The 205887-nt window shown below is 42.7% G+C and overlaps 4 protein-coding genes across 7 annotated transcripts; all 4 read right to left on the bottom strand.

The window, feature by feature from the left end:
• Window positions 1–4425: 4425 nt before the first annotated feature.
• skib (v-ski avian sarcoma viral oncogene homolog b) lies at window positions 4426–51437 on the bottom strand. Of its 2 annotated transcripts, none has more exons than XM_080423781.1 (7): window positions 50099–51437; window positions 12189–12302; window positions 11624–11736; window positions 10358–10623; window positions 8565–8827; window positions 7801–8031; window positions 4426–7142 (listed from the first exon to the last, which is right to left on the bottom strand). In XM_080423781.1, exons 1-7 carry the CDS (start codon window positions 51023–51025, stop codon window positions 6906–6908), a joined length of 2151 nt encoding a protein of 716 aa, XP_080279907.1. In that variant the 5' UTR covers window positions 51026–51437; the 3' UTR covers window positions 4426–6905. The 2 variants fall into 2 exon arrangements, with proteins under 2 accessions (XP_080279907.1, XP_080279908.1); XM_080423782.1 differs by having other exon boundaries at window positions 11624–11733.
• Window positions 51438–52370: 933 nt separating this feature from the next.
• tmem51b (transmembrane protein 51b) lies at window positions 52371–63260 on the bottom strand. Its single transcript, XM_080423378.1, has 3 exons — window positions 62950–63260; window positions 54360–54800; window positions 52371–53865 (listed from the first exon to the last, which is right to left on the bottom strand). Exons 2-3 carry the CDS (start codon window positions 54782–54784, stop codon window positions 53400–53402), a joined length of 891 nt encoding a protein of 296 aa, XP_080279504.1. The 5' UTR covers window positions 54785–54800; window positions 62950–63260; the 3' UTR covers window positions 52371–53399.
• Window positions 63261–67632: 4372 nt separating this feature from the next.
• On the bottom strand, window positions 67633–77433 carry LOC308082750 (kazrin-A-like). Its single transcript, XM_080424741.1, has 7 exons — window positions 77135–77433; window positions 76346–76464; window positions 73918–74149; window positions 71461–71562; window positions 69722–69888; window positions 68540–68645; window positions 67633–68199 (listed from the first exon to the last, which is right to left on the bottom strand). Exons 1-7 carry the CDS (start codon window positions 77234–77236, stop codon window positions 68038–68040), a joined length of 990 nt encoding a protein of 329 aa, XP_080280867.1. The 5' UTR covers window positions 77237–77433; the 3' UTR covers window positions 67633–68037.
• A 1581-nt stretch (window positions 77434–79014) lies between these two features.
• On the bottom strand, window positions 79015–167768 carry kaznb (kazrin, periplakin interacting protein b; the record flags this gene model as incomplete). Of its 3 annotated transcripts, none has more annotated exons than XM_080424738.1 (8): window positions 79015–82803; window positions 83548–83681; window positions 83912–84092; window positions 86444–86614; window positions 87505–87641; window positions 90226–90420; window positions 114301–114411; window positions 167055–167768. In XM_080424738.1, the coding sequence occupies 8 exons, from the start codon at window positions 167245–167247 to the stop codon at window positions 82633–82635; spliced, it is 1293 nt and encodes a 430-aa protein (XP_080280864.1). In that variant the 3' UTR covers window positions 79015–82632. The 3 variants fall into 3 exon arrangements, with proteins under 3 accessions (XP_080280864.1, XP_080280865.1, XP_080280866.1); XM_080424739.1 differs by lacking the exon at window positions 167055–167768 and adding an exon at window positions 146038–146125; XM_080424740.1 differs by lacking the exons at window positions 114301–114411; window positions 167055–167768 and adding an exon at window positions 107706–107982.
• Between the last annotated feature and the right edge of the window lie 38119 nt (window positions 167769–205887).

Raw genomic sequence — 205887 nt, 5'->3', positions numbered from 1 at the left:
GTGGCTCCTTGGAGGAGGAGCAGTGTGCAACACGTGTTAGCCACTAAAGCTTCCTCAAGCAGTATAGCCTAATCCTGGAAGGAGGCAACAGCATTGCTTTCACGGGGGATTTTCACCCAACCAATACGCTTCTGCAGACAAAGGAAGAGTGTAAGACAGTAGGGGGACAAATGATCTTTAAATCAGTGGTTTTAAAAGTGGGGTCTGGGGGACGAGGGTCCTTGAGATGGTTCCAGGGGGTCCCCACTATACTCCCCTGCAAAATGTCTTACTATAAAGCTATATGTAATCAAAACATAATCAAAATCAGTTTAACCACTTTAATTTAACCCTATATACATTGGCTATTTTCAAAACTGTAAATATTTTAAAAACATTTTAACAACACTAATCTTGTATGGGGGTCCCTGGCACAAAATATTTTCAGATGGGGTTCTGTGGTCAAATACATTAATTTAGCGGTCCTAGACATGAAAAGGTTTGAGAACCACATGCTTTAAATGATGCCAGTGTGGGCATGTCTATAATGAACTGTGTTACAGGCAGCCTAGGTCATTTCAGGGTATGATCAATAAAGTACAAACATCATTCTATTGTGTAGCCTATTGATTTCCCTCTAGAGGGCAATCATGTTGCATACAAGGTTTTTCTTACACTATATATTTTTTCCCCCACAGTTTACATACACTTTTCAGTTTGTTTTATTTTCTCTTCAATATCAAAAGGTACTGTATGTGTGAGATTTCTTTCTCCAGTTATAATGATATTCTGTACAATAAAAGACCAGGTTTAGGAAGCATCTTTGATCATTTTACTGGCCTGCTGGAGTATCTCAAAGGAACTTGTGGTGCATGCAGTCTGGAAACACTTGTGCCCCGGGGGCCCACCCTTGTGAAACACAGGTAGGCTTATACCTTTCTGGCCAGGGATGAGACCCTCCCATGGTCTTTCCTTCCTGCAAAGAAAAAGTATAACAAGAAAAGGGCACTTAGTGGAGCCGAGGGCAAATCTTTGCCAGGAGGCACACTGCAATATTACAATATTACTACTAATGTCAAACTATGTGTCTCTCTCCGTCTCTGTCTGGTGCTCGTGCACAGATGTCTGTCATCTTGCAGGCTATTCAAGGACATTTTTAATATATCAGGGGTGTGTCCTCCTAAAGATCAGTTATCAGTTTAGTTATAATAACTTATAGTATAGTAGTAATCATAATATATACTATAACCGCAGGGATGAGAGCCAAACTGTATGCAGACTTGAGATTGTGACCATAACTGGCACTGGGTCAATGACGTGACGCTAATTGTCCATATGATTTAGTTAAATGTAGTTACTTTGCTTTTGAGGACCTCGCCTAAGATTTCTGGTTTTATTCAATATTGATAGAATATTTGGATGAATTATAGCAAAAATGTCAATTGATGTAACCGAAACACTTTACCAACCACTGTACCAAATAATTCAACTTGCTTAAAAAGGTGACATTCGCAATAAGATACTGTTATGACTCTTGGGTCACATGTATTTCCCTGTGTGGTGTCTTGCCCTGTGCAGGTCTTCCTCACCTTTTTTGTATGTGTGGGTGAATGGTGCCGATTGAGTGATTGTTAACAGTAAGTGGAACCTGCCTGGTGATTGGCAGTCACCACATCACTATGAATTGATTACATAAGGACCCCAATTGAAACAAGCCATGGCATTTTGGGGCTTTTTAATCCTATTTAGTTGACCTTGTATTTGAACTGTACTTTGTGCTTTTTTTCTGCAAACTTCTAAATAAAAGTATTCAATCAATCAAACCAGTCCTCTGAGGTCTTCCTCCTGACCAGCCTCCAACCAAACCAGTCTCCTCTGTCTCTGTGTGTGCCAGTGTATTAGATTAACCATGTGGTTTAGTGTACACAGCTTTGGTAGTGTAGGGGTGGGTGGCCTTACCTTTATTTTCTTTACAATAAAAAACATAGGATTTTCCTTTGATTAGGAGTTTATATCCAGGGGCCCACCCTGAGGTAATTGACCCATGTTTTCAAATCCAAATATAAATCACTGTCTGTTTGGTTTTAAACAGCCTGGTATTGACTGGCTGTGTTTGGGCACTGGGAAGGAGGGCTTTTCTTTTGGCCATTCTTTTGTGTTGCACTGGTGACCCCCTGGACACCGTATCAACTAGTTGGGCAAGAGCTTACATTAGAACTATTTAATAGTACTTGAAAGAAATGGATCACCAAAGCTCTGAATATAATTAATTTGGGGAATAATTTCAGTCAACTAACTGAATTATCAAGGTGGCGTAACCACCATTCAAGGATCCATATTGTGCAAGAAGACCATATGTGACAGGAAATGATATCAAGAGAGAAGGACCCTCAAATGAAGCTATAGCTGCTGCACGCTAGACTTAGTATCCCTCTTAAAATGTTCATAATTTGACATTTGTAGGGTATGGTCAGGTATGATTAGGTCTACATGTCAAATGGTATGACCTCAGGAAAATATTAATTTCCAAGTACAAAAATGTGTATTTACTTTAAACAGTAGTTTAAAATGTTCACAACAAGGCTATGTGCTTGCATGTGGCCCTTGGACTCGTTAATTCATCCACCCTTGGTTGGTCATTACATTACATTAGTTGCACATTTGAGACCTTTTGAGAAGAGTTGATCATGGGGGGGGGGGGGTGTCTTGTGCATGGGGTTCTACTTCCCTTTCCAATTAAATGGAGAGTCCAGTTGGTTCCTGCTTGAGGCCAGGTCCTTCCATCCTCTATCCTTATAATAGGTTTGAGCTTCTTTGTGTCCAGGGCAAAACTACACTACTTTTCAACAGTGGCCATTAAATAGGGAGAGCCTTCCAGCCCAGTACCAATAGCAGCCTTCAATAGAGTTGTTAGCTCATGCCCTGCACCTGTTCAACTCACTTGTCCAATTGGAGTCATCAATGCTGAACTGCTGACACTGCTCCAAAGCACTGCAACTCAAAATGAAATAATAAAGAAAAGCATGCATGCACACAAATTCTAAAGGAATCAACACAAAGCCAGCTATAATACAAATAAATAAGCAGTCTGTCAGCATGACACTTATACAGTACAATGTATACACAACATAGGCTGTAAAGTGATTCCTTTAAGCTTCCTTTAAGCTGAGTTCCACTTCCTTTACATCCTGCCATGCCCTTCAATGTGGAATCAATCATCTTTAATCTGTTTTGACTATCCAGTTTGCCATTGTTCCATTGACAAATCTTAAAACACACCTACACATGGAGTGCGCAGAGAATAGCATACCGTGTAGTATGTAGTACGTTAGTATGTGGTTTCGGACGCAACCACAGTTCCTCCCAATGGACCGCCAGTACCTTGATGGTGTGGGACTTGAACCTGCAAACTGTCTGTATGCGACTGCAGGAGAACTAAACTAAAATAGTTGCTGAGAGGCGATGAGATGGGCCAGTTGCTATTGTCTGACGCGCTCCACAAACAAAATGAAGAGTCGCTGGATCCAAACAATGCGTTTAAGGGGTTTATTAAAGCAACAAAAAAATTACGTATTGAAGCCAGGTGCTCAAATTCATAGCAAGGTGATCACAGCGATCAAAACAATAAAGCAAGTAACTAAAGCAAATAAAGGTAAAGTGTATAAAGTGGTCAACAAATAGTACGGCTCCCACACACCCCCTCTCTCTCTCTCTCTCTCTCTCTCTCTCTCTCTCTCTCTCTCTGTTCTCAGCAGGTGATCAGGTGGTGCTTTTGAGGTGACCAGGTATCCTCCCCTATGCCCGTCACTCAATCATCCACACACACACACACACACACACACACACACACACACACACACACACGTGACAGGGCATTGACCAAATATATAAATAATCAACATAACCAAACAGACATCATAATAACAATAAACCAATTCATGGCTCCTACACTGTCTATAATAAGAGGCAATCGATCAAGCACACCTCACCAAGGCACCTTTGGGCCCTTAAAAGTTGTCTACTAGTACTTTTGAAGTATTCTTTTGTATGTTAGCCTTCAGAACTTCAAAGTACTCCTGCATTTGATTTAATTACAGTTGCCTTGGACTGGAGCATGGAAACTCTGTTGAAAGTCCGATCACGAGACCACCGCTCTACGACCCTCACGTTCAACTAGTGTCCCCAAGCCTAGTGAACATGGCTGAGCATTAGACCACTACATCATCACACCATGCTGAACAGTTGTCTCCTAGTAGGCCTACTTGTGTTCTTTTGTATTTTAGCCTCAATTACGTAAAGTCCAAGACACTTTAAAAAGTTTGACCGGTTTCTCCTAGTATTTTTGATGTGTTCTTTAGTATGTTAGATTTCAACACACACACACACACACACACAAATTCTAAATAGATTGAAAAAAAGAAAAGAAAAACACACAAATAAATCCTGTAGGATTGACTTGATTTTAATGTATATTATACAGGTTTTCTCAAGGAAAAAGAAAACATTGAAACAAGCGGTAAAATGAAACCCCACTTCCAAACCAAAGCTACAACAGCATCAGCTAACACAATGCATATTGCTATTACATTGTACCCAACACATATTCAGCGGGGGTATAACAATGATAAGACATAAAAGTATTTTTTTGTCTAAAATATATGAGAGCATTTAAGGTTTAAACCGTAGGTGTGTTATCTACTTTATCTTACTAGAGACTTTAGCTGGGAAACCTGAATAAGGAGCAGGTACAGAGATATCAGTTCCATCTTTTTGATGTTTTTGGTTTGTGGTTTAATAGATACCTTTTAATACATCAAACAATAAACTTTCTCTCTCTCAAAAAAGGGGAAAAGGTATAATATTATGTTTGCATGTCTATCTCACAGAAACCACTGACAGGTCAAGCTAATGACCAATATCAGTAGAAAGTCTGATTTTACACTTAGTTGTACGATGGTGTCACGGGCCGAACATAGCCGATCTACAAGCTCCTAGATCTGCTGTTTTTGGCACACAACAACGTCGTAGAACGGAGCATAACTTCTTTGTTCAAGCTCACCGCACCGTCATCCATTCTAATAAATGCCCTTTGTTTGCAATGGTAGTCAAGGGTACAACAATTAAACAATAATATTTGTGAATCCAAATATAGAGTCTCTTTTTTGGTTTCAAGTAAGAGCAAAAAATTATATTCAATAATCAGTTTTAAGTCTGAGGCAAGCAAACATATCAACAAATATCTTATTTACATTATAATTGTATTTACTGTACATCAGAGGACATTGAGGGAAAGTGTGTTAAAGTCCAAGTTCATGTTCACTTTTGTTTTGAAAAAATGTCATAGGGAGTAAAATGCACAATGCAATTTTCTTTTTTCTTTCTTTTTTTAAAAGTGCAATTCCTTTTCTTAAAGTAAAAAAATATATATCCATATTTTGTATACATGTAGAAATGTTGTTCATATAAACAGCATATGTTGATTTAAGAGCCCTAAAACCAGTGACTAAAAATGAATTGCTTTCAGTTGATAGGAAGCAAATTAGTATAGAATATAAATTATTTTTTTACAGTACTCAATAGAAAATCAGAAGTACCGCAATTCAACAACAAAAAAACAAACCACTATTAAAAGTTGCTCTCTTTTCTTTCTATTTTTTAGGAGGGCGATGTTAGGTTTACCTGCACAACTCTCACTAACATGGACAAGAAGAACATTTTGCCATCTTTCACATGGTTCAATTTGCAAACACAATATTGGAAAACACAATGTTCAATTAACGAATTAAGTTGTGTCAGAGTAGTAAAAAGTAACACTTCCCATTAAAATATCTAAGAGTAAAACAAATGGTGGACCTGAAGCCAAGACCACACAATCTCCAATACTTCAGGCTTTAGAAAATACAAAAGGTAGACAAGCTGGTATACGTGTGTACATGTGTGTATATGGATGTTTTTTTATATGCGTGTTGCCGGTGGGATAGCAGAGCTGCACAAGCAACGTTTCTTAACCACTTAAGCCCTTGTTTATTTTATTTTTACAAAAAGTGGAAATAGCCGATCTACAAAGTCACAACGTGTCGCATTGGGACCTTAAAGATCACCTATTTTCGCTATATTTAGATTTTCTTAAATATATATGTATACAGTATATATATATATATATATATGAAAATTCGGGGCTCCAGGTTGAAAGTGGTCAAAAAGTAAATCCGCAAAACAATTATAAAAAGCAAGCTGATAATAAAACTACATAGTGGTAAACTGGTGTCCTGTGTTTCCAGTGGTTTGTAATGACACCGTGGAGTGTACCAAGATTCTGTGGCACCAGCAAGAGTTTCATCGTCTGCAGTCATCTTAAGCCGAATGTTGTACTTCAGCCATACGACTGCGACGCTCGCCTTAAAAGGGTTTTCAGTGGAAAATGTGTTATTTCCACAGAGCGAGAGTCGTATTACAAAGTACACATAAGGCTTTATGAAACCAAAACGAGACTTGCTTCTTTTTCTACATATTCAAGTAATGTTATGTCGCTATATTTGCACATCATAGAATAGCTTATACCAACGTTAAAATCCATGAAAAGCGTCAGGGTAATCTGACCGAGGGCTCTGAAGTCACTTGAAGCGGTGTGTTTGTCACTGCAGAAAAGTCTTTCTCATTTTCACGCTCTACAAACATGCTCATACATCATGCTACTTTCCAGTTCATTTCATAAAATTCATATATTATTACAATAATGTCAGTTTTCTAACACGTCGATAACCGATCTGCGTATTCTCTCTGTAAAAGCAGACTTCACCGATAGCGTTTAGTTGATTTTCTTTTACCCTAACGAGGTGCAATGAAGTCCGTGACCACACACTTTATTCTTCTTTTTTCTTTTCTCTCGAGTCTCTTTTTTTTGTCCAGACTGGAGTGTGCAACTTTTAGGATCCATTGGTGTGTTGCTCTGTGATCTGTCTGTGTGTGGCTGTGTTGTTTGTTTCCAGGGACTGGGAGTCTACTTCGTGTAGGTCGCTGTCTGCCTGCAAGGCCAGCTGGCTCTGCAGGTCTTTGACGACGTTCTCCAGGCTCTGCCGCGCCTCCCACTCCCGCTGGAGCTCCGACCTCAGCTGCTCGCGGTCAGCCTCGGCCTGCTGCAGCTGCACGTGCAGCTCCTCGATCTGCAACGCAAAACACACACACACACACGTGCAGGAATGTCAGCGTCATAACAAATCTGGCGGTGCAACAGTTTATCGAACTAATTGATTTAATCGATTATATAAATAAATACAAATCGATAATCTGTATTTTAACAAAATAATCGATTAATAATTTATCTGTATTTTGGGCATGTAGCTTGATGTAATTATAGGCAAAAGGTCAAACAATGCATCACGCTGCTATTGGCTATATCTTGGGATGAAGTATAAAATAACCTCTAACCAAAAAAAAGGCCAGTAGCGTTGAGTAGGGCTGGGCGATATAACTTCAATTCAATATCACGATTATTAAAACTTCTGCCTCGATTATTTAAAAAAATAAGTGAAAAGCGGAAAAGGGTTAGGGTTATATTGTGAGCTTCTAGATCGGCTATTTTTGTACATCACCATTGTATAATGAAGTATAAAACAGTTTAAGTGGTTAATTTGACGTATCTATTAAGTCGCTTATTTACAAAAAATGGCATGTCATAAAAAAAAACATTGAAAAAAAAAGTTGCTTATTGGTTTCGATATATTTTCAGTTAATTGGCCAGCCCTAGTGTTGAGTCAAGCCGGTATTGAATTCATTTCCACACATGCAGTGGAAATTAAGCGCACAGAAGGCCCTTCGTACCTGAGAGGAGTACTTGGCTCGAAGACGCTCAGCCTCACAGCCTTTGTCACAAACTCGTAGCTGCCTCTCCCGCTCCAGCTCCCTCTTTAGCCTCCCACAAGACTCCTCTGTCTCCATCATCTTCCTCTCCCAGTCCGTGCGAAGGCGCTCAATCTCCTTCCGCAGGTTGCGCTTAGCCTCGATGGCCTCTCGGAGACGGCCTTTCTTGGCCACCTTCACGAACTCCAGTTCCTGCGGGCACATCGTTGTTTCACGTTTATTGCATTGTACGTGTTAGTTTAACCACTTTAACCCTGGCGTCCCGATTTTGGGCATGTCATTATAAGCAAACTAACAATAACAATAATAATAATAATCTGCTGTGGTTTTTAACCTGAATTGGAAAACAAACAACTAAATCAGCATAGGGTTTCATGTCACTTTAAGTGGTTAAAAGTCCATAGATACACTCTCTGAGTTAAATGAACATGATGATTTGACTGTGTAAATAATATTTAGTTTGTGTTAGTTATTGAAGGGAAGCTATGCTCCACACAGCACAGTGTTATGAGCTGTTTGAAAGCATTAGGAACACACCTGTAAACCTTAACGTCTAAAAAGGTTACTTTTCAGGAAATTGAAAAAATATCATGGGTCTCAATGGATCCAATGTAGTTATGATTTAGTCACAAACTCTTTTTTTCATATTTTCAGTGGTTAAATATCAGATACAAGGTTTCTGCCCAAGAGCAACAAAATGCTACATTTAGATGGTATGTGTGTACCTGCTGAAGGCTCCGTTTGGCCTGCAGGGCCAGAGCCAGCTTCTCCTCCTGCTTCACCCTCATCCTGACAATCTCCTGCAGGAGCTTCTCTCTGGCCTCTTTGGTGTCCAGGCCTCCATGCAGCAGCTGCCCGAAGGAGTCCAGTTCTGGGCAGGGGGCCCCGGGTATCCAGCCGGGGCCCTCCTGTGGCCTGGACCCGCTCTGTGGGGTCAGGGTTCGGGACACACTGGGACAGGCTGTGGCAAGCGATGCTGGCACCGAGTCTGGAAGATGATAAGAGGGAGGGATAATATCGTTTGAGGAAGTGCTGTGATGCTGTTAATCACTTGAGCTCTCTATTCTTAGTGAAACGCTTAAAAAAAAATGAAGAGGCAATCATCTACTATTTTTGGCTAAATGGTTAAAAGGATCCCTGGCTAATAAGCCAAATATCCCTTAATCCATTATAATTGCCCTCTATAACTAAAATTAAAAAATTAAAACACCTTAAATATTTTGAAAATAAAAACCAACTTAATACTTCCTTAATTAATATCAAATCAATATTTTAAATTTGCACATGCATTCCATAAATTCCATAGGGCTAGACCACACATGGGCAAATGACATCATCAACCTGCGACGGGCATTGCCCCAATAGAGCATCGCAGTTCCCGCCCACTTCCTGGTTTTTCGTGGTGCCGGAAGGAACAACTCAATGCATTTTTCCCATTGACATTTCCAAAAATATTTATATCTATTAATTTAAGCCTCGAATCAAGCCATCATGACATGACATGAATCATGACCATAAAACGTTTTTTTCTGTGATTTTTTTTTATTTTATATTTAATTATATGATATACTACATTTAATAAATACCCTTTGTTTTGCCGTTTAAAAAAAGAAAAAATTAAAATATTAACCGTTTTCTAAAATAAATTAAATATTTAAGGTGTTTTAAATTTAAATGTTTTGTTATAGAGGACAATTATAATGTATTAAGGCATATTTGGCTTATTAGGCAGGGATCCTTCTAAGACATTTCAGAGGTTTATTCTAAAGTACACCACTTTCAAACTGTGTGTCCCTATTTTGGGAATGTAATACTAGGCAAGAATTTACAGAACCTTTCTAAAGGGACATTTTGTCGTGGACATGCCCGGTATCTGCTGTTAAAAAATACAAATACTTTTATTTTCTATGTATTTTATTGACTAATGTTTCGATGCATGGCGTGTCTTCATCAGAGTCAAATCACGCACCAAGACGCACCATGCATTGTAAAGTCATTAATCAAATAACTGGATTGCCTTATATCCGTCTACTAGAGCGTGTGAAACTTCTCCCTTCAGCTGTTAGTAATGTGTTCTCTAAGGATCGCTCAACCAGCACAGCTATGGAATTGCTGCTGCTGCACCAACACAGACATTATATCCTCCTTATGTTTCGATTAATGCTTTCATAATTATGCATTGTACATAGAAACAAAGTCTAGTCTGTACTTTCAACAACACAGGGATAAGAATGGGTCAAATATTTTATAAATGCTTGGAAAAGAAAAAGGAGCAACGTCGCCAGAAAAGCAAAGTTGGCACGCAGCCATTTCTCATGTACTACTGAAATCAGACACCAGATGGCGAAAGCGCACAGGAATCACTCTGTGTGCTCTCCACTGTGTGGCTCACAGACTTATTTTTCCATGATGGTAAAAAGCCCTGTATTCAAAAGACATTTTAGAAAGCAGTCCCGTAGTCTTTTGGACTTTATTTATATAATGTATACTCTTCAGGCATTCAGAGAATAATACTCACAATCATCGCAGTCATCCACGTCAATCTCTCCATCTGTGTCCGTCTCCTCGACACCATTGGCTGCATTAGGGAGGGTGGATTTTGGTGCAGACTGCGAGTCTCCATTATGCAAGCCCTGTGGTGGCCTGGAGCTGATGGTGGGCCCCCTGCCTGGGGCATGGCTGTCCCTGGGGTGGGCCAGGGGAGAGTGCTCCTCTCCGTGGTAGGCCAGGGGAGTCAGAGCCAGGTTGGGATTCGCGGAGTTCTCTTGAGTCTTGTGGTTGGACCTGTACAGAACATACATATATTCACTGTTTATCTGCTCAATAGAATATTCACCCCCTCACTTTCTTTCGTTTCGACAACTTCTGTTTCTATTCTTTCTATTCATACTTGTACTAGTAAACTTTGTTTAGCTGGCTCACCTTGCCAGGGGGTCCCCAGCAAAAGTAGTTAAAGGGATATTTCACTTTCAAAAAAACTTTTGGTCATTTTATCGTCTATTCAGGCTTTAGTGACCCCCCCAGACCGTTTTTAAGTTACTTCATTCAATATTTAGATATTTGATATCCATTTTATCAGACACGCCCCCTTCCTATACAAACCCATTATAACTTCAAACTCCATTTTTAACATGTTAGATTCGTCAAAAACACCCGTCCTTGGTTCTGGTGACTCACCCTGCCCTCCTAATACGCGAGGGGGCCGTGTTTTTTCGATAACTTTTTTCATTTTTTTAATATATTTTTTTTGGAAAATGGAAAAAAAAAATACATTTAAAAAATTTAATAAAATAAATGAAAAAAGTAATCGAAAAAACACGGCCCCCTCACGTATTAGGAGGGCAGGGTGAGTCAGCAGAACCAAGGACGGGTGTTTTTGATGAATCTAACAGGTTAAAAATGGAGTTTGAAGTTATAATGGGTTTGTATAGGAAGGGGGCGTGTCTGATAAAATGATTATCAAATATCTAAATACTAAATCAAGCAACTTCAAAACGGTCTGGGGGGCTCACAAAAGCCTGAGTAGACGATAAAATTACCAAAAGTTTTTTTGAAAGTGAAATATCCCTTTAATAGCGTCACAATCATTTTAACCACGTTAACCATTATTTTATACTTTGGCTATTCAAAAATAGCAGATATACAAGCTGATAACGAGCTTGTAGATCTGCTATTTTTAACTCAAATCTTTGCTTTTGGGGGTCCCTGGAACATAATTTTTTGAGACGGGGGTCTGCGGCCAAATTACACATCATTTTGGGGGTCCTTTGTTTAGCTGGCTTACCTCTCTGGCTCATTCTGAGTGGCAGGACTCTCTTTTTCCGTGGATGACGTTCTGGGGGACCACGGACGGAACGCAGAGGGCCTCTGTTTTGACTGGACTGGTTTTAGATCCTGCTGCAACAAACAACACAGTCAGCAAACGTCAGAAAAACATCTCAGTATGAAACCACTAACATTAAATCAGCCGCGACGAGGGGAATCAAAAGACCCCTCTTCGTTTAACTGTCAAGAAGTCATACATAGATGGTGATATAACATAGGCCCCCATTTTATAGAACGATAGTCATACGATAGTGGTTGGTTGGTTAACATGATGTTTGATTCACAAACAAAAAGTGATGGATTGCAGATTAGTTTGTCATATGACACACAAAACTTCAGTCAAGAAATCATACTGTACATAGAAGATAACATAATTCAAGAAGTCATACACAGAAGATAACATATTTCAAGACGTCATACACTGGAGATAACATAATTGCTTTGGACAAGGATCCAGGACCACTGTGACCCCTGACCTTTACAGCAACTGAATACGGACTGAAAGGGACACCGCATTTACAAACCTTGTTCGCCGACTTTGACAGGGACTGTAACCAATCCGGCAGCTTTTCTTTGTCGGCTGACGGGGAGTGTAATTTGTCCAATTTGGACCTCTTGGCTCGGACTGGGCTGGGAGACTGTGAAGGGAAACAAAAAAAAAAGAAAAGAGAGAAAAAAAAAAGGATATTTAATTATCAGCGTCCCGCCCAGGGCAGGCAGATAATGCCCGAACAGCAAAAAGAAATGACGTATTCACGTTACACACGTGTGCGGCGGATATTTTAGGATCCCTCCGTCCCCGCAGCTTCTAAAAACACTGCTGAATGACTGCAATCGACATCACTCACCAGCCACCACTGCTATTTGAGGAATTTGTCAACAAGTGACCGATCAGAATACACTGCAGTTTACAGTAAGACAGAGAGTGCAGAGAGGAGACACAGAAACATGGGGAAGGTTAGAGCACCAAGTCCGTTTTACCCATTCAATACGGGAACGCACCGGTGTCATTTTAGATTTCTTTGGCTGTTCAAAAATAGCAGATATACAAGCTCATAGCTCGAGCTTGTAGATCTGCTATTTTAGAAAAATCTTGAAAATGTGCGAAAATCTTGGATGTATATATATAATATAATATATAATATATATGCAGCGAACATTTGTCAAATATTTTGTTCCAGGGACCCCCCAGAAGCAAAGATTGGAGTTACAAATATTCGCTTTAAAAAATATATACATATTCAAAGATTTGCAAACATTTTCACGATTTTACAAAAATAGCAGATCTACAAGCTCGTAGCGCTGCACCAAGCTTGTAGATAGATTTTGAATAGCCAAAGTATAAAATAATGGTTATCAAAAATCTAAAATGACACAGATGCGTTCCCGGATTGAATGGATTGTCTGGGAGCGTGTGTGTGTGTGTGTGTGTGTGTGTGTGTGTGTGTGTGTGTGTGTGTGTGTGTGTGTGTGTGTGTGCGCGTGTGCGTGTACTACTATATTACTATACTTGTGAGGGCCAAATGTCACCACAAGTATACTAGAATTAGAGATAGACATTGTGAGGACCATTTTCTTGGTCCTAACAAGGGACCAAGAAAATGGTTGAAAAATATTTTTAGAGTTGTAATTAGAAAAATATTTATGTTGGGGTTAGGGATAGGACTAGGACTAGGCATTTAGAGGTTAGGTTTAGGGGTTAGGGTTTTCCCTATTATTAGTTGTGCAACGATGTCACACACCAAAAAATAGCTGATCTACAAGCTAACGTGTCGCAGCGAAGTGTTGCGAGTTTGTAGATTGGCTATTTTCAATGCCGTCCTAAACTTTGGTTTGTCCTCACAGGTATAGTAATACAAACGTGTGTGTGTGTGTCTAGGGCTCTGAGCTGAGCAGACACCCAGGCTGGTCTGGCTGGCAGCCAGCCGGGCATCATTGTGCCCTGCCAGGCAGGGGGAGGGAGGGAGGGAGGGGAGGAGGAGGCGCCGTCAGGTGGAGGAGATCAACTCCCTAAAACCACAGACATACTGGAGGAGGGGGGGGGGGGGGAGAGAGAGAGAGAGAGAGAGAGAGAGAGAGAGAGAGAGAGAGAGAGAGAGAGAGAGAGAGAGAGAGAGAGAGAGAGACAGACAGACAGAGACACGGCTAAATGAGTGATGTCACTCAGGTCCAATTGATACGTCATCATACAACATAGCGAGTGGCTGAGCTTGCACACAGATCGCCTATTTATCAGACGCATCAGGCCTGACTAGCAACTAGGGTGAGCCATTCCACAAAGACCATGCACCTTAGCACACTGAATGCGCAGAAAATAGCAGATCCGACAGGCGGTCGATTGCCTATTTTCAGCGAAGATATTTAATGTAGAGCGAAAACAGAAAGGCCACTAGTATAGAGCCCTGAGGGACTCCTCTCAACCTCACTCAAGTGGTTATGGGGGAGAGAAAAAAGGACATGAGCCCGATTTCTACTTCGGCGTACGGCCGCGTCGCTTGCTCACTATTAACCCGAAAAAATGGGATGGGATACATGAGGTTACTCTTCACAATTTGGGCAATTTTCTGTTATTTTCTACAATCTTCTGCAATTTTCTGCAGTTATTTGCAGCAAGCGACACGGAGCCGCGCAGCGAAGTCTAAACTAGCCAATAGCCTTGCTCCCTACCTCCATCTCTTTGAGTGAATGACGGTGCCAAGAAATGCAGGGTCGTCCATGTTTTGGAGGATCCAGTGTGTGTGTGTGTGTGTGTGTGTGTGTGTGTGTGTGTGTGTGTGTGTACTACTATATTACTATACTAGTGAGGGCCTTAGTAGAATCAGAGACAGACAGATGTGTGCACTCAGTTTGTGCATCAGTGTTTGTCAATAGCCTACTGTATTCACGATGGGTCAGGCCCATTTTTGTGTTTCCTACTATTCTTTAAAAAAAAATTATAAATCTGTTATCTTCACTAGTTTGGGTCCAGGGAGATCAAATTTCTCTTTTGGGTCTCGAGCTAAAAAGTTTGGGAGCCACTGCTGTATGTGTTGTGCCTGCCTATGTATGTGTGGGTTTGTACAGTACGTGCGCGTATGCGTGTGTGTGTGTGTGTGCGCCAGGCTGTGGGAGCGTGTGGTGAGACAGGGGTAAAGTAGCCTCAGGTCTGTACTTGTCAGACAGAGGATATGTTTACCTAGGTGGTGGCTGGGATCAGCACAGACCTGCCTGCCTGCCTGGCAGCTCTACTCCACTCTGCTCAGGACCATGACCATCTGCCCGCAGCAATGACTAATGCTACTATCTACTACTCCTCAATACACCTGATTACTCACTGTGTTACCTTATAGATCCACTGCCAAACGCTTCAATGGAAAACACTGGCGGCTGGACTGCGTGTGTGCGTGTGCGTGTGCGTGTGCGTGTGTGTGTGCGTGTGTGTGTGTGTGTGTTTTAAAGGCTCTTGTGAGCTTTTAAATCAGCTATCTCCAGCAATCTTTCAGCTATTTTCAGTGCTCTCCTAAAAATGTCCTCACAAGTATAGTAATACAAACGTGTGTGTGTGTGTGTGTGTGTGTGTGTGTGTGTGTGTGTGTGTGTGTGTGTGTGTGTGTGTGTGTGTGTGTGTGTGTGTGCTTGAAAGCTTAATCACCACACAGTGTAATCACCTCAAGGTGCAAATGAATGATAAATGGTATTTAGTTCTGAGTGACAGACTTGGGTGGTTATGATTCATGTCTCGCAGTTTACATTGTCTAAGTCACACTCTGTGTGTGTGTGTGTGTGTGTGTGTGTGTGTGTGTGTGTGTGTGTGTGTGTGTGTGTGTGTGTGTGTGTGTGTGTGCGCGCGTGCGTTTACTTTTGAATGTTTGCTTGAGTGTATAGACACACACTTGTGTGTCGTGTGTGTTCCTGACACGGTCTGGTGCTCCTCCCTCCAGCCAGGATGCTGTAGCCTAGGACTGGGCTATGTGACTTCAAATCAATATATCGCCATTATATTTCAAACTTTTGCCTCGATTACCATTATTAAACGACTACCCCCCCCCACCTCACTACGCCTCACGACACGCTGTGAGCTTGTAGACCGGCTATTTTCACTTATTTTTGCACACGCCACCATTGTACAACGAAGTATAATACGGGGCTTAAGTGGTTAATCAGACAAATCGATATAGTCGATTATAAAAAATAATAATTTTGGTGTCAATTCGTTGATATATAAGAAATAAAGAATATATATCGTCTCTTTCGGGTGGAAACCTCATGTTACTTTTCAGGATTCAAATAAAAAAATAGTAGATCTACAACTCAATACGCATCGTGACGCGTTTTGAGCTTGTAGATCTTTTTGTGTGATACTGTAGTATCAGTATGACAAAGTAGGTCATTAATTTACGGGGGGGAAAAAAAGGTAAAAAAGTTGAAATATGGAGATCAGAGGTTTCTGCCAGACAGCGACGATGTATAAACAAATGGTTCTTAATTATTGGATTAACTGGTTCTAAATGTGGGTTTTGGATATACAGTATTTTGGGTCAATTGCCCCAGCAGCCTCCAGTCCAGAAACAAGCCCCTTATTTATGGGGCTGCTGCACCCTGGACGTGGGGAAGGCTCTAATCACACAGCGGTGCTCTATTATATATGACATGTCTGTGGTTGTCTGAGATGAGACACTCTCATCATGCCTTCACTGACTCACATAATGTCTCCTATACCTGTTTAACCGGTAAACACCTTATACTCATTCACGCACAGGACAAGCCCACGCACATGTGAGGACACACACACACACACACACACACACACACACATCCATATTTCAAGTACTTTAATGCCCTACTTCGACATACAAGAGTGTCGCACAAAATTAGTGAAAATAGCACATCTACAAGCCTACGACGTGTCACAATGCGACACGCAGATCTGCTATTTTCACTATTGTATTTAAAATAATAATAAAATATATGGTTTTTACTTTTGGACATTAAAGGTTTCCACCCGACAGGAACGATATACAAGAAAACACACAGACAAGAATATACACATAATACACACACGTATATACAGGAAAACACACTCACGTATGGTATATACACAACACACGCACACGCACACACACACACAGCATTATACACACACAGCAGCCTGTAGTTTAGTTGTATTGTCACATATGAGCGCGTCATCGCCCTGTGGATGGCTCATTCCGGGGTGACTCGACCCCCTCACCTGCCCGCCGTACACACAAGGCCAGTGGTTTTCTAAGAACTGCTGGCCTGGTGTAATCAGAGTCTGTAATTACCGAACACAACTGTTGTTTTTCCCGACAAAAGGATGTCTGTCTGTCTGGTACTATTTCTACCCTGAGGTTTCGCATGCTCCAGGAAGGCTGGGGAGTGCTAGACATAATAGAGTCAGAAAACAGACACTCCCTAGACACCACAAGGGACCTGCTGGCTAAATCTGACACTGATCTCACAGGGAGACGAGCCACACGGGCTTTACTCACCCACCACATCATAGACATAGCATGGCCACACAGTCATAACAGCAAGCCTAACACACGACCTACACTGGCCTGGCAGGACAGGGCGCAGCGAGGGCCAGATGACAGGACCCTAAACCCCCCCCCCCCCCCACCACCAAGAATCTCTTGAAAATTTTACACAGTGGTTCTCCAACTTTTTCATGTCAAGGACCCCTAAATTCATATGCGTTTGCCCACTGATCCCCATCTGACAATATCTTGTGCCAGGGACCCCCATAGAAGGTTTGTGTTGTTAAAATGTGTAAAAGATATTCACAATTATTTACATTTTCGTCGGAGAAGGAAGTGCGAGACCAAATGTTAACTCCTTGACGGTAAGCAACACTGTCGCGCAATTGCATATAAATTGAGCTTAAATCACTTTATACTGTACGTAGTTGAGTGGGGTCCCACAGGGATCTATACTAGGCCTCCCTACTTTTTCCCCATTACAAAATCTCTTTGGCGAAAGAATAGCCCACCTACCGTACAAGCTCACGACACGTCACGATGAGTTGTGAGCTTGTAGATCTGCTATTTTCGCCACCCTGAATAGGTGATGTGGTTAAGAATGAGGGGGGGGAGAGAGAGAGAGAGAGAGAGAGAGAGAGAGAGAGAGAGACTTCCTCTCTGGGAGTTTGCTTTGGCCCGGGCCCCTGTGGGAACTGAAGTCCTGAGTGGGAAGGAGGGGGGGGGGGGGGGATGGGTCGAAGGGAAGGGGACCACAGAGGAAGCACTGAAACTGAAGGAATGTCTACTTGAAGGCCAAGTACAGCCTCCTCTTTAAGGCTCCATTCAAGCATTGCCCTTTTCAACTGGCTATTGTATGATATTTCTTTTGACGAGCAATAATGAGGCGACCGTTTCAAAGAGAAACCTGTAGGGCTAAGCTAGGGTCTAATAGCGGCCCGGGCGAAAGCAGACATGCTTTATCTTTTAATTACTCTTATATAATGGAATGGGTAATGCTAAAGGATAGGCCCTCCAACTGCTTTCATGGTGGCCCTGGTAGGAGAATCACATGGGGGCTCACAACAACACATTGCAGACATATCGATATCTGTTCCCGATGATGAGCAGACCATCTCTGACCTGCTTGGACTGCCATTTGTCAATTTTTTATGCTAATTGGAGCGTGATGGGTGGACGGAAATGTTATTTCAACTTTCAGCATAATCAACCTAATCAACAGCTAATTGTTTATTGACCGGTGATGGGACAACTCCCGGTCAACCAGTGGCAGGACAAAGTGTGTTCTCAAGTATTCAAAAGTACAAAAATACGAAGTACATTTCCAGAAATTATCACAAATCAAGCTTACAAATCGTTGCAGCAAGATGCGTTGTGAACTTGTGTAGATCGGCCATTTTCACTATATTTGAAAAAGGGCTTAAGTGGTTAATTTTGGCTCCAAGGAGTCCCTTCCTAGAAATGTAGCGGAGTCAAAAGTACAATATTTCTATTTGAAATGTAGCGGAGTGAAAGGTATCAGCTTGCAAAAAACAAACACTCCAAATAGAAAAGAAAGGTAGAGTTCTCAAGTAAATGTACTTAGTTACTGTCCACCACTGCGGTCAACAACAACAACAAAAAACTATTCAAAATGCAAAAAGTCTGGATGAAAACCTAAAGGCTGTTTTTTGCTCACTAGGAAAATAACATGGGTGGGTGTGTGAGACTCACTCCCTTTACATAATCAATCCGTACTGACAGGCGTTTGAATTTTTCATGTCTTTGACACTGTTTGGCTGTGAAAACGAATGTCAAATACGCCAGAACCTCCAGCATCCATCATGGGCCGAGCATAAAAAAAAGAAAACCCAAATGAAATCATCTAAAAACAAAACACAGGACAGTAACTACAGCTGGTGACGACGAAAATAGTCTCCCCAGCTGAACCTCCTCGGGGCAACAGTCACACAATACCAACGTATGCTCGCATGATGGCATGGCATTAAGAAAAGTGCACGGCAACAAGACACAACAGTTTCGAGTTTCAGCCTCCTTTCCCCTTCCTAAACCCCTGACTGTAATCCCCAGATCGACATATGCTTAGTGGGGCGCTATCCCGCTCAAGGGCACACGCCAACTGGCACAGCACAGCTCGGCTCGGCCCTGGGCGTAGCAGCCTTTGAGCCGTGGGGGACAAAGTAGTCAGCCTCAGTACTTGAGTCAAAGTATATGGATACTCCTGGTCAAATGGTACTCAACTACAAGTGAAAGTTGCTCTGTCAAATTTGAATTAAAGTATTCAAAAGTACATGATTTAATAAAATTCAAAAGTACAAATTACAAAGTTATTCAATTACATTGTATTTTTTAACTCAATGCATTGCTGTATTGAAATGTTGTCATTTTCCCCAAAAGCTTCCGAAATCTTACAAAACATTATCAATAATAATAACACGTAGCAACATCTTTTGAGCTGGTACACTGTAGATCATCTATTTTCACTGTTCTTGAAATAGGGCTTATGTGGGTCAAAAGTACAATATTTTGTCTTTGGAATGGAGTGAAAATACAAATATCCAAGTAAAGCACAGATACATTACTCAGAAAATGGACAGGACGCTAGTATGTCGTAGGGACTTGCCCCTTGATGCCGAGTGCAAAGCAGGGAAGCATTAGGTCCCATTTTTAGTCTTTGACTTTGGTGTGAACCGGCCGGTGATTGAACTCCGACCTCCCTAGTCTGAGAACCACTGGCTTAGCCTCTGGTGTGTCCAGCAGGTCAGTGTTGTTGTCATGGCAGTGGTGGTGATGGTGTTGTGAGTATGTGAAGGAGGTGAACCCGTGCTGGTGCTGAGCTGTGACAGCATGGACCGGACTGTGCAGTGTGACACTGCGGGGTTGCCGTGAGTTTTGTCATTTTCCCCAAAAGCTTCCGAAATCTTAAAAAAAAATCCATCAATAATAATAACGCATCGCAACATGCTTTGAGCTGGTAGATCTGCTATTTTCACTGTACTTGAAATAGGGCTTATGTGGGTCAAAAGTACAATATTTTGTCTTTGGATTGGAGTGATAGTAGGAGTCATAGATATGAGTCATAGATATGCAAAAATACAAATAGCCAAGTAAAGCACAGATACTCAGAAAATGTACTTAAAGGGATACTTCACTTTCACATAAAATAAACATTTAAAAAATATATTAAAAATAAATGAAAAAAGTAATGGAAAAATCACGGCCCCCTCACGCATTAGAGTGTCCTACTAATGTGTGAGGGGGCCTTTATTTTGCCATAACTTCTTTCATTTTTTTAAATATTTATTTTTAATGTTTATTTTATGTGAAAGTGAAGTATCCCTTTAAGTACAGTACTCAAGTAAATGTACTGTGTTGTGTCCACCACTGCCAACTGGCACAGCTCGGCCCCGGGTCTAGCAGCCTTAGCCGGGAGGAAGTGAGACACTCGTTTTAGTGCGTTGACCTCCTATACGTAGTTTGGGGTGGGTGGTCTTGGAGGGGGGGGGGGGGGGGGGGCTAGAGGTCTCCATTCAGCACTCATTAAATTGTAGGTGGGTCCCGTGATTTATATGAAGCCTGGCAGCTACCTCATAACAGCTGGGTTCAACTGATTGGTGTGTGTGTGTGTGTGTGTGTGTGTGTGTGTGTGTGTGTGTGTGTGTGTGTGTGTGTGTGTGTGTGTGTGTGTGTGTGTGTGTGTGTGTCTGCCCAGAATATCCCTGTAACCCCATCCCCGTTTTATATAGATACTATATACACACTCTCATTTCCCCTCTCTAAATCTTGCAGCTTATCTTTTCAATTTGCTTAGTCCAGTGCTTGTCAAAGTGGGCTCTGGGGACCCCCAGGGGACCTTGGGGAGGGTTCCAAGGGGTCCCTAGCAAAAATGAGGAACAGTTTAACCACTTTAATTTATACTTATACATTTTGAAAAATCTATGTGTGTATTTGTGTGTATTATTTGGACGCATGGGGGTCTGCGCCAAAAAATTACACATGGATTTGGGAGTAGTAAGTAAGTAAGCCTTGCCGAGCCATGTGGCCCATAGGGCGGGAGCCTATCTCCTGTTTCTGTAGTGTGAGGCAACGTGATGTACGACCCCCTGGACGGGACGCTAGAATGTCGCAGGGACTTACCCCCAATCCAACCCTTGATGCTGAGTACCAAGAAGGGAGGCATTAGGTCCCATTTTTATAGTCTTTGACTTTGGTATGAACTGGCCGGTGTTTGAACCCCGACCTCCCAATCTCAGGGCGTGCACTCTAACCACAAGGTGTTTGAGAACCACTGGCTTAAGGCTCTGGTGTGTCCAGCAGGTCAGTGTTGTTGTCATGGCAGTGGTGGTGATGGTGTTGTGAGGCTGCATGTGTGGAGGTGAACCCGTGCTGGTGCTGAGCTGTGACGGCATGGGACAGAGTCAGACTGTGCACTGTGACACTGTGGGGGTTGCCGTGAGTTCAGCATTACAGCAAAGCTGATTGGATTGCCCTAATTGTCTTTGGGACAGAGACTTGACGAGGTCTGAGCTGGAGACTGGACAGTCAGCGCCTTGCCTGGAGGAGTCGTCTGCTCCCGCCGGAGGTGGAAAATATCTCCCTCCCGCTGGGCTTGCACAGACTGACACACACATTGAAACCACAACACAGAGGGAGCCAACCTTTAAAGTGGCGTCGTCGGGGTTTCAACACTCCCTAAGTGAGCTGTGGAAAGAAGATTAACACTAGCAAAGTATCTAATGACTCCAAACAGTGGTACTAGTCAGGTTCCCCCCCCCAGGAGAGAAGGACACTCTCTGACACCTCTATCAGGATTAAGGGCCCATACAGTTCACAATTGATACTCGATTCATTTAATTAAATACATAAGCTCTGAATATCAAATGAAAATTTTAACCCGACTTCGTTCTTGATAATTTAACGGATTGAGTATAGGATGATGGACCGAGTAACTCCAAGGTACTTTCAAGCACTCAAGTGTTTTTCTTTGCATTCTATTTACGTGATCATTTACTATACTATGTCGTTTGTTGACTTGGACTCAGGCCACGTCCTCCATTCTTGCAATTTGTAAGTCACTCTGGATAAGAGCATGAGCTAAATGTCTAAACTGTAAAATTGTATAAAAAATACCAGCAAAAGGAAATTCACCATCTGGGTCGACTGCATCAGTAGTGACTCAACTCTAACCCTGTGGCTCTATGGAAACGGTGCTCTCTTACGAGAGATACAATAATTAAATAAAAACAGACTGCGAAAGAGCCTTATAGGATGCAAATTCTAATTCAGGTCAAATGTAGTGATGAAAACAGAGCCTGACCAACATATTGGTCTGGCCGATATAATGTATCGTCCATTATTGGACTTTTCTGACAACATCGGTGTTGGCAATTATGCAGCTCATATGTCCCGCTTTTTAAACACTTTCAACCTGGCTTCCCTATTTTCAGCATGTCACTATAGGCGAAAACTTTCAAAAATAGCATATCGACAACCTCACAACGCAGCTTTTGAATAGGGGTTAAGTAGTTAAATAAAATCCGTTTATTTTGTATCTATCTATTTATGCTTATTTTATTAAATTAAGTTAAATGTTTTTCAAATTGATAAAAGATTCTGCCCTTTTTAAAAGTTTTCTATATCGGTCAAAACATTGCAAATCAGTGTCTAGGACTCTCAGGATTGGCATCAGACCCAGAAATCTGGCATCGGTTGGGCTCAGCTTCTCAGCTTCCTTGGCAATTCTATCCCTGAGAGGATGTCTGACCTCCCTGCAGGAAGGACCGAGTAGTTATTCCAAGAGAGCGAGAGACAGAGAGAGGGTAACCCCAACTAAAAAGGCACAACACATATCAGCGCAGATTACTCTTTATTAGCATGAGCATGTTTGGTATGGTCGTGAGTCACAGTTATCTTTGGAAATGAAACGTGCGCTGTGAGTGGTGTATTTATAGACGCACATAGCGCCAAATTCACCGGATACTTGTCTGAGCCCCCTGTGCTGCACTTTTGGAAATGGGAGAATTAAACACTACACCAAGAGATCTGCAGACCAGACTATATGTAGAACATACAGCGCTGTGATCATGGACCAATAAGGGCAGACAGAAACACACTCCCCCTCTCACTCTCTCACTTCACTCTCACTCACTCACTCACTCACTCCCCCTCTTGCTCACTCGAACACGTGCCAAGAGCATGCACGCGCATGGACACACACACACAATGCCTTTCTGCTTCTATTCACATTTAGCACACTTTACAATATGGGAGCAGCTGCAGTACTAACCAGGAGGCCGGAGGGGATGAAGGTTGAGAGAGAGAGAGAGAGAGAGAGAGAGAGAGAGAGAGAGAGAGAGAGAGAGAGAGAGAGAGAGAGAGAGAGAGAGAGAGAGAGAGAGAGAGAGAGAGAGAGAGAGAGAGAGAGAGAGAGAGAGAGAGAGAGAGAGAGAGAGAGAGAGAGAGAGAGAGAGAGAGAGAGAGCGAGAGAGAGAGAGAGCAAGAGAGCAAGAGAGCGAGAGATAGATGACCTATGTTTTATGTTGTTACTTTATTCAAGGGAAAGAAAAAATAATCATTTTGAGATGTAGTCACGCATCTTTCCAGCTCTTCACGAAGAGCATTGTGAGAAAATTTGATTTACAAGCCAGTTACTCATTTGGATCCGTGTACAAAAAGGACTGACTGGAAAGAGCATATAGTTTTGTAGCAGGTCTGCTTTAAAAGGAAAAATACACCCTTTTCTTTTTCATTCACTCAGACTGCATCACACAATTGTACATTACAGGCAAAGGCCCTTAAGGAAGTGGCTGTAGCTGAAGCGTCATTGGAATGCATTGCTGTAAAACCCATTCATTGGCTCTATGTGCTCCTGCATTGAATCACACACAGAGTAAAATCCTCAGTGTTTAATTTAACTTCAGACTCTTCAGAGTTTAGGAGTTGGACAATTGGGCTCAACATCCTCGAGTACTGCTTTTCCACCTCAACATTTTTAAACGTGTACTACACTCTGATGTGTTTCAGCTAATTGTATGCCACAATTTCAGTGAAAATTTGAGATTTACAGATAAAAAAACTTGCATATTGGTTGATACAGAGTACCGATCCGATACCAGTGTGTAATAAAAAAAGTCTCGGACAGTGGTTCTCAAAGTGTTCCAAATGGACCTTTACAGGTCTGTAACTTTGAGTGTACATTTGTACACTGGGGTCCTTGAAATTAAAAACGTTTGAGAACCACTGATCTAGGAATAAATAACAATTCCATTTAATAATTGTTAAAGTGCATCTACAAGTTAGTAAAATAATAATGTAAATAGTACAGTAAATTAATAAAACAGTAGTGCAACAGCAAGCAACTGAAGCATTCAAAATCCAAAATAACTGATTACTGATAATTACATATCATGTGTTAAATTACGTGCTATTGGAATGACATAGACTGGCATACTCGCCGATACCAGCACTTTAGGCAGTATCGACAGCTTTTCCCGATACTGGTATCGGTATCGGAACAACTGTAGTGAAAATATTAAATGACTCTGCCGGCGATATCCGGACCATCACAGAGCTCCATTCTGTTTGCAGTACGTCTAGTTTTGTGTCAATTCCATCATTGCTACGCTAACTCTATCATATTACACAGCCCTTCATTACATTTTCCACTGGTGATGTGTATCTAAACCTCCACATATTTAAGTCATCTCCGCCGAAGCCAATTCCCACTGCATGGCTTTGATGCTATAATTTGGGTAAAAGTCGATTTAATTCACATAGTTTGAAAGGTCATGTGAGGTTGTAAAATCCTTAGTAGATCTAAGTGCGGGTCATCTGAGTCATTCCCACTCGATACACGATGTGTTAAGGTTTATAGCCATCAATGGCAATAGAAACTATAATGTGTTGACTCGCTATTCTAGGGATTCACTGACAGTTATAAAGTTGGCTGGCTGTGATGAACAAGGAAGCTATTTAAAAGAAATAAAAATGATGACATGGCATAATGGTGTTTGACCACACTGAATTATAGGATTGGATTGATTGAGAAACCTGGCTAAAGGACTTTTGAATTAAAGTTCCAGCTAGTTTAGAATTAAAGCTTCAATCCTGGACTTAAAAGTTATTTTGAGGAACATAACATTATTTTAACTGCCTGGTAGAGTATGTTACGATGTTAGCTTGAAAAGCTTTGTTTCTTCCAGCGATCGACACTGTTGTGCAACAAAGATTATTGGCATAACTTCTTAAACCCTACTTAGTTGACCGGGACACCCAAGGCTCTACACTGACATAGGTCTGTTTCTTTTGTTTCCCTCTACACCAAATTTCAAAAACAGGCGACCTACAAGCTCACAATGTGTCATGTTGTGACACGCTGTGAGTGTGTAGATCTGCTATTTTTGCAGAATGTTTGCCCCCAGAATAGTGACGCTAAGGTTCATGTGGTAAAGACAACTTTGTGTGAGAGTGTACGTTTGTCACAGAGGCAGTAGGCTGATCAGCCTATCCCTGCCAGTAGAGACTGTACTGTCATCAGCAGCAAGCCCCTCTCTCTCTCTACCGCACTGCGAGACAGTTAAATCCAGTGTCTGACGAGCACAATTTTAATCCCACAGATTAATGCTGATGCAGAGGCAAAGAAGGCTTGAAAGACGATTAAAATGTCACTGGGAAACCTCTTCCACAACGCAAAACGGTACAGGCTCTAAACACATAAACCATTAGATCTGCTCACAGACGTACCTGGCACTACGAGCCTCCGCTCCCCCCCTTCTCTCACTCCCCATACAGTGCAGTAGGTTACCTCCCCCACAGTGCAGATGCACTGTATGCACCAGATCAGAGGAAGAGGAGGAGGAGGAGGAGGACGACTGGGAAAGAGATGAAGGCCACTCGGATATAGCATTCCACCAGTTCTGCTAGCTAGACGGGGGACCAGAGATCAGGCCAGCTAGGGGTCTTGTCCTTTATTGTCGGAGATTGACAGGCCAGATGGACCGTCACATCCTCTCAAGCAGACCGGAGTGGCAGCCCGGAGACCAGCTGACCAGTGACCACAGAGGTTAACGTGGCCCACGCCCTGCCCCTGACCCAGGGAAACTGGTTTTAATGGGACTGTTGTACCTGTCCATGTTTCACACGATATCTCTCTTCTTGTTAACCACTTAAGTGCTATCTTATGCTTTGTCGTATGACGTTTGTGTGAAGATAGCCGATCTACAAGCTCACAACAAGTCGCTGGTTGATGACACTGGTTGTGAGCTTGTAGATCAGCTATTTTCGCTATTTTTTGAAATGTGCAAAAATGGTTTCCTTACAATGACATGCCGAAAATAGAGAGGCGGAGGCCAGGTTGAAAGTGGTCTAAGAGTGAATGGCGAAATTTAAAGTCAAGACTTCTGCTCGGGTGATAAGCCAACAACAGCCCCCAGTTTCCTGTAAACCCCGGTGAAATGCTTTATTCCCTCATTCCATTCTCCTCACGATGGTTTTCGTCCCGACCATCCTTTTGGCTCCGTCTCTCCTCCTCAGCCACCGATCGATCAAACCGGAGCTTTCTCTGGAGCACAGCTGGACGGAAACAAAGTGCTTTGTCTCCCGCGTGCGAGCAACACATCCTGCAAGGCCGACTCCACGGTGAACATGATACCATCAAACGCAAGCTCGACCGGCCGGTCAGCTGATGGTTTTGTCTGTCCTGCCTTTGCCTTCCCTGACCACACATGCCCCCCACCGACACCCCCCCCCTAGTCGAGGGGAGGAGGGCAGGTGGCAGGTTTATTTGGAAAGATGAAAAAAGGGGGGATGAATACCAGGCAGAGGTTAAGAGGGAGTGAGGGGAGGGGATGGGACAGGGGGTTTGGGGCGGGGGGGGGAGGGGGCACCATAAAAACTGTGTGAGAGGGTTGAGGTGAAGTTAGGGTCACTACTCACTCAGGGTCCCATGTGATGTCATTTCAACCGACACAGTATCTGTCCTGGGAACTGACTCGGAGGTAATTGGCTGAACCAAGGTGATAAATCCCGCTGAAATTTATAGGCAGCATTCTGGCCATTCTGTTAAAATGCCACCTTCCTGCCTGGTCACCAGGTTAGAAAGCCTTCCACTGTGTTCAGTCGTGGGCTGGGCCTGGTGGACATTTGAACATTATGGAAGTTGAGATTGTGCCCATTTCTGAGTTTACAAGCTAATGTGGCATGTATAGGTATGATAAGGCAAGTTACTTTGAATGCAAGCCTTGCATCAAGCCTTCAAATCTATTTTAGCAATTTTTTGACAGAATATATCAAATCAATTATAAAATGAGGCTTAAGTGATTAAAACCAGGAAAAGACAACACTTAGGCCGTATCAAGATATTACGTTATCCAATATCCCATAAGATATCTAGTCTCATATCACAATATTGATATAAATTGCCCAGCCCTAGTCGGTAAAGCTAGGAAACAGACTTATTTTGTGAGGTCTGTGTGCTATATAGTATACCACAGAGCGTAGGTGTTGGTCTTGGACTGGACAGCTCAAACAGAAAGCTATTTGGGAGAAGTGCTAATGGCTCCATTCAGAATCACAGGAAACATTAAGAATGAGAGACCTTTTACTGGGAGCATTAAGGAGCCTGGACATGTAGCTGAATGGATTCACGCTGCCAGGAAAAAAATAAAAAATTACAAGAGAGCCAGTGGGTTTTTTTAAGTGTTCTACCGAGCAACTGCGAACACATTTTCCAAAATATATTATGGTTTATAGTCTGCGTTTATCCTGTTCTTCTTCTCTGGTAGACTTGCGACGCGTGACGCAAAATGTACGCGGGCCCCACAGCATGAAGTATGTGTACAGTAACATTTTCAACGGAGATCAAATAGCATTTCACTTGTTTCCACTTGTTCAAGGAATTGTCTCTGAGGGAAATGGGGGATAAAAACCACCCACAACATCCGTTCTTCAGATCACACATTCCAACCTTAAACATTGGGTTTGTCTCCCTCCTCCATTCACAGGAAAACAAGATCTGAGCACAGGAATAATTAGGTGAGAGGTTCTCTTCTCGGGTCTCGCAGCCTCCATAAAAATGAACACGAGCATTCTAAAATGGAGGACTGGAGCCGGCAGCACCTTTTGAATCCACTGCAAGTTTGCGTCTGTTTCTTGACCCTGAAAATTCTTGGAAATGTCTTTTTCCTGGATGATTTTTATTGCGCTCTTCTAAAACTACTGCCTGTGTTTTGCTCCATAGCAACCACATAACAGTGGAGCCCGACTAAGCTCTGACTCAACAAACAGAGCTCCACAAAATACCCATTTCTGCGCCAGGGTTTTCCCCCCCTCGCCCAGCACTCCCAACACCCTGCCCAACGCGAGCTTTAAAACAGAGTTCTATGTGATTGCACTGACCATGAAATGAAGACACATGTTGGAATAAAACCCGACAGGGGCACATGTGTGCCTCGGTTAGGTAGGATATGAGGGGGGAAATGGCCTCGTCATCTCCTGCTGACTGAGCCTCAGGTGCCCGGGTTCGAGTCATATGCGAGCCGGGGCGGAGCATTGGAGGGATGCGTGCGGTACGGTGGGCAGCAGCTGGTTGCTACTACAGTCAACCCCCGGGAACCTGGATGGTGCCATGGGCTCACTTCACCATTTACACCTTAGCCGATGTGCAAGCTCACATTATTATGAGCTCATTATGCACTGTGAGCTTACATATCGGCTATTTGTATTTATTCTTTCACCTATAATGACGTGCCCTGTCATTGGTTGTCAAGTAGTTCGAGAAGCTACAGCAGGTTCACAATAGACATTCTGGACAGAGCATTACATAAATGTGCGCCGCTCTCCCTCTCTCTTTCTCTCTCTTTCTCTCCCCCTCTCTCACTCCCACTGCCTCTCTCTCGCTCTCTCTCTCTCTCTCTCTCTCTCTCAGAAGACTGAGCTGTCAGGACAGACGTTTTGTGTCCCTAATGCAGTGGCTGAGGGGCAGGCCATCCAGGGATTAGATCAGAGTGTTGCCGTCAGGCACAGGGCAGGCCTGCAGGAGAGGGAACGGTGTAACTAAGTAAGCTGGAAAATCCCACTGACCCCTGCAGGCTGTTGAAGACCGACCAGAGATAACTGACAACAGTCGTCCTACATGGGACATCGGTATGAACACAATCTCCAGTAGCATTAGTAGTAGTAGTAGTAGTAGTAGCAGCGATGCTCTAATGCAGTTGTACGAGATCGCTATGCTACACAATTACAGTATATTTGTGTTTGCATATATATATATATATAATATACACACACGTGTGCGCGTCATTTCTGTTGGACAAAATATTTCAACGTTTTATGTTTTTTCATAAATAAACGCCCTACATCATCATACAAAAGTGTCACAGAAAAGTAGTGAAAATAGCAGATCTACAAGCTCACGACACGAAGCATTGTGAAGTGTTGTGAGCTTGTAGATAGGCTATTTTCACTGTTTAACGTTTTTAAAATAATAATGAAAAAGTTACGGTTTTGGACATACAAGGTTTCCACCCATACAGCAACGATATACACATATATACTGCATTAGAATATCACTTGAATGAAATCAGAGCTCCTCCCTCAAGCCGCCCTTGAATCGTACCCATCACTTAGCACGGCAGCCGAGGATTTAGTCCACCGCTCTCTGATTGGTGAACTGTCAGCCTTCCTGTCTTGACTAGTTAAGGCTGTTCCTAAGAAAACAGGACATGTCTGCTAAACTGTAACTTAAGAACAACAGTATGCTGCTAGGGCTGGAGCTTCAGCTGCCGAGAGCAGCTGTATGCCCGCTTGCATGTGCGTGGCCCCCTCAATGAGTCGTGCAGGGCGGCCCTTTTTCGGAGACGCTACCCTTTTGCAAAAAGAAGCAACGGAATCAGACAAAATTATCCTTTATTTGTTGCATGTAAGGTCATTGCAAAAGGGCATGGTCGGCTGCCAACTCTTTCTCTCTCTCTTTCTCTCTCTCTCTCCCTGGCTCTCGTTCGCTCTCCCAGTCTCCCTCGCATTGAAGCAAAGAGGAGTATGCCACAGGGAGGGGAGGCCCTACACAGGAACTCAATAATAACTTTCAGCAGTCTAGCCAGGAGGCTGGAAGCCCAGACTGCGGCTGTTCCCTCCTGTTCTCCACCCTCCCTCCGCTCAGCCCCTAACGCTCCTCCCTTCACCACCCTCCCTCCCTCCTACTGCTGGCTTGTGTCTGCTCCACAGGACTGATGCATTCTGCAGACAGGCCAGCGCTCTTAAAGAGACACGCACCACATTTTTTTATACCCTGTATCACTGCAGTGGACACAACCTCCAAAAAAAGCTATAATTTCATACTTTTGGGCGGAAATAACAGATCTTCTTGAAGATCAGTTATTCTCCTGCGAGTAAGTAAAGTATAACTTTAGGCTTATCCCGAAAGCACAATCCCTTATTTTCCAGGCCTCTCTCACCAGTACTTCAACTTTTGTTTTCTTCCTTCTTCTCTCCTTCTTCTTAGCGCTCGGGGGACGTTGACACCGACACGAAACTGGAGGGCAGAAGCAGACTGAACTATGTCGAGAGGCTCGCGGTTATTCTCATGCAGGAATTCTCTCACCGCGGCCGGCGAGGGAGCCTTTGATGTTATTCTCTCCGAAACCAGGAGAGGGGATTGTCAAGTGCAATCAGTGGTCTTGGCCATGAAAATATATTTGATGCCATTATCATGATAATCCTCCCGGGGGGGGGGGGGGGGATACTCCAGTGAGCCAAATAAGAGAGGGGGATCTCAGAGCCAAACAGCCATCACCCCTGGGTACTGCAATGTAGCTTTGCCCCTTCCATAACTCAACAAAGATTACATTCTGGACAAGTGACTGCCCTATTGGGGAAACAAAGCGAAAAAACAGCATCACTTTAAGCTGTGAGCGTATGGCTAACATTAAACATCCGTTCACAGTATGATGTCTGCCTAGTCCAATATATCGTTGCTGTTGGGCAGAAAGCCAGAAACCGTGTATGTTCATATTTGAATTTTTTATGTTTTTTTGTAAATTAATACTACATTGTCTCACAGAAGTAGCAAAAATAGCCGATCTACAAGCTAAAAACGCAGTACGATGCGTTTTGAGCTTGTAGATTGGCTATTTCTGTTTTTGTTTTGTTTTGAATCCTGAAAAGTAACAGTTTTAGACATACAAGGTTTCCACCCGACAGCTAACGATTTGCAATTTACCTTCCTTGCACCCTCAAGTGTCAAGTTCGTAATAAAACACTTTTTTTCCCTTTACAGGCATTAGTGATTAGTGAAACCATAAAGAAGCACACAACAATGATCATAACTCGCCTTTTGGCTTTCCAGCCTCAAATGATGAGGGGGAAAAAGGGGGTTTTGGGGGGTGGTGGAAAATGGTCCCCCCCTTTCATAAACATTTAACCATTCAAACACAACACAAGTTGTCAGAACAACGTGTGACTGAGTGGAGCCATGTTGAGCCCGTACACCACAGCGAGGAAACCGATTAAAAATTTAATAGGGTTGAATGACACAGAAACCTACAAGGGCGTGCCCGCCGAGCACACTCTCATTCTTCTGCTGTCAGCACTTTTCTTCTCTGGATAATACAAACTGTGTGAGAAGGCAAGGGTCTGGAAATCCAACCCAAGACAGACAAGGGAAAGAGGTCGACCTGACCCCCAGCGAATTCATATAGCATACACGTCTTTGACTTTCCCTTTTTTTTCATTCTTCAGCAACAGGGGCCATATGGGAATTGATTGTATACACCGGCAGTAACTGTAAAGGAGACACAGGAATCTCCATCATAACAGGTAACAAACTGCACGTCCTGAAGAGAGCCGAACGCCACATACTCTGCAGCACCTGCATGGTCAAACCGGGAGTTAATTTAAAACCAGTTAAACCCTATTATCATACTTAGTCAACTTGACCCTAGTTGGCTGTGTACTCGGTCCTCTCTTTCTTCCCTCTACACACCAACTCTCTTCGCTGAAAATAGCCGAGCTTGTAGATCGTCTATTTTCCCGCAAATGTAATCCCTCCCAAAATAGGGATTCCAGGGTCTCGAATTTGAGAGTTTCAAATGAACACTCCGAGTTTCACAGTGTAAAAAGATCTAGATGCTGGGGCTAAAGGGTTAAATCATCGGAGCTGCAGCATTACAAAAGATGTCTCTATGGGAGGTATCGGTGCCAGAGTCAGCAGAGCAGTGCAGTCCTCCGCAATGAGAACCCCATTCTGGAAAACCAATAAGCTGAGCTTCCAGCTTCACATGGGCCAGAGAGTTCCACTCCAGGCTCTTAAAAGCCGGGACAGAGACATCCAGCAAGCACACACCTGGGACCCACAGGAGTGTCCTTATCGCTGAAAAATCTCCACAAGAGTCCCGCAAGTCCCCCTGTTTTCATGGCCTTGCAATGCTGTTATTTCACTTAGCATAAGTCAAGAATCGTGCCAGCGAAATATCGCCCTTCTAGCTTTGGATCTGTAAGCCCTTATGAAACAAAGAGCTGTTCGTTTACTCAGCGGAGTGTGGCGTGCGTCGGGGAGAGTGACGCATTGCCAAACAACACCAGAGCCAATTGAATCATTGGTGTTGTTTACGCAGACACATAATTCTGCACCATCTGTGGGGCTCAGGTCTGATGTTCTGCATGGTGTAACAAGCTGATGGCAACGGTGTAACGAGGGAGAGAGCGCGCGCTCAAGAGCCACGCACACACCCCCCCCCCTGCTGTAACAACCGAGGAAGAAACACACAGCACTGGTTACAGGACTAGCTCTCCTGGATGAAATAATATCCACAGCAGCAATAACAGTTTCATAGAGACATTCTCTACTTTGCCCTCGAACTCTGAACCGACCGTCACCTCCCCTCACCTTACAAGGCAGATTGAAGGGAGGGGAAGAGGGAGGGGGGGAAAAAAAGGCATTGAACTTCTGACCTGTCATTCAGACTGCGGAGGAAGCTTTGCGGCTCAGGGGCAACTAGAGTCCACCATCCACTCTGTCTCCCTTCTCCTCCGTGTCTCACCCCTACCGTCCCATAAACCCCCACTAAAAATCTCCCGGACCCCCCTTTTATGGCGGCCAGATGGCGGGGAGGCCTTCTTGCCTCTGGACTTGCCTCTCCAGTCTAGTAAAACCAGTTGACCTCAGCAACATAAAAACTGGCATTTATGAAAAGGCCAGGAACAAAACACACAAACATCCTGCCACCGAAACAATCAACGCCATCTCATCTCCCAGAGAGCCCTTTTACAAGATGAGAGAGAGAGAGAGAGAGAGAGAGAGAGAGAGAGAGAGAGAGACAGACAGAGAGACAGACAGAGAAATGGAGAGAGAGCTGGACATAAGTCTCACGTCACACACACGCAGTGGTTATGTACTACAGCACTGTGGCGGCGCAGTCCAGATGTAGTGGCTACACCCAGGTACACTTTATATTTTGTATTTTTATGTGAGGGGGTTTTATTTGCGTGCCGTGGGCGTGAGCGCAGGACTTTGGCAGCCTCTAAATTTCTCCCTGAGAAACGGGGAAAACAAAACAAACGGAGCCGTCTGCATTCAGGTTAAAGCTGAACCACAGAACCACAGTCTGGCCCGCGGTTCACAACATTCTGTTCCAGGACTGACTTCACCTAAAGCAAACACTCTCAGGCCCGGTCCACCTCAGCCAGTGGGACGAGAATCTGTGGGAGAGCCTGAATTTAAACGCCATTAACAAAACCAGCATTCATTATCGAGGCCCTGATCAATGCTGCTCGATCAACTCTTTTCTGCGTTTCAACCTCTGGTCGTGACTTTTGGGGGTGCACTCCATTTTGGGGTGCATTCCAAGCGGTCTGTGTGTGTGCAGAGTTTAGTGTAGTCTGGGAGGGTTAAAAGGGCACAGATCCCCACTTTATAAAGGGACCGGTCCAATCAATGGCTTCCTTTCTTTTACTGCAAATCAATTGAAGTGATTATCTGCTCTCCCAATAATAACTGACCCCCCCCTTCTCCTCTGCTCACCTCAGATGCCCCTCCTTTCCACCTACTTTATTTGTTCTAGCAGTTGGAAACTAACATTTATGTCCTGCAATTCAACCTGACCTCCTGGCAACCCCTGGCATGGCTGCCTAAACCATTAGGGTAGCTGTGACTTGGGGTTATTAGCGTGATAAAAGTTTACTGTCCCTTCAGCCACTCTGCAAGGCTGCTGTTTAACGCCTCTGAAGAACAAGTCTATGGGACCCTTCACACTGGCCCGCAGAGCCGATTGGCCAGAGGGCATTTGGTCAATACACAAACACAACTTTGAATTTTTGAGAGTAAGAGTGAAACGTTTAATTCAGACATTTGTGAAAAGTGACAGAAGCAGCTGAGGTAATAAAGGGCAGACAGGACAGAATGTAAGAAGCATTCGGCAAACTGTGCGCACGGCTCGAGAGCGAGCGAGCGTGATGAATTAAACTAGAGCATCCCTGTGATTTGGCCTAGTGGAAATGTGTAGACTTGAGCTCTGGGGGTGGGTGTCTGTGCTCTGTTTTCTCCTGTGCGGTAGCAGGAGTTGTGGGCAGCCAAGCTAACTGCCGCCTCAGCACTTCTCTCCATATTCTCCAGTTTCAAGCCAAGAAGAGAGAACAAAGGCAGAGCAGCTAAAGCTGCTGCAGAGGGAATGAGGACAGAAGGCATGCAGTACATAGAGGAGTGTGCCCTCAATAACGAGCCTTGCTGCAGTCTATGAGTCCTCTCGGACAGCGGAAATAAAAATCCATGCAGCCATTCCCAGCAGCCACTCTTTGCTAGTCTACCCACAGACGGCAGTGGGAACCGGCTGACTGGCTGCAGCCAACCCCATTTTTTACACTGCAGCTCTGTCTGTCACAAAATGGAAACCACAGCGTGGCTGGAATTTGCTTGGAAACAGGTTTAGGGACCGTAAAATAGAAAGCCATGTTACTCAGAAGAGACAGAGAAAGCATTTATCTGTCCTTGACAAAATATAAACCACGCATACTCCACTGTAATAATCTGGTTAGCATACTTAGTGTAGGAAAAGAATCCTACTTACTTTCAGAAATAAACTTACTGCAAATGTTAGCTCTATTAGCTACATTTATAACCTTTTATAACCCATTTAAATGGATTGTACTGTTACAAGTTCTCATTGGTCATTTATTCATAAAGAAACACATTGCCGTAGGCTTTTTGTGTTGTCGTAAAAGCCATAAAGCACTATGGATTGATAATGGACAGTCATTTATCTTATGTAAAATGTGCTGTTAAAAGTTTCCGCTAATCTTGCACACATTACTTAGGTCTAGATTCACATGAATTATAAACATGCAGAGGAAGGTTAGAGGAGGGCACAGAACTGAGGAAATCCACAATATTGCTGCTGGTGTGTGCCTGCCAAGGCATATACCCAAATGTCCAACACAGCAGTTGGAATCAATAAAGTTATTAGGCCTAAGAAGGAAAGAGAATGTCAAAGAGTTTGGAGGAAAGACAACAGCTTTGAACACTGACATCAAATATCCAAGAAATGTGAAGAAAGAGATGAGAAGTATCCCATAAGTCCATTTCTAAGTCGGTATTTTTGTCACACATGGTAATAATATGCTTTAGTTGCCTAAACAAACCTAACCACATCCTTATTCTGGGGCATACATTAGGCGAAAAGAAAAATCAGATATCGGACATCTGTAACAAAGAGATTTGGTGTAGAGGGAAAAACGTATAGAGCCCTGGGGGACTGTATATATGAAAGTGGTTAATATGCTGTTATGCATCTAGGCCTGTGCATATGTTAATAATTATTTGAATTTTTTAAATTGCAAACATAACAGTCCAATGCAAAAACTAATCCGAGCACTCTAAGGCAATATTTTGTAACGTATCACCGCAAATGTCTTTAATTTGACCATTTGGAGGGGTTCCACAGAAAGGCTGTTTTGGCAGCTCTTTTGCCTGCTGTAAAGCTGTGTTGGATGCTGGTCCATGCCAGCCCCACCCCATTAAGGCCGAACCCTGCACACATCATGTGTTTCCACTTTACCGATAGGGTGGAAATGACCTCAACGCTGTAAAAGATGACAGGGGTGCGAGCGCTGTTCACCAGATGTGAGGCAAAGAGAGAGAAAACCATTCGCCTGAAGAATTTACTGCAAACCCCCGAGGAGCCCTGTGATTGAGGGTTCAATTCGAGTTCCAGAGGATCCTGGTGTGTCTCAGCCGCACTCGGCTGTAGGGGGAAGATATACCCTACTGGCCTGGATAGATATAACACACACACAGTCACACACACACACACACACACACACACACATACATAACACATTACACGCACACTACTGTACACACATACATGCAGGCATGCACACTTTTTGACGCATAGGCCTAGATCCAAAAAACAAAAAAACTGTCACTCCACTGCACCTGCCGGCCACACAAAAGCGACTTCCTCCCACTGTGTCCAGCCAAGGCCCTTTATCCTATTTAGTGCGGCCTGCACCACAACAAAAGGCAGAGAAATTAGGGAGCTGTGATGATGATAGGGCGACTAATCCCTTTGGAAGCTCATTCTATCCGCGGCCTGTGTACAGTTGAGCGGCTGAAAGAGGGAGAATTAAATATGGACGTGGAGAGATGGAGCGTCTTTGTGAGAGACGAGTTCACCAACAATGCCCTCGTTATTATCACTGGAATAATTCATACATACCATATGGGATGGAGGCCTTGACCTGCCGATGCACCGCTCCCACTCTGCATCTGATTTAGTCTGATCGACTGACGGGGGGGCAGGTTCATAGGTGAATTGATTACTAGCCAAAATATCAGCTTATGTTACAGTATTGTTAACCTTCATATTTTCCAGCAGAAAACTGTTCTGTACATTTTTATTCTTAACCACCCTGTTATATGCTTTGACATACGACGGTATCGTGCAGCGAAAAATAACAGATCTCCAGGCTCACAGCAGATCTGCTATTTTCACTTTTATTTAGGAAAATGTCTTCCTGCCCAGGGGTCTTTGATCAGACAGTCAAAAGATCATTGCACCTTCACTTAACATTGTCACACAGATTAAGCAGTTGTCGTTGTTGCTAAATGGAGAGCTGATTACCAAGTTATTGATGATAATCTGAAAAGCAGCTTTTTTTTTTTTCTTTCTAAGATGATGATGTGTGGGCTAAACTCTTCTCTTTGACACTGGCCATTCCGTGGCCTTAAGACACAGAAAGGCTTATAATAGTCTTCCTCATTATAGGATCAAGCGTGCAGGGCCCGCCGCGTTGCAGCCTCTATTTCAGGCCCGTGGCTGGTCTGGTGTGTCTGCGCTCGTCGCCGTCTGGCTGCAAATAAAGCCGGGCGGCTGTCAACGCCACGAGCACAGGGAGGGCTGGCAGCCCCGCAGGGCAGCCCAGCATAGCACCGTACAGCACCGCAGTGCAGTGCTGTGCAGTGCTGTGCTGTGCTGTGCTGTGCAGGGCTGCCCTGCTACTCTCATGACACCTGCACAAGAGCTACCATGCCTCTTCTGTACGCCTGTCTCTCTGGATGTGAGCTCTGGGGTGCACTTATAAACAGAGAGAGCGGTGAGAGGGAGGGTGTGTGTGTGTGTGTGTGTGTGTGTGTGTGTGTGTGTGTGTGTGTGTGTGTGTGTGTGTGTGTGTGTGTGTGTGTGTGTGTGTGTGTGTGTGTGTGTGTGTGTGAGAGAGAGAGAGAGATGGGGAAGGCGGGGGGGGGGGGGGGGGGGACACACAGAGACTTTGCTAGTGACAAATAAGGGGTGACACGTTTGCAGCGACACGTGATTTTTCTGAAAGAGGGAGCTTCCTGTGAATAGCAAGTAGAACAAAGTCAAAGTGAGAAAGGGCCCAACTGGTCAGACACTGATGTGGCGAAGGGGGGCTGACCATGACAGAGCCGCGGGAGAGGGGGGAGTTACTGTAACACTTCATAGATAAGCCCCCCCCCCCCCCCCCCCCCGATGCAGGACAGCTGTGTTGAATTCATTGGACACAGGGCAGTCACTAACAATGCCGTGTGCGTGGCCCTGTCCTCTGTGAAGAAGTGGTTGTCGAGCTGGTCCGAGAGGCGCGCGCGGGGGGCTCACCGCTTCTCACCCACACGCAAATAGTTGCTGCTGCAGCCCGAAGCTCTGACCCTGACAAATAACAGCCTATAGGAGCAGACGACCACGTCAGCCAGTAGACGGCGGATTCAGTGCGTCGCTGGCAGACTGTGAGACGGATGTCAAGAGGGAAGGAGACGACGCTATTAGATTATGTATCAGACACACTGTCCCAGAGGCAGAGCAGACACCAAATATGACAGCCGTCCCCTAATAAGGCACAACAAAACAGGACGAGGAAAATGAGGAGGATGCCATTCATTTGTCCCCCCTCAGCAGGCTCTTGAGTCTAGCCCGGAGACGGAGATGGAGGCTGATTATTAGGTCATCCCGACATCACTAGCACATGCTTCTCTCCTTCCCTCCCTCCCTTGCTCGCCCTCTCACTCTCTTGGTAGCTAGATGCAGACACGCTTTGAGCAGAGCAATAGCCTGTAGATAGATGGATGGATGGATGGAGGGATGGATGAATGGAGGGTGGAGTTTTGAGAACATTTACTCAAGTACTGTACTAAGTACAATTTTGAGGAACTTTACTTTGAGTTTTTCCATTTTTCAATACATAGTTCTACTCCACTACATCTCAGAGGCAAATATTGTACGTTTTACTCCACTACAATTATTTGACAGCTTTAGTTACTAGTTACTTTGCACATTTAGATTATAAATGTGCGCGAGGCGGTGTTGACGTCTCGGAGGCACCGAGACTAGGGGAAAGATGATTTACGATTCTGTCTCTATCGGAACATAACTCGGACGGCGTTGAGATGTCTGAAGGTGACTTCGCAACGTTCGCACGGCGACTCGCTCGCTCGGCGGTGCCTCTCGTAGCTCAAGTCCCCTTCAGACGGCGCTCCTCCATCGGTGAAAACGAGTGCACCTTTTTCAATCTGACTGGTTTCCCAATCATACTGTAGCATATATTATGTCAGGGGCAGTGTTGCCAGGTCTGCTTATAATAAGCGACTTTGGGCTTGTTTTTCTGTAAAGTCGTATATACTGGTAGTCGCGGGTTGAGTTTTTTTGGGCTTGTCATATGGACTCATTATACCCACTTGCCTAATGCACAGAGATTCAACTGATATGAACAACCAGAGCAGAGCTGCTGTTACCGATAGCTTCTTGCTTTCTAGGAATGTACATTCAGTTTTTTTCTTTTGTAGTTGTTTATTTCGGTCTTGCTTCCTAATGTTGTTTAAACCAGTGGTTCTCAAATGTCAAGGACCCCAAATTCATATATAATTTATCCACAGACTCCCCACAGCTAAACATATTTTGTTTACCAGATTTTAGTTGTTAAAATGTTTCAAAAAATCTTCAAAATGTTTTTTTTTTTTATAGCACCAGGGCACGGTAAGGGGAGAAACACTGAATGATTCAGGGGGCCCAGAGCTGGACAGGGGTCCTGGAACACGGCAAAGACACCAGGCTAAAATACACGCCGATGGCACAAACCTCCGTCTACTCACATTTACCTACTTTTCTGTTTTCTTTCTTGAATGCCCGCCTTGTGTTGAGAGTATTTTAAAGGTGAACTGAGTATAATTTTGCTGCTTGTCACCAGTAAAAACATCTTGCAAGGATCTGTGTTTACAAGCAACAACATCCCCACTACTACCCGAAGGGACTGCTGTATGTTTCTAAGCAACATTGTTCCCATCACCCGGAGGGACCCATCAGTTGTTTAGATCCCATAACCCAGGAGGTGCAGACATAATTGTAATTAGCTACTTGGCAATGAACAACTGCTAGCTAGGCCAAAAGTAATGACTGAGTAGTATCATTTCAGGATACGTAACGTTAAAGCTACTGTACTTCAAGGGGGTTAAATCCTGCTCAGCATACAATTAAGCAAAAATGAAATGTATTTTTGTAATTGTTGCATTTATCAAGACTTCGTAAACTGTACCCGAGTTGCCTCTGTACTTGGAACGCTTTCTTGACTGTCTACACAAAATCTCTTTGTCAAAAAAGGCAGATCTACAAGCTCACAACACGTCGCAATGCGACGCATTGTGAGCTTGTAGATCTGCTATTTTTGGCTAATGTTCCCCCCAGAATATGGATGGATGCTGGGGTTCAAGTGGTTGAAAATTGCTAAACAAAAATTGCAACATTGAAAATGCTCTTAAGTACTCAATATCAGCGAGCATTAAAAATATAATACTCCTACTTTGTCAAGAAAATAGGGGCGTCGATGCACACCACATTTTTTAATGCGTCAGTTTAGCTAATATTATTAGGGGTCCCAGGAGCCCAGGTGTCAGGGGGCCCAGGGTTTCTCTGCTGCGCCCCTGATAACGATGTACACTACAGTGCGCAGTATGTAGGCCAGTCTGAATACAGACGCGTACAGTATGTGCTACAGTACAGTGGAGGTGGAGATCCAAGCACGCTGCAGGGTACGGGAGGAGCTCAACGGGAGAGCTGACAGCGGAGGAGGGAGGAGGAGAGAGGTCTCTGCACGTGTGTGTGTCTGTGTGTATGCGTGTGTGAGTTTGTGTTTGTGTGTGTGTGTGTGTGTACGTTGTGTGTCTCACAGCATTGAGGAGGCGTTAAGTGGAGAAGGTGAACGTCGGCGGTTCGGCAGGGGGAGGTATCGGTGGAGGGGGGTCTCGGTGATGAAGTGAGGACTATGCACGCTGCCGACCCGGTGCAAGACATGCGTGGTGCAGAGCGGAGCGGGAGGTCTGAGTTCTAGAGCACCGCAGCGGGACGACGAAGAGGAGAAGGAGGAAGAGGAGGGGGAGGGACTGTCGGAGTTGTCTTATGGAGGTCAGAAAGAGGATGGACACTGAATGGAGGAGGGTTAGGTCTGAACTCTGTAAGACAGTCTGCGGTGCGTGCGTACGTGTGTGCGTGCATGTGTGCGTGTGTGCGTGCGTACTCAGCTCTGGCACGCTTCTCTCAGCCCACCAGCCAGAGAGCACACCAAGTTCTTATTTAGCACAGGAAGAGCAGCTCTGCTTAGCAACCGCAGCCACCCTCCAATCACAAGCGCACGGAGGAGAATCCAGCCTGCATGCGTGCCGAGAACAAGTCCTTCCTGAGCGCGAGTGCGAGTGTGTGTGTGCGGTCTGGAAGAGGCCTCTGAATATTGAGAGGCACGCTCGCGTGTGCACCACAAATCGTGCGCACACCAATATCCACCTCGCAGACTGTGGCAGACCCCAAATTGCGCTTTCGAGCTATTATGTTTGCGGCAGGTGAACATGCGCACACACATGTCTCTCTCTCTCTCTCTCTCCTGTCTCTCTCTCTTCTGAACTATGCGGAGAGTTCAAAGTTAAATCTAAACCGACCTAATCCTAAAATAAATTATGCATATCCCGGCACGCTAGTAAGTGGCATAAATCCCTAAAACATTCATTTCTCCTTCTTCGTAGGCTGCAATGCATGCAGCAATTTGGCACCGCAACCACTGCAAACATGGAGCTGGAGAGCAGCCTGATTGTGAGCCATTAGCCATCGAAACTGGAGGCATGGGATGAGATTTTTTTGGAACAAATTCTGTCTGAACACACTGAGCAGTCTGTTTGGTTTAGCCGTGTGAGCTAATCCTCCTGATAGCTGTGGAGGTGGCTGGCTGGTGGGCGGGCCGTAGGCACCAGCAGCATGTCGGGTTTGTCATATGGCGCCAGCAGGGCCTGTTTCTTCTCTGACTGGAGATCCATTAGCACAGTGGTTCTCAAACTTTTTCATGTCAAGGACCCCCACATTTATATGCATTTAGCCACGGACACTCATTTGAAAATGCTTTGTGTCAGGGACCCCCACAATAAAAGATTAAAATGAATTGGTGTTAAAAAATGCAAAATTATTCAAAAGTTCAAAAATAAAAAAATAGCACATGTACAAGCACTTCATGCCGTGCTGCGAGCCTGTATATCTGCTATTGTTTAATTGTCAATGTATAAAATATGGATAGTGGTTAAATGATTGTGATTATCAACACATTTTGCTGGGGACCCCCTGGGACCCCCCCAAGGACCCCACTTTGAGAACCACTGCATTATCTTACATTATTATCTACATCTCCAATGTGGTCTCACAGTAGGGCTAGGGCTGAGCGATATGACTTCGAATCACAATTTCAAATGTTTTGATTAATGAACGATTATTCTTTTTCAACATCCACAAGCATCTCGATCATGCAACGCGTTGTGAGCTTGTAGATTGACCATTTTTGGCGCGAAACATCGTAAATACTTTAATCGATCGATCGACTTTCATTCCATAAACACCCTAACCCTTCGAAGTAGAAAACTGTCTTTTGAATCCTTATTCTTAATCTTAACCACTTAAGCCCTATTTATACTTTATCATACAATGGTATCGTGCGGCACAAATAGCCGATCTACAAGCTCATAACAATTTGAATATTGCTCTTACAATCTGCGGCTGTCTGCCTGTCTTTGCGCCTCCATAAATACATACTCTCTCACGTCCAATTCATGTTCTAATTGCTGAATACCAGAGGGACGGGGCGATAAATCGCGAGGATGCTGCGAGTGGGCCGGGGGGGGGTGGGAGGAGGCTTTGGAAGGGAGTGCACATTTCGCCCTGGCTGACGATGTAAACGAACAGACTTGTTCGTTTTAAGGCCTGTCTGCCTTGCGCCTCCCTCCCTCCCTCCATAGCTCCTGGAGATGTTGTCCAGGGGTCGACGATGGTTTTGGAGATATACGGACTCGGGTTCCCTTGCATTCCAGGGAGTGATGCGGGATTATGAGAGTTTAAACCCTCCCTGGCTGCAGCAGCTTAGTAGCTCAGCAGATGCAGATTCCAGGATTTCCTGTCTCTTACAGCAGATGGGCTTAACTCTTAATCACAAGAGAGAGCTGGAAATCAGGAGGTGATCGAGGAGGAATTGATGATGATTGTAGAATAACACCGACGCCGACCCGACACGGGGCATCTGTTCCTCCGCCCGGCTGACTGGCTGGGCTGGATGTCTGTCTCCACTGCAGTCACAGCCAGAGCAGTTCTCCTCCAAACCGTCTCATCACCCTCAATGATCTGCACTAATCATCATCATCCTCCTCCGTCACTCTCTGCTGCTTATACAAGAGCTGTGTCCCACAACTGGCACAGCATCACCCGTGTGGTTCTCAGCATCACCCAGTGGTTCTCAACCAGTGGTCCAGGGACCGCCAGTGGTCCTTGAGGGGGTTCCAGGTAGTCCCCAGCTAAATGATGGAGAGTTGGTAACCAAATGGACCCTTATAGATCTTTAACTCTTGAGAGTGTAAAATGAAACCAAATGGACCCTTTACGGGTCCATTTGGTTTCATTTTAAGCTCTCAAGAGTTAAATTATTGTTAAACTTCTGCATTACCTAATTAAATGATTGTTATTTTTGATCAAAGTTTTGCCTGTCATCTCTCCTATGGTACCACATCAATTAAGTCTTGGGTCTGAGAGGCTAAATGTCATCAAGCGGTGGTCCGTGGCTCAAATGCCAAATAAATACCGTGATATGAAAAGGTTTGGAAACCACTGTTTTAACGCCTTAAACCCTATATATCAGTCGTTTTCAAACTTTTTAATTTCAAAGACCCCCCCCCCACCATAACTGTGAGAGTGTACAAAATAAATGGAACATTTGTACACACTCAGAGTTATAGACCTGTAAGGATCCATTTGGAACCCCCTCAAGGAACCCTCAGGGTCCCTGGCCAGGACCCCATTTTGAGAACCACTGCTCTATATACTGTACTTGGTCCCTTCCTTTCCCCCCTCTACAACGAATCTCTTCGCCAAAAGTAAACATGACGCGTTGCGAGAAAATTTTCCTGAATTTTGCCTATTTTCGTCGAATGTTCGCCTATTTTCACCAAATGTTTCCTATTATGACATGCTCAAATTGGGTACATGACGTGGCTGAACGATTCTGCACGAAAACTTTTCATGAGATGACACATGAACCGTTGAGGATACGAGAGGCGAGACATGCAAGACAAGATGGGGGTCTTATTCGAAAATGGGCCCGTGCACTTATTGGGAGATGGCACGCGCATATGGTCTGTAAACTAACTGGCAGAAGCACCGGGCACCACCCAACAACTCTCAGAGTTCAATTAACACTGCAGATTTGGGTGTGCTATGATAAGTCAACTTCAAAACGGAATTCAAAACATTTAAGTCAGTGGTTCTCAAAGTGGGGTCCAGGGACCCTTACAGGTCTGTAACTCTTGAGAGTTATGGGTGTCCTTGAAATTAAAAGGTTTCAGAACCACTGATTTAAGTAAAACGCCATATGTGCCAGACAGACAGCCAGAGAGAGAGACAGACAGACAGACAGACGACATTCAGCACTACTGGCTCCAGTCTGACTCTGTGAGGATGACCAGTGACACAGCAAAAGCATAGATTTCCCACGTGGGGGACTGGGGGTGTGGGGGGTGGGGGTTAGAGACCTGCCCACGCACCACCGAGAGAAACAGGACATTAACAAAGAAAAATGGCTGCACTTCACAGCCTCTGAAAGGCGCGGCTCGTGGACAAAGGAGGCGGCAGGTCTTTAGCACACATCACCCATGACAGAGCCCCAGCTGACACCCTTTTAACATGGGGTCACCCCTAGGAGAATTGAGGGCACAACCCCTGGGAGCTCTCAACGCCCCTTCCCCCCCTGACATGCTGCCCCTGCCCCGGTCTAGGCTCTCTCCCTCCAACAGACATTTCACAGATGAGGTGATGCTCCTCTCCGCAAGCTGGTCAGTGGAGAGGTCGTGTGCCCCCCCCCCCCCCCCAACCAACCAGTGTAATTTTTACTAGGGCTGTGCGATAGGGCTGGGCCATTTGAAAATTCAAATATCACAATATTTTTTCACCAAACACCTTGATATCAATATTGTGACGATAATATCTTGTTGTGACGATAACCTTTTTCAAAATGTAAACAGAAATGGCTAAAATAGCAGATCTACAATCTCACAATGCAACGCATCACTATGCGTTGTGAACTTGTAGATCGGCTAATTTAGCTATTTTTGAAAGTATAACATAAGGCTTAAGCGATTAAAACCAGGAAAAGACCAAACGCTTATGCCATATCACAATATTAGGATACACAAAATCCCAAACGATGTCTAGTCTCAGTCTCATATCGATATAAAATCAATCAGCCCTCATTTTTACGCTTTGCATCTGAAGAGTACACATCACACCGAGACTGGATTCACAGTGATAATAATTATACTATCTGTATCTGTGCCGCAGGGGGTGAAAGGGAGAGAGGCGCTCAGTCTGAATCAGAGTGGTGACTCAGAGTGGGGAAGGCGTGGAGTTGGGACGCGTTGTAGAACGGAGGAGTGTTCTCTTGGCCCGGCGGGGTCAGCGCTGGGCAGACAGGGCCGTCAGGGGCCACAGGGATGCACCATGTGAGCTTTCAGGGCTTCCCAGAGGTCAGCAGACAGATGGGAATGGAAATGAGCCGGCAGTGCGCTCATTTTAATCCCCCTGCACAGCACAGCTGATCCAGGCATTATACATGCCTCCTCAACACGCACATGCACTGCAAAACACTCATATACTCACCATACATATATAACACACATGCAGACATAATACGCACGCATGCGATCTGGGATAAATGCAGAGACGGGTTCATTCGCTCAAACACGAAGCGTAAAAGAAAACAACACACACAACCGTTTGCACCTTGTGTTTGACACTTGGTTGATTGGTTTGGCCCCAGGTTTGGGGCTAATTTGATAGAGTGAACAGAACAATGGGATGAGAAATGGCATAAATTGGCCGCACTTGAATGGCTTTAATATCCATTCCATTAAGGAGGGTCTACACGACTCTCCAGAGTACCATTTCTCTATTCACTCGCTCAAATGATTGATCGCTCTCCCATCCTAAGATTTATTTTTTTTCCTCTACAGCTAATGCTCAGATGTATTTGACATTGGAAGGAAGGAATACGTTTTCGCAGTTGGGAGATTGTCTTGCTTGGCAGAAAAGTTAACATTTGCATTATTAGGCTACAGTAGGGTCGATGCAATTTGGCAAGTCGACCGAATACAATCCGGTTGACCAAATTTATTGGACTTTGAATTCAAAATTCAAAGTGCAATAAAAATAGCTTTTTGGGGGGGGGGGGGGGGGAGGCACTGCAACTAATCCTCCAATATCCCACAAGTCTAAATGCTCTGTTTAAATGCGGTTGTGGTCATTTTAATGCATCATGCTGCCAATATTTTCTATTTTTTAAATCTAACCACTGTATCCCTCTGTTCTTTATCAGATAGCCATCTGGCCAGTGGACTGGACACAAGGACATCTGATTGGATGGTGTGAAAAGAATGGGGGGTAGGGCCGGGTCAGTGTCTTTGGAGCGAGGTCAGGGGTCACGGCCCTTTGACAACACATGTCAAGGCCTGGCTCACACACCCTACATCTTCTGAATGAGAGCCGCCGGCCAGCCTCCCCTCGTCCAATCTGCCCTCATCTGCACACTGGGCGAAGGCCAACTGACCCAATGCAGGACTTGATGCAAAACACAACACAATGGTACCTTCTGATCCAGCTTCTGCTTTTGAAAGCAGGCTTTGGAACCCTAGCATCCATATTCTGGGGGAACATTAGCCAAAGATTGCAGACCTACAAAGGCAATGCATTGTGAGCTTGTAGATTGGCTATTTTTGGCAAAGATGTTTGGTGTAGACGGGAAAAAGCGGTCCAAGTAGTAAGTACAGAGCTAACTCAGGTCCAGTTTACTAAGTCTAAGAGGGTTTAAGTGGTTAACCACATGAACCCTCGCATCCCTATCCTGGGGGTGAAGAGATTTTGTGTAGATGGAAAAAAAGGGAAGGGTTCTAGTACAGGCCCCTGGGAGAGACTCCCCAACTAAGTATATACTAGGGTTTAAAAAAGAAAACACAGCTGATTCTATTCCGTTTTCTGCATTTTGAGATGTGAGGACTGAAATCACACCAAATTACCCATGTTTCTTTTCAGCAAAAAAACGGATTCTCGCAGTGTAAACACATTCTTTCAAAGCAAAGTATCACTAGTTCTCTCCGCCTCTGTCGCACCTGAACAGTGTGCGTGTGTGTGTGTGTGTGTGTGTGTGTGTGTGTGTGTGTGTGTGTGTGTGTGTGTGCGTGCTTGTGTGTGTAGTGTGTAGACAATTCAAACAGGAGTCTAGACAGATTATACAGGGGCCAGGAGGAACTACAGTGGGTTCTCTCTGATTAATAAAACACTCTGACATCAGAAGGAGGGCTGAGGCAGGCTGATAACATTGAGTTGTTGTTTCACGGCTAGCAGGCGAGCCAAAGCGTGGTCTGCAAAGCAGCCCCTGTCCGGCCTTTCAGCGGCTTCCCCTGTCAGGCTGATGTATGAGGGAGCGCTAGCTGTGCGGCTCCCTGAGGGACCCGCCGCGCCTGTCTACTAACTGGGACACGACTGACAGTGAACCACAGCAGACAGACACACACACACACAACCTCCCCCACTCACTCACACCCACACACGCCCCATGATGCTCAGGCAGGCCTGTATATGCACTGTAAAACGTTGAGTGTGAATTTAACTCAGAGTATACAAATGTAACCGAATGGACCCAAACTCTCAAAGTTACAAATGGATACTATTAACACTGAGGATTTTGCTGTGTAGTGTGTACACTCACACACACACTGAGAGACTGTTTGGTACAACGCATCACCATTTTGGAAAATATGAAACACGGCGATAATACATCATGTCCCGCTGACTGTAGTTAGAGCGAAAAAACACACACACACACACACACACACACACACACACACACACACACACACACACACACACACACACACACACACACACACACACACACACACACACACACACACACACACACACACACACACACACACACACACACACACACACACACACACACACACACACACACACACACACACACACACACAATAAGCCACAGGTGCAAGAGATTTTCTCCCAAAGACAGATATTTCTTTTTGTCTAGTTTCCATGTCAGTTTCTCAGCATAACACCCCATAAATCACATTCAGTGAGAACTGATAGGAAAAAGATGCTGCGTTACTGTAAGGCGCTCTCACCCAGAAATGCCCAATAATGAACGTTTATCTGCTATTATCATCAAGATCTGAATTGTCTTGGGCACATTTCTCACAGAGGACAAAAGGGGGAAAAGCCACCGGTGTGATATTTTCTAACAAAATTGTATTATCTACTAGTAAACTTCTGCTGAAATACCCCTGTATCATCAGCATTTTCTACAAATATTCAATGTAGTATACCTCATATGAAATAAAACTTATACAATTCACTGAACCATAACGAATATCGAAGACTGGCTTCATTGTAAGACACAACCTGTTAACCACTTTAACCCTATATAGTTCAGTTGACCGGGGTCCCCCAGGTGTCTATACTTGGCCCCCCTCCCTTTTTTCCCTCTGCACCAAACCTCATGAAACCTAGCGTCCCAATTCTGGGCATCTCATAATATAGGTGAACATTCAGCGAAAATAGACGATCTACAAGCTCACACCATGTCGCAAGTAATGCAATGCGTTATGATCCTGTAGATCAGCTATTTTCGGTGAAGAGATTTGGTGTAGAGGGGAAAAAAGCGGTGCACCTGGTCAATGAAGTATAAAGGGTTTATGTGGTTAAGCAACTCTTGACTGTAAAAATGGACCCAAATGAAACTGTGGGTCCATTTGTGTCCATTTTCCCACACTGAAGAGCTAAATGAACAGGATTTTGACAGTGCGGAGCGGAACAGCACCATGGTGATCCATAGATGTCCCTCATTAGCAGAATCCCACACAGCAGCTGCTGAGTGACGAGAGAACAGCCACTTGGTCTCCACATCCTTTGTCCACCTTGGACGTCTCTGTCCCACACATGGAGCCAGCATGGTGACACACATTCACACCCATATATGCGTACACACACACACACACACACACACACACACACACACACACACACACACACACACACACACACACACACACACACACACACACACACACTCCTGCCCTGACCAGTAACGCCCCCTCCTCCTCACCCACATCTTGATATTCCCCAATCCTCATTAAACTCTTATCCTTTAACCCACCTTGTGGCACCATAATAGATTCCCCCTGGCCCCCCTCTCCTCTCACACTAATAAAATATATCATCAGGGTTCCATCATAATGCAGATGCCCTTGGGTAACCCTGGGAGGGTCTGGACCACTGGGCTTCATGACTAAAGAGGATGGATGGGAGGGAGGGAGGGAGGGACTCAGGAGGGGGTGTCAGGTTATCGGCTTGGTTAGCGGCTTTGTTGTTCCCTTTCTGAAATTGAATCAGGTGAATGAGACTTTATGAGATGTTTCACATCGCTGAGAACCAGGGTCAGGACATACATATTACTGTAGATTGCCTTTTGAGGGGGAGATGTATGCACTGTAGAGGTGTTACTGACTGTGACACTGAGGACATGTGTGTGTAAAATGTGTGAAATGAACCATAACATTTTGTTTTAAATATTAATCAACAAGGATGACTATATTCCTGAAGGGCTGGTGCAGCAACCAGGTGCAGGGCCTTCTATAAAGTAGCCTACTATGAATAGTAGCCAATGAATGCAGTGAAAAATTATCATGGATTCACTGGGCCTGTGGTGCTCTTGGAATTTCCACTCGGTCAAACAGAAATACAGTTTCAGCAGACATTTCATGTCTGTCAAAGCAAGCAAAGAAAACTAAATGCTGTAGGCCCCTGGTATCCACCCACGAAAATGACTAAGAGAGGGAATAGTTACATAAATAAAAGCCCATGGGCGAGCAGACTTACCCTGCATGATTTACTGGAGTGCTTGTGGGTCAGATCGAATTTCCCTTTTATTTCTTTCAGGGCCTGCTCCAGATGACCCTTTTCATCCTTCCCAGTGTAGTCCGGATCCAGAAGCACATAGGCCCGCCAGTTGGCAGAGTCGAACCCCCAGTGGACCGTCCGGTTCTCCAGTCTCTTGTGACTGTGGACCACAAACTTGTGCGGCGGGTACATCAGCCTACAGTCCATGCACTGGATGCACGGCGCGCTGGGGCCGGCGTACAACTCCGGGACAAACAAACCTTTACACTTGCCGAAACACTCGTGGTACACCTTGAAGCTCTTCTCCGTCCTCTCCAGCTCCAGACAGCCGGACAGCTCCTTGTTGCAGCGGGGCGGGTAGGAACCACCGTAGATGAGAGCGTTGCACAGGCGCTCGGCGTCCGTCTGGGTGATCAGCCCGCAGGAGGGCGCCGAGAAGGGCAGGATGCCCACCACTTTGAGGATCTCCAGCTGGTCCGCGGTGCACCGGGAGCAGTAGATGTGCAGGTCGTCGCACACCGAGTTGATCTGCTGGAGGGAGAAGTCCCGCAGGACGCTGTTGAGGATCTGCGGCAGACAGAGGCGCTTCTCGCCACCGACCACGAAGCAGGAGACGGGCTCCCGCTCCAGCACCGTCTCGCAGCGCTCCGTGGAGCGGTCGGACGGGATGAAGAGCGGCCCGGACATGATGACCGGCGGCGTGGGGGCCGCCTGGGGGGTCGACGGCGGTCCGCCGGGCAGGTTGAGCATCAGCTCGCCCGTCTTGCCGTCCTTGCTGAAGAGGACGTCCTGGTGCCAGCGGGCGGAGAACGCCGCCGGGCCGCCGAGGGAGCGCATGGAGCTCAGATGGAACTGCTTCAGAGTTTGCTGAAGTCCGGGATGGGGCTGGAAGCTCGTCGCCTCCATGTTTTTACCGATGGTAGAAGTCGAGTTCAAACTTATTCGAGATGAATTTTAGCCTGAATCCCCCCACCCCCAAAAACCAAACAAAGTTGCCTTCAATATCCGCCACAACCCTCGATGCGTCCAGCGAAGCGCATTTCCATGTCACTCGAGTAGATTCCCAAGGTGTCCATTCAGAAAAATGAACACTCCCGTAACGTTCGTACAGACTCCTCTGGTAGACCAGACGCGATTAAAGTCCACAACTCACACACAAGTAGTAATAAGCTGTTTACATCCAATCTTCTGGGGTTCTAATGTCCTCCACTGTTTTTCTAAATGTCCTCCACTGTGGTTCTAATGTCCTCCACTGCAGTCTAATGTGAGCCCGAAATATGTTGCTCAGTCTGGCGTACTCTCACTGTCTGTCTCCCTCCCTCGCTCAAAGCCCAATGTGTGAATCTCTCTCTCTCTCTCTCCCTCCCTCAACCCCCCGTCTCTCTCTCTCTCTCTCTCTCTCTCTCACTCCGTCTCTCTCGCTCTATCTCTCTCACTCAGTCTCTCTCTCTCTCTCTGTTTGTTTGTGTCTGGCTCAGTCATTGAATCCCGGCCAGGAATGTGACTGACTCCCCGGGCTGGCTGTTCCCTTCACTAACCATCCCCCTCTGCTACATGGCAGCTGCAAAAGCAGCATAAAAAAAAGAAAAGAAAAAATTCGAGAAAGATATTTTCTGATCCCTTCGAAAAGCTGAACCAAGGGTTGACTTGTTTTTTCTTTAATTGAAATTATAGACTATAATAGACAATAATAAATTGATAAATATGAACTTCATATATACGGTGGTAATGGAACACTAATATAATGCGAGTGAGCTATGTCCACGACTCCACGGCCATATTTACGTTATAAATAGATAGGGTTTCCCCATTTCCTATTCTATACTAGGCCTTGATTAATTTTCAAAGTTCTGTGGAAATACACAATATAAAAGAAATAACTCTATGGACATTTCACATTGGGCTTACTATTATGCACCACTCGGAGGCGCCAAATATCCACAAATAAGTATACTAATAAAGAGGTGGATGAAGGGAAGTACTTACAGTGATGAATATGGTAATAAAGTTGATAAGGTGCAAGATGATAGATTAGATAAATCATACCTTTAAACGTATACAATTTTCCTCTGAGACCTTGAAAAGCCTACAATTACCTTATATACTACAGTCTTGGCTGTTGCTGCCATACACCTGAATGTCCCTCCGGGGATCAATATTAATAATAGTTTATTATCTTATCTTATCTTGAAAAGAAAATATTACAAAATAAATATGCTGGTATAATTTAAAATGAATTATAAACAATAAGTGAAAACTGAACAATAACTTTTATTGCATTAAAATCAAGTTAGTAAGCTAGAGAGGTGATAAAAACAGTAGCGGTATTTGTCCTTAGAACCTATGCCCATTATAAGTTACTAAAAATAGCCACAGGAATAAAAAAATTGACTGATTTTCCCCTGATTTTGCAACTAAAATCTAGCCTTAACATGATCCTAACAAATGCTGTAGAAAAACACATCTATTAAACAGATTATACAAATATTAATTATGGCATACACAAAAGGCTTTGGCAAAAAGTCTTTGGCATGCGCTTGTAAGGGTGGACTCTGTTTAGAAACATTAATGTAATTTGAATGACAGAATAAGTAACATGATTTACCCTGGGCTTAAGGATTTTATAGCTAATATTTAGGTACATGTAGGCAAAATGTTCCATATTTCCCTTTTAGGACAATTCACATAACACTAAATTAGACATGTAAAACAAAAGCATATAATGAACAGACAGACATTTATAAACAAACCAACAATTACTTTAAGAATGCATAAGTATGCCCTCAGTATGTTTCTTTTCACGAAACAGAACTCCTCCCTTTAACATGTAATTATTACAATGCCTGTACCATTTAAAAATTTCCCCAGGTATTTGGCATCTACTTTTCCCAGAAGTAAAACATATCATGACAGGTGTGACAACTAATCACATTCACACTGATATTCACACTGACAGTGATAAACTATGTATAATGCAGCAACTAAACTGAATAAATACGGCACCGTCTATGCTTCCACAAATAGCAAGAAAGGCTGTAGCTGGGAAATAGGGGTTCTATGGGGGTCCTTGGAATTAAAAAGTTTGAGAACCACTGTAATATACTATATTTGCGGTGTCAGTTGGTAATGAAGCCATTCCCAGCCTGACCTCACACACATTGCAGCAATTCAAGTCATTATTTTTGAAAACAGCTCTTCAGATATGTTGTCATTTGTCCCTCTGATCCAGATATAGTGCTGTTGATCAAAAGCAGATCTCTACTCTAGGCTATAAGGGGCGCTATCCTAACTCTGGCATCTTATCGTCGTACTGCGGTGGCGGAGTGATGGGTTCGATCGTCACTGGATTTTGGGTTGGACTGCGGATGTGGAGCCGGAAGTCTTTCAGGTGCAGTTTGTCTGACTTGATCCTCCGTATCCGGAGGGGACGAAGTATCCTGCTGGCTCGGCTGCTGCTGCGAGTGGGCAGGTTGGGGTTGGCGTTGGCAGCAGCTGGAGAAGCACCGTTTAGGGCTTCACCAGCAGCCGGGCTGGTTGGGCTGGTTGCTGGTTCCACAGGAGGGGTATCGCCAGCAGGGTTGTTCCTGGGTTCTGCCCCCTCGTTTTCCACGGCGGCGATGATGTCCTCATAGGATGGCAGCTGGGAGGTGCTATGCCGGAGGTTGCTTTCGCTGACCGGGTACTGACCACTGCCGACGGCCTCCTCGTAGCTGGGTACGCCGTATGCAGGAGCACGATTCTCCTGCCTGAAATAGGACACACGAGACAAGACCCAGAAAGTAAGGAGTCTGAAAAAACAACCAGCTTCACAACCATCAACTGTAAGTCATGTGTGTCAGAACGTGACAGTAGCACAACAGTAGAAGCTCAGGAGCTTGTATAAATCATAGCTATATATACACGTACAGTAGAGACCGCATTGGCTGCTCATTGGAGCAATGCGTCAACTCGGCTGCCCTATTGGTTGGGGCGCGCTGCGTCTCCCATTGCATGTACTGTATGACTACTGAAGCAGGAGATAATTAAATTATAATAAATTATAATTAAAATCCTCGAGTCAAAACTCACAACATTTTAAGTTTGGTTTATTACAAATGCCAGACAAGTAGTTATGTTATGATACAGGATACTTGGTTAAATAAAACATTTGGGGTCTCATACAAAATAACTCATCGTACTTATATAGATATTATTATAGATAATATAATAGTTTATGTCTATGGTATAAATCACCACTCACGTCTCTTCCTGATCCCCAGTCCCATCCGTAAGGGGGGCTCTCGCTGCAGCTGCTGCTGCCGTTTGCTGGCTGCTTCTGTCACTTTGTCGTCGCTTATTTCTCACCCCGAGGCAAATGGACAGGAGCAGCATGGCGACCCCTGCTCCAACAAGCACCAGGGCCACAGATGAGGTGCTTTTGCCATCTAGTTTGCTCTCATCATCCCCATCATCCCCTGGCACTGTCGTAAAGTTGCCCGGCGAAGGTGTGGTGGCCTCTGAAGCCTCAATAGCCAAGGGTACCACAGTCCACACGATCATGACAATGCCCAGGGCAATGAGACCAACCCCTAAGGCGCACAGGGCATAATGGGACCCTGAATTGCCAGAGTTGGAGGATCTGGAGGCACGCTCACTGTCCCCACATAGACCCCGGCTGGAACACATCCCTGCAGGACAAAACCTGAGGAAAACAATGGAAAATGCACAGAATACGTGTGAGACCCAAGAGAAGTCAACTTGACATTAAGCACTTAAGCCCTATATACTTTGTCGTATGACCATGATGTTGTACGATGTAAAGTTAAAAAAATAAAGTCTAACATTTTTGAAAATTTTCTTCTTTTGCATATTGTATATAGACAATCTAAAAATAGGGATGCCACACACAGGAGCATCCGTTTTTAAATGACAAACATTTAAAACAAACACTTTTCTATGATGTCTTGCTCACCTACTCTGAAATTGCCATCCGAAGAGGGGCTGTGATGGCGCGTAATCTAACCCAGTTTGATTCCTGCATTTTTTTTCAGACGCGTTAAAAACTGAATGACCAATAAAACATGGCATCGGACTGACAGACTCTGGGTGCATGGGCCTTCAAAGTGGTCAATGCTACAAAAAAAGGCACATTTTCTGGAACAAACTCCCAGAAAACTGCAGGTCTGCTGCCACTCTTATTTCTTTTAAAAAACAACTAAAGACCTTTCTGTTTGCCGCTGCCTTTGATTAAGTTATTTTTCTTTTCTGCACTGTACTGCATCTATTCATTTTTACTTATTTTGTTTTATGCATCCTAATGTCATTTTATAATTGTGTTTCCTTTGCTTGATGTTCTGTGTAAAGCACATTGAATTGCCTTGTTGTTGAAATGTGCTATACAAATAAAACAGCCTTGCCTTGCCATCAATGTCCCAAATTCATTGTAGTACTTGAATTTGTGCACAAGGTGGCGAAGTGCTATAATAGTGCTAGAGTGCAACTAGAAATACACTCAGAGAAATGTCACACCTATCTTTATTATAGTATTTATATTGTTAATGTTGTAGTTGACTGGTAGACGTTTTTGGCGACGATTTGCGTTAGTGTCTCCAGGCTATGGCCCTCCCCTTACAACTGAAAACAAATCACAACCACCATTTCGATGAATTTGATCCAAATCGAATTAAAACTGTCAATAGTTATCCCTGTGAGAGACAGATGGATGGGCAGGTACGATACACTGAGTGTAATGAAAATCTGCTTGGAGAAGCAGTTATGGACTGGTGCGGTGAAGAATTCCAAGAGAACAAGGGAACTCTGAGGGGTTTAAATTGTGAATCTGATTCGCAATAGTCTGGACGTGTGCAATGACGCTCCTGTGCAGCACATGAAACTGAAAGACTGAAGATTTTAAAGGCATTCTGAAAATCTTGTTTGGCATGGGTGGCTGAATAAATGTTAGGAAACGTATAATTGCTTCATGGATTTCCCAGAGAGCAGTTGGGACAAAGTATGAACAACAAGTATGGTGGAAGACAAGTCCTAACATGAAAGATGAGAACCGGAGAGACAGTTTCATTCAAATGAATGACACACTCAGAAAGAATGAAGTGACACAGAACTTGACTATGACAGTATTACAGAGGATGTTCAAAGTTAAAATATGATATAATGTTATGTATGTACGCACACAATATAAAAAATAAATACAAAATGTCATGGTATGACAAATATACATTTGGATCAATAATCAATATTGCATGGGACCCAAATGCACCATCAGCCAATAAGTCAAGCCACTATTAAAATATTGTGTCTATCAAGAACGAGCACACCATTCAAAGTAATAGGGGGACAAAAAAAGAACATGGCAGCCGCGCCCATTGAAGTTCAATGGAGAAGTGGCGCTATGTTATATTCGGTTCCTCAAGCTTGATAAAGCAGTGAAATTGGCCTCAGGTCAAGGTACCAAATCTTGACATAAACAAACATAGTATATACTATGTTTTTTATTTTTTCATAAATGAATGCCCTATTTATACTTTGTCATATGACAGTATCACGCAGAAGCAGTGAAAATGGCTAATCTACAAGCTCACAATTCATTGATGCATTGTGAGCTTGTAGATCTGCTTGAAAAAGATTTTGAAATATAGGGTCTCCAGGTTTAAAGTGGTTAAGTATGTCTGTAGGTTTGATAAATATTCAACCAATGAAAAGTATTAACAAGAGCTTGGGACTAAATTATTAACTACCGGTACAATGTATCCATTGGACTACATGCTATGGACGATATGCTATACTATACGGTCAATGGAAAAGATGAGGAATCGTTCCTCATCTTCAGTCCCTAAGCTAAATCACATCCGTCTTTACATCCTGAACTCTACTGAATAACATATTTATACTCCCTCTATGACAACTTTGATCATCTATGTTCTCTTGCCAGTAGACAACTTTGGTTATCTGTGTTCTCAACAGTACGTCGACAGTGCAGAGTCCTATAACTAACAACAGTGAGAATCCATTCTTGAAGGAAGATATCCGACATTACACAAGCGATGAATGACTACCGACTGACAAACAAAAACACAAGAAATGCTGTTCAAACAAAATAGGAACCTGTTGGTCGAGCAGGCTTTTAACCCTGTTCTCCAAACTGAACCAAGAAACTGATCATACAGTATCTTCAGAGTATACTTATTTCAATGACATCAACTGTATTTCAGTCTCTCTATAATTTTGTGTACATTGTTTGTATATTGCCATCGTATAGATCTTACATAATGTGGCCCACGGGTCAATATCCGAATACTGAAATGTGATATATTATTGCTTTCAGCTGTTCCAATTCCAAACATGCCAGTTTACATGACCAGTTTTACTTTACTACGGTCCAAGTATTACTAAATGCATTTGACATTAAATAAAAATGTTAACACTAAATAATAATTGTAATAATATGTTTATTATTACATTTGTGACTATTATAGGCTATTATATTTGACTGATGGGGTTTATAGTATATTACTGGTGAGAGACACAATGTGGCCCCCTAGTGAGAGTGGAAATTTAGTGGCCCTCTCCATTATCAAAGTTGCCCACCCCTGTAAGATTATATATTCTATTTGTATCATTCAATGTAATCCACCAACCTTACCAAGACAAATTCCTTGTACAGTATGTGTATTTTGTACATGGCAATACAAAATATTTTGATTCTGATGTGCCTTTGAATAGCACTCTAGAGTCTCCACGCTCCTCGTGGGCAGCACTCAGCTGGGTGAAGCCGAAAAACTGGAGTTCCCCCGCGGGATAAAAAAGAAAAGAAAAGAAAAAGAAAAGTGATTTTTTAAAAAGTGTATTTTGCACATTTCTTTATCTTTTGTACTGTATATTGATATTATCAATGAATCGACATGAAAATGTTTGAATTGCTGAATTGGCTAAATCGATTAGTCTGATTAAGCAGACACATTTCTTATACTTCGTCGGTATCGTGTGATGCTTGTAGATCTTCCATTTCTGCTAAATTTGAAACAGGGCTGGGCTTAAGTGGTTTATTCATTGGGAAGACACCAAAATTTCTCTTTTGGGTCTCGGGCTGAATTTTTTTGGGAACCAGTCTACAAGAACTTATCTACAAGAATTTCTGGCAGTTGCTGGTAGAACTCAATGGATGGAGGCTGGCAGGCTGCCATGTTGTGTTCTGCAGCACTTTCCTGATTCTGCACGTCTAGGCTATGGGGTAGGGTGGCATGACAGATACCCTCATCCTAGCCATCTGAATTATGCTAAAAGATACATTCAGTCACCCCATGACTATGTGAGAAAATGTGTTACGGTTATATGTTTGATGCAAAGCCAGCTGGGCAAGATCCCTGTGAGGGCAGGTCACAGAATCTGATGGGTCACCAAATATGGTGTAACAGCACGGTGTCAGAGAAATGATCTAAAAACTATTATATAATGTTGTAGAGGATTTCCTTGCCAGGAGGACCTGTACATCAATCGCGATGCCATGAAAGAAAGGAGAAGAAAAAGAGAAGTTGGCACTTGGCAAGGGCTTTAGGCTCAAATAAAAATGTAATGACAAACTTTTTTCATTCATCTCAGAAAGCTGCTCCAAGCCAGGAGGCTAATGTTACAACATTTAGAAATATGTGTTTATGCAGGAGAGAGAGTATGATGTATTAATATATAAGCAGATGTATGGAGGACCCATTCACTGGATCTTTTCAGGGACCCAGCCATTCGTAGGCAGCCCTGATATAGCTAGTCTAATAGCAAGTAATCAATGATCATCACTAGCTTTGGGTTTAGGCTACTTTGTGTCAACTTGATTTGATAGGAAACTTGTGACTAACTGTTTGAGGCAGTGAGCGCAAAATTGATTGGAGAGTATGTTAACCTGTTAATGAATCAATTGATGCTGAAATGTAATGTGATGAGCACAAGGGGCGAAAACAATGTTTAGGTGAGGCACTTTTTTTCCATGTCAGAAGTGGGCTGGTCAAGGCCAGTCCTGATATGTCACAAAACCCTTGCTTTGTTATTCTAACATGACCCAAAGTACACATGTCGACCAAGACAAAAGGAAAATCAACGTCTGTAGGGATGCAAAACACTATACTGTTCATCATACCAGTATCTGCCGATATTTACTTAAATACAATATTGGTATCAAACCAATATCAAAATAATGCTGATATTTTCTCCCTACGCCTCTCTCCACCGTTCTGACCAGATGTCCCCATTTGTCCATGATTGTCACGGTTGTCCAGGAAATTTCATGGTTTACAACATTCTTAATTAACAAACACAGAGGCCCCTTTTCCACCGGGGTTGAAACAGTTAAAAAAAAAATCCCCAGTTAATTTTTAACCAGTTCAGATTTTTTCCACTGAAAATGAGTCGGTTTAGAACCCTCAAAATTGCTTCAGAACTGTCTGGAACCAAAAAATACAGGGTTTTTCTAGCCCTGAACTGGGAACCAAAGTGGGCGTGTCACTATTATACAGGTTGGAAGATGCAGAAGAAAGGGGAAACTGTAACTGCCATTGACAATTGAATTTCCCCCATGAAATGGACACTTCAAAGGTTATATTCGACACATAGCTGGCAGATAGCCAGATAGTCTGGAATCGAACCTGGGGCAACTGGGGACTTCTGTTCCCCAGGCGGGCTATCTAACCATTCATTCTAAAGTACAATGGTTCTGCTTAAAACTGGTGGAATCGCAAGCCGGTTCACGGCAGAATCCGTGAAAGCACCATGGTTCCAAGAATCTAGAACGGAACCAGTTCTAGAACCAAGTTATTTTGATTGGAAAGGGGCCAGAGTTACGTTTCAAGCCCATGACTATGTTAGATGGTCTGAAGAAGAGCATGGGTTTGTCAACTAATACAATTGTGCTAAGGGAGCTACAGTGTGTGGCAAGTGGCAACTAACTTCTATCTCTCTGATCTCAGTTTACTTTGGGGCCAGCACCTGCCGTAAAGGCGACCTGCGCTTTCTCACCAGATCGTAGTAACTTGGCGGTGGGAAAGGCAGGTTCGTGCCGTAAAGAGATCTTTTGGATTTGCGTAACTTATCTTTGATCCTGTATGGTTTTCAACATTCACTACCAAATTGTCCTGGTTTTTGTTATAATACAATAATAGTAGTAATAGTAGTAATAACTTGTTTCCATGCTTACATAGAGACGTTTATCATGTTCACTTCTTTCCCACTCATTAGTAACTTGGTGTTCAAAGGTGCTCTAGGTCTCTAGGTGTACTAATAATTGTAAGCTAATAATTGTACCCTGATGAAAATGCCTATGGTATAATATAAAGGTCTTTTGGATTGTGGTTGTCTCATCTTTCTCTCGTCTTTGCCTTTTATATGATGTGATTGTCTTTCTTTCATTATATGATAACAGTGATAGGGTTAGTGGAAAGCCAATAGGTCTCTTTACCATAATCTCTTTTATAGTATCATACTCAAAAAAGTAGAATATCTCCTGCCTCAGCCTCACTAAGGTGCGCTATTGTGCTTCCCTGGTCTCAGAATGTATAGGTTTTTTTTGCCATTTTTTCTTTACTTTTCTGTACTGTGTGTCGTGTTTAAAAACAAAAAAACTAAAAGGATGGTATTTTTAAGATGTTCATCCTCTACCAAGGATTTTGTATAATGTTCCGTATTAAGGTGAAACTATGTGGTAGGATGTACACACTTTTCCTAAATAAAGAATTGCAAAAAAGAAAAGAAAATGCCTATGGTGTGTGACGTGCGCATACACGTTCGTGCACACAAACGTGTATGCGCATGTCACACACCATAGGCATTCTTTGTTTGCTGATCTACAAGCTCACAATACCACACGTTGTGAGCTTGTAGATTTGTCATATCATGGGCACAGGAGATCCCCTTGCGATTTAAACAAGGAACTTTTTTGCAAAGAAGAGTGAGCTAAAATTGTGTAAAGTTAATAAAGACTTAATACTGAAATAAAAGCAAATGGTACTTCCACAAATTATTAGTTGGGTGGTGCGCAGACTATGCAATCAGGGTGTTGTTGGTCTTTTGTTTTGTCCATGTTCCTAATAATAAACTACTTTATCTTGGAAGATGCACATTAAAAAGGTGGAACATGTCAGACATTTACATTACATTGTTATTTCTGTCTTAACATTTCAAAAACCTGCAATTTCACAGCTGCATATATTTTTTTTATCTACGGTACCAAACTAAACACAATACATTGTGTATAATAATCATATAGGCTAGAAATACAAATATATTGACAATGTAAAAGCCAATAGACATTTTGGCAGCCATATATTGACAAATAGTAGGGTTGCCTGATGTTACATCCTGTACAGGTGTTACCAATGATACTAATCAAGGTTGTGTTCCATTCAAGGTCCAGCAGTCATGTTGACTGGCTCACTGGAAAGAGTCCTGTACATGTAACATAACATTACCCTACAACTGATGTCAAATTGGCTGCCATGAAAAATGTTTATTGTGATTGTATTAGTTATGCCAAAATAATCATGGTCCTACAATTACTTCCAAACATAGCCAATAGGCTGCGTATGGATGCCTTTTGGTCAGCCCAGCCAATTCCACAGGATATTGCTGTTCAGGCTCAGCCGCATTGTTTTGATTGAGAAAAGCTGAAATGTGCTTTAAAGAGCACATGGTCCATTCAGAGCTGGAAAGCCCCCAATACTGTGTGTGTAGACTGTAGAGTCACCGTCTGGCCAAAAAGTGACATGGCTGGCAAACTCCTTCAAGGTGTTTTAATCCTCCATTCCCTTTTCTTCTTAAGGTCGTATATACTTGTAGGCAGTGGTGTAAAGTAACTAAGTACATTTACTCAAGTACTGTACTTAAGTACAATTGAGGTATTTTTTACTTTACTGGAGTATTTCCAATTTCCAGTACTTTTACTTCTACTCCACTACATCTCAAAGCCAAATTTTGTACTCTACTACAATTATTTGAAATAGTTACTTTGTAGATTTGGATTATTACAACAAAACATATATTGAACACTTCAATCCTATATACAGTTCGGCCATTTGAAAATAGCAGATCTACAAGCTCTCAATGCTTCGCGATGCGACGCGTTGTGAGCTTGTACATCTGCTATTTTCAAAAGATTTGTATACATGTGAAAACTTGTGAAACGGGACATTCTGCAAGATGAGTACTTTCTACTTTTGGTACTTTAAGTACATTTTGATACCAAATACCTAATACATTTAGAATTCCGGACTTCTAACAGAGTATTTCTACATTGCAGTATTGATACTTTTACTTAGGTAAAACAAAAAAAAGTACTTTTTCCACCACTGCTTGTAGGTCATCGTGGCATAACGTCCCTGATGTTTAACAAAGTAAAGGCTAGAGCAAATTATGACTAAACTTTTAGATGCTTTGTAATCGAATGTAATACTAGCCTAGTTAAGGCCCGTTTCCTCCCCGCACGATTCAGTATGTAACACGCACACACACAAACGTAACGTTCTCCGATACATGTTCTTATGATAACTACAGGCTGCGGCGGAAAGTCTCCATAACTATTAAAATCGTGTGAAAACCTTCGGCTGCTTAGCTTTTAAAAGAAGTTTAAGAACGGTTCATAATTGTTCTTCTGGAAGTTGGAAGCAGGAACAAACCCTCATACCAACCCGCTGTTAGAGGTTCAATGTGGCACCACTTCTTACAGCAAAGCACACCCACACGGTCTCTTTGCTTTGCTGTGCGTTTTGTGCGCAATTACTGTAGCTGTTGTGTGTAATTTGCAATATCTACAGTACCAAAATGTCACGGTAAAATATCAAAACAAGCGACCTTACCTTTTCTCCCCACAACGATCAGATCACCGCCCAAAGGAAGGACTTCCCTCTATTCGAAGGGTGGTTACCTGAAGTCCTGAACCATGCAGGTGTTTTCAGGAAGATGACACACAGGGAACTACAACTACTGACTGATAGCGCGAATAATGACAACCAACAGTGTCAACAACAATGTGTCCACTATAGCATAAATGTCCTGACATGCAGGGAGTAGAGGCTGTTGTATATTCAGTGCCAACTTTGTCCCCCACTAGAATGTAAAGAAAATATTTGACAGGAACTTTGTCCGCCCAGAGTGAAGCCAGCACCGCCCCCCGGTTGTAAAAGTGTGTGTGTGCGTGTGTGTGTGTGTGTTAGCGTTGCCACTTCGGCTTATTATAAGCGACTTTGGGCTTCTTTTTCTGTAAAGTTGCTTGTAAAGATTGGTAGTTGTGGGTTGTAAGTTTTTGGGCTTGTTTCTAAAGTGTACTTGCTTATTTAGGTTTGCTTCCATTTAAAAACCTTTTTTTATTTAAACCAGTGGTTCTCAAATATTTTGTGCCAGGCAGGGAGCATTTGTGTTGGAATGTTTCAAAAACATTCCAAATATTCCACATTTTATTGCAAGAGTTTTGGGTATTTTCAAAGTGCTCTGTTTTCGTAGACCTGGTTGCTTATTTCTCTCACAAACTATGGCAACGCTAGTATGCTTGTGCGTATGCGTGTGCGCGTGCGTGCGTGAGTGAGTGTGTGTGTGTGTGTGTGTGTGTGTGTGTGTGTGTGTGTGTGTGTGTGTGTGTGTGTGTGTGTGTGTGTGTGTGTGTGTGTGTGTGTGTGTGTGTGTGTGAGCTGGTCCTAGTGCTGGTGAAGGTCCTGCCAGGTTCTTCCAAGGACCATTTAAAACAAAAAGTACCACATTTTATGTGATGAACTGTGATTGTGAACAAAATCTATTCTGTTATATTGTGTGTGCAGTAGCATAATATATTCAATGAATAGATACAGCAATGATCTAACATATGATTGTGTTTACTTTAGTTGTTTTCTCAACAATAGTAGGTTACATTACACTATTCTTTAATAAACAAAACCTTTTTGAAACTTTTCTTCCTGCCTGATAGTGATATGCCTATAAAGAAGGCAAATAGGCCACTGTAGTCAGTTGTAGTCAAAGAAGGATACCTTATTAAATTATATATATTTACACACACACACACACACACACACACACACACACACACACGCACGCACGCACGCACGCACACACACACACACACACACACACACACACACACACACACACACACACGCACGCACGCACGCACGCGCGCGCACGCACGCACAGTGCATGTTTTATCAGTAGTAGTAGTTTTTCACAATTTGTCATAAATAGGCAAAGTATTAGGGATTAAAGGGATATTTCCCTTTCAAATATGTTTGTCATCTCATTTTAACGTCTACTCAGGCTTTTGCATTTCACCCCAGAAACTTTTTAAGTTGCTTGATTCAGTATTTCGATATTTGATATTAATTTGATCAGACACGCCCCCTTCCTATACAAACCCATTGTAACTTCAAACTCCATTTTAACCATGATGGATTAATTGAAAACACCGTCCCTGGTTCTGATGACTGATATTGTCCTTCTAATACGTGATGGGGCCGTATTTTTTCAATTGCCTTTTGCATTTATTTCTAAAGATTCTTTGGGGAAATTCTTTATAAAATCTTTAAAAAATTACCCCTAACATGTTTTAAAGTGAAATATCGCTTTAAGTGGTTAACTTAATTCCAGCAGGGCAGTGGTTGAATATATTAGAAATGAAACGAGTTTGAACCAGTATAATCTTCCCGCTTGTACCTATACCTTCACCTCACAGGTTGACAAACCTGTTTAGTTCTGTGTGGATTTACCCTCTAGTGTAACTGCAAAGAGTTTGTCACTATTCACTGCAGAGAAATTGCATGTTTCGTGTTCCTATGCGGTATAGGGCTCACATTTTCTTCTATACCTATCTATAAATCCTACATTGCAAGTAATGGGATCTAACATAATTCACTTTGTTTTAATAACAATGATAATACATTTTATTTGTAATGCACTTTTCATTCACAAGGAATCTCAGAGTGCCACATGGTAAAAACACATCATCAATCATATAAGGTTAAAAAAGCAGGGTTTAAAAACAGATGTGGCTAAACAACAATTCAACATGAAAATGCCCTCCAAAACAAAAAAGTCAGCAGGCCTGTTTTAAAAGAGCCCAGTCTGTGGTGCTCTCAGATCAATAGGAAGGCTGTTCCACAGGCGTGGCGCTGCAGAGCAGAAGGCCCGGTCCCCCATAGTTCGTAGATTGGTACCAGGGACATCAAGGAGGAATCTGCTCGTATATCTGAGGGTGCGGGTGGAAGTTTGTGGAGGCTTAATTCGTTTCAGTAGGTAGGGAGGGGCATGTCCATTTATGCAGTTGTGAGTGATTAGTAAGACCTTATAGTCGATCCTGGCTGAGACGGGGAGCCAGTGCCAAGTTTGACAATTGACTTTGGCCATTGCCAGTTTATAATGAACTGATCAATGCAGTGAAACTGCAGTTTGCCTCAGTTTTACACATTGCTCAAGTGCTGAAAATGTTATGTCATCTTAATTGGTGATGACAATCTAGACTGGTTAAATAATATTCTGTTAACACTAGCTCTTGAATAAACTGAACATGTGGAATGTTTCATTGCTGGAGTGTACAGGCATGTGCACATCATAGGCTTCCTTAAGGTACAGTCCTGCGTGGTAGAATTTGCTGTCGTGATTTGCTGCAAAAACTTGACAGAAATGATAATAAATTATACATCGGAGTATTCCACTCCAGTGCTGTGTTAACCAGAGGCCAGCTACATCTTGTCAATGTAATGATGACAAGCCTTGCACTGCACCTTACATCTAATGGGTCTGAAGATGTGGAGGACATCTGTAACTGATTTTAGGTCAGAAAACCTCCAGCCTACATCCCTCCCAATCCCATCACATGTATAGAGAGCTGGTGATGACTTGAGGTACAGAAAATAGAGCTCTGCCAGGACAGAATAGCAGCTGATAACTAGACGCGTCGCAATTCAGGGCAATTGCAAAGTGTGGTTGCGCCGACGCCGGTCGCGGGTTGCCGCCGCCCGGACGCGAGGAATACGCCTGGAGGAATACCGTCGGAGGCCGCGTGACGTGCCATTCGAATTTGGTGCTGATTGGATCCTGTGTTCGTGATACATGGCGTTTTGATTTGAAGAAATAGGCCCCTCCCACTAAAATAAATAAGCCCCTCCCACACATGTAGCGGGCCAATGACATCGTCATGTCACTCCTGAGATCACCTGCTTTTCAATTTGAGAGGAGTGATCCCCCCAAAAATCATGTTTTTGCATCAAACGGTTACGTTTTGCGCAGTTGTGGCGCCCCCTATGGGTCAAAGTGGAAATGCTTTTGGGGATTCGTTGAGTAAACTACCCTCGACATGTGATTCAAATTTGGGATTGACTGGACGTTTTGTTCGTGATTTGTGGGCTTTTTTGTAAAACGGGCCCCTCCCGCTAACTTTGGAAGCCATTTACGGACGAACGGTATGGACTATCAAAATTCTGTTTCGCTCCAGATTATCGCATGGGTCCAGAGATCATGTGTACCGATGTTTGTGAAATTTGGAGAAAATATGTGGGAGGAGGAGCTAAAAGTGTGTTTTGAAGAAAATTCAAAATGGCGGAAAATCTATCCTGACGCAAATGGGCGTGGCCTATATGGGGAGATGCGTCATGACCCAAGGAATCTAATCTTATTCTAGGACCTACGGTTCAAGAGTTAGAGGCCAAAACGTAAAGTGGGCTGTTATAGCGCCACCATGAGGCCGACTGGTGTAATGTGTTTTTTTAAAAAAATTCGGACTAAATCATGAACCTCCCCACCAAATCTGGTAACTCTAGCTCTTACTGTTTCAGAGCAAAAAATACTTGAATTTTAGTTTTTTCACTTTCCCATTAAAGCGGATGGGGAAATTTAATGCACTAATAAATCAATATAAATTAAACTATTTAACCAATCTCTTAGCAAAATACAAGTGCACGATTCCCGGTGAAGCCGGTCATTTTGACATATGGCACTAAATTGGGAAAAATAAACTGTGGGAGGAGATGCGGTTTGAAATATTGTTTATCTATAAAGAAAGAATAAAGTTTCTCTATAACAATAGTCTGGTTGCCCATTCGGGCAACCACACTAACTATGGAGACAGCAGCATATCACCCCCACTCACTCTGCAGTATCTCCAGCAGCATCATTTGTTGACTCAGGAGGCTTCCTTGTGCAGCTTCTGTGATGTTACATGACCTGAATATCTTTAGGTTCAATTGCAGGGTCGAGCAGTGGCTCAGGAGGCAGACCGGCCGTCTGAGAGCCATGGGGATCATCCCGGTTCGATCCCCGACTGCCCAAACTGCTCCCAATGAGCAGGTGGTGTCTTGCGTTGTTTCATCAGTGTGTGAATGTGTCTGTGAATGTAAATTAACCTTGTAAAGGGCTTTGGATAAAAGGTGCTATGATGACCATCTACAAAAGAACATTTTAATACTGAAATATACTGTATGTATGTACATACTGTAGACACACTGAAAATAACTACAGATTTAAGAGCTCATAGGGCTGATTTCACATACAAAGGAGAAAAGTACAGAATTAATTATATATATTATTTTTTAATTTAACCCACATTAGATACTAGCCTATTAACTAGATCAGTGTGGTTTCCAGGTTATAGTGAAGCAGGACAATATAAAAGGCATTTGGATGTAAAAGTTGAAACATTGTGTGGTCAGTATATCTACAGAAGCTTTAAAAGATTGCAAAAATAGCAGATCTACAAGCTCACAACTCATTGTGATGCGATGAAGCACAATGAAGCAAGGGAATGTGGTTAAGAAAATGTCCCCCTCTGTTTCTTTTACAAATTGAACCCTGGCCATGTAGCACAGTTTGAATTCCCCTTGAATCAGTCCGGTGATTAGGTTACATGCTTTATATAAGGGCAATCTGTCAGTAGTAAACAACAATGTCATTCAAACAGTGCTGGCGGTTCAGACGTTGGTAATTTCGACACTGTTGAAGGTGTACATGGGGCTTCTCTTGGTCCTCGGCACAACTTGCACTCTGGCCTCTCTAGGCAGAGATCCACAGCTGCCATGGAAACCCAGGCCTCGCTCCACTGATTGGCTGTTTGAATGCAACCTCAAAGGACTCTGGAAGAATTGAAAGGCAAGAGTGAACAATCCGAGAAAAACAAACATATATATAACTTTCATTCAGAGCAGCATTGTATAAAGCAATGGTTCTCAAAGTGGGGTCCAGGGACTCTCAGGGTTCCTTGAGGGGTTCTAAATTGACCCTTACAAGTCTGTAACTCTGAAAGTATACAAATAATGGAACCAAATGGACCCGAAATGTCAACGTTTGAGAACCTCAGGTATAAAGCAATGAAACCATACACATACTGTACTGTGGCATCATTTGAAACACGCACTGCAGTAGCCTTGCTATTAAATCAATAAATGCAGGTTGCTTGTGAAAATAATAACACACCCTGCCAGATCTTCTCCTCACAGACTCCCGCTCCATGATGTAATGGTTTGCAATGGCAGGGGAATGACAGGAGGAACTTGAGGTCTCACTGTTCTGCTCATCACAGCTGTGAAAGTAAACCATCGAAAGAAGTTCATCACTTACTATAGTATACATTTGTTTATTATTCACATGAGTTATTCTGTCTTTTCTTGCCTTTATTGATGGTTACCAATGCAGAGAAACAGGGAGAGAGTCAGGGAGTGACATGCAGAAAATGTCCGCCCGGCCGGGTAATTGAACAGGGGTCTCACTGTTAGTCAGCTATCAGATGTGGTACGCACCTTAACCACTTGGCTATCGGCGTCCCACTGTTATTGGATTTTGTAATGTAAATAATGTAAATGTTACGTTAATGTACGACAGTCAAATAAGATAGTAATGGAAATTGTTAACCACTTATGGTGCGTTCACACGGGCAGATTAATAGATACATGCTACCATTCATTTTCAATAGAAACCAGCGACATGAAGATACATCCGACGTTTGTAGCTGTAGCTCTAGCGACAAAGATACAAAGCTACAAATTCAAGTTGAGCAGGGTTCAACTTCCAGATACAAAGATACAAAGCTACAACTGCTGCTCCGATGTCCGCACGTTTGAGGACGCCAGCGACCGCGTTGAGCAACACAGATACAAAGCAACACAGCGACAAAGATGTGGCGCATTTTTGTATCTGTATCTTTTATTCTGCCCGTGTGAACGCACCATTAAGCCCTATTTTATACAGTCGTATATTTGTAATGTTACCTAAATGTTATGTAACAATGGTGTGAGTGTAAGACACTCAAATAAAATTGTAATGGAAATTGTTAACCACTTAAAGCCCAATTTTGTACTTGTATAAGAAAATAGGAAAAATAGCAAATCTACAAGCTCACAACGCATTGCGGCAAATTGTGAGCTTGTAAATTTGCTATTTTTGCTATTTCTTTGACATTTCTTAATTAATGACATGCCTCAATAGGGCCAACATGATGAATGTGGTTATGGTCTTATTTCTAAGCTAATGTTTATTTATTTATTTTGACACATTTCAACACTATGCTACCACTTTACCAAATGACATGAGAGGCTATGATTTTATGATGAAGTGTGCTTAGGAAGGTGTGTTTAGGAAGGTCTGATTCTGATAATGTACCTTGAAGCTATGGAGAGGGATTTCATCTCTTCATACAGGTGTCGATGCAGCATGTGTTTGTTACAGGGGATTCCCAGGGCCCTGGCCATAGCTTCTGTGTCAAAGGAGGCATCCAGAGCCAGCATAGCTCCATGGACTCCTTTGCCTTGAAGACCATCTGCGTACTCCTGAAGATCAAGCATAGTGGACATGATGTTTTCTTTCTCTAAAACAGTGGGAGCTAATTATTGTGGTCCATGTCGCTACCCAATGATGATATTTGGTGAGTAACATCTCTCTACCAATATTTGGTAGAGATGTTAACAGTGATTGGTCTACTTTCGAGGGGAGGGACGGACGGACGGACAGACAGACAGACAGACAGACAGACAGACAGACAGACAGACAGACAGACAGACAGACAGACAGACAGACAGACAGACAGACAGACAGACAGACAGACAGACAGACAGACAGACAGACAGACAGACAGACAGACAGACAGACAGACAGACAGACAGACAGACACACACACACACACACACAGCACATAGTATAGTATAGTACTGTACTGTACAGTACATTGTTCTCGATGGCTTGACCTTTGATCATGTTGTAAAGAAGGGTTACAGCAATAAAATGTATTGTTACAGAGGAGCTGTAAGTTATTTTTCTTCTAAACTATACAATAATAGTTTATTCATAAACGAGGCTTGCTGTGTGGAATTTATTTGGTCTGAACTGTTGACTATCTATTTTTATGGTGCTTTGTATTTTAGTGGCCTAGAACAAAATATACACAATTTTATATTATACTTTATACTATGCTTTTATTTCAAGTAAAAAATAATAATTGATGAGGGCATTATATTATATTATTTTTTTATATTACTCCTTCCCATTTTATCCAAATTTCACGCAAATCGGTACACATGATCTCTATCTCTATAGATTTTATTTTACATATTCCATCCTGATTGGCTAAGATTAACATCTAAACTTTGCAGTAGTGGCTTGTTTTGAGCAAAATGCCGCAAATCATGCACGCAGCGTCTGGTTGCGGTGCAACTTGCCGCAAATGCCACCCTTTTAACATTGGCCTGTTATAGCACCACCAGCAGGTCAAATTTAGCAAAACACATTTTTAGAACGAAATGCCTCAAATCATGAATGCAGTGTCCGATTGCCGTACACGGCCTAGGAAGAAATGGCACCCTTTTCACATTGGCCTATTATAGCGCCACCAGGAGGCCAAAATAACCTACCTGACCTGGCGGAGACCTGTGCTCCGAGGAGCACTTTTTCTAGTTTGTTATGTTTTGCAGGCTACTTTGCTACGGACTTTCTTGTAGTGCCGAGTCTATATATAAGTGTGTGTGTGTGTATGTGTGTGTGTGTGTGTGTGTGTGTGTGTGTGTGTGTGTGTGTGTGTGTGTGTGTGTGTGTACACACAGTATGTATGTATGTATATACAGTATATCCTATACAAAACTTGGCTTAAGAGAGGACCGGCCGGCCGACGTGATCCGCCCGCACCTCCTCCCTTAAGCCAATTATAATATAGGATGAATGTGTGTGTGTGTGTGTGTGTGTGTGTGTGTGTGTGTGTGTGTGTGTGTGTGTGTGTGTGTGTGTGTGTGTGTGTGTGTGTGTGTGTGCGTGTGCGTGCGTGCGTGTGTGTGTGTGTGTGTGTGCTCCAGTCTGCCCTGTAAAACCCACTAGTGAAGTGAGTGTGGTCATTGACCCCTCCTCCCACCCACCTTGAGGTCTATGTCTGTGACCCACTTCATCACCCGGTGACATGTCCAAACAATGGGGTCCTGATCCTGCTGCTCACATTGAGCCCGGCGGGTCTGCAGGGCCTGTGGAAACACAACGCACAGATAACCACACCAGCGTAAATATGGCAGAGGCCAAGGAAAACACAGAGCCATGGATGGGCGGAGGATGTGTGTGGTCACTGTGTGTGTGTGTGTGTGTGTGTGTGTGTGTGTGTGTGTGTGTGTGTGTGTGTGTGTGTGTGTGTGTGTGTGTGTGTGTGTGTGTGTGTGTGTGTGTGTGTGTGTGTGTGTGTGTGTGTACTTGTGAGGGCCACATGTCCCCACAAGAATAATGGAACTTCAGAAATAGACATTGTCCTGGTCCTCACTAGAGAAATGGTTGTGTTATAGTTAAAGAAATGTTTTGAGTTATACACGCTTGCTTAATTAGGAAAAGGTTTTTCCTAATTTAGGTTAGGGTTAGGACAAGGCATTTAGAGGTTAGGTTTAGGGGTAGGGGTTAGAGTTATGCCTGATTTATACTTATACTTAAATAACGGATCTTCAAGCTCACAACACGTCAGGCTTTAGGGTTAGGTTTAAAAAATGGCAAAATAGCATTCATACGTCCAGGTGGTGCAGGTTAAAGTTCCTGCCCACCACCGTGGACTATAGTCTTCATGGTGCGATTGGGGAGGGAGGGCTGATTTCTGTCGCTGCATTGATGGTCCCTACAAATGGTCAGGGCGCCTGTTCAGGGGGTGGGGGGGGGGGGACTGGTGAGGATAATGTGTACCTCCACATGCGTTACACCCCCCTAGTGAGGCTCTTCACTGTCAGGGGAAAAGAAGATGGTTGGCTTGACGGCTAGGGTATCGGCGGAGACTAGTGGCTGTCTTTACCCTCCCAGTGACCTACTGTGGGGGTTAGCAGGGATGGATCACTCGTAGAGAAGCAGGGGAATTGGGAATTGGCTTAATTACTAAATTGGGAATATGAAGGGGAGAAATTTTATTTTCTTTTGTCTGGGTGGGGCGTAGGGTGTTCAGCAGCATAGTCTTTTTTTATTATTTGTCTTTATTCCTTTTATATGCAAACTAGAGGTCCGGCCGCCCGTACCCGCTAGCCGCGCACGGGCTCTATTATCAGGCCTACGTCGTCTCCCCTCAACCCCCCCCCCCCATTGGGGCGGCCATAGCTGAGTGGTTAGTGAGCCCGCCTAGGGAGCCAAAGGCCCTGGTTGCCCCAGGTTCGATTCCAGGCCATGCCAGCATATGTGTCGATGAAATGAAATTTGTCCCAGAGCAAGACTCTTAACCCCTAATTGCTCACAGGTTCTCATTGGAAACAAGACCGCAAGGACTTAATTGAACGACCTGTTAAAAAAAGGAATTAGAATTATCCCCCCACACTGCACACGTTCGGTTGCGTCGCCGTCTTTGTCTGTTTTTTTTGCATAAACATGGATGGTGGCTTGTTTCTCGCGCACAATCTGGCAACACTGAATGTAGTCCAGGCTGTTGGTTGGCTAGTAGTGGTCACATGACAACAACACACACACACACACACACACACACACACACACACACATGTCGCACACACAGTAAAAGCCTCGACTTTTTCCTCACGGCGCTCGTGACTCAAAGTTAGGTGTTTTTGTTTGTGTGTTACGCACTGGATTGGAACTATTTTTGCAATGTTATTCTTCACAGTTGACCGCAAAGAAAGGTAGGCCATAATATTGTTTTGTTGTTGTTGCTGGCTGGGTGAAGATCATACTGGAAGGATGTGTGTGTGGAGATTTAACCTGCGCTTCTTGGTTGTATGCTTTATCCAACATGACAGCCATGTAAACAAAGAAGCAATGTCATTTACAACTAAACGTTGCTCTCAAGAATGTTTGTGAAAACATTTGAGGTGAGAAATAGACGATGCAATAACCGAAAAGTGATTCTATTTGATCGATTGAAATAGCAAAACGCTCGCCCCAAAACACAGTCGCCCCGGGGCAAATCCGGCGGTATTACAGGCAAATCGGCAGTATATAGAATGGGGGGCGAGTGTGTTTTGGGGCGTTTTTGCCCTTTATATAAGTAGATAGTAGACCTCAGATCTTATGTTATATCTGCCTTAATAATTCTGTTATTTTACTTTTGAAAGAAATGGGATCTGGGATCTGAGATGTCATTGTATGCCTGCCCCTAAGATTTCTGCCACTGAAAATTTGAATGAAAAGATTTTGAATAAATAAATAGCATTCATAAAACTGCCAACCTAAAATTATGATGTCCTCACAAGTATAGTGATGCAAATTAGTGTGTGCGTGTGTGTGCATGTGTGTGCATGTGTGCATGTGTGCATGTGTGCGTGTGTGTGTGTGTGTGTGTGTGTGTGTGTGTGTGTGTGTGTGTGTGTCATGCTAGACTGTAGATAGATAGCCTCTGTGGGTTATCGGACCTCTTTGTCAAAGTTGAGCATCTGCAGCAGCTGGATGGCGAGCAGGAGGCTGGTCTGATGGAACTGGTTGCTGACGTCCAGCAGTCTCTCCAGGTCTCTGCGGCTCAGGGAGTTCAGCACCCGGCCGTCCACCAGCTGAGTGTGGAAGGTCTGGGAGTACTGGGCCAGGCCTACGTCACTCAGCCATGTGTTGGCCACCCAGTGGTGGTCCATCTCTGACGCTTTGGACAGCCTAATAGCGGATGATTATAGTCCATTAGCCATAGTAAGGATTCATTTGTTGAAAAAACATAAAAGGTTGAAATATGGACATACAAGGTTTCTGTTCGACAGCAGTGAATTTAGTCTGAGGGTTAACCCATCAAGACCTGAGTCTCGATTCTAAAAATGTCTTCTAAATCCTAACAAGTTTTCTGAAAAACATATGTTGCTATTTCAGTGGTGCTCAAACTCTTTCATGTCAAGGACCCCCAAAATGATATGTATTTGGCCGCCGATCCCCATCTCAAAATGTTTTGTTCCACAGACCCCCAGAAGCAAAGATTTGAGTTAAAAATGTTAGCTTTAAAAATATATATCTATTCAAAGATTTTCACAAATATTCAAGATTTTACAAAAATGGCAGATCTACAAGCTCATAGCGCGGCACGAAGTGACGCGCTATGAGCTTGTATATCTGCTATTTTTTAATGGCCAAAGTATGAAATAATGCTTTTTAGCAAAAATCGAAAATGTATAATTGGTCCTCTCTAATGCTCATTATAAGATGGCACCATTTCTGTCTACTTGCTCCGTCTCAGAGGTGGGCTGTGGATGGTTGAGAAATGACATCATCGGTAGAAAGGTTTAGTCATTTCAAACAAGATTTCAAACTGTCATCTTAAATGGCTTCTATTTCAGCATGCTAGCTTTCCAGGAAAAGCTGTAGTTTCTATTAGCTTGGATTCCCCATCCATGATGTCATTGGTAGGCAGGTTTCTGAACTGTCCACCAATTTACGCCTGCATTTGTAGTTATAATTGTGTTGTGTTTGTATTTGAGACGAGGTGAACGTTCAGTCGCAGGCTCATCCCTCCTCAGCACACCACAATTATAGGTTTAACAATTATTTCAGACCTCACCCATGTCCTCCACCCTGAGTTAAAGGTTCTTCCCTAAGGCAGACACTTCAGAGTCCCCCAGTACAGCTCAACCTCTTTAAGAACTCATGTGTCCCCCTGTCCATCAAAGTCTGTACTAAATGACAGACTATTGACAGACCCTAACCCTGTAATGCTGCTTTTGATCTGAACTGTACACATTTTAGGACGATTCTGTGATGATGGGGCTGCTTCGTCTTAACTCCAAATGGCCTTAATGAATTGATGGTGAAAAAAATAGTTCTTCTTTTGTTGTTGTTGATTGGTTTTCCATACTTGCACCATAATGCTTGCAAATACTGATGCAACACATTTGCTCTATATTAGTACCAGGTGTGTGTGCGTGCGTGCGTGCGTGTGTGTGTTGTGCTAAATAAGTCCATATTGGCTGAAACATGTCCACTATTATATCAGGGATTTCAGTGTTAAACTATGGAAGATGCCTTGCTGCGTGTGCTGGACCCTTTTCTCGTGCATAGAGAAGGGAAGACATTATCATACAACATCCTGAGCCCAGAGCTCAACCCTGGACATTAAGGATTATGTAGTCAACAAGTTAACAGCTTGAACCACATCATTTGCCCATAAGTAGTGGTGGAAAGTAACTAAGTACATTTACTCAAGTAATTAAAGGTAGGGTAAGAGATATTTTCTGGTTTAAACTAAAAGTTTTCGTTAACAGGTTAAAGCACTAACTGATAGTAATCATTGCTATTGAGTGCTTGTTCAATAACAGGGGTCTCCCCATCTTTGCAACTCTTTAATAAAATTCAGGTGAGAGTCAATCAGGAGAGAGTACCCAATTAAAATGTATAGTGTTCCAGTTCCAATTTTGTCCGCTCATTTCTTTGAGTCATTACTTCCAATTTCACTTATTTATCCTGTACCCTGCATGAGTTCCCTCTCGCGACACAAAGCAACGTGTTGTGAGCTTGTAGATCAGCTATACTTTCAAAAACGCTTTGCAATCTGGGAACCCATTCCGTAAAAGAAAAGGAATAAATATTTTTTCCCCCTTTGTTTTGGTTTTCCTCGGTTTGGCTCCTCCCCTTTCTTAGTCCACTTCCTCCTGGGTGCTTCTGTGTTTATTTCTACCAGCAACAGCACTACATGTTTAGGGCAGTGGTGCTGACAGAGCAGAATCTGTTTTGAGAGATTAAGCGCATTGTAACGCGGATGGACTCCCGCGTTCTCGGCTGATAACGACAATAAGCCTCTCCAACCTACTTATTTCCGACGAGCGGCACGGCACACAGTCGAGTATAACTCAGGCTTAAGCTGGCACTCACACTCGGTCCCCTCCAGCGTTCCTGTAATCCTCGATGGCCAGTCTGAGTTTCCTGTGGTGCAGGAGGTTGCTGATGCCCAGGCCCAGCTCCAGATCCTCATCTTTCAGCCCCAGCAGCACCTGCACAGCCCAGAGGTCCACAGTATTCATCATTTCATGTCACAGCACTTCTTCTGCCTCACAAACCAGCACACCTTCAAACGCACTAGGGCCGCAACTATCCATTATTTCTTAGTGATTATTCGATCGATTATAAAAATCAAGAAGCATGGTTTGTTTTGTACATTTTATATATATATATATATACAGCTCAACAATTCAATTAACATTTAAGCGTTTGTATTCTTGTGCGATATTCTGTCGCACAAGTGTCTTGCAAAATATTGTGAAAACATCAGATGTGATGCGGTGTGAACTTGTAGATCTGCTATTTTCACTATATTTGACTTATGTTGTAAAAGAAAATCAAACATTTTGCCCATTATGACATGCCCAAAATAGGGATTGATTATTAATCAATTATTATATTACATTATGGATTATGGATATATTTTTATAATCAATTAGTTCAATGAACTGTTTACACATAAGGAAAACTTATGTGGGCATTCATGTATGCAGGCACGTGCTTGGATCTAAAAACTAGTAATAACTGCTCTCACACACACACACACACACACACACACACACACACACACACACACACACACACACACACACACACGCACGCACACGCACACACACTTTGTTCCCTCTGTCACTGTAATATTGGCATGTATTAGATGTGTACCTTGCCACTTTTTACATTTTCCGAGCAAGCGTGCAAGTACATGGGCATTGCCATGACCAGCTCCAGCCAGGCTTGCACCGCTCCCGCCCGCCACAGCGCCATGGGCGTGTTTCTAGTAAGCTCCGCCTGCTGGAGGCGGTCCAGCTGGTCCTCGCCATCAGACAGGCTCTGCTGTGTGAAGCTTGAGAATCTGTCACAGTCTGGATTGGTTCAGGGAGAGGTTACGGCACGTGGTATAAAGGAAGGGTTTAGGGTCAAAGGGACATAGAGATCAAAATGACTCATCTGAAGTCAGTTTATAATCGAACCAGTGCTCTGTCTCTAATACTGTTTTCGTAAATTAATGCCCTACTTCATCACACAAGAGTGTCACACAAAAGTAGTGAAAATAGCATATCTACAAGCTCACAACGCATGTGTTGTGAGCTAGTAGATCAGCTATTTTCACTATTTTTAAATGTTTTAAAAATAATAATAGAAAAGGAACGGTTTTGGATATATATAAATATAAGGTTTACACCCAAAAGTGACAAAATACAATCAGGGTGATTATAGTTAACTGAAAGTAATGAAATAACGAAAACTATGTAATTTACAAAAAAAACTAACTAAAATCATAGAGAAAAATTTTGTTTTGTCAAACATCTTCAGAAATAGCAGATCTAAGCTCACGTTTTGTAGATCTGCTATATTTTCTATTTTCTGATCTTGTTGAATGTTGCAGCTGAATAATCCATATTAAAATGAAAAAACTAAACTAAAACTAATAAAAACTAAACTAAAACTAAGCCTTTTCAACAACAAAAAAAACTAAACTAGGAAACCCTTAAAAACGAATCAAAACTAAACTGAAATTGAAAACAAGTCAAAAAGAAAATAAAATAAAAACTATAATAACATTGCATACAATGTGCCTGATTTAAATTTGGATTAGCACCATATTGCGCAAATCACCCTATAGTGTGTGCAACAATACACAGGCACAATTAAATGGTACACTATCCAAGTCACGTATGTGATTATGCCTACATCAGAAATTAAGCATTCTGGTTTATTCCTAGTGAAGCAAGTCACAGCTGAGTGTAAATGATTTCATGAAACCTCTTCTTTGTCCTCAATGTAAAGACACAGTGTACATTGCTCTATATAGCCAGTAGATGGAGCCAGAGCGATTCTCTGCTATGCACAGCAAAGAGATTATGTGGCTGAATAAAGTGAATTCTAATCTCTAATTATGTTCAAAGATAGATCTCCCGATCTGTACAGTTTTACAATCTGGGCCAAAGAGTTTTCTATTTGATGAGTATGTAGAGATTTGTCAGTTCTCAGTACAGTAGGCTACTATAGCATTACGTTAATAAGTGAAGTTACTTGAATGACTACCCAGTGGTTATGATGGAGACTTATTAGACATGGGGATTATTCATAAAACACATTAACACACCTGTTTAAAATGCAGAAAAATTGATTCATACTGAGCCAACAAATCCAGAATGAATCCCATGATGAAGTTGTAATGCTTAATTGTTGCTCCGTCATAGACGGTTTCGTGCGTCAAAAATAGCAAATCATACAGGCTCACATCGCGCCACGGATGCAACGCTTTGTGAGCTTGTAGATTGACTATTTTCTGCACGCGACACCAGCATCCGATGAAGTATAAAATCGGTCATAACACAATACATGCAATGTCCAAGATGTTTGACAAGTTTTGACAAGTGCAATGAATAATCCCCCAGTTCAGAAACAGAGACTCTTTGTTACTCACTGGTAGGTGGTGAGGGATACTGTTACAAATGGCGGGAGAGGAAGGAGAGAGACACGCTAGGCTAGGAACACAAGAACACATTACTCATGGAACACAACGCAGCGTCTATATTTAGTTGCTGGTTTTATTTTTAAAATATTTCATTTCAATCGTTATTCATTTTTGAAAATGATTAAACGTCCTGACCCATCTGCTTGCAGCAGCTGCAGCGAGACCATCTCATATGTGAAGTTTACCTCTTGTTCTATTTAAATAAAATACTTTAATAGATTTACTCTTTTTATGCAACATCTCCTAAATTACAAAACATTTAACAGAGAATTGTTTTAACCCCGAATGGGAGAAACAAGAGAGGGTTTTTTTTTTACACAAAGCAAAACAACATCAACAACAAAAGGAAAAAAGGGCTGTGCATTCATAATGCAAACAAAGCAAACTTGATAACGGGGAGTTGGAAAGGGATAATTAACCACTTGAACCCCAGCATCCATATTCTGGGTGGAACATTTGTCAAAAATAGCTGATCTGCAAGCTCACAATGCATCGCAACGCAATCGGCAATTTTTGGCAAAGAGATTTGGTGTAGATGGGAAAAAACTGTCAAAGTACAGTCGCAACTCAAGTCCGGTTCTCTAAAGGCCAGTCCACACCAATGCAAATAGTCGCAACTTGCAACCAGTTGCAAGAAATTGCAGTGGTCTGGACTGACCAGTTGCAGACCGGTGCAATTTGGGGATAATGGGCTGCAAGTAGTTGCAAGTGGTTGCAAGCGGTTGCAGTTGCAACTAGTTGCGTAGGTGTGGACTGGGCTTAAGACTAGAGGGTTTAAGTGGTTAACAGTGGATGGTTGAGATTGTTAATTAGACTGGTAATGAATGGGCTTTTTCTAACCAAAGCAATACTGGTGACCATGCAGGGGTTTTTAAAGCTACAATCCATGACTTTTTGTACTGCATAAAACATTATTTTGACCAATCTGTATGATAGAGTATGTTAATAGAATATACCTAGTGCATCTGCAGTGGTTGGGGGGGGGGTCCCCCTTGGATTAGATGGAGATATTTAGACCCTGGTGACGGGTAGGTGGTTGACAAGTCAAGTTATTTGAAGCAGATGGAGCACTTGATTGTACACTAGAGATATCGTCACTGTTAGGCAGAAACCTTGTATCTCCATATTTAATGAAATGAGTGGCACACACTGAAAGTGTGTGTGGGGTTTATTAATACGGAACCAATGAAAAATATTAACAAGAGCTTGTGACTAAATAATAACTACACTGGATCCATTGGAACGCAGGTTCCTTTGTCCATTTCCGTAAAAGTAACCATTTTGGACATACAAGGTTTCCACCCGACAGTGACGTCATTGTAGTTCAGACATCGCTGCAGTTGCCTCTCTCCATTAGGAGAGGACATAAGACGTACGGATTGTAGCTTTAGTGCAAATTCCTATGTCTCTTATTGGCACGTTAGATACAATTCAAAGACATAAGCAGTCTCACAAGGCTAGTGCTAATAGTGACTGAATGGTAGACAGACAAAGATATACATCTCTATTTATTTTTTTACTTTGGCACTTGCACATTGTTTTGACAGCATTAGGAAGCAAGCCATTTGAGGTGTGCTTGATTGATTATGAATGATTTCTTTTTAAAAGACAATTTTGGTTTGTAAATGCTCTTAAACGTTCGGAAGACAGAACGTAAAACTTCCATCACATGGGCCGCTACTCTGGGGGTAGACATTCTCTGCGAAAATAGGCAATCTATCGAGCTTGTAGATTTGCCTATTTTCGGCAAAGAGATTTGGTGTAGTAGGGGGAAAAAAGGAGGGGGCCCGAGTAGTACAGACCCCTGAGGGGCCCCAGTCAACAAAGTACGTAGGATTTAAGTGGTTAATTAAGAGTAACAGAAAGTATCACTGGCTTAAATGGAAAATCCAGCATGGTAGAATTGAACAGGAGAGGTCTCCATAGGAAAACACACGGAGCCCCCCTCCCCTCTTGTCCCTTTTATCGCTTGTTTTAACGTGCAAATATTCTGATACTCATACATGTATCCTGAACCTGATAGTCATATATATCACTGCATGTCTTCCACATAACATACAGTAAAGTACTGTACCGTTTTCCACCATAATTGGAAACACTTAAAAAGAAAAAGTTACCACCAAATCTGAGATGGGTCTGAGAGGATTGATAGTAGATTATCAATTTCACCTAATTACAGAAAACACTGGCTCCAGATTGGCTTTCAGGAGCATCACTATTCCAAAGTAGCGCTGGGAGATTAACAAAGAATATATCGAAAACGACATTTAGAACCAATGAATGATTTAATTTAGCTCATGTAGGTCAATTGAATAATCCAAAAGCAAATATAAAAACATTACTAATAGATTTTTTATACTCTATTAAATCGATTAGTTGAATTAACCACTTAACCCTGTATTATACTTTGTTGTACAATAATGGCATACAATAATAGCAAAAATAGCTGATCTAAAAGGTCACAAGGTGATGCGTTGTGAGTTTGTAGATCTGCCATTTTCAGAACTTAAAAAACGATTTATTAATTAATGGTATTAAAGTTTGAAATAATCGTGATATAGATTTTAAGTCATATCGCCAGCCCTACTCTTAAGACATTTTTGCCCAGCTAAATACCAAACAATATCTGTAATGGACATCGGGTTCCTGTGGTGTGACCGTGTTGTGGGAACATTAGAGATGGGTCAAATAAGCAACTGATGCCTGATGTGTGCTCCGCCGTACGACGGTGTCGCTGGCCGAAAACATACGATCTACAAGGTTGTGACCAGTGTTGCCAAGTATTTCTTTCTGTAAAGTCGCTTGTAAATATTGGTAGCTGCGGGTTGTGTTTTTTGGGGAGCTTTTTTCCAACGTGTAGTTATTTATTTGCGCTTCCTTCCTATGTTATTTAAATCAGTGGTTCTCAAACATTTTCATGTCAAGGACCCACACATTAATATGTACCTGTACAGGGACTCCCATACAAGATTTGTTGTTGTTAAAATGTTTCAAAAAATATTCCAAATATTTGTTTCAAGATTTTTTTTAAATAGACGATCTACAAGATCGGCTAAATAGCTGATCAATTTGCAGTGTGTGTATGATCATGCGGCCTAGGGCTTGTTTTCGTAGACCTGGCCGCTTGTTTCTCTTGCAAAAACACTGGCTGTGACCTCGTAGATCGGCCGTTTTCAGCGCGCGATGTCGCCGTACGACGAAGTGTAAATCAAGCATTAGGGAGGAAACGTGGGAAAGCATGATAAAAGCAACCGTAAAGTACAAACACTAGATGCACAATACCTCCTATTTACATATACACAGCAGTCCTTCAAGTCTCCAGTTATAAAAAAAAGAAAACATTTAAGACAGTTGGAAGATAATACAGCATAGACATGTCCACACATTATCATAAACCCCATGTATATATTTATATGCATGTAAACATATATACATATGCATACATGTACATCTATAAATATATATCTAATTTACATTACATACATACATTTTGGAGAATAATATACATTTTCTGGCGATAGCAGTCTGTCTCAGGCCTTTGCTTGGGGGACACATGCGCACACTTCTCAATCTCGTCTTTTTCTTTCTTTCTCTCTCACACACACACACACACACACACACACACACACACACACACACACACACACACACAGACACGCACACACACGCACACACGGCATCACCAGTCAGCATCCTCCTCTATGTAATAATCAGGGGTGGATGTACCATCGAACAGACCGGGGTCCAGTGACTTGCGTTGTTTTCCCCGAGCAAATACCCGCGACAGGGATCCCAGGGTCATCTTCTCCTTTTTCTTCTTACGTTTCTGATCCTCCAAGTCCTCCATGGACTGGATAATGCAGGAAACATAACAAGGAGGGGAAAGGGACACGTTTCATTTTAGTTGAAGAAAAGTAGGGAGAAAACCAGTGGTGGAAAGTAACTAAGTGCATTTACTCAAGTACTGCATTTAAGTGCAATTTTGAGGAGCCTGGACTTTACTTGAGTATTTCCATTTTTCAATACTTTATACTTCTACTTCCGCTACATCTCAGAGGCAAATAATGTACTTTTACTCCACTACAACTATTTGAAAACTTTACTTACTTTACTTTACTTATTACAAAACATACATTAACCACTTTAGCCCTATTTTATACTTCGGCTATTCGAAAATAGACGATCTACAAGCTTCTAACACATCGCATCGTAATGCGTTGTGAGCTTATAGATTGGCTATTTTTGAAAGAAGTTTGAACATTTTGGAAACATTTAAGTATCTAACAGTAAGTATTTTTATATTGCGGTATTGCTACTTTTACTTACAAAATCTGAGTACTTCTTCCACCACTGGAGAAAACGGCTCCACTCAACACACTGTACAACTTACAGAATTTAAACACGAAAAAGCAATAAATGACCACGCCAAACACCAGCATGCAGGCAGACTAACACCCAACAGGCCAGACAGAGGGACGGACAGACACAAGAAGACACACGGGACGGGAGAGAAGACAACGAGGGCGCGAGGGAGGACACAGAGAGAATTGCGGAGGTGTGATTACTTGTTCGGGGGGGGGCAGGCAGCTCTTACATTGCAGAGGGAGTGGGTCCGGTGGCGAGGGGAGTTGATGTCACTGGGGGTGGATGAGCGGTCGCCGTCAGCCGCCGATGCGTCGGATATGATGGAGGGCTGGCGAGAGTGGCAGGGGCTGATCCTGACCACGGCTGGAGATGGCACATATATGGACACACACATACGCACACACACACACGCGTTCACACACACAAACACACACGTACATCGGAAAGACACCCACGGTGAGCCAACAGAAACCTCGGGGGAAACCCTCTGTTAGTATGTTAATGTTGTGCGTCTGTAAAAGCAAGAAAGCAACGGCGAAGCGAGATGGAGACAGGGGAGTCTGGGAGGGGGAGGGGGGTTTGCAGTTGCCTACCCTGTCTGTCTGTAGTGTGCGAGTGGTACAGGGTCTGTTGACTCTGGCGGATGGCGGCGGTGAGGGGTAGGTCGGCCTGCATCACCCACTCCTGACTGCCGTTCATCACGGGTTCCGAGGGCATGGCCAGGGAGTGGCGCTTGGGCACGTCCTTGGTCAGGGTGTGCAGAGACTGCTTTGCCTGGGAAACACAGAAACAAAGATGACATTAGTATTGAATTCTTAAGGTCAGTGGTTCCCAATTGCTGTGCCTAGGGTTGGGCACAAAACGTTTGAAAACCACTGCGTGAGGTAGGGTAATACTGTAGTAGTAGGGTCGTATGACTTTGCATGGGAACCAGAAATATCCCTGAGCAGGAAACTGAACTCCTAACTACTCCAGATGAGCAGGTTGGTGCCTTGCATGGTTGCCTCCATAAGTGTGTGAATGGGTGTGTAACATCCCATTGATCCATGTCTGTTGGTTTACTTTACTTCAGTTCATTGGTTTATTTTAGTTCTTGCCCTCATTTGTCTTCCACTCCATCCACACCTGCTCCAAATTACTCCCCTGTCCCTGGTTTTGCAATAAGCTAATTACCAGACCATTTCTATCCATTCCCCACCTTTTTCATCGCAGCCATATTTACATAAATAGTTTAGTGTAATGTTAATTCCTTGTTACCAATGATACTAATTAAGGCTCTGTTCCCTTTAGTGTAGCAGTCTATCCAGTGAGCCAACATGCACAATAGCAGCACCCCGACTCTGTTTGACCTTGAATGGAACACAAACTCAATGCGTATCATTGATAACACCTGTGAAGGAAGTAACATTAAAACTGCCTTTTATGTCAATATGGCTGCTGTAAAATAGGCCTATTGTCTTTGTTGTACCTCGTGTGTTCACTGCTCTCCAGCCATTTGCCCAGCGTTTGTTCTTTGGTTTCTGATCTCGCTTTATTCCCTGTTTTTTTGGCTTTTCGCCTTCTCCCTACCTGGATTTGTTTGCTTTGAGTCAAACTGATTTCCCATGTTTGCCTTTTTGACGTTGCTATCCTCTGGTTCGTGGATTTTTGCCCGCTCCCTGCCTCCCAGTAACGCACTGCATTGTGGATTGTGCTTTGCTTTATTATAGTGTGAGTGAAAAATTCATGGGTTGTCTATCTGTGCCACCACAAAATGCCCGCCACTGCTATGCCCTATTGCCTTAGGCTATGTTCACACTGGCACCCCAAGTGCTGAAGTCTGAACAGCAAAAGAATACAAAAAAATCACACCCTGTGTGAAGTGGGCGGTGTCTTGCTAGCTAATCACAATACTGAATGGAGTCAACCAATCATGTACAAAAGATACATACATTTAAGTTATGGTTTCTTATATAGGGCTATGCACATGTGTCATGTGACACTGGCCAATCACAGTCCTGAATAGATTGTGATTGGCCAATCACGGTGCAGGATAATTGTACAAATTTCCAAACCTCACTTTTAGGGGCGGTTTCACTGCCCAAGATATTTGTACATTTTTCCAAATCTCACTTATAGGGGCGGTTTCACCGCCCAAAAAACTGATGGAAACTGATTTTTGCAAATCATTGAATCACATTCCTTAGCCCAGGGATTAAAGTAAAAACAAATCTTATGGCTGAAAAGTTTTGTTAGACCACGTCCCAATCGGTGGCTTGTGAAACAGCGTGAAAGGAGCCCCCCACACTAGCACTGTGTTTCCTAAACTATCAGCACAATACATTTGTGCTAATAGTTTAGATTAGAAACATGATGTTCTAATCTAAACCCTTATCATTATCATTCTAAACCTGTGTACCTGCTGTTACATACAGCCAACCGGTTGAAGAAACAAATCGCAGATTGAGGCTTTAATCTTTGCTTTTATGAAATATCCGAGACCATTAGGGATTTATGGAAGATGCCTCTGAGCATGTATTCTATTGCTAGTTTGACCAATTCTAATACTCTCATAACATAATAATATAATAATCAACTTTGTGAATTCTGATAATCGTATAAAATTACTGAAATTAGTCGTGGGGATGAGAACTGAGAACTTTAATCCATGTTAGCCTTGTTCAGACTGCATCAAAAACAATCTGATTCCAATCTGGATAGGAAATCAGATTTGGGCTGCCAGTCTGAACAAGGCCACACTGGCAGATTCAAAAGATACAAAGCTCCTCCCTTATTGCCTATGTTCTCAGCCTATCAGAATGCTTGTTACATTCAAAATAATTCCTGCCTAAGTCAAAAATTCATTTTTGGAATGTAACAAGCATTCTGATTTAGGCAATAAGGCACAATGAAGCAGCAGTGTTGGCCAAAAAATTACTTAGGCAATTATGCTATGAGGCTAACGACCTGTAAACCTGTCATGTGACATTAAAGTTAAATACTGATTTTGGCTCTTTTATGAGTTTTATTACATTTTATGAACTACCTCCCCTGTCAGCTTCTGGGTTACCCTTTATAGAGGAAAAGAGGCTAAAGTTTGTGTTTGTGCAGAAGGTGTGTGACAGTAGGTACTGCATGTGATGTACCATGGTGAGCTCAGCCTCCAGCTCTTTGATGCGGTTCTCCTTCATGTCCATGTGAGAACGTAGGATGTTGGCCTGCTCCGTGGCCTCTTTAGTCTGCCTCCTCAGATCCCACTTCTCCCTCTCCAGCATGTCCTTCTCCTTGGCCAGCGCTTTCACCGCGTCCTCGCTCTCCTGAAAGAGATGCCCGCACGCACGCACACGCATCATTATTAACTCTCATTGATCTTACAAGTGATTAAACAGTCCATGGGGGTCAGTGGTGCTCCAGAATTAAGATTCATCAAATTAGGCTCAGAGCAGCCACTCTGCATTATAAGCCGTCTTTCCTTTTTTTTGTGAGGATCAACAGGCTCAGTGGTGCCAGATGGGAAATGTTAAATTAAAGCGCTGGAGGCGTAACCACTTTAACCCCAGCATCCATATCCACAAGCTCACAACATGTCACTTTGCGTCGTGTTGTGAGCTTGTAGATCTACTAGCGAAGAAATTTGGTCTATAGGGAAAAGTCGGAACTCAGATCCATTATAGAACGAGTTTAAGTGGTTAAAATTATCGCATTTAAAGAAAACTATCGTACACAGCCAAAAAAAAAGATAAATCACAAGTGTAAATATGTAATTTCAAAATAGCACATTTATTGTAAACCTTGATTGACATGCCTACTTGAGGAAAACACACCACATATGCTGCTTGAAAGCAGGCAACTTCCTCGACCTTACTCAAATTAAAGCCTGGAACTGGAAAGATGCAACCTGTGTTTTTAATGCTTCCAAGTACAGATATAGGTTTAGATTTACTTTTGGTGCATCGCCATTAATGTCTACAAACAGACAATATCAGCTTGCCCGGCGTTTCCAACTGACAACACATGGCAAAGCTTAGTGTTGATCAGGACGTTGAGGTTTCAGTACCCAGCAGTGACTGGGTTATTGTGCGGGTGAAATAGGCTCCCTCTCCCAAATCTAAATAATCAAATTGAATAGATTTGTGGTGAAGAGAGAGATTTCACGATGAACCGAAAAGTTTCCTAAAGAATCGTAACTAAAGCAAATCGTTGTTACCTTTCGGTGCTGGTCGTAGTTACGTATAAAGTCTCGCAGCTGCTCTTCTCTACTCTCCAGTGTTGTGTACAGCTGCTGCATCTGGCTCACTAAGTCCGACTTCTCCACTTTTAGCCGCTTGCGGTCTGCTTTCATAGCTGCAACATAAGAGTAAGTCATTAAAAGCAAGATTATTTCTAAGCATTCAGAACAATAAAGAGTTTGGGCTTCAACAGGGCCTTTGATTAAAAATGACTGTGTAGTTACAACTGATGGCCACAGGGTGGTACTATGTCTTCTATCAACTCAGCTAGCAGTTGTGGATGATTGTTTTTCCCAAAGATGCAGCCCAGATTGAATGATGTAATCACCTGAAGATAAGTGTCAGAAACTCATGCACAGTGGTAGACAATGTACTCAAACCCAGTACTTGAGTCAAAGTAGATACTCCTTGTCAAATGTGACTCAACTACAAGTGAAAGTTGTTCTGTCAAATTTGTACTTGAGTTAAAGAGTACTTGCTTTTAAAAATACCTAATAATCCAAAGTAGCCTACATGCCTTTTAAAATAAATTACTTAAGTATTCAAAATGACAAATTACAAGTCAACTTTCTTTTTAATATCAAAGTATTGCTGTATTAAAATAATCAATCAATAGTGAAAATAGCAGATCTACAAGCTCATAACGCGCATCAAAATGTGTTGTGAGCTTGTAGATATTAGCTATAGTAGCTATTTTCAGATTTGAAAGAGGGCTTCGGTAGTTAATTCATAATGTAATTTTCCCTTCCTAGAAATGTTGAGGAGTCAAAGGTACAATTTGTCTTTGAAATGTAGTGGCGTGAAAGTCTGAAGTATCGAAAAACACAAATACTCAAGTAAAGTACAGACTATAATTTACTGAAGTACAGTAGTACTCAAGTAAATGTACTGTCCTTCGTTACCGTCCAACACTGCTCATGCATACACTAATACTGTACACAAGTTTAGGTCATGGTGTGTTTCTCCTAATGTCACCCAGGTCTGTTTCGTGCCGATTGGCATGCAGAACACATTTTAGGCTTTAGTCGCACACACAAAAAAAACGAGAGAGATACAGCAGAGATGATGCAATGAGACGTCACAAGTGAAAATAATAGTTTGTGTTGAATTCTCAGGGAACCTGTACTTTTCATAAGTACAAACATATGTGTCACTCATTATGCATTCCACATGGAGACGTTCTGCCACCAGCCACCTCAGTCAACATCCAAAACCTGTTTTTCAACAGGTTGCACAACACAGAACCTTGACTGTAGAAGCACGGTATCTGCCCCAGTAACTTTCATAGTAAAGGAGACTGTGTGCCCTGTCTTGTGCGGCACCATACCCCTTATGCCTAAACGTATTTGGCAATTTGTACTACTTTGAGAAACATGTACAAATAGTGAAAATAGCCGATCTGCATGGTTGTGAGCTTGTAGATTGGCTGTTTTCTAAATACCGGTAGTAAAAAATGCCTAATAAGTTTATAGGCATAAGGGGTAAGGCGCTGCTCGAAAATAAACTAAGTACATTTACTCAAGTACTGTGCTTAAGTACAATTTAGGTATGCGTACTTTACTTGAGTATTTACATTTTCCGCAACTTTATACTCCACTAAATATTTGGAGGGAAATGTAATTTTTTACTGTTCCTGGCAACACAACCACTGCCACATACTTAGCACGGCATTCCAGACCACTTTAATAATAGACAATAGACATACACCGGCGAGCAAAAGCCTCCAAGGTCATCCTTTATGGATCTCAAATAAAATGACAATAAACCTGGAGGTTACTTGGCAGCACATGGAGCATGACGTAACCCTTTGAGACTGATTGGCGACTGACGGCTGATCTCTCTCTGTCACATAGACGATATGCCCATCAAACATCACGCTACTGCAATATGGGGGAACATTTTATGTCATTTCTGGGACAAACCAGACAAATTTAGATTCTATCTGTTGGACAGGAGATAAAGTCCAACATCTTTTTCAGATCCACTCACGCTGCTACAGTACAGTACATCTTTTTATTGAACCGGCTGTCTGCTTCCCTCAGGAACAAAACTCCACTCAGAGGCCAATATTTCACTTGCTCACATAAGTTGTGGAGTCACCCTGATGCCTGATTTATACTTGGTTGCGTGTCGTGTCGTACAACGAAAATAGCAGGTTCAATTCAATTACATTTTATTACAGTGCCAAATCACACCAAGTTGTCTCAAGACACTTTTACACACAGTATAGAGCAGAAGTTTGTTCCAGGGGTCCCAAGCTAATTATTGACAGTTAGTAACCAAATGGACCCTTACAGTCTGATGCAGTGGTTCTCAAAGTGGGGCGCGGGGACCCCCAGGGGTCCTTGAAGGGGAAAGTTAGTTAATATAGCATCAAAATCCGTTATTAAGACTGGGAACGCATCTGTGTCGTTTTAAGATTTCTTTATATAGATATACAAGCTCATAGCGCGGCTTGTAGATCTGCACATTTCTTCTGAAATCGTGAATAATTTGTGCAAATCTTTGAATATAAAGATATTTTTTAAAGCGAACATTTGTAACTCAAATCTTTGATTCTGGGGGTCCCTGGAATAAAATATTTTGAGATATTTAGAAAACATTTGTAGAATCCCCCAGCAGCAAACTTTTACGATTAAAAAAAAATAGGTCTTAATGGGTTTAACCACTTCAACCCTATAATCCTATAGAACCCTGACCGTGTAGGGCCTCCTTGGCTCGGTCCAGCTCCTGCTCCTTGTCGCTCAGGTGGACGCGCAGCTCGGTGGCAGAGAGCAGGTTGGTGGAGGAGCCTCCGACCTGGCTCTCCTCCAGGTCTTTACTCAACATGTCCTTCATCTGCCTCAGCAGGTGCACCTCCTCCTGGAGCTGGGCCACCTCCTCACGCAGCAACACTGAGGAGCAGAGAGAGAGAGGGAGAGAGAGAAACATTTTGTTATGACATGTATTCTCGTTGAATGATATGCTATTAATGCCATGGCAATATGAGCTTGTCGTGCCAATAAAACAACATCGCTGCTGTCGGGGTAAGAAACCTTGTATGTCCAAAACTGTTGCTTATTAAATATCATACTAAATACATTTTTGAAATAATGAAAATAGCAGAACTACAAGCTCCGAGCTTGTAGATCTGCTATTTTCACTACTTTTGTGCGACACTATTGTATGAAGAAGTAGGTCATTAATATACGGAGAGAAAAAAAAACATAAAAAGTTGAAATATGGAGATGGGAGGTTTCTGCCCGACAGCAACGATATTTTAATTTGAGAGAGAAAAGTTTTATTTAACCAGGAAGTCACATTGAGATTAAAAACATATTTTAAAAGTGAGACCTATAGCCTGGGGGAGAGAGTGAAAGTGAGAGAGAGAGAGAGAGAGAGAGAGAGAGAGAGAGAGAGAGAGAGAGAGAGAGAGAGAGAGAGAGAGAGAGAGAGAGAGAGAGAGAGAGAGAGAGAGAGAGAGAGAGAGAGAGAGAGAGAGAGAGAGAGAGAGAGAGAGAGAGAGAGAGAGAGAGAGAGAGAGAGAGAGAGAGAGAGAGAGATGAGGAATGGAGGAAATACAAAAGAGGAATGAGGAAGTGAAGGAAGGGTGTAAGTAAGGAGGGGTTGAGGAAGCCTATGAAATCAGAGGAAAGGGAATGTTCGGATGGAAAGAAACCAACAGAAAGAGGAAGCAAGAGAGGTGAAAAAGAGGAAGGACAAAAAGCAGCAGAGAGAAGATGCTGGAAGGTTGTCATGTTAACACAGAGAGAAAACCCAGCAAAGGAACAGAGAGGAAGGGTGTGATTATGAAACATATGATAACAATTAGACTAAATTGACACCTCATTTCTTCTGCAAGACACAAATGCACGCACAGACACTAACACACACACACACAATGCACACACAGTGGCTGTAGCCACGGGTGTTCGAGAGGCACAGACAAACGAGGAACGACAGACAAGACTGAAACCGACAGAGCTACAGGGCAAGTGAGAGAAAAGCAGCTTGATAAGACTCAAATAAATATCGGCGACGCAGGCTTGAGTCATGTTCCTGAGCCGCGCGCTCTCCATCTACATCTGAGTGAGAGCCTCCTAACCCTCGGGGAACAGCCTGAAAAACAGCAGCAGGGAACTATAGGAACGGCACGCAGAAACTCAGAACAGTAATGGACAGACATTAGTTTACTAACGCACGCACAAGAAATTCACTTTATTTTTCTCGAAAAATAACAAGAAAAGCAGAGGCTATGACTTGCTAGGAGCACCGGATTGTGGGGTGGGAGGGGAGTTTATTCACAGATTGTATTTTAGGCTAGTAAAGGAAGTATTACAGCGGCAACAGAGAAACAATCTGTCATTATGATTTATAGTGTGCAGAAATGGTTCCTGTATAGATCTATCGTGGTTGGTTACAGAAGAATTCGCCGTTTTTTGGATGACTGGACAAAAGACATGCAAACTATACAATATAGTCTGCAGTCCCTGGTACCAAATTTAAAGCTGGGTTATTAGAGTCTTGTGTTTGTAATTAGTGTTAATTTATTTATTTCAGTTTTAGTTTCAATTGCATTTCCTATTTCAGGTTTAATGAATTGATACCACATCATAGTTTTACAACTTTTTCCTTTTAGTTTAGAGGAAAAGAGAATTTAGCTCACTTGAGGTGTGTGTGCGTGTGCGTGTGTGCGTGTGTGTGTGTGTGTGTGTGTGTGTGTGTGTGTGTGTGTGTGTGTGTTTGTGTGTGCATGCCTGTCTATGCCTGCAAGTGAAACTATGTATGCAAATGACAATTATAATGCATGCTTGCATGCAAAGTTATGCACAAACCTATATGCATGAGTCTGCGTGTGTTTTTGCATGTGTGTACGTGTGTGTACGTGTGTGTACGTGTGTGTGTGCGAGAGAGTGGGCCTCCCCAGGCCTGCAGCCAGACAGCACGGGGCTGCAGTGGTACCGATAAGAGTGGAAGGGGCAGTCCATCGCTCTCTGTCAAACTCAGGACTGCGGAGACACGTCGGGCAGCTCTGTATCGCTTGTCGCAAAAGGAGTTTGTTTCCCTGAGAGAGCAATCTTCCACTGCCGCCTTGCAACCCAAATCCTCTTATTCCTCTGTTTACCTACAGGCTTTCCTTATATGTGTCGCAGGCAGCCATGGCTGCTTGCCTTTGATCACTCTGTAGGAGCCGAGAGGGATGGAAGTATGCATTCCAAAACTGCTTTGAGTGCTTTACCTCACGGTCATCTTCAGATCCGTAAATAGGCTCTTTGGATTAACTTTGTTGTGATTTATTCTTCATCGTGATTAGCAGTTGCTTAGCGCTGCACAGAATGAGACTTGCGGCATCTTCCACTTTTAGTATGTCATTTTATTCTATTCAGTATTTTAGTTGCAAGTATTTTTGCTGGGTGTATTCCAAGTTTTCGCCTGTTGTTTTCAACTGTTATGATTCCTTTCATATTTTTCTAGTCAAGTCACTACACCAGCGACAAAAGAGTGTGTGATCCTTTCAGATGCAGCGAGAACGGAGAGTAATTTAGAGCGGCAATCAGTAATTCCCTCAAATACACCTTCCCATCGATCCAAAGTCCTATCATTACCATCCCACACACACACGTAAACACTTTCAGCTCAAAAGGAATAATGGCCCCCCACTTTTAGGCTCTCAGCCGGCCTCCACGTCTAGTTGAATTCAAGGCGAGTCAAAGTCTCCGGGAATGGTCTTTATTTTGAGGGCATTTCAGTGTGTGGAACAGCCTGTTTGAAGGAATATTACAGCTCTTCAAAATTGCTAAGACACATTTCTTGAAACCTTCAGCCATTTTCTCAACACTTTGAACACAAAACCAAATATCTTCAAGCTACTCTTCTGTCAAGATCACCTCAAAACCATTTTATCCATGCTCAAAAGCAAACAATGCTTTCAGATCATACACAGCCAGTTAATATATATTTAAAACACTACAGTCGATTCTACATAAATAAAATGGGGATGTAGTTACAGAATGTTTTTTTTATTTATTATTCAAATGTTTGCAATTAAAAAAGTATAGTTATCACAATTAACAATGAATTTATTGTAAGTACTGAACGTAATACAGTATTGAATGTTCGTATATTCAGCCCTTGCATACAAACTAAGAACAAAGAAAACTCTAAATGAAAATCACATAACAGTACACAAAAAAATGTCAGGCAACTGCAAAATCAAAGTCAATGACTGATTAATTCCCCCTCACTGTCATGTCTTTATGCTGGTTCCAGCCAGCCAGAGGACTTTGTCCACATCACAGGCAATATCTGTCCCTTGCCAAGAATGAGGGGAAAAACCTCTGGTGTGCTGGACCCAGCCTTGACAGGACTCCACGCACCTACAGTATGTTACCACCGGCCAATTCCATTTCCCCTGGTATATGGGTTTCGGTCAAAAACCTTACACTGCCACACACTCTTCTATTGGGATGAGGAAAGGTCTGTATGGTAGAAGGCAAACCATTGGCGTAACTCTACAGACCCAAACCACCATATATACCGTAGCTCTTTTCGACTGCAAGGGTCACCCAGAACCTATGGGTCTTTAAGCTGAAACTTTTCGAACCCATGAAGTTCTGTGATGCTTTCTTGTTACATTTCCATCAATCTGGGAACCCATCGCCAACTGAAAATGAAAAACAGCGCCCTCTGCTGTTTGTTCTATGTCTGTTGGCTCTGGGCGGAAGAAAACGTAACGCCAGAGCGCAAGGAAACCGGTGTTTGTTGTATGCCTTCAGCGCATCACTTCCGGTTGGTGCGACTATGTTTTCATTCCCACTAACAATATTTCTACACGGAACACTAACACCACTTCTCCCAGAGAACATGGATCGTATTGGTTATAAGCCCACTTGTTTCTATGATGAAAGAGTAAGTTAAAATGTGAATATCTTTCCGTGGTTTTGTCTGCTCCGCGGACGCTATTGTTAAATTAGTTTCGGTTTGTTTCGAGGGGGGAAGGATCGACGGACACGTGAATCCCGCCCACTACATTTGATTGGGTAAAGCGCGGCCTGCTTCCTGATCTGAAGGCACGCCCATGCGCACACGTTATGACGAACCTCCCCGACAGATTCCAACGCAGTGAGAATCTGTTCTTGAGAGATTACATTTCCATTAAGGGAGAGGTACGCCATAAAACAAACGACACACAGCGCGTCGCATCAACGTGTTGTGAGCTTATAGATCTGCTATTTTTGTCAGCAGATCTAGCAGAGCCAATAGACAGTATGCACTGCCTGTTGATGATCCTGCTGCTCACGCTCACACTAAACCTCCTGACAATAAATAAAAACCTGCTTCCCGCCTCTGCCTCTCAGATTCTTTCCATCCACTGAACACACCTGTGCCACCTGTGCCCTCTGAACTTGTACTGTACTGTAATACTGTAGCAAAGACATATCAAAAGAAAGCAAGACTGCCAAACTTTGCTTGACATCCTACGTCTGTGTAACGTAGGTGCCCGGCCCTTTAGACCAGAAGTAGGCCGCAAGTCTATAATATGAACACAGATTATGACCGATTCTTTTGCCCCATGGTCACTGAAGTAAATACTGGAGACGGTCTTCACTAGCCGTTGACGTTAGTGAGGTCTGATCGCACCTACTTAGGAGACCGGAAATGGGTACCATTTTGCACTAGTAGCGAGGCATGTGGTTGGCGATCTTGGTAATATATTACATAGGATCTTTGACTGTAGTCTGTCCAACTGGTTTGATCACATCATTAGAAACTAGTGTGAACCATTTTGTTTTGTTTGAATTTTGGAACACAAGTGCAGAGTTTTGCAGAAAGAGTGAATGAGATCTGCAAATTGTGTCTAACTACCTGAATAAGGTTTTTCCAAAAGAAAAAAATCATTTGACAAATGGGTTTAGGCCGCTATACATTTGGTTCAGAGAATGGGCGGTTTAGTGTTTTAGCCATCCTGAAAAACTTTAAAGTGAGTGTAAGTAATTGTATTTCTTAAAATTAAAACAAGTGTTAAATAGCTTATTGCAAGGATTGCTATAGTGTTAGTTCAGTAACAGGGGCCTCCCTCGACTCCCTGTCTCTCCAGCTCTCTCGCTCCAGAAAATGTATTTCCTGTATACTAGAGTCACAGAGACACACTCTATAGCAACGATTACTATCAATATATAGAGCTTTCACAGAAAATAGGCGAGCAATGCGATGCAAGTTCAGCAGAGACAAATCATACACTACTATACAATATCTCAAGACAACATGCTGTGTTACACATGCCATCTGTAAAGCCATCTAAAGTGCCCGGGGTAATGTGAACCACACAACAGTGCATGTGTTGTCATTATCCAGCCTCTCTCTGCTGGCTTTGCACACGCAGAAAAATAAAGGTGCCAACTGGAACCGAAACTGGTTCTTCAGAGTGATGCCATAGAACATTTCAGACCAAAAAAACATGTATTTGAATGATTCTATACTTCATCTGTGTCCCCCAGGGGTCTACACTAGTTGGTCCACTCCTTTATTCCATCTGCACCAAATCTCTTAGCCGAAAATAGCAGATATACAGCAATTTTCGCCAAATGTTCGCTTATTAAGACAAGCCCAAAATTGGGATGCAAGGGTTTAAGTGGTTAAAGGTGCCTCAATGGTCTTTGACAAAAAAGGTTCTCTAGAACCATATGAGAAACATGAAGAACCATTCACTAAATAAAATGGTTCTTTAGTCTTTTATCATTCACTAAATAAAATGGTTCTTTAGCCTTTTAAAGAACCATTTAAGAACCATTATATTTTTCTGTGTGCAGACAGCTTTGCTAGCCATTACTGTCATTACTCAGGAGCAGAGAAGACCACTCTCTTCTCCACACTCAACGGCGGTCCATTCAATCATCTTCTCAACCCAACCTCCCACTACTGCAGCGCTGCTAGCCAGGACAAGACCCACACACACACACACACACACACACACACACACACACACACACACACACACACACACACACACACACACACACACACACACACACACACACACACACACACACACACACACACACACACACACACACACACACACACACACACACACACACACGAACGGAGAAAGCAGTGGCTGTTGTATGGTGATCATGCTGTGCAGAAGTGTGCAGTTTGGTGGACAGGGGCCGGAATGAGTCTCTTTGGAAATGCAGGTATACTCAAGAGTGTCAAATGTATCCTTCCTGTGGGACATATGTTTTGGTCCTGCCAATCCTTGACAGACATTTGGAACCAGTTTTTTAAAACATTCTCACATATTTACAATAGGACAATTAATTCCAACCCATATACTGCCATCTTTGGGGACAGGCTACTCCCCACTGAATATAAGCCCACAAAACATCAGTCAAACGCTATAGCCTTTGCTTCACTTGTAATTTGACGTCTCACTCTCATTCATTGGAAATCTATAACGCCACCTTCCTTCTTCCAGTGGGTTGAGGAGAAGATGAAATTATTGCCGATGGAGAAGATTAGATATACTAGGACACTGGGATTCTAGATTGGGGACAACATTGTTGATTGCTGCACCCATGTTTTCAAAAAGTTATAAATAAAGTTAAAAAGATTTATAAAAAATGTATCCTTCCATTTTGCACGTAATATGTTTTATTTTGTTAAAATTAGAGTCATTGCTATAGCGTGAACAGCTCTCCCTCGTCTCTCCAGCTCTTTAGTAAACAGAAAATACATTTGCAGATTCCAAATTTATTCCTATCAGGAGAGAAAAATATCACATAATGATCAGCTTTAGATAGTGTTCCAGTTCCAATTTTGTCTGCTCATTGTTTTGTTTGATCGCTTCCAATTTCTCTTGTTTATCCTGTCATCGTGAATGAGTTCTCCTGACTGGATAAAATTGGTATCCCTGAAAATGTATTTTCTCATTTTCTGTTCACTAAAGAGGTGGAGAGACGGGGAGACCCCTGTTACTGAACAAACACACAGTGATTGCTATCAGATAGAGCTATTTAAGACTTAATTAAAATAAAAAAAACACTTTAAGTAATTTCCTCACCTTCTGTCTCACTGTTCAGTTCTGTGTAGCTTGAAGTGGTTCAACTATACACTATATTTGCCTAAGACAATGCAAGACAATGCTTACACATAGTACCTTTACTATGGATCCTCCACATATTACTGTAATTGTCCTCTTATTTACAGATATATCTTAACAGTGTGAAGCTACACCAATATATGCAGGAGCACTACACTACATCATATGAATGCGTGTCTCGTTGGAAAGCGGTATACTGTAGATTCAAAATGCATAAAAATGAATAATTTACATCTGTCTTCAATAAAGCATTATAAATTCAACAAGTTATGTCCCCACAGTTTTACTTGCAGCGGATTATCTGCATTAGGAATAAGGCAATGAAATGATTAAGCGAACCGTGACCATTAAATAAATCCATCTTAAATATGTGCATGAATTTGACTTTTCTCATTTCCTAAGCCTCACCATTGCTCTTGGTGCCTGAGAAGTACATGTTTCAGAAATTATTGACCTTAAAGGACTATTTAACATAACAATTTACATACACTGGTACCCTGGTATTGTAGATGCTTAACAGAGAATACGACGTGTCAAAAACAGCCGATCTACAAGCTCACAATGTGTCACAGACAACGCTGTACGGCAAAGTATAAGTCAGGCTAGGGGCGGGGCGACATGACTTCAAATCAATATCACGATTTTTTTCAAACTTTTGTCTCAATTACGATAATGAATGACATTAAAAAAAGAAAAATGCACCATTGTACAGCAAAGTAGAATCTCTCAAGACAGATTCTGCTAATTAGTTTCCTTTTCTTTTTACCGAATGGGTTCCTAGATTGAACACAGGGTTAAGTGATTTATCAGATTTATAGTCGATCATGCAATATTTACTAGAATTTCTTCGTGTAGATTTGATAATAGGCTATATAAGAAATAAAAAAAATTATCAAAATGAACCCCTGCTTCTCGATTATTCGATTCACCTACATGAGCAAAAATAAGTTGGTTATTAGTTCTAAATATCGGTTTCGATACATTTTTGTTTAATTGCCCAGCCCTCCATCAGAGGGAAAGGTTGGTCTGGTCAGCCTACTTTAGCTGCTATGGAACAAATATGCCCGACAGCTATTGTCTAAGCTACAACTGTGACAACCCCAATCCTGCCAGTCGCTGAAGGACAGCTCTCAAGAGATAACAAAATGCTCTCCTATTATATTGCACAAAGCCCCAGCCATATAAGTACATTGATCCTGCATTATGGGCTTTACTTTTTTCATATTAAATGTGCCATAAAGTAGATGACGGGAGGAGGGGGAGGGGGCGGGGTTGGATATTTCTTTTGCGATGAAAGCACTACTATGGAATCTCAACATGTCAAAATAAAATCCCACAATCCTTGGATTACTATTTGATTGTCAGTTCCCACAATAATCTGGAAATAGAGCAGCGGATTGAGGTATTTTTGTTTCCTTGCGACGCTCCCGACAACTCCTGCAGTATTTTCCCACACTGTTTCTGCCCTGTTCTTTCCTCGTGGGGTCTGGCCGTGCTGGTGCACAGCAGTAATGTGCTGTCTGCTGGGGATGGGGGGATGCGGGGGGATGTGTGTGTGGGGGGAAGTGGAGCTAAGGGATAAAAAGTAATGACTCTACTGTGCAGAGACAGTTTTTTTGCAGTAGCATTGCAGGTAGACACTCCAGCTAGTACAATGTGACATCAAAGCACCTGCAGCATTCCCTGGAAGGTTTCTCACTCAGATGACTGTGTACCAAACATTAACCCAGTGATTCTCAACCTGTGGGTTTGCCAGAGGGAATTGGAAGTGGGTCCCCCCAAAATCATTGGCAAAACACTATGATTTTATTGATAATATAACATTTATATAAAATAATTTATGTTAAAAAATAAATGTCATTGTATTTTCTTTTTTGGAAACCTTGAAAATAAGTTTTCATTGATGCCCGTAAATAGGAACTTAAAGTATACTACGTTGGTTCTATTGATCCATGTGCTCTGAAAACACAAGTAGCCCGCCGTGTTAAGTGGTCAGATGGGTGGGCCGCAAACCTTTTATACTTGTTTTATACTTCGTCGTACGACGTATCGTCGGTTCAAAGTGGCTAAACCAGAAAATTATCAACTTCTATATATTTTTCTTTTTTCACATAAAATGATAAAAGACAACTGAAATGCTGAACAATGTCCAAATATGAAAAAGCTAACGCAACAAAAAACCTTGTGGTGACAGACATGTGCAGAGTTACCAGAAACAAAGGATGCTTCACCACAAGCCTTTCCTACATTCCTGCTGTAAGCAATTCAGTTTTGAAAAACCAACACCAACAGCGAACAAATAAACTTTAACAAATGCTATACCGTACATACAGCTCAGAAATACTTTAATATCTGGGGTGTTCCTGTCCACATGTACAAATGCATTGCCATTTATGGACTACGGTAGACGTACTAAATGATGACCGCAGCAAACTTTAGTTGTATCCCTATATCATAACTGACCCATGGTTCCTTGCCTCTGTATCATGCCCTGAAATCACACAGTTTAGTGTTCATTTAACTATATGCAAATATGGACCCAAAATTGTGTAAAGAATGTAAAGAAAGTGTAGCTACATGAACCCAAACGGGTTGATCAGATTTAAGTTCATATACAGTAGTACGGTATGTACAGTAAAGTATTATCATACACGTTTGTCTCCAGAGACACATGTAGCCTATATTTCTGACCAGGAATGAGCACAAAGTATAGAAACCCAGGTGACAATACATGTAATATTCTGTATCAATAATAATAGCAATAGGGGTGCAACAGTTAATCAAACTAATCAATTTTAGGGGCAAATATTGACATTTCTTTTACTTAAAAAAAATGTAATACAGAAAATAGCTGATCAACAAAATCACGGTGTGTTGCATTGTGAGATCATACTGTACATGTTTTGTCTACTTTCTGTATTTTTCAGCTACACCATTGTACGTCAAAATATGAAATTGTGGTTACTCAGACAAATCTATTTACAAATTTGTTTGCGTCGATTCGTTGATATGAAAAATGTAAAACATATTAAAAAATGTATATAAAAAAGAAGAACGTAAGCAACAGCATGCATTAGCCTAGTATACTGTAGTTCTTTTGGATGACTTGGGGAGTGATCATCAGAACGACACTTGACTTCAATGAACTTCTACTGACTGCATGGTGATCATTATAAATAAATTAGCTTTGTATTCCAGAGTGACTTTCAATCATTATACTACAGGCTGTAGGTCTTTATACTGTACCTCCCCTGTCTCAGGGCAAAAAGCCAACTATATATGCGTGTGTGTGTGTGTGTGTGTGTGTGTGTGTGTGTGTGTGTGTGTGTGTGTGTGTGTGTGTGTGTGTGTGTGTGTGTGAGGGAATGTGATTGCAAATGCATGAGCATCTGTATGTACAGTTTGTGTGTGTATTTGGGTGGGCGTGTGTGTATCTGAATGAGCTTCTGTATGTGTGTGTGTATTTGTGTCCGAATGCGTGTGCGTGCGTGCGCGCGTGTGTGTACGCACATGTGCATGAATATGCCCACAGCTGTCACAGTGTGCACGGTGCTAGCACAGGAGAGCAACATATGCCTTCTGATCTCTGGCCTCCTCTGATTACAGCGTACAAGAAGATGAGTCCAGATTGCCATGGGAGATGATGACAGCAGTCTGCTTCAGATCTTGATCAAACTCATCATGCAGGTAATAGCTCCAACACGCTGCCATGCAAGAAAATACAAGCCGGGTGAACCAGGGTGAACCCTATTACCTGCATATTAAGGGTTGTGCGATATTCATAATCTGTATTTGCTTTACAGTGCATGCTACCGCAGATAAGACCGTCTTCTGTCTCTCTGGAAAATTATCTTATGCGGTAGATATATATGACACAGTATGGATTGCACAGGTCACCACGGTCCATCTACCACATGGAATAAACATAGCGTATCCACTCAAGCCGTCTGTTCAGGCTTTTAAAATCCTAAATGTACCTCCTACAGCTCTCATGAGGTCGGTTTTGGACCTTGTGAGGCTGAGAGGTCTTGCTAAAAGCACTCATAAAAGAGACCGAAAATGGATGTTCCGAGCTACATTTTCTTTCTACACGAAATGATATGTGATCTCAAAAAGAGTATGCTGTTTACAAATCAAGACAAAGGGATGACAGGAAAACATCAATATTGAAACGCAGGCTCCAAAGTGAGAGGGAGAGAGAGAGAGAAATAGCTGTAGCAAGCACACTGACTCAGGTGGGTGGTAAAACAAGGGTGTAGAGAAGAGGGACTCTTTAAAACATGGTCATGACTTTATACAGGGGTAGACAGAACTGCTCCCACAACAGGGAACGATGAACCGAACCTGTGTTTTCAGTTTTTCTGTTGGTAGCTGAAGAAAACGGAGAATAACCATTCTGACGCCTCAAACACAGCCCCAAGTCACCCTGTGTAAGCTTAGCTAAACACAGAAGAGAACCTACATGTAAAGGTCAGGTCCATTTCCCACTCAGGGTATTACAGTGGCTTTCTACTGTATAATATATGGGTATAAATAATGCATGGGCTGGCTCAGTCTCAACCTGACTTGACCAGGGGATTCAACAACCTAATGCTAATTCACCAATGAGAAAACCAGAAACATTACAGTCTGTTATAGCAGTGGTAGAAAGTAACTAAGTACATATACTCAAGTACTGTACTTAAGTACAACATGGAGCTTTTATTTTTTTTTACTTTACTGGAGTATTTCCAATTTTGAATACTTTAGTATTGCAACTTTAGAGTAGAATTATCTACTCCACTACATCTCAAGAGGCAAATATTGTACTTTTTACTCTACTACAATTATTTGACAGCTTAGTTCTTCTACCACCACTGGTGTCAAATGTACATGCTAACATCCTTACTGCACAAACTGAGAGACTCATGCAAAACTGCTTCAGCTCATTAACCTTACATAGTCAAGATTCAAGAGTTTTAATTATTTTACATCGTGTACACAAGTGTAAAGATTATATGGTTTCGGTTCCTCAACATTATAGCAGCAATAACAAATACATAATTAAGAATAACAACAGTAGTAAGCTGAAGGCAAAGATAGCAAAGTATGCACCCCCCCCCCCCCACACACACACACACACACACACACACACACACACACACACACACACACACACACACACACACACACACACACACACACACACTTGTCTATGAAGAAACAGTTTTAAAGAAGGTGTGTGTGTGCCTGCGTGCATAATGTATGCCTGTGCATTACAACTGAGGTCAGTGCATGGACGGTGAGTGCAGATAGCTATAATTGATTCACACGTTTATTATGGTCAGATTAGGCACGCTGCCAGAGATGTGACAGTGGAAGAGAGGGGAGAACCTGGACCAGCCTGTTCGCAATTACAATGTCTAATGTATGCTCTTGTCGCAGCGGTGTTGTGTGTCAAAAGTAGGGAGCTTGTAGATCTGCCGTATACAAGTAAGACGCGCGAACGCTGGAAGCGAACGCAGCTCAAAAATATTGTGTATTTACGGACTTGTAATCCGTGTTATTTCACTGTGATGGGGAGAGAACATTGACTGTGTGTGTGTGTGTGTGTGTGTGTGTGTGTGTGTGTGTGTGTGTGTGTGTGTGTGTGTGTGTGTGTGTGTGTGTGTGTGTGTGTGTTTTGCAGGCTGTGCCGATCTACAAGCTCACATGTGACACGTGAGCTTGTAGATCTGCTATTTTCAAAAATCTTGACAGAAAATGCAAATAAATACTTTCAGATGGGAGTCTGTAGTCAAATATTTACTGGTCAAATAGTTAGAAAAGCCCTTTTTAATCAACACTCCGGTTACTGAATGTCTGCCTGGAAGCTTGTTAGCATAATATGATAACAAGCTGCCACTCTCTTTATGTCGTCCTCAGATGAGCCCTCCATCGTCAGCCGCTGCGCTGCCACAATGTTATTGTGACAATGTTAATGGAAATGAGTGCTATCTGCTAAAGCTAGCCATGCAGTATCTGTTGACCACCTACTCCCAATGCCCTTGGTTGAACCACACGATCTTCAAAGTCAGCCTTATGTTGTGACAATTAACAATTACAATTTAGGCATTTAGCAGACGCTCTTATGCAGAGCGACTTACAAGTGTGTAATCAGAATAAGCAGAGTATTCAGCATGAACTCTAGTCAACAAGTTTAGTCTTTTTCGTCTTTAATGCCAATAATATTTTCCTATTCTATTCTATAAAAATGACTGGGTAAATAGTCACATAAGCAGAGTGCAAAGACAACAGTGTGGTCACTACACTGTAGTGCCTCAAAGAAAATAGGATACCAGGTAAACAATGAACATAGCATCTGTCTAAACAACATGCTATCTAATAACATCATTAACATTTGTGGATTGTGGTCAAGCAAAAACGTATCTGAATAACAATAACATGTGAACAACAAGTATCCAAGATATAACCAACATGATCTCAACTAACACTCGTGCAGTTTCATGACTGCATGTTTGTTGACAGACACTATCTTTCTTGACACTATCCCGTGACAAAATCTGTCCACACACACACACACACACACACACACACACACACACACACACACACACACACACACACACACACACACACACACACACACACACACACACACACACACACACACACATACACACACACACACACACACACATAGGGAAAACAACAATACCAGCCTCGCTGTCGCTGCTGGTAGATATATTTGACCAAAGACCTCGATATTGGGGATTCCATTGGTGCTTTCAGAGGATATTTGCACACAAGACCATTTTGAGAAATGATAATCAGTATTACAGATAATCATATGATGACCAAACAGCTAGAGGCATTCATTGTTCATTCATTTCAGTCAGCTAGAGCAGACTCTAAATAAGTTCAGAAAATGTTATGACTTTACTCAGAGTTTACACCAGGATAAAAACACATTATCACAATATTATGGAAACCAGTAGGAGGAGACCTGGTTAATCCCACAGGGTAAATTCAGTTTTCAGCTTCACCCAGCTGATGCAGATGGTTCTGTGAGTGCTCAGGGGAAAGCACTTGCTCTTGCTCAGGGACACCTCGACACATACCCAGGGCCCGGGAATTAAACCTGGCTGGGACCTAATACATTTTAGGGTACCTGGCTGGGGACCCCCTTGAACCCCATCAAGGACTCCTCGTTGAGAACCAGTATGCTAGGCAACTGGACAATTATGTTGAACCCTCCAGTTGTTAATTTTAGCAGTCAGTGATGACATTGTTGTTCCACTGAGCAGCTGATATGTCACTGATTTCCCAACTCTTTATTGTGGGAATGTAACCATGAAATGTCATGGTTTACCTGGCTGGGGACCCCCTTGAAGGGTGGAGAACTGGAGCACTGAATGACTGATGTGGTACACAACGCCCTTTGTGCTCTTAAGCAAGGCATTTCAACTCCACAGGGTCCAGTCAGTGGAACCGATTCTGCATCTGGCTCCATTCTGTCACCCGGAATTTGGCAAAAATGGACACGGGCGAGCGTAAAAGACCTGTTCTTTTGTCAGTGGGTTCATTGTTCAAATTCAGTGTTATGTTTGCGCAGATGAATGTACAATAGCCTGCCGTGTTCAGGGGCGCGCACACACACACAATAGATGAATAGAAACAATAGTCAAAGAAAAAAAGGTGAACTAAGCTCTTCTCCCCATGGAGGTGTACACCGTGTTCTATTTCCAGCGGTCTTGGTTGAGGATTGGACACGTTAAGCACAACGCTACAGGACTCTGTGAGGGTGACACCGGCTCTGATGGCGCCATCTGTCACCGGCAAACTCATTAACAACTGCAATTTGGAGAAGAGGCCTCCGAGGGCGCAATGGACCGGCGGTGAAGTGAACCGATTTATACTTTGTCGTGCGACGAAAATAGCAGAGCTACAAGCTCACAGTGTGTCGTGTCGTGGATGCAGCACATTGTGTGACACACACACAAATTCAAGCCAGGATCAAACTCAGTCCCATCGCTTCAAACATCACCAGAACACCCCACATGTGCTCACCCAGACACACATATACATAAACGTGCACACTTACAAACACATACATACAAAGTCAAACGCGCGCGCGTGCGCACACACACACACACACACACACACACACACACACACAAGGGCATGCGATGCGAGGGCATGAAAGTAGGCTACGACCTTGTGTAACTTCTCTTGTTCTGTCCAGCTGTACTGAAACCATTATGACATCTCTACAGTAGGTAAACAGTAAATGTCACTAATCTAACCAACCTGTCATAACTTATTGAACAACATTTATATTTCCTACACCCATACAGAACGGTTTTGACATGAGTTGGAGTCTTCTATGTGTTACATAAGGTTATGAGTCATTACAGTCATGGTTGAATTATTGTATTGTACTGTCATATACATGTCATTTTATGCCAGAACATGTCTTCTATGTCATTTATGCCTGAGGCATAGAAACTGTACACGGTATGCACTATGTCAAATAAGGACTGAACCCGATTTAAAGTATACTTTGGCAGTTTCATGCAGTTTTCATTTCAAAACACACGTAACAATGTAGAAATTGTTAAGGAATACAAGTACTGTACTTGATTTCCATGTCGTCATTGAACTAAAACACTGATACTATTTCGAAAAGAATGCCAACAGAGACTGCATTTTCTGTGCAGGGCAGGTTGAGACAGTATAGGGTGGATACAAATCTAAAGGTACTTTTCAATCTTTTGTAGAGAGTGTCTTAGCATTTTGTTTTGTTGTCTGGATATGCTTCATTAACTGTGAGTAATAAAAACAAACTCCATAAAAAACGTTTCCAGGTACAAAATAAGGTAGCAGCAGAATGGCATCAACGTACGAGACCCCAGTGGTTAAAAAGGGCAAAGCTATTACCAATGACGCAACGCACCCACTGTACCATCAATATCACCTCATGCCATCAGCATGATGACATACCGTACCCGTGTTATGAACCAGTCTAGCTCAGAGATCAGTTGTCAGCTCAAGCATAGCACTTCTGAACAAACAGAACGAATAAAGAATCTATCAAAGAATCTATCTATAATTATTTGGAAAATGTAAAATATGTGCAAGGAAGTGACCTCATTCCTACTTCAAGAGTATCTTGGGCCCAGTTATACACTCTCTCATAGTTTCTGTCCTCAGACTATGCATTATGAATGTGTACTAATACACTCATAGTTTACTGTCCTCAGACTATGCATATGAATGTGTAGTGTACTAAGACGCTAAACACTGTAATACTGTAATACAGCACTAAATCCAGCCAGAACTACTCCCCAGTCATGCACAGCGCTTATGGTAGATTAACAAAGTATTAACGTATATGATCCAAACGCATGTCATATCTAGGTCAGCATTTAGTACTAATCTGAAACACAACAATAAATACGACTGGGATGCTGTAGTGTATGAACACAATGTAAACACAACAATACAACAGAATTCCTGGGCAAAGAACTTTGGGTAAATGAATAAAAGCTAATTATGGTGACCCTGATGTCATGGATAAAGCTACTAATTATTCCCTGGGTAAATTAAATATTATTTAACCGACAAAGAGTATTATGAAGAAAACAAGGCATGTGATTCAGCATTCCTCAAATAGAAAACAACAAGGCAAGTAATTAACCACATGGACATGAACTCACCCACCACACACACACACGCATAATAAAACCATCAGGGTTAATTTAACTGACGGTGTAAAATTGGTCCCAAACGGACCCTTGCACTTCAATCTTGGTTCATTTTTACTCTCTGTGTTAAATTAACTCTGAGGATCTTATCACACACACACACACACACACACACACACACACACACACACACACACACACACACACACACACACACACACACACACACACACACACACACACACACACACACACACACACACACACACACACACACACACACACACACACACACACACACACAGGCACCCCTCAATCTTTATAGCCTGTGCCGATCTTCCTATCCCCCTGCCTCCCACCTCTCTCTCACACACACACACACACACACACACACACACACACACACACTCACCGGTCTTTCCCTCCTCTCTCTCGGACCTCATGTCCTCCACGGTAAGCGCTCCACTTGGCTCCACTGTCAACGCCGGTGTGTGTTCTCATAGCAGGCCAGAAACATACACCCCCAAACACACACACACACACACACACACTCACACACACTCACTCACACACACACATGCACCATTCAAACTCAAAGCCACAGACAGCCTTTAGCCAGCCTGTGCCGCTCCCAGTTGCGGTCTCCTCTCTGTGACTCCACCCAGACAGGTTTGTATGTAGCACCTCCCCCTGCCAAGCTGCTCTGCCTCTCTCTCTCTCTCTCTCTCTTTCTGTATACCTGCTTTGTGACACGCCCAGAGGCACTCTGGGTAACATTCACCCCCCGCCCCCCCTTTTTCCCTCCCTCTCCCTCTCTGCAGGGAAATGTATTCTCTGTGACAACACACCTCCCACCCTCCTCCCACTCTTTCGGTGTGTTTTCCCTCCCGTGCGCCGCAGGGGGGGGGGGGGGGGAGGGGCTGCTTCAGGTAAACAGCCCAGGTGAGTCACCGCAGCGCCGAAGCAGCCAAAGTGCTCTCGCTCCCTCTGATGGCGGAGAACTGACAGAACGCACACACGCACACACATACATACACACACACCCCTCACAACACAGCACTCAACATAACAGTCAGCGAACAACATGGTCAACAGTCAGTTGGCTAGTGTATGCGATCCTATGGTGCTCGCAGTCTAGTCGTGGTCTATTGCAGTTGGTTCTTAAAATGTTTTCTTTCCATGGACCCCCATAACTCTGACAGCATACAAATGGACAGAGCTCAGTTACAGCCCTGTAAGGGTCCATTTGGAACCCCCTCAAGGAACCCAGGCCTGAAGGTCCCTGGACCCCACTTTGAGGACCACTGGTCTGTTGTGTGTATTGAGTTTACATTTCTTTGCCGTCAGGTGGAAACCTCATCCAAAACTATTACTTTTCAGGATTCATATACAAAAGCAAAAAATAGCAGATCTACAAGCTCAAAACGTGTCGCGATGGGATGCGTTTTGAGTTTGTAGATCTTCTACTTTTGCTACTTTCGTGTGACACTACTGTAGTAAGTATGATGAAGTAGAAGTAGGGCATTATTTGACAAAAAGAAAACGTTTAAATATGGAGGTATGAGTTTTCTGCCTTACAGCAACAATTTTATCCTTCCCTACAGGCCAGTTTCTACAGAGGAGAGAGGAATGTAAACAGTGAATGGCAAGGATGTAAGTTGTATTATTAGTCATAGCAAGTAAAAACAGATGACAGTGGTGTGGTATGGGGCTGAGATAATGCGTGTCCAAAACACTGTACAGTATTAGTGTACACTTTTAGTAGAGTACACTTTTAGGGTGTTTTCATATTAGGTGCGATTGCTTCATGCCAATTGCGAGAACTGCAAGACTGCCCCCCAGCCCCCCCCCCCCCCCTCTCAGCTTTCACATTAGTAATGTTCTGTACCCGAGTTGGACCCAGAGGTAGTTAAAGGACCATAACAGGGTCAATAGATATCATTGTCTATTCACAGCTTGCATGGGCCATATATCATACATAGACCATTTTCCTGTTAATGGCTGTTTTTTAATAGACTTATTTTTGGCAGTTTTATTTCAGATCGCTCAGTGTCGAGAGAGACAGGAAACCAAAGGTAGAGAGAGAAGAGACGTACAGTATGACACAAGAGGGTAGTTGCATTCAAACTCGGGTCCTCGTGCTCACAAGGAGCATATCACCACTGTTGGGTGGAAACCTTGCTATGTCCAAAACCAAACATTTTCAGAAATAGTGAAAATAGCAGATCTACAAGCTCACAATGCGTCGCGATGTGACGCATTGTGAGCTTGTAGATTGGCTCTTTTCACTACTTTTGCTTGTATGACAAGGTAGGGCAAATGACAAAAAAAAACATAAAAAGTAGAAATTTGGAGATACAAGGTTTCTGCCCGGCAGCAACGATATGGTCTGTGCACTAGCTGAGTCACCAGGTACCCAGCTGTTAATGGCTTTTTTTTTTGTTTTTTTTTTCTCATTTGTTTACATTTTCATCTGTCATTAAAAATGAATAATTGAGCCAATGTTGGCTAAACATCACTGCACGGTCATTCATGTTTGAATTTTGTTCGTAAATCAATCTGTTCTCCGGGGACCATTTCTGGCTAGACTTTTCAAATCAATCCACGCGCTTTGAGATGGATTTAAAAAGCAACGATAACCTAACTTTGACAAACTCACAATGAAAAATGTGTGTGCTGGAATTTTGTGTTCCTCAATGACTCTTGCCACCTGCATGTCGTCTGTCACTGCATCCATACACCTCTTTGGCCTTCCTCTTCTCCTATCACCTCGCTATTTCTGCTTATTTTTGTTCGTTTTCGGCTATAACGACATGCCCAAAATAGGGACACCAGGTTGAGAGTGGTTGAGCCCTGGGTAGCCCTGGGTAGCGTTAGTGTCCTGCTCTGACCTGTATGGTTATAGCAAAACCCATTAACATGTCACCCTGTTGTGTCCTTCACAGGACCTGTCAGGGGACTGTCTATAGGTCTGTTAAATGGTGCCTCGGATGAGCGTGAACACAATCTCACAGGTAATAGAGTTACGGGCTGATCCAGGCTGCCTGGCTGTCAGAATGTGAGGCAGCCTGGAACCTCAAGACTAAACAACAGCTTTTTGACAGAAGTAATACTGCAGTCTAACATACAAAGGCACCGCTGAACTGCCATGCTGTGTGGATCTGACTGACTGGGATGATATAACCTTGTATTAGAGACTTTGGTTCGGGGATGAAAAGTCTAAAAAATTTACCCGTAAGGGTCACCTGATGCAATGGGATGTGTCAATCACTGACTTTCTTATTTTCTCTGAGCTAACAGCAGGTGTTGGTAGAAAAGACTGCAATGCTGTCACACTCACAAATACCGCACTTTGTTGAGTGTTTCTTTATTGCGGGCCTACTGGTATACACTCAATATGTTACATGTTATACAGATTATATCATGGCTCTGTTTTCTGAGTTATTTTGTAAATTAACTAGACGCTGATGACCTGTTGTGAGCTTGGAATTCATCTGTTATGCATCTGTTATATTTAAAGACCTATTTCCTACCAGCACACACTTCAAATATATGTGTGTATATACACATAAATATATATATATATATATATATATATATATATATATATATATATATATATATATATATATATATATATATATATATATATATATATATATGTATATATGTATATATATATACACATACACACACACACACACAAACCAAAATGTAGACTTTTGTAATAATCACAAGGTCACACCATCTTGACTCACAGCAGCCTCAACTCTTATTCACCTCGCCGCTTTAATCCTGACTGGCTCTTCGGTCTGACATTTCTTCACGCTCCCGCCTGTCTGTCCTTATTCGGCGACTTAACTCCCTGCACCTCCATGTCATTCATTTGCCTTACACTTAATAAGCCAGGAGAAAGGGGGGGGGGGGGTCCTCAAAACCATTTTTTCACCCTCCCCTCTATATTCTTCTGTCACTCTCCCCTAGCTCTTTCAGACGCACAGGGGGCTGAACGTGTCACACTGCCGTTATCAGTGCTGGGGACCGTTTGATAGAGAGGCGTTAATATATTAGTCAACCTTGAGCGGATGGAAGCAGACAGGGGATGATGGACATTGGGAGAAGTAAGAGAGAGAGAGAGGAGAATAATTGACTCAGGCCCCCGGTCGTCTCTGTTTGGGATGAATGGAAATGTCACCTATCAGGCACATGGTGCACTCTTGCCAGAGGGCCAAGATGAGATGGAGCTAGATTAGAAATCGCTCGCTGTCGGGCAGAAACCTTGTATCTCCGTATTTAAACTTACGTTTTTTTTTCTTCTGTAAATGAATGCCCTACTTCACCACACAGAGTGTCACACAAAAGTAGTGAAACTAGCAGATCTACGAGCTCGCAACGTGTCGCAGTGTGACACGTTCTGAGCTTGTAGATCGGCTATTTTCACATTTTTTTAAATGTTTTTTTAAATAATAATAAAAAAGGAACGGTTTCAGACATACAAGGTTTCCAACCGACAGCGACGGAATGCAGCACATTGGCGGGGGGACTTTGTAGCTCGGTAAAAGCACTGTAGGGAATAATAGGAGTGACTTGGACAGCTAATTAGGATGGCCCATAAGACTCTTATAGATTAAGCAACAACATCCAGGTGATCAATACGGGTCCAGGACGACGCCATCGGTACTGAACATCAATACTAGCTTTGTGAACCTAATCATCACTGGAGGGAGACTCAGAGAGACAATTATTCTGAGTTGCACAGCCCTCTTTGCACAAAAGATTGTAAGAACGGTGATTGGAGAAAAATAATGGGCCATTTCACAACATAATAATCATCCAGCGCTATAAAATGCAATGCAGCCACAGCTCCCAATAAAGCTCCTATTCAGTCTGAGGCAATTTTCGAAAGCGGGACGACGGCAAGCCCCCTGCAACAACAACAATCACACACTTGATGTCAAGTTTGTTGCATGAGTCACACATAGTGTTGCCATGTCTGCTTATTATAAGGGGTTTGGGGCTTGTTTGTCTGTAAAGTTGCTTGTAAATTACTGGTAGTTGCGGGTTGCAGGTTTTTGGTATTATTTGTAAAATGTAGTTGCTTATTTGGGCTCGTTTCCTAAACCAGTGGTTCTCAAACATTTTCATGTCAAGGACCCCCAAATGAATATGGATTTGGCCACGCATCTAAAAATATTTTGTGCCCGGGACCCCCGTACCAGATTTGTGTTGTTAAAATGTTTTGAAAAATATTCTAAATGTTTCGCGTTTTTGTTTGAAAATAGCATTTTCAAATAGCCGATAGTCGCTTCTTTTGGCTCGTTTTCTTAGACCTGGTTGCTTATTTATCTCGCAAAATCTGGCAACACTGGTCACACAACGGGTCTGTCAGCTGAGAGAAAGTGTTATTTAGCCTGGACCAGCGGTGGAAAGTAACTAAGTACATTTACTCAAGTACGATACGATCGTACTTGAGGAACTTTTACTTTACTCAAGTGTTTACATTTTTCGATATACTTTTACTTCACTACACCCCAGAGGCAATTGTGTGCTTTTTTGCTCCACCACAATTATTTGACAGCGTTAGTTACTAGTTACTTCGGCTATTTGAAAATAGCCTACCGGTATCTACAATGCGATGCGTTGTGAGCTTGTAGACCTGCTATCTTTGAAGCGTTTTGTGAAACCGGACATTCTGCATAATGACAACTTTTACTTATGTGTGTGGCAACACCTCTGTACTTTCACTCAAGTAAAATTTTGTATACAGGCCTTTTACTTCTAACAGAGTATTTCGAAATTGTGGTATTGCTACTTTTACTTACAGTAAAGTACACAATCTGAGCACTTCTTCATTTACAAAGTAAATAAGTATTCCAAGTACTCAAAAGTACAAATTACGACATACATACATTTTCTGAAATTCTCTCAGAAATGTGTAGACATTTTCAAAAATAGTGAAAATAGCCGATCTATAAGCTATTTCTATTGGCTATTTTCATTTTAATTAAAATAGGGCTCAAGTGGTTAATTCATAATATATTTTTTAAAGTTTTGGTCCAAGAGTCCCTTCCTAGAGATGCAGTGGAGTAAAAATATTTCCTATTTCAAATGTAGCGGAGGGAAAGTCATCAGCTTGAAAAACAGAAAAGAAAAGAAAAAACAAATACTCAAGTAAATGTACTCAGTCACTGTCCACCACTGCTTTACACTAAGTAAAACAATTGGAATACTTCATCCACCGCTGGCCTGCCCTGCACGCCAGTGTCAGCTGAGAGAGTTCTTTAGCCTTGGTGTACACATCAAAGCCTGCAGAGAGCTGCCAGGCCTTTGTACCCTTGTTCCCAACTCCTATTATCAGATTGTTCTCACACTCTTACACAGCGCAGGCCTTTGCTCCAGTGTTAACCTCCGCCACAAGCTGACAACCCCGTGTCTTTTAACTGCCGAGACCAATCAATCACCAACGCACACTTCCTGGCGTCGTCAAGGCAACGGCTGTTATGTTATCGTCGCCGTCGGGCGGAAACCTTGTATCTCCATATTTCATGTTTTTCTATGGTTTGGGGGAAATGAATGCCCTACTTCATTGTACAGGAACAAATGAAGTACCACGCAAAGGTATCACGAGGGTATCACAAGGGTATCGCGAAGGTCACGCAAAAGTATAGCGGAAATAGACTATATAATATTTGAGAAACATTTTGAAAGTGGTTAAGCGTGTTTCTGGCAGAAACAGTATCTTTAAAAAGATAACCAGCACCCACTTGGTCCTTTTAGGAACTCTTATTCATTGAAAAGCCCAACAGCAGATCAGACACAACGGACGTTTTGGCCCATGGCCTTCCTCAGCTCGACTCATTTGTTAAATATCGAACTAATGAAAAGTATCAACAAGAGCTCAACTACATGGTAACACAGGTTTGTTTTTCCCATTTCAAGTAAGTAACGGTTTTGGACATACAAGGTTTTCCCGCCCGACAGCGAACATTTCCAAGGCAACGCCTTACCTTTGCCAAGCGAGGAGTCAGGGGTGCCGAAGTCCATCAGGCTGGATATCTCCGTGGGGTGGTAGCACATGTCTGTCACCATCGTCTTCTGTCTGTGATGCACAGATGGGTCTGCGAGGAAAAACAAACTTTAATTAGACTAGCACACAGTGCTGGGAGGCTCAAGGTGAAAACTCTTTATTCACACCCATAAAGCGAGGGCGGTGACAATGTAAGGTTTATACAGAGGAGTTAATAGCTGGGTTGCTGTGCGTGCGTGCGTGCGTCATTAGTCCTGCTTGTGGAGGCATTCTCTTTGTGCTGTTATTGAAGTGGGAAGAGAATACAGTAAAGGAGAAAATGGTGTGCAAGTGAGCACGCACACCGTGTGTGTGTGTGTGTGTGTGTGTGTGTGTGTGTGTGTGTGTGTGTGTGTGTGTGTGTGCATGTGCGCATGTGTGCTGATATTTGCATGCTGAGCTGTAATGTGAGTCAATCAGATGAGTCATGATGGCAGTTGTCACTGCCGACACCCCCCACCCCAAGGACACGTTCAACGCAATTTGCGAACATAATTTCCACCAAATAGTTCAGCGCAGTTCACTAGTCGGTAATTACCCGTATCCTACCTCAGCTTTTATTTGATCACTGTTCGGATCCCTTCCCCTCTCATCTTTTCCCCCACATCATTTTCCCCTTGCTATCGTTTGTGCCATCTACAGTATGCTCCTGAAATGGAGTCCGTCCATCTGTGTGATTCCACAGATGTGCACCCTGTGGAGCCGCTCTGCCAAACATCCCCTCAGCTAATGACACTGATGGAGCTCTGCTGGGTGTGATGAGCTTTGAAAGCCAAGGCTCATCTACTCTCTCTCTCTTACTCGCCTAAAACTACTGGTTCTCTATCTATGGGCCGGGGCCCTGCTGGTGGGCCGCGAGGGGTATCGCAAGTGGGCCCCCCAAAACAATTGACAAAACACTACGATTTTAATAATGATATAAAATTTATACTAAAAAGTGACACCATGGGGTTTGGGTGGCGCAGTGGTTAAGTGCCTGCCCACCACCACTGAGGCTGGGAGTTCGAATCCACCGCGGTACATCCAGCTTTGTCGAGCGTTTATACCAGTGGTTCTCAACCAGTGGTCTGGGGACCCCCAGTGGTCCTTGAAGGGGTTCCAGGTGGTCCCCAGTTAAATGATGGCGAGTTGGTAACCAAATGGACCCTTATAGATCTTGAAATCTTGAGAGTGTAAAATAAAATTTGGTTTTATTTTACTCTCTCAAGAGTTAAATTGTTGTTAAACATCTTGCATTACTTAATTTACAAGAAGTCTACACAATTAGAGAATGTAGAATAATTGTTATCTCTCCCATGGTACCATATCAATACAGCAAGTTTTCGGTCTGATAGGCTAAATCTCATCAAATGGGGGTCTGTGGCTCAAAATGCAGAATAAATAATGCACCTTAATATGAAAAGGGTTGAAAACCACTGGACTATACGAACACAATTGGCCCGTGTTCGGGGGAGAGAAGCTGGGCGGTGAGGGTAATATTTGCCACGGCATGTACTCCTACGGGCTGGGACGGTGCCAGGGAGGAGTAGGAAGGAGGCTCTACGTCCTCCCGGTGGGGGATCCTCACTGGCAGGTGAGTCAGTAGGATACAACAGCAGTGACAAGGAATTAATTGGGGAGATAAAGGGGTAAAAAAATTAAAGAAAGTGATACCAATAAATAAGAACTTAAAGTATACTAAGTTCCATTGATCCAAGGTGGAACACAATCGATTGATTGAAATAAACATTCTCTGAAAATATCTATTTTCACTATAAATCAGCCAAATTGCACTTATATTGCACAAATAAGGCGTCTAGAACAATGTTTTGAGAGTCAAGGATCACAATGAAACTATTCTTAAAGTGATCACATGTGCCTGTGTGTGGCATGCTACTGTGCAAATAATTATTATTATGCTAACTTTTTTGCCATCTGCTAATAATAGCTTTCTTCACCAATGTGTTCATAAAGGTGTCTTCTAACACCTTTTAATTACTTCCAACCGAACTCCTAGGAGCCAATCAAAGTTGAGAATGACAACTTTTTCGGTCAGTCTTTCAGCAGCAGGCAATGGCTCAACTGGGCGGGCAGCTGCCCGCATTGCCCAGCGCTGACGCTTCTTTGTGGGAGCCAATCAAAGTTGAGAAGACCTGGTGTGAATAACGGGAAAAATATTAATTGGCCAATATGAGCTTGTGGGACGTCTAACTAGGGGTTTGTGGGGTGCTGAATCCATTCCATTCGTTTTTAGTAACAATGACTCCCTGGCCAGATAATTGGTCATACCTACTTTTCAGAGGGCCTATCCATCAAATTGTGGTGGCCATAATTTTCACTTGTTATTTTTTGTTGAGTGGTATATTTAGATTATTGGGGTTCCTAGAAAGTCAAATGGAAATGGGTTTAATTTGGCATTAACTTTGAAAGGTGGTCTAAGAGTCTATGTCCATGTTTGTGATAAACATCAGAACAACAGAAACAATAGAAATTCATCTATTACCATGGTGCAGCCATCCCCTTACCAAGTGCATACTGATTATCCGTTTCTTGTTCCCCACACCAAATAATGAAGTAGGTAGGTGTCCTTGCATAGCTGATGGTATGGAATGGTTTCAGCACCCCCACAAACCCCTTGTTAGGCGTCCCACAAGCTCATACTGGCCAATTCATATTTTTCCAGTTTTTCACACCAGGTCTTCTCAACTTTGATTGGCTCCTACGAAGTTTCCCAGAGCAGAAGCGTCAGCGCTGGGCAATGCGGGCAGCTGCCCGCCCAGTTGAGCCCTTGCCCACTGCTGAAAGACTGATCGAAAAAGTTTCCCAGAGGAGTTCGGTTGGAAGTAATTGAGGTGTTAGAAGACACCTTTGTGAACAAATTAGTGAAGAAAGCTATTGGTGAGCAATTATTTTGCAGATGGCTAAAAAAGTTGACGTAATAATAATTGGTGAAAATGTGATAGCTCATCATTTTGTAAAAAAAAAATCCAATCTAGAAACACTAATTGGAAGTATATTTCTGGGGGGTGCATGACACCCCCTTCTTCCCACTGTCGGGTCTGTAGAAACCAATGGGTCACGTGACGGTGCCCGGTGACGGTTATGAATGACATTCAGCATAGTTAACCCCTAAAACCCGATATACTTTGTTGTCCCCCTTGAGGGCTGTACCTGGCCCTCTCCTTTTTCCCTCAATACCCTCTGCCAAAAACAGCCGTTCTCTAAGCTCGAGACGTGTTGTGAGCTTGAAGATTGCCTATTTTCGCCTTATGGCTTATTATAACATGCATAGGGAACACACAGGGCTATAGGGTTCATGTGATTAACCTCTCAAACAACCCATTTCATACCTTTCAAACCTTTCTGTATGAGAAGAGAACAGAGGAGGGCAGCGGCTAGCGTTCATTACGATCACCCCCCCCCCACACACACACACACACACACACACACACACACACACACACACACACACACACTTTCGTCAACCACAGCCTTTCGTTGAGGTTTTAATCAAACATGTGAAAATGAAAGGTTATAAAATAAACTAATGATGAATGGAGGCTATACGGAATCCCTGCTGTGCAGTAGTCCTTTCATGGAGTGATCCACAAATTCAAGAAACTCAAATACTGTTCTTCTGAAAATCTTAGTGACTCTAGTCTGTAGATCTTCACACACACGCACGCACACACGCACGCACGCACGCACGCACGCACGCACGCACGCACGCACACACACACACACACACACACACACACACACACACACACACACACACACACACACACACACACACACACACACACACACACACACACACACACACACACACACACACACACACACACACACACACACACACACACATCAGTAAATGTGTTTTTGATGGCTATTTGTTTACTGATCGAGATGAAACATCAATGCAAACGCATGTCCTAAAGTGTTAATACAATAAATAAATGTTCACTGTTCATTTCTGTCATGAGCTTCAGAAAGCGCAACTTGTCAACCAGTAGGGATCCTACCCAACAGCAGTATCGGACCACCTCCAACCACTGCAGACGTGCTACTTAACATTACTCTACACCTGAGCATTAATGTACTAACATTACTCTATACACACTGTGTTGACCGGGGTTACCCAGAGGTCTGTACTTCACCCCCTTCTTTTTTCCCTCTCCTCTAAAAACCGAACGTCTTGAAAAATAGGCCATCTGCAAGCTCAATATAGGTGAGCTTGTTGGTTACCTGTTTTTGCGGAATATTTGCCTATTATGACATGGCCAGAATTTGGACACTAGGGATCTTGTTAAAATAACGTTTTATCCACTAAAAGAAGTTCCAGTTTGCAGGTTGAATAAAATCAAAGTTTTGATTTGTTTCATTATATACCCATCAGGCAATTTGTGTATAACGCAATAAGCAGCTGTGGGCCTTATTGCACAAGAACCATCTGCACTACGTACGCTCTCACACTACTCCCCTAATCTGCAGGTTTTGACAGTTTCACTTCGTCTCTGTCGGGTGGAAACCTCATATGTCCAAAACGTGTTACTTTTCAGGATTCAAATGAAAAAATAGCAAAAGTAGCAGATCTGCAAGCTCAAAATGCATCGCTTCGCGCCACGTTTCGAGCTTGCAGATCTGCTACTTTTGATGCTTTTGTGTGACGGTGTGGTATTATCAAGGTATTAATTTACGAAAAAACACAAGAAGTTAGAATATGGAAATAAGAGGTTTCTGCCCGACAACAGCGATTTCCTCTTGTTGGCTGACCTTACCGCCCCCCACCCCCCCCCTCCCCTCACATCCTTCCTCCTCTCCAGTCGATAGCTGTTTAGGTGTTGTGTTCAGCTGACCTTTCCTCCGGCTTTAATATGGAAATTGGGCAGCAGGAAACCTACGAACATGGTGGGCACCTCTACAACTGCCCAACTTACAGTGGCACACATCCATTAATGAAAGAGAGAGTCAATGTGTGTGTGTGTGTGTGTGTGTGTGTGTGTGTGTGTGTGTGTGTGTGTGTGTGGCGATTAGCCACCTCACTGATTTATTGTAAAGGAATCAACTTAATCATCTTAATCTCTCTAAAAGCCTCAACAACCTCTCTTGACCCACGTTCTGTTTCCTACGCATGTAAATTGCAAACTTTGCCTGCCCTACAAATAACATTGACACAAGTTCGTGTGTCTCTTCTTGTGTTTAAAACAAATAATTTTTAATTAAAAGGGAATTCGCTACACTGCTAAACAGCCTAAAACATTCTAATGAAAAGTGAAAAATGGCTTCTCCTATTGCACAGTAAGGGCATTTGTCATTCACAGCTGGGTTTAGAACAGATAAAAAGCCTTCTCAGCAATTCTTCAGTATGTAGAATGCTCCATGAAATAAGGTGTTGGAACTAAATGCCTTTAAAAGACTTGTTCTACCCTGTTCTTTGAAGTATAGTGTGCACTGTGCAGAGTCCTTGACATTTCTAGGGACCTGTGCACCTGCGGCCACTTACAGTACACTGAAGGACTAGCGTACACTAGTTTGTGTGTGTGTGTGTGTGTGTGTGTGTGTGTGTGTGTGTGTGTGTGTGTGTGTGTGTGTGTGTGTGTGTGTGTGTGTGTGTGTGTGTGTGTGTGTGTATGTGTGTAAACATGGGAATTAAAACATCAATAAAAGACCATGAGAACAATTCTGTTCCTTGGGAAATTAATTGAGCTTTTGTTTCAAACCTCACAGTATGTACGAAATAAGCATAACGCCTAGCAAGGTATGTTGTTGGATTTAACAGGCTATTTGTGTATGTATGTGTGTGTGTGTGTGTGTGTGTGTGTGTGTGTGTGTGTGTGTGTGTGTGTGTGTGTGTGTGTGTGTGTGTGTGTGTGTGTGTGTGTGTGTGTGTGTGTGTGTGTGTGTGTGTGTGTGTGTGTGTGTGTGTGTGTGTGTGTGTGTGTGTACGTATATGTAAGCTTTCACTGCATTTCAGCAGTCTGAACATTTCACCTCAATTCCCTAAACCTTTACTCCATTCCCTCTCTCTATTTCTCTCCTACTCTCTGTCACTCTCTCCCCCTGTCTCTCTCCCATTTGTCTCCCTCTCCCTCTCTTTCTCCATCCCTCTCTTCTGCTCTTTCTATCTCTATTCCCCTCTTTCCCTCTTCCTCTCTCGTTCTCTATCCCCCCCCCATCTCTCAGTCTCTCTCTCTTTCCATCTCTTTCTCTACCCTTCGCCCCCCCCCCCCCCCCCCAATCCAAACCCTAAAGCTTTGAATTAGCAAGGTTCAGATGTATTTCATTGGGGAGACCAGCAGTCTGCCAGTCCAGTAGGATATATATGAAGCGGTGGCTGGCTGGCTGGAGGAGGGAATGGAATACATCCTCCTGAGGAATGGACACTTTATCAACCACCTCATTTCTGCCGGGTCAACTCTCTGTTGGATAGAGGTCAGAGGTTATGGAAATAATGATCCGGAGCCCTGGCGGGGGCCACCGCTGACCGCCGTCTGGGGTTGAGGACGCCACAAGAACACAGGCAACAGGCTATTGACTGCACTGTCAGCCACAATAAAAACAATTTACTTTAGACGTGGCGAGTGAAATGGTTATCTCTTCATCTTCCCTCTCGCTCTCTCCCCTTTATCCGTGTCCCTCGCCTCGCTGTCACGCCCCTGGCACAGCCTACATATGAAACAGTCCTTTGTGATCACATACTCCGTCATACGACGGTGTTGCGTGCCGAAAATAGCCAATCTACGAGCTTGCGATGCGACGCGTCGCTTCTAAATCGTCTATTTCCGCCACGCGACACCGCTGCGTGACGAAGTATGAATCTGCATTAACAGCGGATATCCATCAGGCTTGTTCACTCACGCATTCGCCTCACACCGCATTTCTCATTAAACCTTTATGATAGATCTTTTTCAAACTAATAACGGACTTCCTCACCAGAGAGGCAGAGGATAAACAACATCACAAGGGTAAACACCCATGAGATATTAATACGTTTCCGCATAACAACGGGAACACCCCTGAGGTAGGATGGGATTGGGAAGTGTGACTCCGGAAGAGTCAGCTCCTTCAGGCCATCGACGCCAAGTAAAGCCTGGTTCATTCATTTGTGGCAATGTTACTTATCGAACATTGGGAATTGCCATAACACGACTAAATTGAGTGAAAAGGGGGGGGGGGAATCGTTTTTTTTTTTTTTCAGTGAGCAGTTCTGTCGTCCAATGAAGTATAAATCAGGCTACTTAACCAATAAATCAAATATACTTCACTGAGTCCCACAAGGGCCTATACAAGGTCTGCTTCTTTTTTCCCGCTCTACAATAAATCTCTTCGCTGAAAAAGCCGATGTAATAGCTCATTGTGACATGTTGTGAGCATGTAGATCAGCCGTTTTCACCGAATGTTCGAAATCAAAATAGGGACGCTAGGATTCATGTGGTCAACCATTCAGGCAGATTTCTGCACTTCATTAACTGGCTACAATTAATGGTTCAATGAAAAGCCTTTCATTATATAACCCCTTAAGATATTCGACTATTTCACTTGACTGAAAAAGCTCTTTTGACTTATTTTAATAATACACTTCCTGTCCTGAATGAATGTCTTCCCAGCCAGTATGCCTAGAGTGAATGACAGAGGAGCCCCACTTTAAAAGTCCATCACAGAAAGAGGAGACACATTCTCAGCCAAGGGGGCATCAAAGTGGACGCTATTCATGCAGAATGAGGAGGCAACTATCAGTGTTTTGCAGACGGCTCATCTCTGCCAACCCTCTGCCAACCTTTAATTACACTGGCATTCACTGGAGCTGACACATTCACTGTTATCCATCATGACACGGCAGAGAGAGAGAATACAATCACACGTTGGCATGGGATTACAATGCCCTGGAATAGCCTCCTGTTTGAGGGCACTGACCTTACTGTAAGCATGGCAACTTTCTGACTGACCGACACACCCATAACACTTAACAACTTCCTATATAGTCACACAGCGAATAGCAAAAGAAAATACTGTAAGCTTGTACTGGAGATGTGCTATTTTAGCTTGTTCTTTTTACATTGTACAGTTTTTTGCCTATAATGACATGCCTAAATTAGTGATGCCAGGGTTAAAAAGGTTAAGCATTGCATTGCTTACAAGATAAGATAAGTTAAGTCAAATTAAGATAAACCTTTATTAAATTAGGCCCAGACCGCTGGCATAGCGGTCCGGGCACCTAGGCTCAGTGTAGCCTGACAGCGTGTCGTGGGTTTGAGTCCTGATCCCACCGGCAGCCAGGTTGAAATGCAGGAGTGGCACAGGTTAGAGTAAAAAAAAAGAGCGACAAATTAGATGATTTTGAATTCTGGCACTAAATATATGAACAAAACATTGTCTATCAATAAATCTGTGCAGTCTATCACCAAAGTATATTTGGATGTATACTGTATAGTCTAAGATTGAGTGTTTGGAGTAATATATGCATGGTTAATCAGCAGTCTATGAATATACTGTAGGTACCTGGCTGCTGAATCATGCTGTGAAATGGACACCTCAGCAAAACGTGTGGATACATACAGTATAGTTCTCTCTTATGCACAGCTCATGTACAGTGTAGGCATGCACTAAATAGTCTGAGCAATTTTGTTCCATTAGAGAACTAACGACAGCACTGGAACCTTCTTGGGTTCATTTCAGCTGGTGGTGATAATGAGAAACTGTTGGGAAAATATTGTGTTCATGTTAATTGCTTATTTTATTGTGATTTTATTTCTCCCCCAATGAAATCGAAAAAGTGCTGAAGCACTATCCAAAATCTGTAACTAATGTAGGGGCAAAATAGAGCTCAGACGCTTAATGGGGAGAAATTCCTCTGTAATAATCCTAAAATATGAAACCCCTTAAGAATTGACCCATTTTGCTGTGGAAAAACTACATGCAGAAACTGTTTCCCCTCTGGATGACAAGCATTGTGTTGAAATGTCTATTATTTCCTCTCATCATCATGCATCTAAATAGACAAGGCATAGTGTGAGGCCAACTCGAAACACTGCGTGGAATTTCACAGCAATTCCTCGCTTAAATTAACACTGTGAAGGGAGTCTGCGCATTTGTGCTTCTAACCTTTGCTTGCCATGATGAGACAGAGTCGGCAAGCCAGCAAACACACACACACACACACACACACACACACACACACACACACACACACACACACACACACACACACACACACACACACACACACACACACACACACACACACACACACACACACACACACACACACACACACACACACACAGTGTTAAGGGCTTCAAATACTGTGTTGCGCATGTTGTTGCACACCAAGAATAGCTGATCTACAAGCTCACAACATGTCGAGCTTCAACGCACTGTGAGCCTGTAGATCGTCTATTTTCAGTGTGCGACACCGGCATGCAACCAAGTATAAATCCCAGGCTTTACTCTCCCATCTCTCTTGGTTATGCACAACAGCGTTGGATCGACTGCCAGGTGTTTCAATGTTTTAAGAGATCTCGTTCATCCCTTTCATTCACACAGTCCCTGCAGTGCTTTATCAGCCACTGGCTTGTGGAGCTCGATCATCCGATTCCCTGCCAACAGAATGCAGATGGATTTCCACCAGACACCTATGCAGTGGTTCGTTGATAGGTACAGTACAGCTTCAGGCAGATGGCACTGATCAAAGGAAAACCCATAGGCAAGGCATACCTCGAATTGGCTGGTTCCCAGTGTGAGTTTTGTACATTGTCTTCTACATGCTGTTGTGAGTGTCTAACACTGTGTGTGGTTGCCACCACCAAGCCAAAGAACTGAAATATGCAAGTGAAATTTGAATGAATATTACTTATTTCTAATCCTTCGCCGAACGGCCATGGTATAAGCAGGATAATCCTCCGGTTATTGTCTGTTTTTTTTTAAATCAGGAAAGAGGTGGAGGTGAAGAACTCCATTCCGATTTGTGTTGCCGTCAGTCACAGTTTGCAAACGATTGTTGTGCTTTTTTCATACAGATTCACAAGTTATTATGCACAGATGATTACAGACATTCACAGATATAGGGCTGAGTGGAATCCAGCAACAAACGAAAAAAGATAATCTGCTTTCTAACGAAGGTTGCAGTGCAAACAAAAAAAACTAAAAACATTCGAGTTCTATGAAACAATAAACAACAACAAATAGCAGCAGAGACCTCTGCTTTGTATTCAGCGCACTCCTCACCACATAAGAAATATGAAAGGCATGAGCTCTCCTCAGGGACAGATTGGAAGCCAAACTATAATATAGTTATAATATAGTATGCTATACATCTTTGGCCGGGCTGTCACTTCTCTATTATGCAACTCAAACAAGCAGCCCAGGCACTGCCACCTAACGCCATTCCTTGGATATTATGGCTCGCCGGGAGCTGAAAACTCGCTGTCTATTAATCTGTGTGTATAATCGCAGGTGACACAGTGAATCAATAGCTGCGGCACTTACAGAGTATTAGCCCTGAAAGACTGCTCCAAGGCTGCTATGTTTGATCCACAGCCCGCGGGTGTTGTTGGTATGCGGCTGCTAAGAGTGCTGTGCACAGGCCCACTGCAGCCTGACCTGAGGATTATGCACCGAAAAAAGGACATCTTCAGGGACATATCCATTAAGTCTAGGAGGGAAAAAAATCACTTGAAGATGACAAGAGTCCAGGGTCGACCATTATAACGGTCGGTGCTGCTCGCCTCAGCAGGCTGGGGATTTTGACAGAATGTGGAAATAATGCATGTCAACTCCGTCGTGCAGCGAGTTGTGAGCTTTCAAGCTCATAGCTTGAAAATCTGTTATTTTCGGCAAGTGCTACAAAGAGCTAAATCGTAGCTCATCCAAAACAACAGGTTTTCAACTAATCACTTATTTTACTTTATGACGAAGTAGGATTTAGGCTTGATAAACCGTCCAAAACTCACTCAATATCAATACAGAATGTAAACTTACATATTAATGCAGCTATACCAAGAGAAGGGAGGCTCTTACAGTAGGTATAGTAAAATGACTGGTGATGAAAGTGTAGACTACATATTCATATTGCATAATGTTTTGGTCTGCCATTTAGTCGTGCCCTTTCCGTCAATAACTCACAACTGCGCCCTCGGCCAGTTGAACACCTGTTCACAACATTACTGATATGGACCCACTCAGCCCTGTGATTAAACAAAGCGCTCATTGTCGCGATGCAGGGACCAAAACACAGCTGAAGTACGCTGGAGATGAGGAAACCACCTCTGTCTATTATTAAGCACCAAGATCATCACGATAACAACTCTGTAGTGATGTGGAAAGGCGAGCAGAGATGACAAAATATCAACCCCGCTTGAAACCTGTCCAGTAACAGGCTTTGTGCCATACTGGAATGATAAAATGCTGGCTAATAGAACAACACTGTCAGGGCGCTGAGCTGCCAATCTGAGGGTGGTTCGAGCTTACCCAATAAGCAGCCCGAGTAATGCAAGTCAGATAATCCTTGATGTTGGCTTCTGTAAGGAACAATCCATTGAGCGTTCCGAACCTTTATCACTGTAGCAGGATCAGTGGGAAAACGGAATCCATTATGGGCAAGATAATGAGTGTTTCTTGATAGCCCTGTGATGTGTGGGATTATCTACAGCACTGCTATTGTAGATTGTACACTGGTTAATCCAACACGGCCCTTTTTGAAGAGAATTATCATGAGTTTTAGTTGTACTAGTAGTCAGTGACTGACCTGGTTATCTGGCTATGTACAGACTATAGGCAAATCTGAGTAATGCTAAACTTACGGTGATCTGACAGTGTCGCTTGATGAGAACATCCGATCTACAAGCTCACAACGCACATTGTGAGCTTGTAGATTTAGACATCTTTAGAAATCAGATTGAATCGAATTTCAAACCATCTAGGAATGTTTTAAAAAAAAAATTAAACCTTTTTTTTGCAAAAATCATTTTCCATGTGTTTTACTTTTTTTTGCTGTTCAGACTTGATAACATTTTTATTGTTGACATTTTGTATGGACCCCAGGAAGCCTAGTGACCACTTTGTAGCAGCTAATGGGGATCCTCCTAATAAAGAATAAAAAAAGAAATTCATTCACTCCTTATACTCCGAGCAGAGACAAAGCCGCGAGGTAGTGTAATAATGTGTGACCTGAACAAAAGGAGAGGCACAATACAGTGATTCTTTCCTCAGATGGGAGAACTGGGGCTGGAGAGACAATACGAACACTGCTGAGAGAGACAGAGCTGAACTTTCAATGCGTTGGTATCCCAGCAAGGAGACCAGAGAGAAAGGTCACCATCGCTTGAATCTTATTTTGATTGTGTCCCCCTTTGGAAGCCAGAACTTGAACATAAAGAAAAAGAGGCACTTTTTACGACAGCATATTCCATATCATACAGAAGGAACAGGGTAGATATGAGGAAATTAGCTTTAGCGGCCCGAACCGCTAGTTTAGACAAAAGGGAGTGACACAGCAGCAGCTGCATACGTACATTCAGTACTGTATTCTGTAAGTGTTTTTAGATTAGGCCTATGAGTCAGTGTCTAAAGGCTTGACTCAGCTAGAGACTGAGGACAATCTCCCAGCTGTTGTTGATGAAACTGGATGGACACAATAAGAGAGTTAAAAAATCAAAAACGAGACAGGTCTAATATGGCATGACCATGTGGACCTTGGACTTCACAGGGCTGGTCTATGACGTCAGTACTGCGACGTTAGTACTATGATGTATGTCATATCCATTTTTGGGCAAGATTTCAGCCTGTTTCGATCTTCATTGTGAAATTAAAGTAAAAACTAAAAAAGTACATTTCAAAATATAAAACATATGTGGGAAAAATGTGGGGAGTTAATTCCTTGGCCTACTAGCAGCGTGCGCACGTACACACACACGTATTACTATACTTGTGAGGACATCAACATTCTAGCCCTAAAGTCGAAAATTGTCGATCTACATGCTCTCAAGGCGCCACGCTGCAAGGCGTTGTGAGCTTGTAGATCTGTCATTTTCGGTGCACGACACCGAAATTGTGAGGACCAGAAAACGGTCATCCCAACATCTATTTCTCAAATTCTACTACACTTGTTGGGACATTGGCACTCACAAGTTAATTATAGTACCGCGCGCACGCGCGCGCGCGCGCACACACACACACACACACACACACACACACACACACACACACACACACACACACACACACACACACACACACACACACACACACACACACACACACACACACACACACACACACACACACACACACACACACACACACACACACACACACACACACACACACACACTCTTCTATCATGGTGACACTGTGGGTCACAGCTGGGCTGCTAGCTCATCACAGTGACCCGCGGGGGCAAGAAGCGAGATGATGTGGGATTTAAAGTGAAGATTAAAGCACAGACAATCTGTCTGGAAGAAAGAGGTCGATGCAATTATCGATTCTTTTTTACATTATTCCATCGATTACTGTTTTGATTAATTGAATAATTGATAAGCGTGCTTTTTATTTAAAACAATTGTATTTATAAACGAATTGTCACGATGCAACGCGTTGTGAGCTTGTAGATTGGCTATTTTGGAAAATGGCTGTGTACAGTATATATTTAGAGAAATGTATTTTACTTCAATTGATAGTTTACAGTGTAGATGGACAGGAAACAGGGAGGGAGAGAGAGATGGGGAGAGACATGCAGTAAAGATCGTTGGGATCGGATTCGATGGGACTCGAATCCGCAATGCACTGTCAGGCTACTTTAGAGCCTAGTTGCCCGGACCGCTAGCCGCCATAGGGATCCATTATTAATCGATTACTTTATTTTTCGCAATCGATTTGTTCGAATAAAGGCCTTTGCAGACAGGGTTTTCGCACGGAAAAAACTGACAATATCATTTTTGAAATGATCACATGGTTCTCAATGACCTCATGCACACCGGCTCCGAATTTACCGTGCTGCGATGCGATGCGGCGATGCGTTTTTTTTTTCAATCGAACCCATTTCGATTCGTGCGTCTTTTCGCATGCGGTAAAAACTGATTGACTAATCGCACCCTGTCTGCAAAGGCCTTAACTGTTGCAGAAGAAGAGTAGGCAGGTGGCTCCTGCCACTCTCCCACCTGTAGAAAACGTTGTGATGATGATGATGATGATGATGGCAATGGTGCCAGCGGTGTTAGCCTTTTTGATATTCTCACAGTGCGCGGGGACATTTGGAAAATGTGAGAAGCATGGCTTACTTCTGTCCCCTTGGCCCCACACCCCTGATTAGTTCTCTCGTCACACATACCAGTCATAGCAGTGTCACACACCCAGCTGCTTCCCAACCCCACCAGTCCAATGCAGAGCACCCTTCCACCTTGGACAGCTGGACTGGCACAGAGAACAAACCCAGAGCAGTAGGGCAGGGCGATCTGGATAAAAGCAAACATCACTATATTTTTGACCAATTAATAGCAATAATCATAACGTATAGTGACGATAATATAAATTTTGTTTAAAAAAAATCTAAATGTTTCAGAAATAGCCGATCTGCAAGTCCCTAAAGTCCTTGTCCACATGTCTCATGGTAAGGTTTAAACCAGCAGAAAAATCATCTCTGTCCCATAAAAACACAAATATTTTTCTCACCCCCAAAACCTCCCTAAAAGGAGCTTTACACAGTACATTTTACTTTGCTCTATCTTTGCCTGCATTTAGTAGGCCATATCCTATGAATTATGCATAATGTATGTTTGATCCTCCAGAATGTGGGCAATACAACAAGTATCCACAGAGACTTCACACCAAAAACACCGCAATGACAACAACAAGCCATTCCCTTCCTCACTGACAGTCACAGGATCCACAGTGACGTCGGGTTACGGGGGAAGCGCTTGTTTCACTCCACGTCCCTCCCTGCATACTTCCTCATTGACTAATGCCTTATTTAGTGAGGCTCTGATTGACCGTTCCGTGTGACATTGCACCTCGTCTGAGTTGCGTTGCCCTGCGTCAAACCTCTCGAGACCAAGGGCGAGAGCCTTCAGAAATAGTGAAGCACATTCATTCTGTCTTAGTCTTGAGTCGAGTGGGTGGTAAAACTAGGCTGTAGAGAAGGGGGACTCTTTTAAAACATGGTCACGACTTTATACAGGGGTAGACAGAACTGATCCACAACAGGGAACGATGAGCCGAATGTGTGTGTTCTGTTTTTCTGCTGGTATATGAAGAAAACTGAGAATAGAACATTCTCATTCGGACACCTCAAAACACAGCCAGTCTCTCTGTGTAAGCTAAACAGAATACAGAGAGAGAGAGAGAGAGAGAGAGAGAGAGAGAGAGAGAGAGAGAGAGAGAGAGAGAGAGAGAGGGAATTCTGGGTTGTTCAAGTGTTGTAGCAGTTGCATGCCCTCTGACACTGACACCCATACTGCACCTGCAGTTGTCATGGAAGTACAGAATGCAGGAGAAAAGCTCACACTCTGCCTTCACAAACAGCAACGGGGGTTCCACCGCCCCCGGGGCAGCATAGCCTGCAAAACCACCAACCAATGGTACTGTAAGCAGGCTGAATAATAATACAACACAGGCCTTGGAGCCAGCCGTAGGAGCAACAAACCCACACAAAGAGTTGAGGTTTTGTATTTGGGGTGAGAGTAGAGTGATGCACACTGCACTTTGAAGTGCTGACCCAGGTGAGACGCTCCGTCCCGGTCTGAATAATAGAACTGAGACGTACCGCGATGACAGGGCCTGTAAGCCAGATAGCTTTGCATGGTGAGTGTACAAGGGAATCTTCCTCACAGAACACTGTCAGCTACACCAGCCGACAATGAAATCATCACCTGTCCTGTGTAACAAGCGCAGTACAGCAATGCTAACATCTGCCATCTGCCAGCGACTGTACATCACAAACCCCACTTATTTAACCACATGAACCCTATTCTGGGAAAGTCATAATAGTCAATCATCCTGCAAAAATAGGTGGAATACAAGCTCACAACGCGTTGGGATGCGTTGTGAGCTTGTAGATCAGCTTTTTTTGGCGAAGAGATTTGGTGTAGAGGGAAAAAAGGAGGGGACCAAGGGGGACACCGGTGAACAGAGTATAAAGGGTTAAAGTGATTAAACCACATGCCAATATGTTTTTATTGATTAAATAGACAATTCTCAACGTCAAATTTCAAGGACCCCCAGTTTGATATGGACCTGTATCATGTATCAGTACTGTGCCATTTGCCAATGACTTGTTTACATTGTCACTGTACTGTTCCATGGATGCATTATCCTTCGCAATTTTGTTTTTATGGCAAGGTAAAAGGAGTGCTCCTGTTCGTCCTGCACTTTAAAACCAGGTAGATTATGCGTACCGTTCAGTACCTTCCCTGCATTTGCATAGTGACTTCCTTGGGGACTATTTTTCATGTAGTAATTATTCTTGTAGGGAAATTGTTATTAAAAACTGTTTTAATTAGGATATCTCTATGACTTTCATGTTGCCATATTTGGTAAGTTTTATAAAAGCAATAAGCCACGTGAGGCTGTGGTTTAGCATCATTTTAGAACAGCTAAACGGTTGAGGGCACTCCGCTCCGCTACCTCATCATAACGCCCTTTAGCTGTTTTGAAATCCACTCTAAAACCAGGGCCTCTTGTGGCTTTATTGCTTTAACCCATTAAGACCTGGAACTGTGTCATTTTTAGATTTGAGCTAAAAAGCATTATTTTACACTTTGGGCTATTCAAAAATAGCAGATATACAAGCTCATAGCGCGGCACCGAGTGCCGCGCTACGAGCTTGTAGATCTGCTATTTTTGAAAAATCATGAAAATGTGTGCAAATCTTTGAACATAATATATTTTTAAAGCGAACATTTTTAACTCAAATCTTTGCTTCTGGGGGTCCCTGGAACAAAATATTTTGATGGGGGTCCGCGGCCAAATACATATAATTTTGGGGGTCCTTGACATGAAAAAGATTGAGCACCACTGATATAGAAACATACGTTTTTCAGAAAACTGTTGAGATTTAGGAGACGCGTAGAATCGGCTTCAGGTCTTAATGGGTTAACATAACTCATTATTACAAGCAGCACTTTCTAACTAGGGGCCCCATTACTGTCACAATTACTTACACGTTTTAAGTGCACGGGTAAAGTCGGGGTGGAAGACGGAAGCCATGGCCCCCTGGTGCTGTGCTGTGAAGTCCCTTCTCATCCTCCTAACTACCACCAGGTATGACGTGACAGGACGGCAGCCTCTTGCCCTGCACCTCTGGGAAGGCAGAAACACATGTCTGGAGCGAGCTGTCCTTCAGTGAACCCAGCAGTGCACCTTGCGAACAAGTGTGAGGGGCTCATGGCCTCGCCGGGGTGACGGATTCGTAGCAATGTCTGTCAGGGTGAGGAGGAGTGGTCCTCCACACAGGCCATGTTTTGCCTCCAGGATGTCAGCTAACAATAACTCCAGTTCCCAGTGTAGCAGAGTGGCTCACAACCTCAGCCTGATGGCCTGAAAGTCTAATATCTCCCCTGAGTTATAGGGAATTCCCTTTGGCTTAGTGGTTAAGATGTTGGCTGTCCACATGAGAGACCCGGGTTCGAATCCCGGGCTTTACACCAGCATGCTACAGGCTCCAAACTTGGTGGGTGGTCCCACAGACTTCCAATTTTACAAAAAATGAACACTTCCTTCCTACTTCTGGTTTGTCGGATTGCCTTGAAGCTTCACCCACACACTCTCTGAGGGGTGTGGAGTTCAATGGTGCACCCCGGAAGTGCCCCTACCTCCCGAACGCAAGGTCGCACAGGTATGACAGTGCAGGACCTGGGTGCTGCAAGTGCATCACTGCTCGGCAGCAGTGTTATAGCAGTGTTTAACACCTAAAATGGCATTCAAAAGTATACATTTATTTTTATTTTTGTGTTTTACAAAGTACATTTTCTTTTTAATATCAATGCGTTTCTGTATTAAAATGTAGACATTTTCCTAAAATATTCAAAGATTTTCCATAAGAGTGAAAGTAGCAGGTCTACAAGCTCGCAACACGTAATTTCACTATATTTGAAATAAGTGGTTAATTCATAATGTACCTTTTCCATAGCTTCCTAGAAATGTAGTGGAGTCAGAAGTACACTATTTGTCTCGTAATGTAGTGGAGTGAAAGTCACAAGTATCCAAAAATATGTCCCCCAGGGGCCATAATACTAAAGTAAAATACAGATACTATTATTTTTTCTCTACTTCATTACTGTCCACCGCTGGTAAGGGCTGGTTGGCCATGCTGGCCACGTTTTGCCTCCAGGCTGTCTGCTACCTTATGGTTTAAATGGGTGTCAGCTACCTTATAGTTTAAATGTATAGCCCTAGTGGGCTGGTATATCTGACACACAGACAGGTAAATGAAGGGCAACATGTATGTATCCACAGCAAATGCCTGGGGCGCCGCGTGGAGAGAATATTTGATCTCTGTTAAGCCACAAAATCACAGCATCTGCTATCTGGGGATGTGGGAAAGGACATTTCTGCTGTCAATCAATGATGTTTTAGTGCCGAGGTCCCTGGTAATGAGTGAGGCCTGGACCAGATAATGCAAGGGGGCAGAAAAACGCACAAATTAATGCAGAAGTTGCACACTCCCTCTGGTCATTACTCATGCTGCTGTGATAAGATTTGATATGGAAGGGATATATGAGTGTGAAATACAATACTAAAGTCATTTTCCTATCCATGGAGGGAAATATATCAAACAGAATTACATCCCTCTGGTATGGGTGATAAATCACCCATTGTAGTGGCGGGTTTCACTGTTACACTACCCCCCCCTCCCCCCCAAAAAAAGAAGTCCAGCAAATGACAAATGACCCAGTTAAGCCGTCCTAATCATGACTTCTGCTAGCAGTTTGTGCTACAATACTGGCGCAGCGCTCTAAAGTCATTGACTTATCCTTTACAGTACTGTACCACTCTATGAGAACCTGAATCAGCTCTTAGGTCAGCATGCGGCCTCACAATGACTAATGTTTCAGAAGAACACCGCCGAGTTCTTGAGAGGATCGAGCTGTTGACCGCTTGCCTCCCACATCAGGGAGCAGCAATGGAAGGTGTTTCAGAAAAAGTGGAGAGTTCACTCCCACACAGCACAGTGTGTGTGTGTGTGTGTGTGTGTGTGTGTGTGTGTGTGTGTGTGTGTGTGTGGTTCACTCTGTCAGAGCTGCAGCAGCCTCCCTCTTACAAGAGGCTGTAATCAGTGGGGCGACAGTAGCAGTGGTAATTAGCATCTCGGCTAGGCTTTAGAAGCCCTCAGCTGTCACGGCCCACACGTTTGCCCACAGTGTTTCATGCACACGTAGAAACAGTTAGTTATGTGTGCATGTGTGCGAGCATATACGCACACACTTACTGTATACACAGATGTAAACATAATATAATACATCATGGATAATATATTATACATGATGCGCACAAGTAACTGAAAGTGCTCTCTCACACTCTCAAACACACACACACACACACACACACACACACACACACACACACACACACACACACACACACACACACACACACACACACACACACACACACACACACACACACACACACACACACACACACACACACACACACACACAGTATGTAGCTATCTGTTCATTATGGTACAAGTTCCCCGCATGCCAATTACTGCAGTTTTCCATGCCTGCTATTAACATCATGTTATCCATAACAATGCCCTCATTATGGAAACTCTGAGGCTTTAGTCAAGGCTTGTCAGAGATGTTTAGGCTCATCATAGATGTAATTTACAGATGTAATATAAATCACCCGTGACTGAGAGATAAGAAATGTGAAGAGATCAGATGTAAAAGTTACATAATGTTCTATTTAACATAATGTTTTATGAATTAACTACTGAACAGAAGTCAGAATAACTTTGATCTGTTCTCTGATGTGTGTGTGCTGTAATTGAAAAGTTCCTTTCTAAAATGCATGGGGAAAAAAATGTTATGGCACGGTCACCTGACTCTTTTCAGAGTCTCATGTCCGCGCACATTCAACTCAGTCCGAGATGTCTTAACCACTTTCACCCTGTCGTCCCTATTTTGGGCCTATCATTATATTATGCAAAAATGTTAAAAATGTTTAAAAAAAAGCTCACAATGCATCACGCGCGACGCACTGTATGCTTGCATATCTGCTATTTTTGCATGACGCTGACATACGAAGTATAAGGTGTACGGTTAAGTCAGAGAGAAAGATGGAGCAAGGTACTGCTCACTACATGTGTATGAGAGAAAGCGGAAGGAAGGCAGTAGAGACGATTACAACTGGTAAGTACATGCCGTCCTATGCTTTCATGGCCGTAGGTAGAAATTTAACTGCAGTTAGCACATTGCTATTATTACTAGTGCACGCCTCCTGGCAGAGATTTGTGCTCAACTAAGCACACCTTTCTAGTTAAACTGTTAACGCCACTACTTCTAGCAACTCTACTGCCCAACCAGTGGCGTCATTTGGGATCCCAGGGGATGGCGGGTTCCACCCCCTAACGTTCCGATTTGACCTCAAATTGAATTATTTTATGCATGTTTTCTCCACCGTTATTTCAGATTAATCCGATTTTAGATCAGCGCTATATAATGGCAGTGCACCTGACCTCTAAAACATAGTAATTAGTAGTGCCACAGTTTTTCCTGTATAGGCATTTAGTTTCCAGTATACTGCAGCACTCGTCAACGTGCATGTTTATTCGCACATGGCTATTTCCGATAATTTGTGTCTAATAAATGCAGTGTTGTCTATTGCTGCTGTGGCCATCCATGTGTGCGCACTGAACACACATTAAGCATGGTGCTTTGTTTTTCGAGTGAATATTTTCTGGTGTTTGAAGCTGTGAGCATGTCATAATTGTCATGGGATGCAACCTACGTCTAGTCTGTAATGCCAAACATAGCTTGTCCACTGTGCGTTGATAGTCGTTTCTCGGCAAGCAGAGCAATTAAAAAACACGTAGGCCTATAATCTACGTAGGGTAACCTATGGTGTTCAAAGCTGTATGCGCATTCCACATGAAATGAACCAGCTTTACACTTACTACAGTTGTGGACAAAAGTATTGGCACCCTTGCATTCTTTTTCCAAAAAACACAAAAAATCTTCCAGAAATGTGGGAATTTCAACATATGTACGTATTTGGTTTGCAGAGGAACACAACAAAAAAAACTGGAATAAATACTGAATCCTAGCTCATTCCATGCAGAAATAAAAAAAATGGCCTGGACAATTTTATTGACACCCTTTTAGAGTTGCAAAATAATAATTTCAAGCGGTTGATTCACCTTGAATTCACCTGTGGTGAATCAAAGGTGACTGGAATCTAGTAATCACTCATCCAACCAGTTTAAATGGAGTAAAGCCCTCATTCTGCTGTTTTGTGTCACTGCATGACCCATGGACAAAATTTTAAAAAAGCAGATAATTGTCTGAGAAGGTCAGTGAGAAGATTGTAGCCAAGCATGGACAACCTCAAGGCTACAAGTCCATCTCCAGAGACCTTTATGTCCCTGTGTCCACTGTGCGCAATGTTATCAAGATGTTTAAGGCCCATGGTACAGTAGCCAACCTCCCTGGAAGAGACTGCAAGAGAAGTATTGACCAAAGATTGCAGCGATGGATTGTTCAAAAGGTGGAGGAAGGACCTTGGACAACTGCAAAACAGATTCAAGCTGACCTTCAAAACACAAGGTACAACTTTTTCAACTTGCACCATCCGCCACCAACTCAATGGAAGGAGACTCTATGGTAGGAGACCCAGGAGGACCTTGAGATTGTCCATGCTTGGCTACAATCTTCTCACTGACCTTCTCAGACAATTCTCTGCTTTTCTTTATTTTGCCCATGCTTGATGTGGGTCATGCAGTGACACCAAATAGCAGAATGAGGGCTTTACTCCATTTAAACTGGTTGGATGAATGATTGCTAGATTCCAGTCACCTTTGATTCACCACAGGTTTTTGAAAAAAATCCAAGGGTGGCAATACTTTTGTCCACATATTTGTATTGTAATCACCCAATGTTGCTATAGACACGTGTTGTTGTGTCAGTAACCATAATTCATTAGCCTTTTTTTCTTTTGCCACCCCTAGTTTATTCTGAAATTACGCCCCTGTGCCCAGCACTGGTCTTTGAGACTTCCTTCCTTTCTCATACGTTCATTCAGTATCAACTTCTCTCCATCGTTCTCTGTGAGTTAAGACAGTTCAGAGTCAGACTGAGTTGAATTAAGATTGTCATAATATTGGTTTTGGGGTATGTTGTCACGTTTATTAATGCCTACCTTTGCGTTAATCAATATTTGAGTTGCACTGGCAAACTTGAATGTCTGCCACTGGCTAGTTCCGCTTCATCCCATAAACCGGAGGGACAGGAGTATTGTAATTGGCAACCGGCTAACATGCATGTCTGCGATTGGCTAGTCCCGGTCCATAGCAGAGGTCCTTGGCCTGCTGTCAGTGTGCACAAGAAATATGATGCTGCTAGGCCTAGAAGCATGCAAGATTAGCCGCCGTTGAAAGTCAGTCTCTCTCACACACACACACGCGCACACACACACACACACACACACACACACGCACACGCACCCGCTCTCCTGTCGGGGAGATAATAAAAAAGATTTCCTTTAACCAGGGAAAGTAGCGTTATTTGTTCTAACCCTGGATGATCATTTATTTTGTAAGAGCAGGTGTAGCCTTTTCTTTCTGGCATAAATCGCACCTTGAAATGACCCTTCCTGAAATGTAAATACATTGGAAAGGAGGGCAGAAACCACGCAGATGAGAACATACTGCATAGTGTACGCTCTTTCATCATTATACTAATGTGATTCCCAGTGGTACAGTATGTCAGCTATATATACAGTAGGAGGCTATTCATCTCCACCACCCACCCTCTCCACTCATATGCCTGATTGCATGCGTAGAATTCGACCATCGCTAATGGGCACAGAGTGTAAGTAGGCTACAGTGCGACAAAGCTCTCTCTACCTGTCCAGGAGGAGGATGACCTTTCTGTAATTCGTCCAAAGCACAGACAAAAGCCCACTGGCTTAGTGGCCCTCTGCGTGATGGATGTCATTCTGACGGGACACGTCACGCGCCATAGCATGGGAACGGCACTGCTCTCAACCCCAACGCGCTGCAGAGGGCCGTGCGCACAGTCCACAGTAGTGCTTCTCAAACATTTTCAAGCACCTCCAAATGGATATTTGACCACAGACCCCCATCTGAAAAGACTTTGTGCCAGGGACCCCCAGAAGAGAAGATTTGTGTAAACAATTTCTTATAAATTATTCCATATATATATATATATATTTCAAAATGTCCCTAAATAGCTCATCTATACAAGACTTCTACTTGTAGATCTGCTATTTTTTTTATAGCTGAAGTATAAAATAGGGTTATAGTGGTTTAACTGATTGTGATATTAACTCACTTCGCTGGGGACCACCTGGAACCCCTTCCAGGGCCCCTGGGGGACCCCAGACCCCACTTTGAGAACCCCTCGCCCGAGCATCAATGGATGTGTACATCCTGGACCTCCAGGATGTACAGTATACAACGGACGGTGTGTCAGTAAGATTATCAAGGACTGCAGCCACCCCAACCATGGACTGTTTCAGCTGCAACCATCTGGCAGGCGCTATACCGCAGCCTCAAGGCCCAGAACAGCAGGCTCTGGGACAGCTCGTTCCACCAGGCTTCAACAATGGACACTAACGGCCTGTTGCCTGTTTCACACATACATGCATTGTGCTTACACAAACAAACAACTACATACAGATATGCATATTTGTTAAAGGACCACTTCACCCTTTTTCAACCTATCTTTATATACTGTAACTGGTCCCCACAAATGCTTATTATATGGTACAATTTTTGTCTACTCAGTCAGTCTGTGTCTCAGAGAAGGGCTGTGGACAGTTCAGAAACCGCTGCCTCCTAGTGACATCATCTATGGAGAATCCAAGAAATAGAAACAGCAGGCTTTCTATTCCTGGAAAGTTAGCATACTATAATGGAAGCCATTGTTCTCGCTGTAATACAAATCAAAATACAATTTTTGAAATATATATATATTTTTTTAACTGCCTATGATGATGTCACTGGTAGGCCGGTTTCTGAATTGTTCGCAGTCCTCCTATGAGACACAGACCCAGTAGAAAATAATAAAATGTTATCATGAGCATTAGTGAGGACCAATTATATGAACATAGGTTGAAAATGGGTTAAGTCGTCCTTTAGGGCAGGACCTACACGCACGTACACACAAACACATTAATTACATTATCTAAGCACATACCCATAGGCAACCAACACTATATTTAGGCTACATTCGTACACATACACAGTGTGTGCATGGGTCTACCTCTAAATATTAGAGGTGTGTACATGCGTGCGTGTCAGTTGTGTATACCGTACTCACTTTAACCACTTTCAACCTGGCGTCCCTTATTTTGGGCATGTCTAGGCGATTATTATTATAGTTTTATAATCTTCAAAGATGAAAAAAATTGCGAAAATAGCAGCTGTACAAGCTCACAACGCGCCACATCGCATGTAGCTATTTTCACCACATGACACTGTCATATGACAAAGTATAAAACATGGCTTAACAGCCCGCCTTTTCCTCCTCCACCAATCGATGCAACGGCTGTATTTCCGTCAGCGTCATCCCCTCTCGCTGTCTGCCCACACCTCCAGCAATGTCCCTTCCATCCATCAACCTCTCCTCTGACTTTTTAAAATCCCAGCCTCCCACAACTCATCTTGTTCCCTTTCTCACTAGGGTTCCTCCCCGGTCCGCTGGCACTGTACCGTAGCGTCTGCACTGTCAACATCCCCTCTCCACTCTCTCCGTTTCCCCTCACTTTAATTTCTCCCTCACTTTCTCTCTCTTTCGTGGGCATCACTCTCCTTCCCTGCATGCATGTACCGAGTGTGTGCCCCTCTCCTCTATTTCTTACCTAGATCTACAAGTTGAGCTTATTATCACTTAGACAGCTTAGATTATCACTAGATTTTTTTTATTTGAAAAATAAAAAAGGCCCACTGACTTACTACCTTACAGTACTTACTTACCTACTAAAACAGCTGATCTATACGAAATGTGAGCTTGTAGATCTGCTATTTTTGCTATTATTAGAAATTTATTACAAAATTGACAGAATTTTTACAAATGGGTTTAATATGAGTAACATACATTTGCAATTCAATTGTTAAATCATTATATTATCTACATTTTCCAAAAGGAAATGCATGTACGTACGTATATAATTCAGTCTGACCAGAAGCAGGGATAAAAACATGTCCTCACATGTCACCCAGGAATGAATAAATCTGTTTTCTCTCACTTAAATTTTCCCCTCAGTTTCTCAAATCTCTCTCCCTCCCTGAAAGTCTGTCTGTGTGCACCTCTCCTCTTCCTCAAAAAAAGCAAAATTGTACTTCAGTACCTACGTAGTTACTTTCCACCACTGACCCCCCGTCCCCCCCGTCCCCCCCATTCAGCCTTCATCTCTCTCCCCGGTTGGTTCAGCATCACTCATCATCACCCCTTCAATCCGCTGATATTTCGTCTCAGGAGAATAAGTGCAGCAATAATATCGGAGAAAGCTCTGGAATGGATTCTGCCGGCGCCCTGCGGGACAGCAAGTAATGGAGGAGCGTGAGGTACCACAGTACCAACCACTCAAATACACCCCAAGATTCACAAGAGCACCTTTAAACGCTGAGACGAACGACAAAGATCTGGCATCAGGAAAACTGGGTTCATCCTAGGGCTGTGCGATGTGCACAAAAACAAATATGAAAAAGGCATCAAAAAGTTGACAAAAGACACATCCTATATCCTGCTGGGCTGGGTGCTGGATCAAAAATGTAACAGTAGAAAAATAATAAAATCCTCACACCAGTATAATGCTCCCAATGTGGAATTTTATTCAGTAACGTTTCGTAAGGTCCGAGGAAGAGCCTCCTGGCTCGAAACGTTACAGAATACAATATCTTTTAACAAAATCCCCCAATAGCGATATTGTGATGATAATATTGTATTGTGATAATATCAAATTTCAATTTTTCATCTCATAATGTTGTGAGATGTAGATCGGCAAAAACTATATTTTGTTTTAAATGCAGCAAGAAAAAAATACTATTTTCAAAGCGTAAAATAAGGCTTAAGTGATTAAAGCCAGGAAACACTTATGCCATATCACAATATTACGATATCCCAAATCCCACACGATATCTAGTCTCATATCACAATTTCAATATAATATCGATATATTGCCCAGGGCCAGCCCTAGTTCACCTCCCTTCATTGTGGAGCGCAGTTCAGTTACTTGGTTCCTTCAGAACAGTGATTCACAACCGTTTTAATTTCAAGGACCCCCAGTTTGATAAGCATGATGCCCGATCCCCATTTGATCATTTATTTTTATCTTATCTCATGGACCCCAAACTATACTATAAAGTCTTCAGTGCTTATTTAAATCTGAGAGTGTACATATTGTACACTTTCAGAGATACAGACCCATAAGGGGTCCATGTGGACCCCTGGTGGCCCCCGGACCCGACGTTAAGCAACACATGCTTTAGAATTGTGTCATGATCAGAACATTTGTTGGCGTCGGAACAACGGCCCTCCCTGTCTGTGCGTTTGCCCGCGGCAGGGCCACTCTCATGAGACAAGTGGGGGAGAATGGAGACCTTCACTGGATTTCACTTTCACTATGTGCCTCTACTCTTTGGTTCATTAACCACTGTAGGAGGCAGCTTGTACTTTTCTGAGGCATCATTATTTTTGTGAGGATTTATTCCTCCTCTAACCAGATTCCTGCATGCACACCTCCCTGTCCCGAGCCACTCCAAGCATCTGGCCCAAACTCACACAAAGACTTTTTTTTTTTTCACTTTGAACAGCTTGAGAAAGTGGCTCTTTCAACACTTCAGATCAATTTACCCTTAAAGTTACAGTGAGAGCTATGAGTGCTTACTTTCTGTGGGGAGAGGAGAGAATCCAACAGAAAGCACCGACAGGGATTGGCGGAAAAATGTGCCTGAACGGATTTAAGAAACAGCATAACTTGCAGTGTCACATTGAAATTGGAAATATGATTTTTATGTGCAAGTGCAGCATTTTTCTCAGCAGTCAATAGCAGCTATCTTAAAATATCATAATAATGTTACTGCAGTTACAACCCCATGATTATTATATATACCTGTAAATCCAGCATAAATGGACTGTTATGGACCTATTTTCCCCATGTTATATTTAACTTTAACTAAAAAAATCACACCCTGTGTGAAGTGGGCGGTGTCTTGCTAGCTAATCACAATACTGAATGGAGTCAACCAATCATGTACAAAAGATAAATACATTTATTGAAACACTCTTTATGATGGACGAACCCATAACTTTAAAAAAAACAATTTATGTTTTTTTAAAAGTTATGGTTTCTTATATAGGACTATGCACATGTGTCATGTGACACTGGCCAATCACAGTCCTGAATAGATTGTGATTGGCCAATCACAGCGCAGGATAATTGTACAAATTTCCAAACCTCACTTATAGGGGCGGTTTCACTGCCCAAGATAATTGTACAAATTTCCAAACCTCACTTATAGGGGCGGTTTCACCGCCCAAAAATCGGATGATGATGATGAATTTAAATCAGTTAATGGGGCTGTGAAACTTGGCCAAATTTGGAGTCTGATGATGTCATAGATGACTGATGTCACAGGCTGGTCACATGAAGGCGGAGATCCACAATTGGAGCCAAGTCCTTTCTATGTGGATTCCGAGATCCACAATAATTTCCTAGTTCAAGGAAAAAAAGAAAGAAATTGCTGATATTTTAATGGTCCCATTTTAATGGGCAGAAAGTTAATGCTCCCATTTGACAAAAAAAAAACATTAATTGCGCCAATCTGAGAGTTTCTGAGCCAAAATCCAAGACTCCATTTATAGACTTGGAGCTTGGTCATTAGTAAATCATTATCAATTTAAAAAGTCCTACTTTAACTTTAATGCCCTAACTTTCTTCAAGAACATACGGTAATCTTAAAAACCCTCTTTTCTGGAGGAAAATAAGTCCTCTTTCATGCAAAAACATGGTTAATGATCCCCTTTCCACACAGTCTTAACCACGTATACCCTACAGTACATACTTTGTTGACAGGGTAAGGGGTCCCCCCCCCTTTTCCCCCTCTACACCAAATCTCTTCGCCAAAAATAACAGATGTACAAGGTCGCAAGCTCTTGTAGATCTGCAATTTTCGCCAAACGTTCCCCTATTTTCGCCTATTACGACATGCCCAGAATAGGGAAGCTAGCGTTCATGCGGTCAAAGATCCCCTTAAAAGTTGATGGCCCTGCTTTTGAGGCCTGATCCTTGCATGCATCTACAGTATATTGAGGTCAAATATTGGAATACTGTCATTGTTGGAATGACTGCAAACAACCATGATCATTAACATGCTCTGAAAATGCACGCGGCCCACCCATTTGACCACTTAACACGGCATGCGAACACTTTCCAGATTTACGAGTGGGCCTCGATCCAGAAAAGGTTGGGAACCACTGATCTACACTGTATTGAGGTACGTTATTGGAATACTGTCGTGTTTGGAAGGACTGCAAACAAGCATCAACTTCAAGAGGGAAAGAACAAGAAAAGACGTCGCCTCCACCGTTGTTCCACACCATAGCCATCGTCCCGGGGTTGCTAAGTAACAGTTGCAACCATAATGGCTTAAACTTAAATCCTCCTCTCTCGATATAAAAATGTTGGAGGAAGACACAGAGAGAGTGGAACCTCAGAAAGAAATACAGCATGACTGATGAGCGGGGAAGCTAACAAAACCATTGATGTGAGGTTTTAAAAGCCAGGGCCCTCAGAACACTGAGAACGAACGAACGCACGCACGCAATACTTTTACTACATCTAAGAGGAATATTGTACTTTATCCACTACAATCTTAGTTACTAGTTACTCGATTATTGGTGCAAAACATACATTGACTGCATAAAGCGGCTCTAGGTAACTTTTTTTTAATGAATACAATTTTATTTTGTCCAATCTCTATGGTAGAGTATCTTAATACATTATACATTTTGTCTCCCTGCTCTTCTATTGAGACATTTAGATCTTGTGTCTAGGTGAGACATGACCTTTGACAGGATCCTGTTTCTGGTTTGACACGAGTTTTGACCTGAAGGTCAAGATTCATTTTATCCTCTGAGCAAGCAGGCAGGCTTTAGCTCAATGGTGAAAATTTCAGCACTTGCGCAGGAGACCGGGTTCAAATCCGGGGTAGAGGAGGAAAGTTACAGCCCTATTTTATACTTTGATATAAAAATATTACATTTATATTGAAAATAGCCAATAGACAAGCTCGCAATGCGTTGTGAGCTTGTAGATGGGCTATTATTGAAAACGTTTGAGCACTTTTACTTTGGTACAGTAAAAAGATTTTGATGCCAATACTTTTGTAAATTTTAGATACAGGCCTTTTACTTGTAACATCTGAATACTTCTTCCACCACTGAGTGCGTACACACACACACACACACACACACACACACACACACACACACACACACACACACACACACACACACACACACACACACACACACACACACACACACACGAACTCCCGGCTCTCATTAAACCGTACAGTCAATCTCTGCCCCCGATCCGCACCTTCATCATTAAAACACAGGCTGTCACAACAAACCCCCACCCCTACTCTTTCAAAACCACACGATGGCACTTTTAACTTTAAAAAAGAAGATAATACAGTGCAATTTAACTAAAATGGCAGTTCAAAGACAGCCATGAAAAAAAATCACTAATGCAGCTCTTGGCGCCAAGCGTGAACAGAACTCTCTCAGCTCCCATTAAATCATGGCCACACGATTGTCCTTTTGCTAAATTAACTGCCTTTTATCCGCGTGGTGTTCTTTAACACCTGAACCGAACCACAAAATATCTGATTAGCCGGCTGCCTTTTGGATCAATGAGATATGAGGAAAACGCTTAACACAGAAAAGGCAAGGGTGCTGAGTGAGGGTGAAAAACACCAATTTAGCGAGCCTGATTCATTATCTGCAGTGGTTTTGATAGAAGTGACAGCTATTTAAATGATTCATACGGTGGATTCAGGTTCAGTTCGTTCATGAATCCAGTATCCATTAGAGGAAAATCCTTCATCTTCGAATAATGACTGTGGAGTCCACGGCGAGGAAGAGAATGAAAAGAATAACCCTGGCCTCAAAGATATCTCATCCATTTAGTTGGACTGCTGTTTCAGTCCCCACCTAACCGAAGCATGGACCTCATGAGTCATCCATTTCCTGTTCCTATCGTGTGTCTGAGGCACTCTGAGACGTTAGGTTAAAGCATGATTTAACCTTCGTCGTACGATGGTGCCGCGTGCCGAAAATACCTGACCCACAAGCTCACAACGTGTCAGGGATGCGACACGTCGTGAGCTTGGAGGTCGGCTATTTTTGGTGCGCAACACCGTCGTAAGATGGAGCATAAATTAGACTCAATTCATCTGAAATGTCCAGTCCCATCTCTCGCTCGCTCTCTCACACACACACCCATAACTTTCCCAGAGTATGGGAAACAGGCCCTGCATATCGGGTGTCCATATATTGCTGATCATAAGGGTAAGTGATAGCATGGTATGTCCGTATCCACATATCTCATTACAAAGATGCCCAAAAAGAATGCAACCTCATAAATTAAAAGTTACTGCAGTGCAGATGAATGACTCTCGCAGAGGTCAGAGGTGGATCTAAGCCGGAATAGCAGCCAGTGCAACCGGCCAGCTAGCCTAGCACAGTCCATTCCTGTCTGATCCTGGGAAACTTAGGGCAACAGATAAGGGGCAAATTCAGATATCCCTACTGCAGAATATCTAGACAGTATCGGCTGCTTTATTATACAATTGAACAGAAATTATTTCAAAAGTTCTGAAACGGTGACTGTACTGGTACTGTAGCATCACGGACATCACAGTAACTACATCACAAGTGGAGGAAGTTGAACTGTACAAAAGTACAGTAAATACAGTATGTGCAACTGTACACTGTACTGTAGTGTACTCAATATCGGCCAACACATGTACATGTAAATGTACATTGTAAATGTCTCACATAAAAAAAAATGCTATATTTGCAATGCACTGGAAGCATTCTACTATTAAATATAAAATGATATGTAGGCTATACACTACTTATGATATACTGTTAAGTGGTGCGGTCAGCAAGGTTATTTCTACTCCTGACATCACAGCCTTGAGTATGTTAAATGCTCTAGATGTAGATGCTCAAACGCGGTTTCCTAAAAGTATAATAATAATATCGTTTATTGTCCCCAAAGGGAATTGTCTTCACAGGTCTGTTCGTTACAACAAAAACAACAAAACAAACATAACAACAAAAACAACATATCACAAAGACAAAGACATGAGGTCCCCACATATAAAGTATTCATAGTTTATGAAAATGCCCAATTATAACATATGTACAGTTTTTTCCACATTAATACAATTTGTAGCGTTTAAAAAGATCCGTTGCCCTTTTAAGGCGACGCTCTTCCCCTGTTGTACCTGCATTCATCGCCCTTCTGTCCAGCTCCCATGGAACACAGCTGGGGCGTAGCATCTTCTCAGCCCTCCACATCAAAGGAAAGTCCATCTCTCTCTTACTCTCCTGTCACAATGCTCACTGCCGTTTCCACTATCCAATTGTGATGATCCCAAATGAGTGATGGAATGGAGATTACCGTGGCATCTGTCCACGCCCCCTCCCCCCTTCCCTCATAACCTCATCAATGCAAGGCAAAGCCCACCCTGACTGTCCCACCCGCTGTATCTAAACAGGTCCCACCCACCACTAGTCCAGAAACACAGGTCCTGCTCCACCCCCATCCTAGTGAAATGGCAGAATGGCATGATGTGGTATTCCTGTGCAGCAGTAGTTCTCAAACATTTTCATGTCGTAGGCCACTGACTAAATATTTTCCCCATAAGAGAAGATTTGTGTTAGATTAGATTTAGTACAGAATTCTACAACTGTCAATACTGTAGGTGGAGCCCTATGATCTGAATAGTCACTTTTTTTTCCTTCTTTTTTTTAAACATTTTTGGGGGCTTTTCTGCCCGTAATGATAGAACAGTGGAGACTGCATCAGAGCCAATATGGTAGGTGCCTTAACCACTAGGCCATCGGTAACCCTGAATAGTCATTCTTATACATACTCTCATTGAAAAAACCTCTAGCTGCTGAACTAACAGTGAACTTAAACTGTTCCTCATTTTGCTGGGTACCCTCAGGAAACCCCCCAAGGAGCCCTGAGGGGTCCCTGGACCCCACTTTAAGAACCACTGCTGTACAGGTCTAAGACACAAAATCACAGGACCAAGTCAGTCAGTCCCAGGCCAGGCCGTGCAGAACAGTACCGTGCATCCTCCAGGTGTAAGAGGAGACAGACTATGCAGTATTAGACAGCTAAGTCCAGCTAAGACCTGTCTGTGACGCATAGACATTTAAAGGCCCTAAACAATCTCGCTGTAATCCTTTGATATCTTGATCGGAGACAGCGGCATTAAAAAGGGATTCCGTCCTCTCCTCTTGTGACATACTGTACAGCAGTGGCTAGGTTTTCTTCTCCTGCTGTGGCAACGGAGACATGGAGAGTGCACTCCATGCGATAATAGCACTCTCAAAAGAATCACAGTATGCCGTTCGTGCCAGCCTTCGGGCTTTGTGCAAATGTACAGTAAAATGAGAGCTTTTATGCTACTTGTAAATGCGCTACAGGTGGCATTTATTGTCCTAACGTCTAAAGACTACTGCTGGGTGAGATTAGTGTTGACGTTTAACAGTGGTGAGCATGTTTTCTAAACAGAGAGGTGTGGATCTTTACTAGCTTATACTAGGTCTTTCTAGCTTCCAACTCACCAAGCTCACCAATCCTTGAATCAAAATGAATAAAAAGTTATTTTAACCAATCTGTATGGTAGATAATGTTAACCCATTAACTGCCAGAGGTATTTTCATATTTTTTAGCCAGTGCCAGAGTTTTTCATTGGAAAAAAAAAAGTACTCAGGAGCCGAAATACAGACTTTTTAAGTTTTAAGTTAACAAGGAAGTGGATAGGAGTCTAGATCTTCAACTAATCATATCTCCTTGGTCTTTGGGTGAAATTGGAAACATTTTTTTTTTTCACTTCACGTAGATCTACGCGATTGGCACGTGGCGGCTTTAAATCGGTTCGCGTAGATCTACGTGATTGGCAGTCAAATGGTTAATACAATCTAACTGCCACAAAAAAAGTGGAGAGTCCTAGGGCTCCCAAGGAGGTAAAAAAATCCAATGCAGGAGTGAGATGCACTGCATAATGCAAAATAGTTTTAATGCCTTCAAAATGCATTGCTGCCTGAGGAAGAATTGAAGTAGTCTGTATCGTTTGTTCATTTGCCTAAACAAAAAGTTGTAAAATAGCTGTTTGAAGGCCCATGTTGCCGGGTAGGACACCTACTGGTTGATAAGTAGTACTGCCTGAAGCTCATACGCGCAATATACCCCAGGCCCAGGCAGGGGTTGCGCCTCTTGGGTTGAGCGGTCCAAATTTGGCCTCTCATGTGAGAGACTCGGATTCAAATAGGACATTAAAGTTACGGATTTGCAGATTTAAATTAACGCGGAGATGTTTTACTGTGCAGCAGGGGTTTCTGTCAGAGCCCTGAGGAAAGACAGGAGCAGCAACTGGGGGGCAAATTAGTTCTCTCTCCATGCCCTGTCACCCACAGCCTTATGGGGGGGCCTCTTCACCCCGCTCATGCCAACCAATTAACCCATTAAAACCAGGAACGCATCTGTGTAACCACTTAAACCATTATTTTATACTTTGGCTATTCAAAAATAGCAGATATACAAGCTCATAGCGCAGCACAGAGTGCCGTGCTATGAGCTTGTAGATCTGCTATTTTTAAAAAATCTTGAAAACGTTTGCACATTTTTTAATATATAAAAAACGTTTGAGAACCACTGATAAAGCAACATACGTTTTTCAGAAAACTGTCCGGATTTAGAAGACATTTTGTAGAATGGGAACCTCAGGCCTTAATGGGTTAAGGTCTGGACGTGTATCGCCACACGCTCACTACTTGTCACTCACGACGGATCTGCAGCGCACTACTGCACTCCACTTTTCAGAAATGCCCGGTTGATCAAAGAGCCAGCGTCTTACCCTTTCATATCCTCTTCTCGTCTATCTTGTGTCCATCTGGACTTCTGAAAACTTTCTTTTCTGCTGGTTAAGCCTGATTTATACTTCATCGCACATTTGTGTCGCACTCGCATGAAGAAGCAAAAAACTTGGGCCCCAACCCTCTTGTCGACTCCAGTAGTGCCGAACATGTACTGTGTGGGCACGAGCTGAAAACATGAATCCCGTCAAGGAGGCAAAGACCATCTGTGCTTAGCAAATGATTATAAATCAGTTTCGGACACACCTGTTGTGTCTTGAGTAAACAGTGAATCAAACAAGAGGCGAAAAAAGAAAGAAACTGGGAATGGGGAATGCGAATGCGGTCGCGTAGTTCAGCGTCCAATAAAAAATCATAAATGTCACTTCTACTGTGAAGACTGTGGTGTTGGGTCTGATGTGTGCCATCAAAACTCATTGTGCACACAACAGACAACAACAAAGGACTTATTCTCAAAGCTCCTCTATGCCATTGACAAAGAACACTCACAAGTTGGGCGTGAGGACCAAAATGCACGTCACATATTCTAGTGGAATGTGTACATGGCCTCGCTTAAGCTGTCCAAACAATTTATCATTGTGAGACGGATGACACAGGACTGAGCCAAATTCTCACATTCTCTCCACCCAGAACACTCCGTGTGTAACCGTAAACCTCTGTGAAATGAGCTGTAATTGTGGAGTGGATTTTGACTCAGCACTCAACCGTTGGAATTCCCCCGTCTTTGAATGTACAATAACTGGAAGAAACAAACTTTAAACAGTAAAGACGGCTAATTCCTTGATGCCAGTATACAGCAGCTGAACGGAACATGCCGAGGCAATGTTAAAACCACTTTCAACCTGGCATCACAATTGTGGGTATGCCAATACACTACCATACAGATCAAAATAACAGTTTATTCACACACACAAAAAAGTTTGTGGATTGCAGCTTTAAGTGGTTAACTAAACTAAACTAAAGTGAACTGCCTTGTTTTTCCACATAAGGTGTTATGATTACTTCTGTACTGAAGGAGAAAGATCCATAATATGCATTCGATTTCTCTGTAAGTGCAGGCTCATAAACAGAAGCCACCCTCTGATAATTACTGTGCTGCATTCTGGCTTCAGGGTCTTGCGTACCTTTTCATTTATTCATAAAGCCTGCAGTCTGTGTACTGTAGGTACGGAAAGCACTTAAATCATCGTTGGCCTTGCACTGACTTCTTAAAAAGGTCACAGTTGCGACTAATAAAGAGAAGTTGATTTTATTAACTGGAATTAATGGTCATTAAAGGTTGACCACGAATGCAAAGGCCTCGAATGAAGCAGAGAACTTAAAAGGATCCCTGGCTAATAAGCCAAATATGCCTTAATACATTATAATTGTCCTCTATAATTAAAATGTTAAATTAAAACACCTTAAATATTTAATTTATTTTAGAAGTTAATCTTTTTCTCAATAGGGGCAATGCCCGTCGCAAGTTGATGATGTAATTTGTCCACGTGTGGTCTAGCCCTATGGAATTTATGGAATGCACGTGAAATAAAAAACAGCTTAATACTTAGGTATTAACTAAGGTTAATATGAGCATCAAATCAATATTTTAAAGTTTTTTTTTGCACATGCACATCCATAAATTCCATAGGGCACATGGACGAATGACATCATCAACTTGCGACAGGCATTGCCCCTCTTGAGTAAAAGATTAACTGTTTCTAAAATAAATAAAATATTTAATATTTTTTGTTTAAAAAAATATATTTTAGTTATAGAGGGCAATTATTATGTATCAAGGCATATTTGTCTTATTAGCCAGGGATCCTTTTAAGAGACCTCCAGGTGGACCCTCATGTTAAGCACATCTGTTTTCTTAAAGTATCCAAGCTGTTTATTCCATGCGGTTTCATTCCGCTACCGTAAGCCTGGTGATTTGAACTATAGAAATGTAACCTGTCTCATTGAGGAAAGTATCTCAATCTTTGCAGGTTGTGAACCAGTCAGTCATTCTCAATTCTTCACCGGAATAGAGCTACATTGTGCAGATGATTTACGTTTTTACGTTTGTATGCCCTTTTATACACAATCTGTGTAAACCGTTATTCCGCCTCACTGTTCTGTATAAAAGGTACAGACACAGAATGGGGTGGCATTGTTGCCCCTGTTGCCTTTGAGCCGGCAGCGGAAGGAGTCACAGAGCTGAATTTACGTCGTCTTGTGTAACAGGCACAGCCGACAGGGCATGACAGGGGTGTGATGTTTTGATATGTCACTGGAGGATTTAAAAACCTGAAGAAGACAAACTTGTTAGCAGCTAACCTACAGCAACCAGCTAACAGTAATGTTGAGAATGTCTACAAACAAAAACAGTGAGGTCCGGGAGCTCCACACCCTCTGAGCAGAAGACAAGATCATCCGCCATTTAACAGGGATGATAAAGGAGGGCTATGTTTGTTTAGAAATCATATATTGCCTTGAGGCTGTATTTATCAGGAGGTTGTATTTATCAATATTTTCTCCATTTTCGGCTAGTCTTTTCAAATTAAAATACATTAAAACGAAACGATGGCATAACTTTGACATTAAAAAAAAGTTTGAAAGGGTTTATACTGTAATGAAATGAATGCATTCCAGTGGCTTCCTCTGTAATCAAACAACTTAGGCCATGCTTTATAAAATGGTCGGCAGTAATGTCAAGTTTGCTGTGAGTCATAGACAGTGGGCTAAACATGCCCGGACCACCGGCATGGTCCTTTAAATGTGAGCAAAAACAACACACACATGTTCGGAAGGGGAGTGTAGGAGAGGGATGAAGAGATACAGCCTCTGCTACTAACTGATGCTGCGACCACCACCTTAAAGATCTTTCTTTCTTTGCAGGTGTGTTTACCTCCCACCACCGCACAAGAACCGCCAATGTCCGTAGCCTGATAGCACCCTATCTGCACTAATAACACTCTAATGACACCACTTTTAGTACAGTGCAGAGGCAATGTGCTTTATGGACTGGCCTTAAAATCAATGGCCTACAGCAGCACTCAGGGTCTATTAGCCTTTTTAACCCTGGCATAGCTATTTTGGGCACATTTTCAAAAGATCCACGTGTTGTGAGCTTGTAGATTGTCTATCTGCGTCATTTGGTGTATGACCAAGTATATAGGGCTTAGGTGTATACTACATGTAGCTGGGTCTACATGGACCCCTCTGCACACGTATGTTATGATCTCCTCTATCTTCTCCCCTCCTCTGGACCAGGCCTTTGAGAAAGGATATTGGCCCTATGGCAAACATTAACTTTATGAATGGAAGGTAATAAGAGCCTGTCGCACCTGACACACACACACACACACACACACACACACACACACACACACACACACACACACACACACACACACACACACACACACACACACACACACACACACACACACACACACACACACACACACACACTCACACACACTCCATTACATGCTCTGTACTTTTCTCCAGCTATCTACCACAGGTAAGCCCTACTTAGAACCACACACAAAGGAGTTCCATTCCCATCTGAGTGTCTCTCTGGTGAGCATTTTGGAAATCTGGAGGGCTTTCAGCAGGGACGGAATGAAATAGAAGCATACTTATGGGTTTGGGAGCACATTCCTGGACAGAGAGAGTAGCACAGTCTCTAGTCGTGGTTAATTAGGGGAGCTTGTGGGAAGACCTTCAGTTTGAATCCCCCTGAAAAGAAAAAGCCCACACAATCCCAAATAGTGGTGGTCATGTTGAATGGAATTCATTATTCAGCTGCCAGGGTGGAAGATTCCATACACTTGCGTCCAGTCCTTTTGAAACGGTCTTCCTAAATACACCAGGGCCAATATGTCTATACCAGGGAACTGGTTCCTGGGAGGAGTAGGAACAGACGGAATAATTAGAGTGAGGAGGTTTTGGAAGGGGAACAGTTTTAGTTAAGACACAACTATGGCTGAGCATGAATGGGGGCTTGTTAAAAGTGAAAAGAGAGAAGAGCCAAGTGTAATGTTTAATGTTGTGACTGTTTATGTAGCTGGAAAATCTGACGTCACAATTGGAGCTGAAAATGTAATACAGCTTGAGATTTTAAGGCAGTGATAATGGAAAGCAAGGACATGGATTAGAGCTAACATAGAGCAGTACTTGATCAGAAGTGTCTAAACATTTTGCATAGTACGTATATAGTACTGGCTGCACTGGGGCTGATTCTGTGACAGCAAAATGTCCAATAGTGCACTGGCAAAGTTCTAATTCCCGGACATCCTGTAATGCATTATTTTCATTATGAATACATTTTGGGGGGGGGGGGGGGGGGATTGGTAGACAATAGCTCTTTAAGAGGCATGATGATAATGAACAAACTTTCGGTGCTGGCGTCTTTAAATGAGGATACATAAACCTCTAAATATAGGCTGTATAATATTTGGGAAACTGAGCTGGTACACTTGTCCAAAAACACATGCATTGTAGAAGACGTGCAGACAGACACTACAAACAATAAACTTATTTAGAGGAAAGCATACATTTTCTGCATTCTCAAAGAGAAACTGGATGTATGCGTCTGTGATATGAGTGTGTCTGTGTGTGTGTGTGTGTGTGTGTGTGTGTGTGTGTGTGTGTGTGTGTGTGTGTGTGTGTGTGTGTGTGTGTGTGTGTGTGTGTGTGTGGAGCCTCCAGTGCATACAATGTTATTTAAGCGGGAAAGCAATTAGAAAGATAAGACATGGTGCAGTAATTGGTGAATTCTCACCTCCTCAGTATGATAACATGATAATACCTTCAGGTGAAATATAAATATAGACACATTTGACGTCAAAATTTCATGGGACCCAAGGAACTGACATCTACTGATAGTAAACTTTTATTTTCCATTTTTACAGCGTGGCTCCTCAGAGACGAGCCGTAGAAGAGGGTTTGTGTGTTTCTGTGTGTCCGCAGATAAACTCGCAAACAGCTGGACCAGTCAGCACCAAATATATTGTGCACACTGCCAGTAGGCCACATGAGTACCTCCACTAATTTGTTTTCCACATCCTATATTAAAATTGGCTTAAGGGAGGACTGGGCGGCCCGGCCGGCCGGACCTCTGATGTCACGCTCACCATGACTGAGCCATAACCATATCAGTTCCCAATGCAGCAACGCCCAAATATGGGATATAATAGGAGTGTGTTATCAAACCTCAATGTGTCATCATGGCATCAGGCGCAACCAAATCAGTCAGCTCCATATTGGGCACAAAAGGGCGCATGCACATATATGGGCCATATACTATATGGGCATAAAAGGGACAAGGACTGACATATACAGATATCTCCATATATGGGCATATCACTCGGATCGGCGGTGACACGTAGGTGTTCGGGCCCCGAACCTCTAGTGTTTTATAGTTTCTAAAATATTTAACTTAAATTTTATAATGTAAGTCAGTGGGGCTCCGATTAGGCTCCCTTGCCCAAATTTTGAGTCATACAGTAAGTCATGGATATATGATAGATGACTGACGTCACAGGCTGGCCACAGATCCTAGTTATTCTTTTTCAAGTGTTGCAAAGACAATAATATATATCTGTTTTGTTTGTATTTGCTTTTTCAATAAAATAACAAATCAGAATTGACTAGAATGTAGTGACTATAAAACATAGCAGGGAAAACAGGCAGTGGTTATTGTTTTTTCTGAAGCCTTTTGAAATGTGTTTACAACAAGCTAACATAATAGCAAGTGTAGTAAGTGTAGACAGACAAGAGTGAGATATAAGCAGTCTAGTCAGACACTTTGAAACTTCCCAGGTGTACTCTGTCAGGCCCATGTTCTCTCTCTTGTCAAATCCATGTTCCTCCAAATGATGAGCCGAAACTTGGACTTGATTCATTTCAGAGTAATTGGAAACAGCCCGAGCAGCATAGCTCACTGGAATGACACTGCTAGGTAAACAGACGAGGTGTGTCGACGCCCTGAGCCATCTGCTGCAGTCTGGGACACGATGCGATGTATGAACTATTACGACCGCCTATCAGGGGGCCTTCGGCAGATTATGTCAAATTCTGAGGACTTTATACGGTGGCAGGTGAGGCAGTGGTGCAAATCAGAAGGCACTTAAGTCTGATTTATACTTTGTCGTACGATGGTGTCGTGTATAGAAACTATATAGCCGCTCTATAAGCTCACAACTTGTGACGGATGCGATGAGTTGTGAACTTGTAGATGGGCTATATCCGGTGTGTGACGCCGTTGTGCGGCGGGAGCATAGATTAGGCACTTAAGCCGACAGCCCAACTTGATATTATGTATTATGAGTAACTCCAACAGGATTCGTTTAAAACTTAGAGCTGTGGTCCATTTACATATTCCAAGGCATGATTCAGCCATTCAGGCCACACTTAAAGTTGATTGCAGTCTGGATAGACATAGAGTGTGTGTGTGTGTGTGTGTGTGTGTGTGTGTGTGTGTGTGTGTGTGTGTGTGTGTGTGTGTGTGTGTGTGTGTGTGTGTGTGTGTGTGTGTGTGTGTGTGTGTGTGTAGAAGAGGTCCACTGTATATCCGCCTGATGTCAAGAATGCAGTCTACACAGCATATCAATCTTGAGAGGGGCCCGTGTGAGAGCCAGATGAATGAGAGCACTGGTAGAAGTGGCCTGCTTATCCTCTGCCCTGTTGGAATGTCACGCTTTGTGTTCTCCGGTGGCTCTGCACTTCTTCAAAACTCATTTTCTTCCATTGCCTACGCTCCGCACTCTTCTGAGAATGAATTTAGACTGCAGCTAAAGCTACATGTACAGAGAGAAAAAAAAACACCACTCCGCCTCTCTGCTGCCAAAGAAATGCAGCATTTTAATGGGACGAGAGCTGAGAGGCATCGTGACAGCGACCGAGCTTCCACCCACCTCCTCTCAGTCTGTCTTAGTTGCTTTCACACATGCACTACCACCCTGAACTTATCTAGACATTACATCACAGAGAGAGAGATATTGAGACAGACAGAGAGAGAGAGAGAGGGACCCCGAGAGAGAGATGTCTCCAGTCGTTTGAAGTTTTGGACTCATAGAGATTTGAATGATTTAAGGTGAAGACTCAAGGTTGGGAATTGAGGAAGGGAGTCGGAGACAAGGGAGTTGGATGATTATCTCGATCTCCTGTGGTGTACGCATAGGGGCTCCGAAACTCCCAGCGGTGTCCCATCAATATCCTTGCTAGGGGTACTGTAGTGGTGGGTAGACAATACTGTCAGCACTCCTTTCTTATCGCAGATATGCGTCGGATATACAGAGGTTTCTTCACATTGGCGTGTCTAAACACGGGTGCCTGGTTTGTGTCGTTGAAGACGCCTCCTTCCCGAGCTGTCTTCAACGCTCCCCTGCTTTACCATCTATCACAGGAACACACTCCATCTGTCACTTCAGCTCTAATAATGTACAGTACATACATGTGTGCCTGACTTAACAGCCATCAACAGCTAGCCATAGCCTTGCATATGGTTGCTTGATTGCTACCATAGACTGTGAAAAATAAAGTAGGGACAGTGACATCACCCACTGGCTGGTGGAGTCCCGTTTTAAAGCCTCGGCTTCTGCAGTTTGACCATCGCCATCTTGGCGTGGACGGTTTGCCATCATGGATTTTTGCGGTCAGAAGTGACCATATTTGGACGAGAGGGTGGAGCTGGGGATATGCCTCTGTCCTGATCACTGTGAGAGTGACTTGTCAATCACAACGTGATGCCCTAAAGCTGCTTCATCATCCTACTATAAAGGTGTAAAATCTCTGCGTGCGTGTGTGCGTCCCAGTGTGTGTACCTGTCCTTCGCGTATCTCGAGAACTGTCCGGCCGATTGTCTTTAAACTCGCCGCGTGTAATGCCGAGTTTGTTTTCATAACGCAGAGGACCCGAGGGAGTGCGGTGACGGCTGTCGAGTCGGTCAGATAGCCGGTTGTCCAGATCCGCTGGATGACTGACCGGTGGTCACATATTTTGGCAGGTCACAAATTTCACCGTAAACACGCCATGCTGGAGGATGGAGGAGGCAGTGAGGATTAGTGTTGCCATGTCCGCTTATTATAAGCGAGTTTGGTCTTGTTTTTGCCAGGTCGCTTATAAATATTCAATGAAAGGATTATCCGCACTCTCTTCAGTAGTTTCTTATGTTCTCTTTTAATACTGTAGGTTCACAGCAGCAGCAGTCTATCAAGAGAAACGTAATTAGGCTTATAAATAAAGGTAGTTTATAAATAAAGGTAGTTGAGAGTGGCGTTTTTTTGGGGCTCGTTTCTAAAGTGTAGTTGCTTATTTGGGCTTGCTGTCTAATGCTGTTGTCAAGGACCCAGAAATCAATTTGCATTTGACCACGGACCCCCATCTGAAAATATTTTCTGCCAACCCACTACAAGTTTTGTGCATTTAATGTTTCAAATAGGCATTCCAAATATTGAACTATTTTTTTCCAAGATTTTTTGACAATAGCAGATCTATGAGGTTGTAGATAGGCTATTTTCAAATAGCCATTGTATATAGGGTTTAAGTGGTAAAACTGATTTTGATGCTACATGAACACATTTTGCTCGGAATCCCCTATGTGATCATGGGGCCCAGTTGCTTCTTTTGGGCTTGTTTTTGTAGAACTGTCTGCTTGTTTCTCTCACAAAATCTTGGGATCTGGCTACTGAGAGACACAGTTACAGTATGACACTCCCATTCCATTGTAAACGGAGAATGCAGAACTAAAGCTTGCCTTGGAGCGACCAGTAGTTCCAAAGACTGCTGTGTAGTTCCAACGTCGAACCATTCATAGTCAGTGTTTCCAAGGCTCCCAGGCTCGCTACATGAACCATGTGAAAGTGATCGCGCGGCGGTGAGATCAGAGTGTGTTATAACTCTCTTTCAACGGGTCTGAGCTGCCCTATCCGAGACCCCCTGGAGTGATCCTCTCCAGACTCACATGCAGCAGCACAAGATACATCTAATGGATCTGTGTAGAAAAAACTAAGGGAGCCATGTTTCCCCTCATCCATAAAACTCTTTAGACTCTTTATCCTGCCACACAGTATAGCGCCGATAAACTCCAGGTTAGGGCTGGGAAATTTACCAAACATATATCGAAACCGACAGTTAGAACCAATAACCGACTTGATCTTGCTCATGCATCTTAAATGAATGATAGAGAAACAGATTTTTTTTAATAAATGTTTTAAATGTACTTGTATATCAACAAATCAACACGAAAACAATTCTAATAGATGTTTTCATAATCAAGTAAATCAATCAGTTTGATTATCCACTTAAGCCCTTGTTGTACAATGGCGGTGTACAAAAATAGCAGAATTAGTTGCATGGCCACCCACCCGTTGTGAGTATAGATATATTTTTTGTTTTTTCATAATCATTAATCCGAACCAAGGCAAAAGTATTTGAAGTCATATTGCCCAGGTCACGACTGATGACTTGAAGACAAAAGAATACCTTCTATTTTATTCCCAGTAACAAAGTCCATCTCCTATGACTATTCATGTGAATATGGTCCATTTGGCACAGAGAAAAGGAAACATACTGTGGGTCGTGTTCTGACGAGGGGCCTGTGTAAAAGAGACAGGGGTTGGGGGTACTGTACAAGAGAGTGAGCGCTGAGAACAATCTTCCCAGCAGTCACTCGGCCCGCCGTCTTCCCGTTATCCTCCCCAGGCTAATAGAGGCCACCCCGCTACTGACCTCAACACAGGAAGTTCAAATTAAACAGCTCTTTCATTTGAAAGATATTGTGGGAAATGGGGAGCACAGCATGCCAGCGGAAATACAAAACTATTCAAAAGGGACTTCTCTTTCAATCTAATTTGCATACCAGAGCATGCACCTGTAAACTCTTATACACCTTATAAAGCCACCATTGGGCAACTCCCTGGCTATTTAAATTGCCATTTTTAATTGGAAAACATGTTCCTATAGCATTCACTCCCAGAACCTGACACTTTTACCGTCCCTCGTCCATCCACATAATTTGGGAAGATGGCTTTTCATTTTTAAGCTCCATGGTCCTGGAATCAGCTTCAGAAATATATAAAACTACAGCACTTCATCTCTTTGAGTGATTTTAAGTTTATTTCAGATAGTAAAAACTGAGGCACGCAGCTGTTGAGATTGTACAAATGTTTAATCAAATAATTAGACTTTTTTTTTATTTAATGTAGTAATTTCTGCTTGTTGCTCCCTTTACTCCTTGTAAAAGAGATACCATCTCACTGGGGCTTACGTGCTTTAATTAAATGATATAAAATGTAATTCTAGCAGAACAATAAAATAGCAGATCTACAAGCTTACAAGGCAATGATGTAAAGCGACACCAGGAGGAACCCTAGTATAGAGTCCATGGGAATCTGGTCAACTATAGGGTTTAAGTGGTTATGGAGAAATTTGAACACCTAGTATGAAGGGGAGAGCGGTACAACGGGAGGGCATTTAAATCGTTAATGAAGCCGTAGTACTCCACATTTCTACTTAAGCTGACTTTCACAGACTCACACTGTGGAGTCTAAATTCAACTCAAGATGGTAAACTGAGAGATTAGTTCAGTCTGTCCACTGGTATTGTACTCTTTTTAAGAGATGCCATTGCTTGCTGTTCCCATCACATGTTCTGCTCTGCTGTCTGTGACACCTGCCTGCCTGTACAGCTGCCTACCTCCATGCGTTGCGTTCTATTAGGTGGCAGTTAGTGTCACTATCTGGACGGCAATAGCATCAGGGGCCATCTGGTATCCAGCTGTAGGACCACCGTCACCAGCTGGCTTTCTGGGCAACAGCCCCCCCCCCCCACCAACACAACCATCACCCTAGATGTAAAGGTCATTTACAGCATGGAGAGCAAATGCGAATTAATCACAAAAAATAAACACTCCCGATGTCCTTAAGAATGAAGATGTGCAGATGTTAGCCGTCATCCCCCCCAGAAATAGCAAAACTCCAGCTCACAATGCATCGCGATGCGTTGTTAGTTTGCAGATCACCTATTTTCACTGCGCAACGCCACAAAGTGGTGGCATAAACAAATATAAAATAGAGTTAACACATTGGGTGCCAGAGGTTTATTAAAATATTATACGTTGAGTGCCAGCATTTCTTCCATCCACTTGCGTTATACATTTCGTGCTGTGAGAAGCCCCGACGCGGAAATGCATGTAAACAAAGCGTGCGTGCGAGACGGCGGAGGGTCCCGACTAACGCCTGGAACAATAATATTTCCAACGCGACCCTCCATTGCAGCGTGATCGCCGATCGAAAACGGCTCGTTTCCACCACATTAAAAAGAAATGGAGATATTAAGCTTTTAATCAAGGAGATAACATTGAAAACGCCGACCGGAAGGATTTTTGACATGGAGCCTCATCCAGCCTCTTCTTCTCAGAAACTGCTTGGGTGATGTCAAAGTTTCGTTTTAGCGCCCCACGTGGCCCACATGTATAAAAATAGAATTGGGTCAAAAACGGTCCGGACCGTTTTCGGCACTTCTCGTTTGGACCCTCAAAAACGGTCCGGACCGTTTTTGGCATTCAATGTGTTAACATGAAATCATCACCGTACAGTAATGTCCTCCAGCTGAAACACAAATTCTGGAGTGTCCAGGAGACATCACATTCTGATTTCCCCTGAGGACGCACATGGACGTGAATATGCCCCCCGGCCGTCACATCAGGGAGTGGAATCTGTCTCGCTGTGTCAGCTAGTTTATATGACTGTAAACTCCTTACTGCCAGTGCATTCCATCACACAGAAATAACAAATAAACCACAGAGTCATACTTAATTTAAACTCATTACCAACAGAACAATGACTCTTCCTGTCTGCCAGTGAGCCCTTCTAAATCATATTCAGAAATTAACTACACGTACTGTACAATCCAAATTGAAATTGCACAAATAAAATATCTTCGGCAATTCCGCCCTGTTTATGTATGATGCAATTACATAGCTCACATACTGAAATCTGTCATCAATAATAAATATTTATACAAATACATAAATACAAAGTAGTGCTTTAAACCCTTTTCATAAATTGCCAATTTATGAACTTAATTATACTGTATGACTGCAATGGAGGCACATAACTTAATATAAGTTAATTATAATAAGGGAACATTGAGTGACCTGTCTCCGGCTATTAGATCCGATACCCTCATTCTCTATCTATCCCCTCTCTCTTTTGTTGTTGGGGCAATTATCCTTGTACATTTGCACATGTGAAATTTGTCCTCTGCACGTACCCATCCTAATTATTAGGAGCTGTGAGTGGGGTGCTATTAATACAGCAGCTAGTGGTTAAGTGTCTTGCACAGGGACACTTTGACACATACAGAACTGTAGACTAGAGGTTCTCTTGGTAGGTAGGTTCTTCTATCTATCAGCGTGTTCATCTGGGATGGAAACCCCAGGAGTCCCGGCTATGATTAGCTCGTTTGCTTGAGGACGTCGTCTAGTGAGGAAGAGAAAGAGAAAGAAGCAGAAATAGAGAGGAGGGTTGAACGGGTGGATGGAAGGGGTGGGGGAGAGGGGTGGAGGGCCGCCTGTCTCTGGCTATTGTTTGGACACAGTTCCTCTCACGCTGCATTGACCACAGACAGGGCGTGGCCGGAGGGGTGGGTGGGGGGGTTGGTTGGGTTGGGGTATTCCGGGGGAGAGAATTTGGGGTTGGGGAGCAGGCGGGGGGTAGATACAGGGGGAAGTTCAGGCACATTGCATACTTTCTCTGCATGTGGAGAGTGAACAGGAAGGCGGGTGGTCCCCGGAGAGAGAAGGAGAGAGAGTGAGAGAGAGAGAGTAAGGGTGGGGGTGACAGGGGGGGGGTTCCTTCCCTGTAGTTTGGTGCACTGTTCCCAGACCTGCTCATGTGCACCGCGAAGTAATGAGAAACCCGGGGCCTCTAACAAACTCAGGCCAGATGGGGAGAGAAGTCTTCCTTACAATTACACTGCAAGAGAGAGCAGCACAGCCCCCGTCAGCTTCTCTCCTCTGCAGGGAAACGATGATCAGCTATTCTTTTTTGGAAAATACTGTAGTTGTAATCAGGAGGGTTTTTTTTCCAGCACATTGCTTGGCTTGAGTTTGAGAGAGTGATTTGGGGAAAAGCTGCAGCTTTGTGCTATACACCGGAGTGTTAATCCAGAATGTTAATATACCTCTGAGTGTTAAATTAACACTCTGGATTTGGACTGTGAGTCTATCCCTGACTGCAGTACAGCGAGCTAGTATGTTTCAAATGTAATTACGCTGTAATCCCTTTCTGCTTTGTGGCAGCAACAACGTACAGGGACTACATGTACAAAACGTATTTACTCATTACCTCCCAGTGCTGTTTTTTCCTCTATATAACACAAAGTGTGAAGGAATTTCTCTGTGTTTAAAAAAGGCGGAATTGGCTTCCAATTTGCAGTATGAGTGAAAAAAAGGAAGCTTGATATAGTAGTGTTTTGGGGGAAGGTTGATAAGAGTAGTATTGTCAGATTCCCATGAGCCTGTGATGAGCGCTCTCTCAATGACTGACTGCAGGGCACTGATCAACCACAGCTATAAATAATGTAACAGGCTTACCTCACATTGATTTTAGAGGACAACATGTTTTCATACTGCAATCGCCTTCTCCTTTTTTTCCTCCGATGAAAAGAGTGCCAGGCAGATGTTTCACGCCCCTTGCTTCCTTTCTTTTTCTTTTTTCGTACCCTAGTCGGACGGGCATTAGCGGCGACAGCATATGTACCATAGAAGATTGGTGCTGAAACATCAGCATCGTTTAGGAATGCAAAACAGAGCTCTGACATCAAAGTGATGGATTAAGTGTAGTGGCCAACAATAAAGGGGTGTCATCACCCTGGTGGATGAATACATTAGTGTCGACGGCTGGAATAGAAGGAGGCAGGTCATTTGTAACAGTCAGCCTTGGGCTGCACCATTGACTGTAGGGCACTCCAGGAGAGGACGGCCGGCTACACAAAAGAACCATCCGAAACCGCATTGAAAATGTCACCTAAATATAGATTGCACGCAAACTTGTACTGTAATGGTTCCCGATGCAGTTTGCTGAGACAGAAAGTTTGGGGAGTCAAGGCCTGCAAGTAGTGATTAAATCTGCTATCGTCTGCTGTCGGTGGGGACAGAAGGTCAGATTCCAAGGACGGTTCGACCGGGCAGATTGACGCGTTGTTTTTATAGCCCTGTTGGACATCTGTCAGTGACGTTATTGAGGTTCCAAGGGAGGTGAAACAGTAAAACAATTCTGGCATTTCAGCACAGCATAATATATTTACAGAGGAGTCGAGTCATGCATGCTAACAAGCCGTTTGCTGTGCAGCCTCCTTGGTGCTGCCCGGGGCAGAGCTAACAAATAGACTAACAAACAGCCTGGCCTGTAGAGGGACACACACCTAAAAACACTTTATCTCCCGAAAGCCAGCGGCCACTGACGTTGGTGCTCGTCACACAATAGACTGCTTAAAGGAGAATACCGGACAAATTAAGTGTTGTCTTTGATGTCTCGTTACTCACCTATTGACGTGAAAAGTGGCGTTCTTTTTTTCCATCGATTCCCCTGTCGTCATTTTTTAAACCCCCTCCGTTGTCATAATGGGAGCGCGTGGGTTAGGGAGATTCGTCTATTATAACCGATGCAAAGTTGTTTTTTTCTCTACTGCTAGTCATTGTGGAGTCTCATGATAGTCAAACATGAGAGTAGCTAGCCTGAGAGGCTAGCGCTACTGCCGAACGATTTAACACTGGATGCTTGTTTCTTTCCAGAACCTGGCAACTCGATCATCAAACATCAAAGACAACACTTAATTTGTCCGGTATTCTCCTTTAAACAGGACATGTCGACGTCGTATTAAACTTAACGCCATGTCCTCACACTTAATAGGCGTTGGTTGCCTCTAAGTTTAGACTAGTTATTTTTTTTATCCATGGACAAGGATAGGGTTTGTTTGTGTCAGTGTGTTTTGTGTTACATAGAAATGAGCTGGTGGTGGAGGCCTCTGCCTTGCTCTGTTCTCTCTGTTCAGCAGCCTAACTATAGTCACCTGACTGTTGGCCCGGGCCTCGGGGATACAGGAAGTGTGACATCACCGCCCTGACATTCTGGAATGTGGGAATGTCAGGCTGCCTGTTTCGCACTGTGCGAACAAAAGGGGGTGAGGGAGAGACAGAGAGAGAGATGCAGCACACTGTGGTTCATTTCTTATCCACGGGAAGTGTAAATGCTAATAGTGCCTATGTTCAAAGTACTGAAGTGGAGTTATGCCTGATTTATCTTTGGTTGCGCATCACATCGCGTACCGAAAATAGGCGATCTATAAGCTCACAACGCATCGCAGCAACATTGGCACGCAACTAAGTATAAATCAGGCTTTATACTCCACTACTGACACCACTGGCAAGGAGAATTAACCCAGTTGGAAAATAGATTCAATGCCAGCCCTGAACCCTGAGGGGTTGCAAGCCAGCATCGGTAGCCAAGAGAAATCACCTGCCGCTAAACTCCATCTGCCTAATGTTGCGTTCACAGTCACACAGATTCAGACAGACGGTAGACGGCAGACGGACAACACCTTCTGAATGGCAAGGCCAAAATAAACAAACAGACAGAACAGCAGTACAGCAAAATGAAATACGCATGACGATTGCTGTGATGATGTCGAATTGTTTACAAAGAAGTGTTTTGTCTATTATTTTTAAGTAATATTTGGGCTTTTTTGTGTGCATGTAGCTATGATATTATGCCGCTAAAATCTATATTAAAGTCACTCCAAAACTTAAATTCCCTGAAAACGTTCATTTATTCATTTCCAACATGGATAGTGAAAGGAGAGCGTATAAATCCATCTTCAACCGCTTATCCGAAGTCCGGTCAGGGAGGTAGCAGTTTCAGCAGCGGAGCCCAGACTTCCCTTTCCTTGGCCACATAATCCAGCTCTGACTGCGGGATCCTGAGGCGTTCCCAGGCCAGCATGGAGATGCCCCACCTGGTCCTCGGTCTGCCCCATGGCCTCCTCCCAGCTGGATGAGCATGGAAAATCTGACCAGGTAGCATCCTCACCTGATGCCCAAACCACCTCACCTGGCTCCTTTCTACACAATTAAAGCAGCAGCTCTGCATCTTGTTGAGAAAACAAGACGACAGCAACAAAAACAAAAGTGCATATGGATGCATTGTATTCTGCAAGAGTGCAGCACACATGGGTCATTTCATCAGCTCGCCCAGGAACTAAAGATGGATGATGAGGGTTTCAGGCTTACATTTTGCTGAACCTTTCAGCCACTTGCTCCATCGTTGTCCACAGATCGTCCACAGAACTTTTTCTCCCTGAGGGAGCTACAGTACATACGGTTGTAAATACCTTTGTGGAAGACTTTTTTTTTTTTTTTATATTTAAACGCCATTGTCATTTACCGCTACTGTTCCTGTTTTTTCGACTTCCTTTTACCGTCCTGCTCTCTTCCACTGAAAACATATCCGGTTTACTGTCCACAGTGACAGTCTGCCTGTGAAGGCATCGTAACACAGGGAGCCTGTGCTGAATACCCAGACCTATAGCTGCACAATAGGGCACACAACTCAATACCCCCTTGTCTTCTTCAATCATCCAAGTCAAATAGAGACACAAACACAGACTGCCAGAGGCCATCGCCCTGCAACATGAGTTCCTTTCTTGCTACCGTTCTCTCCCTCACACTGATGTCTAGAAGAGGAGGTACAGTATTTGACCTGCTTGACATTCATGACAAACTGGCTGGTAGGAAATTTGAATTTGAATCCTGGTTCTCATGAGAGAAATGAATGTTTTATGGTTAAAACAGATTTTTGCTGCGCGTGCGTGCGTGCGTGCGTGCGTGCGTGCGTGCGTGCGTGCGTGCGTGCGTGCGTGCGTGCGTGCGTGCGTGCGTGCGTGCGTGTGTGTGTGCGTGTGTGTGTGTGTGTGTGTGTGCGCGTCCGTGCAGTGGGGTGACAGAGTTAGCAAATACGACCTGCCATTGTTAGAACGTGACACATAATATCAACCTCCTCATTACGGACTGTGAAATCAAAGTAGCGTCTGCAGCCACTTTGGCGCAAGAGTTCATTTCCCCTCCCGCTATCATCTTCCTCCAGCATACAACATGTCTAAAGCCTCATTTATGCTCCATCGTACGCAGGCGGTGTGTGCCTAAAAACAGCAGATCTACAAGCTAACAAAGCGTTGCATCCGCGCCACTTTGTGAGCTTGTAGGTCAGCTGTTTTCGGCGTGTGACGCCGTCACACGACTAAGTACATGGTAAATCAGACTTTAATGGCAACAATGTGTGGATGAGAACATTCGCATTTGGTGTCATTAGATCCGCAGTAATACTCATAAACAAAGACCACTATTACAGGCACTGCAGCGTGTTAGAAAGCACATGGCAGCAGACATGAAGCCCAGAACTGGATATCTTAACAAATGAGCAGTGTCAACGAGCCACAGTGAGCAGTCAGCGTCATTTAAAACCCATTCCATCCCCATCTTTCCTCTAGTTTTTTGGCCCGTTTTGGCTCCAGGGGCCTAAGACACAAACTCTAAATGGCCATTTCTACAGTATTGTCTGCAAATACAGTAGCGCCTTTATCCAAAGTGCATCACACACACACACACACACACACACACACACACACACACACACACACACACACACACACACACACACACACACACACACACACACACACACACACACACACACACACACACACACACACACACACAGCGGATGCAACCATGCAAGGTACCAACCACCCTCATATGGTTGCAGTTATGTGTTGAGTGCTCAAGTACACTTCTTCGCCACGAAAAGCCGGTGAATCGAACCAGGAACCGAACGTCACAGAGCTGTGGAAGGGAGTGCAGCCTGCAGAGAAGAGCCTGCAGAGACCTAACCGCTGCCTGGGAAACCAGACTCAGATCCAGCTCTGAACCCGCACTCTCTAACCCCCGAACCCCTCCCTCTTCATAACAACACTCCCCTTCCTTCCAGTTTGGGGAAATACAAGTCAGTGGAGGAACGCTGGAATGAGATTAGTCACCCCACCAATGCATTCTCTGAATACTTCCCACACTCACTCTTCCAAACACACACACATGTTCATGTTCTCACTCTCACAGATGCGCTCACACACACACTTTTATGATAACACACGCACATGGACACACTCACGGGTGCAGGACACACATCTATCCATCTTTCTCTCGCTTTCTCTCAGATACATTCAAATACAATTCAGTCTGCAGACACTGTAAATACATAGAGGCATGGACACAAATCTACACATAAATATACCCCCCTCCACACACACGTGCGGTGCCACTCACCTCGGTAGTGGAGGCTGTCATCGAGGTGGTTGTGCTGACGGTGGTTCTCCAGTGCCGGGGGGCTGCTGGCCCCCAGCTCTGCCAGTCTGCGGCTGGTGGCAGACAGCTCGGAGCGCAGGTTGGTCACCTCCTGGCTGGCAGACTGGATGGCACCGTCAATCCTCTGCGCCAGCTGTTTGTTGTCTTCCATCATTTTAAGGATTTTCCCCTGAGGACCAAATCCACACAGAGCAGCATGGTGTCAAGCATGGAGGGGTGGGTGGCGGTGGGGTGGGGGGGCGCCGCGCGAAACTAAGACCCTGTTCCTCTCCCCTCCTCTTCTCCTGCTCCTCCTCTGCTAATCCTCACACAGTTTAGTCCGCACATAAAAGAACGAGGAAAAACGACAAGCAGCCGGTCCCTGCACTTCTCCCCTTCCGCTAGATGGTGTCTACCTGTTACTGCATACAGAATAACTGTATGGATGACCCGCGATACTGTCAGAGAAGAGAGAGAGAGAGTGTGTGTGTGTGTGTGTGTGTGTGTGTGTGTGTGTGTGTGTGTGTGTGTGTGTGTGTGTGTGTGTGTGTGTGTGTGTGTGTGTGTGTGTGTGCCGGCGAAGGAGAAAGAAAGTGAGTGCGGGAGAAGGGGAGTGAGTGAAAGAGACAGAGTGAGTTAGGGAGAGAGAGAATTACAGCAGGAATAAAGAAAGAGATGCGGCCAGTAGTGGTGTGTAGAATGCGCTGTGTGCAGCTGCTCTCAGAGAGGACCCAGCGCACACAGAGCAGATGACATGCACCCTTTTAAATGGACTGTACCATGTGCTGGAGGACCAGGGGGGGAGAGAGAGAGTTCAGACAGAGTGGGAACTACTCTAACTACAGAGTCTGTCTCCCACACCCTACCTACAGCACAGAGTCTGTAATGAGTTAAGACTCATTTATACTTCGCCCTAAGACAGTGTCTCCCCCCGAAAATCTGTTATTTTCGGGAAGAGACTTTAGCGAGAAGAGGAAAGTAGTCTCTTTCTACTACTTCTACCCACTCTCTCAGAACTTGGCAATAATGTTGGACCCTCTGTGACAAGTACTTGTCAAGTGCTCGCTATCTTTTTCAGTCCAGCCTCCCACTCTCACTTTCTTCGCCCATTTCACTCAAACACCCGCTGTCCTTTTTTTATTTTCAGTCACTCCCTCCCCCTCTTTTTTCTCTTCATAATATATTCATCCCTTTGTCCCGGCAAAGCTCACCCCCACAACGGTGGACCGGGAAAGGGGGCTGGCTCAAAGGCGAGCCGAGGGGAAAACATTTCAACTCTGAGAGCAAACTTAGCATAGGACAGAGACACAGCCTCTGTAATGACTGGAAACAAAGAGCGGAGAGGCCAGCGGAATTACAATTGAGCCTCGGCGAGGACATTATGGGCCTTATTACTCTGATTCCTTATTCAGCGGACCAAAGGATTGATTCCCCCTCCCCCTTATCTTTAAAGCCCGGCAAACAAACCATTTGACCTCAGTTGTTATCCATGATTCCACTGTGAAAGTGAAATCACCAAGGATTGGTTCATCTCAACTTTATGATAAGAAAAGATAAGTTAAGACAAGATCAGATCAGATTTGATCTGTCAGATCAGATCGCGAGAGTGCAGATCAGATCAGGGAAAATAACATACAGTAGGACAAACCTTTATTTATCCCTGGAGGGAAATTCAAGTGGCATAGCAGCAACAGCAGTGAGAGGTGAGAGGAAACATGAGAGGTACAGGTAAGAGTCAAGAATCAAACTAAGATAAATAAGAGTAAAATGAAGATAGAATAAAATAATGAGCTGCTGGCCACAGACATCCTGGATTTCTGAACGACTGAATGAGTGAACAATTTCACATGCTGCTGAGTCGTCGCAGCTTGCAATTTGCATTTGACATTTCATTTCCCAAGCGGGAAAAAAAGAATCATGTTCTGTCTCTGTGTGACGACGACAACAAAAAGTGAGGCTGGCACAGGAGTGACACATCAGTCAGACACTGTCATCCTCGGTTCGGGTGATAACAGCTCGATGCTCATTGGTATTCACACAATGGCGATGGAGAGCAACAAACAAAGCCAGGGTGAGACCGACGGGCCGCGTGACACGCAGCACCGGTTTGATCGCCGTTTCAACAGTTCCACCAGGCAGTCGCTCAACCACGCCCTCGCTTTGTGACGGGGGGACCGTGAGAGTGATGTAGTGCCGCAAGTGGTGTAACAGATCACGTCTCTGTGTGTCTGTCGGATGGGGCTTGTTAGACGGGCCTCAGGGACACCATTACAACAACAGCTGCGGCAGAACAAGGAACTGTGCACGGTTAAAGGGGTATGAAACCCTCGGCTGGTTTTGAAGTTTTGTTTTCCGGTTCAGCTTTACAACTGCAGCAGATTAAACACACGACAGCGTAGTAAGCAATACGACTGCAGCTAATCAAACTAATAATGGGTGTATTAGATTTAGTTGTGTCCAGAGCCACAGTAGTCAATGTACGGACACACCTAATTCTAACATGCCCGTTATTAGGTGCAGTTGCATTGCTTACATCACAGTGTACTCTAAGGTCAGTCTTACACCCCATCCGCACTGCCAGCAAGGCGAGCGATGAAAGAGTAATTAAAATACAAAGTGTTTTAATGAGACTGTCCTGACTTACCGGGAGCGACAGCGTGCGCTGTAAAACGATGTCGTCCACCCCTACAATATTCACTCAGTGTCTTTATTTTTGCAAGGCTTCGCGGCCGTGTCCTCACCACAAACTATTTCAATGGTCGAGATATGCACGCTGCTTTGTGCCCGTTCCTGGAATAGAGCTATTTTGATTGTCAGAAGTTTGAAGGAAATTGGATTTTCAAATGGCATAGTGGACGGACGACAACACATTATCTAGCTGCACCCTCACTTTGTGTTCCTGACGCACTTCATATTTATATTTGAAGATTGTTCATGCCACGCTATAGTGAGACCCTCGTTACTTCATATCTATAGCCCATTTCATTACAGTTCAAACGACTGTCATTAAACAGCATAGCGAGAGAGACCCTCGCTTCATACAGTATTTACGTATATTTCATGCGTATCATATGCAGCATATGGAGAAAAAATATCAGAAGGAGACCGTGTGTGTGCGCCACGCTGTAGCTTCATTCCTTTCCACAATTCTGCTCCTATTATTTATTCATTTATTGGTTCATTTCATATGTTCAGGCAATGTCGCAACACCATGCCGATGCTCCATATCAGAACGTTGGATCTCTCGCTCGCTGGCAGTGCGGATGGGGTGTTATGCAGACCGCCCTGTTTTTACCCTGCTGTTGTTTTTCAACTTCAACTTCATTGCCGCATCATAGGTTTACAGTGGGTGAAATTCATGGTCATATAAGCTCCCATCATGTGCAGTTTTCAAGAAAAGAAAAAAAGAGATAGGAAGAAAACTAGGAGAACAGGTCAGATATGTAAAATATTCCTAATAATGAGTATAACCTGAGCTGAAAAACAAACTACAAAATCAGTCTAGAGCAAGGGTCTTCAACGTTTTTCAGATCTCTGAGAGAGAGATGAAGCAGGGACCCCCACTACATATCGTAGAAAATTGTGTTGCAGATTAAACTTTTTCATAGATTTCATAGATAGCTTCATAGACTTGTTTGACAGCACTATAATTTTTTTTGTTTGCTTACACAATGTGTATTTTCATAAATGTAACCACTTAAATCCTCAATTCTTGCTAAACTAAATGGTGCATTTATATAGCGCTTTTATCCAAAGCGCTTTACATAGATTGTGCATTACATTCACCCATTCACCACCACCACACACACATTCATACACCGATGGCGGAGGAAACCATGCAAGGCACCAACCTGCTCATCGGGAGCAATTAGGAGTTCAACGTCTTGCTCAAGGAGACTTCGACACTAACTCTGGTGGAGCCTGGGATCGAACTGGGAACCTCACGGTTCCCATCCGGCCGCTCTACCGGTCACTCTAGCCCTGAGCCACTGCCGCCCCCTATACTTGGTCTATACCCTACACCAAATGTCTTTGTAGGTCGGACCCCCTGTAGTAACTCTGAGGACCCCGTGGGAGTCCTGGACTGCCTGTTGAAGACCCATGGTCTATCTAGAGTTTCAATCCCCCTTTTAATCCAACTCTGAGAAATGACTTACGGGGTCCATTTGGTTCCATTTGTACATGCTCTGAGTTACAAGCAAACCCATAAGGGTGTGATGTATTAAAATACATCAACAGGACAGTTTTTACCGTTCTCAGGAAAGACTTGCGCTGGCATCAGCGATTTGGTTCACCTCGCACAGCAATCAGAATGCTTTCACAGCCTCTCTTGGTCACACCGCATGATGAGAGATACCGCATTTGCTGTGTTGTGTAAACACACAGCTGAGGGTCCTGAAGTTAGGATATGTTTTTGTTTCCCTCCATTATGGAATGATGATGGAGGGGGTTGTGCTTATTGCCACACAATTGCTCCTCCTTATAAACAAAGTGACAGTTGAGGCCTATTGCACACGAAGCCACCACAACCACCTCCGTCTCTGTCTGGGCCTAGTGGGGCAAGGCTCGCATGCGCTGGAATGTGAGGAAATGAATGCTTTTCGGGGTCACGGGTCACGCAGTGTCCCAGATACACACCAATAGACAGACAAATACTTTGCGGACACATCATTTGTGGCATGTCTGGACATGTCATCCTCTGTCTCCGCAGCCAGACTGTAAGAGTATAGAACCATAGCGTACATCAGAGAGGAGCGGGAACTTGGCCGTCTCACTTAAAGGGGTTGTAACTGATATTTTTTGTCTTAAATATCTCTATATTCCGATAGCAATCATAGAGTGTTTGTTCAATAACAGGGGTTTCCCTGTCTCTCCAGCTTTTTAGCAAACAGAAAATACAATTTCAGGACAGGATAAAAATGTTCGCGAATCAGGAGAGAGAACTCATACAGGATACAGGAAGTGAAACTGGAAGTAATGAAACAAAAAAGGCAGATACATTATTTTTGTGGAGTTCTCTTTCCTGACTGGATCAAATTGAACCTGAAAATGGAAAATGGGAATAAGGTTTAATTTTTAACAAAACCATATTATTTTATTATTTTCTTTTCATCATAAAACATACCATATTTAATGATGATTGATTGATGATGATTTTTTCTTTATTAAAGTGTCATGCTTCCAAAGGAAGCCCAGCCCATATGGACTTACAGGACACTAGCATTTCATTTGACAAACGATAAACCGACATAATAATTCAAAAACAATAAACAAACAAATAACAAACTAAAACACTCAAGCTTCCTGCCCATGGCAGATTACATAAATACAACATAAAATACAACATTGGGCCTGTTACCTCACAACTCTCAGTTCTTTATCATTTTATTCTTATTTTTTTTAAATTGTATTCAAATGTCCTTTTAAAATGTGTTTCTCATGTCTTAATGCTTAATGTTTTATTCAAAGCACTTTGAATTGCCTTGCTGTTGAACTGTGCTGTACAGAATAAACTTGCCTTGCCTCAGATAACCAGCACTCCCACCAGTAAGGCTTTTGGTTCCTGCTCTTTCCAAACTTGGCAGAGAGTTTTGTGTTGTGTTTGCTAACTTGCTTGATGCCATTAATGGGAAGTGTAATTAAGTGTGCCATGGGCGCGCCGTTAAAAAGAGCTATTGATAAACAGTCACCACAACTGTCTGCCTTGGTTAATTGAATATCGACTAATCCCCGGCACACTGGAACGTTCTCTATTTTTTCCCCCCAATAGCAATGTGATATAGTGCCCTGGTCAAGTATTTATACAAGTCTTATCAGGGGGCCAGGGAGGACTATCCAACCCCACTAAAACACACTTCCCTAATGTCCATCAAATGCTGTGAGAACCAGATAGCAGTCTGTGGTGTTGATGGCTGTGAGGGCGGGTACCTGTCTGTAAAACATGCTGCTGTGTCATGTCACCTCGGGCTGAGTAAATGCGAGCGTTCAGGGACTCTGTGCACGATCAACAAACATGTACGATAAGGTAACACCAATGTGGGTGTATTTATGTGCTGAGCATGAGGATCAATGAGAGACAGAGGGGGAACACTTTCACACGTCACGTCGGATTGTTGGTCATGTGTTGGGGTCAAGGACATCGCGTACGTCTGCTCAGACCAGTGCGTTCATGTGTGGTGAGAGGGCCATCATACATGAACAGAGAATTTTGTGAGTAAAGGCAGCAGCCCCACACACACACACAGCACCTCTCAAGCTCAATATTTAAACCAGGCGGCAAGCATCCAGATTTTAAAATGAGGCCAATAAGAAAGAGCCGTTTCCCTGCCGTTCTCATTAATGGCCCAGCAGATGTAGCCATTTCCCCTCCTGCTGGCTGCAGAAAAACAAACACTTCATTCAAGTGAATGAGGTTTACACTTGATTGCTAGTTTAAAGTATTTTTTACAATTAAATGCGTTAAATAAATTATGGTCCTATTCATTTGAAAATTAATGATAAAGTAGGGTATGCTTCTAGGGCTTCTACTGGTTCTACTGATTGAAGTCCCGCCCTCGCTGCTCTTCTGGCCAATAGCATTTGTTTCCGGTTGCTTTTAGGGTCCGGGAGTTCCATGATGGCGGATTAGAATTAGCCCGAAAAAGTGGCTTCAAAACGGGTCTGTAGAAACCAATTGGGTTTCCTTCGTCTATATATATTTTTTTACAGTCTATGATTTAAACACATACCACGCATACTGGTACATGACACTTTGCATATGAACCACATTAACTCTATTTTGACCATGTCAGTGAAGGCACTTATTTTTTTAAATAAGAAAATAATTAATTAGAAAATTGCAGAAGCTTACGTGTCGCGTTGCGTTGTGAGCTTTTAGATCGGATATTTTCACTATTTGTGGTTCAATAAAGTATATAGGGCTTAAGTGAATAAGACATATACATATATGTAAATACATACTGTATTTATACAAACACACTACATACAAGTACTGATTATATTTAGAAGGAACCATGCACACAGCATCTTTACGCACCTCAAACTGCACTATGACTAATGTACATACATTTTTCTTTTTCTTTACTTTACTTTGTGCTCTGATCTATAAGCTCACTACATATCGCAGATGTGACACGATGAGAGCTTACGGATCAACTATTTTCGGTCCACGACACAGTCGCACAACGAAGTACAAATCGGTTTTTAGACAACAGTGGCTCAGTAAACCATGATTGTGGTTTGAACAGTGAAGTGGTGCAACCACGCTGGTGCTTAGAATTGGGTTGAAAGAAAATGCATGCTGGGACAGAAACATTTAGATTCAAAACACTAGCTCAGTCTTCTGGATTTACTGACAGTCTTAAATACGAATAATCCTGTTTGAAAACATTTGGTGCATGTAACAGAAAACAAGATTTTGGCAGCCCACTGCACCATCAAATAAGATTTCTTAGAATAGAAACAGATTTTATAACGATGATAAATGTCTTTATTTATAAATAGGCCATGGCTTCCCTCCAGGAAATATGATTTGGCTAACAGAATGTAATCTGCATTTCTATCAATGGCGTGCATTTCTATAGAGCCTTATTAAGCGCCTTACAATGTGTGTCACATTCACACGCCGATGGTGGAGGCAACCATGCAAGGAAGGCACCATCGGCAGCAGGTAGGGTAAACTCTTCTCATTCCTTTCCATCTATACTGTATTCTCTGAAAAAACGATGTACTCTATAGTACCTTTACATGAACCAGATGTCCCTGGCATGGTAAGTATGTCACTACTTTCCTTTTAATTTAATTGGCCGAACGACTAAATTGGGGGAAAAAACGGGTAAAAAACACCATAAAAATTACAAAATAAAAAATAAACAGTGTGGCTCCCATGTGGATCTCGAACTTCATGTGAGCCGTGACCACCCTGTTGCATGAGTCATCTACTGTATGATGTCAGTCATCTATTACATACAGTATAAATGGTAAGTGGTAAATGGTGCATTTATATAGCGCTTTTATCCAAAGCGCTTTACATAGATTGTGCATTACATTCACCCATTCACACACACATTCATACACCGATGGCAGAGGAAACCATGGAAGGCACCAACCTGCTCATCGGGAGCAATTAGGGGTTCGGCGTCTTGCTCAAGGACACTTCGACACTGACTCTGGGGGAGCCCGGGTATCGAACTGGGAACCTTGCGGTTGCCATCCGGCCGCTCTACCGGCCACTCTACCCCTGAGCCACTGCCGCCAGTATACAATATATCCATGACGTATGACTCCACATTTGGGAAGGTTTCACAGTCCCTTTGGCTTCCATTATAAAATGTAAGTTTAAATATTTCAAAAAGTATAAACCGTGAAAAAAAATTATGGAATGTACTTCTGTTGTCTACAGACAGTGTACACAAGAAATTTGGTGCTGACCTGGCGGTTTGTGAGATTACAGACAGACAGACAGACAGACAGACAGACAGACAGACAGACACACACACTCTCATAGATGGCTAACCTCTCGCAGAGCCATGCCCTAAAATAGTTTTAAACTTTAATCTCCCAAATCAACCAAATTAGTCATGGTGGTGCTAATGGAAGTTAATTTCAGTCCATACTGTGTGTGCTATAGTAAGTCCAAATATAAGCCCTCTACTTGACACAAAGAATGGTACAATTTCCCCCCAGGACTACGGGCTAATCTATACTAATCTATATTTTGTCGCACAACTATTTCACTTCGACAAAAAATATCGGGAGAGTGAGACCAACAGACATAAAACTTACCGATTGTACATTTAAACTGTATGCTTTGCGTACTTTGTGAACTGTGTGTGTATGTGTTTGTGTGTATGTGTGCATGTGTATGCGTGCCAGCTAGGGGGTTACCTGGAGAATCTAAAAGGAAATGGCAAGTTAAGAAACAAGATTTTTCTCCTGTTCTACAGAAACTACAGAATATGTGATGACAGACAGACAGACAGACGGACGGACGGTTGTACAGAATGGACAGAAAAGACGATTAAAAACATGTCCCTGCCACTTGTGTTGAACCCAGACTGTGGTGTGTGAACCTGCTGAGCCAGAGGCAGCACGTTCACCGTTCAGAATACAAATGTTCAGTCAGACTGCACATCTACAGTACAGTATGCAAATGTCACAGCAGGAGCAAAACTACTTATGTCAGCGTGTGAGTGGCATTTGGCCCCTCCCACTCACCCTGTGTGATGAAACAGAGGGGCATTGATGGTGGAAAACAGTACGTGAGAACGGAAACTCAACTCTCATTCTTCATGCGTACTACTGCTACTGCAGTGGTTCTCAACCTATGGGCCGGGACCCACTGGTGGGCCGTGAGGGCATTGCAAGTGGGCCCCCAAATAAAAATGCAATAATCTGTTTTCATAATTATACCAATAAAAAAGAACAAAGTATACCATGTTAGTTCCATTGATCCAAGCTGGAACACAATCGATCGTGTGTGAATTGTGTGGAAAATGCACACGGCCCACCCATCTGACCCAGATGACACAGCCAAATGGCTGCCTTGTTAAGTGGTCAGATGGGTGCGCCGCAAAAGCTTTCCAGGTTTTGAAGTGCATGGGCCCTGATCCAGAAAAGGTTGAGGACCACTGTAATACTGTATTTGTGATTCTCTGCAACCCTCCTTCTATCTCTCTCCCTCTCTCCCTCCCTCCCTCTCCAAGCCTCCAATGCCAGTCAGTGAAACTGAGTTTTGCAAAAAAAAATATCGAACAGCTAAGTACTGCGTGAGCAATAAATCATCGCACTTCAAGCCCCAAACCACCTGCCTACGTTTGCAGTCGATCTTTTGCAGTGCCGTATGCAGATATACAATACTTCTCAAAGTGCAGTCTTTTATCGACCAAAAAACGCTCGTTCAATCCTTCTCCATGATTACAGTGCCGTCAACCCGGGGGGATAATCTCTCATCTACACTCTCTCACCACGGCTCTATGGTTGGGATCCTTAAGGAATCTGACCGTTAAGAGGGAGTTATTAAGGAACTGAAATTGCTTAAATCCTAAACGGTTCCATTTAATGATTACAATAGGGTTCCAAATGGACCCTTACAGGTCTGTAACCATGTGATAAACAGGTTCCGTTAACTGTTCCAAATGTGATGGAACCGATTGCGTTTCCTCAAAGTTGGATCCGGTTCCGAATAGCAACCCTATAGGCTTGACTGGCACAGAGACAATTTAGTATTTACCATAGCTAAACACAGGCCAATATAGGCTGATTAGACCTGGGGGAGAAGGACCAGTGGTGGATAGTAACTTACTACACTGACTTACTTGAGTATCTGTACTTTACATTTGTAAGTTTGGATACTTTCGCTCCACTATACAATTTCAAAGACCAAATATTGTACTTTTGTACATAATGAACTAAACACTTAAAGGGATATTTCACTTTAAGTGTTCACTTTGGGTCATTTTATCGTCTACACAGGCTTTTGTGAGCCCCAGACCGTTTTTAAGTTGCTTGATTCAGTATTTAGATATTTGATATTCATTTTATCAGACACGCCCCCTTCCTGTACAAACCCATTATAACTTCAAACTCCAATTTTAACATGTTAGATTCATCAAAAACACCCGTCCTTGGTTCTGGTGACTCACCCTGCCCTCATAATATGCGAGGGGGCCGTGTTTTTTTTATTACGTTTTTCATTTATTTTATTTTATTATTTTATTGTATTACATTTTTTTCATTTTTAACTCAAAAAGTTATCGAAAAAACACGGCCCCCTCGCGTATTAGGAGGGCAGGGTGAGTTGAATCAAGCAACTTAAAAACGGTCTGGGGGGCTCACAAAAGCCTGAGTAGACGATAAAATTACCCAACGTTTTTTTGAAAGTGAAATATCCCTTTAAGCCGTATTTCAAATGTAGTCGAAAATAGACAAGAAGCTCACAATGACACAATATTTTTTCTGAAAATCTTTGATACATTGATATTAAAAATAAAATGTACTTTGTAATTTGTACATTTGAATACGTTTGGGAAAGGTTTCACAGTCCCTTTGACTTTCATTATACAATTTAAGTTAAATATTTCAAAAAGCAAAAAATGTATTTTTAAAAGCAAGTACTCCAGAACTCTAACTCAAGTACAAATTCGACATGGCAACTTTCATGTATACTTTTAGTAATATTTCACCAGGAGTATTTACACACTCAAGTACTGGGTTCAAGTACTGAATACTGAATAGTGGTATTTTGTCTACGACTATCTCACCATGGCTCAGAGACCATTTCCCATCCCTGGGGGCAGGCCAATATAGGCTGATTAGACCCTGGGGGAGAAGGACCAATTATCTGCCACAAAAACAAAAAAGTGTGACCACCAAGTCCTCGTTGAGCTCCACTCTAACGCCCACGGCGCATATCCGTCCGTCCTCCATTCTAATACCTCACCACGTTGACACAAGCCTCTCCAGTCACAGATAACAGCAGACAGGGTAGAGGATGGAACGCTGCTTGCCAGAGGCCTTGATGGGAATTAAGATAAAAGGTCTGAGTGGGAGGCTATTATACTTGGTCGTACAACGGTGTTGCGCGCCAAAAATAGCCGATAAACAAGCTCACAACGCGTCTAATCCGCAATGCGTTGTGAGCTTGTATATCAGCTATTTTCCGGTGCATGACAACATTGTACAGTATGACGGAGCATAGTTTAGGCATAAAGGTGAATAGAGGAATGAGGACGAGGGGTAAGGGTGTTGTCTGGTATGTGAAGAAACATGTTGGAGACAGGAGAAGGTATATCTGATAACGACACCAACAACAGCAAGTTTCTTATCTCCAGGCCGGTTTTGTCTCGTACCTTTCCTTTATCTCACCTTTGCTCAATGCTGGCTATTTTATGTCACTACACCCCACCACCGCCCCAAGGGTGTCTGACCCTGTGCATCTTGGAATGCAGCAGGGTCTCTCTAGTACTACAGATTCAGATTTGAACGTAGTATCTCTGTTTTGCAAAGTTGCAAAACACCTGCCAATTGCCTCGACTTAAATTCATTCCATATCCTCTTACTACCTTCAACTCTAACAGATATTACGGGCACCAACTTTGGGCCGAATTTGACATACTGTCCCCAATCAACTGGTCTGAGGTCCAAAATGTGTCCCCAGAAGTTGCCCATATCAGGAAGGAACACACACACTCACACTTTACACCAGATGTGGAACGCTCCGGCACGGAAGCTGTGCGTGTGCCGCACCCATACAAGTGCACCAGACCCAAGCAGATACGGCAAAAATAGACCAGATGTTTTTTGCACTTGTATTGGTGCGGCACAGGCTGCCGCACCGGAACTGTTCCGCATCGTTCCACCATCTGGTACACACACGCACGTACACACACAGAGAGAGAGGCGGGGCTGATACAAAAGGTGGTGTGTCAAGCATGTAACAGTGCACACTCAGCTGCCTCTGTAATGTTTAATTGCATTCCCCTCCCCCATGATTGGTTCCCAGCACTCTCTCCTGGAGGAGGCACAATTACAGGGTTGTGTCGAGACAATGAGAGAGATATGCCTCCTGCTCACTCACAAGGGAGATGAGAAAGATGGCAGTGACAGTATTATCATCATCAACATAATCAAAGTGTCATCTGAACGAATCCAGGCCATGTAGAACCAGTGGAGTAGGCTTAAGTATTGACAGCTTTATTACAGCCTAGATCCAAGAGAGAAAATTATAGATCAGGACTATTGACCTGCAGCTGAACGCAATAGCCCAGTAGGAGAGCTACCAGCATGTAAAATGGATCCCTGGATAATGCTGGATAAAGCTTACCGCTTTAGCCCTGGTGTCCTTGACTTATTTCGAAAATAGCAGATCTGAGCGTGTAGATCAGCTATTTTCTAAATAAGTTAGACCTTGTTTAAAATAGGGCTTAAAGCCAGGGGAATTTTACTTTTTTGCATTTTCATGCATACTATGGCTTTTGTGTGCACCCCAGACTGTTTCTAAGTTGCTTTATTCAATATTTAGACATTTGATATTAATTTTCCTATATCAACCCATTCAACTTCAAAGACACATTGAAAACGCATCCCTGGTTCTGGTGAATGATATTGTGCTTGTAATGAATGGGGAGACGTTCATTTTTCAATTAGTTATTTCATTATGTTCATATTTTCTTTAATGTTGCATCAAGGAGTGCTGAAAGTCCATGCATGAAATCCATGAAGTCTGTGGCTGAAATAACTAATTGAAAAATGAAGGTTTCCCCATTCATTATAAAGACAATATCACTCACCAGAAGCAGGGAATCTATCGTGGTAAGTTTGAAGTTGAATGGACTTATATAAAGTAGGAGGAGGGCGTGGCTGATCAAATGAATACCAAAAATCTAAATGTTGAATCAAGCAACTTAAAAACTGTCTGGGGTACACACAAAAGCCAGAGTAGATGTGAAAATGACACCAGAAGTGTTTCCCTTTACATTGTTAGAATACCTCTAGTCTAGAGGTAAATCATTCTCTACCATGTGTTGAGAGACCTTGTTCATTCATTATCAGTTCTCTCTCTCTCTGTCTCAGTTTCTCTCTGTCTCAGTCACTCTCAGTTGCTCTCTTCTTCTTCTCCTTCCTCCATCTCCCAGAGCTCAAGAGTGGTTTTTCAGGGCAGAATGCAATGGAAATCACCCTGACAGCACTTTCCCTCTTGATTTATGATATACATTTAGCTATTTATTGGCTAATCATGGCGGGCTGCTGAGAGCGGGCTAGAGTATGTGGATGGGGACAGCCTTTAGACACGACAGAGAGATGAATGGGCAAGGCTGCTGTCAGCCATTCCCCGTGAATATCAGCGAGATGGGCAGAAGATTGTTTTGTAACCTGCCTAATTAATCTAGGAAGCGACGATCATGATTGTGGTTACTGGAGCAAGACACGCATAGCAGTAATTGATGCCAGGTAAGCCATTTTCCACTGGAGGTCTGCAGTGAAAGCAGTGCTGTTTTAACTGAAATCAAATAAGAATTTACAGCTCCTCTGCACCAAAAGACCACCGGCCAACACCGCTGGAGAGCTGCAGTCAAATGATGGACAGCTATGGGCTTATACCACTGGTTCTCAAAGTGGGTTCTGGGGACCACAGGGATCCTTGCGGGGGTTCCAGGCGGTCCCATGAGGAACAATTTACTTTAAATGTGTTATGAGCTTGTAGATCAACTTGTTTTATGTGGAAATAATCTTGACAAATCTTTTCTTATGGGGGTCCCCGGCACAAATGCTTTTCACATGGGTGTCCGGGGCCAAATACATATCGAGTTGTGAGGTCCTGGGCAAATGTTTGAGAACTACTGGCTTAGAAAAAACAGTGCTAATCCCCTCTCAGATATATCCGCAAAGGCTATTGATTATATGGGACTCCATCTCACTGACATTGGTTTCTGTTCAGGTCAATGATTTCAGTCAATGAGAAGACCTACAGCAAAACTATTTATTTATTTATTAGACCTCTGATGTTTTGTCTCTCTCTGAATGGCAATGTTGATGATCTTATAAGGCTTTCCTACTGTACATAGTCGAGCCTACAGAATATTCTGTCACAGCTTTATACATTCTACAATTCAATATTCTGTACACGTTTTCCATCGACTCTGCAGCTCCAAGTGACTTCCTCAATCCCCTCTTATCAGGGATGCATATTCATACTGTAACAAAAATAAGCGATTCTCTTTTAACTTAGCACTACAAATTTTGATCAAGGTCCAAGAATGAGGGGAAACGCTAAAAATAAAACCCTGTGAGAATGTCATGGGGTCAAATGTTACTCTATTTTTGGACACAATGACACAGTAACTCTGATGTTAAGAGGATTTCAAACTCCAAGGCTGGGAAACTTAAAAGTAACGTGGCATACTGTGCAAGACAGACATCATTGTTGTTAAAGTACTTAATAGTAAAGAAATATAGCTAACATGTTGGAACAAGCACACAAGAGAGATTGGCAGTTTTGAACATCAAAACTTGTGGAGTTGTGAAGTAATTTATTATATTTCAACACTTATCTCTGCGAGGGAGCCAAGTTATCAGAAGGACTAAATTGAAAGACAGTCAAGCGTGCAGCGGGGAGTCCGTGAAAGAAACATTGCAGAGTGACCTGACTGGCAAAAAAGTAGTCAGTGTTCCAGGCTTTAGCATATGTCTCACACACACACACGTTTGTATTACTATACTTGTGAGGACATCAACATTTTAGGACAACAATTTTATGAATGGCATTTTATTTTGGCCGCCATTTTTAACCGTATGCCAAAAAATAGCAGATGAAGCTCACAACGTGTCCCACTGCGACGCGTTGTGAGCTTGTAGATCGGCTATTTTTCGGGTGCACGACACCGAGCACACAACTTAGTAAATCAGGCGTAACTCTAATTTCTTCTTAGGCCTTTCACGACAATCGGACACTGCATTCGTGATTTGAGGCATTTTGTTACAAAAACGTGTTTTGCTAAATTAGACCTGCTGGTGGCACTATAACAGGCCAATGTGAAAAGGGTGGCATTTCTTCCTCGGCCTAGTGGGAATATGCGTGTGACTGCTTTCATGATTTGAGGCATTTTGTTCAAAAAACTGACCAATCCTGCAAACTTTGGAAGCCAACCTTAGCCAATGAGGATGGAAAGTGGAAAATCGGACAGATCTGTGTTGATCACAGGACTATAGAGATACTGTGTACCGATTTGCATGACGTTTGGATAAAATCTGTAGGAGTAAATGGGTTATGCACAAATAACCTCCTGATGGCACTATAACAGGCCCATGTGAAAAAATTGGGGCAGAGGTTCTGAATAGGCATCCAGGGAGTGTGTGTGCACAGTTTCGCAGCGACAGGGCCAACGGTGCCGGCTGCTCGCGGACAGACGGACACACGGAAGGACGGACGGACAGGTGCAAAACATACTCTCTCGCCATACCGAGACAATGAATACATTGTCTTTTTTTTAAGACCAAAATAAACTACTACTACATATGGTCCAGTCCCCACAAGCATAACACAAACACACACGCACACCGAGTGTCATCGCATTCACACACAAATACACCCACTCATGCGTGCAGGCACAGTACTACTAAGCTCACACACAGGATTATTAATATGCAAAAGCAATTAGATGCAAAACCACAACACTACAGAATAACTGCCAACCTGACAGCGGGTCTTTGATTCTTTTAATTACTGCAATATGGCTGAGTCATCCATGAACGTAATGGAAGGAATGGAGGTTCATCCTGCCCACTGCACAGATGTTACAGGATAGAGCCGTTCACTCGAGGTGATGTATACTTTAGTCCAAAAGAGCAAAGCATTTATGCTAATGTAGTTGGAGAGGCAAACTGTGCTGATGAGCTGTTTTTCTATCCCGTCTCGTATTTAATGGCTGCGACTTATTCTAATTGTAAATGCATATGATTTAAATGTGTTTAATAAGCTTGTTTCTCCTATAGTAGCGGATAATTGAATTAAATCTGCATTTCCTTTTTTCCTGAATTCTAAACTTCTCTTGCCCTGGGAGTTGAGGCCTTTAATCACTTGAACCCCAGCGTCTCAATTCTGGGGCAAACGATAATAGCAGATCTACAAGCTCACCAAGCATTGCGACGTGTTGTGAGCTTTTAGATCTGCTATTTTTAGTAGCAATAGTTTATAATGCGCTTAAAAGGCATCATAACACTCATTATAAATGTTTATAATTATGCATAACAACTTCTAACAAGTTTTATGAAGTATTATTTATGAAGTAGGTAGCTGATATATTGCACTTTTACTTTAGAGCTAGGTATACTCTTAGTTGCTTGTTTTAGAAGAGAATGCACTTAATACTTCTGGTGATTAGTAGTTTCGTTCCCTACCTATGTTGAATGCACTTATTGTAAGTCGCTTTGGATAAAAGCGTCTACTAAAATGTTGCTAAAATTTAGCAGCTAAATGACTAATGTAATGTAGCCTATTAGTACTGGTCATAATGCATTATAAGTTCAGCGGAACAGCACATACATTTTTAACTACCATAACTTGGTCAGCTATAGTGTCGTTATAAGTTGTTATGCACAATTACAAACATTAATAGCAAGTGTAATGAAGCCTTATAAGTGCATTAAAATACATTATAAATGTGAATATAATGCATTATAGACACAACCTTTAACTAAAGTATTACCTAGTAGTTATAATGTGCTGTTCTCCTGAGCTTATAATGCATCAGCACTCATACTACTTCATAAACCTTGTTATAAGTTATGCATAATTATAATAATTTATAACGAGTTTATGAATCCTTATAAGTGCATTAAATGCATTATAAATGTGCTTATAAAGCATTATAGACACAATCTTAATATACAGGCTTACTGCGAAGATATTTGGTGTTGGGGGGGGGGGGGGAGTTGAGGCCTAATATAGATCCCTGAGGGACTCCAGTCAACTACGGTCAGTATTTAATAGCTCCGACTTATTCCCTTTGTAAATATGTGATTTTAATGTTTTTAATAAGCTTTTTGCTCCTATAGGAGCAGATAATTCATTCAATCTGCATGCTGAATGAGTTTTTCTTTTTGCCGACATTCTAAAATTGTCTGGCTCTGGGACTTGAGGGGATTAGACTGTAGGAAAGCATTACTACTAAGAGGCATGAAAAGTAAAACAGGATGCAATGTTATGCCATACCCATTGTTTCCTAACATCTACATCTGGGCAACATTTAACTATCATGTTGCTGTTGAGTGACTATTACAAAGCAACAAACAGAAATGTACAGTATGTGATTAGAAGTCATTTGTCTGTGTACTAGTGAGACTTCATGTTTGTGCGTACAGTATCTTTGTGTTTTGAGTGCTATGAATGGGCTTAAATGTGTGGGTGAATGGGTTTCTGTTTCTACTAAAAATGCGACACAAGCAAAGGCAGGAAAAGAGAGGCAAAGAAAATACTCAGACAAAGTAGAGAGGGAGCGAAAGAGGAAGGAGGGAGCGCAAAAGTATTTGTTGATGACCATCGCTCGAAGCCACAATCAAAGGTAGTTTGTTTACCGAGGATAACAATCACTTTGAAATTGAATAGACTTGCCATCCTTCAAGAACCTAAAGACCACCTTTCATTACACAGGCTTTTGAAAGCTTAATGGCCGCCCTGCTGTTCCCTGAGGAGACATCCCCATGTCTAAATGTAAACCGCGGATGAGGGAGAGAGGCTTAACAATACAGCGGGGACCTTGTGTACTGGTGTACACAACCATGCAGACGGCACACCCTCTATTTAAGGTTTCATCTCTAAAGATAAACAAACACCGGCTGGACAAAAGTCCCCTGCCACACCCTGCCCAAACATCCAATTTCTCCTGCCAACGGGCAGTTGTTTCATACTGTAAAGACAGGTGTTCACTACAACTCTACCGACATTCAGGTCTACTCATACTATTGTTAAGATTTTACCCTGTGAAAAACGGGTTAGTTCTTAATACAAAACTATACCACAGGTTTAAAAAAAAATGATGGGTGAAATTCTCCATCGTTGCAGTTTCATGAAAGGTGAAAAGAAATAGAGGTAAGAAAAACAGGTCAGATATCAATATGAGCAGTGTGTAATTAATATATACTGTACATGAGGTGCGGTAAACCCTGCATTGTGTTTCCACATATAATTATCCTCCTAATAGTCTACTTGTTAAGTGTCTTCTTGACAGTATAGCCTACAGTGTTGTGACAGTAAACTGTAGCAGTGATGTCTGCTAGGGATGCTGATACTGCTACAATACATTTTCATATGAATTTACATATATATTGCTAGCTAAATACTATATAAAAAGCTTCAGTCTTCTAATTCTTTGTGATCCATGATTTCTGTCTTTTGATTGGTCAGGGGCAATGTCGTGGTTATAACGTGGTTTAAGTTAGTTTAGCTCAGTTAGGTTTGGCTTTAATGAGGTCCCAGAGCCAAGTACTCTACTGGTATACAACTTTCTTCACATCATTTATATAAGAACAAATTGAAGGATGTTCTGATTGACCAGGTCACATAATGTCACATTCATTATCACACATTCCCTGAAACCTTTTTGTTTGGTTTATTTTTTGGCTAATTATTATCAGTAATCTTGTTATGGATAATCAGGTATTATCAGGTATTTCAATTATGTTGTAGATTTTTATCTTTATACTGCAATCATGTTATTTATAAATTCTATATATTCATATTTTGTTGTTTATAAATCATGTTCTATTAATGTTGTTATACATAGGTAGAGGCCTCGTATAAGCCCTTTGGACTTCTCGCCTCCTGCTGGGACATTTCTATTATATTTTGTGTACCGTTTTTGTTTTTGTATTGTTTTTATATTTTGTGCTAAATAAATCAAATCAAAAGTCACAGGGTAAGGTTCTGGGGAGGGCTTTCAGAACACCCGGCAACATTTCCTTTCCAATGCCGCCTGGTGGACTGAATATATCCACTGCCTACAATAATAAGTGACCATAATAGCGGATGCAGTGACTCTTCTGGGATTCTCTAAAGAAATGCCACAAACCCATTGTTGAGTAACTGAAATGACAGAAATGCAACAGGCATGCAGTACAATAAGCAGCTTCAGGGGATTTCGGCGCGAAGCAGCATGCATATGGTTCCCATTAATATCACAGATTCACACAGACTCCAAGCCAGGGAAACATTCCTCGCAGAGCTAGGCCCTGATTGTGTTAGTGACATTCACATTCACTCTCAAAAGGTTACAAGATTTTACACTTTTCTTTTGTTATGGCTGCCAAACAGCATGTCGTTGCTGTTAGGTGGAAACCTCCTATGTCCAAAACTGAAAAAAATAACCTGTGTTCCAATGGATCCAATGTAGTTATTAGTCACAAGCTCTTGTTAATACTTTTCATAGTTCAATATTTATAAAAACCACACACACGTAACCACTTTCACTTTCAAAATGTTTAAAAAATAGCAAAAATACCGTACCGCGTTGTGAGCTTGTAGACACAAGCTCACAACACGTCGTGATGCAATGGGTTGTGAGCTTGCCTTGTACTGTAAAACAACTCTTTTTGCTGCTTTTGCGTGACACTCATGTGCGACAAAGTAGGGAATTCGTTTACAAAAAAAACACAAGTTGAGTTATGGAGATACAAGGTTTCTGCCCGACAGCGACGATATAAGCCTTATTCCTTATTCCTTATGAGAATGGCAGGTCTATTATATGGCCACCAGGGTGTTTAACAACCTACAAAGGAAATATCATGCCTCTCCTCTATGGAGCCACATTCATGGCTATTTTGCACCTATCTGGCACTTTGTATCAGGGGGACGCAAGCGGACAAGCATGTCATTAAAATACCTTGTGTGAAGTTCATTAAAATACCATCTGCTCACCAAAGGAATTCACAAAGATTCATGACAAAGTGGAATAGTGCTCCAGGGAATTGGGGTAAGAAGAAAATATTCCATAATCTGGCAACAGTTAGACGGTACATTGCTGATGGGTTTGCACTGAGACTCCAAATACACTCTAGGGCTGCACAATATATCGTTTCAGCATCAATATCACAATGTACACATGTGCAATAGTGACATTGCAATGGATGTAATGTACAGTAGCTAAGGCAAATTGGGTCAGTTATTGTGCTAAAATAATTTCACTTCTTGATAGAAAACGAAAACCATCAAGGTTTTTTCAGGACAGTTCATCTATAAATAACAATGATTTAATCATTTCTTGGTAACTGTTCTTGCACGCACATTATTCGTTCACAGTCATGTTAAGTCAAACTGCCGCCATCATAGGCGATTTTAGCAGGAGGGGGGGCAAGATTTTGTCATTGGGGAGGACAAAAAAATAAAAACACCATCTGTGAGGAAGTGCACAGTATGGTATGGTTAACTTGGTACACTATGGAAATAATACCATTCAGAGAGTTTATATCAGAGAGTTGCATATTAAAGGAACTAAGTCGAGCATAGGCTACAAATAATGTGTCAGTTACATCTGTAAATAGCAGGTGGGCTCACAGATCAACAAATTGTCTATAAATACACTATAAATCTACAGTCACCAGTATGGCTAATGGCACTAATGGCACTGAATAAAAACAACACTCTATCTGCAAAGTAGCCTACTTAAGCCAATAAAACAATTAAACAAGCATACAGTTGCAAAGTAAGCAAAACAAACAATGTAACAAATAATGTAACATTCCATGTACTGTAAGTGTCACAGCTTGCTTATGTGTTATATCCTTCACGCACATGTCAGGGTGATAGATAGACAGTAGGCTACTTATTATTGTAGTTTGATTTTCAAAGTAAAAAACTGTGCTCGTTAACTCCTGCAGGGTAGAGCAGAGATCAAAGAGAGAGAGCTCCATCACCTTATTAACGCCTTGTTATAAGTATACCTGGCAGGCTTTCATTTCATACACAATCTTTGTACAGTAATGCCACTTGTATGCAATTACAAATCCGTATTAGAACTCAATAAATAGCTGGACAAATATATCTATATCTATATCTATATCTATATCTATATATATTTAAATAAAAATGGTAAATGGTGGATTTGTATAGCGCTTTTATCCAAAGCGCTTTACATAGATTGTGCATTACATTCACACACACATTCATACACTGTTGGTGGAGGAAACCTTGCAAGGCACCAACCTGCTCATCGGGAGCAATTAGGGGTTCAGCGTCTTGCTCAAGGACACTTCGACACTAACTCTGGGGGAGTCCGGGATCTAACTGGGAACCTTGCGGTTCCCATTCGGCCGCTCTATCGGCCACTCTACTGTACCCCTGAGCCACTGCCGCTCCAATGAATCAATAGATCAGAACTAGGCTGGCCAATCAGGGGACCCTATAAAATCGCCACTGGCCACCATATTTCACCCTCCACAATCACTATTCATATAGCTACATTATTTCCAAATGGAGCTATTCAAGTTTAGCTATAATGCAGATCTGCTGAAATCGTGTAACTGCTGTTTTTAATATTGCAATACATTGCAAAAATAATAATAATAATAATATATATATATATATATATATATATATATATATATATATATATATATATATATATATATTGCAATGGCAATTCTTTTCAATAACGTTCAGCCCTAATTAACACTGCAGCAGTCAACACAGTTGCATCCAGCCAAAATATAGTACCCAAATGTACCCCAAAATAGCAGATCTATAAGCTCACAATGTGTTCCTTTGCGATGCATTGTGAGCTTGTACGTCGGTTATTTTCGGCACATGACACAGTCGTACGACGAAGGATAAAACAGGTATAGGCGCTACAGCAGCACATGCAGTAATAGGAGGGCTAGAAGGTTATAATCATGAATATTAAATCCTATGAATGCAGAAAACATCACATTGAGAACACGATTCATTATACAGTACACCAAGACACATCCTACAATGCACAATCCCGCCAACCATTTCCATTTTAACAACTGGTTTATGGAATAAATGCTGGGATGGGAATTTCCATTAAGAGCGCCTGGCTGTGCGTGACATTTATCATCCGCTTTATCACAATTTAAACTGTGGCGTTTGCTTTCTCGGTTAATCTTTAGGGTCAATTGCACTTGTCCTCTCTGTGCACATACGGTAACATGTCCTAGCACTGGTTTGGTCGGATGAGGAGTTGCATAAACATAATATATGAGCAAAATGTAATAAACGGAAAATGAAAATCACGTGGACTACACCCTCAGGGCTCGGTGAAGCATGCCTCGGAGTACATCGAGAACATATGCTAAAACAAAATGTAAATGAGGGTTGGCCTATGCAGAAAATATGTACAAGGCTCAGTGGCTAACTCGTTGCGCGTCAATCATACAGTATAACTGCAACAGCCTGGGTTCAGTTCTGGCTTGGAGACCTGAGATCTATTACTTTCCTGTCTCACTGACTGATTACACATCAAGCAGAAATTCCCCCAGAAAAAAAGACATATTTTTAATATACAGGTGTATGGTATATGCTTCTTGATAGACTTGTGTGTGTTAACCATAAATAGTATTCTTGATACACTGGTACACAGGTACAGTATAGGAGGTGCTAAAGGCTCAGATTTCATACCTCTGCTCATTACATTGCTTGCACAGTTCACCATAATCTTAATATATATTCCTCATACCCAATATCTGAACAAAACCACGGGGATATACTGTAAAAGAGATGGACTTTCTGCTAGCAGCCAGAGGACCGGTTGGGGATTTCACAGTAATAATGAAAAGCAGAACGAGAACTAGTATGGATTGCTCAAAACCCAGTGTAATGCAAAACAGTGCTCCCAAAAAGAACCATTGAGCAAAAAATATATGATTATATTCAACACAGAAATCTGCATGCAGGCACTCTCTTCTTGGCTTAATCTGATAGAATGTGGAGTTGGCCTGGCTAATGACCACCTGGTGGCATACTCTACACAGGGGAGTAGGCTCCTGAACCACTGTGTCTGGAGCTACAGTATGGGATTTGAAAATGACAGGGTGTAGCGCACATTTCTGGACCCGGTGCAAATCAGTCTCTATGAGCTCCCTTCTCGTCTCGAAGATCCAAGAAAAACAATTAAGTCAACTATACATGACGAGAAAGGATGTAGAGCTTACTGGAACTAATGAGCCTACAGATTGCAATCTGTCACATTTCAGACTTTTAAAATATTTTAGGATCCCAATCCAACACAATGTGGTGGTGGGTCAAAAAGATACACTGTTGTGAACACAGTGAACACAGGAAAACAGCAACTATAACAGGACAATTTGTCAAGAATATGCATAACATTTAAGATACGCCGAAGAGGGGGCAACATTGTCAAATAAATTACTGCATTGTCAAATTAATTACTGCAGCTTCGTTACAGTGACAGAGGGCAACCTCTGTCATTCTTGGTTAGATAATAGTCTTTTCTCTGTTAGAGCCTAGCTGTTGACCCCAACTTTAATTATAGTTTCATTAACCACTTAAACCCTTTAGACTTAATTGACCGGGGACTGTCAGGGGTCTATACTTGGTCCCCTCCTTTTTTTCCTCTACACCGAATCTCCTCGTCTGTCTCCGTTAATGGTGACCTATTATGACATGCCCTTTCTTTATTGAATAAAATGTAATTTTGTCCAATCTGTATGGTAGAGTATGTTTATACAATATAACGTATACAATTGGGGTGGTTGTATTTTGTCTCCCTGCTCCTCTTTTGGGACATTTAGATTGTGTCAAAGGTCATGTCTCACCTAGACACAAGATCTGACACCAATTCTGACCTGATGTTCAAGATATCCCCTGAGCAAGCAGTTTTAGCACTATTAGCTCAATGTTAAAGATTTCAGCACTTGCGCAGGAAACCAGGTTCAAATCCAGGGTAGAAGAGGAAAAGAGTAAAGTTATTCTGTACATTAATTCCTTGACCACGGTTTAATTAGGGATTGGCAATCCCCCCTTAATTATTATTATTTATTATAGTACTTTGTACTTGTTTTATTCTACACTGTTATCACCATTATTATTTCATTTGTTTTATTTATTTTTAAATGGCTTTGTTTCTTATTTGCATGAGTTCACTAATTTATTCTACTCCCCCCTGGGGATGGGTGGGTGAGGGTGGGTGGATGCGTGGGAGGGTTTGTTTTGGTGTATAGTGGTTGTTTTTAGTCTCTTTTTTGTTATGTTATGTTTTGTGTCTTCTGTTCTGTTTGTGGTCATGTACGTCAAATATTTTAAAAAGAAAAGAAAAAGAGGAAAGTTACATAGTGCAGCTTTAAACTCTAGTTTTAGCTAGTCTTATACTGCTTGTTTGCATAAAAAATCATACATCTAATAGCTAAAACAATACGTTGCCTGAGTGACAAGCAATTATTAGTTAATCACAGCATGACCAATGATGTCTCTGGGCCATGGGACCTAGAATATTGGACGATGGGATCTAGGCTTTTTAGAACCAGGGGTGCAATGGGACCACGCCCCCAGAGTTGCTGAGAAACATTGAAGCTGCCACCCCAGTGGCCAAAGCTGGAACTGCAGGCGGGGAGAAATACATGCACGCGCAAAACAGACTGACAGATATTTATATTTATACATATAAATATGTAAACATATTATACATACATACATATGCATTTACATATAAATATGCATCTCGAGTGTATTTAATAAATATCTCGCGTTCAATCCTTGACACACGGGCTGCCGTAGAACGCAAAAAGGACACTAGTGCGCATGCTCATAACTCTACGGGTGGTCAAAATCGAACCAATAATTCTACTTCCGGCAGGTTTCCGGGTGCTTCAAAACGCCACTGAGCACATTCATTGAAATGATAGCTGGGGGCGGGGCAATCCGCCCTCTAGTTATATTATACCTCTATGAATGGGACAAGGCAAATGGGGGCAGTGGGTCAGGGCGAATGGGGCCACTGGGACAGGGCGATTGGGGGCAGCATCCCCCCTCCCCCCACAGCTTTGAGCTGCACGCACGTGCCCACACATACACACTTGTGTGTGCCCGTGAGACTGCGTTGAACTTACTTTGAACAGTACCTACCCAACACACATGCACATGCATGACCGCGAGACCGTGGTCTCATAACGCCATCCCGAACCTCACGTCACGATCAAATATATTGATCAAAAATAACCAGTCACACCGTCTGACAAAAGCTGCCGCGTGGCAAAAAAGCTAAACTTAACACAGGAATGGCCCTGGCTGCATATCACTGTACTACTAAACGCTACTTTTAAGGAGGCAAAGCTTTCAGATTTTCTGAAGCAATCTAAAGATATGCACGTTTGGATAACACGCAGTGGCCGATAGATTTATGAACAAAATGAATTTACAGCTGCAAAGTAAATGAATATTTATTTTGTACTGTACAGATAACAGGACAACACTATAAAATATCCCCATTATGCAAGTATAAAGACAATTACAGTCTTTATACATTGTGAGTTAATAATTAATATCCCTACATATTCAAGAGGTTGTTTCAATTATTGTAGTGGTGACAACCCCAGTCACCTGTGCACCTCCTGAGCTTGTGTGTGGATTACAGCCAGAGACCCTCTCTATTTAATTATCTTACACAAGATTACATCAGATTACAGCGTCAGAGGATGTACCAGGGAAGCGCTCTAAGCTTTGATCCGGTCACATTGAAATGGAGCAAAGCAGAACAAAATGACCTCTCGACGCTTTGACAAATTCCCAACTTTAGTCTTCCCTGCTTATTGATACAGTCTGAGCATCATACAGAATGGTCTGATCCAATAAAATGTTGTATTATTTTTTTTATTTTATTTTTTACTTTTGTAATTTTACGTTTACTTTTTTATACCGTACTATTGTATTTTATACCTTTATTTATTATCTGCTGTGTATACATTTTCTTTCTTATTTTTTCTGCTATGTACTGTAAACCAAATGGAATTTCTCGTATTTGAACATGCCTGATTTGGATTAGCTTTAAACACACACACAAACAATTAAAACGGTAAAGAACACGTTTTTTCTGTGCCGATGGAATTTGCTCTCAAGGAACCATTCCTTGGCCAATGTAATTATTCCTATAAAGACGAGGTTATCAGTCCATGGCCGTTCAGACTTCAGAGTGGCATCTTTTGGGCCTCTCAGAAACGTGCTGCCATGGGGTGCCAAGTGGACCAGCCCTGAGGGAAACGCCCGCCTAGACCGCCTGCCTCCTTCAAAACGATTGCCTCTGGCAGTGGATCAGATAGAGGGGATAGTCGTTTAGCTCCCTGCACCTCCCCTAGTGAGTGAGCAGTGTTGCAATGTCTGCTTGTTATAAGTTACTTTGGGCTTCTTTTCCTGCAAAGTCGCTTGTAAATATTTGAAGTTGCTGGTTGAAGTTTTTTGTGAGTCTTGTTTCTAAAGTGTAGTTGCTTATTTGGGCTTGCTTCACTTTAACCACTTTAACCTTATATACTTTGGCTATTTGAAAATAGACAATCTACAAGCTCACAAAACATTGCATCGTTACGCATTGTGAGCTTGTAGATCTGCTATTTTGAAGAGATTACAAAAAAATACATTTCAATTTGGAATGTTTCTGAAACATTTTACAACTGGTGACTGGCAAAAAATATTGTCAGATGCGGGTCTGCGGAAAAAATAAATTTCTAATTTGGGGGGTCCTTGACATGAAAGTGTTTGAGAACCACTAGACTAAAACAACATCAGAAAGTGTGACTGACATGCCCTAGTCGCTTATTTTACGCTTGTTTTCATAAGACTTGGTTGCTTGTTTCTCTCACAAGACCTGGCAACACTGACAGTGAGGTCAACAGGGAACTCGTCGGCGTTGATAACAACTATCCCGTTCCATAATTCCACACCTCTGTCTCGTCTCTACAGAGATGCTACTGTGGACTGGGGGGAGGTGCATAAAGAGTGGATGTCGAATAATTGTGTTTAACAGGGAATGATGATGATGCTAAAGATGGAAAATGTGACCCATGGGAAATGGAAGGCATGCCGATATCTCCTTCTCCTCCGTCTCTTGTTCCACATTACATGAATGAATGTTCCCTTCTACGGCTGCTGTGTGCACACTGCGCAGCGGCCGATATCTACTCTTCATGAATTATTCACATTTCAGTCCAGATGAAAGGAACCCCAGCAGCGGAGCCACAAAGAGAAACGCCCAGAGATAAATGCTAAACAATGAACTAATGACATTGTTTGGGCTTGTTTGTGATTCTTCCTCCTGAATGAGACAAAACAGAATTAACTGTGAGAGGGGAGGGGGGCCCACATGCCTCCTGCAGAAACCTTCAGAACATTTTAGACTGTTGACCACCAAAAATGATGTCATTGGCTGGAGAACATACTTTTGCCAGCCGTTTCTGAGGCTTCTGCACCTTGTATGTCCAAAACTGTTTCAGGAAATGGAAAAAAGGAACCTAGTGTGTTCCAATGGACACAATGTAGTTATTGCTTAGTCACAAGCTCTTGTTAGTACTTTCCATTGGTTCAATATTTATAAAACCCACAGACCACCTTCACTTAAAATGTAAAAGCAGATACGCAATAGCAGATAAGACAAGCTCACAAAGCACTGTGAGCTTGCATATTGGCTATCTTCGCGCAAACACTCAAAACATACATAAAAAAACATAAAAAGTTGAAATATGAGGTTTCTGCCTGACAGCAACGATATCTAATCCAGTCCCAGGCAGCTGCATTACCTTGCCATTAACACAGCAGATAGTAAGACACAAACAACAACGCCGCAAAAAAGCCCCCCCCCCAGGAGTGTGTCTGTCACTCAAGAGAGGACAAGGAAGATAGGAAAAGCCCTATGATATCATCCAAGCTATCTCAGAAATTGAGGTGAACACCTTTGATCTGGAGACCGATGCAGTGTGGTGACCCACAGCAGCTTTGTGAAGGCACTCCCGGGTTTCCATGGAAACGTGCACACCACGCACGCAGCAGACTTAACCAACAGCCCTGAACCGCGTCAACGGATGACTTCGGGGTAAAGCTGACAGACGACAAAGTTCAATAATCTGACAGGTGACATTTTATCTAATGGAAGGAAGCGACCGTCGTCATGTGAAAATATCCACAGTTCGATCCACTGCGTAATATCCCCTGTATAGTGTAGTAATAGTGAATGCTTGATTGAACGCGATATGAGAATCCGGGGGGCCAGGGAACAACATTAAAATGACATTTGAAAAAGTAAAGCAATATAATTTTCAAAGGCACATCAGGGAATATTAATCTACAGGGCTGTCTTATCGTTGCAGGGCCCGGCGCATCAGATGTGACTGAAATTTCACTTTTGAAAGCTTCTCTCTGTAGTCAGATCCAATATAAATGATTTTGTTTCAGTCGTTTATCTTTTTTGTCGAGGGGTGACAAGAGAGGACTGCAATCTGAAGCTGCAGATGATGAAAATGAACAACCTCAGCTCTTTGAAGTGCAGCAGGCGCTGTCTCGCATTGTGCAACAAAGGAAGTTAATATCATATAGTAGCTATTCAGGGGCGACCATGCTTAGGTGATGTGACTGTGGCACACAAGTAGGAAACTATGGAAAGAAAGGGCACAAAAAGAATAAAAGATCACACATGATAACATGGTGAAAAATAGAGGAGATGGAGAAAATAGAGGAGAGCTTTCTTCAAACAAAAGTGGGGAGGATTTAATTTTCTGAACATTCAGTACCATACTGAAAGAGAAGAAAGACACATCCGTACAAAAAACATCCAGTGATTCTTCCTGCAAGTAACAAATCTCAAAATTGCAAAAAGAAAATAACTTATGCGAATACTTTGTGCCTGAAGTAATGGATCGATTTCAGCAAAATCTACATTTTTGCCACAATGCCGGGGTCAGGTTTCTTTCAACTGCATTTTTGCCACTGCTCTCCTCACCCACTCACATCTCCTAGTGTACATCTCAAAATCACCTCTCTCCGTCTGCTTCTCTTTCCATCTTTCTGTACAGCAGAGTTTATTAGTTCAGTATATCGTCACTGTCGGGCAGCACATGTCCAAAACGGTTACTTTGAAGGGAATGGAAAAAGGAACCTGTGCTCCAATGTATCCAATGTAGCTCTTATTTAGTCACAAGCTCTAGTTAATACTTTTCATTGGTTAAATATTAATAAAACTCACAGACGTAACCACTTTCAACCTGGTGTCCCTATTTTGGACGTGTCATTATTTTTTTAATTCATTTTTATCACACAATTTTGTAACCCATTTCTTCACCCAGTGCCAATGCCTAAGCTGTAATCCTAGGCGCTACTCTCCTTCTGCCAGCCTGGGGAGAGCCCTGAACTGAGCTCATGCTTCCTTCAATGCATGAGGAGTGAGCAGGCCGTTTCTTATCACCTGACAGGGGGGAGTTTCCCCGGTTGGACGTAGCGGGTGGAAGGAACACGTTATTCCAACCAGTTCCTTTCCCCTCCATCAGGCGCCCTGGCTGACCAGGGAGAGGCAGTATAGAGACCGGGATTACTGCATGTTTTTTGTGAGGGTACCTACCCTAGGGGACATGGGGAGCGTGTCGTCATTGGCAGAAAATCGAGTTGTGACTTCGTAGATCAGCTATTTTTGCTACTTTTGTGCAACACTGTCATACAACAAAGTATAGATGTTACGACCCCCTGTCTAGGGTAGGGGAGGTGACATAATAATGGAGGACAAAGTCGCTTTCAAAAATGAATTGATTTTATTTTCCTTTTTTTGTGCAGAGATTTCAAGCTCTTTTTGTCTTTTTTTCATAAGTGCCAAAAACTTCAGGGTGTCGGTTTACATTGGCAAAATGTCTACCTATTAAAGAAAATTACCCCCTGACCTAAACCTAACAAAAGAAAAATACAATTGCTAAACTTACTTACCTAACTAATGAATAAACAGAAACAAATAACAAAGTGGTTAAACCAAATAAGAAGACCAAACACCCCTACAAGGCAAGTGAACAGATTAATACAATAATGAATGAAATAGGCAAATATATACAAAGTAACTAACTCAATAATACGGGTCAGAAAACAAGGTCAAACAAAGTAACTGAAGGACAAAGGAACGAACAAACAAACAAACAAACAGGCTACATGGGTTCGGGGAGACAGAGGGATTGAATCTCTGCTTGCTCTTTCAAATGAGAGCGACCAGTCCCCATGTCAGGGCAGAATGAGCTTTTGTAGGTGAGCTCCAGAGAACAGCCAACCCTGGCTTGGGCGGAGACAAGGGACGACGAATGGGAGCAGGGGAACAGGGCCAGAGGCTGGACCTGTCAATCTGGACAGCTGGAAGTCAATCACTCACTCACTCATACCAGCACCACACCCAGACTCAGACTCACAGCTTCCACCACCACTCATGACCTTATATGGAACATAGAAAAACAATATAACACAAACCACAAATCGCACAATATTCCAAAGCATCATAATTATACCTAAATAAACCAAATACAAATATATAATAATAAATACAAAAACGGCTGGCCGTAACACCCCCCTCCCTAAAGAAAACTTCCCCCCCAAAAGTTATCTCCAGAAGGGGCTAAACGAGAGACACATAATGCACAGCCGAACTCACCATCCTAAGTTTCAAAATGAGGTCCCTCAACCTCCAAAGTGTGAATATGCTCAAATCAGTGATTGGAATTTACTGCAAAACACATGAGGTACACCTCGCTGTTTTCTGTAACGTGGAGGGTGTATTACAAAGCCCGAGTGGCACAAACGCATAAAACACCATCAGAATAATAAAAACAGGACTACAAATGTATGCGAGTGTTAAAAGGGGTCTGCCAATAACTTTTAACAAAATGACCAAACAAAGAAGTTGCTACGAAATGTCTGTTGTGCATGTTCCCCCAAAGAAGGCTGTCTTTTTTATTCTTTCTAAAAAACACAAATTTAAGCCATAGCTTTTTTTTGGAGAACAAAGTGCAAGTGCACCAGACAAAACGAAAACCAATGGCAGGGTTTTTCCAAATTCACGTTATTTTTTTTTTGCATATTTACAAATCAAACGAAGACACAATCCGAAAAACACACGAAGGGGAGGAAAAGGGGTACGAACGAAGTTATCGAGTGGGAAAAATCGAATACACGATCACTGAGTGGGTAATAGGGATTCAAAGAGAAAACGAGTGGGTAAGGGCACAAAGTTTCTTCTGTCATGTGTGCCCTCCCAAGCACAGATGACAGAAGCGAGCAAAAATACTGAACAAAAAGACTAAGACACGACCTAAGTCACCACACAAAACAGATGATCATCCTAATACACAGACACACACGCGTTTAACTAATTCCTCGGTGCACGCAGCAACCTGGGACACAGAATCAACCTTTTGTTCATTATTTGAATTCCTCTAATAGGACTAACTCAAGAACTGGTGAATAGTCAAAACGTTGCTTGCTGAGCACCATTTATCAAAAACAGTCTTATCTCGTACAAATTCCACATGTTTGAAGGGCGTTTTTTTTTCACTCTTCTTTTTGTTGTAGAGTGGGACATGCCGAAATGAGGTGACCCTTTTCATGACAATAGAAACAGTCACGAGTCTCCGAACCGGAGACAACGTTAGAACCAGAACGAGGTGGGCTTTGTTGACACAGAGATTCTTTGATTCCCCCCACTCTGCCGCCCGTAGAATTGCGGCGTGCAGAGGGAGCAGAAAACACAGATCGGTGTGTCAAAACAAACTCATCGGCGCACACCGCAGCTTTAGCCACATTATCTACCTTCTGCTCGTTTAAGTAGACAACAATACGCTCAGGTAGACAGGATTTAAATTCCTCTAATAACACCAAATCACGAAGCTGGTGAATAGTCAATACCTTGTTCGCAGTGCACCATTTGTCAAACAAGACACTTTTCTCCCTGGCAAATTCCACATGTGTTTGGTTGGCAGTCTTTTCACAGGACCTAAACCTTTGGCAGTACGCCTCCGGCACTAACTCATATGCCCGTAGTATGGTTTCTTTTACAACTTCATACTTGCGGCTCTCTTCAACAGTTAAGGCTGCACACACATCCCGAGCTTTTCCCACTAATTTGCATTGCAGTAATAGACTCCACATATTCTTAGGCCATTTCACCGTGGTTGCAATGCGCTCAAAAGTGTCAAAGTAAGAATCAAGTTCTGTCTCTTTAAAGTGTGGTACCAGAGGAATATGCTTACTGACGTTGAAATCTGGAGGGCATCCCGAAGTCCCAGAACCACTTGTTCTGAGCTGAGGGGCAGGCGACCTGTCGAGCTCTGCGGCCCTGATGCGGAGTTGCATCAGCTCAACCTCCTTGGTTTTTGTTTCGAGTTCCACCTCTCGGAGGCGGAGGGCCAGCCCTAGACTATGTGAGTCCCCCCCAGCAGTGATGCGAGCTATAAGCGGGTCTGTTTCTGAGTCCTGAGGTGAGGCCTTAGCCTCTCCATCCTCAAGCTCAGTGAGCGCAGGGGAGTCTGTGTCAGCAGCCGCCTCCACATTCTCACCCGAACGCCCAGCCATATTCTCCGCCAGCCCGGTGCTTACACTCTTTATGAGCCCTTTTTCAGTAAGTTTTTCCTCTACTAAAGACCTTAGTTCGGCCTTATTGGCACCCGATGGGACAGAAATTTTGAAGACTTTTGCAATCAAATTTAACTCAATTTTAGTGCATTTATCTAATTTGTCTAAAGTGGGAGAAGTTGGGAAAGTGAATGCAACGTCATCTGTTTCTACAGCGGACATTACAACGAATCAAATACTCTACCTAACCTGCCAACCAAAACAAAAATGGAACAAAGCTTAATTGACTACTCACCAGAACCAAAACGAACCGAGCCAAACCCATGCAACCTGTTAAAACGAAAGAATTAAACCGACTCAATACTCAAAATTTGGAAGTTTCAGGGGTAAATTTTAAACCGATACCGAGTCCCCAAATTATGTTATAATTTGGATCGATATTATGCTATAATTTGGACCGGACGAGCCCCCAAATTATGTTACGACCCCCTGTCTAGGGTAGGGGAGGTGACATAATAATGGAGGACAAAGTCGCTTTCAAAAATGAATTGATTTTATTTTCCTTTTTTTGTGCAGAGATTTCAAGCTCTTTTTGTCTTTTTTTCATAAGTGCCAAAAACTTCAGGGTGTCGGTTTACATTGGCAAAATGTCTACCTATTAAAGAAAATTACCCCCTGACCTAAACCTAACAAAAGAAAAATACAATTGCTAAACTTACTTACCTAACTAATGAATAAACAGAAACAAATAACAAAGTGGTTAAACCAAATAAGAAGACCAAACACCCCTACAAGGCAAGTGAACAGATTAATACAATAATGAATGAAATAGGCAAATATATACAAAGTAACTAACTCAATAATACGGGTCAGAAAACAAGGTCAAACAAAGTAACTGAAGGACAAAGGAACGAACAAACAAACAGGCTACATGGGTTCGGGGAGACAGAGGGATTGAATCTCTGCTTGCTCTTTCAAATGAGAGCGACCAGTCCCCATGTCAGGGCAGAATGAGCTTTTGTAGGTGAGCTCCAGAGAACAGCCAACCCTGGCTTGGGCGGAGACAAGGGACGACGAATGGGAGCAGGGGAACAGGGCCAGAGGCTGGACCTGTCAATCTGGACAGCTGGAAGTCAATCACTCACTCACTCATACCAGCACCACACCCAGACTCAGACTCACAGCTTCCACCACCACTCATGACCTTATATGGAACATAGAAAAACAATATAACACAAACCACAAATCGCACAATATTCCAAAGCATCATAATTATACCTAAATAAACCAAATACAAATATATAATAATAAATACAAAAACGGCTGGCCGTAACAATAGAATATAGCAATAATTTATGAAGAAAAAAAAACGTAAAAAGATGACATACTGTAGGGAGATACAAGGTTTCTGCCCGACAGCGACGATATACTATCTGTAATCGTTCCTAAAGCAATTTTCCTCACTGCACATTTGATCACATGTGCAGCTGCAGGACGGTATGAAGGACAAGAACCCAAACCTCAACGGATCAATACAGCTTCTAATCTTATTTTCAGGTTCTGGCTCATATATCCCTTTTAATACTTGAAGGGTCAATAATTAATTAAGGAAGTGCCTGTGCCAATACTGTAATTGAAATGCTCTAATTGGCAGCCTCACCGCTCGGCCACATTAAACTGTGTTTTGTGGCGGTTATGAAATTTAGTTGTAAATCACCTATCCTCCATGCATGCACGTCACTGCATACACTAATAAAGTCTACTTTTATGGTCTTGGCTCTGTGCAGAGATGACACGTTCGTGGCAGAGGTGGGTAGTAACAAGTCACAGTTACTCAGCTATATTTACTCAAGTTACCTTTCGAATAAACTGTACTTGTAAGACTAGTTTTAACGCAACATTTTCATTTTTAAGTATTTGTAATGTTAATTTCAAAAGCAAGATTTTTCAAATTACTTGTCTACATTGTGCTTACATTTAGTTTATTTTTATTTGACAGTAGATAGTTCTGATTAAATAAATTAATAATAATATATAATATTTTTTGCTAGATGCTTTACCCACCTCTGGTTCGTGGTGAGCAGTGGTTGAAGGTAACTATGTACTCAAGTACTTTAAGTGCAATTTTGAAGCACTTTTAGTTTACTTGAGTATTTCCATTTTTCAGCACTTTATACTTCTACCCCAGAGGCAAATATTGTATGTTTTACTCCACTACAATTATTAGACAGCTTTAGTTATGGGTTACTTTGCTGAATTAGATTCATACAAAGCATACATTAACCACTTAAGCTCTATCATATACTTCTGCTAATCGAAAATAGCCGTTGCATTGTGAAGCATTGTGAGCTTTTAGATCAGCTATTTCTGACGAATTCAGAAACATCTTAGTACTTTTACTTTGGCACTGCAAGTATGTTTTAATGCCAATACTTTTACTCAAGTCAAATTTAGAATTTAGAATATTTCTACATTGTGGTACTGCTACTTTTACTTAATAAAAAAAAGTACTTCCACCACTGGTGGTGAGAGAGATAGACTTCTATTAGACAGAAAATGGCATATTGTATAATGGATATATATGGCCTTGACGAAGGACCATGACAGAGGGTTTTTGTGGAAGAAGGGGAGAGAGGCATGCAGGGAGAGAGAAAGACATGAGGGATATGTAAGGTCTGCAGAACGGCCCACCCCCCATTTCCCCTGATCGATAGCGTAATCACTTCCTGATCTGTAAAGCATCATTCTGCCTACGGTGGTGGACTCACTTTTGTCCTCTCACCCTCCCAGAAGCACACTGTGCAGTTTCCTGGCACTCAAGGAAAAGTGCCATTTCTGCTCCTAATCTGGCAGATACAGCAGAGCTGCTCTGTTTGAGGTGGCAGACCTGCTGTACCCATGTGTTATTTGTTCTGAACAGCAATGTTCCCGAGGGATGGAGGGAGGAGGGTCTCCTGTGCATCTGTAACCACTTTCCACCCAGCGCCCCTATCATGGGCATGTTATGGGTGAACATTTTCAAAACTTTCCAAAATGCTCAACCTTTTATTTTTTACTATTTTCAAACGACATTTTAAAAAAAAGTCCACCCACCCCAATAATGTTTTTAGTTTTGTTTTTTTGGGTGCCATTTTTTCCTCGGCCTTCGGCCTAGAGGAGACAAAAATGTTACTCTTATGTACCCGTATGCAAGATGTAACAACAAAGCTTGTTCAGTAGATCGGCCATATTTGCTATGCATCGTACGACGAATTATATAGGTCACAGTGGTGAGTAAAATATTCAGTGTCGTAGCATCTTCAGGCCCTACTGAAACCTCACTGACTCCTGCACCAAGGTGGCTAATGTAATGGGGTGTTCCACTACATCAATTCACAGCCTCCACACCCGCTGCAATGCATTTGATTAGTCACCCCAGCACAGCACAGCAACCGGGACATAAATAATTCATCTGTGCAAATGACAAATGAGGCAATCAATTCTGGGACAGCATTCAAAGAGAAACTATTCAAATCCCTTCTAAATTAATTTTCTGCCTTTTAGTAGTCTTAGGCCTTGAAATATTAATGTGAACTTATCAGTTGATGTTTTCCCTCAGATTTCAGCACTCAAGCTATCCCGTCTGGTGGGAGGAAAACAGTTTAAAAACGCAGCCTCACGAAACATCACGGCACAGTTCAATTGCCTAAATCTAGCTAAATGTAATTAACTGTGTGTGGGCTCTATTGCTTTGCAATGGGCTGGAGATGCTACCAGGCAGCATTATGTCTTCTTCTCCTACAATACACAAACAAATTAAATACGATTACAATTTACAATTTAATACAATTTGTATCAGTTTCAGTTTATGATATTCATTCATATTTAATACAGCTTGTTTCTGGAGAAAATTTAATTAATTCTGCCTTAAAAGTCTTAAAAACTACACTTCCGGATCTGAAATCACTGTCCCTACCAGCAGCCGCGTTCATGGGAAATGTAGTCGTTGGATCGTTTGACTCGTTTCTAGCGTTTATTGTGTTACTCTTTGGGTAAATTTGTACATTTCCACCTTCAGTCGATGCTTCATATCCATGAGTAAATCTCCCGGATGATTTGTTTATTTTTGGAACACAGTTCCTATATGAGGCGATCTAAGATTATGGGGATTTCAACGCAAACAATAACACTGCGACCCAGGGGGATAGCGCCCTCTAGCGGCAGTGACGTCAGGCCTTCGGCGCTCTGTTATAGACAGTAGACAGACATACTGCTGAGAGACTGAAAGACAGATGAATTATCTGACTTTTGTACAGTAGCTATAGTGATACAGTGACGAAGTCATCTATTGCATCGATTCTCAGCCTTTTAAATTCCAAGGTCTCCCGGTTTGATATTGTTGTCAGGTGGAAAGCTCATAATGTCCAAAACCGTAACTTTTCAGGCAATGAAACATTTTCAGAAATAGCAAAAATAGCAGATCTACAATTTTGCTTGACACTCATTTGACAAAACAAGGGTTCTGCCCGACAGCAACAATATGCATTTTGATAGGCCGCAGCCCCTCTGTTACAATCTTCATCTCTGGCACAACAATATCAAACCGTAACATCCAAGTTAATTTAACTCTGAGGGTGTACAAATGGAACCAAAATGTGTACACACTCCAAATTATATAGACCTGTAAGGGTCCCAAGGGACCCCAAGTGGTCCCCCGGACCCCTAATCGAGAACCAATGTTCTGTTGTAAGCCTCAGATGAGGTACTGTAAATAAAGCAGTGGCAAACAGACAGTTTGGGACAGCAAAAACTACCTACTGGAGCAGCCTTAGCAACTGCCATCTGTCAGTCAAGCGGGCAGTAGCCTCTAGTGCTCTGTCCAGAGTCATGACAGTTCAGAGCCGTACGCCCATCAACAACCAATGGCCTCCAAATGTCACGCTGTCCTCGGAAAAACAACAACTGGAAAACAGGGGAAAGAAGCGCTTGGACTGTCAGTCAGACAGACGCAGCACAGGGCCAACATGGCAGACAATCTGTCAGACTGATGGCTGTCTGAATGCTTCGCTTAACATTGAAGCCATGGAAAACTTTAGTACAACTTCTCAGCGAGATAATCGGCGCTCCATTCATGGCTACAGTCCTCGCTCATCCATCAACTCTCCCGGTGCTGTATGCCCGAACCCCAGAAAAACTGACTGCTGGGCTAACCATCTTTCACTCTGACTTGCATAGGATCGGGGCTGAGGTGAAAGCAATGGCCTTTTACTGAATTACTCTCCCTTTAATCAATGACACAGTGTCTAAAATATATCTTCAGGAGAACGGCGAGGGGACCCGGTATCTATCACGCTGGGGCTCGCGACACCGCTAATGGATGACCCAAATTAATCACGGTGTCATGCTTTAACAAACATTTATCAAAGCATAGAGATAATATAAATGAGAAGACAAGAGATGGGCCAAAATTTTGGGGAAATGAATTATGGGCCCATTACGAGGAAAAGCGGTGAGACCGAAAGCATCGATTTTCTTTTTTTATTATTCGGATGCCTTCTTGAAAACTTAAGCACTTTCAACCAGGCGTCCCTATTTTGGGCCTGTCATTATAGGAGGAAACGTTGTAGATCGGCCATTTTCGCTATTCATCATATGACGAATTATGTAGGGCTTGAGTGGTTTACAGAATGAATGCCTTAAATGTGCTGTGCTGTAAGTGTAATTTTTTGGTTAAAACAAAAACGTTTTATTGTTAAAATACCGGTATATCTACTGTTTATTCTGAGTATTCAATGC

Source organism: Gymnoscopelus braueri (genome assembly GCF_963280865.1).
Source record: "Gymnoscopelus braueri genome assembly, chromosome: 3".
Lineage (NCBI taxonomy): Eukaryota > Metazoa > Chordata > Actinopteri > Myctophiformes > Myctophidae > Gymnoscopelus > Gymnoscopelus braueri.
This window is presented reverse-complemented; position numbering and strand designations above follow the sequence as displayed.

Coding starts and splice junctions, on each gene's coding strand:
- LOC308082750 (XM_080424741.1), bottom strand. CDS start 77,236: ATGGCGCTGTGGCGGGCGGGAGCGGTGCAAGCCTGGCTGGAGCTGGTC. Junction 69,889..71,460: donor TCACAGACATAGACCTCAAG/GTGGGTGGGAGG, acceptor CTTGATCTTCAG/GAGTACGCAGATGGTCTTCA. Junction 68,646..69,721: donor TCCCTCTCCATAGCTTCAAG/GTACATTATCAG, acceptor TTACTTTCACAG/CTGTGATGAGCAGAACAGTG.
- skib (XM_080423781.1), bottom strand. CDS start 51,025: ATGGAGGCGACGAGCTTCCAGCCCCATCCCGGACTTCAGCAAACTCTG. Junction 8,828..10,357: donor CGTGGATGACTGCGATGATT/GTGAGTATTATT, acceptor ATCATCTTCCAG/ACTCGGTGCCAGCATCGCTT. Junction 8,032..8,564: donor CCAAACGGAGCCTTCAGCAG/GTACACACATAC, acceptor ATGTGCCCGCAG/GAACTGGAGTTCGTGAAGGT.
- tmem51b (XM_080423378.1), bottom strand. CDS start 54,784: ATGTGTTCCAGCCGGGGTCTATGTGGGGACAGTGAGCGTGCCTCCAGA. Junction 53,866..54,359: donor ACTGGGGATCAGGAAGAGAC/GTGAGTGGTGAT, acceptor GTCCTATTTCAG/GCAGGAGAATCGTGCTCCTG.